The 287,312-nt window shown below is 33.2% G+C and overlaps 19 protein-coding genes, 1 long non-coding RNA gene and 1 other non-coding gene across 37 annotated transcripts; 11 read left to right on the forward strand and 10 right to left on the reverse strand.

Annotated features, from left to right (window-relative positions):
- The first annotated feature begins 2,676 nt into the window (after positions 1–2,676).
- LOC130817695 (sugar transport protein 10-like) lies at positions 2,677–8,057 on the forward strand. Its single transcript, XM_057683548.1, has 5 exons — positions 2,677–2,812; positions 3,754–4,076; positions 4,624–4,864; positions 5,842–6,230; positions 7,434–8,057. The coding sequence occupies exons 1-5, from the start codon at positions 2,677–2,679 to the stop codon at positions 7,908–7,910; spliced, it is 1,566 nt and encodes a 521-aa protein (XP_057539531.1). The 3' UTR covers positions 7,911–8,057.
- An 8,201-nt stretch (positions 8,058–16,258) lies between these two features.
- Positions 16,259–18,956, reverse strand: LOC130817700 (probable pectinesterase/pectinesterase inhibitor 21). The gene is made up of 2 exons (XM_057683553.1): positions 17,871–18,956; positions 16,259–17,065 (listed from the first exon to the last, which is right to left on the reverse strand). The coding sequence occupies exons 1-2, from the start codon at positions 18,937–18,939 to the stop codon at positions 16,359–16,361; spliced, it is 1,776 nt and encodes a 591-aa protein (XP_057539536.1). The 5' UTR covers positions 18,940–18,956; the 3' UTR covers positions 16,259–16,358.
- A 15,897-nt stretch (positions 18,957–34,853) lies between these two features.
- On the forward strand, positions 34,854–49,411 carry LOC130817706 (probable acyl-CoA dehydrogenase IBR3). The gene is made up of 17 exons (XM_057683562.1): positions 34,854–35,234; positions 36,342–36,476; positions 36,925–37,065; positions 37,172–37,303; positions 38,355–38,540; positions 38,736–38,813; positions 38,998–39,117; positions 41,164–41,262; positions 41,372–41,489; positions 42,155–42,420; positions 44,012–44,206; positions 45,967–46,109; positions 47,654–47,738; positions 47,839–48,048; positions 48,159–48,311; positions 48,577–48,681; positions 48,908–49,411. The coding sequence occupies exons 1-17, from the start codon at positions 35,088–35,090 to the stop codon at positions 49,097–49,099; spliced, it is 2,505 nt and encodes an 834-aa protein (XP_057539545.1). The 5' UTR covers positions 34,854–35,087; the 3' UTR covers positions 49,100–49,411.
- Positions 49,412–54,861: 5,450 nt separating this feature from the next.
- On the forward strand, positions 54,862–56,614 carry LOC130817715 (ethylene-responsive transcription factor ERF071-like). Its single transcript, XM_057683572.1, has 2 exons — positions 54,862–55,117; positions 55,792–56,614. Exons 1-2 carry the CDS (start codon positions 54,970–54,972, stop codon positions 56,376–56,378), a joined length of 735 nt encoding a protein of 244 aa, XP_057539555.1. The 5' UTR covers positions 54,862–54,969; the 3' UTR covers positions 56,379–56,614.
- Positions 56,615–58,785: 2,171 nt separating this feature from the next.
- On the forward strand, positions 58,786–59,244 carry LOC130810530 (uncharacterized). Its single transcript, XM_057676633.1, has one exon. The coding sequence runs from the start codon at positions 58,786–58,788 to the stop codon at positions 59,242–59,244; it is 459 nt and encodes a 152-aa protein (XP_057532616.1).
- A 9,393-nt stretch (positions 59,245–68,637) lies between these two features.
- Positions 68,638–68,710, reverse strand: TRNAA-AGC (transfer RNA alanine (anticodon AGC)). Its single transcript has one exon. It is a non-coding gene; the product is annotated as a tRNA-Ala (tRNA).
- Positions 68,711–75,460: 6,750 nt separating this feature from the next.
- On the reverse strand, positions 75,461–76,184 carry LOC130817722 (uncharacterized). Its single transcript, XM_057683580.1, has one exon. It carries the CDS (start codon positions 76,103–76,105, stop codon positions 75,584–75,586), a length of 522 nt encoding a protein of 173 aa, XP_057539563.1. The 5' UTR covers positions 76,106–76,184; the 3' UTR covers positions 75,461–75,583.
- A 9,144-nt stretch (positions 76,185–85,328) lies between these two features.
- LOC130817730 (phospholipase D zeta 1) lies at positions 85,329–108,985 on the forward strand. Of its 2 annotated transcripts, XM_057683596.1 has the most exons (21): positions 85,678–85,818; positions 90,790–90,851; positions 90,999–91,100; positions 91,256–91,371; positions 91,481–91,622; positions 93,364–93,534; positions 94,426–94,599; positions 95,380–95,622; positions 95,700–95,816; positions 97,477–97,616; positions 97,749–97,898; positions 100,871–101,027; positions 101,143–101,628; positions 104,417–104,527; positions 105,226–105,372; positions 105,464–105,661; positions 105,736–105,837; positions 106,076–106,207; positions 107,289–107,354; positions 108,152–108,213; positions 108,301–108,985. In XM_057683596.1, exons 5-21 carry the CDS (start codon positions 91,566–91,568, stop codon positions 108,548–108,550), a joined length of 2,763 nt encoding a protein of 920 aa, XP_057539579.1. In that variant the 5' UTR covers positions 85,678–85,818; positions 90,790–90,851; positions 90,999–91,100; positions 91,256–91,371; positions 91,481–91,565; the 3' UTR covers positions 108,551–108,985. The 2 variants fall into 2 exon arrangements, with proteins under 2 accessions (XP_057539573.1, XP_057539579.1); XM_057683590.1 differs by lacking the exon at positions 90,790–90,851 and having other exon boundaries at positions 85,329–85,818.
- Positions 108,986–118,663: 9,678 nt separating this feature from the next.
- Positions 118,664–130,872, forward strand: LOC130817765 (CST complex subunit TEN1). Of its 6 annotated transcripts, none has more exons than XM_057683676.1 (4): positions 118,664–118,874; positions 120,472–120,622; positions 120,697–120,838; positions 130,524–130,872. In XM_057683676.1, exons 1-3 carry the CDS (start codon positions 118,771–118,773, stop codon positions 120,805–120,807), a joined length of 366 nt encoding a protein of 121 aa, XP_057539659.1. In that variant the 5' UTR covers positions 118,664–118,770; the 3' UTR covers positions 120,808–120,838; positions 130,524–130,872. The 6 variants fall into 6 exon arrangements, with proteins under 6 accessions (XP_057539659.1, XP_057539626.1, XP_057539643.1 ...); XM_057683643.1 differs by lacking the exon at positions 130,524–130,872 and adding an exon at positions 121,337–123,250; XM_057683660.1 differs by lacking the exon at positions 130,524–130,872 and adding an exon at positions 121,479–123,250.
- Positions 123,183–128,512, reverse strand: LOC130817755 (uncharacterized). 3 transcript variants are annotated; one of them, XR_009043852.1, is made up of 6 exons: positions 128,006–128,497; positions 127,472–127,510; positions 127,046–127,274; positions 124,926–125,078; positions 123,454–124,337; positions 123,183–123,321 (listed from the first exon to the last, which is right to left on the reverse strand). XR_009043852.1 is itself a non-coding variant. In XM_057683627.1 (5 exons), exons 1-5 carry the CDS (start codon positions 128,219–128,221, stop codon positions 123,655–123,657), a joined length of 1,320 nt encoding a protein of 439 aa, XP_057539610.1. In that variant the 5' UTR covers positions 128,222–128,497; the 3' UTR covers positions 123,405–123,654. The 3 variants fall into 3 exon arrangements, 1 of the variants encoding a protein (XP_057539610.1); XR_009043853.1 differs by lacking the exon at positions 127,472–127,510 and having other exon boundaries at positions 128,006–128,512; XM_057683627.1 differs by lacking the exon at positions 123,183–123,321 and having other exon boundaries at positions 123,405–124,337.
- Positions 128,785–135,392, reverse strand: LOC130817745 (condensin-2 complex subunit H2). 2 transcript variants are annotated; one of them, XM_057683607.1, is made up of 11 exons: positions 134,854–135,373; positions 134,648–134,747; positions 132,940–133,043; positions 132,679–132,821; positions 132,164–132,587; positions 131,908–132,080; positions 131,660–131,830; positions 131,450–131,548; positions 129,899–130,000; positions 129,631–129,786; positions 128,785–129,533 (listed from the first exon to the last, which is right to left on the reverse strand). In XM_057683607.1, exons 1-11 carry the CDS (start codon positions 135,023–135,025, stop codon positions 129,168–129,170), a joined length of 2,010 nt encoding a protein of 669 aa, XP_057539590.1. In that variant the 5' UTR covers positions 135,026–135,373; the 3' UTR covers positions 128,785–129,167. The 2 variants fall into 2 exon arrangements, with proteins under 2 accessions (XP_057539590.1, XP_057539597.1); XM_057683614.1 differs by having other exon boundaries at positions 128,789–129,533; positions 131,908–132,077; positions 134,854–135,392.
- A 1,680-nt stretch (positions 135,393–137,072) lies between these two features.
- On the reverse strand, positions 137,073–147,570 carry LOC130817795 (lipoamide acyltransferase component of branched-chain alpha-keto acid dehydrogenase complex, mitochondrial). Its single transcript, XM_057683696.1, has 8 exons — positions 147,128–147,570; positions 145,453–145,599; positions 144,545–144,670; positions 142,918–143,270; positions 140,291–140,538; positions 139,714–139,802; positions 138,768–138,995; positions 137,073–137,509 (listed from the first exon to the last, which is right to left on the reverse strand). The coding sequence occupies exons 1-8, from the start codon at positions 147,302–147,304 to the stop codon at positions 137,396–137,398; spliced, it is 1,482 nt and encodes a 493-aa protein (XP_057539679.1). The 5' UTR covers positions 147,305–147,570; the 3' UTR covers positions 137,073–137,395.
- Positions 147,571–150,797: 3,227 nt separating this feature from the next.
- LOC130817801 (uncharacterized) lies at positions 150,798–153,426 on the reverse strand. The gene is made up of 3 exons (XR_009043856.1): positions 153,316–153,426; positions 153,122–153,205; positions 150,798–151,068 (listed from the first exon to the last, which is right to left on the reverse strand). It is a non-coding gene; the product is annotated as an uncharacterized LOC130817801 (long non-coding RNA).
- Positions 153,427–155,035: 1,609 nt separating this feature from the next.
- On the forward strand, positions 155,036–156,908 carry LOC130817805 (protein DETOXIFICATION 55). Its single transcript, XM_057683716.1, has 2 exons — positions 155,036–155,193; positions 155,309–156,908. The coding sequence occupies exons 1-2, from the start codon at positions 155,062–155,064 to the stop codon at positions 156,749–156,751; spliced, it is 1,575 nt and encodes a 524-aa protein (XP_057539699.1). The 5' UTR covers positions 155,036–155,061; the 3' UTR covers positions 156,752–156,908.
- Positions 156,909–166,422: 9,514 nt separating this feature from the next.
- On the forward strand, positions 166,423–186,541 carry LOC130817815 (bidirectional sugar transporter SWEET16-like). Its single transcript, XM_057683724.1, has 6 exons — positions 166,423–166,693; positions 166,802–166,838; positions 167,646–167,853; positions 171,209–171,370; positions 184,007–184,126; positions 186,103–186,541. The coding sequence occupies exons 1-6, from the start codon at positions 166,660–166,662 to the stop codon at positions 186,274–186,276; spliced, it is 735 nt and encodes a 244-aa protein (XP_057539707.1). The 5' UTR covers positions 166,423–166,659; the 3' UTR covers positions 186,277–186,541.
- Positions 186,542–201,095: 14,554 nt separating this feature from the next.
- Positions 201,096–202,744, forward strand: LOC130817818 (uncharacterized). Its single transcript, XM_057683733.1, has one exon. It carries the CDS (start codon positions 201,273–201,275, stop codon positions 202,488–202,490), a length of 1,218 nt encoding a protein of 405 aa, XP_057539716.1. The 5' UTR covers positions 201,096–201,272; the 3' UTR covers positions 202,491–202,744.
- An 8,109-nt stretch (positions 202,745–210,853) lies between these two features.
- On the reverse strand, positions 210,854–214,213 carry LOC130817825 (60S ribosomal protein L22-3-like). The gene is made up of 3 exons (XM_057683744.1): positions 214,079–214,213; positions 213,739–213,987; positions 210,854–211,158 (listed from the first exon to the last, which is right to left on the reverse strand). The coding sequence occupies exons 2-3, from the start codon at positions 213,966–213,968 to the stop codon at positions 211,014–211,016; spliced, it is 375 nt and encodes a 124-aa protein (XP_057539727.1). The 5' UTR covers positions 213,969–213,987; positions 214,079–214,213; the 3' UTR covers positions 210,854–211,013.
- A 3,597-nt stretch (positions 214,214–217,810) lies between these two features.
- On the reverse strand, positions 217,811–222,453 carry LOC130817831 (60S ribosomal protein L22-3-like). Its single transcript, XM_057683757.1, has 3 exons — positions 222,303–222,453; positions 221,962–222,210; positions 217,811–218,381 (listed from the first exon to the last, which is right to left on the reverse strand). The coding sequence occupies exons 2-3, from the start codon at positions 222,189–222,191 to the stop codon at positions 218,237–218,239; spliced, it is 375 nt and encodes a 124-aa protein (XP_057539740.1). The 5' UTR covers positions 222,192–222,210; positions 222,303–222,453; the 3' UTR covers positions 217,811–218,236.
- Positions 222,454–235,216: 12,763 nt separating this feature from the next.
- LOC130817837 (probable polyribonucleotide nucleotidyltransferase 1, chloroplastic) lies at positions 235,217–255,901 on the forward strand. The gene is made up of 24 exons (XM_057683771.1): positions 235,217–235,652; positions 237,909–237,977; positions 238,156–238,262; positions 238,645–238,687; positions 239,359–239,442; positions 239,915–239,979; positions 240,078–240,234; positions 240,316–240,372; positions 241,401–241,514; positions 243,206–243,469; positions 244,172–244,246; positions 245,959–246,072; positions 250,661–250,753; positions 251,762–251,940; positions 252,093–252,276; positions 252,375–252,422; positions 252,516–252,588; positions 252,751–252,824; positions 252,918–253,025; positions 253,121–253,215; positions 254,199–254,262; positions 254,412–254,465; positions 254,539–255,009; positions 255,486–255,901. Exons 1-23 carry the CDS (start codon positions 235,380–235,382, stop codon positions 254,908–254,910), a joined length of 2,766 nt encoding a protein of 921 aa, XP_057539754.1. The 5' UTR covers positions 235,217–235,379; the 3' UTR covers positions 254,911–255,009; positions 255,486–255,901.
- Positions 255,902–257,920: 2,019 nt separating this feature from the next.
- Positions 257,921–266,488, forward strand: LOC130817839 (uncharacterized). Of its 2 annotated transcripts, XM_057683787.1 has the most exons (10): positions 257,921–259,553; positions 259,696–260,436; positions 261,569–262,063; positions 262,649–262,740; positions 262,816–262,903; positions 262,995–263,109; positions 263,835–263,961; positions 264,245–264,419; positions 265,356–265,409; positions 265,548–265,614. In XM_057683787.1, the coding sequence occupies exons 1-9, from the start codon at positions 258,054–258,056 to the stop codon at positions 265,371–265,373; spliced, it is 3,351 nt and encodes a 1,116-aa protein (XP_057539770.1). In that variant the 5' UTR covers positions 257,921–258,053; the 3' UTR covers positions 265,374–265,409; positions 265,548–265,614. The 2 variants fall into 2 exon arrangements, with proteins under 2 accessions (XP_057539770.1, XP_057539764.1); XM_057683781.1 differs by lacking the exon at positions 265,356–265,409 and having other exon boundaries at positions 265,548–266,488.
- A 730-nt stretch (positions 266,489–267,218) lies between these two features.
- Positions 267,219–270,691, reverse strand: LOC130817850 (chaperone protein dnaJ 49-like). Of its 7 annotated transcripts, none has more exons than XR_009043873.1 (4): positions 270,525–270,691; positions 269,158–270,413; positions 267,753–268,769; positions 267,219–267,616 (listed from the first exon to the last, which is right to left on the reverse strand). XR_009043873.1 is itself a non-coding variant. In XM_057683800.1 (3 exons), the coding sequence occupies exon 2, from the start codon at positions 270,221–270,223 to the stop codon at positions 269,159–269,161; it is 1,065 nt and encodes a 354-aa protein (XP_057539783.1). In that variant the 5' UTR covers positions 270,224–270,413; positions 270,525–270,691; the 3' UTR covers positions 267,219–267,616; position 269,158. The 7 variants fall into 7 exon arrangements, 3 of the variants coding, with proteins under 3 accessions (XP_057539783.1, XP_057539789.1, XP_057539809.1); XR_009043878.1 differs by having other exon boundaries at positions 267,753–267,917; positions 270,525–270,669; XR_009043877.1 differs by having other exon boundaries at positions 269,158–270,691.
- Positions 270,692–287,312: the final 16,621 nt, after the last annotated feature.

Below are 287,312 nucleotides of genomic sequence, written 5' to 3' on the forward strand. Positions count from 1 at the left end.
TGGCTTGAACAAGGGAAGAAGCAAGAGGAACGTTGCATCAACATGGCAGCAGGTCACACGAAGTCAATGCGCCCCTGAAGGACTCGCTCGACTAGTCGAGCATGGTTGGCTCGATTGAGCAGCTTTTGAAGAGTAGATCAGAATGTTCTAGAACTTGGCTCGACAGGTTGAGTGGAGGCTACTCGGGTCGAGCGGCTAGTAGTGCCAAGTTTCGTCAGTTTTTGTTTTGTTGCGGGATTTTTGCGGGATTTTAGCCATTTTTCCTAGGGTTCTCTAATATGTTGTATGACTATATAGGGAGTCTTAGAGCATTAATAGGGTTATGTGAGTGAGTCTAATACACTAGAAGTAACTAGGGTTTACAACCAAGAGAGTTCTTCCTTGTATAAGAGAGTTTGTAAGAGACCACCATTAAAGGTGAGGTCTTTGCTTTGTGAGTGTATTCTCAAAGCTTGTGTGTAGCTTATCATTGACGTATGTTGATATATTAATCAAAGGATTGTTTGAGCTTGTGTGTTGGTCCATTGTTTGTTGTGCTCTGTTTTTCTTTACATTTATTTTGTGTTTGTTTCTTCACCATTATCATAACACATTTACAATATTTTTGAAGAACGAGGACGAACATAAGTTTTAGGAACATTTTCTTCGGAGGCAAGGAGTCATTTAACGAGCCCTATTCACCAAATCCGACAAAAAGAATTTTGAATCGACCTTAAAGGCTAATTGTTTTCTACCACCTCACACATATACAAGTTTAATAATGTGACACTAAAATGAGGTCCTAAATTTATTTTTAGTTGTAAAAGTTTTAGAAATTTCGATTATGGAAGGTGAAAACGAGTCTCAACAAATATGTTGTTAATGTTCGCTTCTTTCACTGCCAATCCAAAACTACTATTGTCTCCGGCGACACTCAAGAATGTTATGTAATCTTAAATCAAAGCAATTTTTATAAGAAAAAAGCTAAATAATGTTTTATGGGTGTTTGAATAATAATATAATTCAAAGTTAAATTATGAAATAAAATAAGATATAAAAAAAGTATTATTATATTTTAATACGTTTTTTAATGAAAAATTTAAAATTTAATACTACTTAATTTAACTAAGCCTTAATAAAATTTATCCTTCAAATATGCTGATCAAATCAATAATAATGTCAAGCAAATTAAAACAAAGTAAGAACATGTAAAAGAAAATTCTTATGCTTACCAAAATTACATTAGAAACATAAAATAAATGAAGAATATTATAAATATATACCATTATATCAAAATGGGTGTAATATTGCATTTTATTAATTATTGATTTATATCAAATAGTTTTTAATATATATATATATATATATATATATATATATATATATATATATATATATATATATATATATATATATATAGAGGTTGTTAATTTTTTATTATTTCATCCGATTTTATTTGTTCTTCTGATTTAGAATATAGAAAGAAATTAAAAAGGCAGTAAAGTGTTAAATAGTTTTACAATTGTATAACTATTGATTGTTGAAAGTAAAAAAAATGCATTGAGAATCATAAACTGTAATTATAAGATCGACAGGAATAAAATTAGGAAGACTCTTTCAATATTTATTAAGAAGGATGAGTACACATAAAAAGAAGAGATTAATTATTCATGTTACTCTTTTGGCACGTAAAATTGTAAAAATGTGGTTTGTGTTAAGCAAATCAAGTTTTAAAAATATAATCAAAATTAGGAATATTTACAAAGGAAAAAATTGTGTGATATATTTATTTGAGAAAAATAATTAGAAGAACAAAGACAAACAGAGAATGTATTTGATTTCAACAACCATGATAAACTCCATTGAAATGTATAGAAACATCATCATAACAACATAGAAGTACTATTTTTTTTTGAAGAGAATATAGGAGTACTATCAAATAATGCAATGTTTTTCTATAATTAAGCTAATAAAACTAATTTATTTAAATAAAAAATCAAATTTGTTAGAAAATAAAAAATAAAAAATAGTAGATGGGCTCAGGATTTGTTTGAGCATGTTTAGCTTTATTTTTGTCTTATTTTGAGGTTTCGTTTCCTAACTCTTACACATGAAGAGTGAGCTGACTCAACCCTTTATAGAAGATGGAGATCTTCTTCATACTGATGCAGTTAGGGAGGTTAGGTCTCATTACCTTTATTAGTGTTTATATTGCTTGATTTGGATTAATGAAATTTTTTTGTTTTAAAATAAAAGGAAAAACCTTGAATCAAGATGCTAACATTATATTATGGTATTACTATAAGTAGTAGTATACCCAAATTAGAAAGTAAATTGACTTGTAAATATAGCTATGAATAGATGTGACCCATAAATACTTGATCTCAACAAGTGGTTTTCCTACATGATTCCACTTAATGAGGATTTAATTCACTCTAAACACCACTATAAAAACACTCACTTTATTGCTTATATACATAATAATACATAATAATCACTAATCTTCTAATTTATTCTAGTGATAAACTTTTATAAATATATTCTCTTGCTCATTTTATTTTACTTTATTTTGTATTACAAATATTAATTAATTACATACTACATGCTTTGAAAATCTTGCTTAAAACCATCATTATTACAAGCAAATTCAATTTTTTATTTTTTTTTATCTTTTTCCATTAATTGGTAAAAAATAAAATGGCAGTGGGAGGGTTAGTAGATGGTATTGGAACAGATAGACACTATAATGGGAGTGTCACCTTCTTTGTGATATTCACTTGTATAGTTGGAGCTACTGGTGGTCTCATCTTTGGTTATGATATTGGAATTTCAGGTTTTCTTTCTATTTTTTTAAAATAATAAAATAATTCTTCTACATTAACTTTTTGTTATATAAGGACAATTTTAATGTTATTAAGTGAGTTTCATTTAAAATGGGATTTAAAAGGGTCAAATGGACGCAATATTAACTAATAAAGTGTGTTTTTGCAATTGACGTATTCATGTAGCAGATGTTATGTGCAACTTCATATAAATAATAAAGGCACATGATTTAATTAATGAGCCATTTTGTTTTAGCCCATTAAAATCCAAAATAAAAGAATTTTAAATATTTAATACCATCGAAATAACCATTGAAATAATAGAGCCATTTTTAGTTTATAGAATAAATAAATTATAGGGTCACAAATTTTCATTTAAGCGGTTTTGATCGTGAGACAATTCTAAATTCAATTAAATATCTCAACTAAATAAATTTAAATACTAACTTTCGTACTTAAAAAAAGAAAAATACTAGGAGTATTAAAATACTCTAAGAACTGATTGTAATTAAGATAAATTTGGGAAATAATTATTTAATTTTGTGAATTATTTGATTTTAAAGTTATTTTAAAATGTAATTACTTTAGAAAAAAAATTAAACAATTAATAATAAGTTGCTTGATGAAATTAGTGGCTTGCACGTGCTAATATCAATCTGTACAATCCGTTTAATTATTGTATTTGAGCCTATTTAATATAGTTTCATCACGAAATACGACTTAATTAAATCATGTATCACTAAATTAATTCAATTTAATATTGTCCATAATAAATTTATCTTTTCGAGATATTCTGAATGCGCGCATTTCTCTTCGCCCACTCTTTAGAGGGGGCACGAAGATAATTTGTCCGCTATCTTTCTCCCTCAGAATTCTGAATTGTGCGAGATTTTAGATTGCTAACTCCGACTGACTCTGACTCTGACTCTGACTCTGTACTTGATTAATGTAGGAGGAGTGACATCAATGGATATATTCCTAAAGAGATTCTTTCCATCGGTGTATAAAAAAGAGTCAAGAGCAGGACATGATAGTGCGTATTGCAAGTTTGATAGCCATTTGCTACAACTCTTTACATCATCCCTTTACTTAGCAGCATTAATAGCTTCTTTCTTTGCCTCAGTTATTACTAGGGCTTATGGTAGAAAGATGTCTATGTTTATTGGTGGTTTGACCTTTCTTATTGGAGCTCTTCTTAATGGTTTTGCTCAAAATGTTGCAATGCTCATTATTGGTCGTATGTTTCTTGGTATTGGTGTTGGATTTTGCAATCAGGTATGTATCAACTAGTAACATTGACTTTTTTGTTAGTTATTAAGTTGGTCGTTAGAATATACTATATATTTTTAAATTTCAACCATCTGTTTAAGCATTTGGTTGTGCTGATTTTTCGACAGATGATTTTGGCTGTTTATTAGAGAATAATGGATAAAAAATCATATAACATTTGATTTTGAATTAATAATTAGCTTCTTAGCTGATTTAGAAGTCATAATTATCTAACACTTGTTTTGATTATATGCCCAACTAAATTGTCAAAAAAGCCAAAAGTCAATATATTTTTTGGTTGTTGGATTTTCACTTGTTAATCGTAATGTTGCATTTTTTGTTAGCTATTAAACTAGACGTTAGAGTATATAACATATTTTGGAATGTCTAACTATCAGCTTAAGTTTTTGGTTGAATTGGTTTCTTAACAGCTAGTTTTGACTTTTTGACTATTTATTAGAGAATATCAAAAAGCCAAATAACATTTGATTTTGACTTAAAAGTCAGCTTTTCAACTGACTTAAAAACTAAATATATTTACATGTATATACAGTCTGTGCCAGTGTACCTTTCAGAAATGGCACCAGCAAATCTAAGAGGAGCACTTAATATAGGTTTTCAAATGGCAACTACAATTGGAATTCTTTCAGCAAACCTTATAAATTATGGAACATCTAGTATCAAAGGCCATCTTGGGTGGAGACTTTCACTAGGCCTTGCTGCAGTACCGGCTACAATGGTGACAATAGGAGGCTTACTCCTTCCAGACTCCCCCAATTCTTTGATTGACAGAGGTAAACCTAGCTAATCTCTAATGGTGTATATTTATGTCATCCATCGAATTTTGAATCAAGTGTTTTAGGTCGTTCATCTTTTCACACAATGTGTACGATGAGTTGTGTATGACAAAAAGTGGCCGGCGCAAGATTTTAATTATTGTACTCCTACACCCCTTCATGCATTGCGAAAGAACCAACTTAAACAAAAGTTTAAACTGATAGTTGAAGCCTTAACATATGTTATATACTCTAGCACTCCCCTCACACAAGAGTTCTTTGGACTAGAAGTATGAATGCAATACATACTCTCCTTATACTTGGCGCTAATTATTCCATTTTAAATGAGGGATGATTGAGATTCGAACCTGTGACCTCTTGTCACGCTGGCTCTGATACCATGTCTAAGAACCAACTCTACCTATGCTTAAACTGATTGTTGAGGTCCCAAGATATGTTTTATATATATATATATATATATATATATATATATATATATATATATATATATATATATATATATATATATATATATATATATATATATATATATATATATATATATATATATATATATATATATATATATATATATATATATATATATATATATATATACACTCTAATATATATATATATATATATATATATATATATACACTCTAACACATGAAAGTCCTTTGGGGTAAAAGTATAGATACAACACAGACGCTCCTCATTCCTAATACTAAATATACCACTTTAAATGAGGAAATTGAAATTCGAACCCGTGACCTCTTGTCATGCAGGCTCTGATATCATGTCAAGAAACCTACTCAACCAAAAGCTTATGCTAATGGTTAAGGCCCCAGATATGTTATATACTTTAACATGCATCGGCCACTTTATGTTAATGTTGTTTATTTTTTATGCTTAATTTGTTTTGTTTGATCAAAATTAAGTCGGTTGGGTCGTTTTCAAATCAATTAAATTGTGACCCATATGAACACCTCTAGGTAAAACGCAAGAAGCGAGAAGAATGTTGCAAAAAATTCGAGGCGTAGAAGAAGTGGACGAAGAATTCCAAGACCTAATAGAAGCAAGTGAAGCATCAAAGGCAGTAGATAACCCATGGCGTAATATTTTGCTACCAAAAAACCGTCCTCAGCTAATAATGGCAATACTTATCCCAAGTTTCCAACAACTAACAGGCATAAATGTGATAATGTTTTATGCTCCTGTCTTGTTCAAAACCTTGGGTTTTGGTGATGATGCTGCTCTTATGTCTGCTGTTATCACTGGTGTTGTTAATGTTCTTGCTACCGTTATTTCCATTGTTTCTGTTGATAGAGTTGGAAGAAGAGCTTTGTTTCTTGAAGGTGGCATCCAAATGTTTATTTGTCAGGTAACATTTCTAAGTTCTTCTAAAATATACTTTGATGATTACATGTAAACCGAGGGAAGGGAAGGGTTACGTGAGAATAAAACTCCATATCTTTTCCCAAGGCTGTTCCTAATTAAGGGTGGTTTCGAGATGCAACCGTCTAGGGTCCAATTCATAAAGGGGCCCAAATTGAATTAATCCTTATAATTTAATAATTAGTATATGCATAAGTAGTTTTTAGTATGAATCGAACTTACACCATTAGGTTTCTCATTAAGCGTATGACTATTGAACTACGTAGTTGGAGAAAAAATCACTGAAACTTTACTTATATTAGGGCCTTTTATTTATTTTTCGCCTAAGGCCCTAAAATTGTCAAGAATTGCAGTTTCTTTTCCTCTGAATTCACTTGTTCCTCTCATTCACTTTTTGCGCAGATCCCAATGCAAACATAAAAGTCAAATTATTTTAATTATGAGTTTTAAAAAATTCTAAAAGTTGATATTTAGAAAATATATATTGAGACAAATTTATCAAGATACCACATGAATAGGTTTTTTCATATAAATCGATGAGAAATTATGGTCAAAGTTTAACATTATAATTCGTAAGTTCTATTTGAAAAGAACATATCAAAATCGAGAGAGTAATAATTTTAGCTTTTGTTTTTTAGTTGATCAAATAAGTTAAGAAAATGTTTGATAAATAATTTTTAAGGCAGCTGAAAAATTGATTAAAAACAAAAAAGTGATGAGTAGTTCTATTAGCTTTTGGCTTTTGATCCATTTCTTACCAAACATTTAGTCAAGCTAGTTGTCAATACATTCAGCTAGTCAAATCAGTTAATAATTTCGACGAATACCAAACAAATCCTAAATAAATAAAAAAGCTAGAAAGATTTTGATTTGTCAAGGAATTAACTCAACCAAAAACTTAAACTGATGATTGAGATTCCAGGGTATGTTATATACTCTAACACGCTCCCTCACACGAGATTCCTTTGGGGTAAAAGTGTGGATGCAGCACAGACTCTCCTCATACCTGGTGCAAAATATTCCACTTGAATTTGAGGGGTGCTTGAGTTTTGACCCCGTGACCTCTTGTCACGGTGGCTACTGATGCCATGTCAAAAAACCAACTCAACCAAAAACTTAAGCTAATGATTAAGGTCTCAAAATATATTATATACTCTAAGATGATTTCTTATATAATTTCATATTACAGGTATTGACAGCATTTTTCATTGCAAGTACATATGGAACAACAGGAGAAGGACAATTCACAAGAGGAGGAGCAAACTTTGTAGTATTCCTAATATGCACATATGTAGCAGCATTTGCATGGTCATGGGGCCCACTAGGTTGGTTAATACCAAGTGAAATATTTCCACTTGAAACTCGTTCAGCAGGAACAGCAATTACAGTTATGTTCAACATGATATTTACCTTCATAATTGCACAATGTTTCCTAACCATGTTATGTTATATGAAATTTGGACTCTTCCTTTTCTTTAGTGGATTTGTCCTTATTATGACTACCTTTATTTATTTCTTCTTACCTGAAACCAAAAATGTTCCAATTGAAGAAATGTATGCTGTTTGGAAAGCACATTGGTTTTGGGGTAAATATATTCCTGATGAAGCTTTGGGGAGTTATGCCAAACAAGTCATTCAAATGCCCCAAAAGGGTTCAAATTTGTAGGGTAGATTTTGGGTTTAGGGCACTTTGTGGGTTCATGGTGTTCAATATAGTTGAGTAATATTCGATGAAAAATGAAATTAATAACCCATTTTTGGGCCTTCTTAAAGTATGTAAGGGGTTCATTACTGCTTGTGTGCAGTACATTTGTTGGACAATAAATTTTGTACTTGACTATATATGAATGAAGATCTTTTGCTCGTTTTCTACTCTTAAATTGCCTTATCAACTTGAATTCTTTATTTCTTTTATTTGTTTCTAACAAGTCTTATGTAATGAATCAATTTTTGGGTGTCAAGTGTCTAATGACACCGATCTTCTTGTTTCTCATTATTTGATACATACATCCTTGATGTGTCAATTAGAAGAGCAAATGTTCATGTTTATAACTCTTCAAGAAATCAATATTTTGTAAATCATCATATCTTTAATAATTATATATTAGTCATTATTATGTAAATATTTAGTTTTCTAAACACTCTTGATTAGGATTGTACTTATTCTCTTTTCATGTAATGAAATGGCAAGCAATCAATTCTATTATGGTATCAGTTGCCTAGGTTATTGCTTTATCCATTCTTCCTCCTTCTTTTTCTTGACTGGCAGCCTTTCCCCACCACCTCTTTTTCTTCCTTGTCTTGCTTTTTTCATGGTTTCCTCTACAAATATTCATCTAGCTATCTTGGTTACTAATATTAAAACTTGTGTACCTATTCAACTAGATGAAAAAGACACCAATTTCAATACTTGGGTTACTCTCTTTAAGCTTCATTGTCGGGCTTCTCTTGTCGACGCTCATCTCCTTCCTGATGAATCCTCCCAAGCATCAACTCTTAAAGACAATGAATGGCAACGTCTTGATGACATTGTTTGCACATGGATATATGGTATTATTAGTCCAAGTCTTCTCCCATCTATTGTCCATCCCGATGATAATGCTTTTGATGCATGGACCGAGTTGAGAATGATTTTCAAAACAACAAAACTTCCCGTAATTTTCATCTTGAGTCTCAATTCAATGACCTATCCCTTTCTAATTTTCCGGATGTGAAAAGTTATTGTAATGAGCTAGAGAATATTGCTACTACTCTCACCAATCTTGGTACCACAATTTCCGATAATTGTTTGGCCTTTCAAGTTTTACATGGCCTCACCTCCGAATATCGTACTTTTCGATCCTTGGTGCAACATTTACAACATATCCCCTCTTTTGATTCTCTTCTGTCCATGCTCGAGTTGGAAGAACATACTAATAATAATAAAAAATCTCCTCCTGTATTGATTTTTGTCGGTTTTGTCATTTGCACTTTCATTCATTTCCTACTTAGTTGACCAAATTAATTTAGTTATAAGTATTGTTGTTTTTTGAAGTGTAGTTATAAGTATTTAATTGGTTTTAACTTTTAAGTTATGTATTGAGTTATAAGTTTACCAAATTTTCATTTTCTAAAAAAATCTTCATTTCCAAATACAAGCAATTAATTTTCGTTTCCAAATTTTATCTAATTAATAAATGTAGTTGATAGTTGATTCTAAAAAAATTTTAAAATTAAAAAAATACAAATAATAGACATACTAACACTACACTAATACGACTAATATATACTAATAATGCACCAATACGATACGACTAATAATAATAATAATAATAATAATAATAATAATTATAAAGTAACATGTGTCCTACTGGTTGAAGTGTTACTCCACTAGTACGACTAATAAATGCTAATAATACACCAAAACGATACGACTAATAATATACATACTAATACTACAATAATACGAGTAACTATACTAATATTAAACTAATACAACTAATAATACACTAATACAACTAATAATATGCTAATAGTACACTAATTCGACTAATTATATACTAATGCAACTAATATTATACTAATAGTATACTAATACGACTAATAATGCACCAATACGATGATGATGATGATGATAATAATAATAATAATAATAATAATAATAATAATAGTAATAACAATACACTAAGTGGTAGGAGTGTTATGTTATAAGTTTAATAACATAGCTTAGAATATCACTAATCAACACATGGTCTACTAGTTGGAGTGTGAATGTAATATCCATAAGGTCTTGGGGTTCAAACCTTCCCTAAGACATTTTTTTCCGACCATATCCACGTGGATGAAAGAATGTGCCACGTCATATCCACGTGGCACCCAACACCTCAATAATATATTGGGGTGTTGGGTGCCATGTGGATATGATGTGGCTAGGCATGGCCACGGTCCGGGTTGGGCTGGTTCCGTTTCGGTTCCATCCGGTTTCGATTCATTTGGAACCTGTCGCGAACGGTTCCGATTTCGGTTCCGGGTCGGATTATCGGTTCCATTTTTTTTTTCCTTTAAATATTTATATAATATAAAAATACTATAATATTGCGGTCGTACCTTTGATGATTACTTGATTATTAGCGAAATTCATTGCTTGTCAAGTTGTCATCGTTATTAAAATATTTACTAAAAAGAATGAAAAAAAATAAATTAATAAGAAACGAATCAACGATAATGTCGATAAAGATGATTAATAAAAAAAGAGGGAGAAAATGGACTTGAACCTAGTACCCAAAAGAATACTAAGCTGTCTACATATCCCGAAGGAATCAAAGCCCACGTAGTTCTTTGTCATACCTTTTATTTGTAGTTGTTGAATGTTAATTTATTGTTGTCCGATGGATCCTATTCGTCTTTGTCATCATCATCTGGTTGTTTAGATGCTTCCGCTGACTCTCTTCCTGACGATGATGCAGATGTATCCATCATCATCCATGGATCATCATCATCGTCTTGATCATCATCATTCCTTAGTCCTTGTGTTCGAATCTCCGCTTGATCCCAATCTTTCTTGCAAACACATATTTGAATACTATGTGAAGCAAGACGAGATCTCTTTTCATCTAAAACTCTTCTACCTGCACTAAAAGCAGACTCCGACGCAATTATAGAAGCAGGAATTGCAAGGATATCCTTTGCAATTCTCAATAATATGGGCAATTTTATAGATTTTTCTTTCCACCACTCTAAAATATTATAGCTACCTTGGTCAATTTCAAAGTGATGTTTAAGATAATTATCTAATTCTAAATATGCAGTGGAGGGTGAAGAAGAAGATGATCCTACAAAATTATCATCTTGGCTCCTTATATTAGCTATTACGGAATTATAATAAGAGGGACGTGTCGAGACGCTAGCACGCCTAGACGTATCGCGTTTTGGATTATATACACTACCATAGTAATCATAAAGTTCTGCTAAAAGTTTTTTACAAGTTCCAACATAATTATGTACATCATTAGGCGGGCGATCTAATGATTGGTAGTAAAATCCAATTACTTTAGTAAGGACTTCTGTCTTAAAACATGGGTCTAAAATGCAATTCCATAAATAAAAGGAAAATCGGTAAAATATGTCTTCCACTTATCCATCATATCTGCAAGAATCAGCTTTAAATATGGGTTAGTATCATCATGCGTATGTTTAAGAAGATGATAAAAAATAGTAATACACTCACTTATTACTAAGTGGACGTTTGGTTCGTAAACATATGAAAAAATCTTAGTTGTGTGGTTATACACTTCTAATATTTTATGTACATCTATAGCTAGTTCCCATGTGTCATCAGTTATATAGCTATCTGTACACTTACTATAAAGTTGTGTTATAACTGGACAATAAGCAATCGCTTTTCTTAATAAATCGTTGGTTGAGCCCCAACGTATAGGAATATCTAATGACCAATACACTTTTTTTAGTTGATAATGGTCACATAGTTGCTTATATCGTCTCTTTATCTGTCCAATTCTAAGCCACTTCACTATGTCTCTAATTGGATCTAATAAATCACTTAATTGTTTTATACCTGCTTGGCAAGATAAGTTTACTATATGAGCACAACAACGTATGTGCAATAATCTACCCCCAAGGATAAAACTAAATGCAGGTTCGTTATACAAAAGTTCCATACATTTAATGTTAGCAGTTGCATTATCGGTAGAACAACAAAATATCTTATCTAATAAGTTCCATTCTCTACATATCTCTACTAATCTGTATTTTATGTTTTCACCCGTATGTCTTTCGAGCATTGCCTCAAAAGCAATTATTCTTTTTTGAATAATCCAATTTTGATCTATCCAATGTGCTGTTACACACATATAAGATTCTAAATGTGGGGGAGCAGACCAAATATCAGTTGTTATGCTAACCCTACCATTAAAAGATTTAAACATTTCTACTAATTCATAGCGTATTGTTTCATATAATTTAATTGTGCGTCGTTTAAGAGTGATTCTAGGGATTGCTCTATATTGTGGTTGCAAAGTTTTTCTAGTGTAACGCTCATATGCCCTACTTTCACCATGGTTAAATGGAAATTCATCACATATTACATACTTAGACAATTCATCGATCATATCATTACGAGTATATTTAAAAGGCATACCTGTGCTGGGAATGTCCCACTGTCGGCTTCCACTTGTAGTCCCGCTGCCGCTTGCTGCATGAGTTTCTTTTGTAATTCCATGCTTCTTGGCCAAATGTTTGTTAAAAGATCCCGTACCACCACCTAACACGTATTCACAAAACACAATAAATAAATTTTTATAAAATATGAATATATAATGTATATATAAAAAACTGAAAAAGTATTTATCTCTGGCGAAATTGTATGCAACTAAGGGCTTTACTCCTTGACTTTCACAAATTTGACAAGTGCATAAGAAAACATCTGGATTGTCGGTTGGTTCTTTTGTAAAATACGACCACACATGTGAAACAGCCCTACCACTAGGAGGTGGCATTGCGGAAAAAGGTTGTCTTACTGGTTCATCTTCATCTAAATTTAAATATAAAGATATACTCAAATACCAAAATATATAAATAAATAATAACTTAAAATTTAATCAATTTGAAGAATAAAATTGTAAAACTAACCGATACTTTGGAAATTGACTCGTTTACCACGAGTCCACGAGCTTGTCTTTGTTGTTGTTGTTGTAGTTGTTCTTCATGTGATCTTGTTGATGACTGTCGAGATCTATGTATCCCAGTAGGGGTCGTTGGTTCCTCTTCTTGTTCTTCTTCTTCATCAATTTGTATTTCTCTTTCCACTTCTTCTGCATAATTGTGTAATTCTTGGTCGTATCCTTCTGGATAATTTGGTTCATAATTATAATTACTAATTGAAGGTGTTGTTGATAGACGGAGTTGAAGTGGCCTTTCTTTTGGAGCTAGAACCTCCCAATGATTTTGCCACTTTAGTAACTTTTTTAGAGGCTTTTTTCAAAAAAGAAGACATGATAATATTGAAATAATAATAGAATTAAAAAATAAAAAAATAAAAAATTAATAGACTAATTATGTAATTAACTAAATTACGAAATAATTAAAAGACTAATTATGTAATTAAGTGAATAATTGCGTAATTAAGTAATTAAGTAGAGAGAGTAGGAGAAGAGATGAGTTGTGAATGAAAATGATTGAAAGTGATGGGTATTTATAGGAAAATTTGCAACGGCTAGTTTCACGGTCCGATTCCATGGAACCGCTGGGCCGGTTCACCCGGATCGGTCCCGGTTCCGGTTCCATGGAACCGTTGGGCCGGTTCACCCGAACCGGTTCCGGTTTCGGTTCCATGGAACCGTTGGACCGGTTCACCCGGACCGGTTCCGGTTCCAACCCGCGGTTCTTAGGTCCGGTTCATGCAGTTTTTTTCCGGCGGTTTCACGGTTCCACGGTTCGGAACCTGTCGCGAACGGTTCCGGTTTCGGATCCGGTTCCAAGCGGTTCGGGACCGGTTCGGTTCCGGGTAACCCGCTCCGTGGCCATCCCTAGATGTGGCACATTCTTTCATCCAATTTTTTTTCCAACCAACCTGATGGTTGGAATTTGGTTGGAAATTAAAATAAATCTTTTTCTTGTCATTTTGGGATAAATTCCTGAAATAGTGTTTTTCGACTAATTTCTGACTATTTATTAGTAGGAAAGTAGTCGGAAATTACCTACTTTCTGACTAACTTGTTTGTCGGAATTTTCAACTAATTTTCCAACTGTTTTCCTACTAAAATGAAATTCCGATTATTCTGAACCGACTATCCCAAAATAGTCGAAATCCAGTCAATATAGCTCTATACCGACTGATTTTTGACTATTTTAGGTGGTCGATAAGTTGTGTATTTTTTGTGGTGAAAATATTTTTGAACAATAAGCTAATTTGGCTTGAAGTGCAATTCCAACAAATCTACTTCATTTTCTCCTCATAGAAAATTATTGCAATCTATAAATATAACTTTATTATCATGTTGTATAATGTTGAATAATGTAACGATTAACCAAATATGGCCGCAATTTGTTACTACCTTACGACCAAATAAATTTGGCGACTGCTGATATGCGGACCATCTAAAATAGACACAATGTGATTATTTTGGTGGTCAGACTCGGTGCTAACCAAGTTTTTTGCAGTGCTTTTTTTAATAGCATTTATAAATGTATTTTTATTCTAAATCTCATCCACAGACTCATTATATTTCTTCATTTAAGCTAGTACTTGCATTTATTTGTTTTTTATGTCATATTCTTCCACTAAAAATTTATAAACAACAATACAACACTATAGCATTGTCAAAAGGACATATGAAGTTAAAGAAACTATTATTTTTGTGTCTCTCCTTCTCATTCTCGTTCTTCTTTTCTTGAGATCTTAATTTTATTTTTCATATTTGTTCTTCTTTTCTTGAGATCTTAATTTTATTTTTCATATTTGGGCTACATTAGGGATGACAATGGGTATTCGACCTGACCCGGATCCGTATCCATTTTCACGGATATGGATCCTAAAAATAGACCCGTCGGATCCGGATCTGAGAAAAATACCCAAACCCACGGATCTGAAAGACCCGTTTTATTTTTTTATATATTAAAAAAATATAATCTTGCTAAGTTGCTATTCTCATTTCCCGGCCCTAACACAGTGAGTTACTGACTTACTAACTTACTGTACTACTCCTATTCCCATTTATGTTGAGTTATGTTGAGTTTAGCATTTTGACAAATTGGAAAGATTGGATGACTAAGAACATGAATGATCGACTTTTGTTAATTATATCAAGTTATTTTGAATGAAAGATTATGTATTGGTTATGTTTATTTATGTAACAAACAACTTTAATGTGTTCGTTGGATATTTTCAAGATAATTTTAAGTTGTATAATGTTTTTTGGTTGATCCATTGTGAAATTATATATATTATTATCATTAGTCTATAAATATAACTTTATTGCAATCTCAATACCATTCAAAAAAAAAAAACACCGTTTTGGACCCGGATCTGGTACTGGATTCGCAGTATCCACGGATCCGCATCTGGGTCTTGCAAAAATGGACACGCAGATCCGGGTTCGGATCTAAATCCTGTTCTTGAAAATGGATCTGAATCCGAGTCCACCTGGACCCGATCCAGATCCGACCTGCTACTATCCCTAGCTACCATCAACTTGTTGATTAAAGTTAAGTCCCTTAATATCTTTTTTTTAATTTCATTTATGTTTATAATAATACTCCATTTTTTCTCCGGATTGAAGTTTTACTATACTAATTTAATTTCTTTCTATCTATTTATTGGATTTTTAAGTCTCTCCATGTGATAGTTTAAATTCATGACTTTAATTTTATGGTTAAAGTTAATTTATTGATAGAGATCCTTACAATGTCAAGGAACATATCAATCTTGCATTCACAAAAAGTTATCAAATTCAATAATTGTATATGAAAAATGCATCATATTGAAAATTCTCTCATTAACAATGTGAAAGTGTATAATAAACAAATATATTAGATATGTAAAACGATTGTGGTTTCATTTAGGGAAAAGTGTCTAAAAATACCTAATAAAATTTTTTTTTCCAAAAAGTACTTAATAAAATTTTTTTTGTCAAAAGTACCTAACAAAATTTTATTACCAATTAACGTTTTCCAGTAATTGACCGTCAAATATAACAGTTGACTGGTCAAAATCGAAAATTCTTCTTCCTCATTTTTAATTTCTTTTCCAATTCAATTTCCGCACTATTTTCTTCCTCTACTTTTTACCCAAAATGGAAATTAAATTGAAAGCTTAATATAATAACTTAAATAATAAATTAACTTGTTTGGAAGCTTAATAATGGAAAAAATGTGTATTATTTGTCAAAGTTTGACAATACATATTCTTTTTTATAATTCATCAATTACAACCTTTATAACAAATTAATACTAATTAAACATTACAAAACTCATCATCATAAATTATACATAAAATCATGAAGAAATTAAAATGCACACCAAAGTTCCCTAGGGTTTTGTATATATTTAAATTTCATTTTTTTTTTCACTTTTTCAATTCATTTATTTTATTTTTATTTCAATATATTTGTTCAATAATCTACGCAGTACCAGAAAACATTCCAGGAGCATAAGGAACACCAGATTGAGGGATCCATTTATCAGCAGTAACAAACAACTTCCCAGGAGTAAACTCATCAGCCTGTTGTGGACTCAAAGTCTTAATACCCGCCCACTTAACCCGTTTAGATAGATCCGACCCGGTACCCTTATTTTGATACTCAGCATAAAACAAAGTATCAAGAGCAAAATTACCTCTCCATTCAGTCCACCCAGCAGGAGCAATAGTATCATCAATATTAGAATTCATAAAAATAGTTCTAGAATATTCCTTCCATGGTCTACCCAAGAAAGCCGGGTTTTGGGCCTTAACAGCCATGTAGTTGGGCTCACCAGTAATAGTACAACCTTGGAAAACAAACCCACCGGGCCCTTTCTCTTCAGTTCTACCTTGTGCAGTTACCATACATTGTTGGTTAGGCATTGGTTTTCTTACTAATAATTTACAGTTTTGGAATACTGCTTGTGCATCCCCAAATATGAAATCTATTGTGCCTGAAACGGTACAGTCTCGGTAGAATTGACGCCCTCTGACTGCATATAAGGTGTCTTGGTAACCCGTAAAGGCACATTTGTATAGGATGGCAAAATCACTGACTACTCTTAGGGCTACTGCTTGGTGTCCTTCGGCTCCGGCTGTGTTCTCGAATCCTATGTCTCTTGCCATGAATCCGTCTCCGATTGCCGCTGCAATTAAGAAAAATAGAATCTTTTAGATAGTGGATCGGATATAACTAGATTATTTTTTTTAATAATTGAAACTGATAGAGGAAAAGTGGAGACCATAAATATTAAAAATATTAAAATGAAGTTAGTGGAATTAAACAAACGTAAAATAAAATTAGTGGGAAATATGTGGGTACTATAAGCAACATATAAATATGGTATCATGTGTGTACATTGGTTAACAGGGCCGACCCTATAAGGGTACAAGAGGGGCTTGTGTTCCGAGCCCATTCAAAAATTAGAAAAACGACGCTTCAATGTTTAATCCAAATTTTTAATTAAATGAAACAGTTTCATAGTGAAACTTTCTTTATTGGGCTGACGCATGTACTATTATTCTATTGAAATGATTACTTAAAATTTTGAAGAAATTATATGGTTTTCGTCTGCATGTGAGACAATATCATACAAGACAAGCTGATATTTAATAATTGGAGTCCTGTAATAGTATATTTAATATTTAGTAATTAGGAGTTTCAAGCTAGCTATTAGGTTTTGTTTTGCAAATAACCGTTGGTTGGAGCTAGTTGGAACTGTTGGCTTGTTTAAATGCTAGTTTTAATGCCAATATTTCACGTTAGCTATAATAGAGATGTTTGGTAAACATTAATTGTTGGTTGTTTATGAGAAAAAATTCGGTAAAAATAAAAGTCAATGACTTTTTAATTTTGGTTTAAAATTCATCTATCTAGCCGACCTAAAAATCATTTACCAATTTTTTTTAACGTTTTGAATGCATTTAGTTATTTATCAAAATTGTACTTACCAACAGTAGAGGTCATAAAAGTATTAACACCAGCAGCAAAATTCTTATTCCCAGTAATAATAGTCTTAGTAGCCCCATCCCCAACCAAAATAACATTAGTTTGCTTCTTAACAATAGTAACATACTCCTTATAAGTACCAGCCTTAATATATATTATAAAAGGTGAAGCATTTCCCATTGGCACAGCCTTTACAGCTTCCCCAATTGTCTTATACTGCCCAGACCCATCTTGAGCCACCACAGCATCAGCCTTAAGCTGCCCTACAGGAGTCTCCATCATTTTCCTCTTAGGGTCACTCACCCATGCAGGCATCTCCCCTGCCAACCACATCCCTTTTCCTCCTTCACCCAATAGGCGGCGATGTGCCGCTCCACCACCACCACCACTGCCGCCAGCGGAAAATGAAGATAAATCAAGCCCAGGAATATCAAGATATTGAAGCATAGACTTAGCTTCAGTTATAATATTCAATGCATTACTACTAAGCTCCCTAGACATATTAAAAAAATTTCTCATTTTTGTCCCTACATTACTTGTAGAATTTTCAAATGCTTCAAAACATACTTCTTGATAAGTAATGGCCCCACCAATCCAAACCCTTAAATCTTCTAGAAACTCATCTAAATGATTAGTATTGAAACCAGAAACTGAATCAACTGTTCTTTCAAGATCATTTATAGCATAGCCAATAACTTCTTTACAAATCTCTAATCCTTCAGCTGCTCTTGGATCATCTTTTGCAGCTTTTATTGTATTTGATTTTTCTAATGCTTTTGTTATTTCATCTTTTGCTACTTTAAATGATGCTTTTACTAACTCTTTTGGGTCATTTGTATTTCCTGCTGAACTTTTTAGTGTGCTTTCACATGCTTGTTTGTAACGTGCAGGTTGACAAATGCTTTGGATGGCTTTTGTGCCTGAATTTAGGGACTTTTTGTCTCCGCTATCGCTTTTGTCAGAACTGTCGTTACCGTGGTGGCTGAATTTCGACACGCCCACCGTGACGGCCGCTACACATGCAACCACACATACGGCGGAGATAACAATAACAATAGGGCTCTTGCCCATTTTTTTTTTATTTTTTATTTTAGGGTGTTTTTTTTTTTTTGGTAGATTTTTAGGGGCTTAATTAATTAATTAAGTTTGTTTTATTATGTTATTATACAAGCCCCAAGATTATGATTTGTGTTATTACTAGAAAATAGCTTGGTAAGGGTTATTTATATATTAATGTTATTGTCGAATGGAATGAAGATAGAGGGAGGATAATTTAAGAATGATGTAGCATATTTTTAGTTAGTCTTATTATAATTTGTTGTACATTTTAAAGCCAAGTGTTTAATTATTTTATTTATCTTTTTGTTTATTTTTAGTTTTGTTTATTTGTAGGAGAATAAGAGGAGATCAAAATAATTTAAAGTTTGGAAATTAATATGTGTGGTTGTAATGAGATAAATTAAGAGGGATTTAAAAATAGAGCTTGTATACTATGTTAAGGTAATACTCTATATATATGATCTAGTACAAAAAAGGAAAAAACTATTTTAATTGTGAGAATAACTTAGCAAGGATAGTAAATTGATGAATCTATATGATCTCTTATACGGAAAAGAAAAAACTATGCTATTGTTATTTGTCATAACACTTTTATTATTTTATTTTATTCCTTAACATAATTTTCACTGTTAAATTTACAAAAAAATTTAAATTATGATTCAAGAATTTTCTTTTATCTCTCTTATTGTCGATTATCGCAATGATTCTTAATTGTTAAATTTAATGTTGATTGTTCAAAATACTTAATTTCCCCAAAGAGATAAGATTGCCTTCTTATATTCATGGATACATGTATAAATTCTAAAATCATTTCGTTTTCTCAGAAAATATATCAATTAACACCAACAATAATCAACAAAATTCAAAGGAAGGTGATAGAACACTTTTTCTTAAATTCATAATTTGAAACAATTTACCAATTATTTTTATTGGTTTTTCAATGGCCAATTTAATTTACTAAGCATATTCGAATATTAACATTCAGTGGTATTTTAAAGTATCAAAGTAGGGTACGGTGTTACAGCCATTTAAAATAGGTATTTTTGAGTACCTCAGTAGGTGTTTGGTATGCCTTAAATACCTATTTGACATACCTTAAATCCTATACTTGACACACCCTAAACACCTAGTTGCATTGAAACACCCTAAATTCCTTCTTAACACACGCTAAACTACTTGCCTTGGCTGACAAACTGCTTGCCCTCCTCAGTCTCCATCCACTCTTTGGACATTCATGAATCATACTGCATAGGAATGTTCATCTGCAAAGCATAGTTCGAAATTAGAAAGGAATCGAACATTTATAATTCGATATCGGATATTTGAAATCATACAGAAGACTCGAAGAGTCAATACCTCTGCTTGGAGGGCAAGCAGCTCATTGACCCTAGTTTTGGCGGGAATAGAAGCGAGCTGAGCCAAGTCCTTGTTGCCCACCAGCTGACCCATCGCCCTCCTCCACCTCACCCTCAACTCCTTAGGTGAAAGATGGGAGAATACAGTGTCAGAGCCAAACACCACGCCGGTGTTCCGGCGAGTAATTTCATACTCTGATTCGTCGGGCGAGGGTGCCAATGCCTCCTTCGACCCACCAACGGCCTTTCCTTTGCCTTTGTCTCCCTTTGGCGAGAGTGTCTTCTGTCTCTTTGGTGGCTGGGTCGAAGGAGAGGCGATTTTCTCCTGAGTTACCCCACTTTGACGTGGGTTGAGAAGATTCCCCCGACAGCTTCTTGTTCTTCCCATCCTGACAACAGGAGTATTAACAAAAGTAAAAGGATCGAACAAGTCAAACTCCATGGGCAGCCCCAATTACCTTTGGAGGAGGAAGAAGAGGAGATTTGTCCATTTGTGCCTTTCTCTTGCGAGATTCGACCATCATCTGGGCGAAGTTGAGGGAGTTCATAATTTAAGGATATTTTTTCTGTAGCTCCTCGAATGCTATCACTACAAAAGGAAGAATTCAGATCAGTAGCCGAATATAAAAAGAACAATCAATAGGGGCTCCAACTCACCCTGATGATACTTCGGACTAAGGCCCAAAGCGGATAAAAATAGATCATTCTGAAGGTGGCTTAGGTTCACCACAAAACTCCTTTTAACCAAAACCGGCTTAAAGCCACCTAATTCTACTTTCTTAGTAGCATGCTCTATAATAAAAAATTCCTCTAAGTTACATTGGGGAAAATGTTGATGAATTAGAAGTTAGGTCGTTCATCGTAACTTGTCTTGATGAACCATGGATCGGCTCTATACAAAAAGACGAAGTCATTTCTGAAGCGCTTTATACTATCTCTCAATCCCTCAACGATCAAATATCCCCGCCTATGTTGGAAGGTTACCCAACCTAAGCCTTGAGCCGTTGTACATCTTCTAAGTCTAAATATATACCTAAATGCTGTTAGAGTTGGCTCTATCCCTATAGCTATACAAATCATTATGAAAGCTACAATACAGCCCCAACCATTGGGATATAACTCAGACACTACAATGTTGTAAGAGTTGAGAACCTTTATGGCAAAGGGATGGAAGGGAAACCTCAAACCTGTTTCCATGCATGGCGTCTTTGTAAATGCCGATGCACCCTTCGGGCACATGTTTAATGCTATCTTTCTTTCCCCGCTTCACTAAAGAGTATTCTTCCGGTAACGCCCAGCGCTCCCTGACCAAGGATAAGTCCTTATCCAGGGTCGTACTCCAGGAGGGCCGAATAAAGTAGTTTAAAGGACCGAAGCCGGAACAATACTTTGGCTCATCGTAGTGAGGGTTCTGACCCAAGTCTACTGACTCTCCTATTGAAGTAGGCGCCATTCTGATAGCAGCTCTTGGATACGGCCTGTAGGAGGGGGGAACGACCGTTATACCCTCTAAACTACTAGGATCAATCTCATAACGCCCGGAGGAAAAGCAACAGTAGGTTCCCAAGGAAAAGGGTGTAAAACCTACGGGTAATATACAGGGGAGTCCATATATGACTCATTTATGTCGTTCTCGGTGGCATATTTATATACAGACAAAAAATCGGTGTGTACATCAAAATCGTCAAAGTTATATTGTGTAAAAGAATAATCGGCCATTATTTTTATACAAAGCCTAAGAGCAAGAAACGTACATGAGACTAAAGTCCTGGAACGAAAGAAAGCTTAAAAATTGGGGATTCTTGGAAATGCTTAGAAAATGCTCTGAAAAACAAGATGAAGAAATGAGGAAAATGAGCTCAAGTCCCATATTTATGAGGAAAAGTGGGTAATTAGTAAAATGGACACAGTTTCCCACACGTTGAAGTTGTCAACACCGCATTCGGCACCCCTGCTATATTCGGCAGGTGCCTCACCTTATTCGGCCCCTTCCTTGGATGGACTCCAATGGGGTCCGAACTATGTTTCGAACTTAGGGCTCATTAGCCTAAGTGTTTTCAAACTTGGGGCTCATTAGCCCCTCACCTGAACTGATTCGGACTCCATAAGGGAGGGGGAGTCCTCTCTTATTCGGCACCCCTTCTATATTCGGTAGGTGCCTTACCTTATTCGGCCCCTTCCTTGGATGGACTCAAATGGGATCTGAACTATGTTTCGAACTTGGGACTTATTAGCCCAAGTGTTTTCAAACTTGGTGCTCATCAGCCCTTCACCTGAACTGATTCGGACTCCCTAGGGGAGGGGTAGTCCCCTCTTATTCGGCACCTGGGGGAGTCCCCTCTTCTTCGGCACCATTGCTATATTCGATAGGTGCCTCACCTTATTCGTCCCTTCCTTGGATGGACTCCAATGGGGTCCGAACTATGTTTCGAACTTGGGGCTCATTAGCCCAAGTGTTTCCAAACTTGGGGTTCATCAGCCCCTCACCTGAACTGATTCGGACTCCCCAGGGGAGAGGGAGTCCCCTCTTATTCGGCACCCCTGCTATATTCAGCAGGTGCCTCACCTTATTCGGCCCCTCCTAAACTGATTCGAACTCCTGGTAACACCCCGATATTTTCTTCCCGATATATTTAATAATTCACTAGTAATATTATTTCTATATATATATTTTATTTATTATTGGGCTTGGTCATGAGATTTGCAATCCTTTTTGGCAATTAGAATTATTTGGGCCCAAACTTTTCCTTAACCCATCTTTTCTTTTCAAAAAAAAAAAAAAAGAAAATAGGAGGGACTCTTGGTGGAGCTTGTAACTCCCTTAGGGTAATGAAGGATCAAGGCATTAATCCCATATAATTAACCCTTCTTAATTCCTAAATTATTTTCATATTGACATCCTTTCAAAATTCCTCCTAATTCACATTCCTAACTCCATCACACTTCATCATTTGGTGTTTTCCTTTACAATTGTAAGTGTAATTCTTAATCTATGTTGAATCTTAAGTTTTAATTTAAAATTCTATGATTATTATATGTTTTATCTTATAATTCATGTTTATTTTATGAATTTAAAATTTCATGTATGATTTTGGGATGTATTTTTCTATCTAAATTGATGAAGAATGTTTCTTTTTAGGGTTTTAAATATGTTTATATGTGTGTGAAGGATTTGTTTGATGGATGATTGTAAAGTATATATATATAAAAAAAATGGATGCTAATAGAAAAATGTATGTGGTGTTAGAAATTTATTTTATTGATTAATAGGAGGAATTTATAATGTTGTTAGAGAAATATATATAAATATATATGTGATGTGTGTGTGTGTGTACATTGTGTAAAAAGAATTATTTTTGAGGAATAAAAATTAATTTCATAGATGGTCATGAAAATTATGTAAATAGCCGTTTAGATTTAATAGGAAATAAAGCATTGAAATTTATATTTTTGTGATAAAAAAAATAAAATGACAAAATCCCGTAGGTTTGGAAAATGGTGAAAAAAGGTGTTTTTGGAACATTTTTGGCTTTGAAATTAGGTTAAAAATACTTATACTATGTTATAAATTATGGAAATTGGTACCCGGGGGTTTTGACGCCTTCCGGACGCAACGGTGAAGTCGGATTTTCAGTTTGACAGTTTTAAGTTGTGTTTCTGGACAGATTATGTATGCTGTCCTGTTTTGTGTGTTTACCATGTTATAGTATGTGATGGATGTTCATGATGTGTGTGGTATTCTAGGTGTGGGTGTAATTGTATATGTGTGTTATGGATGATTTGAGGAAAATGTGTATGTGTGCTTATTTCCCGAATACGATTGAACCTTGTAGGAAGTCGATTCGTGACCGGGAATTGATTAAGACGCTTGTGAATTGGTTATCTTGCTTAAGGTATGTACACGCAGCGTGGTTCGCATTAGTCCGATGTATCATATAATAATGGTATACAAAAGTAAGGCATGGATATATAGTACGGATAATGTTATCTTTCGAATAAATAGTTTTTATACATTGTTTTGATAAGCAGAGGTAGTATGACCTCACTAACCTTAAAGTGGACGTAGTATGACGTCAATTGGTGGAAATGAATTACTCGCGGTATATGGGGGCATTATGAGCCACCGCGGGGGTATGCATACTTAACCATAGGCACCGAAGTAAGGCGAGTGTCTATGGTGGAGACTTGCTTAGGGGTTAGCTCCCCATAATGTATTGTCTCACTTATGGAGATTGGAGTGTACCGGCAGTATGGCTGGATAGTACAGCAGTATGGCTGACTAACCTTTATATGAAAATAATTATTCTTTATTAGCATGATCGAAGCGTACTTTTCTGCGAATTGACAGCTATTGAATTAAGTCTTTCTCTTGTTGTAATTAATTATTTGTTATGCGACGTTAGCTGACGTGTACTTTTGGTCTTAACGACCCTGCGATGATGTTGTTTCCTATCTGGGCAATGACTAGCAGTAAGTTAAGTTGCAGGTCTGGGGAGTGAGGATTGTCCCTTGGAGAAATAAACCGTTAGGATACAGAAGTCTTGATAAGAACTTCTAATAAAGTTTAAAGAATATTTGGTTTTATGAGGCGATTTTGTTCTCAAGTTGTAATAAGTTGATTTAATTTTTCGTTCTTATCCGCTGTTAAGAATTTCTTATATCTAGTAGTTCATAATAACACTAATAAAACTCGATCCGCAAGCTTCCCTTAATTTCAAATCCGTTTTTAACTGCCTTCTAACATCCTGGTTTGACTCGGACGATATACACTTGTTTTTAAAAGGTCATCTTCTCTTTTCGTACGATCCGAGTTATTCCGAGATGTTACAATTGGTATCAGAGCGGGAGTTTTATTTAGTGTTATTTATCTAAATTGATAGACTAACGCAAAAAAAAAATGATGACGAGAGTAAAGGGGTAGACATTAAGGGGATATGATGTGTTTTACTTGGTGTCTTTAAGCATGATGTTATGGATAATTTTGTTGTGTGCTTGTTAGATATTTTGTTGATGAATTATGATATTATTTGAGCTTGGAAATTGATTGTTCCTTTGCTCTTTCTTTCATTCGTGAGATCTGTCATGGATAAAGGAAAAAGACCTGCTGAAGGGGAAAGTAGTACCCTAGAAGAACCATGGAGAGCCTTAGTAAATGTACCGGTCTGGGCAGAGATAGAAACATTAAAAATTTGGGACAAGAAAGAAGGAGAGAGTGAGCTAGATTATAAGCGCAGGATGGAGATGATCTATAAAAAGTCTCAACAAGTTTATGAGGGAATAATAGTTGAGGGAATTGCTGAGTTGATTGAGAGAATTGCTCAATTGGAGCGAGAGTTTGATAGATGGGATAGAGGAATGGATGTTGTAGACAATGAGAGATGTAAGAATGCTGAGGCTAGTGGGGCAAGAGCTGAGATTGTTGAGGAGGATGTTCCAATGGTCGACCCTAACTCAGTTCTGCAGATAGATTTTGATAAGGAGGATCCTGAGGAGGATCTAGGAGAAGATCCCGAGGAAGTCCCCGAAAAAGGTCTGGAGGAAAATACTTGGGGAAATTCCGAGGAGGAGGCTGAAGAGTTTTATGAGGATAGTGCGGAAGGGGGATATAATGCTTATATGGAGGTAGAAGCAGCTGATAGGGAAGATAATATGAGCGAGAGTGATAGTGATATTACAATGTGGGAAGAAATATTACCCGAACCAGAAATTGTTGAGCTTTTAGATTCTGAGGAACAACTAGATATGAGTGACTCCCTACCCATAGAGACACCCACTGATTCTGATAGCACATCCAATGACGACTCCGGGGATGCTGATTTTGACCCTGACTTATATGAGGAAGATCGGGACCGTATGGATGCATCGCCTTTTACTATATGATCTTGCTTTTGATTGTAGTATTTATGCTTATGATTTTATATGAGTATTTTCACGCTAATAATGATGTATGGATATTCTGTCGAGAAGTTTCTTCTGTTTTGTTTTGACAATATGGTTACGAAGAACGGTGATTATTTGGGATTTTGTACCCAAGTATTTTGGAATTTAATAATATGTTATGGCAGAGTATGCGGGTTGAATTATAATATCATCTTAATTTTCTGTTTAATTATTTATAAACTCTTCTCATTAGCTAAATTTGTGAAGTTTGATATATTATGATATTGAAATTTTGTGAATATTGAGCATTAGTATAATTAATTAAAATATTTTTTTTATTTGGCGGAAGCTTAGGAGCCGATTAACAGGCTCAACTTTTTAATTCTACCAACTATTAGGATAGACTTCCTTATCTCTAAGAAGTTATATTAGCCTAAGTTTTGTTTAACCTCGATGATGGAAATAGAATATTTATATATATACCTTGTTTATTAAAATGTCGTATACCTTCCATCATGCCTCCATTCTTGAGAAAGAACGGAAATAGAGGTCACTCTGACCGTGTACTTCGGAACCTAGTGAAAGCCCTAGTTGGTACAAGAAACCCCAGACAGAAATCCTTGGAAGAGAGGGCTTCATCGATTAGTAAGAGAATAGCCCAGAGTAAGCCCTTTACTTATGATGGGAAAGGACAACCTTCTGCGCTGGAAAACTGGCTTCGAGAGTTTGACAAACTCTTTAGTGTAGTTCGATGTCCGCGGAATTTATGGTCGACCAGGCTGCATTTTATCTGGTCGAAGATGATGACTACCGGTGGACACATAGTAAGGCGAGGCTGATAAAGGAGAATGATGGTGAATTAAGCTGGGAACGTTTTAAGGGAGCGTTAAGAATCAATTTTACCCCCCTCACGTGAGGACAGATAAGTCAAACGAGTTTTCTAGGTTTGAAATGGGGAATTTAACAGTGCATGCGTATTATCAGAAATTTACGGAATTTCTGAAGTTTTGCCCTGAGGACGTCCCGACTGAAACAAAGAAAATGCAACGCTTCGAATTGGGTTTATCGTACGAGATTCAAAAACACATTGAGATCGATAGGTACGATACTTAAGACCAGTTATATAAGAGGGCAGCCCAGATAGGAAATGTTATTAGGAAGGAGCAGGAGAAGTTGGCCCATAGTGGGGACAAAAGGAGGGAACCTATGTTCTAGAATGCAGAGAGCAGGAGTAATCATGCACAAAACCACTTTAAGAAACACAAAACCTATGGGGTTATCAAGAAAAAGTGTACTAGCCAGGACAGTCAAGTAAAGGTGGGAGAGGTTCGATATCTGCGGCCAGGGTACAGAAACCACTTAATGACCGCAATGGAAAGGAAAGAATTTATAACTGTAAGAGATGCCAGAAAAATCATCCAGGGAGAGTGTCGGGGAGCATTAGTGGACTGTTCATACTGTGGTAAATCGTGTCATAGAATGTATGAGTGTTATGCTCGATTGGGACAACAAGAACCTCAAGGGGGGAATCACAGAGGTATTCCACAACAACGCTTCGGTAATGGCTGGAGTGGCAATGACACGGGAAATGGAAATCAAAACGGTGTTTGCTTTGGTAGAAACCCTGGGGGTGTCTCAAACCTTAGGTTTTAAAGAAATCATTTCGGAATTCAGCAACCTCAAGGGAATGCTAGGAATGAGAACCTTCCTGGACAAGAGGTAGTCAAGAAGGCGCACCCCAGTCTTTCAAAATAATGGCAGACTATCAGCAGTTAACGCTAGGGAAGCAACACAAGTGTCCGATGTGGTCACAGGTACTTTTTGCATCAATTCAAAGTCTGATAAAGTTCTTTTTGATTCTGGTGCATCGTACTCGTTTATTTCTAAGTCTAGAATTAAAGACTTAGGATTGGAAAATCCCGAGAAAACATCTTTCTCAGTCGCTATTCCTTCTGGAGAGACCTTTCATTGTAGTATATTATTTCGTGGGGTGTCGGTCAATATAGGAAAGACAAAATCTCGAGTGATTTGTTTCTTTGGAAATGGAAGGTCTAGATGTAATCCTTGGGATGGATTGGTTGGGTAGATATAAGGCATTAATATATTGTGAGGGGCAATCTGTAACACTAAGCGGACCCCGAGGAGAGAAAGTTAAATATAGAAAGCTTCCCAAGGACCCAAGGTAAAAATCATATCGTCATTGAAGGTCAAGAAGTTAATCAAGCAAGGGCAACCGTGGTTTCTGTGTAGTATAAGTAAGGTGAAGGAACGGGAGGTGCGACTTGAGAACATTCCGGTGGTCTGTGATTTTAAGGATGTTTTTCCAGAAGAACTTCCTGGTATGCCGCCAAGAAGGGACGTGGACTTTTCGATTGACTTAATCCCTGGGACAGGGCCAATTTCAAAAGCTCTTTACCGAATGGCCCAAACGGAGATGGAAGAATTGAAAGTCCAATTGGAGGAGTTGTTGGAGAAGGGTTATATAAGACCCAGTGTGTCGCCCTAAGGAGCCCCGGTGTTGTTTGTAAGGAAAAAGGACGGAACGATGCGTCTCTGCATTGATTACAGAGAACTTAATAAGGTCACTGTTAAGAATAAGTACCCATTACCACGGATTGATGATCTTTTTGATCAGTTACAAGGAGCAGGAGTCTTTTCCAAGATTGATCTGCGGTCAGGGTATCATCAGTTACGTATTAAGGAGGAGGATATTAGTAAATCAGCTTTTAGAACCAGATATGGACACTTCGAATTCACCGTGATGCCTTTTGGGTTGACCAACGCACCGGCGGCGTTTATGGGATTGATGAATCGAGTTTTCAACGCGTATCTCGATAAATGTGTGGTGGTGTTCATTGATGATATCTTGGTGTATTCTAAGAGCCCAGAAGAACATCGAGAACATTTAAGGATAGTCTTGCAGATTCTGCGAAAGAATCAGTTGTATGCTAAGTTTTCGAAGTGTGAATTTTGGTTAGAGCAAGTGGCTTTTCTAGGTCACATTGTTTCTAAGGAAGGAATTTCCGTTGATCCAGCAAAAGTAGCAGCTATTCGGGACTGGTCTACACCCCGAAATGTTACGGATATTCGAAGTTTCTTGGGTTTGACAAGGTACTATCGTCATTTTGTGAAGGATTTTTTTTTTCGTGTCGCTCGTCTGCTAACATCCTTGATGAAGAAGGAGAAGAAGTTTGAATGGACCGAGGAGTGTAAGAAGGCATTTCAGTTGTTGAAGGAGAAATTAACTACAGCTCCAGTGTTGACCTTACCTGATCCATCTTTGGAATATTCCGTTTACAGTGATGTTTCCAAACATGGATTAGGTTGTGTTTTAATGCAAGATAGGAAAGTAGTGGCGTATGCTTCGCATCAGCTGAAGACTCATGAGGTGAATTATCTAACACATGACTTGGAATTAGTGGTTGTGGTTTTTGCATTAAAAATCTGGCGTTATTATCTCTATGGTGTCAAATGCAAGATCTTCACGGACCATAAAAGTTTGCAATTTTTGTTCACTCAATCCGAGTTGAATTTGCGCCAACGACGTTGGTTAGAACTTATCAGTGATTATGACTTGGAGATTGCTTATCATGATGGCCGTGCGAATGTGGTCGCTGATGCTTTGAGCAGAAAATCGAGGCACTCAGTCTCAGCATTAATAACCTCTGAGGAATTGTGTAAGGAGTTTGAGAGAATGAGCTTAGAGATAATCCAAGAAGGGGAGTTGGAAGCCAAGTTGAGTGCATTGTCCATTCAACTTACATTTTTCAAAGAGATTATGTCTAAGCAACTAGAAGACCCCAAGTTCATTAAACTTCGGGAGCAGATGAGTGAAGGGAGAGCTGAAGGTTTTACAATTCATGAGGATGGTAGTCTTCGTTTTAAAGGACGGTGGTGTGTACCGGATGGGTGTGACTCTTTGAAAGAAAAATTATTGAACAAAGCCCATTATTCTAGATACTCGGTTCATCCTGGTGGAGATAAGATGTATCAAGATTTAAAATGCATGTTTTGGTGGTCAGGTATGAAAAAGAATATTGCAGATTTTGTTTCCAAGTGTTTAATGTGTCAAAAGGTTAAGAGTGAACATCGAAGACCAGCTGGGTTACTGCAACCTCTAGAAGTCCCGGTATGGAAGTGGGATGACATATCTATGGATTTCGTGTTAGGTTTGCCACGAAATAAGGCTGGTAATGATACTCTTTGGGTTATTGTGGATAGGCTTACTAAGTCGGCAAGGTTTATTCCAATGAATTGTAAGTGGGATATGGAACAACTTGCTTGTGCTTATATTAAGTACGTGATTCGCTATCATGGAATACCTCGTACTATTGTCTCCGATCGTGATACTCGATACTTGTCACATTTTTGGAAATCATTACAGCAGGCTTTGGGAACCACTCTTCTTCAGAGTACGTCCTTCCACCCAATGACCGATGGTCAGACGGAACGCGTCAATCAAATACTGGAGGACATGTTGAGAGCGATAGCCATGGAATGGCAAGGTTCATGGGATGAACATTTGGATCTGGTAGAGTTCTCTTATAATAACAGTCACCAAGCTACGATTCAAATGGCTCCGTTTGAAGCACTTTATGGTTGTAAGTGTCGTAGTCCTGTATGCTGGGATGATTTTACTGAATCTGTCACCTTAGGACCTGATATGCTTGTTCAAATGACTAAATAAGTAAAGTTAATTCGCGAGAAAATGAAAGCAACCCAAGATAGACAAAGAATCGTACGCCGATCTCCGACGTCGGCCTGGTGAATTTGAAGTGGGTGACAAGGTTCTACTTCGTGTGTCTCCAATGAACGGAGTAGTTTGCTTTGGTGCTCGTGGAAAGTTAAGCCAACGTTTCATAGGTCCTTATGACATTGTGGAGAAAGTAGGGAAGTTAGCCTATCGGTTAACATTGCCTAATGCTCTGGGTAAAGTGCACGACGTTTTTCACATTTCTCAGTAGAAACGTTACGTTGCATCTTCTTCTCATGTATTAGATCCAGAGCCGTTAGAACTTGATGAGAGCCTAACCTATGAGGAACAGCCTGTCCGGATATTGGATAAGAAGGTCCGTAGTACTCGTCGGAGGGATGTCACCATGGTTAAAGTATTACGGTCCAATCACCGCTCACAAGAAGCAACCTGGGAGACGGAAGACTCCATGCGAGAGCAGTATCCTCACCTTTTCTCTCGGGTTAGTAAGTTACGGGGACGTAACTTCGTTAAGGGGGGTAGAAGGCGATAGGATTTTCGCGCGATTTATGTTTTGGGTTGATTTGTGTATGTGTGTATAGTGATTAAGTTCGTTTTACTTGTTTTGTGGTTATGTGTTATGATAAGTGTGGTTTTGGGGTCAAAACCTTTTTAAGGGGGGTGGTCTGTAACACCCCGATATTTTCCCGATATTTTCTTCCCGATATATTTAATAATTCACTAGTAATATTATTTCTATATATATATTTTATTTATTATTGGGCTTGGTCATGAGATTTGCAATCCTTTTTGGCAATTAGAATTATTTGGGCCCAAACTTTTCCTTAACCTATCTTTTCTTTTCAAAAAAAAAAAAAGAAAATAGGAGGGACTCTTGGTGGAGCTTGTAACTCCCTTAGGGTAATGAAGGATCAAGCCATTAATCCCATATAATTAACCCTTCTTAATTCCTAAATTATTTTCATATTGACATCCTTTCAAAATTCCTCCTAATTCACATTCCTAACTCCATCACACTTCATCATTTGGTGTTTTCCTTTACAATTGTAAGTGTAATTCTTAATCTATGTTGAATCTTAAGTTTTAATTTAAAATTCTATGATTATTATATGTTTTATCTTATAATTCATGTTTATTTTATGAATTTAAAATTTCATGTATGATTTTGGGATGTATTTTTCTATCTAAATTGATGAAGAATGTTTCTTTTTAGGGTTTTAAATATGTTTATATGTGTGTGAAGGATTTGTTTGATGGATGATTGTAAAGTATATATATATAAAAAAATGGATGCTAATAGAAAAATGTATGTGGTGTTAGAAATTTATTTTATTGATTAATAGGAGGAATTTATAATGTTGTTAGAGAAATATATATAAATATATATGTGATGTGTGTGTGTGTGTGTACATTGTGTAAAAAGAATTATTTTTGAGGAATAAAAATTAATTTCATAGATGGTCATGAAAATTATGTAAATAGTCGTTTAGATTTAATAGGAAATAAAGTATTGAAATTTATATTTTTGTGATAAAAAAAAATAAAATGACAAAATCCCGTAGGTTTGGAAAATGGTGAAAAAAAGGTGTTTTTGGAACATTTTTGGCTTTGAAATTAGATTAAAAATACTTATACTATGTTATAAATTATGGAAATTGGTACCCGGGGGTTTTGACGCCTTCTGGACGCAACGGTGAAGTCGGATTTTCAGTTTGACAGTTTTAAGTTGTGTTTCTGGACAGATTATGTATGCTGTCCTGTTTTGTGTGTTTACCATGTTATAGTATGTGATGGATGTTCATGATGTGTGTGGTATTCTAGGTGTGGGTGTAATTGTATATGTGTGTTATGGATGATTTGAGGAAAATGTGTATGTGTGCTTATTTCCCGAATACGATTGAACCTTGTAGGAAGTCGATTCGTGACCGGGAATTGATTAAGACGCTTGTGAAGTGGTTATCTTGCTTAAGGTATGTACACGCAGCGTGGTTCGCATTAGTCCGATGTATCATATAATAATGGTATACAAAAGTAAGGCATGGATATATAGTACGGATAATGTTATCTTTCGAATAAATAGTTTTTATACATTGTTTTGATAAGCAGAGGTAGTATGACCTCACTAACCTTAAAGTGGACGTAGTATGACGTCAATTGGTGGAAATGAATTACTCGCGGTATATGGGGGCATTATGAGCTACCGCGGGGGTATGCATACTTAACCATAGGCACCGAAGTAAGGCGAGTGTCTATGGTAGAGACTTGCTTAGGGGTTAGCTCCCCCTAATGTATTGTCTCACTTATGGAGATTGGAGTGTACCGGCAGTATGGCTGGATAGTACAGCAGTATGGCTGACTAACCTTTATATGAAAATAATTATTCTTTATTAGCATGATCGAAGCGTACTTTTCTGCGAATTGACAGCTATTGAATTAAGTCTTTCTCTTGTTGTAATTAATTATTTGTTATGCGACGTTAGCTGACGTGTACTTTTGGTCTTAACGACCCTGCGATGATGTTGTTTCCTATCTGGGCAATGACTAGCAGTAAGTTAAGTTGCAGGTCTGGGGAGTGAGGATTGTCCCTTGGAGAAATAAACCGTTAGGATACAGAAGTCTTGATAAGAACTTCTAATAAAGTTTAAAGAATATTTGGTTTTATGAGGCGATTTTGTTCTCAAGTTGTAATAAGTTGATTTAATTTTTCGTTCTTATCCGCTGCTAAGAATTTCTTATATCTAGTAGTTCATAATAACACTAATAAAACTCGATCCGCAAGCTTCCCTTAATTTCAAATCCGTTTTTAACTGCCTTCTAACATCCTGGTTTGACTCGGACGATATACATTTGTTTTTAAAAGGTCATCTTATCTTTTCGTACGATCCGAGTTATTCCGAGATGTTACACTCCCTAGGAGAGGGGGAGTCCCATATTATTCGACATCCCTGCCATATTCGGCGGGTGCCTCACCTTATTGCCCCTCCTTAACTGCTTTGGACTCCCTAGGAGAGGGGGAGTCCTATCTTATTTGACCCCCCTGCATGGGGAGACCCCCAGTATTCAGCCATCAAGAGCATGGGGAAATCCACAGTATTTCGCCATCAAGTTTTCGGCCACTGGCCTGTCTCTAATCTGGGGATCAATTCGGACCCCTATCAGGAGATCCAGGAGTTCGAGTATTCGGCCTTTTCCCGAATAGGCTTGAATATAAATCGGTCATTAAAGGCTGAGAACCTAATGACCTCCGTTATCCGGCTACGCCACAACCACTCCAAAGGAATACTACCTTCTTTGATTGATGAAGTCCTTCGCTCAAAGCCCACCAACAGTTATGTTAGGCGCCCTTTGTGCGTGGGGCTAATGTTATTGGGTCAACTAACCCCAATCAGATGGGCTAGGCCAATGGGCCCAACAATCCTAAGAGTCGGTCAAACCATCAGAATGCCCACCTTGAAGGGCGAAGTTACCAAAATGCCCCTTGATCAGTCACCTAAGGTCATTTATTACTCTATAAATACCCTCATTTATTACCATTTATGGTATGTCATTTTTCTCTCTCTTAAACTCTCCCGACTACTTACATTCATTTCTTAATTTACATTACCGACTACTGACTTGAGCGTCGGAGGGGCTTTTCGGGAAACCGCTCCCGTACAAATAACTCTGTTCGTTTTGTAGGTCCCCAGTCGAACCCGATTCAGTTTATTTGGATCCTTCCACAGCAGGATCCACCTTCACAAACAAACCCCTTCCTTCGTGAATTAAGTTGACTCGTTTTCGAGCGGAAACAATTGTGATTAAATAGTAATGATTTAATTAGAAATAAATGGTTTGAGAGCAATTTTAAGATATATTTTTGTGCGAGGAAGAAAGTTGTTTTGAAAATCATGAGCATATTAGAAAAGAAAGTTTATTTATAGCAATTTTCCTTATTATTATTTTAAAATAAACTAAGGTGAAAAAGTATTCCAAAAAGATCTTCTCTATTCAATTTTCACCCATCATTTTCTTCCTTTCCTCCTTGTCTCTAATCAAACTCCATCTCTTAAAGATAGATGGTCAACTTAATAATTAGTTAGTCAATTCCATAATCCAATCCTTATAATTTTCGATTATTTAAATTGACAGTGTGCTCGTAGCTATCCATTCCCATTATTAAACAAACATATCACAAGACTTTTGATCTCTCAAAGCAAGCAGCAAGCTCTTCCATGGCGAAGCTTACATCAGAGCTAACAATGGACACTCTACCCTCGTTGGATCCCCAATTCGACGTTTCATCGCTTCTCAATTACTGTCGTTTTCATGTCGACGGCTTCCCTTCTGCTGTTACGCCCTCTCATCTCTCTATTCGTCAGGTTACTGCTTCTTTGCTATGATTTTCATTCCTTTGTAATGATTCTTCCTTTTTCATTCATTTGTTGCATTCTATGCTTCGTTTCGGGTCGTTTCAGATGGAAAATCAAATTTGCTTGTTTGCAGTAGCTAGTCTCAAGGAAGCATTCGAGCAAAAGTTTAAACTTATGATTGAGGTCTTAGAATAGAAATCTAAATCATGTTAATTAGTGGATTAATTATGTAAATTTAGACCTAATTATAGCATTCGTTTTTGTGTAGTATGTAGTTTGAGTTTATACAATTGTACTTTCATGTATATTTCATAAAGAAATGAATGATGTGTGGCAGTGAATCCAGGATTCTAATATAGAGTGGACCGGACACTTCCTTCTTTATGTTTGCTGAATCCACTTGGAAGTTGAATACCATTCTTCTATGTCATATGTTACACAACTCCATAATGTTTGGGATTTTAGTCAAGAATATGGTTTGGCCTGTTGACAAGGGTTCAAGTTGGGGCAGGATGAAGCATTAGAGTAGAATTTTAGAGGCGAGAGGAGAAGAAGAAATCTATGTTTCCTGTGATGCACTTTAAAAGCTATTTTTCCTTCAAATTTTAAGGGTAGCATATGCTACCTTTGGCTCTCAAATAGATCCACCTATGGGTTCAATTCTCACCACGGAAGATTATATTCCACTTCTCTCTTCCGTGTAGGGAAATTTCCAGCCTTACCCAGATAAAAACAATATAGGGATTTTAGTTGAATAAACCGAGCCATGAGGCAAGGTCGAGCCTAAGTGTGGGATATGTGCTGTAATAATATCCATAAATCTTTCCATTGTAATCAAACTACCCTATTTGCTAAGCACACTTGGATAACTAGAATTTTCAGTTGCAACAAAAAATTAATTGCAAAATTAATAGTACATAAGACAAGAAATCAGTACCCCTTGAATGAATTTAGATAATAAGTAGATAATTTTTAGAAAAGCAGAATGGTTCTTAGTTACGCATTTATGCTTATATTGTTTCCGTACTTATGGTACGACATTTATGGTCTACACCATTGTTACATATCAATTACTTGTGTAGTTATGTTTTGTTGATCTCATGTTTGCTTTTGTAGTTTGGTCATGGTCAGTCAAACCCTACATTCTTATTGCAAGTTAATGGGGATGATATCTCGAAGCGGTATGTCCTGAGGAAAAGACCCCCAGGAAAACTGCTCCCTTCTGCACATGCTGTCGAGAGAGAATTTAAGGTAATGTGGGACGCTTACTCTGCTCTATGTGTAATGTATCAGTCTAGATATCAGCTAAACAAGATATGTTTGGAATGTGGTTTAAAAAGGTAAAAAGAGGAAAAGAAAGAAAACTAGCGATTTATGTGTGCCACGAGATGTATTTTTGTATACTGAGAAATTATTTCTGTAGATATACTCATCTATTATAGTAGAGTTCAATAAAATCAACACTAGTATGTATGCAATAATTAATGATCAATATACAACAATGCAATTTGTGAAACAAAACGTGAGATTGAAGATTTAAGGATATGCTAATATACCCTCTGCTAAGCAATATATATTCCGTACAGATCTTAACTTAACAAGATTCCATAACAAATAAACGGTGGTGAGAAGTGCATGTATATTACATTTTTACCAAGCTGATGATAAATTATGTCTTGTTTAAACGTTTTCGTAACAGGTCTTACATGCCTTGGGTACTCATACCAAGGTACCAGTTCCAAAGGTCTTTTGCTTGTGTACTGATACTAGCGTCATTGGAACCTCTTTTTATATTATGGAGTATTTAGATGGTCGCATATTTTTGAATCCAAAACTTCCGGTATGTGGTTTATTCTTCTTTTGTAGGCTGTAAATATTCTATGTTGATGTTCGTGTATATTATCCAAACATTGGGTTCCCATTAATATCAGTGTCACTTTTACTAGGGCATGGAACCACTCAAGAAGAGTAAAATTTATCGAGAGTTCGCTCGCGCGTTAGCTTCTCTACATCAAGTTGATGTTGATGCTATTGGTCTAGGAAAATTTGGACGTCTTGACAACTATTGCAAAAGGCAGGCAAGTGAATTTGCTTATCCAAGTTTAGGCGCACTATTTTTGCTCTCAAATAATGTTACCTAGGGAATTTGACCTTATAAAAACTTTTCAAGTATTGTATCTTAATCTTTCAAATAAATAATTTCTTAGCTTAGCAACTATATCTTTGAGTACATTACTGTTCGGAAGTGATTGATTGTGACTCATTGTCCATTATCTCAGTTTTCTTTACGGAGAGCTGTGCAAATATAATCGATAACGGATGGGCTGTTTATGTTTAATCAATTAACAAGCAAGACTGTTTCTACCAACTGTTTATGAAACTTTTATGAGATACTGTGCATAGTTATAATTTCAACACTTGGAGCTGTGTAGCATCTGTAGTCTTGCATTCTTTACACACTTTTATCGTTACTACTTCCGCTGCCTTTCGATGCTCGCCATTTTTTTCTTTTGGATGTTTTGTATAAACCACGATTTGTCAAAAAACATTGGAAACATCAGAAGGAAAAAAATTCTCTGTTTTATACTTGAGAACAAGGTAGTATAAAATATGCAGATACTACCTAGACCTAACTGTAGTTTGCATTTGCAGCCTGCAGGCACTTAAGGTTGTCAATTTTCAAAGTAGAATTTGGAATTTAGAGGTGCGCCTGAAATGGTGCATTTCCTTTTGTTATGTTAGTTAAATAGCTGATTCTATAAATCAAATCTCATATTCTTATGCTGTTTTATTATTTTAGGCTGTCAGCTTTTGTTGATTATATTTTTTTCTGGGCAAGTAAGTTTGTTTCATCATCAATACACATCAACAACAACAATGTCAAAGCCTTGGGGTCGGATGCCTTCATAAATGGTCGTTCACAAGAATTCTCATCCATTCATTTCAATTTTCTAACATCTCAATAGATATATCTAAATTCTTCATATTATTTTCCACTTCAGCCCTCCAGCCTCTCCTATTTCAAATACTTGCTCATGGTAGATAATGAAAATGGCTATCTTCTCTTAATGTCTTCATAACAGTGTAATGTGTATGGGATTTTTTTCTTATTGAAATGGTATTACCCAGGTTGAAAGGTGGGGAAAGCAATATCTGGCATCAACATCAGAAGGTAAGCCAGAGAGAAACCCAAAAATGCTCAAGTTATTCAGCTGGTTGCAAGACAATATACCTCTGGAAGATTCATCTGGATCTGCTTCTGGTCTAGTTCATGGTGATTTTCGGATTGATAATCTTGTCTTCCATCCAGATGAGGTTCGGTCCTGTAAACTCTTTGATGCTTATCATATATTTTGGTAATAGAAGTATTTATTTGCATAGTTAATATGATGATAGTATCACGTTCTTGTTTAGAACTTGTGGTAATATATTTGAAATCATCCTTTTTTTACCTACCCTTGTAGATTAAAGTCCTTTCCTATGTCGACTAATACTTAATGGTTAATGCAGGATCGAGTTATTGGAATATTGGACTGGGAACTGTCTACTCTTGGAAATCAAATGTGTGATGTTGCTTACAGTTGCTTGGTACCAAAATTCAATTGTTTCTTCTTTTGTTTTGGCTATCACTGTAAAGTCTTTTTCTTTTTCCTGGTTGAGCTAAGTCTGTTATTTTTTAATCAGCTTGCCAGCCATTATTTGATGTTTAGTTTATGGTTTTCTTTGTGATACAGTTTTTGTGTTTTTACTCCATGTATAATATATTTTGCAGCCATATGTTGTAGATGCTTCTATTGATAAGATAGGTCAGGACAAAGGGCTTGAAGAAACCGGAATACCAGAGGGGATTCCATCAATGGCTGAATATGTAGCGGATTACTGTTCTGGAGCGGTAAGCTATGCATTGTGATACTACAATTAGAGTAGCATTTAAAAAACTGTTATTGTTTATATTATCTTCTAGATTGCGTTGTTAGTTGGCTTTACAAATGAATTAGTCCCTGTTCCTCTTTTAAACTTAGGTAAATGCCAATCTCTTGATTTCTGTATGGCCCCAAACATTGTGCTATTACTATAACTTACTGTGTCCTCACATATTTGTCAGGACAAGCATGTTTTGGTTTAATTTGTGAGCATCATCTGTTTGATTCAAAATTTGAACACCTAATGCAAGGAAAAGATGAATAAATTGTTATTTTGACCACGACACAAAATGTCAAAGTGAATACTGTTAAGAATGCCTTATGGATTGTGGTTTTTATATTGACAGTCACACAGATAAAATATTGTCTAAAATATTTGGACACGATGCTTGTCTCTCTTACTTGAAATTTCACTTAATTGTGACGTACCAGAAAACCTTCAAAGATTCTCTCCTTAAACCTTATCTTAACTTAGTTGCCCTTGTTTAAACTTTAAGGTTTGCATTTATCTGAATTTTTTTTACTAATGAAATAATTTGATATTCTTTATCTGAAATCTGAACTTATTACCGAGAATTGCACTAGATTTACTGTGGCTTGTATTTTTAATTAACAATACTTGTATACTTCAGGTTTTCCAACATTTTAGTACTCACATTGAATAGAATTTAAATAGTAACAATACTTCAGGTGGTCCTTGTATATATTTATTGCAGATATTTGTACTTATTATTCCTGTGACATATATTTTATGGTGAAGATTACCAATACTTGAATATTTCAGATTTTCCAATAATTAAAAAAAAAATTGAGTGCACATTTAAATTTTCAATAGGCAAAGCTATCTAAAATGAATATTCCAAGTTTTCAATACTATTTTTCATCAACCCAATGCCATTATTTAGCCCCCATCTAGGTAGGGATTTGATTTTACCTTGAAAATAACAAGGAGGTTGTTTCCGGTTGACCACATACCCTTTACACATTTTGTTCTTTTTTTGAGTTTGATAATCATCTCGCAGAATGATTAGACAAAAAATAGTTGTCTTCTTTGAAAAGAGAGTAAGAAAGGGTAAAAGAATTTTCTCTTGTTTTCGAAGAGAGAAAAAGAGACAATGGCAAAAAAAAAAGGATTTGCTTACAATCTTTCAACTTAGTGGACTAGTGTCTCTACCATTACTAGGTACCTTCGTTATTTTTCTATTTTATCTATCTTCTTTATGGTGGAATCTTCATCGTTTTTCTTTTTTTCATCTTTTTTCTTCTCTTACGCCCTCTTCAATTTTTTGTCGTCTTCTCTCTGATGGTTTATTCTTTTAATTTTCCAGTTTTCATTTCCTCTTCTTTGATTCTTCATTTTTCTTTCTTCTAAATTCTTTACTTTTTATTCTTTGTATGTGTTCTTTTTTGCTCTTCTTTCTTAACAATGTGATAATCATTTGATAAAATGCTTTAAAATGTGGGTTTTGGTACCCTCTTGCCATTTCTGACGCTATATTAGTCGTTTATGCAATCATAATATGAATATCATATTATGCTTTAGAATTGTTTTATAAACTTTTGAGCAAAAAGTGCACCTCACGTAAAAAGGTTTTTGCCTTGTACATGCCTAAGCTCCAAGACCATTTTGGGCCTGACTGTGCCTTGCGCCTTTTTAAATTAATATTTTGGTGAACCATTTTACTATAGTCCATTACAGTACGTTCTGGTTTTTGACATCGTTGTATGTATAGTTTGTAATATATTGGAATTCGAAAATATGCATTATATTATTTGGCTTTGATCTTCATGTTTTGCGTAAATTTTATATATGTTTTAGTTAAATAGGCTAGTGTGCCAATTAAAAATCTCAACACTAACCCGGGTCATTTCCTAAACGGTTAGAACTTAGAACTCATGTTGTGTAAAGCAGCTTGTAGTACGAAGTATAAACAAGGTTTCAGCTACTGCCTTTGTTTTTGTAATGCTGTTATAGATTCTGGTTAATTATTATATATGCAAACTCTTAATTGTAGGGAAAACCATGGCCTGCTGCTCATTGGAAGTTCTACATTGCTTTCTCTCTGTTTCGTGCAGCAGCTATTTATGCAGGCGTCTACAACAGATGGATTATGGTGGGGACTTTGTCAAATTCTCTGATTTGTTCTAAAAATTTGAATTACTTTACAGCAGTGCTGCTGTATCTCTTTATGTTTAATTTAATGTTGCTTTGCCAAACTACAGGGTAATGCTTCAGGAGGAGAGCGAGCCATCCATGCTGGAGAAAAAACTAATGTTCTTGTAGACTATGCATGGTCATTTATTGCTAAAACTACCGTACTTCCGGAGCGACTTCCATCTGGTATTTCTTTTAGTTACAGAGCTGTTGCTATATATTTATATATTTATTTTCAAATATATACTTCAAGGAAAAAAGTATATGCACCCTAAGGGCTGATTGTAAGAGGATAAAAATAGAAATAATAAGCATTAAGCGTGATTCTGTCAGAAGTTCCCAAAAGAATACTATATTACGAATTGTAGTTAATTCTTGTAATTAATTATTAGGGGTGTTTATAGCATTACTGTATGATTGATATTTTCAGTTACAACGTCAGGATACTTGAATGTGTTGACTGATTTTGCTTGCAAAATTGTATTTTAGCCCTTGTATCAATAGCAAAATATCATGGGCGCTTGGTGAAGTGATCTTTTCAATATTGTCCGTAATAATTCGAATTCTAAGAACTATAAATCTTTAGCCCAAAATTAGCGTCAAGAATAAATACCAAATGGAGTTTTATACGTTGAACCTCTGCCTAGGTATTATTTCTCAGTTGTGAACTAAATGCTACCTTTCAAGTGACTAGAATCATCTCCTTTGTGAGGTTTAAAAATGTTTTAGTTGGATTTAGGGATTACAAAAGTTGACACTTTTTTATGTTACGATTTGGCAAAGGCAGAGGGTGTACGTATATAGCAGTTGGCGTGGCATTATTTTTGAATTAACATTTGCTTCCATTTTAGGCACATTGTCTCAAGATCATACCCACAAGAATGATCTTCGACATGGAATTCCAGATTCTGTGAAGGATGGAGGCAAATTTGTTTCTAGTGAAAGGGTAATAGCATTCAGGAACAAATTGATCAAATTCATGGAGAATCATATATACCCCATGGAGAATGAGTTCTATAAACTTGCTCTGAGTCCCTCTCGTTGGACGGTTCACCCTATGGAAGAGAAGTTGAAGCAGCAGGCAAAGGAAGAAGGTTTATGGAATTTATGGATACCTGTATGTATCTTGGTTCTGACTTTTCTGCTATGTCTCCTTTTCTTTCTATGCTAATGATGTCCTTCTATAATAATATTCTTTTGCCACACTTCATTGATATTTTAGAATAAATGTGCCAAGAAAAAATTCATGTTTGTACATTTATTAAAGGGCAATGGAATTTGCATCATTATTCCTAAAATCCCCTTTCTTACAAGGATTTGTTGACGAAACAACATATGCACCTTGGTTCACGCCAGTTAAAAAGCTTGAAAGCTACCACAAATTAAAAAAAAATCTGTTCAGTAGCCTTATGGAATACGCAGAAAGAATATCATTTTCGAATGCTCTGCCCGTACTAGTAATTTAAGCAGTCATTTTCTGACGGTAGAAAAACCAGTCTTTATTTTACCTTGCCATTTCGTATTTCTTTACTTTGATTTCCATTCTTTGATATACAAGATATGTTTTTGCTCCTGCTGCCAACTGATAGTACTAGGTGCAACATCTGGACAGAAGCTAAAGGACTTCATCCCTTGTGCTTTCTGCTCAACCACTCTACTTTAGAAGGCCATTGTCAACAAAACCTCATTTTGACAGTAGTCTTTCCGATTTTTGGGTTACTTCCAGATTTTTAGCGTTTATGTGGTCCAAGATACATTATCTAGTTCTATTGGGATGCAGTAAGAAAAAAGGGTTCAATTGATTTAGTTTGTATGCCATAAAGCCTCATGAAACAAGCAAAATTTCACAATGAATGTCGAAATTTTTTCTGCTTCTCTTAGGTGCATAATGGGCTCCAGAGACTAAATGGAAAGACAAGCTCATCTTTAGTGAAGCAGTCTTGTCACAAACTATTGATTGTTTATTCTGACATTCCTTTCACATGCTTTCAACACGTGTGGAAAATTTACTTGTCTCAATTACTTGATGCACTTGGTGAGAAACCACACATTTCATAGAGCTCAGAGTCTTTCTTAAAATCCTACACTTAATCTACAGGGTAGCTTTTTTGTACACTTGCTTGCTAACGATAATCGTATATCTTTGAAATGCTCTGATCCACATTATTCATAATCATCTATTAATAATCATATATCTTTGATCTATGATCCTGATTTTGTAGTCTTATGAAATGAAAGCCACCTGCTGCTGTTAAGTATTGACAATCCCATGCAATGATGCTAAGCATCCTGACTCTTTCATCAATCACCTCACCACAAGAGAGTTCTATGAAAAGGCTTAGCCTTTTTGTACACTTGCTTGCATTATAATCAATTGGCTCCAAAAATCTTGGATACCTAAATTTGTTTTTATCATTCATTGATAAAAAAAATACTTATCCAGCCTTTGATTTTTGAGGTGATTTTAATGTACCAACATTTTGAGATACGAACATTTTATTTCCTGGATGATATTTTAACCAGAGTTTTTTAAGAGGAGTGGCTCTCCCAAAATTTGTCCATGATTACTTTTAAGTGCTGACTAAGTTGTTGGAAATTTGCGGTCTTAATGCATAGAATAAACTTGTTGCTCTAGTATTTTTTGACCTTTTGCATCTATTGTAACTTGTAAGGCCTGAGAATAGTTTCTATTGATGCTTTGTATGCAGTTAGATAGTGCTAAGCGTGCTAGAGAATTGTTTTCTGATGGAAAAGGCCAGAGCTTCTTGGAAGATGGACGTGGTAATTTACTTGGAGCAGGGCTCTCAAATCTTGAATATGGACATCTGTGTGAGATTATGGGTCGTTCTGTTTGGGCTCCTCAAATTTTCAATTGTGGAGCACCTGATACCGGAAATATGGAGGTAATGTTACTATCAAATGCAGTTAGCTTCATGGTAAATCTGTTAAAGTATTAACATAAATATGCTTGTGGGAGTACACACTTAAAATATGTTCGCATGTGCACACTGCACATGTATATACATCTATATGTGTGCATTAATTATATGAATTCACTTTCTATCTTCAGCCAATTCTTTCTTACCTTCAAAACTTTAATGTTGACGTGATATTTTCTCCTCAAATTATCATTCAGGTTATATTTTGCTTTAATTTACTTCCTCAAAAAAGTAGGACCTTGTAAAGAAAATATACCTTTTTAGTGCCTGATTTTCTCTCCGAGCAGCAATTTCATCAAGGTGGAAAAGAGCTGGGTTTACTTCCTCAAAACTCTTGATAGACAATTGCGGTTGAGTTTCACCCAAGTACAATGGTTTTATTTTATTTAGCTTGTAAGTATTGCTCAAAAGGTGCACCTTGGCACCTGTGTCCCTGCAGGCTGGACACCTCTATATATGCGTGGTAGATGCTCTGTCAGGGGCTGCTGATTATTCCTTCTCTACTTTCATCACTCTTTGAGTTTGACTGAGAATCATAGGAGATGTAAATAACAAACTGGGAGGATAAAAATTTTCATACGTGTTGCCTGTTTCAATATGAAATCAGGATGGCTACATAATTCAATTTTCTGTTTTCATCTTGGCCCCCTGCCCCCCTGAGTTTGCTATATTTTCTATTTTTATCCTGGGTCTGCTACATTTCTTCTGTTTTTTAATGGAAATTTCTCACTACTTTCACTATTTCTCATCCACACATCTCTTCTCTCTTTTAATATCCACAATATAAATATTTTTGTCTTATTCTCCTTACAACTAAACTGTAATACCCCAGATTTAGCTTGAAAAAGGATTGATAGACTACTCATATCAACAAGGTGCATCTTCTTTTCATGGGAGCTCATTTGCTAAAAACTCCACAGTTAAGCGTGCTTAGTGGGGAACAATCTTAGGATGGGTGACCTCCTGAGAAGTTTTCCTAGGTGCGCACGAGTGAGGCCAAAGTGCGTTGTAAAGACTTGTGTTGGTCTGTGGGGCTAGTCTACCGTCTCCATGAGTAGTCACCAGTGGTCCGTTGGGTCGGGGTGTTGTAAATGGTATCAGAGCAACCCTGCGACCGTGGCTGATTGTGTGTTCAGTGCACCAGGGGAAAAGATCCTGAAATTACGGTTCAACGAGGATGTTGTATTCCTAAGTGGGAGTGAGTGTAATTCCCCAGATTTAGCTTGAAAAAGGATTGATAAACTACTCATATCAACAAGGTGCATCTTATTTTCATGGGAGCCCATTTGCTAAGAACTCCATAATTAAGCGTGCTTGGTGGAGAACAATCTTAGGATGGGTAACCTTCTGGGAAGTTTTCCTAGGTGCGCACGAGTGAGGCCAAAGTGCACTGGAAAGACTTGTGTTGGTTTGTGGGGCTAGTCTATAGTCTCCATGAGTAGTCACCATTGGTCCGTTGGGCCGGGGTGTTACATAAACTACTCCTTAATATTGGTGCAAAACCCTTTGTAGAAAACTTGGGGGGACAGAGAAGTATGTGGCAGTCTTCATCATTTTTTAATGCTACAAATCTGCATTTGGTAATTGTTGTTTAACAAGCTTACAAAAGTAAACATTTCTTTTTCATTATCATTTTTTGGCTGCTGCTTTGATTAATTTGCATGAACTAGGAAGATGCCCTGAAATAGCGCAGAAGGCTGATCATAACGCACTTTCTACCGCAGGTTTTACTGCGCTATGGAAATAAAGATCAACTAGAAGAATGGCTTATTCCATTGCTTGATGGAAAAATACGTTCTGGGTTTGCAATGACAGAACCGCAAGTGGCATCTTCTGATGCTACAAATATTGAGTGCTCAATAATAAGGTAGGTACATTGCCCAATATTGTAATTTCCATCCTAGTGATTTTATCAGTGTTTACTTGGTTGTAAAACTCGTATGATGTGGAATAGTCTAATTGTCTTTGTAAGGTTGATGTTGTGTTTCATGCCCATTTTTATTATGTTCCCATGGACCCTAATTTAAAAAAATGACTTGTCTATATCAATGAAACCCTTTGAAAGAAGTTGGTTGGCTAAGAAAACAAAGCAAGTATCAGAGACTAGCTTCTTTGGCTTTGTTGCATCTTCTCTCACACCTTCAAGCTTGCCAAGTTTCCCTTTATTGGGATGTCCTGAATAATTTTCTTTTTGTCTTTTGGAAGCCTCTGTTTCTAGACTTTATGTAGTTAGACCTTGGGAAAAAACTGTGATCGCTGATGCATTTGCGGAAACTATAAAAAATAGGTTCCACCTTTATCTTACATGTTCTGTCTTTTCCTTTCTAAGTAGGCTTTTTCCCCCTGTATTATGTTATGCTCGGACTCAGCATTATCTCCCACCTTAGTGGTGTGTGTATGACACATACCAGATGTCAACACAGAATACAGGTCGCATTCGTCGGGAAGAACATGGACCCTTCAATCTGTCGAATCCCTTATTCCTGAAACCAGCACCAGACTTAGGGCAAGTTTATGAAAATGTTCTTTCTCCCTCTCAATTCTCATCTTCTTTGTATCATCGTGATGCATGAATCACATGAAGAGAGGAGTGAGAGAATGTGGATGTAGAGAAGAGGAGAAAGTGAAAGGAGATGCAGAGAAGAGAGAAAAGGGGGATGCAGAGAGCCAGGGGAAAGAAAGGATGACCGAGAGATAAAAAAAAGCAGAGGGCATCCTCGTTCATTATTCAAGAAAAGTTGAGTTTTCTTTTTTTTTTTTCAAAGCTCCTCTTTTCCCTTCCATATATGTAGTGATTATACTCCTTTTTTTTTATCTATTGTAGTTTTACTAGCCTTTTAATTGATAGTTATTAAAAATATAACTATTTAGAAAACTTTAGTTATGTTCAGTGTCTAAATACTCTAAAAAATACTTCATATAAACTTAAAACGCCAATATATGTGTTATTTATTGTCGGGTCTAAAGGTTTGTGGAGGTTTGAATCTGAGGAATATGATAATTTGGAATCAAGCTGTGTTGAATATGAATTTTGGACCCTTCTGAAACAAGTCTCGGGGCCCCAAACATTGGAACTTGACTAGTTTGACACTCGGATCCCTTACTCATGTCCCACACCCGTACTAGAGTCGAGAGATTCCATCGATGTCATAATGACCACCTTGTAGAGAATCCAACCAAGTATTGGACTCTTGTGAGGGCCTCGTTTCTTCAATTTTGACTCAAAGTCTTCGGTTAACATGCGTCTTTGGTAGTGCTTGCATCTGTTGCATGCATATCCTGAGCATACAATAGTTTGAATTGTGACAGTTTGCCTCATTGCAAAGGTTACTTTTATACATCAGGGTTCAAATCATATGTTGTCTCTACTGGCAGACTTTAATTATGTACTGTATGTTATGAATTGTGTAGAGATGGAGATTCGTACGTCATTAATGGAACCAAGTGGTGGACAAGTGGAGCTATGGATCCTAGGTGCAAACTTCTCATTGTTATGGTTAGTTCCCTTTTCTGAGGTGGATGAACAATAAACTTGAGTCTTAGTTTACACGCAAGTAATGGACTGTCATATAATTCAAAGATGGGATAATGTGCAGGGTAAAACAGATTTTACTGCCCCAAAGCACAAGCAACAGTCTATGATTCTTGTTGATATCAAAACTCCTGGCGTGCATGTCAAACGACCACTTATGGTGTTTGGCTTCGATGATGCCCCACACGGTCATGCTGAAGTTTCCTTTCATAATGTACGTGTGCCAGCGAAGAACATCCTACTGGGAGAAGGACGTGGATTTGAAATTGCTCAGGTACTTGACTGTTTATTTTGTTACAAGTGTTACTCGTCTTTTGTTCGCCAACATACGGTAATGGAAGAACATTCTGTCAAATGAGATTATGACATTCTGTTATTTTACAGGGTAGGTTAGGACCTGGAAGGCTACATCATTGCATGAGACTTGTTGGTGCTGCAGAGCGTGGTATGCGGATGATGGCTGAAAGAGCTCTTCAACGTAGGGTTTTTGGTAAACTGATTGCTCAGCAAGGCTCATTCCTTTCGGATGTTGCCAAGGTAACACCGGCTTTTCTAAATTGTTATCTTTGTACTGTTGTGGCACTTAAACCTTACTCCAGTCAGTGTAAATGGAAGCGCTCACAGTTACAGTTACAGTCCGAAACACTTTTGGCATGGCCTATATTGTGGCTACTGACTTGCAGTAACCTCAAAAACATTGACGCGGCCGATATTTTCACTATGGCTCTAGTTTTCAGCAAGCCTAAGCTGTGTTATGGATTGACATCATGCATCTTTTTGGTAATTTAATGAACTGTTGCAGTGCCGGATAGAGCTAGAAAAAACCAGACTTCTGGTTCTGGAAGCTGCTGACCAACTTGATCGACTTGGTAATAAAAAGGCTCGGGGAACCATTGCAATGGCCAAGGTATCTTTTTTTTTTCAATTTTCTAATCTTTGTTTCCTATTTTATTCTATATCTCAAAATCTCAACCATTTCGGAGCCTTTTAGAACAATAGATGCTTAAGTACTACAAAAAACGACAATTTCTTCTTTCTCAGGCATCGGACTTACATTTTTTGTCCAGATTATACGTATCAAGTTTAGACTATAGTAGTTTTACTGGATTAAAGTATTGTTTGATGCTGCACAGGTGGCTGCTCCAACAATGGCGCTGCAGGTGCTTGACATGGCTATGCAGGTGCATGGCGCCCTGGGCTTGTCATCGGACACTGTGTTATCACATTTATGGGCTACAGCAAGAACCCTAAGAATCGCCGATGGTCCAGATGAGGTTCACTTGGGTACTATTGCCAAATTAGAGCTGCAAAGATCCAGGATTTAAAGGATTCTGTCATGCAGAAACAGAACTACAAGTTCCTAAGCTATCTTTCTATTATTGGGTGACCCAGTAATTTGGAAATGCTGCTGAAGAAATGACAAATAAGCAAAAAAAATCTATAGTAGAGCGGGAGTTTAGGTGGCAGTCACAAATGGCATTTAGATGATAGAATTTTATACTATGGCGGGAAATACAAAATATAAAAATTTGTTGTATACATATGTGCAATGGCAAATATAGAATATTTAAAGTCGGTGTGTGTATATAACCCAAAATAAAAAATAAAAAATAAAGCATGAGACTTATTTTTCCTCGCTCTTTCTTTTGCTGTGAAAAGAGACTAAAACAAAAACTCAGGAACAGTCTGCCATATCTTCTAGCTTAAATATTGATAAGAGCATCAGCCACTTATTTTTTTTCTTACCATAATTGAAAAATAGAAGTACCGAGTATAAAAAATCTGAATTTTCCCAGATACTGTATATAGGAAAAAAAATACACTTTTTATGTGAGAAAATTTATTTTCTTTGGCATTCCACGCTTTACACTAGTACAAACAACAATTTTTTACATGAAAATCAGTAACGGTCCGTTTGATAGGCGATAATAAACAATTTTAATGGTAATGAAAACTAGTGTAATTTTGATTGAAAAATCTTTTGGCTATTTTGATGGTCATGCTTATCCAACTTTAATCATCTCATTTTCTTCATAAAATTCATTCCTATGCATTACCATTGGGAGATGTGGTATGAGGTGATAACGAAAATTTGTTAACAAAAAATTTTTTTTTTAATCAAAGTTTCATTGCCATGGGAATGACATGAAACTTTTGATGAAATTTTACACTATAATTCATTTTCATTACCACCATTTAATAACCACTAATCAAATAAGTCGTATAGAAAATTGTAAAATCCAGTGTATTTATATCATAATGATAATTTTCCTTGATACTGTTTTTAAAAGGTAATATTTATTTTTCAATTGAAATAAAAAAATTTGAAATTATTGTATTTGTATCGAGTTGATAATGATAACAGCGAAGGAACATATAAAATGTACTCCTGTCTCCTTGAAATTGAAATCATAGTTTTTTTGGGCTTAAAGTTGGTGGGGTCATTTAATTGTATAGAATATAGATTAAGTAAAAGAGAAATGATATAGTTTTAAAATACTTGCAATATTTTACTTTATCACGTAGTTTAATATATTAATTTAATTTTTTATATCTTTTAATCACGTATAATAAAAAATTGTAAAAATTTGATATTATTAATCTTTGCAACCAGACGAATTAAATAAGATCTCACTTGACTATATTTTAACTTATATATTAAAAATTAATTACAAATTAAGAGTGGTAAATAAATAATGTTATATATGCTAATGTTGCAACTAATATGAAATAAAGGACATTCTAATTAAAAAAATTATAATAAAGTAAAAATAGATAAACAAAATGAAAAGTGAGTGAAGAGAATATTTGTTTGTTTCTCTTCAAAAAAAATATTTGTTTATTTTTTTTATCAGATTGTGTTAGTCATCTAGACGCAGCCCCCTTACTTTGATATGGATTGGATTTGGATCTCATTTGTTGATAGATTCTTGTGCAGTGAGTGAAGAAATGCTTCTCCCACGTAGAAGTAACTTTTAAGAGTTAAATTATTTACAGAAAGGAAATTAGGTGAGGTGAAGCTAGTCAATACGGAATATTTAAAATAAACAGATTTTTTCTAATAAAAAATGAAAAAAAATAAGTTTTGACTTAGAACTGTAAAATAAGTGTCTTCGTGTTTAAATCTAAAGTCAAGGTTTATTTGTTGTTACTAACAACGTACAAAACAAGAACATGTTAAAAACATTTTTCACGATTTTGTTCATTCCTACTAACAGCAACAAAACAAAAACATGTAAAGAATATTTATCACGATTTTGTTCATTCTTAATAACAGCGAACAAAAGTAAGACAAGGATATGAAGAAACCTTTCCATCGTCACAGCAACTATTGAAGAGGAAAGAGACCTCTTTTCTTGATCTTATAGTTAGAGTATGCTAAGTTGGGATTTAGAGTCTACCAAGTTGGAATTTATGGCATTTAAGTATAGGTTTTGGGTACTTTAAGTAGGAATTTAGAGTAACTCAAGTAGGGGTTTAGGGTAACTTAAATAGAAATTTAGGACAACTCAAGTAGGGATTTAGGATAACTCAAGCAAGAGCTTAGGATACCTCAAGTAGGGGTTTAGCATATGTCTAGTAAGGGTTTAAGGTATCTTAAGTAGAGGTTTATGGTATGTGAAGTAAGGGTTTAGAGTATGTTAAGTAGACATCAAGGTTATATCAAGTAGGGGTTAAGGATTTGTTAAAGTATTTATTGTTTGGTGTATTTGATGTTGTTTGTGTTGTGATTGTGTTTATGTAATTTAAATGTTTTTTTGTTTTTTTTGAGGGTTGACAAGGATTCTTTTAAGTGTCTTAAATGAGGACATAAAAAAAGTTTTTTTAAACAATCAAACGTCTTTGATACACTGAATAGGGGTGTGCAAAATGTGATCGGACCGCGCGGTCCGGACTGGAACCAGTTGAGACCAAAACTAAATCGGACAGGATCGGTTGCCTCTGGTATGGGGTCCGGGTCTTACTTATTCTTCATTCGGGTTACCAATTCGGTTTAGCCAGTCTAAACCCTGAACAGAACGGGAGGAACAATACAAAAAAAAGACACAAATCCGACCACCCAAAACAGTCGGAAATCAGTCAGTATAGAGCTATACCGACTGATTTCCGACTATTTTGGGATAGTCGGTTCAGAATGGTCGGAATTTTATTTTAGTAGGAAAACAGTCAAAATATTAGTCGGAAATTCCGACTACCAAGTTAGTCAGAAAATAGTAGGAAATTTCAATTAATTTCCAACTAATAAATAGTAGAAAATTAGTTGGAAAACACAATTTCCAAATTTATCCCAAAATAACAAGAAAAAAGTTTTTTAAAAATTTCCGACCACTAGGGTGGTTGGAAAAAAAAAATTGGATGAAAGAATATATCATGTCATACCCATGTGGAACCCACATGGCACCCACGTCACACCCAACACCTCAACAATCAGCTTACACACCAAATGACAGACCTCATGGGTATTACATCCACACTCCAACCAATAGGCCATCTGTTGATTAGTGATATTCTAACCTATGTTATTGAACTTATAACATAACTAACACTTCTACCACTTAGTGTTGTATTATTATTATTATTATTATTATTATTATTATTAAATGTAGTATTAGTCGTAACTAGTAGTCTTAGTGTAGTATGAGTATGTAATTAGTCGTATTAGTCTAGTATTGGCTAGTAGTATTAGTGTATTATTAGTAGTATTAATATGTAATTAGTCAAATTAGTTGTATTATTACTATAGTATTAGTTGTATTAGTATATATAATTAGTGTATCATAATATTACTTGTATATCACAGTTTCAAGGAGTTGTGTCATTCATAAAAGAATCAAAATTTGTAAATTGCTCACTGTTATTTTTTATAATTTATTACTCCTATTTTGTCTTAAAGGCAAATTAAGACAAAATTACTGAAGATTTAATTATGAAGAGTATAATATGCACCGCTAAAATTCTCATAACTTTAGTCTTTAGAATTAGAATCCATAATAATAATAATAATAATAATAATAATAATAATAAAACTTTTATACTATCAATTTGATCACCACCCAATATTATCATGCCACTCATTGACCAAAAAAAGTATTTCTTAATTTACTCTTTTAGTTTTTCTTCTTTGTTAGGAGTATTTGACTTTCCTTTTAGACAAAACTTTTACCGACTAAGTTCCGACGAACATACCTAACGGTGAAGACTCTAAGAAGGTGTTCTCTTCAACTTATTTTTTTGACTTATTACTTATTCTTATTGGAATCAGATCAGATCAGATCAGACCAGATCAGATCAGATCAGATCAGATCAAATCAGAACTATTCAGATCAGATCAGAAAGTTTCAGATCAGACCAGACCAGATCAGACCAGACCAGACCAGACCAGATCAGATCAGACCAGACCAGACCAGACCAGATCAGATCAGATCAGACCAGACCAGATCAGACCAGATCAGATCAGATCAGATCAGACCATACCATTATTATTATTATTATTATTATTATTATTATTATTATTATTATTATTATTATTATTATTATTATTATTATTATATTATTATTATTATTATTATTATTATTATTATTATTATTATTATTATTATTATCATTATTATATTATTATTATTATTATTATTATTATTATTATTATTATTATTATTATTATTATTATTATTATAACTATGTAGTATGTAATATTAATAATAAGACATAATAATAATAATAAATAATAATAATTATTATAATAATAATAATAATAATAATAATAATAATAATAATAATAATAATCATTATAACTATTCAGATCAGATCAGAAAGTTCCAGATCAGACCAGACCAGATCAGACCAGACCAGATCAGATCAGATCAGATCAGACCAGATCAGATCAGATCAAAAAGATTCAGATCAGATCAGACTGAATCAGACCAGATCAGACCAGATCAGATCAGATCAGATTAGACCTTAGTAAATTCAGATCAGATCCAATCAGATCAGACGAAGAGAACATGTCCTAAGAATTCCTCTAATTATTGCTACGAGGACTGAAAATGTGATAATACAAAAGAAAAAAACAAAAAAGAAAGCAAGAAAAGTAAACCTAAGAAATACATTTTAAAGAAGTAGTTAAACAAAAACCTGTATATAACGTTTATGAAAGTTGTTTAAAATGACGTAATGTTCAGAAATACAACAAAATTTCAAATCAAACAATTTAAAATACATGATTATTAATATAATATTTAAAAAAGGTGTAATTGGATTCATGGGACGATCTGGGTCTTAAACGTGTATACCTGGATTCGAATCCTAAGGTCATAGACCCAGATCCGACTCGGATCCATAGGGTCAAACAATAGGTGATCTAGACCCTTAAGCTAGGGCTGAGTTAGGTCTAGGTCTAGACCCTTAGGGTCCAAGACCCATGCCCCTTCCCTAATTGTGAACCCTACTTAGTATTTTAAATGTCTACATGAGGTAAACTAAATGACTATTTGTGGTATATTAAACCCCAATTAGAGGTATCCTAAACGTCTTTTTGAAGTATCTTAAATGTCTACTTTAAACACGTGCAGTTAATAAAGCAGTTACATAAATTAAATAGCATTCTTTTAAATCTAATTGTAATAGGTTCGATATTTTAAGGCATTTCTTAAAGAGATGGTCTCTTAGAATACTGAATGACTTTTATTCTTGTTATTTTTTGTGTTATTAATCTATATCACATAAATAAATAGTAGTATTTGTTTTGTCCTTTTCCTCTTGAATTACTTTATTATACTTCCTCCGTTCTGAAATACTTGCTACGTTATGTTTATTATATTTTGTTTAAACTTATTTTATATATTACGATTAATTTATAAGCAAAAACATAGTTAATTCTTTTTAAATCAATTAATTACATATTTTGATAATATTAAATTTTTTTACGTTTTTAAACGTGTATATTTCAATATATAAACAATCAAAATAATACATTAAATTATATAAAAAGTAAAATGTAACATTCAGTAAAACAGACAAAATATCACATATGACATATGATTACATGCAACAATCTTGCACTTCACTTCCTCTATAAAACAACCAACCCTTCTCACCTCATTTTCCCTCTCACACCCCTTCTCTCTAAAAAGAGTAATAAAACCCTCAAGAAAAGGGAAAAGTAGTGAATGTGGCATATTACTAGTAAGTTTAGAAAATGTGCGGAGGTGCAATTATTTCAGACCTCATCCCCGGCAACCATGGCCGCCGCAACCTCACCACCCAAGACCTATGGTCTCAACTCGACGTCGACCTTCTCACCTCTTCCAATTTGTCTCCCAAACCCTACTCTCCTTCACAATTCGGTAAGTCGCCTTTCTTCTTTCCTCTGTATTTACGTACGTCCTCCCTGTTTTCTTCCTAAAAATTTGTTCAAAACATGAATCATATATAGAACCTTGAATAAGAATTTGTTAGAAATCTATGGAGTTATTTGCTCCTTGCTCCGTACGTTACTTTTCTTCTCACCTTTTTCTAAATTTGCTTAGGAAATTGGATCATTGACTAATTTTAATTATATTTTAGGAGACGAATAATTAGTGCAACTGAAAATGATGGTACTAAATACATGAACCTTTTTCCTATTTGTGTACAAATTATTCAACAAACAGTCAAATCTGGAGAAAGTTAAATTTAAATCACATTTTTGATGGTACATGTTACTTGCTTAATATGTCGTCTCTACTTTCATCAACGTCATGTAGAAGATTTATTTACTCCGTTTCCACTTTACCTGTAGAGCACCGAAAATTTAGGGGCTAAATACGAAGAATTAATAACAGATAATAAGATGATTTAACAATAATAATAATTATTAATTCAGCTAAATCAAACTTTATAAAACATTAATTAATATTAAATTTGAGATATCGACAATAATCAAACTATATCAACGGTTGAAATTCATGATGTTAGTTGGTAAAATTACTAGTACTCCTATGATATTAGGTCAATATTGGGATTGTATTGTTTGTGATAGGGCTGCCAATTGATGGGCTGAAAACGAGCAATAACCCAGTGGAGGAAGTACCTAAACCGACTCCGAATCGGAGAACTCGTAAAAACATATACCGAGGTATACGGCGACGCCCATGGGGTAAATGGGCCGCTGAGATCCGTGACCCGCGTAAGGGTATTCGGGTCTGGCTTGGCACCTTTAACACGGCCGAAGAAGCTGCCCGTGCTTACGACGCCGCTGCTAAGAAGATACGCGGCGACAAGGCCAAGCTCAACTTCCCAGAAGAAACTTGTCCTGCTCCTCCTGCATCGAAGCGGCAGTGCACGTCAAATTCATCAGAGTCAACACAGCTGAGTTACGACTCGGTAGAGTCGGCTCAGTTACCAGTAATGAACATGGATAATTGGGAAGATATTGAAAATGTTATTGGGATGCAGAACGAAGTGGAGAGGCAGATGTCAGAACTGGAATCAATACTGGGACTGAACCATGACAGTAATAATAAGCTTGGTGAGTCAGACTCGGTGGATTGTTGTTGGGCAATGGATGAGTTCATTCCAATGGTCAATTATGATGAGCACAATGATAATGATAAATTTGTTTTGTAAAATCAAGATATAATTGTTGATGCTTATGTTTGTTATGTACTTTTTTTTTTTTAAACATTTGGGATGTGTAATAGCTTATGGTTATGGTTATGGTTATGGTTATGGTTATGTTATGTTGTGGTTGTGATTTGTAAGCTTTTTATCTTGGTACTTTGAAGTTTGATGGGTGAGACTTTGAGTTGATTGTACATATTGTATCACCTTATATGATAAAAGTATATATTATGCATTTGCTATTTTTTTATTGTTTCACACCTTAAAACTTAAAAGATGAACAAATATAATTGACAATTAATAATCCAAAGCATATTATATTTATAGGATCACACGATCATATAATCTGATTCTATCGATTTTGACATTACGTTCTCAACGATCCTAGATAGAATCCTGATTCTTACAACCTTGGTTGTATAAAAGTATATAGATTGTCGTTCCGCAATTTTCTATTAGGCATTCCACTAAGTTTCGTGTTAAGTCTCTTTTTTTTGTGACAATCTAAAAGATAAATGTTAAATTAAAATGTTCGAGTCACCAACATTTGACCCATATGATCCAGTTATTACAAAGATGGTCAATGGAGATCTACAAGTGAAATATTAGGTGATTGGTGTGTGTGCCCCTAATGCTAAAGGATATATTTTATCGAACCTTCGTTTCAAAAAGCTACTATGTGAATCAAAATATTAGAATTTTAAGAAAGAACATCGCAATGATAAGGTAACTGTAATGTGAATGTTAGATGGGTGTCATAAATATTGAGAACAAAATACGACATATGCAATGACGAATTATTAGTGAACCTAAAAAATTTATAAAGTTGAAACTATTAGGTTTTTATCTCTAGGGTGAGAAGACTAATAATGATATGAAGGCCAAGAGTAGAAAAAGAAGATAATAATCTAGATTTACATGTTGAGATTGTAGATAATCGATATAAATGAAAAGGAGAACTCAAATAGACGACCACTAGAATTGATTATTCGTTAAGTAGTCAAACCTTATGTTTTAGTAATAAAGCTTGTACACTCTCATTAAATTTGAAAAAAAATGGACCTTATTTGAAAAGAAATATTTAAAGTAAATTTGGCTCAAAACTAATTCTCATCATAAGCGTCTTCAACTCCGAAGCTAAGGTCTAGGTTTGTTCATTGTTTCTAATAGCGAATAAGACTAAAGCTAGACTAAAAAGTCAACAAAGGTCAGTTAAGTCTTGTTCATTGTTAGTAATAGCGAATATGAAAACATTGGTCAAAGCTTAGTTTTTTTAAAAAAAGAGTTATAACTATATGTAATGTGATGTTTGAATCAATCAAAGTAATTTGCGAATGAAACAAGATGATGAGTTGACGTCTCCTTAATCTATAAATATGAGATATGGACATAGAATTCTCTATAATTTTTCTCGGAAATTTTCTTAAATTTCCATAACTTCAAAACTCATAAATTCTTAAAACTTTTCAATTTTATAACCCAAAATACTATGTGAGGAACAACTATGACAGTATAACTTTCTGAAACAACTTTAAGTGATATTTAAAATAACATTTTTTGAAGTGATAATCAAAATAATATTGAATTTATTAGTGTGTTTAATGTCCGGTATATCAAAATTATAGCATTAAGGAATCAATGATCGAAGAACAAATGTTAATTTACTTTTCATCAAATCATATTTTATTATTTGTATGAAACATCTAACAATAAGTTTATTTGAAAATAAAAACTATTATATATTTTTTTATAAAATAATAATAAAATATTATAAACTAAAGATAGTATACATACATTAAATAAAAGTGCAAATCCAAAATTGAATTTTATTTGTTCTTCCAAATCCATATTATTAATATACCAACACGGTTGGTTTAGGGGCAAGGAATGAGAGTGGGGAGAATTTGCTGGATTTTGCGCTAGCAAAAGAATTGGTCATAGAAAACTCGATCTTTAGAAAGAAAGATGAGCATTTGATCACATATAAGAGTGGCGGGCATGCAACCCAAGTTAACTATTTTCTAGCGCGCTAGGGAGATCGGGCATCATGCTTGGACTGTAAGGTAGTGTTGAGTACAGAGATGCCCACCCAACACAGGCTTTTAGCACTGGTGTTCAGGATGAGGAAGAAAATCGTAGAGCAGAAGGTCGAGTACAGGTGACAAATCATGTGGGGGAGACTCAAAGGGGATATGGTCGCAACCCTATCAACTAAGATAAGTTTATTGGGCTTCCCAAAACAGTCAGAAGATGCAAATGAAATGTGGATAAACATGGCAGAAACCATTAGAAAAGTGGCAAAAGAGACCTTGGCGGTGTCGTCGGGTAAACCAAAAGTGTCAAAGAGTCGTGGTGGTGGAATGAGGAGGTGGAAAAGAAGATAAAGGATAAAAACAGGAGATTTAAAGAACTTATGGCATGCACAAAAGAGGAGGATAGGATAGAAAAGAAAATGAGCTATAAAGAAGCAAATTGGGCGGCAAAGAAAGCGGTAACGGAGGCAAAACACCGTACTTATGAGGATTTTTATCGGAAGCTTGATACAAAAGAGGGGGAAAAGCAGATTTTTAAATTGGCAAGGACTAGGTCCAGGCAGCGGCAAGACTTAGAGGCAGTGAAATACATCAAGGATGAGGGAGGTCGAGTCTTCTTGAGACAAAAGGACATCAAAACAAGATGGCTCCATTATTACTCTCAGCTACTCAATGAGTCTAGGGGGACAAAGGAGGAGGATAAGCAATTTTCTGACGCCCAAAGACCACTGGAAGATGGGTCAGCGAGTGCTATTACCACAGAAGAACTAGGAGAAGCTCTCAAAAAGATGGGGAGAACGAAGGCCGTCGAGCCAGATAACATCCTGATTGAGGTGTGACAGGGTTTAGGAGAAGAGGGCATTTGTTGGTTAACGAACCTCTTTAACACGATTTTAAGGACACATAGGATGCCAAAAGAATGGAAGAACAACACATTAATACCTTTGTTTAAAATCAAAGGCGATGCGCAAGTATGTGGGAACTATAGAGGTATCAAACTTTTAAGCCACACAATGAAATTATGGGAAAGAGTGATAGAGAGGAGAATTAGACAGAAAATGGTGATTAGAGAGAACCAATTCGATTTTATGCCAGGAAGGTCAACCATTGAGGCAATTCATGTTTTGAGGAGACTGATGGAGAAATATAGGGAACAAAAGAAGGATTTACATATGGTCTTCATTGACATGGAGAAAGCTGATGATAGCATATCACGAGGCGTCATCTGGGACAGCCTCAAGGCTAGAGGTATTTCTTCAATGTACATTGAGATTATACGAGATATGTACGACAGAGTGTCGACTCACATACAAACACCGGTGGGGATAACAGAGCCTTTCCCGGTTAAAGTTGGGCTACATCATGAATTGACTCTAAGCCCTTTCATTTTTATTATCATTATGAAAGAGATTTCTCAATCTATTTGGGAGATGGTACCGTGGTGCATGCTTTTCGCGGACGACATAGTGCTGATAGCAAAAGCTAGAGAGGAGGTTAGTAATAAATTGGATGAGTGGAGGGAAGCTTTAGAAGGTAAAGAGCTGCGCATTAGTCAGACGAAGATTGAGTATTTGCGATATGACTTTAGTGGGACAACACCGGTAGGTGAACCAGAGGTGTCCATTGGAGAAACATTTGTTAAATGTACAACCAAGTACAAGTATTTGGGATAGATCATTCAAAAAGATGGAGAGATTGACGAAGATGTAAACCATCGCATACAAGCGGGTTAGATCAGGTGGCGTGCAGCCACCGCGGTGCTATGTGATATGAAATTTCCAGGTAGGTTAAAAGAAAAATTCTACCGGACGACAATCATTCCTACTCTGCTATATGGGACCGAATGTTAGCCTGTTAAGAAGATTTTTGAACATAAGATGGAAGTTGTAGAAATGTGTATGCTCAGGTGGATGTGTGGGCACACATTGTTGGATCGAATTAGGAACCAAGAGTTTAGAGACAAACTAGGGGTAGCCCCTAATTATGGAAAAATGCGCAAAAATAGATTGAGATGGTTTGGACATGTGCAGAGAAAGACTCTCGCCGCCTCTGTGAGGAGAGTAGAAAGTGTTATAGTAGAGGGTAAGAGGAGTCAAGAAAGACCTAGGAGAACTTGGGATGAGCAGATAAAAATTGACTTGCGTGAGTTAAACCTCTCTGGGGGCCTGACTAGGAATAGAGGTAGTTGGAGGCGTCATATCCATGATTTAAACTACTGATGTCCTCGTAGAATACCTCTTTATGTTCTTGCCATCCTACTCCTCTCGTTTCTTTTTTAGTTTTTGTGTCCCCTTTTATTTTATTTAGTGGGTGGGTCTACTAATTTTTTATTTATAGGCCTTTTTATATTTCCCGTGTAGCTACGTCTACGTACCTTTCTAGAGCCGCGGGACTCCTTTGACCGTGCTTGTAACAGGAGCGTCAATCTCGATACATAATTAACATTTAATAATAATGTTTAATACAAGAATATTGCGGAAGTCTCAAAATGCCAAACTGTTAAAAACTTTAAATCATAAAAACTGAAACTGTTTAAAACAAAAGTAAATATTACATTTGATAAGAAATATTGTTTGCTAAAAATGGAAAAAATACATCATAGTCAAGTCATCAATAAAGATACAAAAAACAGCTAAGTTCTCAATAAATAATAATTGCTGCGGCCTGGATCAGAACCTGAACTAAATCCTACAAAATGCTTCCATCCATGATACGGATGACAACCGATTGAATCAGTCAGCGCTTAACACCGAGCATAACTTCCTATCCAGCTCAGAATACGAAAATTATACGCTACATTTACAAAATAATAATTTAAGTACGAACTTATAATTAATTGACATCACCGTATACTTTTACCATATTCTTTATCTATTCCATACTTCTAAGTCATTATTAAGATACCATTCTCAATCCTGACAGAAGTACGATACTGCCACTTATACAATGCGGTAATCTTAACACTTAAGTAAGTTCATTTGGTTAATACTCATAACCGTACCATGAATCATAGCATCAACACTAATTAAGTTTATCACTGATCAATAAGCACATCAATATGACACCTGATATATGTAAGGGTCTGGTTATGTGAGGACCGTAGTCCTAAACCCTAACTGTGGTGGGAGTCATCACCCCTCCAATACAATTTATGCTCGAGCTCTACGGGATAGGTAGCTAACCCCTTGTCTTACACCGCATTTTACGTGCCGGCCAACAAGGGCATCGGGATTTTACATGCCGGTCCATGGTTCGACATTACCCTACTATTAGGGTCATTCATTCAATATTCATTCACACAAGTACATCATATTTTTATTACTACAATTTGACATTGACTTTGACTTTAATCAACTTAGGTGATAACCTCTTTTATTTAATAAAATTCTAAATCATAACGTAAAATTAACCTTTATGTCTTTATACATTCATTATTAAATTTTTACACATTAACTTTTATTTATAACTTTATTTTTAATAGCTCGCTAAATTCACACTAATAACTTAATATTCTATCAATAGTCTCCAAATTAATATTTTCCACAAGTAGCTACTAAAATCTATTTCTCTTTAAATAAGTTCCCAAAATCAACATTTTCAACTTTACAATAAATAAAACTTTATTCTCTTCAAAAAAATCAAATATTCTAATTAAAATTCAAGTTAAAATTGCATCATTTGGATAAGTTTTCAAAATTCTACAAGTTCACCAAAAATCAATATTTCAAGTTTAGAAAAATAAGTAAACTTATTAGGTTTGCAAAAATCAACATTCTAGTTGTAAAACAAATAAATCTTATAATTTCACAAAATTCAATATTTCTAATTTAAAAAACAAGTCAAACTTATAATTGTCACAAAAGTCAATATTTCTAATTATAAAACAAGTAAAACTTGTAATTTCACAAAATCAATATATCACACATAGTTTGAGCGGCAAATTTACTTAAAATACTTTTACATCATTTACGTAAATTTTGGTCAAATCGTTAGCAAATAAAATATTTTGTACTAAATAGTGATTAAAAATTATTATTATTATGAAATCTCATGTATTCAAGAAAAACACTTCATATTTAATAACTTATAAAAATTTCTCAAAAATATCTTTTTAAATTGTTATCTTTTTATTATAACAAAAATAGTTGTAATAATTTAAAATAGTAAACCAAACTCTTTTTTTTATTATATGATAGTGGTCGAATAGAATATAAGTGTTTTGGGCCCTTTTCACATAAAAAGAACAACTTAATTTAATTTATCATACTAAATCCTAGATTTAAATAATTAACATAATCACTTACAAAAATAAAAACTTTACGCAATAACATAGAAATTTACTATAACTTTAAGGATAAACTTAAATCTCAAAATAAAGTATGATAACAATATTCTTAATATAATCATACTTAGTAAAATACGTTCATAAAATAACTTACTACCTTATACACTAGTTTGAAGGCTAACATAAACATATTAATAAAAATTCTAACATAGAAAAAATAATAACATTACTAATGTAACACTTAACTCATAAACATATTAGCACTAGTTTATAACATAAATCATACTTAATATCAGTAGAATATAAATTTTGCACCCAACTTTCTAAACTTGTTCAAAGATTATTAAATTAACATACTAAAAATACTTTTAGCATACACATACTGAATATAATCTTGATCATAATTTCATTAAACGAACTTCCTACTAAAACATATCAACATATTTCATACTTTGCATATTATAAAGTAAATATAATATAAAATTCCACAAAAAGAGTAGGGTAAGAAGTTATACCATACTAACACCAAGGAATAGTACTAAGCACTAATTTGGAAAATAATAAGAAATAAGACCCTCCAAGATAGATAATAATGCTTCAAAGATAATTAATCCAATCTCCCAAAATAATGATGATCTTCTAAACTCCCAAAAAAATTAAAACCAAACTCCAAAAATAATAATACATTAAGTATCCAAAGTAATAACCCAATAATGCTCCATAATGATGATGATTTAGCTGAATAAAGAGTGTTCTAAGCTCTATCTTCTTGAATTTCTTCAACTAATAATAAATGTATTAAGGTAGTAAGATTTAAATGAAGTGAAAATATAAGAAAAAATGTTAGAAAGATTTGATAATGGTGGTGTAAGTGATCTTATGGCTAAAGAGGTATTTATAATGGGTTTGGACAACTTTGTAGTTTATTAGATTGTATGAAAAGGTATTTTAGGAATGTAAAAGAAGGTTAACTTGTGTAAGTGATTTAGAGTGTGTAAGTGAATGTGTAAGAGTTGTGTAAGTGAATGTGTAAGAGTTTGGAGTGTAGAAGAAGGTTAGCTTGTGTAAGGAAATGGTGATAACTTGTGTAAGTGATGAACATCATAGGTTACTATAGAAAGGATTTTGGTCTATCAAATTTTTGTTCTAGTATGTACAAATAAATATACTTTAAAATAATGGGTAAATTTGATAATGAAAATATGTAGTTTACTTAGATTAAAATAATAAGTAGTAATGTTAGTTTAAGGAAGAAAGTTAAAACGTAACATTGTACAAAACCGTGAATATAATAATAAAATTTTACTTTTCGTGCTATAAAATAATAAAATAATATTTTAGTGCTTATAAAAAGATTTTAAACAAAATAATATTTTTTAAGTTTAATATTAGAAAGAAATTACAAAATCGGAAAAGGTTTAGGAATTAAAGATAGTTTGAAATGGATAACCAAAGGATAAGAGATTTGAATTGAATATTCGGAATAATTAATCGGGAGACTATGATTAAGAATTTTGAGTCTTTTACAATACTCTTCTTTATGGGTATGAGTTACCGCCATGCTTCTCTCCCCAGATCCTATCTATAGTTTTTTTCTATAAGCGGAATATACTGAGTTGGATGATGATGATGAACTCTAAGTTTGTTTTGGACATCCAAAATACCAGTTCTATCATATCTTGAAATGGCATTATTCAAAATAATCATATAGTTTAATAAAAATATGATATGGTTAAGATGTGAGCTATGTACAACAAAAAATGACGTAATTCACATAATGGGTTGCTCAATTTGATATTAGTAGTACCATTAATAATAAGGTTGGCGGGAAGAACGGATCATAAAATATAAATTATAAACCAATCTATTATACGGATTTCTCAAAGAAAATTATAAAATTTTTAAGGAAAATTCTATGTGATAATTTTAAGTTAGTTTTTGAATTTTTCATTGTGGTTTTTTAATCCATATGATAATTCAGAACTTTCAACTTTTTTATGTGGTAGAGAAAATATTAAGTTTTTTTTTGTTAATGTAAGTATTTATTTCGATCAAATTTTCGAAAAACATGCCCTATAAAAATGATTGTGGAATTTGATTTATAAAAAAAATTATTATGATGAATATCAAGTAAATTTAATAAAAACTTTAACTTTTTGCATAACAAGGGGAAAAATCAAAAGTTTAAGATTACCACGTAAATTTAAAATACGTTTGTTATAAGTATGTTTTAAGTATAGCGCTTTTAATTTATTTTGTTTAACAATTTTAATTAATTTCAAAGATCTTTCATGATTAAAAAATTAAGTCCGTCAATCATATTTTGTGATTTTTAGAGTATATGACTTATTATTATACTTCAACAATCAGTTTAAATTTTTAATTAAATGATTCTTTAAAATATAGTATCAGAAACCAGACAAAAACGGTGATGGTGACCCAAAGATGCAAACAAAAAAAGGAAATGGAAGATGCATGAATGGAATGATTGGAAAACCAAGTTGATTAGTGTGGATTGAGGAAGAGTCGGCAATCAGGAAGAGCAAGTGGTTTTCTTAAATAATAATAAAACCTCGTCATTCATCGTACTACTTACTACTCAATCATTCACAATTTTTTTAATTTTCATTTATATTTTAGTTTTTATAATCATTGATTTTTTTCAACGTCTCTTAAAATTAGCCTTTTTAATCTATAAATACTCTTACAAATTGAGGCAAACTCTGGATTTTAAATTGAGAGGGCTAATTATGGATATATTTATAAATTATTTATTATATAAATACTCGTAGTTAAAACTATGAAAAATTTAAACAGCATGTACACTGAAATAAACTTAAATCGTAGCTAAAATTATATTTAACAAATAGAGTTGAAGCTTACATTACTATAATTACCTATTTTGAAAAACAGAAGTATTTTTGACTCTATATATATGTTTAGTAAGTCTCCAAAAAACTACTATTAAAATTAAAATAGCAAAATGATAAACACATACATTAAAAAAGATGAATGTGAAATTATGAAAGATAAAGAATAATAACATAATAATACTACTATTAATTTATTTTTCGTGAAAAAATAATAGTTCAAATTAGGATTTAATCCCTTAACCTTATATTACAAATGTGTTACTCCAACTATTGAACTGTAGTAATTTTTGTTAGTTTTACAACTCTTAAAATTATATTTCATATTAGTAAGAGAGGTGCAAAGCCAACAATACAAAGAATCGTTTTTTTGGTAAAGGAAATAAGGCCTCTCCCGACCCCCAATATAGCTTTCATTGGTGCACACGAGATATGATTAAAGGAAGCAAATTCAAAGGAACAAAAATAATATAATATGAAATTGTTGAACTAGTGCGAATAGTTGTCGATTGTTAGATTCATATTACGTATCCATTTTACTTGTATCATACTCCAAAATTGTCGCTTCTATATTTTTTTTGAAAATTAAAAATAATCCACTACGTTGTTGGGTTTTATATAATAATAATAATAATAATAATAATAATAATAATAATAATAATAAAATGGTTTAAATAATATAATAACCCATTTAATTAAAAGGTTTAAATAATAATACTAGTGGAAGAGTATTAGCTCTCCAGGCAAGGTCCGAATAGGCGCGAATCCAGGATTTTTAATTAGGGGGCGCCAAATTATCAATATATTTGTAAATTATTTACTATGTAAAAAGTAGTTAAACTACAAAAATTTTTAAATCATATACACTGAAATGAATTTGAATCATAATAAAAATTATATTTAACAAATAGGATTGATGCTTCCCTACATAGTTACATGAAATGTATAACATAGCCACATTTTGCGATTCAAGAACGTCCGTCCCCAATCACCATGAAATGTGACCCAAATCGCTCAAGGTGACGTTCCAATATAGAAGACTTTTTCTAAAAGGTATTTTAACCTTTATTTACAAATTAAAGAATAAAGAAGGGAGGAAAAACGAGATGAAACCTAGAAAACCAAAATTTCATATTAGTAGGGGGGCAAAGCAAAAAATACAATGGATCTCATTGAAGTGTTGCCTCGTTTTGGCTTTCACTAATTCTTAAATGAGACCATCTCTATTAGGCTAACCAATATATATTTTTTGTCTTATAGTGATGACTTATAACATTAAAGTGATTACTTATAATTTTAATATAATTACTTTTTATAGTCTTAAAGTAATTACTTATAACATTAAAACGATCACTTACGATCTTAAAGTAATTAATTAAAGTAATGGATTAATTATATGGGCCTGTCTCATGGTGAAACAGTCTCACACAGGATTGGCTGTTTTTGGCCAGAGCCTTCTAGCCTTTAGACTTTTTTGCACATTAAATTTTTTTTTTAGTCAATTAGAAAACTAAATAATCATCTATATTTATTTTACAATAAAAAGGTGTTATGTAGTTATAAAAGTATAATTTTCTAACGAAAGAATAGGAGTTTAAACTTTGGCCCTTCTAGTTTTTTTTTAATAATAATTTTAGTTTTTTTAAAGAACTACATAATTCATTGATAAAAATACCATACAACATCTACAACAGAATAATTTTAGCTTTCTCTAATTTATAATCCAAACTTCGCCATTAATATATGGTAACTATCTTCATAATTATGATTTTTTTTTTTAACTCATAATTATGATGTTTTATTGTGTATTTATCTCTATTGCTTCTACCCTTTTAAGTGAGCTTAAGGTTGGGGGTTTATATAAGGTTAGTTTTCCTTAATAGTGAGTCAATTCTATGTTTGAATGGGTATTTAATAAGTGATTTTCTTATTTATTTACTTTATTTGGACTATACGGTATTCTGAGAAAAGGGTATGAGCTATATGAGAATTAAACTCGAAATTTTACATGAAAAAACGATATTTACTCTAATTGAGACAAAACTCGATTGTTAGAGTATTTATGAGATACTTGAATAAAGATTTTCGATTCTACCTCAGAAAATCCCACATATTTTACACAAGAAATACACCTAAAAACCATGAGTATAAAACCTTTTTTAATTTCAAATCCAAGTTTATAGTGGTGATCTATTCACACTCTTAATTGTGAGAACACACTACCTATAAGGGTGAGTGAATTAAGTTGATAATGAATTATAGAAAAATATGATAAATTTATAATATAGTTTCGGGTCCGGGTCTGGATCTATGGGGCGAGTTTAGGGTTTGGGTCTGGATCCGAGTTTAGGTCTAAAGGTCTGGATCCGAGTTTAGGTCGGTCTGGGTCCAGATCTAGATTCGTTATTTATTTTTGAGATTCAGATCCGACACGGATCCAATGGATCTCAATAAATAAGACTCAAACCCTTAAAAAAAAAGACGGGTTCGAAGGGGATCCAATAGAATCCGAGATCCATGATCATCCCTACTATCAACCTTAGAGAAGTTTTTTTGAAATATATGGTACCACTGTTATTCTAAAAATCACTTTCTCTATGCAAATTACTTACTTCATGACATATACTAAATTATATACCAATATTTTTCCTTCACAAAATGCAAAGGAGTTTTCCAAATAAAACATAAACTATTTCCAAAAATATAGGAAAACGACTTTTTATATGTTATAATTTTTACAATTTTCAAAACCTTGCTCAATCTCTTCAAATTTGAATATCTATGCAGTTCTAACTTTAAAAATAGTCCGAAATCACATTTTCAATGTCACAAATTCCACCATGGCACAAATCTAAGTTCAAAACTACAAATATTTCTCTTAATAAATTTCCTTAAAAATTTTCATAGAAACTTTTACATATTTCCGAAAAAACAAAAAATTCATCTCAAAATAAGTTTTTACATATTTCAGGAAAAAAATATATCATATGTCCTTGTCTCCTCCACTTCTAGCTTGTTATCAACAGACCAAGATTCCTCATTATGGAACTCATTTTATTAAGAAAAATAAAAATTTTTGGAGATGCGGGGTATCGATCCCCGTACCTCTCGCATGCTAAGCGAGCGCTCTACCATCTGAGCTACATCCCCATGTACGTTAGTATACTTTTACCTTATATAATTAACTTTAGTAAATGTATATGACTGCCCTGTTTGCCATTTGGAATTTCAACTACACATAAGCCAATGTTATTATGATTTGTATTTCACTATTTAATTTATGTATGAGACGCATTTCATAATGAAATCCAATTGTTTATGACTATTAATTTGTTTTAGTAGTAAATTTTATCAAGTATGCAAATTATGTAAGATCTTAAATATCTAACAATGACTTTTAGGTTGAAACTCAAAAAAATAATAAACTTAAATAAAACATAAAGTTATTATGATAATCAATTTAATCTAGAGCCTTTTTATATTAATGACTAAAATAAAAAATTAATAATAGACGTACAGCAACAAAAGGGTCGATAATCCATTAACATGGGATTTAGTATATTGTTCGAAAGCTTTTAAAGTCTTGTTTCCAACTCAATTGGATTTACATTAATACGATCTCTGTAGTCATAGTTAAAAGACTGAACATGAGTGTGTCAAAATTGCATAAAGACTTTGCATTATGTACTAAACTTCTTCAAACCAATCAAAATGTTAAACTTTACGACCTCAGCAATTTTCTTCAAAGAAAAACTTTATATAGGTGCAAGTCATTTAACAGCATTGGGATAATAAAATGTTTTGTTGCCTATGAACGTATCAATTAATCAAACCGGAGTAGCGCCTTTGTTGCAAGCCTACAACAGATGATCATTTAATTTTATTTTTTTTAAATAATGTTAAATGCTAACACCCTAGTTGCTCAAATTAACAATCTTAATGCACAACCAATTTGATCCTTCTAAAATTCAGTTCCGGATTAGCAATAATCAGCAGTTTAGCACCCTAATCCATAGAGAACCACGAATCATATTTAAACAAACGAATTATTCACTTTGTAATGCTCTATCTTCATCATCAAAAATAGCTCCATAATGAAGGATTCCTCTTGTATTGAATACATTTGTAATGTAACGATATGCGAATTTCATTCCATTACCCTAATGTCATTAACTGGCTCCCATCTAGAGTGGGATTTGAGAGATCAGATGTATGCAATCTTACCCTTATTTGTTTAAAAATAATTCATGACACTCACAAAAATCACCTCAAAATCAATCGTAAGAAACACACATATGAGCAGCATCGCTACTAGTCACCAGACACATAACCTTGCTATGAAAGAACTACCAACTACCAAATACATCATCTAAACAATACTTGAGCATAGAATAAACCATGACCATGAACATGTCAAGAATGAAGGCATCCTCCCACAAGGCACAAAGTAACAAAAGAAAAGCATTATATACCCACAACATACAATCGATTGCAAATTCAAATTATCAAAGTCGCTAACAGTCATTGTCATATTGGATGCAGTCAGACCATCAATGATTGCAAATTCAAATTATCTAACTAAACTCTAGGTGCAATTACTTAATGACATTGAATAATGTAATTCAGTGTATCAATTCAAATGAATATATCCAAAATACAAAGTTTTACAATCAGTGATTTCTTTTGATTTGAGCCTTTTCCCAATCTTCCCAAAACATACAAAATTTAAAATTCTGATGAATTCTATCATCTTTCTGCTGAAACCTGGTACAATGGAAACACAAAATTCCCTTCAAGTTCAATGATGCTTGTTTATTCATCATCATTATTCTACCCAGTGTATTCCACTCATAGAAAAATTATAGACAGGGTCTGGGGAGGGAAGGACAACGACAACTCATACCCATAAAGGAAAGCGCGACCAAAGGAGTCCCCCGGCTCGAGAAAGATAATAAGACGTAGCTACACGGAAAAGATAAATTAAATGCATATAAATAAAATAAATAAGTAGAACCAACTACAATAAGAACACAAAAAAGAATACAAAACTAATAGTAAAGGAAACGAGAGAAGCAAGATGGCAAGAACACCCAAAGTAACCTAAGAGGACATCAGTAGTCTAAAACATGGACATGGCGCCTTCAACTACCCTTATCCCTAGTCAGGCCCTCAGAGAGGTTTAACTCATGTAAGTCAACTTTTATTTATTCATCCCAAGTTATCCTGGGTCTTCCTCAACTCTTCTCAATGCTTTCTACCCTCCTCACTGGGGCAGCGAAAGTCTTTCTCTGCACATGTCCAAACCACCTCAATTTATTTTCGCGCACTTTTTCCAGAAATAAGGACTACCCCTAGTTCGATCCATCAATGTGTGCCCAGACATTCACCTCAGCATATGCATTTCTGTAACTTCCATCTTATATTCAAAAATCTTCTTTACAGGCCAACATTAGGTCTCATATAGCAGAGCAGGTCTGATTGTCGCCCGGTAGAATTTTCCTTTTAACTTGCTTGGAAATTTCTTATCACATAGCAACGCGGTGGCTGCTCACCACTTGAGCCAACTCGCTTGTATACGGTGATTTACATCTCCGTCAATCTCCCCATCCCTTTGAATGATCGATCCTAAATACTTGTATTTGGTCACTTTTAACAACTGCTTCATCAATGGACACCTCTGGTTCACCTACCGGTGTTGTCCCACTAAAGTCACAGCGCAAATACTCGGTCTTCGTACGACTAATGTGCAACCCTTTACCTTCTAAAGCTTCCCTCCACTCATCCAATTTGTTACTAACCTCCTCTCTCGTTTCCGCTACCAGCAGTATGTCATCAGCGAATAGCATACACCACGGTACCGTCTACCAAATAGATTTAGAAATCTCTTCCATAATGACAGTAAAAATAAAAGGGCTTAGAGCCGATCCCTGATATAGTCCAACTTTAACCGGAAAAGACTCTGTAATCCCCACCAGTGTTTAAATGTTAGTCGAAACTCTGTCATACATATTTCGTTTATTCAATGGTTTTAAATCACAGGTTATGTAGCGAGGTTTTGCTAATTGGTAAGCTACCGTTATGTAATGTAATTGCGTCATTTTTATTCTATGGATAATTTTTAATTCGGGCGTTTTTCAATTCTACCACTACATACAAAACTTTAAATTCTGATAGATCCTACCATTTTTCTGCTGGTAAAATTTTTCGAGCCAATGAAATATTGACAATTTTCCAGCAGCTCTTCAGGGGGGCAATTTACAAGGAGAGGAGTTTGAAAAGTTTCAAGATCAGAAGATTCTTTGCGGTGCAAATCTGATAAAGATACGAAAACAAGAACCATCTCCGCTGTTTGCCTCTAATTGCAATATTGTATGCACAATTCATACAACACAAGATTTGTGATTTCGATGAAATACAGAACGAGTTGGAAAACAAGCAAACTCAAGATACTTTTGCTACATAAAAATGGCAGAAATCATTTCCAGAAGCGAAGGCGAGGTAAATGCATCATGTGTTGGGATGGGTTTGGTTGGAGCAGCCAATGCGATCAAACTGCAGCAGAAGAGAAGACGATGCATAAAACAAACATAAAGACGATGCTGACTGCTGAAGGAAACAGTGTAGATGGTGGGGTTCCCCCCCCCCCCCCCCCCCCCCCCCCCCCACGTGATTTTGGCTAGATTGATAATTTGCTCAAGGTAAATGCTTCAAGCTTGGACAATATGCGGAAGGAAGTGGAGAATGCTCAAAACTTAGCTTTTATACTGAGTTAACAGGTAGCTCATAAACTTACATCCCATCACAATAAGGCAAGACTCTTCCTGTCACAAAAAAACATCTTCCCCTTTAAAGTTCTTGTCCCAAATGGTCAATTACATCATTCAAAAACCTGATAAGAGTCCAAATGAACTCAGCAATATGCAATTGGCATCTTGGACTACCAAAAACAAGTAACTTTACCCATTAGACATGGATCAATTTTAAAAATGCCAAAGAAATGAAAATCGTCATAAAAAGCGAAATATTCCAACCAATGCATCATCAAGAACAAAAATTTCTCAAAGCAAAACACACTTTGCCTTATTTTGTTCAAAACTTTACACAGTAACACAACCAATTCTAGTTTTCTATTTAGTTTACCTTGTACCTTGACCTGTCCTAAAAAAATTCAACTTTGAACTTCTCAGACTATTGAGTAGTAGATTAGTAAGGATAGGGACAAATGAGGATTAAGACTTTAGTGTTGTGTTCTAACTTCTCAAACTAATCTTAAATTCTTGACAGATCTTCCAATTCCATCTTGTTCCCTTCATGGCTTCATCATGTCAATGGTTCATATTCAAGAGTAACAAAGTTTATAACTTAAGTCTGAGAGGTACGTCAATCACAGAGAAGTTAAGTTTCCCATCAATTTCTCCTATTGTAACTTGTATACTAACCTCAAAAATAACAGGGAACAAAAAAATTCTTCAAATTTCTTGAATGCAACTATATTCCTCAAAAAAATAACATTAACTCAAAATATACATCACGTGCTACCAAGACAAGTTTCTACCTCCCACGGGACACCAGACACTGTTACTCCTAGACAAGGTTCAATATTGAAAAACAACTCTTGTGAAATTAGACCACCAAAGCTAGAGATAGAGATGAAAGTGCATTTACAAGCAATCACTATGATGTCTAGAACAAATAAAAACAGAAAAGGATGATTAAAAAACAAATTTACTGATGGTATTTTATGATAATACTACTTCCATCATCAAATTTATTATTTTCATATGTAATTACACTCGGCTAAAACTAGATACAAGCTAAACAACACATACAAATACTCACTAACTGTTTGCCTTTTATTCAAACGCATTCAATGTTGTTGCTCACCAATGGATACAAATTACTATATTGAGCTCTTCGCGTCCGCACTCCCTTACATTTGTTTGAGTTTTGACACTCAATCTTAGTTTCAACAAATTCTCAGCTTGGGCTACCCACACTTGCACCTGCACCTGCTGTATATAATCTTCCTTTGAATGGTAGGAGATCAATATTGCAGGTTAAGAGTTAAAATCATCAACTAATAAAAGGGTAAATGCAGGTATGGAATAAGTAATAAGCATATTACTTATGGCATAAAATAATCTAGCTAGTGAGTATTATTCATGTGTCTCTCTCAACCAAACCATTTAAACGTGCATGTGCTAGTGCTGATGTTCCTAGGAATAGCTAAAAGTATAGGTTGCATTTTAGTTAAGCACTTGCGTTCCTGCGAATCAGAAGGTGGAACTGGATACAAGGGAATACAAGTATTATTTATTCATGTAGCACTAACTGAGCCTGCAACACAAATACGATTGTAACTTATGTATTCATCTCTGTAATACCGAGTTACTTCTACTCAAGGATAACATCATCTATAACAACACAACATTTCATTACTCTAATGTCATTAATTAGCTTCCAGCTAGTGTTGGATTTGAGAGTCTGATGTACGCAACCTTACTTACCCTTGTTAGTAAAACAAAGAGGTTGTATGACTTGGTGATAAGAACTAAACAAATCATGTCACGGGTAAACAATTTACAAAAGCTTTAAGTATTACAACTCATAAACAAATCTTGTATTTGTTAACATAGAAAAGTAACTAAGCATATTTTTGTTTTTCATAAATTGTAAAATAAGAACAAAATCCCTCAACAACGCCTAGTTTCCACTTTGATTGAAGGTAGAGAACAATGAAAATAAGTTCCTCAAACCCAATTGCAATTGCAGAGGGGAGCCCCTATTTTCATGACTCAATTCCCAAAGTTTTTCAGATTACTAAATGTTTCATCATTGGGATTTTTGAAGTTTATAAATCCTATTCAAGAAAAAAACTGACAGAGGATAAAAATAGGAAGACAATGAGTTACGATGAAATTGGATGAGCAATGAGCAGATATTATTTACAGCATCTAACCTCTTATTGTGTTTAGATTTAGATTTTTTATTTTAGAATCAAACCCAAGAGGACCAAGACTTATCCGATTCTCTATTGTGTTTACGGTATACTTAGTGCTACAAAAACAAAAATTGAAATTTAGTCCCACAACTAGAATTGATATTTTAAAGCGAATAAATGCTTATATGAAGTACTTTATATGATAAGCAAAAAGTAGAGATGCTAACACCAAAAGTACCTGTAACGCTGTAACGACCTTGAAAACAGCACTGTCATTGGAGCAGCCTCAGATTCGCCAAATCACTTCATTGGAATGGCCAAGGAACAGAATGAGCAGATCAAGAAAAATAAAATCCTTCGCGTGACTCTCTCTTCTCACTCTACTCTTCGAGCTTCTTTTGGAGATCATAAACATCAAGTGCTCCCACTTTACCTCACATTGATTTTGATCTTCAAGACCCCTTCTTAAAAACCATCAAAGTGATCATTCCTCGAGTTCTTCAGATTGAGAATTCATGCAAGGTTGAAAACCCAAAGTTCTGATCGAGTGCTCATTCAAGCACATATGGTGCTCGTTCAAGCACCCCCTTCTCAAGTAGGAGCAAGATCAAGCACACATACCAAGCTCAACGGCACATGCTCAATTCACCCATGATGCCGCCCTCTTGTTTCTCATTCGAGCGAGTTGCTTGCTCATTTGAACAACTCTTCCAGCATTCTTTGCAAATCTACTTCAGATAGCTGTGCTCTTGTTATCTTATGATAACAACACCCGTCAATCCGTCATCTCGAATAGAATTCTAAGCTCAAATGGCTCCCCAGCCCCCACCAAAAACAAAAATAGCTTAAACTATCACTAGACAGAAATCGGTAAGTATCAAAAGCATAACCTTAAAAAGCAAATAGCTTAAGAATAGCACCATTAAATAAGTATATTCAAAGTAATAAATTACAGCCAATGACCAATCAATTCACAACAGTAATATTTACAAGAATGCAACAATATGTTTAACAGATGAAATACAATATGTACATTGTTATATACATCTAGATTCTGAACACATGAAATTACCAGTAATATTTCAACAAACAGCGGCGATTCTTAAAGGAACCTTTTCTCGCTCCTCAGTAATCAACCGAACGACCTTTTTGAATGCGAAATGCAAACAGTTAGAGAAAACAATCCAACAAATAACATCATAGACAAAATCAAAAGCCGGATCTTCAGGATACGAAGATGACCAATCGTTCCAATTAAAACCTCCACCACCACCAGAACCATCGAAATTCCAACCTCTACCACCGCCAAACCCGCCGTAAAATCCTCCGTCATCACCGCCAAAAAATCCGGAGTCATCTTCTCCATCAGACGAAGATCGGCGGCGAGTACGACGTCGTCTTTTAAGGAGAGTACGACGAGCAGAAGTTCGATGAGAGCAAGATCTGACAGGAGGAGGAGCAACGGCGTCAATGGAGAAGATAACGGAATTTGAAACTTGAAGGGAGTCAACAACGGAGAGGTGGAGAGTCTGTGAGAGTGCGTCCGCCATTGATGAGAGAGCAACGACGTCCGCCATTGATGAGAGAGCAACGACGTCCGCCATTGATTCTTCGGCGGGAGGAGAATTGAGAAGTAGGGTTATGATTCGGTGGGGGAAAGGAAGGAGATTTTATTTGGGCAAAGAGCAGGGATTTATAGAAGGAACGACGGCGTGTCCAAGTGGCGTGTAAGTATTGCCACACAAAGTTTGACACGTTTCCCTTACTTATGGGGAAAATCCGGTTGGTATTTTGTAAAAGAAAAGAAAAATCAGAATTAGTAAACCAAAAAACGAAGAAATTCCTGCAAAATAAAAAAATAATTCCCACTTTCCTTAAAATGGGAAAGTAATTCCCACTTTTCCGTCCACGTAGGATTATTTTGAAAAAAAATTTTTTTTTTTATTTTTAATATAACCGCTACTTGAGGTAGCGGTTTTGTTTAGGGAATTGAAGAAAATCGCCAGATGAAATGGCGGTTTGGTAATTTTTTTTTTTAAAAAAAAAAAAAAAAAAATCGGGTAAACCGCCACTTGAAGTGGCGGTTTTGTAGCAGTACAAAACATCAGCTTCGAGTTGTTCACTGCATTTCTTATTCCTCTTTGCATCTTCGTGGCTGCTGCTCTTGTTTTTGCTTAAAAAAAAAATTTATTCACTCTCATTTACTTCAAATATACAATTCCTCTCATTCAACTAAACTAATCAACTACATTCCCATCCTTTCCTTGTGTAGTAGATCATTTTTAACCTCATTTAAGGTATGTATAACAACTCTGATTTTTTTTCAATATGCAAATTGTTTTTTTGTTCATTATTGTTGTCAATTGAAGTTATAAATACGTTGTTGGTAATTTATATTCTCTTGTTTACATGATATAAGCTTACATTTTACACATTTGTAGTTGAATTTTAGGATTTGGTTTGTATGCATATAAAGTGTTTGATGATATGCTTCAATGAAAGTTTATTACTTTGTATTTGCAGAATATGGATCATTATCCCGTTATAGTGTATTGGGGTGGGGAAGTAAGTTATACTGGATCCGATGTTGGGTATGATGGAGGATTAAATACAGTGATGTTTATCCATCGTCAAAATACGACTTTTGAGGTGTTTGTTAGCAAAGTCTATGATGTAATTGGTTGTGATCGCAACTCTTTTATGTTAAAATTGGAGATGAAATATCCGGTGACTGGGAAAAATGTGTTAGTCCCGATTAAGAATGATGAAAGCATAAGTGCTCTTGCTTATGCGGCATCACAAGCCCCTGGAACGGCAATGGAGGTTTATGTTGAATTGGTTGCAAATTTGGATAATGCGAGGGAAGTCATGACTAGCATGGAACTTCCAGAATCAGGTCCTAGTGTACGCCATGATACATTCACAGAAATGTTAAGTAACCCAAATTACGTTAATGAGCACTTAGATGAGATTACCTCTCCAACTCATTCACGTGGCATTGGTGGTGGTGTAATGAACACCTTTTCCACGAGCCACTTGGGTAGCCTTAATGCGAACGAGGTTGACTCTTTAGATCAGGAGGATGAGCATATTGATTCTGATTCAGTAGAGGACGATGAAAGAAGAGAAGCTCTAGATGCAGCGATTAGAGATGGTGCTCCATCTCAAGATTGGCTTAGAATTGATGAGGTTGATCAAAGATTGATTGATGCATGGATGACCTGGAACGATGACAACTCCATGAATGAAAATGGAGACTTTAGGATAGGGCAAGAGTTTAGCTCCTTAGACCACCTTAAGAAGAATGTTAAAGTATGGGCGATTTCTAATAATAGAAACTTCCGTGTAATTGAGTCGGAGCCTTCAAAGTACGTTATCCAATGCACTAATGCGGAGGATATAGGTTGTGAATGGAGGATGCGAGCTGTTATGACCGCAACGGGATCATTTAAGATTGTGCGATATAAGGGTCATAATCAAGATTGCTCAGTACATTACAGTGACGACCATCCCCTCCTTACTTCTGAATTTGTTGTTGATCTTATCGTGGATATGATTAGAGTTGATCCAGCGTTTAAGGTGAAGTCAATCGTTAATTTTGTAAAAAATAAATACGGATTTGTTATAACATATAAGAGAGCTTGGTTGGCCAAAAATAAGGCTATAACAAAAGTGTTTGGGGATTGGGATAAGTCCTTTGAGGAGCTTCCAAGGTACCTGCAGGCATTAATGCAATCTAATCCAGGAACAGTGGTGCAATGGGAAGTCCAACCGACAATGGATCCTACCAAAGTGATGTTTCAGCGAATTTTCTGGGCTTTCGGACCATCCATTAAGGGGTTGTAGTTTAACAAGCTTTGTATATTCTTATACGACTTGAACTTCTTGTATAAGTTTCCATAATTGTAATATATCTTTGCATTAGTTTCATAATTATTTTTTTCAAAACAAGCCGGTTCGTAATTGATTATTATGGAATAGATGGTATTGAACTATTTTAATGCATGTTGCGTTCACTATTTTAAAATGAAAGAAAAAAAAAATTAAGGCAAAGAAAAAAAAAATCAAGTCACAAGCAAACCGCCACATGATGTGGCGGTTTGCCTGGACCAAACCGCCACTTCAGATGGCGTTTTTGTGGTTAAGGCAAACCGCCACTTCAGATGGCGGTTTTATCTGAAAAAAAAAATTAAATTTTCCACGTGGACGGTATTGTGGGAAATACTTTCCCAAATAATGCAAAGTGGGAATTATTTTTTTTTAAGCCATATTTTGGGAATAGACTCCCAAAAAACCAATCCTAAATTTTTCTAATAAAATTAAATTATAATCCTTTTATCTATTTAATATAATAATGAGGAATAGGATAGTAATTAAATTCCTTTTTTTATTACATTAATTATTAATTATTACTTCTAAAATATTTAAGAACTTATTGTATACTCTGTGGCGAATCTAGATTTAAAAGTCAAAGTTAATGTCAATAACAAAGTCAATGTTATATAATCGAATTTGCAATTATATCATTTAATAAGTCAATTTATATTTAACTGCTATAAATAAATTGTGTAAATATATAAAACAGAAAAATGTCTAATATTTCTTGTTTGACAGAAGAAATTTAAATTATTCCAAAAAATTATAAGAAAAATGTTTCTCTCTTCCCCTTTTCTCAACAAAAAAAAAAAGAAGCTCTATTGTTTTTTGGCTACTATCAATTTTATAGTTGATAGTAAATCCTTAACCTCTTTGTTTTTATTTAACATATATTACTTTTAAAAAACTCAGTCTTATACAATTTAATTCTAAAAATTTCAACTTTAAATTATTATTTTAAAATTTCAACATTAAAGGTAATTTAATTTTAAAGCGTTTAATGACCAACAAATTAAAAAAAGTAAATTTTAAAGCGTTTAATGACCAACTCAGTATGGGTCGTGGTTGAAATAGAGATGAACAGTGGTAGTTCTGTTGTGGCTGATTGAGGTTTGAAGGGAGGGGTGTGGTTCAAAGGTAACAAATTAAAAAAAAATGATTCTTTTTGTTTTTTCCATTTACTTTTTGCACAGTTTTCAATGTAAATTTTAAACCTCAAAATCTCTAAATATATATAATAAAAAATACATAATAAAAAATATACATTAAGACGAATCTAACAAGATCTCAGATAGATATATTTCATTTTTATTGTTTGTTTATGTATTCTATTTTGAGAACCCTTTTATTTTGTATTTTCTTTAGGGTTAGCTTAAAGAAGTGCGAGTTTGCATTTAAAAAATTTGTTGATTTGAACTATCAATCAGATGGTTTTTGCTTTGTCACTATACATCAAAGCTCTGTCATGATAGAAGCAATGACATCAAATGTTTTAGAGTAGCAGGCCAAAAGCGATTCTATTAGTTAAGGTTGTTTGTTATTTGTGTTGATAATTTAGATCTTATTAGGAATAATTAAGTATAATATTTATGTTATTTCAATGAAAATCAACCATTTCATGACCTACTAAAAAATTGTAAATGTTAAGTGGGTTCAATTCAACAGTTTAATTTTTTTTCTACATTATACATAACAAATATACTTGAATTTTCAAGAGTCAGAACAATCAAGTGATACCAAATGACACGTATTTTCCTTTGTCCAACTCAAATATATCTCACCACTTTTACTCACTATATTTCTTATTTCTAAATACATCTCTACTCTAACCCACTATACTCAATTTCTTGAGAAAGTGAAAAAAATAAGATTATTTAACAACTTAATTCAAAAATAAGCTCCGTGAAAACTTATTTCCCAAAATAAGCGCCCTTACATCCAAGCCTAGCCTCGGGATGAGTCGCTGTTAGTAACAGCGAAAGTGAAAAAAAAAAAATTAAAAGCCCAAAGTCGCTGTTAGTAACAGCGACTTAAAAAAAATTTAAAAGCCCAAAGTCGCTGTTACTAACAGCGACTTTAAAATTTTTTTTTTTTTAAGTCGCTGTTAGTAACAGCGACTTAATGCGTTTTATATTTTTTTGTACAATTGATTTGATCTTACTAAACAGTATTTGTGAATCGAAATCCCAAGATCATGATCGGTACAAATGCAATCTATTGCCATAATTGTCATCCTTTTTGCACATATGGCTACCAAATTAAAGATCAAGCTTTCCTCTTAATTCGTTTATTAAGGAAATCTCCTACCTAGAACACAACCATAACCCACACCAAGAATACCATCCAACATTGCTTCCCTAATAAACACGAACTTATACGTACCTAATGCCCCATACTGGTTTGGCATATATATTAAGAAAGAGTAGGGACCACTCTAAATAAGTAGGTGACATGTGATTTTAAGGGTAAATATATTGGTAAAAAAAATGAATACTATAAATAGAAATTAGACATTTAAGGTGTACTTACCCAAAAAATAAAAACATTTCTCTGAATCGGAGGGAGTACTACTCTTGTAACATTACTAGTAGTATACAATTAAAATAATTGTAGGAGCCAAAAACTAAAAATTAAGCCAAAATAGTGAACCATGAGAGTGGGCAACAAGGGTGGGCCGCATTGTAACTTCGCCATTAAATCAATTGTGCAAAAAAATATAAAACGCATTAAGTCGCTGTTACTAACAGCGACTTAAAAAAATAAAAATAAAATAAATAAATAAATAAATTTTAAGTCGCTGTTACTAACAGCGACTTTGGGCTTTTAATTTTTTTTTTTTCACTTTCGCTGTTACTAACAGCGACTCTTCCCGAGGCTAGACTTGGATGTACGGACGCTTATTTTGGGAAATAAGTTTTCACGGAGCTTTTTTTTGGAATTAAGTTGTTAAATAATCTTATTTTTTCAAATTTTTCAATTTCTTAGTCTCTATTTCAAAATCAAATCGAGCAAAATTGGAAACGGAGGCCCAAGGCCCACTAGTAAAAAAACTCTCATTAGTAACCCTCTATTTGTATCTTTTATTGAAATAAAAGATATAAATAATGTTATTTCTTTCTTTTGTTCAAACAAAGAATATAAATAAACCTTATTTGTATCCTATAATTAAACAAAGGATATAAATAATACTTATTTGTATCGTTTATTTAGACAAATGATATCGTTTGTATTAACAAACAAATAAGAGGTATTTGTATTGTTTGTTTAACACACGATACAAATAAGATAAAACCACCCAAATTTAGAGAGGTCTAATGTCCGTATTCTTTTTCAAAAAATTAAAATAAAAATTTTTTAAAAATGAAAATCACCCGAACAGCCCACCCACATACCCCATCTCCCATTCCATTAGTGGACCACCAAACCTCCCACCCCGATAATGGCTCCCACCACTCCAAGTACTCCCTTACCCTAAAGGTCACGCGATTCCAATTCCTCACCACTCACACCTAAGGATCCCCTCATAACCACCACACCTGCTGATCTCACTCTCACCCACAACCTGTAACAACTCGACTTACCGTTGACAGAGTAAACAGGGTTATCACAGGGATTACTTTCCAAGAAAACTCAAATCTCAATTCCAAAACTTGTGCAAATGAGTCTTTAGTTCTAAAGCATAGCTAAATTAGCTAATTTTCAATCAAAGCATCTATCTAAGTCATAAGGAAATCATACAATTCATTTTAAGTCCAATATAAAACACAACCTAGCCTAATATACACTTATCATAATCCTAATACAAAGCCACAAATTCCTATGTGCTCAGCTCAATATGACATCCTTGGAACTCTAATCAACTCTGCTAACCCATCGTTTCCGACCGGATTCGATCTATACACAAACTAAAAGATGGAAGCAACAGGGGATCAGATTAAACTGTATGAGAAGTAACAATCCAAAACAACAAAACACAATAATTTAAAACAGAAGTTTATAAGCAACATAAGTTTCCTAGATCTATGTGCACACAGGGAGTCTAGTTTGAGAGGTGCCCCGTAGCTCTAAGGCTATGTCGCTCTCAAGTGAAGCTAGTCAATATCTGAATGACAACTCTCCTCAACAACAGGGAGTAGGAGACGATGTCTCACCACTCCTTCAATGACCAGCTCGTAACCCCGAACCATTCACCCATATAACAATACCATCATAAGCCGTCACAATATTTGTCTCAACAATTTTTAATTTCAAAAGAGCTTTAATAAAATTATTTTCAAGAGAAGTAGTCTGGCCAGACCTCTTTAAGGGACTGTTACTGCTCACCAAAAGGCGCTTCAAGGAGCTAAGTCTAGTTTCCCGAGCTCACTATAAAGGTTCCTCAATGATGTCGCTTCCTGAGCAAACAAAATCATAACATCACCAAAGATCGTTCGATAACTTTACTAACATATAACTTGCTACATCTCCTCCTAAAAATTAAACTTAACCAAGCTTCTATGATAGCAACGCAACATCCCTTAACTAATAATTACCTATGACTTAAAACAAAACTAAAATCCACATAATACTCCATCATCTTATGTTTTTATCAATCAAGCTCTCTAAACTCTTACTCTTTTAACATTTCACGTCATCATGGTGTGCATACTCTACCTTAATCCAATCACATAAAATCAAGGGTTATATGCAACACTTACAATTACCCAACTATTCGATTAATAACAACAACAAAACTTTATCCACCATTAGTAATCCTAATATTCAAGAACATCAAGTTTCCATAATCTTTCTACATGTAACATCCTATCAATATTCTAATCTTCACAAATTTCATACTAGTTAATAATTCCCACAAATTATTTCAACATTCAACAATTTATCATTTATACATCATAAAACCCAAATTACAATTAATTTTAGAATTCTTCCCCAAAACTCCTCAATCACAATCTCCTATAATCACATATCAACCATCACTAGATTCATTCAATTGAAAGTAAACACACACATATAATTATTCTCGAGGTTTTCCATTACTTTCATGGTGAAAAGATTCTTGAATGTATTAAGACAATAATAAGGTTCAAAGAAAGAACAATAGCAAATCGATTCAATAGAGTATCATAAAATGGCAAGGGAAAGATTATATAAGCAAGGACTTACTTTCCCCCCCTTTTTTTATATATGTATTTTTCAGTCCTAATTAACTTAAACAAATGCATAAATTCAAGAGAAAAAGAGGTGTTATACCCGAACTGATTTTGTGAAGGAGATATGGGTTGCTTGCAGAATTTTAGCAAAAATTTACCATTTTCAGAGGGAAATGGCAAGAGAAGGAGGAAGGTGTTCTTGGAGTTCTGATTTGTTCAATTGTGAAGCATGATTTTGCTGGTTTATTGGGTTCATTCAAAATGAGAGAAAGAACAAGTATTTTGGGTATTTTAATCAAATTAAAAGAAAAAGAAGAAAAGAAAGAAATTAAATTTAAACTATATATTTATTTTATGTATATTTAAGGTCATATACGTACTAATAATTCTCTTAAATTCATTCGTCTTAAATTATTAATTTATCAAATATTGCACAACCATCCATATTTATGACTTGCCTTCTCATCCACAAACACCCACAAGGCCACAACCCAAACCTTATAGTGAGAAAATATAGTAGGCCAACCAACAAAAACTTTTAAAAACCTCTTATTACAATCAACCAAATTTTGAATCATTAAGAACCCATTTTTCCTCAACAACTCTCCTCCAATTGGAATCTTTCAAACCCTAAAACTCCACAATAATTATTAAACAAGACCTTATAAATAATAAAGCTCGGGAACTAGTTGAAGAATCATCTGTTTTTGTAACCTTGTTATACTTTTTCTTGCTCTTTGTTTTTCCCTCTTTTATTAAGTATGAGGTGATAAAATTGATTAATCAAACCCCGTGAGAAATGGATTGTTACATATTCTTTAAATTAGAGTAAAACTTTAGCTAGTCATATTCTTCAAAGGGGAAGGATCCATTATGAGCAAGCTTATAATTAGGGGGAAATTATGGGTGTTTAAGAAGGTTTTGAACGTGATGAATTTATGGTAGATTCATGTGGGTGAATTTGTTTGACCGGACAAGTGTGGGGTCTACACAACTAGAGTGCCTTTTTTTATTCTGGTGGTTGAGTGAAAGAAAATTTGAACTAAAGTTAGTCAGAGGTGAAAATAGGAGAAGGTTGTGGTAGGAAGGGTGGAGGGAGGTGATGGGTGAGAGAGGTGATTTTTTTTTTCAAAAAAAAAAATAAAGAAAAATACTATCCACTTCTTTTCTCAGCCTCCCTACCCTTTTTTCGTTAATGACCCTTTCCCTTCCCCTCGTGTTTGAGCACCATGTCTAAGCAATGTACCTTTTTTCGTTAAAGACAAAGAAAACCATTTTGATTTTTTTTGAAGGAAAGCCATTTTGATTTTAGAACAATATAAGTTATAATAAACTGAAAATAACTACATACACCGCTAAACATACTTTACCAAACAATTATTTTAGCTTTCATTAGACCGTTAAAAACTACTTAAACTATTACACCAAACAGATTCATAGTCTATGGAGTAAACAACATATACTCCTTAATTATTTTTTTTAAACTTTTTAAATTTCATAATTAGGTTTAGTAACTATAAACATTTTTCCATTAAAAAACTTTCATTCCATCTTGTATGAAATCGTCTCACGGTGAGACAACCTCAAAACAAGAAGACCATAAGTTAAAAATTTTTATAATTCAACTACTTAACCCAAATAACCCAATTTTTATGAGACATGTTTTAGATGAGATTGTGTTGTGAAAAACTTTTTAAACTTTTTCCAAAGTAAAAGGAAAAAAAAAAAAAAAAAAACGAAATCGAGAAGCGGAATATATATATGAAGAAATGAAATTAAAACTGGTAAAAAACCTTCCATATTTGACTTAGTTCTCTCCTTTTCTCCTGTCTATTAGTCTATACCTTCCTGCTAGTTAGTTGTTACACGCAATTTCATCAATTTCCTCTCATCGGATCTCTTAAACTCCTACAAACGATTTTCTAACATTATTTTCGGATCATTTCAACTAATTAAATATCCAATTCAAATTCATTCATTCAAATTCTTCATGATTTTCCAGCTTTTTCAGTTTTGATCTAACATAATTTATACCAAAAATGGCATCTGAACGGTTAATCGGGCGAGAGGCTTCCACATACATGCAAATGGAGTCAGAAGAGCCAGCATCGCCACCATTTCTAGCCAGAACGACGTCATCTTTCTTCGCGTTTAATCAGAGCGACTCGGTTGAGTCGACTCGGATTTTTGAGGAGTTACCTAGAGCGAGTATAGTTCAAGTTTCTAGACCTGATGCTGGTGATATTAGTCCCATGTTATTGTCTTACACTATTGAATTGCAATATAAACAGGTAATATTGCTACTTTTTTTTCCTGCAATTCATTTTTTTTTTAACAATTACTTCATTTATATTTTTATTTATGTGATATACTCGTCTTCATGCTAAATTTGCTTTTTGTGTTGGGTTTTGTTTTTGTTTGAATTTTCAATCTGATTTAAGAGTTTTGATACTACACTAGTTTGTTGCACTTAATTGTGACGAAATTTGAGCCATGGATTGTAATCAAGTTTTGGTAATTTAATGGAAATGCCCATCAGATGGATTAGGTTTATCCTTGTCTTTGATCATAATTTAGGATTTATAGTTTTATACTGACTATGTGGGTTTTAGCCATTTCTCCATCCGAAATGGAAAAAGAAGAAAGGATTTGGGAAGGAGGATCTTTTTTCTATTTTTTAATGGGAAATTATACCAAATGTCAATGGGAAACAACCTATTTGATATCACAAACAAGGGTAAGATTGTGTACATAGACCCCAAACTTCATCTAGGTAGGAGCACTTTATATGGGATTGGAGTAATGGAATGTTGTAGTGAACTTGTTGAAAATTCTCCTTTAGATTTGAACAGCATTGTAGGATTGTAAATACAACATATGTTTTGCATTGAACTCATTTTGTTAGGTTTGAACTTGTGGCCACTTATTCTTTTTTTTTGGGCATGTTCCTCTCGTGCCTTTCCGTGTCTACAATATTCTTGATCCGCGTTGAGTGTATTGGTGATGGAACTGATGGCTGATGCACTGCATTGCAACTAATAAAACAGAACGGTGGAATAACTTATTTCCAGGCTTATAATCTTATTAAACAATTTCTGGCTGTGTGTAGTCTCTGGCAATAAAGTTGCTGGTTAGCTTGATCCCACATATAATGTGAGATGCTAATAAAGGATGATTTTGGGTTTTGTTCGTGGTGAGCAAGCTTTAGATAAAATATTAAAGTCTCTGGTGCATCTACAATAGTGCTTATTTTTTCCTTTATAAAAACGAGAATAGGAAAATTGAAATGTAGCATTTGTTTGTTCCACTTATAACAACTATAAAAACTAGAATGTGGGTTTAGCTCCAATCTTAGGTGACCCAAATCGCTCACGGCGTCCATTTCGGCTTAGTTAGAGGGGAGCACAACGTAGAGCTAAACCTAGAATGTTGAAAAATTCTGCTTAAAAACAAGGTTTTTGTAGCACAAAAATCAAATTCATTTTCTATACATAAATGTATTCCACACATAATCGTTTTTAAGTTACTATAGGTTGCATTTCACTTTCACTTAACAATGCTAACACCAATAATGCCTAAGCCTTAATCCTAAGACATAGGATCGCCTATTAGATTTCCATTATAACAACCTCTCTTTTCCATTCATTTCTAGCTTACGCTACTATTGTCCTTTAAATCAATTCCACTATTTCCTTACCTTTACCATCCAAGTTATTTTTGGTCTCTATTAACCTCTTTTGTTGAAGTGTTCCAATAATCAAATGTATGTTATAAGGAGGGAAAAATGTATATAAGATACTTGAGCTACATCCCTAATACTTGAGTTTCATCACAAGATATGGTATCACCTACAAGAAATTGATTATAGCAATTTATCTTTTCCATTTGTTCCTATCATACGCTACTATGGTTCTTCATACTCAATTCCACCATATCCTTACCTATAGCATCCAAATCATTTTTTGTTTATGTCAATCTCTTTTGTGTAGATGTTAAATTATTAAGTTTATGTTATAAGAAGTATAAAATGCATATAAGATACTTGTGCTTCATTCTTGATTCATATCCCTGTGAGGTGTAAAGAAGACCCATCAATGCAAAAGAGTTGAGGGAAACCAAGATAACACAAACACTACATGTTATACATTTTGTGCTGTGCGGGGATATGAAGAAGCAATGCACGTATTTGTCCAACCCTAAATTCAAGTAAGAAAATCGAAGAGTCATAGAGAGCTTAATATAAAATAATAAAATAACTAGAGAGCTTTTGAAGGTAGCAATTAATATCATGTGTAATGATTGCACTTGGTAATCAAGCAATAAAACCGAAGTTGCAGCAAAGCAAAGAAAGGAGTTTAGAACTTTTGCAAGCAAAAAGAGAAAGAAGATGTAAGAAAAAAGAAGACATTAGGGTGGAATGCTTGTATATTATGATAGTAGCAGAGTGCAACCTCAACTCTTCGAGTGGTTGAGTAACTCACAAATGTGTAAATACACAAGATAGTGAATACAAGCATAAAATTTTATGATTACATGACGTAATATCAGAAAATCTAAAAATATTGTTCTTTAACGAACAATATTTCCCCTCAAGAACTGAATTTTTAAAAGCTTCCTTTTATTACGTTGGACCATAGTGTTAAAATAAGGCCGCATCGCATTGCATCAACTGCGATGTGAAGGTTTTCAAAACAAGCGAACCAATATTCTCGCGTTGTAAAAGTGTAAAAAACCGCATTTTGGGCCGTATCTAGGAATATCTTATGATTTGACCAATATTAAGGAGTTATGATAACCACATTACTCCTGTTACCGCATCATCGTTCCATTACCGTGATCATGACTATTACCGCATTTCCACACTATGCATGGACTTGCCTTCTTAGTTAGGCCTGACTGTGTATCATTCATCACATCATCACTAGCGAATCCGTTTTTAAAAAGTTTGTATCAAGGTAGAACATGTTTGAAGAGTTTTTTTCATCAAAAAGTAGAAGTGAGTTTGAACAAAGAAATTTTATGGAGGAAATGGTGGAATTTTTCATAATGAAGATGTTTGTCGTGATGGTAAATGATTAGTGATTATAGTTAGAGTCGCTTAGGATGGATGGTTCTAACATTACAATTGTCAAAGGTGAATCGTAGTAGATCTAGCTCTAAGTATGTTGTTTAGAGCTTAGTTTTCTTATTGATTGATATGGCGATTCCCTTACTAGAAAAAGTAATGGTGTACAATACAATTTCACTCATCACTGTAATTTTGGATTATTCAAGATGGATCTCAAAGAGTTGGCTTATTTTTCATACCATTAACCCTTATTCGCATAGTGAAAAATATGATTTCGGGTTGCGGTGTCTTGAAAAGGTATGGATGCGGTTGTAGCGGACCGGGTCGCGGATGAAGCGACACGTTTTTATTTTGATTTACTTTTATGATAGGTTTTCTTTAAAATTTTGACCTTTGTAATAATTAATTATAATAAATGGCTTATAATTGTATGATAAAAGAGTAATTGTGAACAATTTCATACATATTGTCAATAATTTTATTATTATATCAATTAATTATCAAAATAAAAATATTGCTTTTTTCACCTCTAGTCTTGACATTTTCATTACTTAGAAATATTCACAAATTATCCCATGATATGTTGGAAATATAAAGGACACTCCTAATATCATGCACAAGGCACGGTTCAGGTGGAGTTTCTTTTTTCCTGAAAGATGCGGACAAACCATACCTATTCCCCTCAAGGAGGGAGTAAAGAGGGTGCGCGCAGTCAAGAAACTCCCCAGCTGATACCTGCGCCTAGTAGGGGTCGAACTCCAAACCTTCTGTTCAACATGCAGATGCTCTATCCATTGAGCCACAAGCACTTTTGGTAAATATATGTTGGAAATATATTTCAATTAATACCAAAAAGAATAACGAGGAGGATCTTAGAAAATATTCACAAATTACACCATGATATGTTGGAAATATATATCAACTAATACCAAAAAGAATAATGAGCATGATCGCGTTTGACATTATCACTAGGTCTTTAGGGGGGAACACCGAATAAGAATAAACTTGTAGAATTCATCCATGACAATCATCTTGACTTGTGCTATCTCCGTGATATGTTGGCTAATGGCAATGTACACCACTATGATTGATTGTACTAGGATTGTATATACGCACATTGTCAATTAGTTTTGCAAATCAATTCCCCCTCTCCAACCCCTAAAAAGAAAAGGGAAGAATATATCACACAATAACCTAGCAAAACTTTTTTTTTTAATCCTATAATTATATTTAGTCGTAACTACAAAGAGGAGGATGTGAAGTCTACCTTATAGTGCAAAAATATACGATTTTGGTCATACTCGCGGTTAAGTTCATAGTGCAAAAATGCGTCGCGATTGCTGTAGTGGAACGCCAATGCGGTAAGGGGTTTGATGCGGTTATCGTCAAAAGTATGAGATATCCCTTGATACGACCAAAGATGTATTTTCTACACCTTTACGACGTGGTAAATATCAGTTCGTTTTTTTGAAAACTTTTACAACACGACTGATGCGACGCAATGCAACCTTGTTTTTGCACTATTGTTACAGTCACAAAACAGGTTTCACGATTAATGCGCATAATTTTGCGTTTAGTGCCGCCTATATTTTGGTCGCGATAAACTCAAAAAACTGTACAATACGGTCGCGGTATACTGATGCGACATTTTTTTGCACTTTGGTCTACCAACTACTTGCTCTTGAATGTTTGGAATTGGGAACATTAATATCTAATCTCTAAGGATTTGAGAGGCATTTATTTAAGTGGACTTGTATTATTAGTGATTCACTTTTTTATGGCAAGGACTGGTCTTCAAATTGTAAGTTTTATTTCTACAATAAGATATAAAGAATCCATAACTATGACTGGTAAACAAGATAGAGTAGAAAAGGCGTAAGTATCTTAGCATTTAAAATATATGTAGTTGTAAGATTCGTATGTGTGCGATTTTTAATAGCTTCTTCACTTCAAAGGATTGGAAAGGGCTAGAATTGAGAACAGCTAGAGCTTTTTGCTGCCCTTCTTTTATCATTCCCTACAGAATTACCTTAAGAAACTTTTGCTAAACTACTGAAGACTAATTTATCCAACATCACTAGCATTTGATAATTCTTTTGTGATGCTATTGTGATATTATTCATGGGGCATCAAGTGAAGCTTATCTATTTCTACCCTATTTTTCTTTTTAATGGGCTGGTTTTGTGGTCTGTAGTTGATGCTGACTCTTGAATATTATGTGATCGTATTATTGATTCAACACAATTATCTTATAAGGTAATCATATTGAAGAAACTTTATGGCGTACCTTTTTAAAGTGGTGCATAGAAGAGAATTTCTTATATTTGGTATTAGCTGTTATTAAGTTATTTGTTTATTTCCGAAATCAATCTGATATTTATATATGACGATTCACTTTGCAAGTTCAAATGGAAATTGCACAAGAAGGCTGCACAAGTGTTTTATTTGCACTTTACATTGAAGAAGCGTGCGATAATTGAGGAAATCCATGAGAAACAGGAACAGGTGCGTCTGAATAGTTGGATCTATATTTAAGAAACCTTGAATGTTGTGCATAGAGCATTTGGTTTCTTTAGAGTTTAGATATCATCCCCTTCTTAACATCCTTTTCATTTCATACATAAGGAGTTGGTTTTGATTTCATTTGGTGTATTTTAAAGGTTAAAGAATGGCTTCAAAACCTTGGCATAGGAGATCATGCACCAGTTTTGCAAGAGGATGATGATGCTTTAGATGAAACTGTTCCATTGCATCTTGATGAAAGTGCTAAGAACAGGTATACTTGTTCCTTGTTATTTTCTTTTTATCTTAGTGAGCCTTTTAAGTACTCTGCTTCTCTCTCGTTGTTTCTGGGGAGACTTCTAACCTTGTGTAATATTGTTCAGAGATGTTCCATCGAGTGCTGCACTTCCAGTTATTAGGCCAGCACTGGGTCGTCAGCATTCTATTTCAGATAGAGCAAAGGTGGCCATGCAAGGGTATCTAAATCATTTCTTAGGGAACCTGGATATTGTCAATTCCCGAGAGGTGTAGTTTCTTCTGTCTTCTTAAACTGCTCACACTGTTTTTATCCTCCCTTGTAGTGGTTGATGTGCAAAAGTCTGGATTTTTATGGTCTGTGTGTCAGTGACTCAGCATCCTTCAGTTGCCAACTAAGCATGTTTTCTTTGCTTGCTAATGTCTCTACAGTTCATTAAATGTTTTCCTAAAACCTGAAGATTGATTATACTCGTACCATAACTTGCGATCATGTTGACTTTAAGGCACTAATTGAAGTTAAAGTGCCATTGCTTTGCGAAATTCATTAGGATTTGGCAGTTTCAAAGTTAATTGTAGGAATGAATATTAATTTGGCAACTTCAAAGTTTAATTTATTTTCCACTGAAATGAAAAGGGTCTTCAATGAATCAAGATTATACACAGTATTTTTAAAGTAATTAGTAAGAATATGTATTTAATAATTGCAATGTATATTACCATTTTGGGAAGTTCCAAAACTGAGCATTGGTGTAGAAGCAGCTGAAAGCCATTGAGAATGCTCAGATCAATTACCCCAACAGATACTTATGTCTCTTACAAGACCTCTTTTCTCTCTTATGCCTAATATGTTTTCCTTTGCTCTTGTCTGGCTGGCACACAGTGATGATGCCAAAGTGATCTTATTATCTTCTTATCTTTCCTTTATTATGTCCTTCTCATGCTATGTGTCTTTTCTTCTACATCTATGTTTCTCTAGGCAAGATTTGGCCGCATCCTTTTCATTGGTAGATTTGTGGCTGTCCTTAACAGCCTTAAGAGTTATTGTGGAGGTTTTTTTGATGGATATAGCATGAGATTTGTAAACCTTGGTGTAGAGCCTGGTTGTTCTGCAGAAAGGATTTCCTTGGCTATCGTTTTTGTTAAACACTTTCCTCCTCCTCTCATGGAGATATGAAGAGGGAGGAAACAGAGGAAACAGCGGTCAAAAACTTTGTTGAGAGAGCATCACTAGATCTGTGTTTTTGAAATGAAAGGGTTTTTTGGGAGAAAACTGCTGATACCAGTGGTCACCCATATTATTGTGGGAATTTCGCTCGTGTGCTTTTTGCAGTAGTATCATTTAGGGTTATATGGGAGTGACTGTGTATGCAATAGATGAATGTAAAAACAGAGTTGAGAGGTAAACTACTCAAAAAAAGAACTTAAACATCCTCACATAAAAATAGAAGATTTGCTACAAATATTTATTATTCTGAAGTTGTACAATTTCAAAATAGTTTGGAACTAGATATTCCTCAAAAACTCTTTTTCTTGTGTCTCCTTTTCAATTTCATAAACTTTGTTACGTGAGCACACCATTTGCGCTAGTGTACCGGTGTCCATTCGGTACATTAGGGATATTTTTGTGGGATACATGTCTGGTACAACGAGTTGCACTTGGATATGACGACTTATGGGAGTGGAGAAGCCAAAGAACCCCTGGATATACTAATTAGAGGTGAATGTGTTCAGATTTTGTGTGTTATGTATGTTTTTCTATAATTGGAGTATGATGTGAATGTGACAGAGGTTGACACCTTAGCCACACCTAAGCACTAGTCACTTAGAAGGGCACAAAGATACACCCCCATATCTTAAAATTTCTAAATTCCCCTCGTACCCAATTTTAAATAATTGTTGGTTTTTAGAGTTGATATTGGTTATACTTTTACCTTCCTTGTTCCTTGGTTTTGATTTATTTTTGAGTTGACGTGTCTTATTTTATAGCATGCGGGTGAATGTTTTATAGGTTTGTAGGTTTTTGGAGGTCTCCAGATTATCATTTTCGCCTGAGTATGGTCCCAAGCTTAAAGAAGATTATGTCATGGTTAAACATCTTGCACAGATTTCGAAAGATGATGATCATAGGAGATGTTGTACTTGCAATTTATTGAGTTGGTGCAATGACAATTGGCAAAAGGTGAGATAACCTCATGTGATGAAGTGTTTTCCGGCTCAATTGTTTTTAGTTTTGAACTTCTGCTGAAAACTTCACACTTTATTCTAAAATACATGCTAGACCCCAATCTTTTGGGATTAAGGCTCTGACGTTGTTGTTATTGTTGTTGTTGTTGTACGATACATGCTAGCTTTATGTTTCAACTTTTCTAGGGCATCATATACCCATGTTTTGCTGATCTTATACACTTTTATATTAATCTGTCCGTCTCCGTGAATTTGTTACATTTGCATTTTCTCTATATGAAGTTTTTGGTTTAGTTTTGTTGAGAGTAAGGAAAATTTTGAAATGTCTGGATGATATAAAGAGAGAGATTTAATGTATAGATGAGATTTGATGAGAGAGTGGGGTTATTTACAAAAATGAAAATGTGCAAATTGATGGTGGGAGTATTATTTAATTTTACAAGTTGAGGATTCATTGCTTGATTGTGCACACTAATAGCAGAAGTTATTTTTGTGAATTCTTACGGATGACTTTTAGGTGTTGAGTTTGGGGTATTTTGTCCTTGAGTCGATATACATTATGTTGTCATATTTTAAACTTATAATTGGCACCCTGCTATCATTATGTATGTCATTAAATAGTCATCTTGAGGCATTCAGTTGTTGCTATAGCTATTATTTTCAATATATTGATCTTTTTAGTTTCACTAGCACATTTTGAAGATTAATTAGTTTGTAAGGTTTTTCCTGGGTTGGTCCGTGTTTGGTGAAAATTGTATCAAATTGAATATTGGTGTATTTGCACAAATTTGAATTTCTTTGAAAAAATAGGAACCGCTTATCATCGTAACTTGTTCACAATCAGTCAAGTTGCTTATGCTGTTCTAAAAAGTCGAATTGTGTGTAGGTCTGGGCTGTACTTAAACCTGGATTCTTGGCCTTTCTTGGAGACCCTTTTGATACGAACCTTTTGGATATTATCGTGTTCGATATGCTACCAGCTTCTGATGGTAATGGAGGAGGCAGAGTTCTTTTAGCAGAAGAAATAAAAGATCATAATCCTCTGCGCCATGCGTTTAAGGTAGAAAGGAAATAGATATGTTAATGACACTGGTTCTTTCATTTAATTTCTGTTTATAATGTCGTGTTGGCAGACTTTTATTGTATTTCTTGTTTCATTGTACTTTGCTAATCCTCTGCTTGCCTTTCAATATTGATCTTTACCCCTTTGAAAATTATGGTCTTTGATATTTATATGATGCTGAGAAAGTTCACATAATGCTTTTCTCCGAGTAGGATTCTAGGCTTTCATCGTGTTCGCATTTATGTTCTATGCATAGGGTAAAAACAAGGCCACATTGCATCTCGTCAGCCACTTTTTAAAGGTTTTAAAAACAATGAACCAATATTTCCTGTGTTTAAAGGTATAAAAAAACCGCGTTTTGGGCCATATCAAGGGATATCTTATGCTTTATAACGATATTTAGGCATTATGATAACCGCATCACTCCCGTTACCGCATCACTGTTTTGCTACCGCAATCACTACAATAACCACATTTTTACTCTATGGTTCTATGCAAGTGATATTCCCCAACTGATGCTTTGAGTGGGCTGGATTGATGATATGCTGTTAAAAGAAATGTTTTTGTGAAGTTTTATCTTGAGGCTTATATTTTTAAGTGATGCTGCAAGTATATACTTGCATCCTGAGAATTTGTTGGTACAACCTCTTATCTTTATAAATTGATGATTTCTTGATTTCACTTGAAAATGTTATTTTGTGATTGGGTCCCATTTAGTATGCTTGTAATTTGCAACATAAGTAGCTTATGCGTGCATGATTTATTTATAACTTGAAGGTCACTTGTGGAAACCGTTGCATAAGTTTGCGTACTAAGAATAGTTCCAAGGCCAAGGACTGGGTTGCTGCCATAAATGATGCTGGGTTAAGACCTCCAGAGGGATGGTGTCATCCCCATCGCTTTGAATCTTTTGCTCCTCTGAGAGGATTAACTGATGATGGTAGCATGGCCCAATGGTTTGTTGATGGTCAAGCTGCTTTTGAAGCAATTTCCTTAGCAATTGAAAATGCAAAATCAGAGGTATGCTCAATCACACATTTATTTTACACATTGCTTGTACTTTTAATATCATATTTAATCATTGATTTTCTTTGCAGATTTTTATTTGTGGCTGGTGGGTTTGCCCAGAGTTATATCTCCGACGCCCTTTTAAGGATTATGCTTCATCAAGGCTTGATGCTTTACTTGAAGCAAAAGCCAAGGAAGGAGTGCAGGTACCCACTTTTAAGGCGTAATTATTGCTTTCTAATGGCATGCTTAGATAAGAAGATTATGTAGTAATTTTTACCCCCTACCCCAGGGTGATTTACCCTGCAAACGAGAGGAAAAACCGTTATCCTTCATGTTCACGTGTACTTCTTTTCAGCTTTTTAGTTTGTCTTTGTTTCTCCTATTAGGCTATTACATTGCTCCAATTCAAGCATGCCCTATGATTACAATGTTTCTTGAAGTAGGTTTTGCTTTTTCCTTGGAACTATGGTCTTGTCAATTTTTTTAACTTGCAATCATATTTGGTACTTTTTGGGAACTTTGGCTCAACTTTTTCTTCTTCTGTAAAGAAATTAAAGCTATTGATGTGTGTCAGCAAGAGGCCTTTCAATACTTGTTTGTTGCTTCTAGCATCTCTTTTTTACTGATTGAGTTACTGGTAAATTTAGGAAAGCGAAACTAACAAACAGCAAAATCTCTCCATTGAAAGCAATACAAGGGCTCCAAAACTGTCTTTTATTTGTTAGGATTCAGTTTCTCACTTTTTTAGTTTTAAATAGCACGATGTCAAGGTAAACTCAAGATAATAACTTCTCTAGTGTGGGCGAAGCGAGATACGGAAGGGCGCACTCTTTTGTGCGCTTTTTGCGCTCTTTTGCACATTGTGACTTTTGCACTTTGTACGCCTTTGGTTTTATTTATTAGGAAAAAAATATTTTTTTAATATCGAACATTGAATAACTAGGCAAAATAAAAGTTCTCTTCTTCAAAGAGAGAGAAAGAAAAGGAAAGTGGATTTGCTCTTAGTTTCGAAGAGATAAAAGAACTGTTTAGCTTTTAAACCAAAAAGTGCACTTTGCATTGGTAAATCTCGTGCTTTTGCTTTGCACTTTATCATTATGCCTCGATACGCCTTGCGCCGTAGCAGAGATTTCTGGTTGAAAAGGGATTTCAGTTATGCTTTGCATCTAAAGTGGGGCATATGCAGCGAAAGTTGCATTATTTGGGAAGGGAAACTGCAGAAGGTTCTTTTCAAGTGAGCATAATGACCGTTTTAAGTAATCAGGTCATGAAGTTGAGGTGTTGAAATTGAGTGATTATTTTGTCTTCTCTGTGGTCTGTAGTTTCTGGTGCTTCTTGACATATTGTTTCGAAAGATTCTGTTTGAAGGACATGGTTTCTAGTATTTGATTATACCCATTCTTCCTGCTTTACATTTTATTTCACATTTCCTTCAAATAATATTTTAATATTTTCTAAAACAAAAAGTAGAAGGATCTTATCCTTGGATCTGTTGCTGGCTAGTTGAGTCAATAGGCTTGGGATTTTGTTTTCTCCTTTGTAGTTTGAGGAGCTGAGAACAAAGGAAGTGCAGTGATGCAGTTGATGTTGGTGCATAGCACTGATGTACATGGGATGGACAACAGGTTTTAACAGGATGCAGGACACTAATCTTTCTGAACTGAGTGGACCTTGGATTAATGTGCTAGTGTAATCTTGTATGGGAACTGGGTATACGTAAAATATTGTTTAATGGCTTAATCTTGATAAATAGCCATGCTGTTATGCCTGTTAGAATTGTGACATTTTTCTCAAAAATAGATGATTCTCTGTACTGAATCTGACTTTAAAACTGCTAAACTTTGTTGTTTGCGATTTTGGCAGATCTATATATTGTTATATAAGGAGGTTGCTTTAGCATTGAAAATCAATAGTGTCTACAGCAAACGAAAGCTTCTGAACATTCATGAAAATGTTAAAGTATTAAGATTTCCAGATCACTTTTCAACTGGTGTTTACCTGTGGTATGCATTTTTATTGAAAGTAACTTGTAGAATTAAATTGTGCTGATGCAACTAGAGTTTTATTTCCGTTTTGCTTAATATGGTTTATGCTTACACATGATATGAATTACCTGAGTTTGTATATGCATGTAGGTCCCATCATGAAAAGATTGTGATTGTTGACAATCAAATATGTTTTATTGGTGGATTGGATTTGTGTTTTGGTCGATATGACACATTTGAGCACAAAGTGAATGACTATCCTCCAGTTATATGGCCTGGAAAGGACTACTACAACCCAAGGTGAGTTTCCTTTATATCTGCTATTATAGCTTGCTTTAGTTGGGTTTAGGGCCGTCTTGGACATTTTTTAGGGTCCTAAGCGAAAGCTAAATAATGAGTTTTTAAAATACGAACGTTATGCCTTTTTTAATTGACAAATGATAAATTACTAATTTTATCAACTAGACAAAACACTAACATGCTCAATTAACCTATTAACCTAGAAAATACAATAAATCAAAAATACCAATACTTAGTTACTTAAATAAAATGATTATCGATGAAAAAAATACCAAACTATTTTCACCAGCCAGTAACCCAAAATCAAACAACTGGCCATTAACAAGGTCACGAATGACCATCAATTATGAAATTCATTGCCATTGATTATATGATCACTTTTTTCGTCTATGTAAACAAATTGAGCTCTTTTTTAATATATAAATAAATAAAAATTAGATTTATAAAAAATTTTAGGCCCCTTCAAATAATGGGGCTGAGTCGTCGCTTATGGTGCTCTTGTAAAGAGCCCCCTTGGTTGGGTTACAAGTTTTCAGCAGTCTATAACATTCAATTTCTTTAATTGTTTTGGAACTTCATTACATAGAGTATTTTCATTTGTTGCGAAAGGATATGTTATTGCATTTAATTATGTAAGCTTAAGCTTACCGCATTTGGAAAGTGAAAGTGGTACTGGTACTTGTAATCATAGTGTAAAAACAAGGCCGCATCGCATCGCATCGGCCGCATTGTAAAGGTTTTCAACATGAACGAACCAATACTCCCCGCGTTGTAAAGGTGTATTAAAACAGAGTTATTAGTCGTATTAAGGGATATCTTATGGTTTTGACCGATATTTAGGTGTTACGATAACCGCATCACCGTTCTGTTACCGCGATCGTGACTGTTACCACATTTTTACACTATGCTTGTGCTATGCCCTTTACCAAGGAGAGGTAATAGATCACCTATCAAAGGAAGAAATCGCAAGCAGCAACAAAAATCGGTTAGGAAGGGATGAGGTGGCAGCATATTTCAGAGATGTCAGTAACTAATTAGGGGAATATTTCATGGGGGATGAATTTGTTAGATTTGTTATGAGCTGGCATATCTAACTAACTAATAGCATAAATAACTACTCTTATCATTAGTAGGGATGGAAAATATTTTGCAAGGCTTACCAGTTGGTAAAGGAGTCCTCTGTTGCTCTAAAAACAGCTCTCTGTATTTCGTTTATCCTTTTTCCTTTAATACATTCTTTCCTTCTTCTTCTACTTTCTGTTTTCTGTTTTGCAATCTTGCTTAGACCAGATCATAGCAGCTTGTAATAGTAACATGGCTCTTAGTAAGTGCAGAAAGGACTAATGAATATATCCAGTGTGCTTGGAAACCATTTTAATGTGGAAATGCAAGGAAATGTAGAACTATCGAAGTCTAAAGAAAAATAAAACTGTAGAAATCTGAGAATAGCTTCATATTTAACTTGTTTGGTATTTTATTATGGAAATCATCATCATCATCAACCCAATATTCCCCTCGAAATTATTATGGAAATATATAGAGAATAAAGAATTACTATGCAAATTTTATGATTTTTACACTTTTCCATGGATTTTCCATTCTTTTTGAAGGAAAACACATCAACTCTATTATAACTAAGTGATCTCCTAATATTTGCAAATACATTTTCTTCCACATTTTTCCATTTTAATACAAAAAAATTAAATATAAGGATTTCTCGCATTTCTATCATTTTGTTCATAGTATTTTATTTACTGAAAACCACTCCTCTTCTAAACTAGAAAGGTTTTTCAATCTTAGAGACGGGTTTCTAAAATCCAAATTCAGATACTTTGGTAGAAACTTGGATCTCCAATTCAACATTTTTGTATTGTAGCTCAACTTATATTTAATTAGCATCAAATTTGACAATCAAAAACACAACATTGAATTGTCTGATTAGTACTAATCTACAACTAAGGCATAATCAACTCATTACAATAAGCTGTTATCATGCAGAATGAGAAAAGAAAAAAAGGGCAGAGCGTTGCGCAAAGCGTCCCCGCACATTGAGGGTATGGGGAAAGTCTCTCTCACCATTGAGGTGTAACATGGGCAAAATGAGAGAAAGACAAAGAGAAAAAAGTGAGGCATATTATAGGTCTCCTTGAATCAATGTAACTTAAAACTTGTAGGCATGCAAACGTAATTGCACAGATCTCGTCACATGGATAGCTTCTCGAGTTGAGATCATAAAGAAAAGATCTTAAAATGGATTTAATACTACTACCCATATAAACAAGTTACATTTTTTTTTCGAGGAAGCACACTTGCTAAGAACTCCATAGTTAAGCGTGCTTGATATGTAGTTTTAAGATCAATGACCTCTTACAAAGTTATCCAGGGTGCACATGAGTGAGGACAAAGTGCACCGATGTCCTTCCTCCTAAAATTAAGAATCATGCACAATAGTCATTAATGTGTTGACACAATTCAAATTTTAACAATCTTATTACTTCTGCTATTCTGATTTTTTAGTGATAAAAATATCCTACTTGTGCATTTTATTTGGGTTTAATCACAGTGATGAAAACTGGTACGCTTTTCTTAATTTTGTGCAATTTCTAAACAATATACAAGAAATTTATAAAAGAGAAAAGATGAAGTTTTTATAAATGATGTCACCAAATAATTCTTGCATACAAATACTGTAATTCGAAGGCAAAGAAAGATAGGGAAGGAGAAGTGAATGATGAATGCGGTAGTTCATCTTCAATAGAGAAGGGAAGACATATATATATTGAAACTTCGATTTCATCTGTTCAACTTCAATGGCAGACAATTATACATTCAAAAGCATTCCCTTGTTTTCAATAAATTTTGGGGAAATTTGAAAATCAAATAAATAAGTATTCTGAGAATTATAGTTAGACAATTATATATAATTATAGTTGCAGTAAACTTACAAATCCTCTCTTGTTCTGCTAAATCAGGGAATCTGAACCAAACTCTTGGGAGGATACCTTAAAAGATCAGTTAGATCGCATGAAATATCCACGTATGCCATGGCATGATGTTCATTGTGCTCTTTTGGGGCCTCCTTGTCGGGATGTGGCAAGACATTTCGTTCAACGTTGGAATCATGCAAAGGTTAATATTATGTTTACAATTTTCCAGTTCCAGAAAAGGTTTTTTGAGTACCTTCACCCAGTCGCTGGCCATATATGGACCATAATGTGGTGAGTGATGTCATTTTTTTTTTCAGAGGAATAAAGCTCCAAATGAGCAAGCGATTCCACTTCTTATGCCTCAACACCACATGGTTATCCCACATTATATGGGGAGTGATGGGGAAGAAGTTGAAGATGTGAATGGGGTTGAGGATCAGTCTTTAAAAAGGCAAGATTCCTTTTCTTCCCGAGCATCGTCTCAAGATATACCATTGCTTTTGCCTCAAGAGGAGGGACAAGAAGAAGTTTCAAAGCTGAATGAAGTTGATGAGAGCCATGACCATCAAATGAAGCTTATTAGAAATGTTCCGTTTTCTTTCCGGAAGGCCAAAATTAAACCTTTAGTTTCAGATATGCCAATGAAGGCATTTGTTGATGACTTTGACGTAGTGGACGGTGCAACACATGTTGGCATGAAATCATTAGATAAAGAGTGGTGGGAGACCCAAGAGCGTAGCAGTTTGGTGGTTCCTTCCATTGAATCTGGACAAGTTGGACCTTGTGTCTCCTGTCGCTGCCAGGTCAGCTTATTATTCCCTTTAAAGTGGAAAATTGGATGATTTGATGTGCTGATTCTCTTTTAGTTGTACTATACAAAAAATTTTGTAGACCCGAAATGATTATTATAAATATGATAAACTTTTAGTTTTCTATTTGCCACTTGTATAAAAGAAATTATGCCAATGGAGAAAATCTAGCGTTCTTTAAAACCTATTGAAATTTTTGTGATCTTTTATGTTTAGTTGGAGATGTGGATTGACTTGAATCACATTGCCTACAAGTCTTAGCTCTGACTAACTAGCTTTAAGAAATTTGTTGGGAGGAAGGAAAGCTAGAGTTGTGTCCTATACTTCTATTTAAAGCTTTAACTGCTCGTTTGGTTTAGTAATGGGAATAATTTATTGTGTAAAATTTTATCAAAAGTTCCATGTCATTTCCATAGTGATGAAACTTTGATCACAAAAGAGTTTTTTTTTTTTTTTTTTTACAAATTTCGATTACCACCTAATACCACCTTTCCCAAATTCCAATAGTAATGCATTGAAATGAATTTTATGAACAAAATGAGATGATTGAAGTTGGACAAGCACGGCCAACAAGGTAGCCAAGAGATTTTTTAACCAAGATTACACTAATTTTCATTCTCATTACCACTGTTTATTACCACCTACCAAAAGGGCCGTAAAGTGTTTGAAGTTACGTTTCTTAGAATATGTGCTTTCAAAATTTATTGGAGTTTCCTTCCCTTAGCCCAAAGTAGGGGAAATAACATTCCTCCTTTGTATTAGTTCTCCCTTGGGAATTCACTTCTGCTTGAACATCCTTTCTTTCTTTTATTGGTTATGAACATTGCTTCAAGTCATAATTTCTTCTACTTTTATGGGTTTTATTTTTATTTTTTATTTATTTTATTTATTTTTTTGTCCTTCTTTTGGTGTCTTCTGGGAATGTCGAATTCTGTAGCATAATTTACTTTTGTCAAAAACTAGAATTTGTCTGAGTCACTAAATTGGAGGAAGGCCATCTTGTCTGGATAGTTCTTGGAATCTGGCGTATTTTTTTGAGACATACTTATTTTATTCATGATATTTCTTTCCATTGGAGACGTCAAAGATTTATTTGTCTTTTCCTTTTAGATTACTGTTAACTAAATGTAAACATCTACTATTTACTTGTTTTCCTTAATTGTTGTGAAGTAGTAGGCGATTGTTGGATTTTATACCAAGGTTCAGATAGCCTCTCTGATATCACATGGAGACAGCTATGTACATGAAGTCATGAACTCCCTTTACCCTACCTTCGGTGGCAGTTTCTTTAGACTTTAGAGGGAATAGGGTAATGTTGATTTATAATTTGATTTCATATTCGTAGTGTTTCTAATCTTGTTTTTCAAGACTTTGAGAACTTAAATTTTTGTACAATGATCAATAAGAAAATTTTCTATTATTTTGAACTTATATCTACTATCAACTCCCTCTATTCCATAATGTTTTTTTCCACTCACTGCAGCAATAAGTAAGTGGGGACTTTCTATGCATTTTACAAACACGTAGTGAACTAATCACTTTCATTTTCTTTACCTCAAGATCAATAGTCAGGATGTTGTGCTAAAACTGACTTCAAACCTATTATTTTAAGCAGCCTTTTGGTTTTTTGATGTTATTGTTTGTGTGAAGAGCCCTTTATTTGAACGTTGTGCTGAAATCCAACTTTTTGAGGCATCCTGATGGTTAAATGTGTCTCTATCAATGACTATAAGTTATCCCATGCATTGGTCTGAAGAAGCTTCCTCATTAAGCCTCTGTTGAGTTGCTTCCCCTTGATTTGCATACTTTTCAAAGTTGGAACTTAAATTTGGTTAAGGTTTCAAGACTTTTACTGGCAGATCCCAAACTCTCAATCAACGTCAAGAGTAATTGAATGTTCCCTGTGCTGCTCTTTCCTTAAGAAGAGTAGCACATGTAAACTTAGGATTGAGAAATTACTTTCCATAATACTTCTTTAAACCGTTCGGAATCTGGAGAATGGAGATGCATCGCTAAACAACCTTTAAAGTGTGTGTGTGTTAGTTTGCTTGAGGGAAAATGTAGGATATTTCCTTAAAATATAAAAAATTGAGGACCAGCATTTAGGTTTTTTAAATATATTTTCTGTGCTGGAAATAGATTGGAGAGGGATAACGATGAGCTTATTTCTACTACTTTCCCTCAGTTAATTTTTTTATGTATAAAGTGGTGACATAGAATAATCAACTTATTCTTTTCTTACTTGGTATATTTGCAACAACAGAATGCTAGGCTGGAACTTTCAAAATCTTCAATTTAATATTCTTTGGCTTTTCAATCTTCATATATGCTTATTACTTAAGTCTTTATGGTTCATTTTCGGTGAAGCCAAATTTGGAGTTGTTTGGTTTCAGATTATAATGGGTCATCAAATCCAAGGTGCTGATGTCATTTATAAATAGATTAGAGAGATATTACCACATAAAGAAAGTTCATTGTGCTCTTTTGTCATCCTTGAAGAATCATAAGAAAGTGGTGCTTTCATAAGTTTAACTCTATCAATAGTTTTATAAGTTTCAATTTTTGGTATAAATTACGATTGGTACCACCTTCTTTTCCTTGTTTCTGTGGTATAATAGTCTAACAGAAGGTTTCAGAGTTGGTGTTTGTCTTTTCAAATATACATATGAATGGAAGTTCAATCAAATTTAATATGGCTGATCGGCAGATTTCTTCCAATCCCTTGTGGTTTTATTTTGGAATTTTATAGACCTTATAGCAATCTGTAAATTCTCTTTTTCAGGTTATTAGAAGTGTCAGTCAATGGTCTGCTGGAACAAGCCAAACAGAACAAAGTATCCATAAGGCGTATTGCGCACTAATTGAAAAGGCAGAGCATTTTATTTACATCGAGGTAATCTTATGTAAACGATCACGCTTATATCAAACATATAACTTAAATTGTACCTTCTCGTGCACTAATTATTCTATCCATATGAAAGTGATAAGCCGAAGGTTGCTTTTGGTATTTTGTGAAGGCTCTTCAAAAAATTATTAAAGAACTTTGAATAAGGTGGCTTTTAGCATTTTGTGAAGGTTCTTCAAAAAAATCATTAAAGAACTTGAATCATTAATATGCACTTAATGATGCTTCGATGTCATTTGTTGGAAGAGTATTAAACCACTGAAATAGGTTATCACAAATTGTCATAAAATGCAGGTTGTAAAATGTTAATTGTGTTTTGTTTAGTTCTCTTTGGCAATGCATATATATATATATATATATATATATATATATATATATATATATATATATATATATATATATATATATATATATATATATATATATATATATATATATATATATACATATATTCTAACTGGCTGGTCAGTCACATTGAATCTCTTACATAGTGCTTTCGTGGAGGTAGTAACTCAATTTTGTTACTTCTACATGTGGCAGTAGCTGCTAAAACCTTTTTCCCGTTTTCTATAGGATATTTTGTCGTTTTTTTGTTCTCTATTATCATTTATGCTTCTCTTTGCAGATAATATTAGTTAATGGCTTTCTGCTCTAACATACTTGTATTTCATGTGTGATGCTTCCAGAATCAATTCTTCATATCTGGTCTTTCAGGAGATGAGATAATACATAATAGAGTATTGCAAGCCATGTACCGGCGCATCATGAGGGCATTTAACGACAATAAATGTTTCCGGACTATTGTTGTCTTACCTCTCTTACCAGGATTTCAGGTACTAAATGGTGGCCTATAATACGTCTATACCGTCTGACTAAATTAAATCAGTTCCTGCTCAATTATGAAGTTGTTTGCTGGTTTGACAGGGGGGTGTAGATGATGCTGGAGCTGCATCTGTGCGTGCAATAATGCACTGGCAGTATAGAACAATATCAAGAGGACTGAATTCATTATTACAAAATCTTTATAATGTTATGGGCCCAAAAGCACATGACTACATCTCTTTCTATGGTCTTAGGGCTCACGGTAAACTGTGTGATGGTGGTCCAGTTGTTACCAGCCAGGTATCATCTGCATCAGTCTATATGCTTCCCATATAAAAATCAATAAATAATGCAATTCTGACATTTTCATGCAGATATACGTGCATAGTAAAATCATGATAATTGATGACTGCATGGCCCTGATTGGATCAGCGAATATCAACGATAGGAGCTTGTTAGGTTCCAGAGACTCTGAGGTATTTATCTTTCTAGGAATGCTGCTAAATCTTGTGTCTTATGTCGAGCCAAGTAGTAACCATCAATTTAATAAAGACATATCTGTCTTAAGGGAGCTTACGGTGAAACTATAGGCACATGGTCACTTTATCGGTTTATCCTACTATGCCGTTAAGCTTGGCATTGTGCGGCATTGGTATTGAAAATTTGTTAATTCTGGTAAACATTTACATATTTCACTTTGTTTTTTAATGTCAGATTGGAGTTATCATTGAGGACAAGGAAGTAATAAATTCACGTATGGGAGGAAAACTGTGGAAGGCTGGAAAATTCACTTTAAGTCTTCGCCTTTCATTATGGGCTGAACACCTTGGTCTTCGTCCTGGAGATGTGAGTAAAGAAATATTGTAAAATCATAAGATTGACACGGATTTTCTGACAGTACATCTGCATTTGACTTATATGTCTGTTGGCATGATTGTTTTGTAATTTCAAAATTAAGTAAAGGTCATAAATGACGCAAAAGCTATAAAATTGAAAATCATTGTGCAAAACGCTGCCCACATGGTTCTATATTTTCACTCCTTCCGTCTCAAATTATTTGAAACATACAGGTTTTGCCACATATTTTATTGTTTGTGTATTGATCAGAGTAAATGACGCAAAAGCTATCAAATTGAAAATCATTGTGCAAAAAGCTGCCCACATGGGTCTATATTTTTACTGCCTTCATCTCAAATTAGTTGATACAGAAGGGTTTTTACTTTTGACGCATATTATTTTAGTTTTGGGGGTTGAGATTAGGTTGGAATGGTGTGAAAGCTTTAATTTGTTGGTTATTGAATTAAATGGATCATGTGAATATTTTCCAAGTCAGGTTGCATGGAGTAAGTTAGTTTACATTTCTAGGGTTTACTAGAAAAGTAACATTGAAAGAAAGTGTTGCTATTTAATTGGGACGACCCATAAAGGAATATTGAGCAACTAAATTGGGATGGAAGGAGTAGTTTTAAAATCTTTTGCAAATAAAAATTTAACAACAGCACGTGAATGCCGATTAGAGCCATAGATCTTTGTATGTTGCATTCTGGTAACTTAGCTGTTCCTCCTGCATTGGGAAACTCATGAGTTATTGACCCATTCATACCTTGTAGTATTGACTTTCGAACATCTCGGTTCTTAAAATGTTAACACGTGCTACAAGGTACATTTTCGGTATAACCTAGAAATTTATTCACAAGCTCTTGAACGTAGGCAGCTGCAAAGTTTATCTTCGTTTATTTTTTCAATTTTAAGTCATGATGGTGTTGCTAGAGACTTGATTATCATGAGATGCTTCCATAATCTGCGTTGTAACTGAATAGGATATGATTTGTTTCCTTTGATATTCCAAGAACTATTAGCAATAAGCTACTAATTGTTTTAGTATACCTTTTTTTTAGTAATATTGGTGTATATGTATTTGCAACAGATCCCTCAAATCCAGGACCCTGTGATTGATTCAACCTACAAAGACATATGGATGGCAACAGCAAAGGTAAAAACATATTTTGTTATAAAGGCCATAGGTAACCTTGATTCAGGTTAGTTATAATATGTTTAAGATAATATCTAAACGATCACACTATAACAGTATGTTTGCCTCTTAATCACGCTTTCGGTTTCCATGAGTTTGTTCAAATGATCTTGGAAAGTTCTTGCAAAATTCTGGTCAATGTGGCTATCTTATGAGGCTGGAGGGAGTTTCTTGTTTATGTTATAGAAGTTACGAACATTTGGATGCATATCGGATTTCCTCTTCAAATGAATCCATTGAGCATTTGAACTTGTCTTTTAGCATGCAAGGACTCCCAAGATAATGAATCAACATTCGCAAATTTGTTCTCTTGTTCAACATTGTTACCAGTGAAGGACTGAGATCCCTGACCTTAGGGGCAATGCCAACTCTGTAATACCACAGCCTGAATTTTGTCTTTGTCCAACAATTTTGGGGAGGATATCCTCCCTTGTGTCACCAAAGAGAAAAGGGACTAAAGCTCTGTTCTCTTCAACTGAATTTTGCTACGGTGGTCATATTTTGCAAGTAGCCGAGAACTGAAAATGAGTGAGATACATTCCTTAAGTTCTAACTGAAACTGTATTTATTAGCAACGAAAACAAGTAGTTCAAGTTGAAGATAACAGATGCTAAAAGACTTTTAGACCAAATGTTTGCTGCATTTGTCAAGCTTTTTGAGGAGTGAAATGTATTGTTCTATACTTCTGTGACATCTGAAGTACTCTATTTTTATTTCGATCCTTGTAATATTATTTACGTAAGTGATTTATGTGACAGACGAATACAATGATCTACCAAGATGTCTTTGCCTGTATCCCTAATGATCTCATACATTCCAGGTATTGTAGGTTTCTTTCTGCCTCATTTTAACTTTGCCTGTTTCAAGTCTGCTTTTCTTACTAATCATTGGTTCTTATATCATGCAGAGCTTCACTTAGACAGAATGTGGCTTACTGGAAAGACAGACTTGGACACACTACCATCGATCTCGGGGTAGCGCCTAAAAAGTTAGAATGCTATCAAAATGGAACCCTCAAAGATTCCGATCCTCTAGAGAGGCTCGAATCTGTTAAAGGGCATCTTGTGTCCTTTCCAGTTGAATTTATGTCACAAGAAGATTTGAGACCAGTGTTTAATGAAAGCGAGTATTACGCATCACCGCAAGTCTTCCATTGACATAATTTATCGCCAATAGTTGCAAATTAGACGAGCATATGTACAGCACAGGCATCATTGTATAGCACATGAACAAAAAGTCGAAAACCAGAGCAACTTGTCTTGGCATATAATAAGAAAGTTGATCTCAGAGAAGGGTTTTGCCTTTTTGATAGTATCCTTCTCTTGCAAAGGAAGTGGAGTTACAATGACCCATTAAATTTGCTATAGATCTGTAACAGCGTTGAGGTCTCACGCTTAAAGAGAGGAGTTTTTAACGGCGTCTTGCTATTGATGTATAGTAAATTATTGTTGTAAAATTCAATTCATTACAAGGATATGATTTCAAATTTTTTCCACCCAATTCTGTACATGAATCCTACGCCTCCTTGTTTGCATTTAACACTTTGTAAACAATAAGGTCCAATCTAATAGAGAATATTGCCTTTTTCTGAATTTTGGGCTCCAGCCTCTTAGAGAAGTTGAGATTGTCACCTCTTGATCTTCTGGATTGAGTCGGTCAATTGTCAGCTAAAATAACCGTTCTTAATTTTGTATCTGTATATGCAAATCCGTGATTGCTATCTTACTTCTCGCCTCATCGATTTGATGCATGCATAATTCTGTTCAATCGATTTCTTATTGATTATTGATTTCTGTCTGGAAATTTGAAATCTCATTGCTATCTTTCTTGATTTCTTGATTACTACTTTTTCTTGCCTCTTCTTTTCTACCTTATCTTGCACAATGTCGAACAATCAAAACAATAGCACTTTAGATCCTACTGTCAATCCAGCTAGTGTATATTTTTTGCATCCTTCTAATTGTGGTCAGAAGCTAGTCACTGATGTTTTTAATGGAAGTAGTTATAGTGATTGGAAGCGTGCTATGATGATAGCATTATCTAGAAAGAACAAGCTATGTTTTGTTGATGGCAGTTTGAATAGGCCTGGACCTAATTCCCCTAACATTAAGGCTTGGGATAGGGTGAACAACATTGTTATATGCTAGTTATTGTCGACCTTGGAGTCCTCCATTGCTAAAAGTGTCTTGTGGTTTAAAACAGCTAGGGAGATTTGGTTTGAGTTAGAGGAAAGGTATGGCCAATCCTTTTCGGCTCAATTATTTGCATTACAGGAAGAAATTAATAGTATCGTTCAAACACATGATACTAGTGTTGCAAAATTCTTTACTAAGATGAAATCTCTTTGGGATGAGTTGGATAACCTTGATCCCTTACCTACCTACTCATGTACGGGTTATTCTTGTAACCTCACACAAAAGTTCTATAAGATGCATCAGAGTCACAGATTAATCCATTTCTTGATGAAGCTTGACAATAAGTATAGTCATGTGCGGAGCAATTTGTTGATGATGAGTGAATTACCTACCTTAGCACAAGCATATCGGATCTTGATGCAAGAACAAAAGCACCAAGAATTGAACAAGTTGACCAATGACACTAACGAGTCTCGAGCATTTAGAGTGGACAAGAGAAGCTTCAATGAGAATAATTTTCAGAAGGCTCATACTCCCTTCACCAAGAATCAACAACCTGTTTCAGTGAATCACTTCAAGCCTCATATAGGGCATTTTGAACCAGTAACTATGACTGCGCAAAAACGGCCTAATTCCTACTTTTGTGAGCATCGTAAGATGCAAGGACACACCATAGATCAGTGCTACAAAATCCATGGGTATCCAAGCACTTCAAGAATGTATGGAGAAGGAATCCTAAAAGCCACAACAGCACTGCTCATGTTGCTAATGCCTCTGATCTCAATGGGACTGCTACTGATATGGTTACCACCACTCTTACAAGTGACCAATACAGACAGCTGTTGCACCTTCTAAAAACACAACCATCTGGCACTAATGAATCTCTTGATGCTCCTACTGAAAATGGTGCTACTGCTCTTTTGGCAGGTACAGTTTGTTTATTAGCCAATAATACTCATAACTAGATAATTGATAGTGGAGCCTCAGATCAAATGACTTTTTGATTTGAACCTTTTTGAGAGTTATCATCCTTTAAAACACAATGAACATACCATTACCATTCTAGATGGTAGGCAAATTGAAGTAAAATGCATTGGCACAGTCTTTCTTCCCAGTGGTATTAAATTGAAAAACATTCTTTTTGTACCTCAGATTCGTTTCAATTTAATATCCACACATAAGCCCTGCAAGGATTTAAACTACAATGTGATTTTTAACTCCAATGGATGTATTGTTCAGGACCTTTCGATGAGAGAGCCTTGGCTTCTTGGTAAAATCAAACAAGGACTCTACTATGCTGATAATCTGATTGATGCTTTTTCTGGTTCAGCAACTAATAAGACTCACAAAATGACATGCTATATTACTACTTATGAGACATGTTCTAGTTCACATGTATCTAGTACTGATATGCATCATAAGGCCAAATTATGGCACCTTCGTTTAGGTCATATACCTTTTCACAAACTTAAGTTGCTTTTTCCTGTTGAGTCACTGCCCTCACATTACTTTTGTACTCTTTGCCTAATGGCTAAGCAAACTAGATTGTCTTTTACCCATAGTGTAATAAAGACATGTTATCCTATAGAATATATGTGGATGTGTGAGGTCCTTACAGGCACAAAATAAGGAACTGTTGTAATATGTTTCTTACCATGGTGGATGACTTTACACGTACAACTTTTTATATCTTTTAAAATGCAAAAGTGACACAAAATTTTGTTGCATATGTTGAAAAGAAATTCAATGTCATAGTTGAAGGCATTAGATCAGATAATGCTAAGGAACTTTGTCGCGATGCTCTCAAATTTTATCTTCAAAAGGGTATTGAGCATCAAACAAGTTGTACTGACACACCTCAGCAAAATGGTGTTGTGAAAAGGAAACATCGTCATTTGCTTGATATAGCTAAAGCTCTTTCTTTTCAGTTTAAAGCCCCTATGAGTTTTTGGGGTGAGTGTGTTCAATGTGCCACCTACTTGATTAACAGGACACCACTTTCTTCCTTGAATTACATTACACCATATGAAAAGTTGTTTCATCACAAGCCACAATATGATCATTTGAGATCCTTTGGATGTCTATGCTTTGCCTCTACATTAAAACAAGGGAGGAACAAGTTTAATCCAAGAACAGACCCTTGCGTTTTTATGGGATATCCTCATGGTACTAAGGGATATAAGCTTTATAATCTTAAAACAAACACTATGTTTGTTTTTAGAGATGTAATTTTTTATGAACAACTTTTTTCCCTTTCACTTTCTCAATAATACACTTACTAAACCTCTTCCACAATTTTTTCTACCTACGAATCCTCTCACAAATTCCACTCTCCTTACTGATTTCCCTTCACCTACTCCACCAATATCTCTTCCAGACCTTAACCTTCCCTCCCCTAATACTGCCTCTTCCCCTCCTCCTCCACCCCCTCCTCCTGTCCCTATTTCATGACATTCTACTTGTGTTTCTAGACCCCATAGTCACCTCAAAGACTATGTGTGTGCTCATACTAGCTCTCATTGATGTGGTGTTGTTCAATATAGTGCTCTACTTGCTCATCATCATCATATTGCTGCTTTCCATGCTACTTATGTTGAGCCTACTATTTATAAGGAGGCTTCTACTAATCCTATGTGGGTTGAGGCCATCGCTAAAGAACACACTGCTTTGTCTCTCAATAACACCTGGGATATTGATTCTCTTCCCAAGGGTAAGAAAGGTATCGGGCAAATGGGTTTTCAAGGTTAAACTAAACTCCGATGGGAGTCTTGAGAGGTATAAGGCGCGTTTATTTGCCAAGGGTTTCACTCAGCAATATGGCATTGATTTTGAGGAGACTTTCTCTCCTGTAGTTAAAATAACAACAATTCGGTGCATTTTAGCCGTTGCATTAAGTCATAAATGGCCAGTCTTCCAGCTTGATGTCAACAATGCCTTCCTTCATGGTGATTTGGTTGAAGAGGTCTATATGAGAATGCCTGAAGGCATTTCCAATCTTAATAACAAAGTTTGTCGGCTAAAGAAATCTTTATATGGGCTTAAACAGGCTTCGAGACAATGGCTTGCTAAATTGGTTCAAGAACTTCATTTCCAAGGTTTCACACAATCAAAGAACAACTATTCTTTATTCACCAAACATAATGATACTAATTTTACTGTGGTGGCTGTCTAAGTCGATGATAAACTTGTTACAGGCAATGACTCTACTGAGATCACTAGTCTTAGAGCTCACTTGCATAAGGTCTTTAGCATTAAAGACCTAAGCGCTTTACACTACTTTCTTGGGATCGAAGTTAGCTACTTTTCCAATGGCATCATCCTTACACAAGAAAAGTTCACTCGTGAACTTTTAGCTGACAGTGGTTTCACTTTATTTTCCAAAGTTGCTACACCTTTGCCCCTACACCTCAAGCTCTCGACTCACGAAGGCACTCTTATACCAGATCCCACTATCTACCGAAGTTTGGTTGGGAAACTCAACTTCCTTACCAGCACTCGCCCTGATCCTTCTTTTATGGTTTAAGCGTTGAGTCAACATATGCAAAATCCTCGTGACTCTCATTTATCTGCTCTACATCATGCTCTGTCCTATGTCTACCATACTTCCGGTCAGGGTATCATTCTTCAAGGTACTGACAAGTTGACACTTCAAGCTTTTTTTTTATTTGAATTGGGGATCATGTGTGGATTCTCGAAGATCCATAACCGGTTATATTCTACTTCTTGGTTCTTCCTCCATCAGTTGGAAGTCCAAAAAACAAAGCACTGTGTCACAGTCTAGCTCAGAAGCTGAGTACCGTGCTATGGCAGCAGCTGCATCTGAGTTGACCTGGGTTGTTCTTTTATTACAAGATTTGGGTGTTCAAACCATTCAGCTCGTCACTTTACATTGTGATAACCAGTCTGCAATTTACATTGGCAAAAATCATGGCTTCTATGATAGGACCAAGCACATCGAGATCGACTGTCACTTCACCCTTGATAAAGTCCTCGAGGGTCTTTTGCAACTTTCGTACCTTCCCACGCAACTACAGCTTGCCGACCTCCTAACCAAGATCTTGCCTTCCACTCGCTTCAAGGAGCTTCTATTCAAATTAGGAGTGTCCTCTACACCTCCTAGTTTGAGGGGGCAATTGAGAATACCACCTTGAATATTCCTTCAATACAATGTAATAATACAAAGTAGAGAGTATATTGTATACATTAGCTTAGTTTGTTACACATAAAAAACTCTGAAAGGTGTATCATACCTATATATACTTGTAAAGGGTATCGTGAGCCATTTGTACAAACACTATACAAAATAATGAAAACTCTCTACTGCTTTCTTCTTCATGAGATCAGATTCAAACAAATATTAATTATGGTATTTACATTAGTTTTAATATAATGGTTAATCTATCTTAAAGTCTGATCAAAATCAAATAAATGTTGTGTTGAACATTTAGAGTATATAGACCTAAATTTGTATATACTACATACTTAATATAGTAGTAGGACTAAATAAATATATTATAAGTCCAAATTAAATGCCTCAAAGAATTTGATGAATCATTACTTTGATTCATAAGTTTTGTTTGATGAATCATTACTTTGATTCATAAGTTTTGTTTGATGAATCATTACTTTGATTCATAAGTTTTGTTTGATGAATCATTACTTTGATTCATAAGTTTTGCTTGGTGAAACATTACTTTGATTCATAAACTTTGCTTGGTGAAACACTTTTGTTTCAAAAGGAGGTATTGTTTGATGCATAGCTCTATAAATAGAGGTTGCATGCCAAGGGACATTCCATCCCAATTTCATATAATTTATGATTTCTCTCTTAAGAATACTCTTATTCATGTTCTTCCTTTCATGAGATAATATTGAGAAAGTAATTAACTCTTAATATCATCAAAGTTCATAATTCACTACAACACTTGTATTTACTATTGCAATTTCCTTGTGTTAGAATTTTGTTGTGAAAATTGTATCTCATTGTGAATTTCATTTATCATCCCAAGCACCTTTGTGGGAGAAATATCACAATAGGAAAGTGCATGAACGCCTTCTATTCATATTAAGTTTCCGAGCGACTTCTCTGATTGTCGCAATCTTATCTTCATGGTGTCCATTTGGTGAATTACAAAGCAAGTAGTTCCATTGCCATCCACACAAGGGAAATACAAATCGGTTTGTTTATTTGTATCTGCATTATATTTCCAATAATCTATTGTGATAATTTTTCAAAGATGGCAAGCGTTAAAGATCTCATTAAAATTTTTCATCAAGTTGGACAATTATTTCATGGCATGAAGTTCTGACGATGGCAAATGAAATATTTATTTCATGGGTATCTTTAGTAAGAAGAAGTATCATGGAAAATAAGTAAGTTTTTCTTGAGATTTAATAATCATAAATTATATTTGATATTTTGTGTTTAAATTTGTGAAAAAGTTTTTACATACATTTAAATCTTCTTTTGGATGATCATATACATGTGTTCTAATTTTAATTTGAAGTAAAGCATGTGGGTAATAGTATTTTACAAAGATATGATCTAGAGAAGTGGGTATGTGTTTTTTTATGATAAAAATTTATGATGGAAATCATAAAGTGTTATTTTTCTTAATAATTAATTAAGAAAAGAGAATAGAAATCTATTCATGTGATCATCATGGTTAATAGGGCAATGAAATTTTATAGTATGGAATAAAAGTACTACAATGTCAGGATTTATATATATATAAATTAAAATTTCCAAGTATACATTAAGTATGTGTTTTATCGGATATTGATTGATTAAAGTATGATTATGTTCTATACTTGATGGAATTAATTCTTCATGAGACATGTTTAAAGAAAGTGATTAATTTTGTTTTATCATGTTGATAATTGATGTATGTCGTGTAGCATCAAAACCAAAGGTATGATAATTTTATTTCGCATACTTTCGATTAATCTCAGTTTGTTGATTTGTAATTGTTTTATTTTATTGTTAATTATGAAATAAAGTATCAATTTTATTGATGTAACCATTTTTGTGGTTAGTTATGGTAGTTATTTGTAAATAATTACTTATAAGTAAATGATTAATTTATTGTCTTTTGTCAAGTCATGATGAGACAAAATTAAAGTGACATATTTTTTTATTACCCAATTTCTTTATAGAAAATAAAAGGGGTAATGATTCACATTGAAATACTCAAATGAGTTATGTAATTACCCAAGTCAATCTAGTTATATTATAACTAAGATTAAGGGGTAGAATTTATATGTCATGTAGATATACATGTTTATGTATATGGAGCATTTTAAATTTAAATTTAATATGGTCGGACCATTATTTATAATAATTAAGATTAAATTATTATGTATAATTCAACAATGTTGAAATTATAAGTAAGTGGTTAATTTTATCATTACTTATGAAAATAGTTATGAAATAAATATTATTTTATATAAGAGAATAAATTAATTTGCATAGATTTTGCAAATTATGTTTTATGGTAATTAAAATTCCATAATGTTTATAAATCAAATTATTATTATTAGTTTGTAATAATAATTTTGGTATGTTTATTTGATCCATATAAGTAAATAGATGGTGTATAATATGTGACAAGTTGATTTATTATAAAAACTATAAAGTGATTACTATCTATAAGTATTTATTTATAAAATTGTGTCCTTTAAGACATGTGAATTATCAAGTGGTATGATAATGTATTTTATGCCTTAAGCATAAAATGTATATTATGGTAAATAAATTCCATAATGTTTAATAATTTATTTATTATTACTAGTTTGTAATAATGTAAGAAATTTTCTCAAATTATACATAATTATATGTATGAAATTCAATTTTGAATTGGATCACAAAGAATTGTCATTTCTATTTGTGATTGAATGTTTACAAATAGGGGAGGTAATTTTAAACTTCCAAGTGTAAACTAATAAAGATAATATTTTATCCACAAATATTTGTCTTAGTTTTAGACAAAAAGATTAAATTATCTCTTGTTTGAGATGTTTAATAAAAAGTCATTTTCAAGAAAAAATGCACACTAAGAAATTTGATGATTCGTCAAAGGTACTAGAATAATGTTACTTCTAATGTTCCATATTTATTTAATGTGAAAGGAGACCCATTGACTTTTAGTGATGCTATGGCATCACAAGATAGTGCCTTTTGGAAAGAGGCAATAGATGACGAGATGCAATCCATCATGGGGAATAATACTTGGGTATTAGTAGATCTCCCACCGACTTGTAAACCAATTGGTTGCAAGTGGATCTTCCGCAAGAAGATGAAAATTGATGGAACTATTGATAAGTTCAAGGCCCGTTTAGTGGCACAGGGCTTTAGACAAAAGCTTGGTATTGATCATTTTGATACATATGCACCAGTTGCAAGAATAACCACAATTAGGTTGTTGGTAGCGTTGGCTATAATTTATCATCTAGAGGTTTATCAAATGGATGTGAAAACCGCATTCTTATACGGTGAGCTAGATGAGGAAGTTTACATGAAACAACCCGAAAGGTTTGTTTTGAACGGACAAGAAAATAAGGTGTGTAAACTTGTTAAGTCACTATATGAACTTAAACAAGCACCAAAACAATGGCATCAAAAGTTCGATGAAACTATATTGTCCTTTGGATTCAAGTTGAATCAAGCGGATAAATGCGTTTATAGTAAATATGATAACCAAGGCAATGGAGTTATCATTTTCTTATACGTGGATAACATGCTCATCTTTGGTACTAGTATAGTACATATCCAAGAGAAGGATTTTTTGTCTAAATCCTTCCAAATGAAGGATTTGGGGGAGGCCGATGTAATCTCAGGCATAAAGATCAAAAGAGATGGTGATTGTATTTAGCTTAGTCAATCTCATAACATTGATAAAGTGCTTAATAGGTTTAAATTGCAAGATTCGACACCATTCTCAAGCCCATGGAGCAAGGTATGAAATTTACCAAGCATACTGGAAAACCAACTTCTCAATTAGAGTATGCAAAGATTATTGGATCTTTGATGTATGTTATGACATGTACAAGGTCGGACATAGCATTTGCGGTTGGTAAATTGAGTAGATTTACTAGTAACCCAGGTCCCCAACATTGGTTGGCGATAAGGAGAGTATTACGATATTTGAAAGGAACCATAAATTATGGTATAACTTATAGTGGTGAACCTCCTATATTGGAAGGTTATTCCGATGCTAGTTGGATCACTAATGAAGAGGATAATTCTTCAACTAGTGGTTCGGTGTTTGTTTATGGGAGAGGTGCCATTTCATAGGCTTCGAAGAAATAAATAGTAATAGCAAATTCCAATATGTCTGCAATTCATTGCACTCGCCTCGGTGGCAAATGAAGCGGTGTTTGGTTAAGGAATTATATACTTAATGTGTAAAGGAAGAAGGAGGTTTGTTATACTCTAAATGGGGGAGGATTGTTGAACATTTAGAGTATATAGACCTAGATTTGTATATATTACATACTTAGTATAGTAGTAGGACTAAATAAATATATTATAAGTTCAAATTAAATGCCTCAAAGAATTTGATGAACATTACTTTAATTCATAAGTTTTGTTTGATGAATCATTACTTTGATTCATAAGTTTTGTTTGATGTATCATTACTTTGATTCATAAGCTTTGCTTGGTGAAACATTACTTTGATTCATAAACTTTGCTTGGTGAAATACTTTTGTTTCAAAAGGAGATATTGTTTGATGCATAGCTCTATAAATAAAGGTTGCATGCCAAGGAACATTCCATCCCAATTTCATATAATTTATGATTTCTTAAGAATACTCTTATTCTTGTTCTTCCTTTCATGAGATAATATTGAGAGAATAATTAACTCTTAATATCATCAAAGTTCATAATTCACTACAACACTTGTATTTACTATTGCAATTTCCTTGTGCTAGGATTTTGTTGTGTAGATTGTATCTCATTGTGAATTTCATTTATCATCCCAAGCACCTTTGTGGGAGAAATATTACAATAGGAAAGTGCATGAACGACAAACAAGGTGTTCCATTGCCATCCATACAAGGAAAATACAAATCGATTTGTTTATTAGTATTTGCATTATATTTCAGTATGTTGAGTCATCGGGTTATTTTTATAATCTAAATTTGGATGATTCATTCAACAAATCAATTTGTGGAGTTTTCATTGTGCTCAAAGATTCAGTATACACAAGAATCAGACTCACTGACTGCAAATATTTCTATCAATGGCGTCCTCTGTGGTGACGTCAGGTTCTTTGGTAATTCTCGAAGAACTCATACCATCTTCTCCTCTTTTTCACCATGGGGCTTCTCTTCGCGTTACTGGAAGGTCTTTCTTTTACTTTGTAAAATTCCTTCATTTTCGTTTTTTTCTCAATTTCTGCAATCTATTTTATTAGGGATTTTGTTTCTCACATTGCTCAATTATATAATGACTGACTATAATTTGACTATGATATTGTTTTATTCAATCCTTTAGAAATTGCAGACTGATGCTATTTGAATTTTATGGCATTAGCTTTTTTCTGATGGTTATCTCCACTTCTGCTGCTGTTTTTACTCCTCTATTAACAGATCAAAGTAATGCACAAATAAATTTAAAAAAAATAATAATGCACAAATAAACAAAATTATTAATTTTAGGTCACTGAAATCATAACTTCCACTCTACGGTCCGATCAGCATGCAGTATTAGCGTCTTTATTTTTATCTATTTTGTATAGAATAGGTAAGGGCCGACATTATTGGCGGAAAATTGTTAATAATAAATCGAACTTTGCTTGATCCACCAAATATAAATCCTAATTTCTTACTTACTTTGAGATGGTTATAAAGAATTGGTGGTTTATTTTTAGCAAATATACTTTATAGGTTGGTTTTTTAAAATTAAATAATAGTATAGTTTATTTTCAGCGAATTGAGGAAATGTTGCTTTATTTTTGACAATTTTTCCTGCTGTCGGCACTTCCATTTGCTTTTGATGGATAAAAACAAAGTTTCTCTATAGTGGTTAGAATTGCTGACCACTGAGTGTCATTGGTTTTAGGCTCGAATGAAATAAAAAAGACCCACTATTTTAACCTATGTGGACCTTTTAGTGGGTGAAAGAGAATAGCTTGGATCCAACAATGATAACGTGTGGAAGATGAGTGAAAAACAGAGAATGAACAAAAGAACAACAAACAATCAACGCGACATGTTTATGAGGTAACTTTGGATACCTCCCTCAAAAGATGATTACTTTCATTAATATATTCAACAATAGGCTAATGACTAACCACACACACTTAAGAACAAACTCTAAAGACAATGATTCCATTCAACAATACGCTCTTGGTTTACAAGCCCTAGCTTTCTCTAGTGTATTATCCTCTCTCTCTTCTAATGATGTTCTAAGACCCCTTTATAGAGTCCCTCAACATATTAGAAGCCCTAGGACAAAATCCTTGATGTTCAAGTAAAACAGCCCATGAAACAGAAAGTCGACAAAATTGGGGCTGCACTCCGCTCAACCGAGTGCCCATCCGCTCGATCAGGTCGAGCGAGCCCTTCAGATGCTCCTTGAACTCGAGTGACCTGCTTCCTTGTTCGTGTAACGTACTCTTTGAGCCTTGCCATGTTCAAGGCACATGCTAGCCTTCATGTTCATGATCTTTAATGCTTCAATATCATGACACATTGAAGTTTCTCCTTCAATCCTCACATCCTCCCATGCATTCCCCACACATCCTTCATCAAGGCATGTTAGTAAATTGCCCAATGTGTGATTGAAGTCTTCTCCAAACATGGGTAGTTTGGCTCTTGCTCTAATAGTGAGTAATAAATTTTAATTGCCTTTCGAGTGGACATTTGGGTCTATTTGAGCATTACTTCGAGGAAAAAATCACTTTTAGGCTTATATTATGATTTGTATGTCGTTTTGGTAGGTTATTGGAATATTCTGTGGAGAGCGCTATGGCTGTTATTGCTGATGGAAATGCGACGCTTAAGATTGACACACAGCACTTGAAACTAAGCTATCGAGTGGACTCCATCTATCAGTTTATAGGAGAGCTCTACTTTGAAGTTGAAAATCAGGTGAGATTAATGTTGCCAACACTCTTGGAATAAACTAAAGCACTATTAATGATTTGTTCTTTGTTTTATTATAGCCAATACTAAAGGCACGGGTTGGTAGGAATGTCGATGGCTTGGACCTTAATCTATACCGTCAATCCTTGCGCCTCTTGAAAGAGTTTCAGGCTGAGCAAGCTTGTAGCTGAAGAAGCTTGTGATAGAAATTTCAACTTAAAGGTAGTTCTTTATTCGCGTATGCAGTGATGACTGAGCCGTGAGCACTCACATTTGACACCTGCAAATATGCAAGTGCAACTGAGCTATATCTTATTCCTTCTGTCCCATTGAAATAGCCCCTGATAGTGACATATTGTAAAGGAAAATGTCACTATCGGGGGCAAATTCAATGGGACAGAGGGGGTAGTTAGTACCTTTTATCACCATATAGTTTTATCTTTCTTATTAGGTTTCTTTAAAATGTAGTATGCACTCAAACCAAAAGTGTTAGAAGTATATTGCTAGTCAAATTTCCTAATGAATGTTGGATGAGGTTTTCATGTGGTCTTGTTTTGTCAATTGAACTGTATTGATTTATCTGTATTGGGCATACTTGAGCGCTGCTTCGTCGATGAAAGTTATTTGAAGTGTGGTTAAGTTTGTTCTTCGCTATTCTATTCTTTGATTATGTGAAACAAGCTTCCCGATTGGATGTTCAATTAAGTCGGGTCATATCAGGTTTAGGTCGTGCTGGCAAGTGTGTCCATGCTGAAGAAAACACTTTTGGTTTAGTTCAGGCTTCGGCTAGTTCTTTTTCCAGTCAGTCATTTCGGATAGCTATAGTTCTGTTTATCTTCATACTGTATTTGTACCTCTTAAGCCAGGATTCTCTGTTGCTTTGAGCTCGAGCTTGTGGAAGAAAGATACGCGAGTATTGGTCAAAAAAATGTATAATGTATGTTTCATAAGTAAATGTTATGTTCTATGAGCTGGAGCTTTGTGGAAGAGAGATACGCGAGTATTGGTCAAAAACCTATAATGTCTGTTTCATCAGTTATTATGTGCTAGAAATGCATTGCAAATGAATGTCTGTGTATATTGTATAATGTTAAGTATGCAACTAAAGTCTATGAACACATAAACAGCACATATTCTCTTGAACTTACTTTCAACTTTCAAGTATATAAACAAGTCCAGGAGAACAACTTAATCTGAAACTGTGCTGGTCTTCTGCTATCCAATGTCATTAAAAAATAGGTTTGGACTTTTAGAATTCAAAAATTTTCAAATGAAACGGTCTCATTGTGAGACCATAGTAATGTTCAATTACCTTCTTAAATTGATTAGTTTTAATTAGTCTTAAAGTGATTATTTCTAATAGTCTTAAAGTAATCACTTAAGATCATTTACAATCTTAAAGTAATCAATTAGAGAAATAAACTTGGTTCCATCTCATGGTGAGATGGTCTCATACAAGACTTGTAGAGATTACTTTTGGATAGGCTAGGAAATTATGGGTTAATTCAGCGGTTGATGGTATTTCCTTTCACCTTTTTAAGTGGTTACATGGGTTTAGTTTCCACAACTTAGTAAAAATTTATCATTTCTCCCCTTATATGTAGAGTCTCCCCTTATTTGTAGGAATTCTCTAGCTCATATTTGAATTTAAAAAAAAAAAAAAAACTTTGTTTTTGTGTGAATAGGCCAGTATATAATTACTAATGTTAAATTGATTTGAATAGCATAAAAATATTATATTCATTTTCAGTTGGCTTTTAACAAATTAAATTTACTTAGAAAAATATCAATATTTAATTATCAAACTAAATATAGCTTTGAATAACAATACTAACCCTTAACTGTTATTTATGAAAATTTACAAAATACTAAAATTCTTTCAAGTTTTGAATCACAGTCACAACACAAAATCTTATGAAAAACTCAATATTTCACAAAGAATATCACACAGATCAAATAGTATAAACATAAAATTTAAATTAACTATCAAACTAAAAACTCAATATTTCACAAAGAATATCACAAAGAATATCAGTTGGGTTGTCAATGCGAGCATTCGATCAATGGAGCATCCTCGCAACACTTTTGCAGAAATTTAGAAGCTCTAACGATAAAAGTCTCTTTGAAATGGGATGCTCAGTTTGCAACAAACGAGAGTTCACCATTCTTGACTTGTTGGTCGGAGCTCTTATGGCCGGAATATCTGATTCAAATGTGCCATTATTTCAGGTCGTTAATTGTGTAAAGAGAAGACCCATCAAGATTCATCTTCATACATTCATACAGCTTTGTTTGCTTTGTCTGACAATGATTCCACTGTAAAGAAGGCCTTGGAAGTAGACTGTTAGAGAAACAAGTTCGAGTTTCTATCGATATTGTTGAAAGCTTGTTTATCACTTGGTCATGGATGGAAATTTCAGAAGCAGGAATTCAATCTGATTTGTATAACTAAAATTACAAAAATGATGGATCATACAATGCGCCAGGGGGTGTTAGTTTCAGTTTTCTATAACTACATTTTTAAATAATAAGCAGAGACGTAAACGGATTTTATGCCAGTAGGCAGTAACGCACCAGAAAAACAGCGGACTTTTAACATCAAATATGCTCAAGGCCATAAGCTCGTGGAAAAACTAAGTAGATTGAGCGGACTTTTAACTTCAATGTCGAACGCTGCTGTTTCTCTTGTGCAAGCTACTTACCATCTAGAGAATCACACAAAATAGAAGAAACAGCAATTAGTTATTGGAAGCTAGTGGTGCTAATGATCTATGAGCACCTCTACAAAATTAAATAGAAATTAAAATGTAAATGCCTCTAGTTCTAATTACGAATACCTGAGAAAAACAAATAATGCACGTTCAGTTCAATAAGACGAACTTCAAATCTTCCCTGGGGCCAAGCAAGTGTGCGCTAGCTTTTATGAAGGTGCGCCAAGGGCGATTTATAATATTTGTAATAGTCCAGGCAAGAATACAAGCTTCTTGCGATCTCCTAAAAAGGCCCACAGCTTGCGGAACAGGACATACGTCTGAATGTCACCCAAGAATGAAACCTCTCTTTAGATACTGTAAACACGAGAAAGGCATATTTAAATCCCTGTTGATATCAAGAGCCTTTGAATAAAGGACATTCAAAACCGAATCTTGGTCCAAACTTCCTACAGCAGCACTTAAACCTCTAGACACAACAAGGGTTGTATTGCACAACCAAGGCACTGAAACAACAAAGCCCACTCCGGGAAGTTTTTGTCTACCCGAGGATTTTTTATCACCCAGTAACATATCTTTGTATGCTTGGAGAACTCGAGATACATATTTTCCTATAGGCATAATTGATGCGTCTTCACAGAGTACGTCATCATCAGAATGAAGATTTACTACAACAGTCCCGTGATAAGGATGAAGTCTGCTACCAAGGGCTATAAGGAAGGGAGATTCTGGATCCCGTAATTTGTGAGGGAAAATATCATCACCATCATATGCGTCAATGAAGATAATGTCATACTTATTCTCCGTGTTGAGGATGAACTTCTCAGCGTCTGATTCATAGAGGAAAAGTCTCTCATGGATGCCTTTCCATAGAACTTCATCCATAGTATTGGGTTTTGGGACAACATGATGACCTGGAGGAACTGCAACTGAGAATGAAGGAAAGCCCATTGCTTTTATAGACGTGGTAATAACAAGAGGATCAATTTCAACAATGTCAACAAGAGCACCTAAACATACCATCAAAAAGAAATGATTAGGGTCTTCTGTATGAGTCGTGATCCTCAAACCACCAAAAAAAATAAAGGAAAACGTTTAAAGAACAAAAAAGAAAAAAGATTCAAAAAAAAAGCGCATTAAGAGGTGAGAAGACTGAAGACACAAGAGTCAAACCCGAGCCAGCTGGGACTCATTTAGCCCAGAGGATTATATGATTCTATGTGTTACAACTTGAACCTTTTTTTGCTTCATATGGAGATCTAAGCCAAGGAGAGATCCTCAACAATATTACATCAGCTTCCTTAGTTTCATAACCTCGGATAAAGGAATTTGCACAAAAAAAATGTGTAGTGTACTGAATCATACTCATATAGTACGACCATTTAAAGACCTCTTCATAAGTACCAAAGATTCACAAGTTGCAACTATTGAGTATACGTATAGTACAGCTGTGTAAGTCGGGAAAGTTGGACATCGATATAGTTGTGACTTGTGAGCGTTGGTATAACAGCGTTGGTGCCAAAAATACTAATTCCTAAACATCTTAACATTTGAAGGATTTCCAAGAACAAGAATAGAAGGGGGGAAAGCAACTCTACCTTGAATTTTAGAAGCTAGAAATAATGGTAAGCTTCCTCCACCGTGTCCTATACATAAGACACGCATTGTTTGCTTTCCAGTAATTGCAGTCCTCAGATCATAATCGGTAGATGATAGAGCTGTCAATCCAGCAACTACCATGCTTTTAGTATCTGCAAGGATGTTGGATATCAAAACAGAGTCATCTAAAGCAAAACTGCCAAGACTATGAAACATTAAATTCTCAATAACACATGTTATAAATTAAGATTACATGTATGCAAAATGCATAGTTATAATTGATAATAACAATTAATAAAGTGTCATCAATCGGATTCGGAACATTAAACTTATCAGCTGCCAATTACTAAAGCGATAAAGTTTTAATTACACATGAATAAAAGGTTGGTGTCAAATTGAGGAAGTTTCACCAATCATTTAGTTTTTGAGACCCTTTGTTGTCTCTTCAAGAGAAACTTTGACAATACCCTTGAGTATTAAAGACAAGCAAAAAAATCAGAGAAACCATCATAATTAAGCTTTGGGATAAAAAATTAAATTAGTTACTAAGTGATAAAGTTTCTTTTCCGAATATTCCACATGGTAGCATCCAACTATGGTAAAATGCGAGCAGTAGGAATCTTTTTTTTTCTTGTCCATAACATAATCATTGAAGTTGTATTAAAAGAATTTCAATCTTTTTTGTTAAATATTAACTTTTTAATTATCAAAATAAAGAAAAAAGAAAACTCAAAACTCCATTTTATCTTCATATCCAACTTTATCTTCAACATTCATCTTCAACTCCATCTTCATTATCCATCTTATTTTTCATCTTCCTCATTCACTTCAACCTCACACATATTCTCCTTCCGCCATAAAGAACATTTTGATTTCTCTTTCCTATCACCATGACCACCACCTTTATTTTACAGTCTCTCCAACCACAATAGCCACTTTCATTACTTGACCACCATCACCACCTTCAATCCCTGACCACCATGACCACCACTACCGTACATTGACTAGTCCGTGACCACCACCCTTTGACCACTGTCATAAGTATTCTCCCACCTTGATCACCGTCATCTCTCTCATCACCACGTTTCTCCACCTAAAAATTTGATCCATTAATCCATGATTGAAGATTGAGCTCCATTGAATCTTCTCCTGATCCTAGACCACCATGACAACCACTACCATACTTTGACTAGTTTGTGACCACCACCCCTTGACCACTCGTATGTATTCTCCCACCTTGATCACTGTCATCTCTCTCCTTACCACGTTTTTCCAACTAAAAATTCGATCCATTAACTCAAGTTCTCTCCATGATTGAAGATTCAAGCTCCACCGAGTCTTCTCTTGATCTAAGACCACCATGAGGTCCATGACTACCGCTATGACTAGTCCGTGACCAGAACCCCTTGACCATTCTCATATGTATTCTCCCACCTTGATCATTGCCATCTCCCTTTTATCATGTTTCACCACCTAAAAATCCGATCCATTAACCCAAGTTTTCTCCATAGATGAAGATTCAAGCTCCATTGAACCTTCTCTTGATCCAATTTCCCAAATCATCAATCCTCACATTGTGTCTTCAACATTCTGTAACCTTGTCTATTGTTTCAACAACAAAAATTAGCTTCCAAAAATGTAAGTAACAAACAACTAACACTAAGTCAAACCTGAACATCCTAATGTTGAATGCTACCGACAGAAATTACCTTCCAAAGTCACGAAAATATTATGATGAAGAAATTAGCCTTTGTCATGTTCCTAATGTTGGTATATCACATTGATACGGTTCTAGCAAACCCAGGTAACAAACTACCAACAAAGTCAAACCTGAGCCTACCAAACTAGCACCACAATATTGAGTCTTGATTCCTGCAATTTGGGATCGGCTCCTATCTGAACTAGATTCCTCAAATTTATTAGCATTACTCCTCCACATACATTAATGAACCGAAAGAACCTAATGCACTTATTAAAGAAGGTTATGGGTTTCTTGAAATAACCACCTTTAAGATCTAGGGTTTACCAATTACAAAATTTAAAATCGAGTTTAAAGCTACAAGAAAATGAGTTGTACACAATGAGCTAACATCAAAAGTTTACAGCTCAACACACTTACAGGGAACAGCCAAAACGTGTGGTTGCTGCATGTAGCATACTGAGCTAGGATCCGAGACTTTTGAAGCTAACATAACTTTCACAGCACTCTGGCGTGTTGCATCATTAAAACGAAGAACACGCCATTGGTAACCAAGTACTTTGAAATCTTCATCATGCTTACTATCAGAACATACTTCAGCATATCTTTTTCTAAGCCAGTCTTCAGTTCTCCACCAAGTATTTTCATTCTGACATTTATCAAAAAAAAAATAACTTAAGCTAACTTCTTCAAACATCATCTTTACAATACCAAATCCCCATTTTATAGATATTGATTGCAGAAAGTTTAACTAGTTTACAATTATAACCAGATTTATAGCAAACCTTTACAGGCTTTTCAAAAGGAAATTGATATAATTGACATAAACGTCAAAATCCAAGTTACCAGAAATTGAAATCTTCCCACCGAATCCTGTCTTGGAAACTGCAAACCCGAAACTCTAAATTAACGTTTCAAAAACTCCATTCCCCTAAGTCCAAATTAATATCCTAATGGAAAATGTTTAAATGTACAACTGATTCAAATATTATAGGAGAATAAAAAACCATAAAACCTTCCTTTCCAGAAACTCTAAATTAACTTTTCAGATTTCCTTTTTTGCTTCTGTTCCCGTGCTAGGTACCATATTTCATATCTGGTAGCATTGGTCAAAATACATTCATAAATCATAACTACTAATCCAACTACTTAGACATCCTTTAATCATTTGGGGAAATTTTCTATCAAAATTTTGTAAACGAGCGTAGTTTTACATTGCTTACACTAATTCAACAATAATATAAACAGAATAGAAAAAAATAACGTATATAAACATAACCCTTGAAAATTAGCTGTATTACTCCGAATGCAAATCCTGAAATTAATCTGATAATAAGCAAAAACAAAAAAAGTAAAGGAAAGTAAAAGGGGAAAACTAACGGGAATAGAAGAACGATAAGCAAGGACGGAAACGACGCCGTTGCCATGAAGAGAGTTAGCTTGGAAGACAGAGCGAGAATGGTGATCGGAATCGGAGCCCCACCACTCAGGAGAATAAGACCATGAACCTTCATCTTCAAATTTCGCTCTAAATGATGTGGATAATGCCCGTAATGTTCTTTTGGAAGTTAATATAGGTATCCGCCATGGACGCATCGTCAAGAACCTCTACAAAAGCTTGCTAATTACTAGTTGCTACGGCCACTTCTTCCAAAAACCCAACTGAAACCTTAAACGCTAATTTCTTTGTTAAGACGTCTTACGGTTAGACGTGACCCCAAACTATGAAATAAGTGAGTTCAACTAAGTATTTTTGAGCAACTAAAAAAAATAAGCCATTTATAATCAGCTCAAAAATCACTTCAACGCAGGCCATGTAAAATATGGTAATAAAAAGAAATCGCTTGTTTTTCGATCCCTTACCATAGCTTTAGACGAGGAGAACTTATTTCTAGAATCTAAGTTTAAAGCTTGATTATTTAAAACAGCTAGTTTTTTAAGAAATCGTCTCTTTGAGAAATATATTTCAAGTCCAGCACATTAAATATTAATATTTACTTATCGTATTTTTAATGTCTAGTTACATTATCCTTAATATTTACTTGTCGTATCCTTAGTGCTACTTTCAATATCTTAAATGTCTGCTTACATCATTCTTAACGCCTACTTACAATATTTTAAAAAATATATAATGGGTTGGTCCACTTAAAGATAATCTCTTAAAGAAACCGTCTCTCACAAGAATTTGTGTTTTTAAAAATTATTATTTATAATTGGATTCAGCTATATTTTTATTACGGATAAAAAATTAACAAGTTTACAATCTAGCCTCTGAGTTGGAATTTGGAAACAATCAATAAAAGCTAAAAGATGTGGCAACTAAAGAATGTATGATACATTTATAATACAAAAATGCAGGTACAAGTACATTTGCCAATAAAAGATGTTACATGGGCTCTAATGACCTTTAATTACACATATTACTAGTTAGTTATTACTATAACTGAAATAACATTAAGGAAACAATGGGGCATTGTTATCTAATCTAAAGCTAAAAGTCGTTTTACTCGGAGGGTACCTAGCTAATCTAGATAAAACATTACTATCGAGCTGAATCCAAGTCAACTGAATCAACTAATCGCGATCTACGCCTGCGCTTCCCATCAGGAGTGCACCTCAGTCCATTCTTCTCCAGCTTCGTAGAGAATTTACAATTTGGTTGCAATAATGTAGCTCTTGATTTAGATCCAGACGATGATGGTGAGCCAACTGACGGAGCTTTTTTCAAATGACCTTTGTCGCTTTTCTTAATGGGAGATTTTCTCCTCTTTTTGGATAGCTGAAATTGCATTTTCTTTGGCCCCTTGGCATTGGTCAGAAGCCAGACATGAAATGGATTTGTAGCTGTGTAGCAGAAAGAATCGCTGGTCGAACCACTTCTATCTAAATCAACTTTTCTGTCGTTAACCTACAAGCTCAAGAAGCCGTTTCACATTCGATCAAAATGACACTAAAAACAGTATACAGTATAAACCAAGAAAATCTGCAAATGCCCGAAATCTTACCAGCTGCAGAAGTGCAGAAAAAGTCCGAGCAACATCATGTTTCTCTTGTCCTTTTACGACATCTCCAAAGGACAAAACATTTTCATCATCAGCTAGTGATAATTTATCCAAAACACAATCACCATAAGCATGTATGTCAAATGGAGGACGTGAATCCTGAAGTCAAAATGGATGAACGTTAGAGCAGTTGAAAAACAGCAAACGATTGATTGAAATTAAAGACAAAATCTGACTTAAATTTGTTGTGTAAATAGGGTTAAGGGCATACTTCCTCCTCCAAGTCATCTTCAATTCTCTGTTTCCACGATGAAACACGAGCAGCCAACTCGGTCTGTTTCTCATTTTCAGCAATGCTAGCAAGAAGGGAATCCTGTGACAATATTCATGACCCAAATTGGCATTAGGGTTAGATAAAGGAAAAAAGGACTACGAGAAACTTATTATTAACAAAAACAAACTTGTCCATAATCGCGCCCAATAAAAAACTTTTCTACGCGATGACTTCATGTTGCCTTTTTGATAATTACTAACTAAATCCCTTTGATTTTGCGAAACTTTCTATTTTGGGTTGTCACTTTGATTTTGCTACACTTCTATTTTTGGCTTTAATTTCATAACTTGTGTCTTAATTCATCAGCAAACTCATTTACTTTCTTCATTTTTATCCACATTACCATGCCTAGAAAGCCCAAAATAAAAAAACGAAAACAATCGCTAAAGCATTACAGCCAGAAATATCCTCGGATCTTTATATACGTGCTTGATTATTGAAAATATTCTAAATTTTTCAGTAGAAGATCTTTTGGTTAGCTTGATTAGTGACATTTGTTATTTTCTACTAAATGCACTTAATTAAAAAAACTAATTGAATCAATTTGATCTCTTCTTTACAGCGGAAAAATGAGGAAAGAAGTATTTCTATCACTCATGTCCTCCAACACTGATTGGAGCTACTGAAGAAAATTTGACAGACTGAAAGGTTAATGCAAATGTGAATGAAAGTGATGTGCTGAATGGAACAGAAAACAAAATCAATAGATCAGGCCCTAAAATTATCTAACTGTATAGCTGCTTATCCTTCCTGTTGGTGGTTCCGGTGTATAGTGTGATTTGGTCTAGTGGCCAGTCCGTCGAGTTTTGGTTGGGTACGTTGTTTAGCCTCTTTTGGGTTTTTGTTGCTTTTATTTCTTTTGTTTTTAAGGGTTTTAGTAGCTTTTGTTTCTCCCAAGAGTTCCCCTTGTACTTTCACTGTTTTTTGTTATTATATAACTCATTTGCAAAAAAAAACTCATTTGCAAAAAAAAAACTATCAAACACAAGTGCCACCCCCCTCATCCAGCACAAATCTCATTCCATACGCCAGTGCATACCGAATTCCCTCCAAGATATACATGTATTATCATTTATCACCATAAACGTCTAAAAGTATACCATGTAAATAAATACTGAACAGATGAGGCGACACACAATTGCACTAAGTATATACTCATCTAAACCAAATGTTTGTTTTAGCATGCCTAATCTTTTGTCCTCGATTCACCAACAATTGTCACCAACTTTTCTCCGTCAAAAGCTTGGTTCTTTAAAAAATTCATTTTATGGAATTGGCAATGCAATTACTAATCTCATATTAACAAGGTATAGAGAATCTAAAGATGGCTACTGTACACACCTTATCCTAAACAAGACAAGGGACCAAGACTAGTCAAGCAATAATGTCGAAAAGACCCAGAAAAGTTCAACAGAGTGAATGATATCCAAAAACATAAGAGTATTGACCCTTTAAATAATAGGGCAAGATGAAAAAGTGCAACTGTACCAGGTGAGCACGACAGAGATCCTCCAAGCTAAGTTGAGAACTTGGATCCTCTTTTAAATCAGCATTGTCAGCACCATAGTGGTCAGCAAAAGCATCATGCTGGAACCAAAGACAAGTAAATAAGCTCAAGCATTCTTCCATAGTTTGATGTACTGGACTTTCTATATTACCAAAAAAGATAAGATACTACAGGAAAATGGCTTCACTAACCAAGTTTGGCTCAACATTTTCTTGTTCATCCATATAATTGACATCTGGCATGTCAAAACCAGTTTTTTCAAAATCATTGATCTCGTCATCAGATACATCTTCTGCATCACCATTCACGGGAGGGCAAAAGCCATCTTGTTTAGCATCTCCGCCAGCAAGTGTTTGGCGCAACTGCAATTAGATAGTCACACATCACATAAGCACAAATGTGCAAAGAATGAATTCTAACCATTGACATAAAAACAGACCTTTTCATACAACGGAACTGGTTTGGATTCTTCTTTCCCTTCACGGGCACCAAAGTGCATCTCCCATATACCAGTGAGCTCAGGACTAATTGTTCCATGAAGCTTTGCTAGAGGAAATTGAGAAGCTACACTAATTCTGCTCGTCAACCCAATCTTTCTGTGAACTTTAACTACTTGAACATGAGGAAAATAAAATTGAAAATCAGGAACAAGAATATCACAACGAGACCTTGAAAATAACAAATAAATTTAGAACCTTTCTTGAATGGCTTCACTTTTAAATTTCCAGGTTCATGGGGATTCAAAGGTTTCCAAGGATCATCACCATCAGAATCATCAAAATCCTCATGCTGATTTTCATCATCTGATCCATATCCATAGTTTCCATTATCAGGAATATCATTATGAAAAGGACCAGCCTCGTCATCATTTTGAGTTTTATTGGCACCACCACCAGGTGAAGCATCCAACCCTTTCTTCATAGATGACTTGCGTGCTGTCCCTCCATTGCTTCTGGGAGGAGATAGGAAGCTCTTGTGAGCTTTTGAAATCAATGAAGTCCCTCTACAGCCACCATGATGTCTGTCACCCGCTTTCTCATCCTTCAGGAACAGATCAACTGATACTGCATCACACGGGTCTAAGAGGATAAAATCACGATAGAGATTGTTTGTGGCCAACTGCAACAATTGATACAAGAAAAGCTTCGATCAATAGCAAGACAGTGACTATTATCTCATCAATTAGAAAAATCATAAAATATAGAGCTACCAGGTACGATTCCAGTTCTCCGCCACCATCGGTGGAGTCTAAGCAATCGCCTTCAATTACAACTAGGTTAGCAGGTGCCTTTACAACGTGATCAAAAGAAGTGTCTTTGCTTGCTGCATTATCCAGACAATTTTTCCCGTCCACTGCCATAGAATAAAGGATAAGCCAAAGAAAAGAACAAGCAATATAGCTCCATTCCTCTCCCCAATCACATTTTAATTGTTAAGATAGCTAACAAGTTATCAGAATGTAACAGAATACCAGGAACATCATCTGAGACCCAAAACTGATCATCCTCATCATGAACTGCATGAGATGAGCTCGCTTCGGGCTGAGCTGAGGTACTTTCCACATGATCTTGCGATCTATTCACAAACATAAAAATTAATGGCACCGTTAAAAAGTGTTTACTCACCCTAGGCGCCTTAGAAACTCAAAGTCAGAATCCAACTACAAATCATGTCAGTACTAATTAAAAGAATGTGATACAAAAAATGTGCTAAATCAATAAGGCCGTCTGAAGGTCAGAGATACTTGTAACTGGTTTCTCTTCGTAAATTTAAATTATATTAGTATCATCCAATCAATTGTAATCAAACTGGGGATCAGCATTGAAGTGCTAAGGAAAAAATTTCATTGGTGTAGATTTTTAGAAATATTAAATACCTTAATGAAGTGCCAAATTAGAAAAAGACAAAAGAAATCATATATGAGATGTGCTAACAAATCATCAAAACTTCTAGGACAATGAAAAGGTTTGTGTTATTATGTACATGATCAACCATTGGAAAAGACAAAACCAGATTTGGTAACAAACTATATACCTAGGCTATCACAAGACAAAATCATAAAAGGAAATGCATGGCATACAACTTTTTAATTAATGAAGATGCCAAAAAGACATACAAGAATATCAAATCTTATAGCAGAAATTGTTTGTTACCATATTGCCAGAGTTCCAAAAGCTATTGCAATTACAACATATTTTGAGGCTGTAGCGAGATACCTCCTATGTTTTGTTTATCCACATTTGAACCAAAATGCTGCGAACGTTTTACACAAATAAAAAATGCAGGTAGCAATTTGATTTGACTAAATAAGGTATATTACTATTGTCCGCCAAAACTAGCAACAATTGAGATCCCACAAACAAACGCTTGATGCCTATCAGCCATCACTAACTTTCAGATGATACTTCTCTTATCCATCCTAATGTTTTTTCAATTTTAGGAAACATGATTTTAAGTTTTTAACTATGTGAGGGCAAGCTTTACTTACGGCTCAAGAAGTTTTTTATTTTTTGTAAGCTGTGAGGGTAATCCACAAAAGATCTCAAACAGTCTAAGAGGATTCAACAATATCAATCAATGTAGGCATAAAAAAGATATAACGGAAAACACTTCATGTTGCCGTGTTATGTTTAGAGAAATTGTAAATAATGAATGGATTTGTAGGAAATCCTAATGTGCTTAACATTTTCCTTGCCATAAAAAATGAGTCTTATTATTGAAGGAGTTAGGCTGCCAATTTCCATCAAACACCTGCAAGATCCCACCTAGATATGTATTCTGTTCATGTAAGCTATGTTCTTCAAACTAGCAATATTAGTATAGGATATCACTGAAACAAAAGATTGGACCCTGAAGCAGCAATTTTGAGAAATCACTAATTTTAAGATTTATCTTTATTTTCTCTCACTCCACACGGTAGAGTTAAATCTAACTAATGCAAAGCAGTAATCTTGGATGAGGAATGCAAAGTTTTGCAACCAAAATGAAGACTGAACAAATATACTATCTATCATCATATCATAAATAATACCAAACCCAATTCAAAAAAACTGCAATTCTATTAACATCATATATCCACTAAAAGAGAAATTTTTCAAGAAGTCTAAAAAGAACATCTTTTTTCCTCAACCCCTTCGCTACAACATCATACTATGTAACAAAAAGGAAGGCGAACGAACCTTGATTCAGAAATAAACTCCAAAGCATGCAACACTAAATTGTACAGGTACTCAACCTTACGACTATAAACTTGTACCGAACCTTGAAGCAATAAAGCAGCTGCAATTTCCCCAGAAAAAAATAGTCGATACTTCAAATAACCCAAAACAAAAGGGAGACGAATGTTGAAACTTGAAACAAAAAAAAAAAAAAAAAAAAAAATTACCTTCAGCGAAATTTACAGAGAAATGAGAATCATCTCCAGAAGAAATTTCACCAGAACAAATCTTCAAAAGATAATCTTCGAGGCTTTTGACAAGATCGACACCCCAATTAGACTCAAGGTCTCTCAGCGGTTGAACAGTGTGAATTTTGCTGCTGCTATTCTCGTTATCCATCTTTTTCCTAAAAGAATGACATTGCTATCAAAAAATTACTCCCATTGCTATCAAAACTATAGAAAAAAGTGGTGGGATTTGGGTAAAATGTAGAAGTAAGAAGTTAGAACCCTAAAAAATTGAATTAGGGTTTAAGGGTTTGGAGATTCGAATAGAATTTCGTGATAAATTGTTGTTGTTCCGTCTAATTGAATGAAATTTGTGGAAAAAAATGGCAAAATCCTGGCAGTGAGAAGGGATTTGGGAATAGAATTGAAATTTGGAGCTGTAGCAAAGATGGAGTTGAAAGATGGATACGGGAGGACGTTCAAAATTTTTAATGACCGTTTTCCCGCCTGCTCTTCCAATTACGAAATATACTCCTAAAATACGAAATTAGGAATGTAGGATAAATAAATGGATAATGAGCAATTTTATTTGTTTTTATTTTTTATGAATTGAAATTATCATCATCGTATCTAATACATTGTCTTCATAGCATATATAATTAAAGTCTCGGAAGAGATAGATAATGATAAACATTACACTGAATAAAGGAGGTTGTAACCAGTGAAACCCTTAACATGATGAAAACTTCAATTAGGCAAGACAAGACAAATATAAATATACAACAAATATATAGGTACGAACAACAATAAACATGAGTACAAGACAAAGAAACCATACATAGTCAAGAACATAGATACAATGTTTCCAACTAGTTTTGTCCCCAAACGAGTCATCAAATAAGTGCAACTTACTCATGTCAATCCTATTTTTCTTTCCATGTTTTTTTATGTTTATTACAATTTCTCTTTCCATCAATTGTAATGTTTTCTACCCTTCTCACTAGTGCATTTAAAGTCTTCATTTGCACATGTCTAAACTAACTGTCTTATTCTACTTTAATGCTTATTTGCATAAATGGACGCAACCGATAGAATTCCTCTTAAACATTATTTGCTAATCTTGTTGATTTTGGTGTGTCCACACATCCATCTTAGCATCATCATATTTGATAGATACTTTCATCTTATACTCGTATATCTTCTTAATTAGCCATTACTCCATGCCAAACAATAAGGCGAGTCGGACAGCAAATCGATAGAATTAACTTTTTAATCTACTTAGCTATCTCTTAACACACAAATAAGTGATCAACCAACTTGAATTTGGTGCATCACATCTTAATTAAATCTTAAGTGATGCCAATATAACTGATTTCCTTAAAAGGGAATATGGTCATGATATCAACGTAAAGGTAATTATAAAGAAACTAAAAAGTTTTCGACATTGACAAACAACAAGAATGTTTGGCTACTTCAAGGAAAGATGTCCTTTTTTTATTTGAAAAAAAAAAATTATAATTTGAGACTTAGAAAGTCCAGAAGTTGTGAGCATCATAAAATCTTGATTCATAATAATTCTTTTGATTTAATAGTTTCAAAAGTTATTAATATAATAATTTGGACTACATACCTCACCATTGATTTATACTACTTTGACCACTAAATTCAACTTATTTTGTGATATTTATTTAGATATTTATTTAGCCTCGTTATATTATATATTTTCAAGAGGAAATAGTCAATAATAAATCAAACTTTGCTTGATTAGCTAAAAATAAACCCACTTATTGTTAATTTTTTAATAAACCCACATATTAGATTTATTTGCTAAAAATAAACCCATCTATTGTTTATAAGCATCTTCAAAGCTTCTCTGTCATCAAGCAATTAGAAATAAACATTAGTTGAATTTATTTTTCAACAATTGTATCAAATAAGTGGATTTATTTAAAAATAATTAATAGTTGGATTTATTTTTAACAGATCGAGCAAACAATAGTTTATTTTTGACAGTTTTCCCTATTTTCAATTAGCAAGAAGGCTGGACTGAATATACAGAAGGTTGTGTGTTTGGAGTGGGCAGGAACGCGTTGTAATAACATGATATATTTCATGAAACTTTATATTACAAGTCATTTTCATTACCATCTTTTAATAGGCCGTAAATACACCAAGCTTTTCGGTGATTCTATTATAAGAACAATTGAGAACCTCAATAGTTTTATGCCCGAATAATAACTGCTGATATCATGGCAAACCATAGATAGCTAATTTGATAATCAATCTTCGGTCGATCGAGAATCCTGGACTAACAATGCAAGATCCACACATGCAACAAATGTTATACAAATACATCAATGCTGTAATATACAAGGTTTATATATTTATTTGGATACAAGGGAACAGTCACAGATACATGCTTCCTATCTCCCTCATTTTGGAGACTTGAATGCGCTAGCGGAGGACTAGATCACATACTGCATTCTGCAGCATCAAAGCAGAGATAACCTACCTAAACTTACAAATGCATACACAGATATGATCATCTTGTATGCAACAGGAGTAGCTCCGGGTTTTCGACAAATGATTTCCACTCGTTGCAAAAGTTTGCGACTGTTGCCCCATCTAATACCCTATGATCTGCACCGATATTTACCTGAGAAATGATCAAGAATATCAGAAATCCCAGAAGAATCGCAAGCTGTTATGATTATTATTTACGATCATTGAACCTTTCATAGTTCCATTTAACATAAATTGTTGAATGCGCCTAGTTGGACATTCATTCCAGTTAATCCTTCCTCTACAGTACAATCTAAGAGTAGATGGAAGATTGCTTGCAATTCCAAAAGGGCATAAAACATGTGAGGATCGAACACAGGTCAATTTCTAAAGTTCAAAATCTCAATTACACGATACCCTTTGCCATCGAACCTCTACCTTGGTTCTTTGGTTTTTATGGTTTTTTTATCTTAATCCCTTTCTAGACATTGAAAGAAAATTCTTTGCAACAGCATATCATAGCAAGTATCATGATTTCCCCAAACTGGGAAAAAAAATTTTCAGAAATGAGGCAGCAGTTTCACCCCCTAATATGATGAAGAATTATGACTTCAAAGAATTAGAGATCAGTAATAAGTTACAAGAGCCATATCGGAATTCAGATTAATAAACCTGCTGTTTATATTAGTGAGACATTCACATGGGTAAGACTTATGAGTGCCAGATGTGGGGTACATAACCCAAACCCAAGTATTGAGATAATCAAACATGTCAAAGCTAAAAACATAGGACATGGAGATATTGTCCTAAAATTGGACACAGTTGCGGTGACACGGCATTCACAACATGGCGTTTGGAAATTAGTTTTTTCTAGGCTTTTTGTTTCAATTTTGGTTTTTGGCTTTTTTCTTGGTCAAATAGCAAAAAAAGTGTTTGGTAAATAACTTTAAATTAGCTAAAAAGCTAGCTATTAAGCCAAAACCATAAGACTACTCATAGTAGCTTTTTTGTTGGCTTTTGGCTTTTGGCTTTTAGCCTCCTTTTTCACTAATAAACAGCCAACGGCTCACCAAATAATTTTTATCAAACACCTCCCTAACAACCGGATTAAACAACTAACTTAAATAATTGGTTTATCAGCCAATACTTTCAGCTAGCCAAAATTTTCAGGCTTTCAGCTAAAAACCATTTGCCAAACATGCCCATAATCTTGATATTGTTGACTGTTTTTATGAATTGTTCACATATAAAGAATTGTTTTTCAGCATAACTTATTTGCTAGTTTAGTCAATGTCACCGCATGTCCATTTGTGAGCAGTGAGCATAAACCAGTTATCACATGTTTTCTTTTGGTATTTGTACTTTTTGTCGATCTTAGAATAAGTTTACATTAATTTGTAGAATCTACTTACATTCATAACTGGCATGGGATACAAAGTCCCATCATCTGCAATATGTGGAACTTTCTGAATTCTACCAATTGCAATTATTGCAACTTCAGGCAAATTGATTAGTGGAGAACCAAACTTTCCACCAATCGTACCAATGTTACTGAGAGTTATTGTTCCACCAGAGATATCGTCTTGACTAAGCTTGTTCTCAATCGCCAATTGTTGTAGCCTTGATATTTCCTTGGTTATCTACAGAAGACAAAGGCAACACCTTAAAATTTAATACAAAAATAATGTACAACTGTTTTGTTAGTTGAAATTCTTGAAAGACTTTCCTTTTTGTGTCATTTTGAATCAGTTGAAACAAACCTTTGATGGCAAGTGATTTTTCTCTATGTCTTTCTCCTCAACACACTGGCCCATTTTCCTCTACTCTATCCCTCCCTGGTTCTCCCCCCCACTATTTATCTCTCTTATCACATGAATTTTCTTAAACGCTCTGCAATACCCTTCTGTTTAAACATTCAACTAGAAATCAGCGAGTACATAAAAATCACACAATTGACACCCTAAAAATTAGTTTCCACAATAACAAGAAAGAATTCAGGATTTATGCATCTAAATCATAATAAAACAATGCCAAATCCTTAATTCCGACATTATGAGGTTGGCTACATCGAGCCATAATAGCACTTCATATATCAAGTTTAATGCCTTGTTATGAATGACAGCAGAAAAAATGTGCTACTCATGATGAAGCTTCAAAGGTGAGTGGGACAAAGGAGTACATACTAACAAAATAATTCCTTGTCAAAATCTTTTTTCATTTCCATTGGCGAGGATCACCTATTTCCACTTCACCTAGTTTTCTCTTAACGGGAAATGGGGTTCAAGATTGAAGCAGCAAGTAAAAATCGAAGTATTGAGTGATGGGCTGGACAAAGGGGCAGAAAAAGAAGACACATACCTCCAATATAGAAAGAGATTGGGTCTTCTTGATATTTGGTACAACTAAACCAGAGGGAGTGGCCATGGCAATTCCAATATTATGGGAGCCTGTACAACAAAGTTAATAATAATAATTGATCAATATGAAAGTCTATATATAACTTCGCAATCACAAAATACATGTAATTGATGTAAGATATAATGGAAAATTTTATCATAAAAAAGCATAGGCATGTATCTATTCCACCCTTTACTAAGGCTACATCACTCTATTGCGCTTATTTTTCTGTACTGAACTAATTGTTAGTGAATTATTTTAACTAAACTGAGCTTATTTTAACTAAATTGAAATTATTTTATTGGATAGATTGTTTCTAGGTGAAGAGAACAGGGGCCATTGTTTGTTACGCTTATCATTTCCACTTTCAGGCATGTGAGGGCCATCTCCACACATGATTATATACTTAGATACTTTCTATAAACCAATCACTGTTTCCTACAATGAATTTTTATCCCAAACAAGTTGAGCTAGTGTCATAATTGAAAAACAATGATGAAAGCTGCTTAAAGGAAAAATTTGGGGTTTTTGTACAAACCTTTAAGAATGATCTCATTCCTATCCTCATTGAAACAACTATTTAGAAGGGAGTATTTGCTCAATGCCTTCGATAGTGATTTAACCAAAAATGGAAGAAAAGTGTGCCTTATACTTGGATCGAGGTTTTCTTTCTGAAAAGCTGCTTTGAGTTTTACAAGTGCCTCACATTGAATCTCTTCAACATAATGGAAATGTGGAACTCTCGCTGCCATTGTCATGGACTTGATCATTGCACGCTGGTAACCCCTAAAGCAACAAACAGTTCGATTCATCAAATACAAGAGCAAAGACTTCAGAAATGACATATACTAAGCAAGCAAATACTCCTTATAAAAAGAGATTTCTTGATTTAGCCGTCAATAAAAAAAATGCAAGATAGAATTTACAAGAAGTAGAAAAGGCAAGCAATATTACATAAGCTTTGCTCAGGAAAACAGAAAGAACATCTCAAACATTATAGAGCAGCTAGAAAAATAACAGATTATTGAGTCATTTGCTGTCATACAGTATGGAGTACCACAAAATCCAAAATCCAAAATTCATTCAACAAATGTGCAATAATCGGAAAATTTGCATAATTAACTCATAATTCATACAAGCTATTGCAAAATCTCTCTTCACAAAGGAATAGCAAACTAGCAGAGAGCATAGATATAGGTTATCAAGTCTTTTGTTCCCATATAATATAGAGTACTACAAAGCACTAATATAAATCCCATTTACATTGAACAAATGGGCAGGAATTGGAAAATTTACATAAATATAAGAGTTTATGCATGCTTTCATAAAATCCTCTCTTCACAGAGGAAAAGCAAAGCGGTAGTGGAAATAGATATCACGGGAGTTGGAAGGATTACGATTTTGAAGTAGAGGAACGAAACAAAAACTGTTTTCACTTTCAGAATCACACTTCACATAATCATAAGTAGAATTCAGACTGTACAGCGGTTACATAAATCTTAGAAGGATATAAAATAACATTTTTACTAGACAGAGTAACTCCACTGCATGATGAGCAGACTGACAAGACACGTATCAGAAAAGGAACACCATTTATTGTGTAGCAAAAGAATACAATTGAATCTGAATAAGAAAAGAGAGTATACTACAAGACCGACAAATTTCCATGAAGTGTTTACGTGGGAGGGGTACTTTGAGTAGAGCATATACATATATATATATATATATATATATATATATATATATACATATATATATATATATACATATATATATATATACATATATATATATATATATATATATATATATATATATATATATATATATATATATATATATATTTTAAATCTACTGTAGGTGAAGCATTTGTCAGTTGTGAACTCAATTAGAGGGCAATATTGGAAAGAAAACCAGAAAACTTAATAACAAAGAAGGAAAAGTAGAGATAGGTTTATGAAAAAATTTGAGAAGTATGTTGGTTTGGTTTGTAACTTTAAAGTCACAGATATTACAAAGAGGATGAAAGAGAATCGTTTAAGATGGTTTGAGCTGGTGAACCAGTAACAAAAATAGAAAGTTGGAAGCTTGGGTTATTTAAAAAGAGGGCGAGGAAGACCAAAGATGACCTGAAAGGCGGGATTGATAAAGGATTTGAAAGATTCATATTTACAGTTTGAGATGGTAGAAAATCAAAATGAACGGAGGAGAACTCATCTGGACGACCACTGGATAAGATGTATTGGTTCATAGAGCCAACCCCAACCTTTTGGGATTAAGACTTTGGCATTCTTGTTGTATATTTGTTACTTCTGAGGCAAGCTTGGTTATTACCAACGAGGCAATAGATGTCTATCTCTGTCAAGTAGTCTCCTTATAACTATGTATGTTAATATGATAAAGATCCCACAGTACTCACCTGAAAAAGAATAGCCATTCACACCATGCAAAAATCATAAGAAACCCTAGCATGAACCAAAAACATTTATAATTTTGTTACTGAAATGTAGTTGAAAGCTTACACATGAAATCAATGAGGATATATAGCATATGGAATTCAAATAAGAAATACAATTGACAACTTCACTAAATTGTTATTTTTTTTACATACTGATTATAACACTGGACCCTGGCCATATAAAGAAGTTGAGAGCATTAGCCATCACTCTAAATCCTAAGCCAGTATTGAGTTGGGCCTCGGGGCGCTTTGGGCAATCAAGAGACAATATTTGCTTTTAGAAATCAACTAATATTTACTTAAAAGTATAACTCACAGCTACACAAATATAATTGTTTAATGCAAACCTAAAGATGAATGTTCAGAAAAGAAAGGTATTGAACATCATTGCATTATCTTGCATAGAAACAGTAACAACAACATTGTAGTAGCCCAATCACATTAGGTGGGTCCCACGTCACCAAGGTAGGAGGAATGGGGGATTTGTTGGATGTGTGAACCTTACCTTTGTACAAGTAATGGCAAAGAGGCTATTTCTAATTGACAAAAAGAGGGATTGCACAATGTAGAAAATTCATAAGAGATATACTATCCAGCAGAGACAAAAACCAGTATGCATATGGGAGGATAAAGATACTACACAACTTCTAAAAGGCATACGACATACGAGTGTCCAGGTATTTCAAATATAGCATATTATTTATTACCTAATCTGTAAAGTTGTATCTCCGTAAAGTGAATTTTCAGACACTGATATATCTGAGCAATCAGGCAAAGAAGATGGTTCAGTACTCCTGACATAACTAAGAATGTCTTCTTTCAAAATCCTTCCATCAATACCACTTCCTTTGATATCATTGACGTTGATTCCATGCTGCTTGGCAAGGTTACGAACAGCGGGTGTACACAATATGCCACTTGATTTATTTTCATTGGCAACTGAAGCTTGAATACATGAATTAACTTCTTCGATGGAACCAACTGACTTGGGTTCAGAGAAACCATCATTTACAGGAGGAGTGAATTCTTCAACAGCCATTTTTAGAAGTGTTTCTCCAACCTGCTTATCAAAACCAACAGTCAAGATGGGGGCTAATTGGAAGCATTAAAAATTGGAGAAGAAAAAAGAAAAATAAAATCTACAGCATTGTCTTATTATCTAAAAGTGCATTTATTCTGGAATCTTTTAGCCAAGACTAATGCTCAGCATTTTCTAGATACTGATCCAGGTACTCAAGAAACGCAAAACCAGACAGGATGGACTAAATCAATTTCATGCAACAAGAAAATTTCTCTATGCTATTTATACTCCCTTCATTTTATATTAAAATTTTTAATTGATTTGCACATGGTTATTAACAAGAGAGGTACCAAATACCAAGAAAATGAAAATTCTCATTTTACATGAGGTGAAAGATATAGTAAAGCATATGGACCCATGTGCCAAAGCAGTACATAACATAATTGACACAACCAAAACTGCAAGTGTAAGATATTAGAAGTATATGAAATGAAGTGAACAGAAATGTAAATACTGAATACTCCACGAATGCTTTCTAAACATTTATTTATACAGCATATTCTTATTCAGTTAAGCATCCAAATGCGACTCTTGTGAGAAGCCTAAATTAGAGTATTGTCTAGAATTGAAAATTTAAGTCAACGACATCAGTAATATCTAATAAAAATTGAATTTATTTGGCAATCTAGAAAACCAAACTCTTGGATAACAAAAAAGGAATAGTAAGGCCTAAACCACCCAACTGAATGTGCAAGCATGAAGGGACAGAGTAAAGATCCGCAAGCACGAAGGGACAGAGTAAAGATCCGCAAGCACGAAGGGACAGAGTAAAGATTCTTAAGAGATGAAGTAAAGAGTTTAGAGTACCATAATATAGTTCATGATAGTCCAACATTTGTATATGAGCTGAACTGGACCTTCTCTAAGAATAAGTAATCCACAACTATGTCACTTCAGAACTAGTATAGGACTCTGATATGTGCCCAAAACCAAGTTTCAGAGTGCTAGAACTTTGGCCTAGAAAGAAGCATCGAGTATCATATACAGATATGGCAGCATTGACGATCAAATACGGGTACTTGAGGTGAAACAAAGGATATGACAAAATGGATTCTCAATATTCAAATGAATGAACTCTGAGATCTGCTCACTACATGATCTATTCTTTGTTGTCTTTCAGAAGTTATTCTTCTTAGTTTCAAAAGTGTGGTAAACTATAAAAAGCTACAGGCTGCCTGTTAAAAATGCAGTCTTAACATCCATTTTACTGTCGTTTTGCTCGCATAGGCATATTATACATGAAAAACACATACCTTCACTATGTCTCCTGGAGTATGAAGAATATGTGAAATTTTTCCTCTATATCGGCTTGTGATTTCTATGGTAGCTTTGTCACTCTGGACCTCACAAAGTGGTTGAAATTCTTCAACTTGGTCACCCTGCATAAATACTTGTTCAGCAGTGAATTGACGTCTAAAAAAAAACACTACATCTCAATTTGTGGGAGGGTTGGGGAAGTCGGACGTAACCAAGTGATAACAAAGTTGTTTGCGATTGACCCCTCGTAGTTCGTAGCAAAAATCATCTACAACTTCACATATCAATATAATCCGTTATAATCAAAAACTAAAGACATTTAGGTGGGAGAACTAATGCAGCATTGTAGAGTAAAACGGCTAAGGCCCACTCAATTATTTCCAAGATTGGCAAGTGTAGACCAAGACACCTATTTAAATGCATAAAAACAAACTTGCACGACCATACATGTTATGTTGGAAGGTATTTGGCTGGAGTTAATTACAGAAAAAAAAAAGTCTAAACAAGACAATTATACTAAATCTAGAAGCAAAAAACTCTGCAAAGTGAAAAAATCATACTAAACAAGACAAGGAACAATGATTTTGGTTTGATAAAATAGAAAAACTAAATCTAGAAGCAAAAAACTCTGCAAAAGGATTATAATAACAACATATTCAAAGATTACTCAAGCATACTGTTAAAGTACTTTGAACCTAGTCCAGAGGCTTTCAATGAACCCCCAGTTTCATTTTTCTTCCAAGAATATCATTATACTTAAAAGGCATTTCACCTTTCTCATTATATTTGTAGTCTATATATTTTCATTTCTCAATTACAAAGTGAATTTCCCCATTTACGCTCTTAATCATTTGTTTATTGAATTTTTTCCTGCTAACGTGTAAAACTAATTGAGTTTACTCACCTCCTGGACAAACCATTTTAAAAGCTCACATTCAGCAATACCTTCACCTGTTTGTGCCAGTGGTACATCAACCATCCCACCCAACATCGGGTCAACCGCAGCATGAGTTGTGAAGTAAGAAGCATTGATAAAATAGCGGAGACTCAACTACAATTCACAAGTAAAAAAGAAAATATCATAAGGAGGTACATTCCTAGAGAAAAAACAGAGAAACATACAAAGATCTAGATCAACTTATAGCATAACTAGTCTTATAATATGAAAAACTGAGCATGTTACTGTAAGATGATTGGTCCAGACTCCAGGCATTGACTCCAGCAAATGAGTACCTATGCACTGTATTTCTACCCTCCTCTCAATTCACACCACCGTCCCCCTCTCTAATACTGAAAAGACGAAGGAAGAAGCTGGAAAGTCAATACCTGGTTTAATAGAACAAAAAACCGGTTTCTAATTTCCTCAACTATCAGATTGCTACAATCTTTTACTTGTAAATTGTAATATATCTATTTGGCTCTATAAATTATATTTCATGATTTATTCTGAGCATCTTAATTTTCTCAGCATCTAGGTATGTAAAGTACTCCATACAGTTGTTTGGGTTCTCCCTCACCCCCAAAAATATTCTAATAACTCTAGAGCTGCTGGAGATAGCACCTCAAAGCACTTCGCCTTATATGCACCCATACACAGAATCATGTCAATTTTACAGAGGGCATCTTGTGTGGTACTAGCACACTATGTAGACCAGTTTAACAGTATAACAATCCAGCAGCTTCACATTAAGAAATTGAGATACAATATTAGTATATTACAAATTACTATTTGCATGTGAAATTAACTGCTGGAGAATTTTCATATAAAATCAATCAAGAAAAGTATCACCTGATCCTAAGTGTATGCCTCAACGTTCCATCAAATCAATCACAACAAAGAACAGCTTAAAAGTGGGTAAACCAGAAAATCAGCATGAACAACACTGAATTAACTTGAGAACATGTTGATTCATCACAAAAAACTACAGTAGAGTTCACTTATCTAAATGGTTTTTCAATTTCTTTCGAGGCACAACAGTTCCATGCTAATAAGACTTAGAATAGGCTGCCGATTACCCTTGTATCCGCAAGCTGAGAGGGTTACTGGTCATGCAAAACCATAAAGGTTGAAAAAATGCAGCAACACTAAGCTTTTGCAAACTACTTCAATTACTATTAATCACGCTTCTAAGAAGACAATGATTAAAAAAAAAAAAAGCCAAAAACTCAAAATCATTCATATTCTTTGGCTGCCGTTGGAATTAAATTCATGTGGAAATTAACAATTTATTGAAAGTTACCTCCCTTGTTAATCTACTTTATTGTTTTGTTAACTATTGAAATCATAATTGACACATAAACTTATAATTACCAAGGGGAGAAGGTTATTAAATTCTAATTTTCATAATATTTACCATTTTCTGCGAAATTCTAATTCTCTTGTTCTTTCAACATTTTGTCAACTAACGGAATCTCATTCCAACCAAACAATTTGCACTTAATTAATCATGATACATTAAAAAACTGTAAGCAACCATAACTCCATAAGAATGTAAGATTAACAATTATACATAAAAAAAAATAAATAAATAAATAATCAATCTAAAAAAAACAAATTAATCAAAGAGGTCGAAACTAACATGATTATTTGAATTGAATACTTGAGACAATGCAGAACGAGAAGGAAACCCTAAAACCCAACGACGATTCTCAGAAACAACCGGAGAAGACGTCGGAAGTCGAGAAGAGTAGGAACAAATCCATCGAAGACTAGAATTGAGAGGAAACTTCCGCCATAGTTGTCGAACTAAGGTCATTGTCTCAAATTAGGGAAATCGTAGAAAAGCTTCCAACTAAAAAATGGTGTAAAAATGTAGTTGGCATCAATCAATGATACGTAATTAAATTATATAGTCGTCTAAATTGAAGTTTGAACAGGATTAGATCGATGATTCAGTAAAGCAATAATTAAATTGAGCATGATTTTGATGAAGATCGTTTTTATTTTTTAATCTTAGTCCCCCCCGTAACTACGTCATTACGTCATTGTCGACTTGATTCCTGTGTTTCGTTTCGTGTATATGTTTGTTAAATCATACTCTCTCGGTTCGTCCGCCTCATTGAGATTGAATTTGTTAAAATAATAATTTTTAAGAATGTACGTGAAATCGTTTAAAGTTATATTAAGCGATAAATTGGGGGAAAAACTATTTTAAAATTTTGACATTTTATTGAAATATCTATTATAATATAAATTTTTTATTAACTGTAAATAATATTAACTTTAGAGTATTTTTTCACAGTATTTTATTAATATCACGCGTTACTTGGGAAATAAATGATTTCTACCTAAAAATATAAATAAATCTATATTAAGAAAAGATATAACGTGTGGAGTATAGATGGTGTTGGTTCAAATTTGAAACGGATGTGGCGGTGATTCGAATTTGGGATGGGGCAGTTTGAGGGCAGTTACAGTGATTGTTTGTTGGAGTTGCGCAAGAGGTGAGGAGATGCCACGTAGGGCGCCGTTCAAGGGAGGGTTGGTGGTGGTGGGATGGAGGGAAGGGTTTGCTGGTGGAGGAGAGTCGAGGGGGTAAGGAGTGAATTCGATGGTGGCTGTTGTTGAAGGTGGCGGTGGTCAGAATTGGGTGGGGAATGGTGGCAGTGTCAATGGGAGTGGGTGGTTTTTTTCCTTTGAATTGTTTTTTTTTTTTTTTTTGTAGTTGACCTATGATAGTAGGTTTCCAACAGGTTAAGGATGCTAGAGGGAAATGCACATAAAAGTTGGTATTATTTTAGATTAAATGAATATTCGTATTATTGTAGGATAATCAGTGAAATGTCGTATTATTCATGGTAATCGTGGATAAATTGTATGAATGGTACTAAAAGAAGTTTATATGTGTTGATGAGATTATTATTTTTAAATAAAAAAATAATGGAAAATAAGTGAGATAACTCTAAATGAAAATTGATGTATCACCCACACATTGGCACAAATATAGAGAAATTGGTAAGGATTACTAAATTGTATGGATATGAATAAAAGTGAAAGAAGATATGTGAATAAGAATTAAAAAAAGTGGTGAAACATTACGTAAAATAGAAATATTACAAAGTTAAAAGGGATGAACTAAAAATGGAAAGTGTAGCAATAACTTAAGGACAGAGAAAGTATTTGTAAATGTGTTTTGTTGACCTAAACTTTAGTAAAATAAAGCTCTTTAACTTCTAACATAAATTATTTGTATGTTGTGGTTTCACTATAAGACGTGTTTTGTATATGAGTTGAATAGTTCAAATACTATAAATAATTATAAAATTTTGTTTTGAGGTCATCTCATTGAGACATTCTTACTAGAGTTCATGAACTTTTAATCAATGAAAATTATATCCATTAAAAGATATTTTTTATTTACTATATGTTATTGTTGAACTATGCAAAATCTTTCTATAAAAAATATTTTTTGAAACTATCTAATGATAAGGAAAAAATTTTAAAACTCTACGACCCGCTGGGTTGATCTAGACCCAACTTGACCCATCCTTTAATTGCTTGATAAAAAAAAAACACAAAATAAATGAAAACAACCTAAAATAAAAGTTAAATACAAGTTAAGTGAGTAACTTTAACACACAAATTGTAACATAAGAGGTTCATTATGACATCATGCTTTCAACTTATACAAATTGTTAAAAGAGACGGTCTCTTTGAAAGACGTGTTCATTAGGGCCGACCCAATATATTAATAGAAAAAAGTTTTAATTTAAAAACAAGCACGCGCTTCTTAACCTATTTGAAGTTGATGTTTTAACCTATTTGAGTTGGTATTTTAATGTATTAAAGTTGATATTTTAACCTTTTTGAAATTAGTATTTTAACTTGTTAAGTTGTTAATCTATTGAAGTTGATATATTAACATATTAAAGTTGGTATTTTAACCCGTTGAAGAGGTTAAAATACTAACTTCAATAGGTATAAAATACAAACTTCAATAAGTTAACTTAAGAGGTTAAAACAACTTAATATGTTAAAACACCAACTTCAAATACCAACTTCATTCATGACCAATTTTACAATGTCTAATATATTTATAGTTTATATATGGTATGATATGGTACGTTTTGGTTCAAGATCATTTTCAAGTTTATTACGTCATTAGTTTGAGATTATTTTTTAGTTTTTTCTTTGACACTTTTTAATTGGAAGTTAATATATTTTAATAATACCAGCAATCTAAAAGCCATATTGTTTTTTATAACCAGAGATTTTATAATAACACAAAAATTTGGGAGAAAAGGTCTCATATTTAGACCATCCATATGGGTCAATCCAAAAATCAAAAATTGAAAAATTAGATCGAGTCAAGACAAGTTGGATATAAAAAGCGATGTGCCAATATATGTGCAATAAGTTAAAAGAAAAGGATATGGAGTTGCACATGGGCAAGCATTAATCTTACAAGGTCGAGCAACTAGGCTTCACAATCAAAATGTTTTGAGTTTTGTTCGCTCCAAACAACCCATTTCTCAAACAAGCAAACTAAGTTCAATTTTAATTCAATTTGATCTTTTAAAATTTCTTTCATACATCGAGTTTATCTTGTTAAGGTTGACTAGTATAAAAAGAATCCATTAGTCTTCAAATTAGGTACAGCTGCACAAGAAACCACAAAAATAAACCCTAACCTAAACACAATAATCTTAGTATTTTCCCATTTATGTTGTAATTCTTTTTATGAGGGTATATCATTGATCTTGAACTTGCATATCAAACCACAAAATTAAACCCTAGCCTAAACACATTAATCTTAGTATTTTATCCTTTATATTGTAATTCTTTTTATAAGGGTATATCACCGATCTTGAACTTGCATATCAAACTACAAAATTAAACCCTAGCATACACACATTAATCTTAGTATATTCTTTTTTAAGTTGTAATTCTTTTAATGAGGGTCTATCATCGATCTTGAACTTGCATATCGACTTGGGCAACATTGTTTTTCATAGAGCAATTAACTTTGTTCCGTCAATATCATACACCAAATTGACCTAAAGCCATATATGGTGGTTTCAACAATCCGACTCCTCCTATGCACATTTGGATACTAGAAATGACACTCCAATACCTATTTTCTATCCAATTTGCATGTCATATCATGTCATAGATGCCTATTGTCTAATGACAACCACCGTAAATAATGATAAAAAGTCATGATAATAATTAAATTACATAAATAGCATCATTTGCTTTTAGTACATAAATTAAAAAATTGAGTATAATAATTTAAAGAAGTAGCGTATTTAGAAATAAGAGATACTAGTATATTATGAGTAATAATGATGGACTCATATGAGAAAAATTAATTAAAACCGACTAAAATAAAAAGAGAAAATTAAGTGGGACAGAAAAATACAATAAAAGTAGTGAACTTTTCCATTGCCATAGTAAGCTAAGCATGAAAAAGAAGCTCTAGAAATGTGTTGAAAATTCGATCTCTTAGTAAAGCATGTGATCAGGCAACCAACCTAAGTTTGAAAACTCCTTTTATAGGTTTATTGATGCCATTGAAAGCTGCAAAATTCGATCGCCATTTGGGCGTGAACAGGATTGAAGTCAGAAATTTTGGGTTAAAAAGACAATATAATAGCAAAAGTAATTTTAGTCAAATAGTCGATACTTCAATTTATTCAATAGCAAGTTAACGTTCTAACATTTTTAATTGGAAAAATTATTTAATTTAAAATGAAAATCATTTAAATCATATAACAAAATATCTAACTTATAGTTTGATTAGAGATGAACCACAAACCTAAAATATCATTTCTACAACGTTGACTACTAAACTTTATTTAATTTTGTAATATTTAATCAACCTTTATTTATATATTACTATCATGTTTTCTTTAGTTTTTCATATTTACTTTTTTCGTAGATTTAATTGCAAATTTAAAAGCCTAAATAACTATAATATAAGTTTCTAAAAATTTTTAAAAGTTGACATTTAGAAAATACTATGTTCTAAGACGATTCTATTAAGATCCATATAAATATGTTTTTCCATTAAGATTGATGGTAATCTATAGTCAAAATTTAACACTAAAATTCATATATTTTTTTTGAAAACGAAGTATAAATTAGTAAGAGGAGTCGGGAAGAAAATACAACAGGTGTATTCGTGTGTTTAGGCCGGGCTAAGCCTCACCGCCTCAATGTGGCTTTGCTATTGGGCGTGAGTGTGAGTGTGACTGTGTGACAGGTGATAGAATCAGCAACAGCAAATGCCGCACATCATTCACGGGGATGTCGAGCTGCAAACACATATGTGGTATGCAGACTTACACCATAGTACTAGTTGCATGTGTTAGTTCCAAACTTTCTTATTCTAGAACATACAAGTAGAAGTATCTTAGATTATGGATGTTTACTTTGGTTAAAATCAAGTTGCACCTGTCAAATGAAATGTGCTACTCATTTCGTGGTGATTTACAAATCACGGTGATTGATTAGGAATTTTTGTACTCATAGTAATAGTAAGTGTGACGGCTGATGTGATGATCATAGGGTAAGGGCATGACTACCCATTTTTCATATAGGGAACACAAGCATCTTAAATTGTAACTCTTTTTCTCTTGTTAGTTTTAGATGGGAGGAAAGGAAGTAAAAGAAGGAAAGAAAAATAGAGGGATGGAATTTACTTTGATTGAACAAAAAGTAGGAGTGTCTGGCAAATCGTTTGGTTGTTGGTTTTTTTGACTGACTAAAGATGTTGGTTGTATACTTGTATTAGAGAAGAAATTGGCCAACAAGTCAAAAATCGCCAATCATAACAACTATTATTTCCGCTTATAAAGACTTGCTTTTCAGCTTTCTGAAAAACTAGTTAGAAAACTTTTTTTTTAATTTTTTACCAATTAAAAAGCTAAAAACCAAAAGTAGATCAAACCAACTAGCTAACGGCTAACACTCTCAAAAAGAGAAAGGGGAAGAACTGAAGAGAATTTTATCAAAAGGAACCTTTTTACATTTTTTATAAAATACATCTTTTAACAAAGTTAAAATTTGAATAAAAAACTCATCATTCTTCTCTTTTCTTCCTCTCCCTTTCTCTTCTCATCTCTCCCCTTGTTTTCCTTCTAAAGAGAACGAACACGAGCATAAAATTGCACTCCATTTTCTCTTCTAAGTTGAGCGCACAAATTCTACATAAACTAATGGAGCGAAAATAAAACCATCCTATTGCTCTCTCCGTCTTTGTTTATTTTTCCATATTTTTGCTTATCCAAAGAGTTCTTATAAACTTTTGAAATGATATACTCTATTCTATTATACCTTCACCAATCACCATTACACACTTCATAGGTAGAATAGCTTAAATAATACTTTCTCTATCCCTTTGAGTTTGCACCTTAAAACTCAAATATATGAGTGCTTTTTGAGTCCTAAGGTAAAAGCAAGGTGACCATCTACATCTTAAAAGAGTTGTCCTTAGTCAAGTTTACAAAGAATTTGATGGATGATCTAGCCATTAAGCAAAGATATCACAAAATGCACATGCATTGTTTTAGGCAGATCAGTCATCAGATGTGATGTAAAGAATATCTAAAAACTGTAGCAAACAACATACCTATTATAGCATGTACTTGTTTCAAATCAGCTTCAAAAACTGAACTGTGTATATGGATATCCAAGAATACTGCTGACGGAGCGCCTTTCGTTAAACAAACAAACAATAAAGAAAATGAGGACAAAATGATAAAAAAGGAAAGCCTGTTGATCCATCTTAATGCAGTAAAGGGAAAAAGCAAAAGCATAATAAACCTTAAAAGACTTGCAATGGCAAAGCTGGTGCAAAAAACACTTTTAAGTGTATGAAGAGGCCCTTATTCAATCTGAAAGAGCTGGAAAACAGTAGATATTAGCTTTGCTTGCTTGAATTTAGCAGACATATCAGCAAAAAGCGACATACAATACTACTCTGCCCCTTTCAGATTACTACTGAAAGCGACATTTTCCCTCATAGCATGTCACTATCAGTAGCAATCTCAAACAAACGAATAGAGAAATCCACCAGATAAGATCACAATTTCATTATTCCTTTCTGATATTTCACAGACTTTTGTCAGAGTCTAGGTTCCTGTAAAAATAGATGGGTAAAATTACAATCCCAACAATGGCAGTAATTACTTAGTGGGTTCGATTTTAATTTGCATTAGCTTAAGAACCCATCAAATTTCACAAAAATTGTTGAAGATTCTGTATCACAGTCATTGAAGCATGTGATACAGACAAGGAAAATCATGTTTCGGCAAGTGTTCTTTTGTAGTCCTTGGGTGTACCAAGCAAAGTTTGCATTACTCCTTCTGTCATCGTCACACTTTCTATTTTAGTCCGTGCCTTTAACTTAGGGTCATTTCTATTTTACGTAGCGTCCCTGTCATTTTCTTTAATTCTTATCCACATATCTTCTCTTATTTTCTCGCCGTTTTATTCATATCCATACAATTTATTGGCCCCTATCAATTTCTAGCTACCTAGAGATGTTCAAAACAGACCCAACGACTCGATATTCACCCGACCTTATAACCAAACCCGACTTGACCCGACTTTAAAATGAATTTAAAATTATATAAAAATCAAGAGGACACAAGACCAGAACTTGAATCGACTCGAAACACTTAACTCGAAATCAACCTAAAAACCCGAAATGAACACCTCCGCGGGCTGTGTCAGTTGTTGGTGTTGCAATCTCTTAGGGACGAAACAAGTACCATTTAGGGAGTGAAGTTCTTATCAGCAAGATGTGATCCTTTCCGAACTGATATCAAATATCGCACATGGTAAATTGACTGCACATGGCATATTAACCTCCTAGAAAACATGAAAAGCTTAGTCAATACTTCTATGATGTAACTCTTAGAGGTGATAATTCAAAGTGACAACATACACTTAACTATCCCTCAACAACAACAATGTCAGAACTTTAATCCCAAAAGTTTGGGATCAACTTACACTTAATTATCCCTGATGTAAAAATTATAATAATAATTAATAATATATGCTGTAAGTTAAAATCAGACAGAAGATACAAAAATCATAGGCATTTAGGCACATTGTTATTACTAGGTGTTTTGTAGAACAAAGTTTAGGAATGTAGTAAAACATTAAATTCACAAATATTACTAAACAAGATCTTAATAATTGGTTCACAGTACTAAGCCAGATTAGGCAATAAAATGACCTTAAAGACATCCATTAATTAAGACTTAGATGAGCATTCCAAAATCTAACATTCTTTAGCAGTCGTTTTAGAAAGTATGAGAGTTTGATCTGCCTAACATTATAGCTGAATCTGAACACATAGGACCACTTATGCAATATTGCTTCTAAATGCTATAGAAATGAGTTATATGCATATCTTGTCGAAATACTATTAGCCAGAAATACTATTAGCCAAGTAAGAAAAAAGAAAAGCTTTTTATTGGAAAAAAAGGAGAAAAGGGCATCCAACTGACAGTGTCTTCAAAGCCTTATAAAATGTCATCAATGTCCTGAAATCCAACACACATGCTCCTCCCACTCCAGCCCACACGAAAACATCTCGGTCTCACTGACTTGCTACTTCATTCACCAAACACAAAAGATAAGAATATGGTTGATTCTTGCAATACTACAACACGCTCAGCAGGAACTGTAGAGGTATGGATTTTAGAGACTTTGTTTGCTAATACTGTGGTACGATTCCCTTCTTTATCTGACTAGTTACACTTCTACTACTCTTTTTGATCGTTTATGGTCTATATTGTTTGTCCAGGTGGTAGAAGAGTTAAAGAAACTGTCAGATATAGGATTCCCAATAATGGCCATGAGTTTGGTGGGCTACCTCAGAAATATGATTTTGGTTGTATGTATGGGGAAGCTTGGAAGTCTGGAGCTTGCAGGCGGTGCACTAGCCATTGGCTTCACCAACATCAGTGGTTACTCAGTTCTGTCGGGTCTAGCCATGGGAATGGAACCACTATGCAGCCAGGCTTTTGGTTCTCATAATATATCAGTTTTAAACATTACTCTAAGGAGAACAATAATAATGCTATTAACAGCTTCACTACCAATTGGGTTTTTATGGTTTAACCTTGAGCCTCTCATGATTATGCTTCATCAAGACATAGACATAACTCGTGTTGCGAGCCTCTATTGCCGGTTTGCAATCCCAGATCTGATTGCCAACAGTTTCCTTCATCCGCTTCGTATTTATCTACGTAGTAAAGGGACAAGCTGGCCACTGATGTGGTGCACTCTGCTTGCTGTTCTGCTGAATGTCCCCATAGCCATCCTTCTATCTTTTAAACTTCATCTAGGTGTTCCGGGGTTAGCTGTTGCCACCTTCATCACTGACTTTAATGCTGTTTTCTTCCTTCTCGTTTACATTTTCTACAAAAATTACAACAAAGAGCCAAGATGTGAACCTTTACTTTCACCAAGTTCTCCAGATTCAAAAATTTCATTAGGAGAGGAATGGGGAACTCTACTTAGAATTTCTTTGCCAAGTTGTCTAGGTGTCTGCCTCGAATGGTGGTGGTATGAGCTCATGACCCTTCTTGCGGGTTACCTTGAAAGACCACAAGTTACACTAGCAACCTCAGCTGTAGTGATACAAACAACTTCCCTCATGTACACCTTACCTACTGCTCTCAGTGCATCGGTGTCAACACGAGTAGGCCATGAGCTTGGAGCAGGTCTTCCTAAAAAGGCGTGTTTGACATCTAAGTTAGCGATAGCTTTAGCTCTATCAAGCTCAATTTTTGGTCTTCTATGGACTATACTTGGCAGGAAAATATGGGCAAGTCTATTCACAGATGATGATAAGGTCTTAGAACTTACAACAGCAGTACTCCCCATTATAGGACTCTGTGAACTCGCTAATTGCCCACAAACTACAGCTTGTGGAATTCTACGTGGAAGTGCAAGACCTAGTATTGGTGCATTAATCAATTTCTACTCATTTTACATAGTCGGCACACCAATCGCCATAGTTTTAGGCTTCGTTCTAAAACTAGGATATTCGGGCCTTTGCTATGGTCTTCTAGCAGCTCAAGTGGTTTGTGCTGTCTCAATTCTAACAGCAATATACAAGACAAATTGGGAAAAAGAGTCCTTCAAGGCTATGGACCTAATGGGATGTGCACCAGCAGGAAAAAACCGAGCATGTTATGATGATGAACCTGGATATCTAGCAGTTGTAGCTTGTCTCAAGTGAAAAACTCGAGGGTCTGACAATCATTATAGTTTAAATATTTTGGAGTTTATTTATCCCAATATAATCTATTGCAAGTAATTCATTAATGTAGCATGAACAAATGAGATGAAAATGGTAAAAGAAAAAAGAAAAACGATCCTTCCATTTTAGTGTACGAATTCCATTTGACATTTAAACCGATGTCGTATAACAATATCACCTCAAAATCAAATAAGAAATATGATGCCTAGTATAGAATACAAGGGCATTACAGAAAATGGCATCATGAAAAAGGAAAATAGATATCACCTAATATGCGAAGCTCTCGGATCCTCTTACAATCAGCAGAAGTACACTCTCTGCAGTCTGCACATTAGTCCAAGACATAAAATAACCTCTATGAACATAAGTTGTCAAGTTTAATCACAATTTACAACACACATCCAAAACTTACTCAGATGTGTATTTTTGATCAATCCTTTCAAACCAGTCTCGTGCTTATAATTAATCCCCAACCAGCCTTTTTGATGATCAACGCAGTAAGCAATGGCCTGTGATCGTTCCTCGATCATAACCTAAATTATTTAGGGTATACGAGGCCCAACTAAAAATAAATTATGTTGGTGACGACTTCATACGTCAATCAGCAAAAAGAACGTCAAGACAAATCCAATAGTTTGTTCCCGGCATTGAAAGAACTCAACAAATATTGAAAACAGAAATTGCAAAACAAAGAAAAAATGCACAATTTTGGTAGATGGGGAAAATCCTAATATCAATTTGATATTAGACTACAAAAGCCCGCCTTTGAACAATTGAATGAATATTATTTCTTTAGAGTTTAATGATTACAAAGCATAATCCAAACTCTACAAGAAGAATCCCCTTAGAAACGGTGATGATTGAAAAAATCCCCAAAAAACTCTCACTAAAACCCTAAGTTTAGAATGTGGCACTCAATCTCTAATTCCCAAATGCTAGATCAACGTGATCTTACACGATGTGTACAAGAGATATACAGAGCTTTACATAAGCTTTGGAACCAGAAGGAATACATTTGAATGATATAACAACCCGCGTTTAGAACTGAAATACTCAACGGGTTCACTCAACCAGGTCAAGCGACTTAAGTGAGGTCGAGTGTTGGTCGAGCAAGAGATCAGAATGAGATTAGTGGCTTCTGATCTCTTGCTTGACCAAGTCGACCAGCTGGGAAAGGTCGAGCCAAAGGTCGAGCAAGCAGCAGGACTCAACAAATCACTACACTGTTTTCACTAATCTTCAAAAAACATCCATTCACCATGTCAAACCTCCAAGCCTCATACATCATCTTCATACTCACTTTGGGATTATTGAGTCACCATAACATACAGAAGACATAAAACTCAGCATCACATGAAACAAATTGACTGTAATCGAACCATGAAGGCAGAAGAAAATAATTTTTCCTTTCCACTTAAATCGACGAAGAATGAATCTGTTGTTATGTTTAAACAAAAATTAGCATACAATTTCAGAAGCATGCATTTGTAAAAACAATAAACAGTTCTGATCAAGGTCATGGACAGATTATATACCCAAGTAATTCCATACCATTCACCCAAGCATAAACAAGCAACATGTAGTTGCTTTTGCAAAGAGAAATTCAGGTATGTCTTGTATTGTTCAAATCATAGCTGCACATTAAGCAAAACGCATATATATTGAGCAAGAAATATGGAATTGAGTCTAAGCACCATCTTGCTCACCCTAAAAGCCTCGATACAGACTTCAAAAAAAAAAAAACCCGATACATATCAAAACTTTATTACACAATTACCTTCATCGGTCAGAAATGCCTAACACACCATATACAGTGATGTGTTAATAGCCCGCCTTCATGTCAGACAGCTGATAAGAGCATATAACATTTGATATATTCATTGACAGGATAATAATGTTATCAAAAGTAAACTCAAAACTCAAAAGAAATAGGATTAATACTCTAGAAAGCAAAGCATCATTAATAATGCAGCAAACAGTTGATAAGCTAGCAATTAGCAGTTGCAGACACCAATGAAAAGTTAGAGAATCATTTCATTTGCATTGATGAACTAGACATATATATAGTAAATAGTAAAAGTTAGATACAGAGTAGTATACCACTATCAGTTTGATTTCCATAATTACATCGATCAATCAATAGGCTGATAAAATTCCAGTCAGACTTGCATTGGATTAATACTTGTGGTTCACAACAGTCAACATACAGTAGCTGTGTTCGTTGGTGTTGCTCTCCATCTCTCAGACTCTCAGTCATCGATCATCTTCATTATCTTCATATCATTATCTTCATAATGAAAAAGTGACAGAAGTCCATTACTATTACTATTACTAGCAATGCTATTTTTTCATGTTTGTTGAAATCTTGGTTCTTCACATAATGATTAGGCTCTCTGTCATCTGGTCTTATCCTGGTCCGTGCAGGTGCGACGTGCGACACTGCGAGTGTGAGTGCGCTGCGAGGCCTTTACGATATCTTCCGTAGTGACTGAAGGTTGCCTTGACTTGACTTCATGGATTTCAGTTCATCAATGGCTGCCACTATATCAATTCTTTCTTCGAGTCTCATTTTCAGTTCTCCAATAATTTAATAGCATCTCCAATCTCTTCAACATCTCGTTTGCTTTTCTCCTTATCAGCATTCTCAGGGTCTGTTTTGATTGTAACTGAGCAGAACATTTGGTGCATTTGAAGTAAAATCTGAAATTTCGAATTCACATCCTCCTTTCGTGAATTAAACTTGGTTCCTTTCTAGATGTAATTGGTGCACCTGATGCTCATCGGCAACATCATATGACTATCATTTGATGATTTTGTTTGATTTTGAACTTTTTACTGCCATCGTCTAGGGATTTTCGCTGGATCAAAATCAGGAGCGTAGCTTTGTTCAGCACCTTCCTTCTCCCATTTTTTTCCTTCGATCTTTTTCCCAAATGAGGGCTTGGAAAATCAAAAACTTCAAAAATTGTTTCAAATAATTTCACCTATTCGTTGTTCTTTGAATAATTTTAACTATTAATTATTTTTAAATAATTATATTTTTTCACCGACAACACCATTTTACATTTTTATCGTCTATCGCAAATACCTACAACAAAAAGGTACACAAATTTTTACTTGAGACCGTCTTTATAAAAGACACGTCTCAAATGGACCGGCCTATTATTACTAAAAAAAACAACTACCAAAAAAACACGTGTTGTGTAACTCTATTTAGAGTTGGTATTATAACCTATTGAAGTTGGTAATAACCTATTAGAGTTAGTATTATAACTCATTAAAGTTGGTATTTGGAGTTAGTGTTATAAGGTATTAAAGTTGGTAGTTGGAATTGGTGTTATAACCTATTAAAGTTGGTATTTAAAGTTGGTATTATAACTTATTTGGAGTTTGTATTATAGCCTATTTGGAATTGGTGTTATAACTTATTGAAGTTGGTATTATAACATATTAGAATTGGTATTATAACTTATTAAAGTAGGTATAAACAACAATTTAATAGGTAAAATGTCAAATCCAAATATCAGCTTTAATAAGTTATAATACCAACTCTAATAGGTTATAGTACCAACTTCAATCGGTTACAACACCAACTTCAAATAGGTTATAACACCAACTCCAATTATTAACTTTAATAGGTTATAATACCAACTTTAATACGTTATAACATCAACTTCAATAGTTATAACACCAACTTTAAATATGATCAAACGCGTGAGTCAATTGGGTTGGGTCTGAGAGAATCGTCTTTTATAAAGATGGTATCTCGGGAGAGTTGCTGAAAAGGTAGAGTTAGAACATCGAAGAAGCATAAGGAAAAACAAGAAATGAATGTAACCGCAGTAGAGAGATGTTATGTCATTTATACTCAACCAGACAATATAAATTAGGAAAACTTGCTCAAAATAATCTCAACTATCACTCATTGTCCATAAATAATCTCAACTATCACTTACTTTTTTAATAATCTCAATTACTACTACAGTTTGTTCATAGCATACCCCTTCCTCTTATTACCGACTACAGCCGGTTAAAATTATACTGTTGGAATCTTCTTGCCCTTTCCTTCTATTTAAATGCTTTTTCTTCTTTCCCATTACTTCTCCCTCCATTGATGAATTTTAAAACCCCAAAAAATAAAATTGAAAGTTCAAAATTTTGCTTTCTCTTCCAAATTCAAACATCATTGTTTTTCTAAGTTTTCTCCCATCCTTGTCATTTTCATTACACTCTCATCACTGTTTACCCTTTTCAACCCAACCTCAAATTGCATGCAAGCCGAATTCTTAAAAAATAAGAGTGTTCATATTTAACTTCATGTCTGGGTCAATTTATATGGAACAATATTGACACCAATAATCTAAGCCATTATTTGTCCATTTGAATTTACCCCCAAACCATAACTTAGCAGTGAACTTATCAAGTGCACAATCCTAAACCAAAAAAAAAGGAAAAAAACAACATATAATAAAAAATAACAGATTTAACAAAATATTAACCTAATTGCAAACAAATTAAGAAAGAAAAAACGAACATACCATTGAAGGACCTCAATCCAACAGCTTCGATTGATCTTCTGTGCTTTGATTGATCTTTTGTGCTTCGAAAGATTGGATTTTTAGGGTTAGAAATTTGATTTTGGGGATCAGATTTGGGACTATAGAGGGAAGTAGGTGTGGAATTATGAAGGGAATTAATGGGGAATGTTTCCGAGTATATGAATTAAAGACTATAACAGAACAAAAAAAGGAAAAAGAAATTAAAAATATTTTTACCTGTTGTTACCGGTAATAAAAGGAAGGGGTATGCTATGAACAAACTATGGTGATAGTTAGGATTATTTAAAAATAAGTGATAGTTGAGATTATTTCTGGCCAATGAGTAATAGTTGGAATTATTGGACAATTTTTCCAAAACTTTAAATAAATACTTTGTCATTTATACTCAAATAAGCTTCCTACTTCTATTACAATTAGGATTAGATTTTTTTTTTCAAAGGAACCTAATAATTTATTGATAAAAATATCATATGACATTTACAAAAGAATAATAATCGATTAAATACGTAAAAATTTTAATCAAACAAAACTATATATAGAAAAAGTCACAATTCTTGTAAATGAGATCTAACATTGAAGTCTTCCCTATATCACATCGTTATTTGATGACACACCCTCCTTCCAGGGGTCTTTAAATCTAGTGTGACTTTGAAATAGGAATAAATTTTATACAATTAATGGTATTAGTAGAATTGACACTCGTGTATACCTTTTTACCGTCGAATTGATAACAAGACTACAAACTATTACAATGAGAGACTGTAAAACCTAAGATATAGATAGAACAATTCTACAATATAGAGAGAATATAAAATATTTGTAGCTAAAAAGGAAAAAAGTAAAAATAAAGAGATTAGGGCAACTATAAAGTTAAGAGTAGCCCAAAATTAATAATGAAGGTTAGAATTGTTTTTGGAGAGAAAAAAGAAGGTGACAGAAGAGGGAGAAAGAAGGGAATTTCTTTAACAAAAAGGTTACATTACACAATTAGGATTAGATTAGAGTACTATATTACTTCATCCGTGATTTAAATCTTGCACAATTTGACTATTCACATTTTCTGATACACAATTTTAATCGTTTTCAATTGTTAATATCTCTATTTATATTTATTAAAAAATTATGGAAACTACAAATTAATATATTTTAGATCAGGACAATTCAAATAAGATTTCATATCATTATATTTTAACTTATAAATTAACAAAATTATAAAAATCAAATTTTGCTAATGAGTGCACAATAATCAAATAGAGCAAGATTTAAAGAAAAAACTATTATTTTACCATCACCACTAGGATTACTATTAATCTAAAAAGAAAATTGGTGAACTACTTAGTTCTTAATATACATAGGGATAATTGGTTGATAATTTTACCAAATACCAACATAGCCACCTCACTCTCTTGACAAGTTTAGATTTATAAAAGCCATTTGAATGGCATTTTAGTTGAACCTTCTCACTACAAAACCTTGTTATATCTGCTCAATGTTGACATTCTCGTGTAGATCAGTCCAGTGTCCCATTTAAGGTTAGGGTTCGAGTGAAGAGATATTATATAAATCATACCCACTTTTCTTTAAAGGAGAGCAAAAGAAATATGCGCAATCAAATTAAACCCCCAAGTAATGAGAGTTCATCTCTTGCGAAACCCATTTCTATATATAATCCTTCTTTGATTCTCATTACACATTTAAATTAATTTTTATCTCATATGAACATTTCTCTCACTTTCTTATAAATCACACTTTTTTATCCACTTGTGGCATATACCATGAGACAAAAAAGTATAATTTGACAAAGTAATTTATTGCCATGTTTATTGGGCTTTTTTTTAGTTTTTGTGATACATAAATTTTCAAATGAGACAATTTCAGAGTGAGATAATCTCTATTAAGTTGACTAAATGTTAATTTACTAACTCACTTATAACCTTAAACTAATTAATTTGATAATATACTAATTATATGAGTTATCTCATCCGGTAATTTATATCAATGAAGTAGCCAATATTTCACTCTCTCCATATCAAGACATTGACATGATTGTATATTATACAACTATAAAAAAGTCTGAAATCATTTAAATTGTATGAATGATAGTACAAAACAATTAAAAGAGGTGAATGAAAATAAAAGAATATGAAAAGGATATTATCATAAAAAAACTATACGAAATAAAAAAGAGTAGACTAAAAAAAATGTGACAATCTCTTAGATACATAGGCAATGTGTTCTTGGCAAATAACTAATAGCTGATAGCTAGTATCTAATTAGAGTAACTGATTTGACCAGCGGATTTATGAGATGATTTGACTAACTAATATTCATAACAATAAATTATTTCAACCAGCTAATTTATCAAACACTAAAATTAAATGGTTTTACTATCTAACCATTTATTTATGTAAAAAAAAACTAAAAATTTTCGTAAGCTCTTATTTTCAAACACCCCATATAAATTTAGGAAAAATTAATTTTAAAAATCTCTTCCAAAAATTTCAACTTTAAATTAATATTTAAAATTTCATGTTGGTCACCCGCATAGGGAGTTAAACATCTTAGGTGACATTTTCATGTTGGTTCATGCGTCTATCCATAATACATCAATTTAAAAAAAATAAAAAAACAAAAAGGGAGAAGAGCACTCAGCCACTAAGCGTCTAAGCCACCCTTCCTTCCCGGCAATCGACACCATCAACCTTCCACTCTAGCAGCCAAGCAACCATTGACAACCGTCCATCCCACCCACAACCACTTGTAATGAGTAATGACAACGTAAATCATTTAAGATTAGATTTTTAAAAATAAAGTTATTATTGTGAAAGACCGTCTCTCAAATAAACAACCGTAAAACAAAATGTCATATTCTTATTTTCTCATGAATAAGATGTTTTTGACTGGAATACACGGACACTTCCCTGAACTGGCGTGTCCCGTGTCGGACACGGACACGCGAAAATCCGTGTCCGACACGCCAAATGAAGTGTCCAATATTTTAATATTTTTTCGAACACGCGGACACGGCAAGGACACGGCAGGGACACGGCAAGCAGTCAAAGACACGTTTTTTTAAAAAAACTATTTTCCTTTCTTTTCTTCTCCGTTACTTCCCATGCTTCTGATAGATATGGTCTAGATATTGATGAATTATTACCACATTTATTATCATTATTTTCAATTTTATCATCATTTTTTCCTAATTTTTGCAACCCATGAATGATTGAAACCAACCTTGAATCTCTATCTTCTTCAGAAAAAACAAAACCCAAATTCATAAACCCTTTAAGTTCTTCAAATTCAAGGTCAGATAAACTCTTACTTAATCCCTTCTTTTTCTTCTTATTGGTAATTTCTGGGTTTATTTCCTTTAATGGAGAAGAAATCAATTTTAATTTTATTTTTTCTGGGTTTTTTTCCTTTACTGATTTTGAATAATCTTCAAAATCTTCTGATATTTTCACTGAAAAAAATGATTTGCAGTTTTGATGTTAGAAGAACATAATTTAGAGAAGAATAAGAATCACTTAATTTTGTAGGGAATTTGAGGTAATTTTTTCTAGAAAGGGAATTTTAGTATGAATTGTTGGCAAAGCTGGGATTTCTAAATTTGATGTGGGTATTTCTGGGAATTTTTTGGATTTGAATGGTTTTGTCTGGAATAAATTAATAAAGATTGTAAAATTATCTTTAATTTGATATATTTATTATATTACCATTTTCGTGTCCCCGTGTCCGCCATTTTTAAGTTGGCGTTTTCCCGTACCCGTGTCGTGTCCGTGTCCGTGTTCGTGTCTGTTTTAGTGCAACCTAGGTTTTTGAACAAGCTGCTGTAATCAGCTATCAGTTGGTCAAACCATTTAATAAAATCAGTTGGTCTGCCACTGTAATTAGCTATCAGTCATTTGCCAAACACCTACAATTTTCTATTTTATTTATTTTGCATCATTTACGAGTAAAATTTCTCACATTATAATTTGAAATGATTTACAATGAGGAAGATATAAGAGTATAGTTTATATTGAAATTTTTATTGCAACAAAGATTTATGGCTTTTTGATTTTAAATTATAATGAATAACATTAAAATATCTTATTAAGTTATTTGTGATATTGTTGATGATGTTGGCTATAAAAAGTCAATTTTAAATAATTTCTTTATTATTACCAACAAACTAAGAATGAAATTGCGTATATTTAATTTCACACTCGATCTAAACAAAATTCATTTTATAGCATCAGGGAAAAAAAATATTATATTATTTTTTTAAAGTTCACATAATATTCAAAAAATTAATAAACTCAAATTAAAATAATGATATTTTTTTCAGTATGTTATCTTTAAGATAATTGGGGAAAACAATTCTTGGACAAAATATTGTATTAATTATAAATTAGAAATTAAGAAGATTTGATTAATTTTCATCAACAATGAAGTATAAACAGCAATTTTTAATAATTGGTTAGCAAGGACAAATATATGAATGCCATGAAGCACGATTTCTTATTTTATACAATGATGATGTTTAAAAAAAAAAAAAAAAAAAAAAAAAAAAGTAGCGGACTAGCGGTTGATATTTATTTATTAATTTGTAAAGAGTAAATATCCATCACTAATTAAAGCCAAGAAAACGACAAACTTACTCTTGCTTTCATCCCCATTCATTTTCACACATCAAAGCTGTCATCAAATTCCCACATGTTAAAAAGAATAGAAAATCATAATTTACAAATTATTGTAAAAGATAAAAATATACTAATAAAATAAGCAAAATATAAAAAGATAAATTACAATTTTAAAAATATCACCTTATCAAATCTCTCCAGATGAGTGTGATTTGTCAAGTTGGTAAATAACAGTTATTAACTTAGAGTTTGCTCCATATTAAATTACAGAGAGATTACTTTTAACACATAAATCGTTGTGAGAAACGGTCACTTCGAGAGACGCATAAGATAGATGAGCTAAATAATCTAATTGATACAAATTTTCAATTAGTTAATTTACCAAATATTAACATTAATTAATTTGACCACACAACCCTCTATTTATATCAAAATAAGCTAAAATCTTCCAATAAGCTATTTTACCAAATATCACTATATTTTTGTTAAAGCAAATCAAGTAGCCAGGTTCCCTTAAAATACCAAGAACTTGTCTACAATCTACATATACTTCATATCTTTCTCTCTCTTATTTCTCTAATCATCCTTTCCATTCCAACTTCTCACAAAATTTCTCGTTCCCCTCTCAAATATATCCCAGCAAAAGCAATTTCAGCTACCAAATTTTTTATTTCACTCATTTAATTAAAAAAAAAAGCTTAAAATGGTTGATTTAAGCTTCTTTGTTGGAGTCATAGGTACCAAAATATTAGCCAACATATACTTATTTCAATGCTTTATCTTATTTATTTTCTCTTATTGTATACCATTAGTCCATTAATTTCCTATTTGTTCTTGTTCTACAGGCAACATAATTTCATTGCTCATGTTTCTTTCTCCAACGTAAGTTTTCCTTAACTTTTAAACAATTAAATCGAAAGCTTAAACTGATTGTTAAGACTCGCTCATAATATGATATTTTCCTCCTTGTATATACCATCTGAAATAAGGGTGGATGAGATTCGTCCATGTCACCTTTTTGTTATTTGGAATGGTTAAATTGATGGTTGAATCTCATAATATACTACTACCTGATGTTAAATATTTTATTTAAAATGAAAGGCGAATAAATTATACTCACTCCTATTCACCTAATGTGTCTTATTTGATTTTTTTCCTTTTTAGGAGGACAAATAAGATTATATGTGAAAAAAAAAATAGTGTTTTTAAATTTTAATTGGGGTAAAGTATTTTAATTGGGATAAAATGAGGTTAGTAGGTGTAAGAATGTGAAAAAGTTAAGTTTAATAAGAATAAATTGATAAAGTTAATATATCCAAAATGAAATAAAAATTTAAGATGACTTAACTAAATAAGAAAATGGAACACCTAAGATGAATAGGATGGAATATTAAGTAGCTAGTTTTTGAGCAAAATATTTCTTAATCGACTATCGGACTAAAGTTTGCATAAAATATTATAAAAGTACTTTTAATAAACTTGTCCTCGTAATTTTGTGATAAATATTAATTTTTATGAAAATATTTAAAGAATAAAGTTTTACTTTTTGATAAACTTATTAAAAAAATAAAATTTTATTAAACTAGAATTATTGACTTTGATACTCAAATAAAATTTCAAATAATCAATTCAATCAAAAGCTTAAATTGTTGGAATTTTATATTTATATATAAATATAAAAAAATGCAGGTCAACGTTTAAGAGGATAATAGAGCACAAATCTACAGAAGGATTTGAGAGTGTACCATACATCTGCACGTTGTTAAGCTCATCTTTATGGACTTATTATGGTTTTATTAAGCCTGAATATCTTGTTTCTACCATCAATGGATTTGGGGTCTTTGTCCAAATGATTTTCGTCATTTTGTTCCTTATTTATGCGCCACGCCCTATGAAGGTAATTCTACTTATTATAATGTGCTTAATTATTTGCTTTTTTAATTAATAGGTTAGTTTGAGAGAAGAAAAGGAAAATCCGATGAGATTTAATCTCAAAATCTTATTTGAAAATAATAATATTTACTTAAACTGAGATTACATGCTTAGTGGTTGATCATGATTATATTTATTACTCCCTTGTATTCAATTTATGTGTCCCATTTTCTTTTATGGTCAAGTCACCTTAATTGTCCTATTTCTATTTTTGGTATGAGTTTTTGACTTTTATGCCCTTAGTAGCTTTATCTTATTTTCAATTATATCCTTCATTACCTATACTAATTTTCCTCCCTTATATTAAAATAACCCATAATACCACTCTCTTTCCTATCCTTAGGGACACTTTTAATTCTCCTTAAAATCCGTGAAAAGTCAAATAAGACTCCTAAGGTGAATAGAAGGGAGTAGTAATTATTAATGTATTTTTATGTCGTGGATATTTGACCCTAAGTTAAAATGGTAAAGATTAACATTTTTTAATAAAAAACTATGAGGGAGGGCCCATGGTCGTCGCTATTTTATCTTTATTTTCTTTCCTATTCTATTGACCTCTATGGCTCTATGCATATTAAAAACTTCTATCTATTTTATACTCACTTTAAGTTGGAGAATTTAGACTTAAACAGATATGAATCACTAATACACCCTCTAATTCATAGAAAAGTTTATATTTACTTTTTCATACTATCCAATATACTTATTTAATGCTTAATATCTTTTATTATACATAATGAAATATTATAAAAAAGTGAATATTAATAATCTTTGCATTGAGACGAATCAAACAAGATCTCACTTGATTATATTTTGATTTATAGATCAAAAATATAATGCAAATTAAGAGCAGTAAGTGAATAGTGTCAAAAAATAAATGTCCCTTTTTTATGAATTGGAGAGAGTAGAATTTAAGTGGGTTGGCGATAGGTTGGCGACGGGCCATGGTTGTCGCTATATGACGTATTGTTGTCAATGTCGTAACCCAATTTTTGTGTTTTTAACGACATTTTAACATTTAATTTTCATCTAGCATTCATATTTTTGGCGTTGGTCCAGTGAGTCGTCGTCCAGCCCACGTTTTCCATTTTAGTGATTAAAAGGCAAGGATAAATATTGTCGCTCTTTTTCCATTTATTTATAGTTTAGTGAAATAACTAAAATAAAAATAAGAGTGTTAAATTTCATCATGTACATCATTGTTATGATTTTATTAGGATGATGAAATTGATGTGAAGGATGGTTTTGTGTTCAATATTGTACTATATAATATTCTTAAATTAAAGCAAAGTTAAGTAAGTTTGAAATTGAAGTAATTAAAAATTGGGTTATTTTAATTTAATTTAATTTTTATTTTTGGGGGACTAGGTTAGAGATGCTGACATCCCTTCATTCTTGGCTCTTGAGTGATAGGGTAGTAAGACCCAATAAGAAATTATAATAGGTGAAAGTATACGTAATAAAATTTTAGTTTATGAAAAATTAACATTGATAATCCAATGTTTCATTATTCATTGTGAATAATTTTAATATTGAATTTTTTTAATAAATTAATATTTTCCCTTCATTTGCTGTCAGCATACTAATAAGGTATGCAAATAGTAAACTAAGGTAAAAGGTTATACTGATAGCAAATTAAAAATAAAAATTAAATTATTAAAAAATAATTTAAAATTTAAATTATTCACAGATACATAAAATTTATTTAATTTTTAAGTCATAACAAGTTTGATAATACATTCATGATATGTTGTACGAATATCTTTATTGTTTAGATGTATGTATAGATAGCTTATTAAATTTAGAACACCAAAAATTATTATTGTATGAAAAGACAAGATTGTACTTACGGCACAAATATGTGTTAAAAACTCAACCACACATAATAAATCATTATTTATGAGAACGTATGAAATATGATTGGAAATTCGTGGTTTGTTCAACTTACACTTGACAAAAGGGAAGATATTGATGAGAAAACTAGATATTTTTGGGGCAAATGTATGGTTAAAATTTTAGGTTAAGCCTATCTATATTTTTGTGGATTTTTATTAAATTTGGATTTTTAGGGTCTGAAATTTTTAATTCGGAATTAATTTTGTTGGGTTTGATGAGTTTAGGGGTTTTAAATAGGTCTTAACCTGATTGTTCATATTTTATTAGTTTTTCATTTTTAAGGTTTATTTAAGTCGAAATTAAATTTATAGGTCTTATGTATGTAAGTGCAGTCAAATGAGATGGTATCATGGTGAAGACATTTTTATTGGGTTGATTCAATGTACACTTATCATCTTAATTAAAGTGATTATTTATACACTTAAAGTGATTTATTGCTTACAGTTTTAAAATGATTACTTTTTATAGGATTAGAGTAATCACTCATAATTTTAAAATGATCATTTATAATTTTAAAGTGATCCATGAATTTAGATTAGTGAGGCAAATTGTATGACTCAGATGATATAAGACTTGTTACTAAGTTATGATTTTCTTTTGGTGGTTGTGACTGCTGAAATTGCTCATTATCTTACTAATTAATCATCGACTAGTTTTAGTGATAAGGTTTGTATTGATGATGGTCCATCTTAAATCACCAATATTGTTTTAACTGATCTTAATCAATAATTAATCATTAAACCCATTTTTCATATAAAAAAGAACTAGCGTAGGTGCCTAGGTGGCATAATATATTGCATAATAAATTAATTAGCTCCCTACATAACGTGATATATAGTGTTTTATTTGGACTTTGCTTATAATTACAAGATAATCATATTAATTAATAATAATAAGACTAATTTAGTATAGTGGTAGAGAGTTTTTTTTAATCCTTATAACAATACGAGTTTCATTCTTATCATGTATAAAATAATGGAAAATTTTATATGGTAATATTAAGTTTTTCATTTTTCTATGTTAAGTTCGATTCGATCCTGAGCTTTTAACTATTCCATACAGTAGATAAAATGTTAATTTTTTTATTAAATAAAGTATTAATTTCGAACAAATTTTCAAAAAAGTGCCCCTTAAGAGTGATGTCATGCGTTTGTTTTTATAAAAAAAGTAATTATGATGAACAATAATAACATAAATTTGACAAAAACATTAACCTTTTGTCTTACTAAGTGCAAAGTTAAATGTTTACAGTCACCAAACAGATCAAAAATACGTTTGTCCAACCACCACGTAAAAAAATCAAAACTTATAATCACCACATAAAATTTCTCAAAAATAATTAATTTATCATATATGTTGCTTATATATATATATTCTCTAGACTACCTCAAACTAGTATTAATATTAAAAATAATAATGTATAGGTAAAGACATGGATCTTGGTGGGCATACTAAATGTAGGATTTTTTGGAGCAGCAATAGTAGTACCCGAGCTCACATTGAAGGCTCCTAACCAAGTTGACGCTTTGGGCTTGCTTTGTGCCGGTTTAAACGTCGTTATGTATGGCTCTCCTCTCACTGCCATGGTAATATTTTTAGTTCTGCATAATTACACCGTATTTAGTTGTGTATAATTAAAATTATTAAATTTTGATATACGAATTCTTTTGAGAGCTAGACGGTCTATTTGAGAGATAATTTGTAATTGAACCGGTCATAAAAGAAAATGTAGATTAAGTTATTCAGTGGACATTAAAGATACGATAAATAGGCATCAATAATGATGTATGTAGGCATTAAATATGCATTAAGTGGACATTGAACTTTAATAAGCTAGGCTTGAGAGACGTCTTTTAGAAAGACAATCTCTCAGAAAACCGAATGATTTTAATATTATGAAAATATATATTAATATAAATTGAATAAGATTGACTAGGCTTTTATACATTAAGAATAAGATTTAAGATAATATTGTTTAATGAATAATGGCTATTTTGTAAATGTATTACACAAAAACTTCGGTAAGAGCATCTCACTTGTGAGATGCCGCCCAATTGTATATATTTTTTTACCAATTTTACAAACTTTAATGTTAATTTGAAGAGTTAAAAGAGCAATTTGAAGACTTAAAAGACCAATTTTAAGGATTTGAAATTGACATTTCAAGTCATGAAATTTGACAGTTTTAAGACTTAAAAGATCAATTTCAATGCTTAAAATCAATTTTAAGACTTCAAAGACCAATTACAGGACATTAAATTCTCATTTCAACTTTAAAATATGATGAGTCAAACTTAAAGTAGATATTAAAACTTTAAAAGTGACCTTTTAAGTCTTAAAATTAAATTTTTAAGTCTTAAAATTGTTCTTTTAAGTCTTAAAATTAGTATGTCAGAATATTTTTAAAAAATTATTGAATCTGGACTAAGGCCACGGAAGAGTAACTGTAACTATTAAACGTTGGATGAAGTGCATAATAACTAGAACATACAGCGACTTATTATATGTCGACTTATTAAAAAAATTTTCTCGTCTATTATTACAGGTGATTTCAGAAATTGAGATTTTAAGATATTTAAAATTTAAAGTATATATTGTTGGGTTTGATGGATGCTTAAAGCGGAATTTCAGGAAACACTTCCCTAACATCTATCTCAGAATCATAAACATAATCAAACATATGAATCATATAAAAGGATTAGTCTATATTACCTTGTAGCGTGAAATCCACGAAATTAACGCGATAAGATAATATGGAGAGCCTCAAACGTTGCTCTACCAGAATCAATTGAATACCAATGTTTGCTAGAACGGAAGAGTAATGTTTCTCTTGCTTTTACTGGTTTTTGTTTCTGTGTGTGTGTATGAATAATTGAGAGTGAGAGTTTAAATTAAAAATATCATTAACACTCACACCCCCATTATCCCCACTTCTCCACTACTAGCATTATATCCTCATATAATACTAGTAACCTAGGTCAAAAGAAACCGATTCTTTTGTTAACCTAATTGGATCGCAAGCCCATACTCCTAATGGGCCCGAGTTATTTATCGTTCAATTGATTCTTTTGTAAGACCTTATAGGATTAATTATATTAGTTGTGGTCCAATTATTATTGACCCACCAATTATATTTATTCTCTAGCAAGCAAATATAATTACTAATAATAATTAACTTTATTATCTTCATAAATATCCTATATATTTATATTTAGTAATTGTCGGAAATGTCTACGGACATATTCCTTCAATCTCCCACTTGTCCGAAGACAATTGCACAATTATAAATTCCTTAAGCCACTTAATGTGAAATTTGACAACACAGTATTATTTCTCAAATTATGTTTCTTGATCTCTGAGTTCGAATTGTTCAACTAAGGATTAACCATTTAATCTTATTCCGCATGGCCATGCAATTTTCAATTCTCGCTCATCAAGAGGCCTACACACCAATCCTATCACATAGGAGGACTTATTCATTCTTGTATGACCATAACTCCCACTCAATTCTTAGCCCACCTGATCACTGCCTTTATAGCCTCCTTTTACAGCACGACGTTTAACAGCGTCAAGGTTAAACTAATTATTTCGTAGTGATTAAGACATACTCATGTCTAAGGAATCCACTAAATATAAGGATTCGATTCTGCCCTTTCGAATCAGATTAGGTCAAGTCTCAATGCATCAGGTATGCATCCATGTAATCGATTAAACATCTCTATGTTTCCATAGCCCATGGAACCGAGCTATCAATTAATTACATGCTAATCTTTAATAAACCACTTATGTCCAATTTAGTGATTTAGATTAGGGACATTATATAAATTGTGATTTCAGTTCACTTATAGGGTTCCATTATTGAAACGTTTCCAATAATCCTATTGAAAACACAAATTATATGGACATTTTATTTAATACTAAACCAAGCAATTAAATAAGAAACAAACTATTTATATTATTGATAAACATTCCAAACATATGGTAAACATAATTCTTTATAATTGTAAACATGAAGTAAACAACCTAAAGACATTCTCCTATATGCTTAAGCCCCATGGACCTAGTATGACACTCATGCTTCGGCTGAGGGAGTGGTTTAGTCAACGGATCTGCTATGTTATCCGTGGTATCAACTCTACTTATTATTACATCCTGTCTTCTAACAATTTCTCGAATAAGATGGAATTTTCTTTCAACATGTTTAGATTTTTGGTGAGATCTAGGTTCCTTGGATTGAGCAATAGCATCTTCGTTATCACAATACAACTTGATGCCATTCTCAATGCTAGGAACTACACCACGTTCACTAATGAACTTTTTAATCCAAACAACCTCTTTTGCTGCTTCAGCTGCTGCTATGTACTCAACCTCTGTTGTAGAATTTGCAACTGAACTTTGCTTGGAGCTCTTCCAGCTCACAGCTCCTCCATTCAGACAAAATATGAAACCAGATTGGGATCGGAAGTCATCTTTGTCAGTTTGGAAGCTTGCATCAGTGCATCCAGTGACAAACAACTCATTAGCTCCGCCATATACTAGAAATTTATCCTTCGTCCTTCTTAAGTACTTGAGGATATTTTTCGCTGCTATCCAGTGTGCATCTCCTGGATTGGACTGGTATCTGCTGCACATACTCAAAGCAAATGCAACATCTGGTCGAGTACATATCATAGCGTACATGATTGATCCTATTGCAGAAGCATAAGGAACATTATTCATACGCTTGAACTCTTCTGAACTCGATGGGCACATAGTCTTGCAAAGTTTAATGCCATGTTGCATATGAATAAACCCTCTTTTGGAGCTTTCCATTTTGAACTTTGTGAGAATCTTATCTATGTAAGTCTCTTGATTTAGTCCAATAAGTCTCCTCGATCTATCCCTATAGATCTTTATTCCCAGTATGTACTCAGCCTCTCCCAGGTCTTTCATGGAGAAATGACTTTTAAGCCATTGCTTGACCGACTCAAGTATGTTTTTGTCATTTCCAATGAGGAGTATGTCATCTACATACAGGACCAGAAAAGTGATATTACTCCCACTTAACTTCTTGTATACACAAGATTCCTCTTCATTTCTGAGAAAGCCAAATTCTTTGACTGCCTCATCAAATCTAAGGTTCCAACTCCTTGATGCTTGCTTCAATCCATAAATGGATCTCTTAAGCTTGCATACTTTCCTTGGATTTTTCGGATCTTCAAAACCTTGTGGTTGTGTCAAGTACACATCCTCTTTTAAGAACCCATTCAAAAAGGCAGTTTTGACGTCCATTTGCCATATTTCAAAGTCATGAAAGGCAGCTATCGCAAGGATTATCCTAATGGATTTTAGCATGGCTACTGGAGAAAAAGTTTCATCATAGTCTATACCATGAATTTGTTTGAACCCTTTTGCTACCAACCTTGCTTTGAAAACACTAATGTTTCCATCCTTGTCTGTTTTCAGTTTGAAAATCCATTTGCATCCAATGGGTTTTACCCCATCAGGCAAATCAACCAAGTCCCAAACTTGATTTTCAGACATGGAATCCATTTCAGATTTCATGGCTTCAAGCCATTTTTCGGAGTCAGGACTCTCCAAAGCATCTTTGTGACTAGTAGGCTCTTCTGATTCTAACATGGTTATTTCAGAGTTTTCTGTCAAAAGGAAATCAATATATCTTCTTGACGGAATTATTGTCCTACTAGACTTACGTAGGGGAACAACAAGAAAAGTTTCTGCCTCATTAGGTAGAGTGACTTCGCGTGGATTTTCTCCACTTGGGGCGGTAGGAGGTAAGTGTGTTGAATGCATTTCCTCCTGGGCATTATCATGCTGGGGCGCCTCTGATGAGGTGTTAACCTTATCCATTTGTTGCTCATCTCGAACTTCTTCGAGATATACATTACTCCCACTTGTTTTTCTAGAAATAAATTCCTGTTCTAGAAAAACACCATTGCGAGCAACAAATACTTTGTTTTCGCTTTGGTTGTAGAAGTAGTATCCCTTTGTCTTTTTTGGGTAACCCACAAAAAGACATTTGTCAGATTTAGGTGCTAGTTTATCAGATATTAAACGTTTTACATAAGCTTCGCAACCCCAAATCCTTAGAAAAGACAACTTCGGAACTTTTCCCGTCCACATCTCATATGGTGTCTTTTCCACTGCTTTGGTAGGTGCTCTATTAAGTGTGAATGCAGCTGTATCCAATGCAAATCCCCAAAATGAAATAGGAAGATCAGCAAGACTCATCACTGATCGAACCATATCTAATAGAGTTCGATTCCTCCTCTCAGTGACGCCATTTAATTGTGGTGTTCCTGGTGGAGTCAATTGTGAGAGTATGCCTCGATTTTTCAAATGATCATCAAACTCGTGAGACAAGTATTCACCACCACGATCGGATCGTAATGCTTTTATTTTCTTCCCAAGTTGGTTCTCTACTTCATTTTGAAATTCCTTGAACTTTTCAAAGGACTCCGACTTATTTCTCATGAAGTAAACATATCCATATCTGCTTACATCATCAGTAAAGGTTATAAAGTAGCTGTAACCACCCCGAGCCATGGTGCTCATAGGTCCACATACATCAGTATGTATGAGAGCTAAGAGGTCATTGGCCCTTTCACTTGTACCTGTGAAAGGTGACTTTGTTTTTTCCCATCAAACAAAACTCGCAAACACCAAATGATTCAAAATCAAATGATTTTAGAATTCCATCTTTATGAAGTTTCTCTATGCGTTTTGAACTTATGTGGCCTAATCGACAATGCCATAGGTAAGTGGGGTTTGAATCATTTGTTTTACGTTTCTTGCTGTCTATGTTATAGATGTGAGTTTCTAAGTCTAGCACATACAACCCATTTAATAATTTAGCTGAAACATAGAACATATCATTTAAATATGCAGAACAACAATTATTCTTAATAGTAAATGAAAAACCTTCCGTGTCCAAAACCGGAATTAAAATAATGTTCTTGGTGATGGCAGGAACATAATAACAATTATTTAGTTCTAAAATTAAACCAGAGGGTAATGTTAAAATATAAACTCCAACAGCTAAAGCAGCAACTCTTGCTCCATTTCCGACTCGGAGATCCACCTCACCTTTGCTCAAGCTTCTACTTCTTTTTAGACCCTGCACATTACTAGTAATGTGAGACCCACAAGCAGTATTAAATACCCAAGAAGCCGAAGTCGCTAAATTAATTTCAATAACATATATACCTAAAGATAAAGCACCAGACTTTTTTTCTTCTAGATAGACGGGGCAGTTCCTCTTCCAATGGCCAATCTTGTGGCAGTGGTAGCACTCATGTAGTGCTGCTACTTTAGCCTTTGGAGTAGCCTTTGGTCTGGGAAAGGCATTAGTGGTAACTACCTTACCATTGCCATTCCATTTAGGAACCCCTTTCTTCTTGAACTTTTTATTCTTTCTGACCATGAACACATCTTTCAGTGCGGGTTCAGAAGGTAAGCTCCTTTCAGCCTGAATAAGCATACCATGCAATTCTGGCAAGGTTGCTTCCCCTCCTTGCATGTAAAAATTTAATCTGAAAGCATCAAAAGTTTCTGGCAAGGATCTGATCACAATATCAGTGGCCAGCTCTTTGGGATAAGGAAAACCCAACTTTTCCATGACTTGAAAATGCCCTATTAAGGCGAACACATGGGGTCCGACGGGTTTTCCCTTGCCCAGTTTGCATTCCAAAAGTTTACAATTAGCTTCAAATCTCTCTAATCGAGCATTCTTTTCGAACATTGTTCTAAGTTGCTGGATTATTGTGTAGGCATCAAGATTGTTAAAACGTCTTTGAAATCATGTTCCATGCAAGCAAGCATCAGACATGTTACTTGCACAGAATTGGCCTCGAGATTTTGCCTAGCTCTTTTCTCTGCAACTGTTGCAGTTTCTGGCAGGGGTTCAGGGAGTGGAGTGTCAAGAACACTTTCCCTTCCTTCAGCTCTGAGAACAATTCTCACAGCCATTTCCCATTCAAGGAAGTTGTTCGCATTCAATTTGTCTTTTTCCAAGACACAGCGTAAGTTAAAAGCAGGAGTGTTGTTGTTAGTTGAACCAGACATGATTTCTACAACAATGTAATAAAGTAAAATTAATAGTCTATCAATAAGCAGTAATTAAACAAGTTTAATAATTTATTCAAAATTTTAAAATCCCCTTTTGAATAAATAACAACTAAGATCCTCTCCCACTACAATTAAACGGACTTTGGCCCTGCCTTTAACTATAGTAGTTAAGGTAACTAAACGTTTTACTAATTATAACTAATTATAATTCTTAGTAGATAGATTGATAATACTTGTTCAATCCTATCTCTTAGTTTCAAAATCCAAAACTTTATTTTTGATGATTTTGTTGAGTGAAACCAAACATGAACCTGTAAATTTTCAAAAAAAATTTACCCCATATCCCAAGAATTATGAGCAATACCTCGCTTTGGCAGAATGTATTATTCATTATCAAAGGCTTATAGGTGTTGTTTGGAAAAACAATAAAACTCAATATTATTTATGGGGATTCAAGTTAATTAACATGGTTAATATTAAGTGAACACATAGCATATTTAACCAATACATTAACTTATGCAAGCAAAGACCAAAATAAAATAAACGCTCAAAGCAAATAAAAGCATGAATAAAAGATGATCTAGTATGGCCCCTAAAAAAAAAACTTCATGAAGCTTCCATGAATCTCCATTGATCACCTTCCTTGAAACTCCTTTCATTTGTGATTACATACTTTGAATAATAAAAAAAAATTAACGATGCGCAGATCGTATTTAATTACATTCAAAACAAACGATTCGCAGATCGTATATACTTGCATTCAAAACAAACGATTCGCAGATCGTATATACTTTCCTAATTTTATATATAAATTTTGTTTTGGGCCATACTAGTCATCACATGTCAAAATAATATCAAATATTATAAACAGCTTTAACTATACAATATATCAAACTAAATGGTCATAACAATTAGCATATAAAATATTCTTATGTTGAGTCAAACTTAACTAATTTAAGTAAGAAATTTTTAGGGAAAAAAAAACTGTTTAAAATTCAATTAAAACTCTATAAATAGTTATATGCACATTAAAAAAAAAAAACAAAAAAAAATTCCAAAAAAAAAACGAAGCCGCATACTCTTGAATAAGAGCAAAACCAAAGTCTGGAACCATCTTCATTATTTAAAAAAAAAAACTTCATCCTTCATGTTAATGGAAGAAGGAACACAGAGGCTCAGAACGGAACCCAGCAGCCGCCGGCAGCCGCCAGCAGCCCGCCTCCCTCCGGCCACTAAGCCACCATAGACAGCTCGTGGCCTGCGCATACATCCTGGTTTGTTTTCGGTTTTTCTGTTTTTTTTTTTTTTTTTTTTTTTTGATGAATTCGAACATATTCGAATTGATATACAATCTTTGTATAGAATTGCTACAAATTTTAGCGAAAACAAGTTTTTGCATTTAAATTTCAATTTAATTGAACAAATTTTGTGTTTTAACAATTAAAATTGAATTGGGGAAAAAATTAGGGTATAAGCATTTTCGATCCAAAACACTTGAATACCATTACGAGAAACACAATAACAATGAACAAATTTTGTGTTTCATTTCATTGTTTGGATTTCGTGAATAATCAAAGCCCCAAGACAATTAACACAAATATCGAATCTTCATAAAAAAAACTGAATTTTTTTTTTTTTTTGTTTGATGAATTCGAACAAATTCGAATTGATATACAATATTTGGCATGAATGGCTTCAAATATCAGGAAAAACAAGTTTTTCGCATTTATATTTCAATCCAATTGAAATTCAATATTATGAATAACTTTCAGACAATTAACATAATATATCTTATTTTCATGAAAAAAAAAAAAAAACGGTTGTATTACTTTTCAGAGAAATATAGATCATATGAATATTATGAATTAGGCTTAGCTGATACCACTGTTGGGTTCGATGGATGCTTAAAGCGGAATTTCAGGAAACACTTCCCTAACATCTATCTCAGGATCATAAACATAATCAGACATATGAATCATATAAAAGGATTAGTCTATATTACCTTTGTAGCGTGAAATCCACGAAATTAACGCGATAAGATAATATGGAGAGCCTCAAACGTTGCTCCTCTATTCAGTCTACCAGAATCAATTGAATACCAACGTTTGCTAGAACGGAAGAGTATTGTTTCTCTTGCTTTTACTGGTTTTTGTTTCTGTGTGTGTGTGTATGAATAATTGAGAGTGAGAGTTTAAATTAAAAATATCATTAACACTCACAGCCCCATTATCCCCACTTCTCCACTACTAGCATTATATCCTCATATAATACTAGTAACCTAGGTCAAAAGAAACCGATTCTTTTGTTAACCTAATTGGATCGCAAGCCCATACTCCTAATGGGCCCGAGTCATTTATCGTTCAATTGATTCTTTTGTAAGACCTTATAGGATTAATTATATTAGTTGTGGTCTAATTATTATTGACCCACCAATTATATTTATTCTCTAGCAAGCAAATATAATTACTAATAATAATTAACTTTATTATCTTCATAAATATCCTATATATTTATATTTAGTAATTGTCGGAAATGTCTACGAACATATTCCTTCATATATGTGTGAGATCTTATTTAATTCGTCTCGATGTAAATATAATTTTAACACATTTTATAATTTTTGTAAAATGTAATTAGAGATATTAAAATTTAAATTATACTTGAAAAATATACAAAAACTCAAATAGTATATGAAGCGAAATCAAAATGACAAAGGTAGTTGCACTAATTTTGAAATGAGGGACGAGGATCATAAACTACGTTTGTCCTATAAAATGTCTTATTTTTCATTTTAGTCTGTGACATTTTATTTGCCTCATTTTTATTTTGGCCATAACTTTTACTCTTTTATTAATTCGTATTTATACATTTTATTTACTTTTTTTTATTTCATTCTCATATTTCTCCTATTTTTCACGAAATATAACTTTTTTCACCTATCTTAGTTTGCTCACCAAATATGCTTGGGGTAAATTTGATAAAACCGACTAGTTATGTTTCAAAAATTTTTTGGTGGTACTTTAAATGGATTTAATTTGAAGTATACAAGAATTTAGTACTTGAGTAGTAGGGATGGTTATGAGTCTAGGATCCTGTTGATTCGTGGACTCGCTCCGTTTATAAGGTCTGGGTCTTATTTTTTGAGACCCATCGAATTCGAGTCGAATCTAAATTTAAAAAATATTGGAGGGTTCCGGTCTGGATCTGAGATCCGAACCCTGCACCCGCCCCGCAAACCCGGACTCGAACCCTTGTAAATATTAAATTGTCTTTTTCTATTTGTCTTCTGCATATGACTTCTGCCTCCAACACTTATTTTCTTTTCATATAATCATTATATATATATATATATATATATATATATATATATATATATATATATATATATATATATATATATATATATATATATATATATATATATATATATATATATATATATATATATATACACACACACACACACATATATATATATATATATATATATATATATATATATATATATATATATATATATATATATATATATGCTACTTGCTAAATGCTAACCCAATTACTTTTATATTATGGACTCGAACTAGTAATTGTAATAGAATTTAAGCGTACTAGTTTAGAAACCCGTGCAATGCACAGATTCATAATAATTTACTTATGTAATGTAATACCCCAAATTTAGCTTAAAAAGTGATTAATAGACTACTTATATTAACAAGGTGCATTTTCTTTTCATGGGAGCTCATTTGCTAACAACTCCACAATTAAGCGTGCTTGGTGTGGAGCAATATTAGGATGGGTTCCCTCCTGGGAAGTTTTTCCGGGCGCGCACGACTAAGGTGAAAGTGCGCTGGAAAAAATTGTGTTGGTTTGTGGGGCTAGTCTACAGTCTCCATGAGTAGTCACCAGTGGTCCGAGGGGTCGGGGTGTTACATGTAAATTTTAATTTATAAATAAAGGTTAAATTATATATTCATTATTAGATTTCAAATTTCAGTATTTAACAATTTGATAATAGGCATTTAGATGTATATAATGATGCAACTAAGCATATATATATTAACAAATTTAGATTTATAAATAAATTTTTGTTTGTTAATTTCTCATAACAACTATTTATAAGGTTGCAAGATTCAACATAAAAATAATGCCAAATTTGCACTTGATAATTTCCTTATATATGTGTTCATTATAGATATCAAATATTTTAATGCAATATAATGGAAAAAAATGACAAATTACATTAGAAACAGTTTTAATTCAAAACTCCTTTAGTATGTAATTTTTCTTTTTATAAAAAAATTTCATGATTTTATCCAAGTTTTATTTAGTTTACACCTAAGTAGTTTTTAGCCCACTAAAATCTTGACATTTGTCTGGGTAATTAAAAGAGTACCACGTGAAATTAGGCAACTCTTTCAATTATTTGTATGATGATATGGATGACGCTATGCGGCTTTAGGTGTTAAATTAGTATTAAAATTTTGAAAATACGATAATAACTCTCTTACAAATTTACGAAAAATATAATGACTTACAAAAGGTTTAAATTTGACAAATCAATCAGACTTTTTTAGACCAATTAAGAACCCTACACCCATCAAACCCGGAGGGTCTGGGTCTGAAAAATTTAGACCCTTAGGATCCGAATCCGAGTCTGAATCTCTAAAAATTAAAAGGGTCCAAGTCTAAATCTGATTAGACTCACTCCAGACCCGCCCATGACATTACTAACGAGTAGTTGAGTGTCAATGCTTTAAAGGAGTATATGAGGTACGTATTTTGTACTGTTGAACAAGATTATGATCCAACAGAATAGAAACGTGGATAACCTATCCTCGCCATTAGGATAATAAGCTAATATTAATATACTAGTACTACAAATAATAATATATTAATAAAAATAATAATAATAATTATTATTATTAATATATTGTCAAAAAGTATTCAATTAGTAGTAAGATTAGTGGACCAACAATGCCAATAATTTCAAAGCAATAAAATTTCAATTAATAGATTATAGAATATAAATACTGTACTACTTTCATTCAAATAATAGTGAATATTTATTGACATTGGTTAAAATTTAATTCTTTCAAAATCATAATTATAATTTTTACTTGATCCCGTAAAATTTACCTTAAAAAATGTTCAACATTTTGCTACGATATAATTGTGCTCATACAACAAAAAATTTGATGGATGTACAAACATTCTCCTTTGTTTTCATGAGTTTGCTATTTTTTTATTTTGTCTGATCCCATTTAATTTGCTACTTATTCTTTTATGGAAATAGTTTGACCGAAATCTTTAATTTTCGTCGTTACATTAAATTTTTTTAATATTATCTATGGAAAATTTTGGAACAAACTAGTCTAAACTTAAGGTCCATATTTAGCGATTAATTTAGTCCCCCTATTGAGATGATAATCTTTAAATACTTTTAAGTAGAGTATAAGCTACATCAATTTTTATGGCCCGTGGATATGAAATGACATGTAGGCCTATTTGTTGGATGGGATTATTAAAGTTATAGATGAGGATTGGTCCATTTGGGATTGACTTACTTTTAGACCTATCAAATCAGTTAGTCGGATCAATTTTATATCCATCATACTTGGATCGGAACATGTTAGAGCTCGAATCAACCTAACTTGACATTGAATTATATATATATATATTATTTTGTAACGAGTTTCGACTAAAAATAATGACGTACAATTAAAAATTGTGACATAAAATTAAAAATATTGTAGAATTAAAACGGATCAAAATGGTCGAATTTGGAATTTGGTCGGGTTTGATCCATTATCTTCCATATTTTTCAGGTCGGATTATTTTCGATGCAGATAGGGTCAAAATTTTTGGTTTTTTTTGGTCAAATTAAAACTTAATAGGTCTACTTATTTTTCTTCTTGAAGTGGTTATCTTTGCAACATATTTTATTTTGTGGCCAACAAATATGTGTTATATGGGTCAGGTTAAGATTAAAGATCGAATTAAATTGATCATATATAAAGATTAAATTAAAATCTTAAAAAATACTCCTATACATCGTTATAGTTGTGGTTTTCTCTACCCAATTAACAAAATAAAAAAATAAAGCAATAATGTTAATTATAGTTTGCTTACAAATTATTATATTCAAATATGTACAGAAAACAGTGGTAACAACAAAAAGCGTAGAGTTCATGCCATTTCTGCTATCGTTTTTCATGTTTTTGAATGGAGCAACTTGGACGTTTTATGCAGTGCTTCGTTGGGATATATATCTTATGGTAATATGCTCTTAATAAGCTTCTTCACTATCTTTTGCAGTACTACTATTAATATTGATGGCTTACTATGCTCCATTAATTTTTAAAACAATTTTTGAGTCAATATTTTTAACTTTATCATAAAAAATTATAAATATTATATAATTAAAAATCAGCAAGTTTTGTATGAAATCATCTCACCGTGAGACGGGTCCATTTAAGTAGTCCATTAGTTTAAAAAACACAAATGAAAAACAACTTGTCTTATATGAGATCGTCTCACCATGAGACGGGTCCATATAATAGCCCATTTTTTCAATTGATTACTTATGAGTGATCACTCTAAGACTATAAAAAGTGACTATATTAAAATTATAAGTGATCACTTTAATGTTATAAGTGATCATTTTAAGACCAAAAATATATATTGGGCCATAGAGATGGTCTCACCATGAGATCGTCTCATTTAAGAATTAGTAAATGAAAAACAATAAAAACTGAATTTACATTTGTATAAGAATTGATTATTTTTTAAATAGTTTGGATTGTGTTAAAAAATTTATAGATTAAACCAAATCTAATAAAATTCTCACATTAATATAATTTTTAGTCTATATATCTTTTAAAAAGCTTATTTAAATTTCTCCCCCAACTTAAATGAGATATTTTGAATGAGAAGATATTATATATATAGGAAAATTTACCCAGAATAATCCAATCCATTCACGATTTTCCTACAATAATCCCAACTATCGATTAACCATGAATAATCCCAACTATTGACTCACTTAACCTGTGCTGTTGTTGCTCTTGTTTTTACCGGTGCAACAGGTAATTTTCTGGCATTTAGTCAATAGTTGGGATTATTGTAGGAAAATCGTAAATAGGTTAGATTATTCTGGGTTTATTTTCCATTTTTTAAAATATTTATCTTTTTTTTTATATTCAAAATGACTTGCTACAATAGGTAGCAGGTCACCCGAGTGTACCCAAGGCAAAGACCCTCCTAAGTTCGGATTATTCATGGTTAATCGATAGTTGGGATTATTGTAAGAAAATCGTGAATAGGTTGGATTATTCTGGGTAAATTTTCCATATATATATATATATATATATATATATATATATATATATATATATATATATATATATATATATATATATATATATATATATATATATATTAGCATATTAAGTGTTATAACATAATTTATTTGTGGTTGTAACATAATATATTTGAAGTTATAACCTCCAAATATATGCTGGCATAACATCAAATGTATTATGTTATAACCCCAAATGAATGTTGTTATAACTCCAGATATATTATGTGACTTTTCACATTCCACTTAACAGGTGCGCTTTGATTTCAGCAGCAATTTTTTTTAAATTAACATAAATTAGATTTTAGCTGCGCTTTTGAGAGCCGTCTTTACAAAAAACGATCTTAAGTAAGAATTTGTGTTGTTTAAATAATAAGAATAACGCTATTGAAATATTGTTAAAGACAAATTTTTTATTAAGATCGTTTTATCGTGAGACAGCTTAATATGTGCTAGTCCAATATTAACTTCAAAAAAACTGCACAAAAAAAAGTGTTTTAAACTTACTTAATCAGTTATTTTTTTTAAAAAAAGCCTTAATTGGGCTGCTTCTATGGGTTCGTCTCACGTTGAGACGGTCTCATACAAGACTAGCTGATTTTTAAATTGTAATTTAAAAATCATTAAATTTGGCTAGATATATAAAATATGGAATTATATATTTATATTCTAGTTTATAAAGCACATCTATCTTTATAAATAATATGAAAATTAATGATATTCATACCATTGCATTTTCAAATACTTTTTGACAAATATTCAATTAGTAATGATTTTATATCCTTGAAGGCAAATCATTAGCATTCCTTTTTGTCTATCTTAAAAAAACTAATAAAAAACTCGTTATTAATTTTAAGACTTTGATATTGTTGTTGTATTATCGGAAATGTACAGGTGCCAAATGGGATAGGATGTTTTCTTGGAGCAGTACAATTAGTCCTCTACGCTATTTATAGAAATGCTAAGCCTTCCAAGAGTGATCATCTTTTGTCACAAAGTCTATTAGAAGAAGGTTCACAACAAGCAATTCTCAATTCTTCCTCAAGCCATCCAACCAAACAAAGATAAAAATTGGTGGATTTTTTAAGCAATTTATGGCTTTTTTTTTTTCTTGAAAAATACATGTATTCTTTTATTTCCTCCTCAAATACTTATTTTCTTAGAGATAAAGAAGCATACATTTTATGTGAATATGGAATTTGCACTAAATGTATTATTGTATATGTTTAGGTTTATTGAGACCCGATGTAAGTTATTATTTTATGAATTATCACTATATTAATATACAACTTATGGGGTGAATTACGATGCCATTATACTGCACTTTGTATAGTAATAGGTTGTTTGGAAATATAGTTTTTTTGTTGGCTTTAGACCTTTTATTTTGTCAAAATTTTATAAAATTTCTCGATAAATATCTTTTAAGTTACAAAGAAAAAACAGTCAATATCCAATAACTAAATTTATCACAAAAAATCTCCTTAAATAGTTTGACTCATTGCACACAACCTACACCACTTTGAGTAACTCATTAGATGAGTAAGGCGCACAATTCCAATAACAAACACGATTGTGCTACATATGATGCACAACTATTTGACTTTAATTCATTTTACCCCTTCTCCACCTCAACGGCAACTCTCCTTTTAAGACGATCTAAGCCATCAGTTCTAAGTTTAGTCCTATCAATTTCAAGATCTAAAATACTAATTTTAAAATTTAAAAGGCTAATTTCAAGACTTTACGTATTCAAAGTTTGTAATGTTTTGAGTCATAATACTTTAAAGTTGGAATGAATATTTAAAGTCTTATAGTTGGTCTGTTAAGTCTTAAAATTGATCTTTTAACTCTTGGTATCAACTTAATGTCAAATCCAAAGACTTAGAATTGGTTTTTTAAATCTTAGAATTGATAATCACTACAAAAAAAAAAAAGTGAAATATTAACAAATTTTGTAGTAAAACACCAACAAATTCCCTACAGAATTTTCTCTTGTTGGTATTTATCAACAAGTTCCCTACAGGCGCTAAATATATTGGCATTTACCAATAAGTTTCCTATAAACACTAAGTATATTGACATTTACCTACAAGATACCTACAGAATTAATTTAAGTTTTGAAATTGATTTTTTAAATCTTTAAATTACTTAAAAAAAGTAATTAAGTCAGTCCAATAAGATGCATTTCACAAGAAAAACATATCATCAGATTAAACAGGAAAGATAATTTCTAAGGAATATGTCTTCCTCCCTCTAGTTTTTTGCATTCAATCTCTAAGTCTAAATTCATCAGATTATTTCTAACTTTGACCCTTTAAGTAATCTTTAGTTATTTTTGCTCTCTTTTTATGTTTCTAAAGCTCTAACTTTCAATCTTTTTTATTGGTTGCTATTCGTCTTTTCTTATGGCCAATTAGTATTTGCATCTCCCCAACCATTTCATGTATCTTCATTTCAAACAAAAGTCTAATATTCTGATCCATATAGTAGTGATGGTCTACTGGTCATTTGATAGAACTTTACCTATAATTTTAGGGACACTCCTCGATCACATAATTTTTCTCTGTTGCCGCTTTTTATTTTTGCCACCCACAGTAATTCTATGGGCCATATTTTATTGAATATCCCTATTAAACTGAAATATCAATGTATTTTCTATAAAAATATATTATAGTAGTTTGTATAAAAGAAATACTTAAGAATAATTTATTATTAGGCTCTAAAGGGTCTACCTTACTTTGCTTTGTTTTTTTCTCAAACAAGCACTAACACAACTTTTTATTTTAAGCAAACCTCATTAACTTCGATTCTCCTCGTTTGAGTTATTCCCTTATAATTTATTAATCAAATTATTATTTAATTACATTTTACTCCCTTTCTTCCTTTTATTCTTTTCATTCACTTATTCACATATTCTATTTCAAACTTAAAAATTGAAAGTAACTTTAACTATATTTCTAAAACAATAAAAATTTAATATTTAAAAAACATAAATCAAGTCAAATTTATCAAACTGTACATAAATAATTTTTAAATATAAATTAATATAATATCATACTCAAAATTTAACAATAAAATCCAAAAATTCCATCTACAATCATCCTTCTTTTATTGAATGTAATTCAACTCAAAAATTTCCAATTAGAAAAAAAATGTCACTATTTCAAAACACTATAAAAAGAAATTGGAAGATAGTAATCACAAAAAGAAAGGGGCCCCAAGAACACCCCCCCATGCGTACTTAAAAATTAAAAATAACTTCAATTGAATTTCTAAAATTTATAAAAAAGAATTAATATTTAAAAATATATACCTAACAAATTTATCACAATCCCACATAAAAAAAATTTCAATAAATTTATATAAATTCATGCACAAAATTTAATACTAAAATCCAAAAATTTAATTTACAATCATCTAATAATTTTTTTCACGATCTTTAAATTGTCCCTGGACTTAAAATTTGTTATAAATACTCCAATCTCACTAAATAACACCTTTATCACTCTAAAAACACTGAATTAAAACATAAAATTTGTGGAGCTAAAGCTAAGGAATTCAAAACACACGTAATATTCGAGGTAATTTCTAAACAACTGAGCCGCGGCCGAGTCGCGCGTTTTGCGCGACTCACCTACAAAGGAGTCGCGCGCGACCTCTCCCTTTTTAATTTTCTTTTTAATAATAATAATAATAATAATAATAACAATTATTATTATTATTATTATTATTATTATTATTATTATTTTAGAAAATAAATTATAATAATAATAATATTGATTTAATAATTACTGCTAATTTTTTTAATTTAAAATATTTGCGTTTTATGTTATTAATTAATAATAATTAATATTTATGTTATTAAATTATATTTGTTGATAATGATTAGTTTAATATTGTTGTTCTTAATAATTATTATTGTTTATGTTAACGAATTATGTTTGTTAATAAATAATTATTATTATAATCATTTTTTTTGAAAAAAGTTATAATGATAATAATAAAAAAAATTAAAATAATAATTATTAGGTAATATAATATATTAATTAAATGTTTATTAATTTAATAGTTATTGTTTTTGATAATGAGTATGAAGCCTCTGTTGGTCACCCATTCGATTGGACTGTCGTGCGCGGGTATGCTGGTAAATTTACACTTGCAGGCCCTAGTGCTGTAGGCGCTTCTGATCATGCAGAAGACAACCACGTTGACAATGCGGCTCCACGAGGGAGCAGGCGCCCACAGTCCGTTGGAACGAACTGGTTGATCACATCACCCCAGCCTGAGGGCCCCACTGATACCCACTTGATACCCAGCTATGGGGGACACATAGCTAAAGTAATTTTTGAGGGCTCTGAGTGTACACCTCCGATTTTGGGGTGTTGTAGTAGAAAGAAGCCGCTGGAGGCGATCATCAGACTGCAGCATATGTCTGATGAGCTGTACAAACTTTTACCTGCCACTCCCCTCGGTCAGCTACCATATATTATGCACCAGCACATTGATAGTGCTTTAATATCGGCCTTCGTAGGGAGGTGGCATCCAGATACGAACACCTTCCACATGCCCTGGAGGAGATGACGATTATGTTGGACGACGTGCAACGCATATTAGGCATTGGTATTGAAGGTTCACTCCCGACTGAACCTGCTGACGGTGAGTGGAAGCTCGCGCTGGCTGGTTTGTTTGGGGAGCCTATGTCGGAGCTACGAAGGAAGGGGTACTTCACTAGCGGCAGCATAAACGTTGGTGAAGTTATGAAGGAAGGGTTCCCAAGCTTTGGAGACGCAGTGTACAGCCTATTACATGGCTATTGTCGGCTCAACACTGCTGGTGGATAAGACCAGAATTGGGATGCTACCTTACCCTATACTAAGTGTCAATGTCGATCAGGATGAGATCACTTGGGGTGCAGTGACGCTGGCACACTTGTATCGGCAATTGGGAATGACGTCTAGGGCTGGTTGCAAGACCATTGTTGGTTGTCTGATATTGCTGCAGACATGGATCTATGAGTACTTTCCGGCCTTCCGCCCCCATCCTCATCAAGCTGATGTGCCTAAGAAGACCAGGGCGAAGATGTGGTCCACGCAGAAGCCAGTTCGGGAACTCAGCAAGCTAAGAGACTATAGGAGTATATTGGACTCCATGACAGAAACACAGGTTTTGTACATCACATCACACATTTTACTATAAATTTATTGTATTTTGTTTATGCTAATTTTTCTTGTAATCAGGTGGAATAGAATCCATACATTACTTCTCCTAGGGTATTGTAAAATGAGCACCCACGTACCGCCTTTTTCGGGGGTATCACCTGTTCTGATATCGTCGAGGTGTATTTGCCTGAGAGGACAGTCAGACAGCTGGGGTTTGTACAGGCTATTCCCCCTGCTCCTTTGAGGCCTACCCAGGCTCTACGACCCGCACAGGGTACCTATTCCGTCACCTTTGCTTCTCCGTCGATTTACACAAAGGCGTGGAGTAGGTTCCCTTATTGTGCCCGTGATGGTGATCAGGCACTTTGTCGGGCATCTGTTCCATCAGAGGTTGTTCCTGACTACGTTGACTGGTTCAGAGTGTCCTCCCACCCATTTCTCCTCCCCAGCGAAGGACGTAGTGCTTGTTTTGGTGCAGCTAATAGCAGAGTTCAATATGTTAGTTTTTATATTTATGTGTTTCTTTTTATATATTTTCATTACTTAAATGTTGTATGTTGTTTGGTTAAAACCATTATTTTTTGTGTACTGTTTGCAAATGAATTTTCAAGTCGAATTGTGCCCCTGCTAAGAATGCCTGCCATCGTCGATATGAAACCCCCGGGAAGGACAAACTGCTGATGTTTATGTGGAAGAAGTTCGAGAATTATTTGCCGAATGTCAAGCTTTTAGAGGGCTTGACCCTTTATAGACATTGGATTTTGTAATTATAAACTTTGTTTTTTGTGTTATGTTGTATTTATATAAACTATTGAAATTGTCTCCGTTAATTTACAACAATGCTCGTTATATTTTTCATTACTACATTTATCTATACATGTTGAATGCTATCTAGATATAAGTATTGATTGCATTTTTCATATAGACATTTTTTATGGACATTTTTCATTAATACATTTATTTATAAACAAATACAAATCGTAAATGAATATACAGCATTGTACTATGGACTATCTAAATTGATTGCATCTTTAGCGGAGTTATTACCTTGTGGTGGTTGTATACCGTATAGTCTATTCCAGAGAGAAATTATGGTTCGAAAATGTGAATCTAAATGTCTACTCGAATTGTCAGCTGCTTTTCTCCATGATCGCTTGATTAGGGAAGTGGAGATGAATCATCATTCATTAATAGTTGAACATAATGATTTCTATTCACCCAACAAATTTGTATGACTTTATGTACACTATGCACACCCCCCATTCTCCTCAACGGAAGAACCAACAGTTGTAGTGTGGATTACCGTCAACAGAACCATAATACGCAATGGCAATGTTAAGAAACGTTGCTGCAGAATACAATCCCATCGGTGCCTCCAGCCAGTGAAATACGATGCAGGTCCATTGCTATGTGAACCGATTCTGAATATAGCATTATGTAGCATCTCGGCTGATAGATACACACATAGGTTTTTATCTCTGTTCGTTTGCATTTCCATACACATTGCATGTCGTAGAAGAGGCCATACCTCCTCACCTCCCAACTCTGTGACGGCAATAGCTCTAAAACCACTGTTACCATCACCTATGACATCTATCCAATCAAACAGGTAGGGAGGAAGAATATACGGGATGTGATTGGGCCATGGAAAGAGTGAAAAATCACGACTTGCTGAACCATCTGTAATTAGAAAAAAGGTTAATAACATTCAATTGTAATAAACTAATATGTACAAGAGAAAGGAAAGTCAGCTACAAGATAAGTTGAAACTGAAATTAAGTCCAACTGACTATTGTGTTGATCGACCACTGGATCTACCACTAGATCTCTTGCATGATGTAGATCTCGATCCGCGACCCCTGGAGGACGATCTGCTGTATTCAAAGGCGCTTTTGTTTCGCCTAAGGGTTTTGCTTGTTGTTGGTCTTCCCTTTCTCGATGGACTTGCATGTGGTTCAGGTATATCGGTGCCATCAGGATGTCATTCATCTTCAAGTACCTGAAACATGCGTCGTACAACTGCAGAATTTACTTTTAACACTTCATCAACCAACGATTGAAAGTACTCTTTATCATCGACGTTTGCGTGTTTTACTCCTTCGTTGGTGTCAGCTTCTGCCTCTGTGTAGGTTAACGTTTTCCAGAATGGATGTATGTCATCCAAATACAACGAACCTTGCGACCTGATCGACAAGTAAGAGTAAAAAGCACAAGGCAATCAGCAACTGTTCCAAGGCAAAAATGGATACATAACGATATAACGGTCTCAAGAAATTATATCGCAAAGACCTTGAAATTGAATTCATGGATTCCTGTAGCGCTTGTTGGTTCATCGATTGCTGATTTGTAATTTGTGCGTGTGCCCTTTTGAAAAGGGTATCAAATGATCTATTACCGCTACCAAGATAGTACTTAAAAGACGAGTGTTGGCTTTCAACTCTGCTGGTAGTCTGGTTACCCATGTGTAAACAGTCATTCATCCATGCACGCACAAATTTCTCTTTGTGTGGTATCCACGTTCCAGCCAAATATCGAACGACCCTTGTATTCCTAGTTAACCAAGTAGCCACAATCGATTCCCATATGTTTTCAAATTCGGCGAGCGTAGAACTATTAACCAAGGGTTCCACGTAGTTTGCCTGAATATCTACCCTTGTTGATTTCTTCTCTCGCCACACAATTTGTCCACCATGTTTTCTACGTCGTTGGCAATATGCCATATGCATAATGAATGTCGCACATCTACATTAAATTGAAGATTGAATATAAGTAAAATATATGTAATAAATAAAACGACAACAATTAATCAATATAACCTTTTTACCTGGGAAGACATCACGAATAGCTGCAGATATACCCTCGTCTTGATCGGTCACGATTACGTTGGGAGTCTGAGCTCTGCCAAAAATATCTCTCAGTCTCTCCAACGCCCACGAATATGACATATCTGCCTCATCTCGCATCAAACAAAATGCAACCAAAAAGTTGTAATGGGTTGGCGTCATTCCAATTATTTTACTTAGCGGCCACTTTTGTTTGTTTGTTTTATACGTTGTATCTATCAACACAACATAGGGCCACGTACGTATCATTTAGATAGATGTAGGATTTACAATTGATAATGTAACACCCAGTATTTTATCGGGTTTAAAAATAAATAAAATATAATAAAATAAAGTATAACAAAATAAAATAAATACGTAATATTGAATTATGTTATTTTACATGGTTAATTATAAGAAACGAAGTAAGTTTAAATTTTAACGGTAACGAGTTTTATCGCGTACGATGTTATCGCGTGACGTTTCTATTCTGTTTTAACAATAATATAATAATTACTTAATTAATTAATTAATTAAAAAAAATTTATAAAGCGGAAATTAGAGGGGTGGCCGGTTGTGCATGGGAGGAGTTTTGTAACTCCTCTCATAAGTGTGAATTATAGCACAATTATGGTCTTATTTTTAATTGCCCATTATTAATTCTTAAGCCTCATGGGATTTACATAACCATTCCAAATTGCCTCACAGGCACAAAAAAAATTCTGAAAAAAAATTCTTTCCTTTGTTGCTTGTTTTCGGCATTCAAAAGGAAAAAAAAAAAAATTCTTGTGTTCAATCCAATCTTTTGATTAAAGGGTAAGTTTATATGAATTGTTAATTATAGATTTTATATACAAAGATTTCTAAGATGAATTATATTTTATGTATGATGATATCCTATGACTTATAAGAGGATTGGATATTTTTCTTTTATATATGAAAATTTTCTCTAATAATCCTTTAATAAACTATAATTTGTTAAGAGGATTAAGAAAAGGAATTTCATGATCAATATTCTTTAACAAAATTTATAATTGTTATAAGAATTAAGTATTAAAGTTATATTGATATTTAAATATATTTCTTATGGTCTACTTTTCTCTAACAAAATTTCAATTTATTAGATGAAATTTCAATGGTATGGATTAAGTAATATAGTCATCCAAAAATTTATAAATCCTTTAGCAAAATTTGATTTGTTTGAAGGATTGTGTTTATATATATATATATATATATATATATATATATATATATATATATATATATATATATATATATATATATATATATATATATATATATATATATATATATATATATATATATATATATATATATATATATATATATATATATATATATATATATATATGTCTTGATTTAAAAAGGATGATTTGGTTTATGATTCTCTACAAGAATTTTAATTTGTTAAGAGAATTAAGTATTTAATTTAATTATCATAGTTTGTGAAATTTTAAGGCTCTTGAAGGACCTTGTGGATGGGCATATTTCTTTTATTTGATGACTTTTATGTTTTGTTGAATGGTGTTTTGTGAAATAATATATGTGTGGAATTATCAAGTGGTTGTGTGATAGAAAAAATTGTCTTGTTTGTTTTATTGTAGTCATTGTGATATTGGTCTTGTTAGATTATTTTGGTCGTGAGATTAAAATAGTTAGTAATTTGAATAATGAATATATAATAATAATAATAATAATAATAATAATAATAATAATAATAATAATAACAATATAATGGGAGTGTTGGACAGCAGCTGCTGCCTCGGCATTGGTGTCGATCCGGAAACGTTAGTCATGTTCCGTTGTTGGTTTATGTATCCGATGCGTTAAAAAACTCGTTAAACGCTTGAAATAATTAAAAATAGTAATTGGATGTTAGAAATTATGAAATTTGGTAACCAAGGTAATTGATGCATTCCGGACGCAATGGTGAAGTCGGATTTTTCATTTGAATTTTCTTAACTGTCCGAAATGGCCAATAAAGTTTCTAGTCAGAAATTAAAATTTGAAATCATTGGAAATTGGATGAAAACATTTAAAATTATCAAGTCTTAGTAATATCTTAGTAGTATGGGGTGGATTAAATGTGTAAACACGTTCTAATACGTGATCGTTTTGTGTGTGTGTGTTATTTAGGACCTCGATTCATAAGAGGGCGAAATTCTTATCGTGCTTAAACGTTGTTTGGTTGCAGCGCTTAAAGGTACACGCTTAGACCATACTGTTTATATGGTTGTGCAAGTAGTGTTGTTTCATTTCTAATCGATGCATTGTAAATCACATAAGGATTAGACACCTCAAATAATATGAAATAATTAATTAAAAATTGAGAATTTATGTGTTTGTCACCCAAAGGGGTTGACGTTTGGTTATGTTACCCAAAAGGGTTAACGTATTGGTTTGGATTATTATAATTATTGTTCCCATGGCAGTTTTGGATCATTACGGTCACCATGAGGTATGCATACTTTAGCCTTTGGCGACCCGAACAGGACGGGCAACGTCTTAGGTCGGTGGTTGCCTTGGGATTAGCTCTCCCAAGTGTATTCCACCAAATGGATTGGTTTTATACTTGAACGACCCGAACAGAACGGGCAACGTTACAAATTGGAATTATCGGAATTATGAATGTATTATAGCCTATGCATGCTAGGATGGACACATTGCTTGTTTTTCAACCTGGTTGATATTTGTATGAAGCCTCTGACGTGTATTGAATTGTTTCTTTGAAACCTACTGTTTGTTGTCTTACGACGACTGGTAGGCTGATTGCAGGTGGGGTCTGGAGTGAGGTCTTGACTTAGAACCTGTAATCATCAAGACTATACTATTATCCTTTGTATTAGAATATGAGTAGAAACAGACTCTGTATTTAAGTACCAGGAGATAGATTAGTTTTTCTTTTCGCTTCCGCTATTTCAATTAGTTGGTTTAGAGGCCTTTTAGGCTCTCGAGTTGTACGTTAGAACTTCCGCTGACTTATTATTTTTTGTTTTATCTATATTTCCTTATCGATGGAACGTTGACGGTCCTAGAGAAAAGTCTTCTCTGGAGTCCAAAGAGTGTACCGGAATTTATATTTTCATATGGATTTCCGAGTCACATAAACCAGACCGTTACAGATAATCTACTCAATTCCCCTTCACTATCGAAGTCTGTCTAAACCACGTAGTTATGATCCGTGGCCAAATAAAGACACTGTTGAAGGGGAGTCCTACCCTCCATCTCTTCTCTCCTTATAAATTTTGTCTAACATTATAAATTTGATTCATACTAGCAAAAAACCAAGGAAATTTTGTCTAATTGAGGTCATAATAAACGCAGGTTGCACTAAGCTCTCGTATGTGCTGCCGAATATCTACATTCAACCTATTTGCCCTCACATGGCCATCTCTGTACACTAAGAACGGGTGGTTATGTCTTGCTTTTTCACCAGGACACACCCTCATCGTCCAAGGTTTTTCCCCTAACTTACGACTACTACATACAATCATAAATTTACATCTACATGTTCCACTTTTAGAACCAGATTGGGTAGCATTATCTAAGTTATGCAAATCACCCCTAATATTACCATATCGGTAACATCTTAAATACAAACTAACTCTAGAACGTCCTTTTTTTTGTTTATAAGCATTAGTGGAAAAAACGTTTTTTGCTGCGGTTATTTTGCCATTATTTGCTGCGGTTTTGGCCCCCAGCAATAGTGATAGCAGCAAATGTCCTTTTTTAAATGTTGCGGTTCAAAACCGCAGCAAATAAGGGCATTATTTGCTGCGGTCAGGGGCAAAAACCGCAGCAAATAAGGAGGGTTATTTGCTGCGGTCAGGGGCAAAACCGCAGCAAATAAGTGTGCATTATTTGCTACGGTTTTGCCCCTGACCGCAGCAAATAACTCTATTTTTTTTTTTTTCGTTTCATACTCATAATAATCCAATAATATTGTTATTTTACCATATCAAAAGCAGTAATTACAAACTGTGCTAAAGAAATGCTAAAGAGTGAAAAGGAGATTAGAAGAGTAAAAATGTATTCTCATTTATTGAATCAAGAAAATATAATCTGAAGGTACAAAAGAACCTATGCATATATAGGCATAAGATAACTAACAGCTAAGCATCATAACAAACAAATAACAGAATACAAAGGTTGTTACAACAAACTGACAGCTTGATTGAGGCAGCATATACACCGTTGATAGACATGAAGCACGAATCATGACAAAGTTGCTGTTGTAAAGATAAAACAACCTTTTGGAAGCTGCTGTTGTTGCCCAAATATACTGATCATCACTTGCTTCAGAAGATGCACACAACCAGCTGTTTTGCTGATGAAGAGAAGACTTGCACATGTATTCAGAATGAAGAGCTACCTATCTTAACACTCTGAGTTTTTTGTTGTCAAAATCTTGTAGTTCTTGATATTGATATTTGGTGTCTTAGGTTCCATTCATTTGATATTGTGGACTAAACATACATCATAAAATAGGAGTAGTGGATGTTATTTTACTATGGTAAAAAGCAGTAAAAGCAAACAATATCAGTACTGTTTCACTTGTAATAAGTTATTTTACCATCACATTTTCAACAAAATCCAAGTTGTCAAGCCCAAGATCATACTGAAAGTGTGCTTTGGGGGTAACCTGAAGATATAAACAATTAACACCCAAATTATAAGCAATTAAGAGAAAATCTCACTTCCCAAACCACATTCTATATTGGGAGAGACAAAAGGGAGTATTGAAATCAAATTCAGTGTAATACAAAAAGCAATTATTTAGTTGCAACTTATAAGACACAAGGCAATTACAATTCCAACAAAAATGCCAATTGCATTGATGAATTGAATCATGAAATACAAAAATGTAGAGAAATCAGGTCATTTAGTGAGCATCCACAACAAGAATCATCATACAAATCGATTATGATAATAATTTTATGAATCAATAACAATTAAAGAAACCAAACAACTTTTCACATTTCATTAATCACTACGTACCTAGAAATGTATAGTTAGGGCAAATCCGATACCAAGAGCCTCCACCACAGAGAACGCCTTGGACCCCTGCATAGTTCGCATTGTACCAGCCCATACATAAGAAATGCTCAAACAATTAGGATGATCAATCATTTCTACACCCTTATGAAAATCTACAAGCTATAGAGGATGATCTCAATCTCAAGCATCCAAATTCCTAAGAGATTGTGAAATCCTTCATGAACATCATCACAAGCAATACCAAATACATGTTCATTTTGATTCTATCGAGTGGTTTTAGTAGGCTAAATTAATCGACAAATCATGTACAAAATTACAAAGCATTGAATTGAATAACGGCTAGAACAACCAAGAATGAAACCCATGATTAGTATTAATTGATATCAATCATCAATGAATTTTGGAAGAAAAACCCAATTTCAAAGCAACAAATACAAATGAAATTGCATGATTTAGGGTGTGGAACACCCATAAATGAATTTCTAAAGAAAAAGTCATTTTGGGAACAAAAAATATGAATAAATTGCATGGTCTGTGGATGCAGCAATAGTATACATGGAAAAGCCTGGAGTTCAATTTTATCTCTAGAATTGAAAAATACACTACAAAATTCAACCAAAATACCAAAAACAAATTTCTGAATAACAAGCCCTAAACACGAACTCAAATATCAAACAATGAAATGGAAATAAAGTAAACAATAATTCATCGATAAAACAACAAGCAATCAATTAAACATAAGGAGTTAAATAGGCAAAAATACTTGATTTCTTCAGAGTTAAGTGGATTTCTTCAGCAAATAAAATCACAAACCCTAAATACAAACATTAATCCATCAATAAACAAACAACACACCAAAAAGCCAAATTCAACGACAAAAATATCATCAAAAAGCAAAAGTAAAACAAACCAGAAGAAAAGTCATTCAGAAACCTCCACCAAAATCATTAGATGTGAATGGGAGTAAAAGAAGAAAAAAACAAAGTCGAACTGTCAAGATTTTCAAAGAACACAAAATATCAATTTGTTGATCATCCCAAACTTAAAAATTTCCAAATAGATGTGAATGAACGAAGGACAATGGAACGAAGGGTTTTTGCGTTCGAAATCTGGAATAGAACGAAGGAGAATGAAGGAATTACTGTTGTTCGTTTGGGCGTTTGAAGTTAATGAACGAAGGAGCGAGAATGGAACGAAGGTTTGTGCGTCTGGAATGGAATGAAGGAATGAAGAAGAGAACAGAAGCTTAAGGGAAGGCGAGAGAACAGAAGCTTAAGGGTTTTATATTATGAACCCTATTTGCTGCGGTCAATAGGATAAACCGCAGCAATTAATGCTGCTGAATCAATTAAGGTTAAGGATTATTTGTTATTTGCTGCGGGTGGTGAAGAACCGGAGCAATTGCAAGCTTTATTTGCTGCGGGCATGAAACAAACCGCAGCAATTGAAGGTGCACATGTGTATTTGCTGCGGTCGAGGCACAAAACCGCAGCAATTAAGGGTTCTTTTTTTTTTCTAATTCTTTTTTCTAGTTATTGCTGCGTATATACAAAAACCGCAGCAAATGATAAGCAGCAAATACGTTTTTTTCCACTAGTGAAGAAGCACGTGTAAATTGAAAACCTATTCCTATTGCTATCTCATCGGCCCAAGCATGTAATTCATTCGTAGAATCAAATTCCCTATCCATAACAAATCTATTAGAGTAATCTACATTGTCTCAAAGTCCTACAAATGTAAAATAATTTTTAAATCAGTAATAAATATTATTTAAAACATAAAATAAAACAAAGATTAGGTTAATAAAATATTGTACGAATAAACATTAATAAGAAAAAAATTCAATATTAAATAAACAATAATTCACTTTAGAATTTGAACTAAATTAGAATATACATAAAATAAAATAATTTAATTAATAATAAAATATAAAATAATTTAAATAAATTAGTACAATATACATTATAAATTAAATAAATAACTACAACATACATTATAAGTTACTAAACCTTAAATCATAAATTAAATAAATTAGTACAACATAAATTATATGGTACTACAATAATTTACAATAAAAATTAAAAATAAAAAATAGTTTTAAAAATAATAATATAAATTATAAAATAAAATAATTGACAACAACATATATTAAATAATAATAAAATAAAAAATAATTTAAACAAAAAAACGAAAAAAAAAATTTAACAGTCGCGTGCGACCCAACTACGGCCCAGTCGCACGTGACTGTTGTTCCACAATTTATTTTTATTGAACTACTTACCGAATCGTATTGATGTTCATTATGGTTCGCCATTGTGAATCGATTTCAAGTTTTAGCTTCTATTATTTTAGAAAGTGTTTTTACTGAGTTTTTAGAGAGATGTTGCAGTTTTTTAGCTCGTACATTATGCAGGGGCAACAATGCAAATTCATTATATAAAGGGTGACGATAAAACGAAATTACATCGAATTGTTGTTCAGGATTTCATTTCCTAAGCTTTAAGTACATAATTTTTACGTTTTGATTTAGTGGTTTTAGAGTAATAAAGTGTCGTTGAGTGAAATTGAAGTGTGTTACACAAATTTTAAGTCTAGGAACATTTTTGTCATTTCATTAAAATAGGGATAAGGATAACGATGTTTAATAATATATATATATATATATATATATATATATATATATATATATATATATATATATATATATATATATATATATTTTTAGATAAACAATGATCCAACTCCAAATATTTTGAGTTAGAGAAATAAAAATGTCACTATTCCAAAAAGACAATAAAAAGAAAATGGATGCTAGTAGTCACAAAAAGAAATGGGCCCACAAGAACGCCCCCAGCTCCAGCTAAATATTTCAGAGTACTGAAAAGTAAAAAACTATTTCCACCATTATTATTTCTGGATCAATTTTTTTGTCCTCTTCTTTTTTCAGTTCTCTCTTCACCATTTTTCTACTATTAACATTTCAGTCTTCCACGTGCTCCACTTCTCTCTCCTCCATTCCCCATTCTCCTTTTCTCTCTCTAAGCTTCTCTCCATTCCTTCATCAATGGCGGTCCATCACGACATTGCTTCGGATGCTTTACAATGTACTGATCATCCTTTTCGTACTTCTTCTCCTGCTGGAGGGATCTGTGCTTTCTGCCTTCAAGATAAGCTTGGTAAACTTGTTTCTTCTTCTTCTTCGTCTTTCTTTATTGGTTCTTCTTCTTCGTCTTCTCCTTCTTTCAGATCTGATATTCATTCTTCAAGTACGTCTGTTAATGGTGTTTCGATGTCGCTCTCTTTGTCGAATGCACCTGCTTCTAGTTCTAATGTTGGTGTTAGTAGTGGTAGTAACAATCGCTATCACCATTTTCATAATCATCAAGATTTTGGTGGTGCTGCGGGGTATCAATATCATCATCGAAGGGCCCGCATACCTTTTCTTCTCACTCAAAAAAAGAAGAAAAAATCACCTGTTACTGTTTCTTCATCTTCTAATACAGCTGAAAATCGGTCTACAGTTCTTAAAAGAAGTAAATCTACAGCTACTTCTCGATCTGGTCGCAATTTTGATTCTGATTATTCTCAGGATTTTAGCCCTAGACGAAGAGGGTTTTGGTCTTTTCTTCATCTTTCTAATACTCAGAACAGGAAAACACACAAACCCGACCCAGAACCCGTTACAAACCCTCCCCCTCCCCCTCCACCTCCTCCGCCGCAAGCGGTTGTGGTGGTGGATGAAACAGATGATAGTCCCAACAGTAGTGGAAGCAATGCGACGTCGTTTGGTAGAAAAGTATCCAGATCTAGATCTGTAGGATGTGGTAGTCGAAGCTTTTCCGGTGATTTCTTTGAGAGAATCTCAACTGGATTTGGAGATTGTACTCTTCGGCGCGTGGAATCACAGCGTGAAGGAAGTAAACATCGTCATTCAACTTCACGCGCTTCTGGAGACACCATTAGAGAGAAAGTACGTTGTGGTGGACTTTTTGGTGGGTTTATCATCACATCATCTTCATCTTCAACCTCATCTTCTTCCTCGTATTGGCCAGCAGAAGGAAAACCCAATGGTCCAACCACAACACCAGGTAATGGGCCGCTAATCCATGGAAGAAGTAGGAGTTGGGCTTGGGCTTTTGCTAGCCCAATGAGAGCCATTAAGCCCACGATCATCAAAGATGGTAAAAGGGAATTGGGCGGTGTCAGCACCACCAACAATGGCGGAAATCGGAAGAACCCTAATTTAAGTGATATTCCTTCATTACTATCTGTAAGAAGTTAATTAAAAAATTGAGATGCTTTAAGAGTAAAATCTATTAAATGATTAGTATTGTATTATTGTTAATGGATGGTGATAATATGTTTATTAATGATTTAAGATCTTGTTTGAATTTTGGGTATAATTTGTAAGGTAATTTTGTATGTTAATTTTAGTTTATGAATTATGATTATTTATTTGAGTTTTATTTTAGCTAAAATGTGGAATAGTTTGTAATTTTTGGATCATTTTTACAATGTACATGCTAAATTAATTGTTATACTCCATTAATTAGTGTACTTTATCTAATAATAAGATGGGATGGGAGGAGCTTTATAATATAATTACTCTATCCATATATGGTTAATTTCATGATTAGTGATACAATGTGTAATTGGTTTATTCATAATTGGTTTATTCAGCTAATAAAACTATGATCAGGAGTTCAGGACCTACAAAAAATGAAAGATCACAGACTATATGTCGGCCTTAGCATAGCAAACAAGGATTATCATCAGTGTGACTCTCAATAGATCTACGCTTTGATATTAGGTCAAACTTGACTATATAATTTATTATTCATCCGTAACATTTGTTTTTTCATGCAGTTCAATATACTAATTTAATTCTTAATATCTCTAATTATGTATAATAAAAAATTAAAAAAATTTGATGTCAATAATTTTTGCAATGAGACGAATCAAACAAGATTCCACTTGACTATATTTTAACCTATAGATTAAAAACTAATCACAAATTAAAAGTGGTAAATAAATAGTGTCATTTTTACCAATGTTGCAACTAATATGGAACGAAGAAAGTATTATATTTTATTAAATTTATATATTAAAACAATTTGATTAATGATATTAAAAGTATATCAAATTAGAAATAATAGGTACTTAATTAAAATGGTTTGATTTTACAAAAAAAACGTATTAAATGGACTAAAAAATAACTAAAAATTATTATAAAGGACGAGTTCTTGGAAAGACACATCAAATATTGTTTTGGAAGATGAAGTGAGTGGTCAAACATTTAAGTGAAAGTGATCTAAGGAATGCTAAAGTCACTACTGGCCAAACACACATCACACAAATCCTAAAATAGAGCATACGTTGATATAACACTTTTTATTGTTCCTGTTCCTGTATGAAGAATTCCTCTACACTTTTTAAAAAGTTATTTATTTCATCCTCACCTAATAGCTTCATCCTTTCGCTCTATTTTAAAATTAAAAAATAAAATAATTATATAATTTAATTTTTATTCAACTTTATAATCAATTTTAACTTTGATCTGACTTCAAATTTAAGTTTAAATTATGTAAAAGTTAGTGTAAATTGGTAATAATGAACCAATCATTGATTGATCCGTCGAAGATAAACCCACTTATTATTTAATTTTTTTAAAAAAACTGCATTTTTGATATATTTGCTAAAAATAAACCGACCTAATAATGTTTATAATAATCTATAAAACTTCTTTGTAAGTCAAGAATTAGAAATAAATAATACTTAAGTTTATTTTCAGCAATCATACCGAATAGGTGGGTATATTCAAAAATAAATAATAGTTGGGTTTATTTTCAACAGCTCGAGCAACGGTTAGTTTAATTTTTACAATTTCCCCTAAAAATTAATATGAAAGCAACATACGATTTTAAATCAATTCAAAACATCTAGCTTGAAATCGATCTAATGACCCGAATGAAAACCTCAATAAAGAGGTAAGGGGAAGGGAAATGAAATTGATTTTTCTTCGGTGATGAAAATAGATAATCTGTCATACAATTAAAAAAAAAATTCTTCAACTATTATTTTAAGTTATAATTTTCGAAAGGATAATAATTTTATGTCACTTTAATATTTAATTTACTTTATAATTGGCTACTATTGTTTTATATTAATTTGTACAAGTAGAATAAAACAAAATAATGAATTAATGAGATGAAACTAAAAAGGAATCAATAGGAGAAAATTAGGTGTTCAAGCAATTCTAAAAATTTGACTTGATTGTACGTTAACATTATCACCATTTGAAATCAAATTTTGTTTGTAGTTATCCACTAAGAATATATTGAGTTAGTCTTATAGAAATGGTTAGCATGGCAAGTTAGTTAAAGAAAAAAAGGAAATTAAATGAAAATTAGACGTAAGATCTTACATGAAAAGGTCGTACTTATTTTAACTACAAAAATTTTTAAACACTCATAAAAGTATATTTCAAGTTACCTTATAAAGTAATGGGAAAAATCTTTACATTTGAAATAAAAGAAAGTGGAGGAAAAGGAAGGATATGAAAATAAAAAAAAGGATTGCATTTCCATCATTTAGATACCAATGAGAAAAGGAAGAGAAATGCATGCTCATTCTTAATATGTGAGGGGAGTATTAAAAGTGCTTATTTGTCGGTTATTATTCACATATGAGTTGTCCCACATCGAAAAAAGAAAAAAAAATATAAGTCACTTAATATAATTGAGGAGTAACTTCTACTACCATCAATTGATTTTCGCAATGAACCTCTTTTGGGCTTATAAATAGATTACCTATTCTCCACCTTTTTGGATTGCATAGACTCATTTTCTAAATTCTATTCAAAATTAAACAAAGTTAAATAAACTCCTTCACAATTTAAATAAAACGAATATTTTCACCATTAAAAAGATTTAAAAGAAAATATATTAGTCATGTCTTTGTTTTTAGGGGTGCCTTTTTTTTCTTTTCTTTCTTCAATATGAATATTACTAATATATTTTAAATATCTTTTAGATGTTTAGGCATATGTCATAAGATTTACTTATTGAATTAAGTTTGCTTAAAAGTTTTTTCAAAGTTTGAGTTTATGTTGGAATAGCAAATGAGTAAATTGACCAACAAATATCAAACAAGCCAAACACTTGGTGAGCCAAACTCAAACAAGATATTTACATATTACAATAACATAATAATCCCAAATATTATTGGCTTTACTAAATGAAAGCCAATCAAACTCCAAAGTGAGTAACCTAACTAAAAACAATTTTTGCACTATTCATCATTTCATGGTAATTTACATATTTCGATTATTATACGAGAAAAAAACATAGTCATGTGAGATCTTGTTTTATTCGTCTCATCGCATATTTACATAATATCAAAATTTTATAATTTTTAGTTATGTATAACACTAAAAATAAACAATTCGATAAACCCATAATTCAAAAAAGTAGGGCTTTTAAGGTGTATATCATACTCTATATACTAAAAGTTGATGAATATAAAGTGAAGTATATGAATGGCAATAATTTGAGTAAGTTGTAAATAGAAGTGACTTTGTTTGGTAGTCACTCTATGATGTAATTGCAACATATAAGAATAAGAGTAATAAAGTGAAGTGTTTTAAAATCCATTTGGAGTAGTTGGCTTTTGAGAAAGCATTTAGGGAGTTTGGATTTTGGTTATGATGGTTAACTTTGTGACTTTTAGTGGATTGAAGTTGGGTGCCCCAAAAGATACCCACTTTAGTATCTTGCTGATTTGACTTATATTACTTCCTTTTTAGCTTTTAACCTTTCTTTGCTTCCTAGTAGGTGTCTGCTTCCTTTAGCTACTGCTCTACTCATGCTTCTTATATATACTTTTCCGTTACGTCGTAATTGTTATCTTTCACTTTTTACGCACTCTAATGTGTTATTTTGTTTATTTATATGTTGAATTATATAAATCTAAAAATTATAAAAAGTTAATATTATGAAAATATGCGATTAGAAGATTCAAATAAGATCCCACTTGACTATAATTTACTTACACATTAGTCGTAATATATAAAATAAGCTTGAACGATGAATAGTAAGCATAATCAAAATGTAGCGAGTATTTCAAAACGGAGAAGTATTTAATACTTGTTATATTTTTCTTTTTCTTTAGAAAAATTACCTATAATAATTCAAATATTTTATAAATTTTTCTATAATAATTTTAATTTTTGATTAACCATGAATAATCTCAACTTTAAAGTCATTTATCCAAGAACATGATTGTCCAAATGGTGATCGATTTTACAGGTTAATTACAAAAAAATAAAATCAAAAAGTTTAAAAATTAAAAGTTTATCAAATGGTCCCAACATATCTCCCACTAACTTCATTTTAACATTTTATATTTCTTATGTTCCTCTCATTTATAAAAATATTTTTTCATTAGTTATAGTCCCCATTTATTTTCCACTAATTTTCGTTTAATGTTTTTTATATTGACGATCTAAAATATTCTTTTTTTAATTCTCGTAAACATTCCTTGCGGGAACCTCATTAAGGAACAGAGGAAGTACTACATATACTCTTTACGTTCCTCTCATTTAGCACCACATTTCATTTTAGTTTGCCTTACTCATTTTGCACAATTTTTCTTTTTTATAATGGTCTACTATTTTTCTTTTAATCTTATTCATATATTTCTTCATTCGTTCTAAAATACATGCTACATTAGTCTTTATGTATACTATTAATTTTTCAAGCTTATTTATATGTTACGATTAAAGTTTAAGAAAACATCTAATCATATACTTTCATAATATCAACTTTATATAATTTTGAGCTATGTATAGTTCACGATATAAAAGATCAATATTATGCATTTGATTGAGTGAACAGTAAAATGTAGCAAATGTGATGAAACGAGTAAGTATTTTTATTTGAATGATTTACACTCATCATATGCATCATCATTTGAAAATTTAATTAACTGAATTAAAATTATAATTATTATTTTGAATTTAATTGAAATTAGAATGATTAGGATCCATGGCTTTTTGATAAAATCGAACTAGACCGAAATTCTAAGGGATTGAGTAGGCCCAAGCCCAATAAGAATAAAACCCTAGCAGCAGAATATAAATAAGACTAAAAAATCAAAATTCATTTGAAACCCTAGGAATTCACTGATGGCGCTCCCATTCCCTAACTCCCTCTTCCTTTCACCATTCCTAAATCTGAGTATGAGAGTATCTGACCATTCCTTCTCGTCTCATCTCTTTCATTCGACCATTCGACCATTCTTGATAATTGATAACATTCATCTTCTCAGTTCTCATCTCTTTCATTCGACCATTCTTGATACATTCTCAATTCTCATCTAATCTCTTCTCAGTGGAAGACCAAAGGTAATATCCTTTATTTGCATTCGTTTATTAGTTTTTAGATTTAGATTTATTTTTTATTTTTCGTTTAATTATTTAGATTTATCTCTTATTTTTCGTTTATTTTCCCCTCTTTTATTTAAGATTTAGATTTATTTGTTGTAATTTGTTATTTTAGATGTATTTGTTGTTTTTTTTTTCGTCTTCTGTTCATCGTCTTCTGTTCATCGTCTTCTGTTTAGTGTTTATCGTATTCTGTTATTTTAGAATTATCTCTGTTTTGTTATTTTTTTTTTCGTCTTCTGTTCATCGTCTTTTGTTGTATATTAGATATTAGTTCTAATGCCCAATCTACTGCTTCTTTTAAGAAAGTTGTGAGGAAAAGGATGAAAGATGGATCTCTAGTATGGGATCACTATGACAAAGAAGAAATTAGTGAAGGAGTTCGAGCTTCTTGCAAATATTGTAAGATTAAATACAATTGTGACACAAAAAAGAATGGAACTAGTACTTTGTGGGCTCACATTAACAACTGCCGTAAGTATCCCTACAATACCCCTAAAGATTCAAAGCAAAGTTTACTTTCCTTTCAATATAATGGTAAAGATAAGCGAGCTGGTAATGTTAGTATTACTTATAACAAATGTGATGCAATGAGTTGTAGAAAAGTCTTGTCTTTTATGATAATAGTTGACGAGCTTCCATTTAAGTTTGTTGAGGGTCTAGGTATTTTGCATTATTCAAGTTTTAGAGCCTATAGGTTTCGTGTGCCTTCCAGAGTGACTATTGCTAAAGATTGTTATGAGATTTTTATATTTGAAAAACGAAAGCTTAAGAGTAACTTGAAAAAGATTGATGCTAGAATTTCTTTAACTACTGATACATGGACTTCTATTCAACAAATCAATTACATGTGTTTAACTGCTCATTTTATTGATAATGATTGAAAATTACAAAAGAGAGTTTTAAATTTTCGTCCAATTTCTAGTCACAAGGGTGATGATATTGGTAAAGCTGTAGAAAAATGTTTGCTTGAATGGGGGCTTGATAAAATATTTTGTATCACAGTTGACAATGCTTCCGCTAATGACACTGCTATTGTTTATTTGAAAAAAAAGATAAACGGTTGGAAAACAGGGGTTCTTAAGTGTCAATTCTTACATATGCGTTGTGTAGCTCATATAATTAATTTGGTGAAGGTGATGGAATGAAACTTGTTAGTGATTCAATTCAACGCATAAGGCAAGCTGTTAGATTCAGTAAGCAGTCACCTGCAAGATTACAAAAATTTTTAAAATGTGTTTTAGATGAGAAAATTAGTTCCAAAAAATTGATGTGTCTTGATGTGATTACTAGGTGGAATTCTACCTTTTTGATGTTGAGTACCGCTATTAATCTTGTACTTGCATTTGAGAGGTATGCAGAGGAGGATCCTCATTATGAGGCTGAGTTGAAAGAAAGAGATAAGAAATTAGGCAAGCCTGAACATGATGATTGGGAGAATGTTAAAAGATTTTTTGAATTCTTAGGAAGTTTTTATCAGTTGACTTTGCGTGTTTCTGGATCTAAGTATGTTACCGCTAATTTGTTTTTTCGTGAACTTCTGAATGTTTCTGCACTTTTGAAAGAGTTGAGTGTTGGTGATGACTTGGAAATGTCAATGATGGCTAATAAAATGAAAGAGAAATGTGACAAGTATTGGGGTGATCCTAAAAAATAAACTTGGTCATTTTAATTGCTGTAGTATTTGATCCTCGCTATAAGATTGATTATGTGGAGTGGATGTTGACTGAAATTTATGAAGAAAAGAAAGCAAAGTCATTGCTTTGAAATTAAGGGAGAGTTTGAATGCTTTGTTTGAGAAGTATCAAGGTTCGTCATTAAGTGAATCGAATAAGGAAGAAGTGTCATCTTCTACTAAGGATGAGAATGTTCCGTTTGCACAAAAGAAAATTGAGTATTTTAAGAACAAATATAGGAAACAAAAGTGTGAGAAAGAGGGAGAATTAAAGGCTAAGTTGGATAAGTATTTGGATGAAGATACTGAAGAGGATTTTGAGAATTTTGATATTTTAAGTTGGTGGAAGTTTAATAGTCTTATGTTTCCTACCATGGCAAAAATAGCACGTGATGTGTTGGCCGTCTCGATCTTCACTGTGGCTTCAGAAAGTGTATTTACTACGGGTGGAAGGGTTGTTAATCCTTTTAGGAGTTCTCTTACTCCTAAAGTTGTGGAGAGTTTAATTTGTACTCAAGATTAGCTTCGTTCATCCCCTATTCCTAATGTTGAAGAAGCTTTGGAAGATCTTGAACAACTTGAAGAAGGTAACTTATTTACAAATTACATTATTTTGTAATATACACAAAATTGAGTTTATTAATTCTTTTTTTGTGTTTTTTTTTGCAAGATTTGAGTAAAATGGTGTTGGAAGATCTCGGTGATGATGGCTCAACATATCTCAACACCATTGAAATTGAAGATTGATGAACTTTGTATTTTGTAAATTGTAATATGGAATTTGTATTTTATAATGAACTTTTAAATTTGTTTGAATGTTTGATGAACATTTTAAGTTGTTTTAGCCTATTTTTAATGAACACTTTAAGTTGTAAAGATTAATGAATGGACCGATTGTTGAAAATTTTCTATTGGAATCGATTCAGCCAAACTAGACTAGTTCGATTCTATTCGGTGCGATTTGGACTGAAATTTTCACTTCGGTTTGGTTCAATTTTGATAGTAAAAATTATGATTTGGATTTGAACTAAAAATTTCAACACCGAATTTAATTTGATTTGATTTAGATTTGTGTATAATCCAAACCAAACACCGAACTTTCACCCCTATTTGTGCATAATCAAACCATCTTAAACAATTATCAACAATTATCTTTCATCTTTTCCTCAATAGTTACAACTTTTCTCACAAGAATTTATATTCTTATATCTACATTTTGAATTCTATTCCTCAAGGTATGTCAAATCTTCCATCAAAACAACTAACTTCACAATTTCATGATTCAAATTCATTTAAAAACATAATAAACCCTAAACAAATATAAAAAAAAAAAAAAAAAACCAAAATCAATAAACCCTAATTCACAAGAAGCAACAAATAAAGTACATAAAACAATAAATAGATTCGTTATAGCAAATACCATAAAGTGAAATTATTCGCAAATCAACTGCCATTGATGTGTTCTTGCTTTGTTTAAAATTTAAACTCCATTATTATGCTATGTTTTCCTAAACCTTTTTTCTCACCATTTGAGGATCCAAATCCTTTTATTTCATAAAAATGTTAATAAAATTTCTGAGCAAAAACTTCAAAGATATAATATGTCAAAGACGTAGATTCTAAAATTTAAACACAACGACAAGTTTTTACAAAAAATCCAAAATGGCTCAAAACTTTTCTCTAACAGTCTACTCTTCCTCCTCGGCTTCATTCTCACCAATGTTAAAATACCGCAACTCATATACGTTACGATCCTTGTTAGAAGCGATGACCCGAAGCCAATCTCGTACATTATGCTTCTTCAAGTATTTTTTTGTTAAATACTTCAAGTACCTGAGAATAAATACACACATTGTTCATAAAACTCATTGTGGTTATGGCTATGGCTATGGCTACGGTTATGATGATTTAGCCAACAAATTTTAATCACATCAATTACCAAATAATTATGGTAAATTAATCAGTTGAAATGTTTTTCACAAAACAACACAATGAGAAACAAAGTACACATACTATATGGAGTATACAGCAAAGGGATTCAAAATAATCCCTTGGGTCCTATAATTGCACCAAACCAAGTTCAACAAAAAGATAAGCACCTACAAGCTACAGAAACCTCAAAATGGCAAGGAAAAAACACAATTCAACAGGTTTCAATCATATTATACGAACAAAATTATTCGTTTTATCCCTTTGATTTTGCTATAAAAAGTAACAATTTCACTAGACAACATATCACTAAAGGAAGAGATGAGTTGAAGTTATGAATAACTACGAGTTCAAAAGAATATCATTGTCAAATGAACATTAAGTTCCAAAACTAGATCAATAGAATACTAAAGACACTAAAAGCAACCAAACAATAAATCGCACAATTTAGTACAGTCGTCTTGAAAAGTTCGGGGGCCATATTCAAAACTTTTATTCTGCACCTTATTTATAATAAATAGTTATTTTATTAACAAACTTAACATATTTCTTTTTTTTATCTTTTTCATACATGAGAGAAAGAGGAGGCCCTGTACGATCGATTACCTCGCACTCTCAAAAACCCACTGCAATTTACAACTCAATTAGCAAGCACAAATAACCTATAACTTCCACTAAATTCATAAGACATACGAGACTTTTTCATTTTAATGAAAAGGTTTTATATTAACCAAATTTGTTTCAAAACTTTGCATACCACAAATGATTAACTCACCATCAACAGAACAATTATTTACTACTAATAGCTTATATAAACATAATCATTAAATCATGTGCACTTCTTAGCTCTTAGGTATGTTAAGTTGAGAAACAAGTTTTGGTTAGTCACTATTAGTGGTAAACTAGTAAGGGTAAAATACAATTGATCCACAGCAAAACCCTTGACTAGGTGGAGCCACTTTGGCATTGGGGTTCAGCTGCATACTTGTTTACTCGACAAAGTTCCAATACAATAGTCTGGTATAACAACAATCTCCACAACACTAAAATTCACATAATAATCCACTTAGGGTGTTGTTTGGTATGCATTCTTTTGGATCAAATAAGGGAAACGGATAAGCAAATTCATTACTTTGCGTTTGTTAAGATAATTAGGTAACCATTTCCGTTTTCTTTGGTAATTGATTCCTTCAAATCATTTCCACTCTCAAAGTTGTGGTAATACTTTCTTTACTCTAATTGCCGATATTCTTGTCACTTTAAAAGCAAATAACAAGATCCATTAATCTCACACTTTATTGTCTACAACTAGATGCAAAATTGCCAATATGAAATATGCTTTGATTTATGAAATGGATAGATATGAAACTTCCAATTGAAATTTTAAATATAAAAATATTTCTTATTCAACTATAGAGCTCAATCAAAACATAAATCCAGCCAAATTTGCTTTACACAAATCTCTTTCATTTATTTTTTTGGGGAAAATGTACAAATAAACTAAACTATGTTCGATCCGCTAAAAATAAACTCAACTATTGTTTATTTTTAAATAAATCCATCTATTCGGTATAATTACTGAAAATAAACATAACTATTGTATGTTCCTAATTCTTAATTTACAAAAAATTTTAAAAATTGTTATAAACAATAGATCAGTTTTTTTAGCAAATATACCTAATAGTTAGGTTTATTAAAAAATAAATAATAGGTGGATTTACTTTTAGTGGATCAAGCATAGGTTGGTTTATTATTAACAATTTACCCTATTTATTTTCACGGTAACAATCTCTTGGTTATTTTATATTTTGTTTTTACATTTGATTTTTTGATTTCTAATAACTTGAATTATCTCATTGAAAGTTTTATTATAATACCTCATATTCCTCATCTTTTTTTTAAAAAAAAAATTTACATTTAATTGAGTTGCTATGTGCTTTCGAAGTAATTATTTGTATTTAGTTGTTATAAATTTATAACAATGAAGTATACGGTTTTTGCTATGCTTGTCATAATTTTATTTTTTTTTTGTGTTCATCTGCATTTTATCACTTTGATGATTTTTTTATGAAAAGATTGCGTTGAGCACTTGAAGGCAATGATGGAAATAATGGAGTTATGGAACAATTACCAAACAACTGACAACAATAACCTTTATCATTTCCCTTACCCCTCCTTTAAGAGTTCTCTTTTCGTTCTCCCTTCCACATTTTATACCAAACACCCCATAAAACATAGACATCAATTTCTTAAACAGAAGAAAAAAAATCAAACAATCCATCAGGAGTTTAAGGGCTTAATTCATTTTCAATAATCAACAATTTAAAATCATCAAACCCCCAAAACACCAAAAACCTAAAAACCTGATAATTTTTCAACCCATTCAATAAAATGAAACAAAACCTAATCAATCAATAAAATAGACCAAAACAACAACAAAGAAATGGAACAAGAAGATAAGAATAAACGAAAAAGAAAATATACCTCTTGGAGAAATTACTGCCACATTTAACAGCAATTAAGCTCTTCTCGCGAGTAACTGTAACAGAATCTCCGAGGGCACCCGCCTTACCACCAACCTTGATTCTCTCCTGAAAAAACTTCTCCAGAGAAGCAATGTCCATAATTTTATCTTCTACAGGCTTTGTACAGTCGATTGTGAAGGAAGCTCCCTTCTCCTTGCCCTTGGCACCGGCTACTGCTCCACGACACATCTTCTCTGTCTTCTCTGATCTGCAAACAGAAAAACAGCAAGGAAATTCAGTGATCCGGTGCGAATTGGAGACTCCATTAATCAATGCGAAGGAGATGAAAGAAAAATTACTGGAATAGAGGAATGTGAGGGATTGGAGCCGGCGTGAATCGGAGAAATCGAAAATTAAAGATTAATAGGGTTAACTGTTAACATTATATAGAGAAAGAATGTCCATGGAGGTTGTTTTAAGGGTTTTGTGAAACAGTTACCTCATAATAAAACCATCAATATTTAATTTGCGTGTGTAATAAATTGCACATTTTTTTCATTTTCTTGGCATTTTTCAATTGTAATTCTAAAGGAATCAATGTATTAATTGATATCTTTAAGGTCAAAATTTATAAATGCCCATAAAATTAAAATGTTGTTATACGCGCGAATTGGACTGGCCTAAATTGATAGTCTCATAATGAGACCGTCTCGTTCAAGTTTTTTTGTTTGTGAAATCATGTGGCCATGTGGGTATGGGCCTTTCCAGGTTTATGTTTTTAACAAATTTTTTAGAGACCATTTTTAATTGGACGGCCCAAAAAGAAATATTAAAAATAGGCATTTAGAATATTTAAGTACTTAAAGTACTTACTCGATGGACATTAAAGATATTGTAAGTAGGTATTAAGGATATTGTAAGTAAACATTAAGGACAGAGTAACTAGGCTAATAGTCTAGGTTTCTCGGTAGGCATTAAGAATATTATAAGTAGGCAGTTTAAATACCTTTTCGGTGGCATTAAGTATATTGTATGTAGACATTAAGGATAATGTAAACAGACGTTAAGGATACAGCAGGTAAACATTAAGATTTAATGGGTTGGGTCTAAGAGACGTCTCTCAAAGAGACGGACCGAACGTATGTTTTTTCTTTGAGCCCAAAGTCACTAGCTGCTAAACATTTCATACATGAGCTACTCTTGAGAAAGATCGTCTCTCAGTGAAACGATTTTTAAAAAAAGAGTTCGTATGCTATAATTGTATTAGTTAGGCTAATCAACCAATATATGAAAAATGTCTTATAGTAAGACCGTCTCACAAAAGAATTTGTGTTTGCACATTTCATGGGGTGAGATGTTCGATGTAAAATATCTGTGGAATCAGATGCAGTTGTATAATAATGAGTCTTATATATATGTAGGTCTCTTGAGAGAACTGTTTTTGAGAGACAGCTCCCAAATTCGAGTTTAATTAATTTAAAAAAAAAAGTATACCAAACTTTTTTTAAAATACACGCACGCATTTCACAAAACACCTACTACACAACTTTTAGTAAATATTTTAAAGGAACAAGTGTCAAAAGTACCTAATAAATTTTTTTTCCAAAACATACTTAATAAAAAATTTTAATTTCAAATCCAACTAACAGTGCCCCTGAATCAGCAACTCAAACCACAATCAGAGCCCCCGAATCAGTTCACCCAGCAACTATAATAACCACCACATCCATTCCAACTCCAACTAACAGTGCTGCCACTTCATTCACTGCCAATTGTGGTCAACGAAGGGTTAAACATGTTGCAAGGAGGATGAAGCCGGACAAGTCTACACCAACACAAGGGAGTCAACAACAATCCAGCTATGTTAATGATGTAGTAGACCAAAGTAGTCAAGTTTGAAACATTTGTCATATTTTGTGTTTGTATTGGATAATTATGAAACTTTAGTTGTGTGAACCTCTAGATTTATGTTGGATGATGCTCTTATGTTGTGTTTGTATTGGATGATGTGTGAACTTTTTTATAGATGATATTCTAAGAGTTATATATGATGTTGTGTTTGTATTGGATAATTATGTTGTGTTCTTGAACTCTTTTGAAAAGAAAAATTTTATTAAGTACTCTTTTAAAAAGAAAAAATTTTATTAGGTACTCTTCGGAAAAAAAAATTTTTATTAGGTACTTTTTAAAGATGGGGCAAAAAAGATAACGGAAACCTTAACCCCAGCCGTTACTTGGTACTCTTTTGAAAAGAAAATTTTTTTTAGGTATGTTTTGGAAAAAAAAAATTTATTAGGTACTTTTTTGAAAAAAAAATAATTTTATTAGGTACTTTTTGACACTTTTTCCTATTTTAAACTAGTTTTAAAAGGCATTTAAAAAATTTTAGTAGCTATTTTGCATACTAAAGTAGGCATTTAAACAATTTTTTAATGAAATTTTAAATAATTATAGTAGGTATTTTTGTGGTTTAAAGTATGTGGTGTTTCCTAATTAAGTAGGCATTTTGAAAAATTGATGTAGCCATTTTGATATAGTTATAGTAAGTATTTTTGCATACTGAAATAGACATAGAAACACCTAGAACACACATAGACTCATACACCAAATAACTTAAACACCTATAACACATAACATAAACTCCTACAGCATATAACCTAACTACGTACAACAAATAACTAACACCTATAGCACAGTTAGCACATAACAAAAGTACCTACATCACTTAACAAAAACACTACAGTGAATAACCTAAACACCTACAGTGCATAACCTAAACACGTACAGCGCATAACCTAAACACTTACAACAAATAATTTAAACACCTACAACACCTAACACTTGACAATTTCAACATGTTAAAAACACCTACTTGACATATTATGAACCTTCACTTAACGTATCCTAAATGTCTACTTGAGGTATCTTAAAATCCTACCGAACAAGCATGCACTTACACTACGTTTTCCATTTTTTATTTAAAAAAAAATATAAGGAGTCAGCCCTATAGAGATGGTCTCTTTAACAACAATAATGCTTATATATTTAGTTGAAGTAATATTGACTTGTAAATATAGGAATTTGGTAACTGTTGAAATATTATTTGTTGAGAAATAAGTTGAAGAATATTTTAAATCGGTGCTTTTGATTTTGAAATGTTACAATATTTAACGTTTTGAAGACAACTATTTATACCAAAAGGCTACTTCAAAATTATCACTAAATATTTTAAAGTACTTTATTAAATAATAATATTTTATTATTAAGTAGTCTTTTAACCTCCTTAAATCACACAACTATTTAAACAGTTGTGACTTATATCGAACACGCTCAAAATAAACCAGTGTCCGTTAAAACTCAAAATAAAAATAGTTATTAATGATGGAAATTAATTCAAACTAAATTGGACTCTTGTAAAACATTAAATTTAAAAATAGTAATTACTTTGACCATTAAACTTTAGTTTCAGCTAGTAAAGGTCGGTCAAAATCAAATACAATCAATTTTGATATGTAAAATTTAGTTACAGCTAGAAAAATCAAATTTAATAATATCAGTTTTATTCGATATAAATCAATTAAAAAACCAATTAATATCATTTAAATAGTAGTAGTAAAATTAGCTGAATTACAGGAGCTTTATAGCTAAGTAGTCCAAACTTATATTCCAATAATTTCATATTAGATGAGAATTTAATAATTCTTGCAATTCTCTTAAATTTAACATATCTCAATTTTCAAAAAAAAAAAAAGTATAATTATTAATGAAAAATATAAGTTTTCATGACAAATCTAATATTTTATGTTAAAACATACTTCCTTCGTTTTGAAATGCTTACTATATTATGATTATTATTATTATTAACATTATTCATCGTTTAACCTTATTTTATGGAGTATAATTTTATATATAATAGCTAATGTATAAGAAAAATATAGTCAAATGAAATTTTATTAGAATCATTTAATCGCATACTTTTATAACATTAACTTTTTATAATTTTTAAATGTATATAATTTAATATATAATAATTAAAATAACACATTAAATTGCGTAAAAAATCAAATATATCAAGTAAAGTAGGATGAATAAAATATGCATCTAAGAATTCGAGTTGATATAGTGGTGGACAAAGACCGTTTTATTCATAACTAGTCGTATGGTCCATGAAAATTGTGTGGACCTCTAACGATCATCTCTTTCTCAATATTTTAACACCTAACCCTTCCTGATATTTTCGTGTTGAGTTCAGCCCTTCAAAGTATATTCACTCATCCATCAAACATATTAAAAACATAATAAACCCTAAACCAAAAGAATCTAATTTAAAAAATCCTAAAATCATTAAACCATAACTTCAAAAAAACCAACAAAATCCAACAAATAAAGTACATAAAACAGTAAATAAATTCGTTATAGCAAATAAGATGAACAAGTGAGAATATTCGCAATTCAGCAAGTCTTTTAATTGATGTGTTGCTTTGTTGAAGTTAAATTCTAGGCAAAATCTCCAAAGTCTACTCTTCTTCCTCAGCTTCATTCTCACCAATGTTAAAATACCGCAACTCATATACGTTGCGATCCTTGTTAGACGCAATGACACGAAGCCAATCTCGCACATTATGCTTCTTCAAGTATTTTTTGGTCAAATACTTCAAGTACCTGAGAATAATACACACATAGTTCATAAAACTCATTGCAATTATGGATGATAATGGTGATTTAGCCAACAAATGTCCATCACATCAAAATACCAAATCATCATCATCATCGTACCCAATATATCCCGCTCATAGAAAATCAATAAGCAAGGTCTGAGGAGGAAAAGACGGCGACAACTCATATCCATATAAGACAGCGCGGCCAAAGAGTCACTCAACTCGAAATTGCAAATAACCATGGTAAATTAATCAATTGAGATGTTTTTCACAAAACATCAGAATGAAAAACAAAGTATACGTGTTCTATCCTATATAATTACTTGGTTCCATATTACTTGCTGAATTACAAGATAATGCACTATTCATTCATCATCCTTCAATTGTGATTAATTATAATCTATAAGTTAAAACATAGTAAAGTGGAATCTTGTGTGATTCGTATCAATGCAAAAATTATTAATATCAAATTTTATAAATTTGTATTCTTCATAATTAGAGATATTAAAAATTGTATTGGATGAGCATAGGTCTAATCCGAGACAGGTATAGCAAGATTCAAATCTAGACCCTAATTTTTTATTGGACCCAGGACTCGAATCTGTAGGGTCTGAAAAATTTGGACGCGAAAGAGGGTCTGGCATGTTAAAGGTCTGGATCTGGGTCCAGAGCAATTTTATTTTTTTCCTGAAGATTTTGTAAAAATATATTATGAAGTACAATTTTCGACCGTTCACATAATATTGTTTAAATATTTTCGATTAACTAGGATCTTCTAATATTTTATACTAATTGAGCGAAATAAATGAAGTCTTCCAATGTTCAAGTTGTTATAAAGAAATATTTATCAAGTCTTTAATTTTTAAGGTATAGATATAATGATCACATTTTAAATTACATGAACCGATAAAGTTCAAAATCACGTAATGTTCAAAAACATAAAATTTCAAATCAAACAATTAAATTCACATGATAGCTAATATATAATTTTTTTTATAAAAATGTAAATGGGTCAATGGGTCGGATCTGGGTCTCAAACGTGTAGACCTGGACCCGAACCCTAAGGTCATGGATCCAGATCCGACCTAGATCAATAGGGTCCAAAAATAGATGAATCCAAACCCTTAAAATTAGGGTCGGGTCAGTTCCCTACTTACAAGCTACAAAATCCTTAAAATGGCAAGGAAAAAACACAATTCAAAAGGTTTCGAGTCATATTATACAAGCAAAACTACTTGCTTCATCCCTTTGATTTTACTATTAAACATTATTAAAAAAACATTTTCACTCGCAACATGTCACTACAAATAAATTGAAAAGATCATTAACTGCGAGTACAAAAGAATATCATTGTCAAATGAAGTTTAAGTTCCTCAACCCACATCAATAGAATACTGAAGACAGTCAAAGCAACCAAACCATAAATCGCACAATTTGCAACTCAATAACAAGCACAAACAAGCTATAACTTCCACTAAATTCATAAGACATAGGAGACCTTTCATTTTAACAAAAAGGTTGTCTATAAAACAAATTTGTTTCACAACTTTGCATACCACAGAGGACTAACTCACCATGAACAGAACAATTATTTACAACTAATGGCTTATATAATACTCCAATAATCGCTGAATCGGGTGCACTTCTTAGCTCTTAGGTATGTGAAGATGAGAAGCAAGCTTTTGTTAGTCACTGACAATGGTAAACTAGGTAGAGCCACTAAAGCATTGGGGTTCAGCTGCATACTTGTTCAGTCAACAAAATTGCATTTTAACAGTCTGATATAACAACAATCTCCACAACACTACAATGCAGATAATAATTCACTTAAAATATAGTCATCAACTTCTTAACCAGAAACAAAAATCAAAAATAAAAAATCAAACTATCCATCAGGAGCATTGGATAAAAAATGCCGTACAAGTCGCAATTGCAATAACAAGAGTGATGGGTTTATCATAACACTTGAATATCGGTTGAAATCAAAAGATATCCCTAATGATAGCCCAACATGTGGTATGTTTTACGCCTTTACAAAGTGTGATATATCGGTTCATTATTTTCAAAAACCTTTTCAACGACTGTTTTTACACTACGATCAGGAACTTAAGCGCTTACTTCATTTTCAATAACCCGGAATTAGAGCTGTTCATGGGCGGTGAAAACGATCGCCAAATACTTACGATGTTAAGAACAAACAACAATGAGCAAAATTAAGTTTGACAAAGTAACAAACAAGGACACAAAGATTTAAGGAGGTTCACCCAATGATGGCTACGTCCTCCGTGGTGTGTAGTTTATGTTTATATTATATCAAATGAATACAAACAACACTTCAATATGAAGAATTACAATTGAGATAGAGATAACAACAATAGGCTATGTGTTTGGCTTAAGGGTTGTGTTTGATGTGTTTTGCATACTTGAAGTGTGGGTATGAGAGCCCTATTTATAGTGCTAGGTACTTGAAGATGAATGGCTCACATAAATACATAGTTAATTTAGGGTAATGAATACTATGAAATAACTCTAAGAACTTGAAAAGGCATTATCTCAAGAGTCACACACATGAGACTCTTCACCTTAATCTTCATTAACACCAATAATTCCCATGAATACTCTTCACCTTCTTACACCCTTTTGGATTCCACAACTCAAGAGTTACACACATGAATTCAACCCTTTAATGTGCACTCAAGTCACACATTAGTATACTATCATTTATAATCACATTAGTATACTACCATTCATAACAGGCGGGCTACCCGCCAGGCCCGGTTTGCCCGGCTCGAAAAACGGGCGGGCATGGACAGCTTTTTTTAAAAAAAATTTAAGCCCGCCAAGCTAATTGGGCGGGTAGCGACACGTAAAAAATACCCGCGGGTATACCCGCCCGCCCGCTTACTTTAATATATATTAAATATTTAATAATCAATTTAATTTTTAAATTTTAAGTAACCAAAAAAGAAAAAAAAAGAAAAAAATAAAAAGGAAGTAAGCGGCTAAGCGCCTCTTTTAATGTCACTTCACTTTCACTTTTCCAGTAACCCTAAAATTTCACTTGCCTCTTGCCCTCTTTTCCGGTACGCCGTCTTGCCTCTTGCCCTCTTCATTTCTTCACATTTCCAATTCCATTCTCCATTCTCCAATCTCCAATCTCCAATCTCCATTAAAGCTTCCCGGCGGTACTCCTCCAGATTCCAGTAACCCAACTTTATATTTTCAATTATATTTTTGATATTTATGTAATAAATACCCGCCTACCCGCGGGTACCGCCCGCTTAAAAAATGGGCGGGTAGCGACAAAAAATTATGCCCGCAAATGCGGGCGCGGTTTTGTAAATTTTTGCCCGCGGGTAGATTTTATGGCAAATACCCGCGGGTATACCCGCCCATGAACACCTCTACCCGGAATCTAACATCATCAAATTCCAAAAACACCAAAACCTAAAAACTCTGATAATTTTTCAATCCATTCAATAAAAATTAAACAAAGCCTAATTAATGGCATTAAAAATAGACCACAACAACAACAACAAAGAAATGGAACAACAAGATAAGAATAAACGAAAAAGAAAATATACCTCTTGGAGAAATTACTGTCACATTTAACAGTAATCATGCTCTTCTCACGAGTAACTGTAACCGTATCTCCGAGCGCACCCGCCTTACCACCAACCTTGATTCTCTCCTGAAAAAACTTCTCAAGAGAAGCAATGTCCATAATTTTATCTTCAACAGGCTTTGTACAATCGATTGTGAAGGAAGCACCCTTCTTCTTGCCTTTGGCACCGGCTACTGCTCCTCGACACATCTTCTCAGTCTTCTATGATCTGCAAACAGAAAAACAGCAAAGAAATTCAGTGTCCCAGTGCGAATTGGCGACTCCATTAATGAATTCGAATGAGATGAATGACAGATTTACTGGAATGGAGGAATGTGAGGGAATGGAGCCGGCGTGAATTGGAGAAATCGAAATGAAAAGACTAATAGGGTTAACCGTTAACAATATTATATAGAGAAAATGTCCATGGAAGAGGTTTTTAGGGCTTTGTGAAATCATGTAGGTATGGGCTTTTGAAAATTTGAAAAACTTCGTTTAAATTTTATTTTCAGATGTCTTTGACTTCAAAGCTAGGCTTAGTATATTCTCATTTTTACTAACAACGAATTAAAAAAAGTGGTTAAAATTTTAGTCAAGCCTGAAGTCGCTGTCAGTAACAGCGACTTAAACCTTAATGTCGCTGTCGACTTCAAGCTTGACTAAAATTTTGACTTTTATTGACTTTTTTGTATGATTTAAACTAGCCGTTAAAATTGAAAAATAATGTTATGAAGTTGAAAATAGCCGTTGTTATTATGTTCTATAAATAACTCCATCATTTCCCTACTTCATTATATTCAAACTCCATCATTCTTGTTCTAGTTAATCGATTTTGAAGGTAACATAAAGTATTATGTTAGTATTATTCTCAATTTATAAATGTTAATATTATTTTTGAATGTTTACTTATGTTACTATATCATATGTGTTCCGTAGATATCACAGGAGCATTCTATTGAAGAGCTTTGTGATTGTGGTTATGAAGTTGAGATTAATACAGATTGGAGCGACGTCGATCCTGGCTGTGATTTTGTTGCTTGTCCTTTCTACTTAGATGAAGGATTCGAATGCACGTACTTTAGGTGGGTTGCTCCGAAGGGTACCAAATGGCTTAAAAAAGAAAAATAAGAGCTTAAAGATGAGGTATTTAATCTCAAGAGACAAATAGATGATATGGAACATAGTAAAGAAGAGACTGAAAGGATTATGAGAAAGTTGAAGAAACAATCTTAGTTAGTGGCGTTGGTTTAACTTAACGATGAACTATGTAATTTGATATGTATTCGTTGAACAAGAATGAAATTGTGTTGAATTTTCGAGAGCATTTTCCCTATTTGAATATGATTGTCTGTTTAATTTTGATTAAATTCATACTTAATTCTTGGCGGAATGATTCATCGCCGAAAACTCTGAGTAATTAACATCATTTCATTCATAATAAACATGTGATAATAAGATAAAAATATATACATCTACATATATATTACAAATTATACACAAAAGTCCATATGTTACAAATATTCAATATGTACAAATGTTCAATATATACAATGTTACTAATGTTCAATATATACAAACAGTATACTAATGCTAATCCTCCTCCTGTACCCTGTCTAATTGTGACGGTTTACGACGCCTCCTACGATAGTAAGAGGCAGTCGCATGACGCTTGGGTAGGGGAGGTGATTGATACTGGGATGATCCAGCACCATGTGAGGATCCGGCACCATAGTCAGGGCACGTTAAGTATACCTCCTCAAGATGAACGTCGGCATGATGAGGAGATGACCCCTGCTCGTCCATAGTGGTGTCAGGCACAGCGACTTTCTGGAATGAAGTGTTGAAACTGTGTCCCTAGGAGTATGCCTTGGGCAATCTCCCGTATAGGCTCCTCCTGGGTGGAGCTGATGACAGTTGCAATGCCCTGTGTCTGCATCAAGCTTGAAGTATTAATGAAATGTATAATATGTAAGTTTTATGGATAATAATCAACGTTGAAGAATACTTAAAAACTTTGTCATCGTCGGTGCTACGGGAGCGTACTGGGCGGCCGCGATGATACCTCGTGGTGTCATCCATCGACGAGTGATGGAGAGGAACCACGGCATGTAATCCGCCGAAGTAGGTGCTCCTACAGCCTCGATCGGCGCACCTTTGGCCAGCAGCTCTAGCCTGTGATCCCAACGAGCTATATGGCGCAAGTTGATCTCCAACCAATTCTTGGGCTCTCGACCCTTGCGTGAGCTGTGATGGAGATCCGCCATTGTGTCACAAGGCGGCGAGATGCCCTGTACCATCCTAAATTGGCACAGTACGCGCTCAGGGAGATGCACTTCGACTATGTCGAAGCATATCAAAGGTACAGAGGCTCTCCACGCCCCTGACAATATCCCTGAGTGCTGAGGCAATGTAGCGTATGCCTCAGCGGGGTAAGGGTCCCATCGAAACTACACGTGAAAATGTAATTAATAAATTACGCAATGTGATAGTTACAAGACTAGTAAGTGAAGTCTTTACCTGGTCAGCTTGAAGTAGATCGAATTGATCGCGGTAGAACCCCACGCCAGATCCTGTGTGGGTCCTTGTACGTCTATCAAAGAACCACCGCGATCCATACGACATATGTGGGGGTGGAAGAATTAGGGACTCAAATGCACCACGTTCCACAGTCCTCATCGGTTGCCCAATGAGAATGTGCTCCCACGCCCAAAGCTATGAATTACAGATATAAGTAAGTAAACGAAACATAAGAACAATTTAAGAAATAATGCGTTAACATGTAAAGTTAGTATTACCTGGAGAATAATGAGGGGCCCAGCGATCTACTTCACGTTCCTCCATGGTTGCTAGAATGCCCGTATGTCTGTCAAAAATAACACATAAACCTGGACTATGCATCACATGCTTAGGAACACACGCCATAAACCAAGACCACACAGCTATGCATTCTTTCTCTACGAAAGCAAAGGCAAGCGGGAAGATTCCCTTGTTCCCATCTTGAGCAATCGCAGTTAATAATGTATGGTGATACTTACCATACAAGTGTATTCTGTCAATGGCGATAAAGGGTTTGCAATACTTGAACCTCTCAATACTAGGTTTAAAAGCCCAGAACACACGTCGAAAAGTTCTAATACTAGGACGGACGTACACACCAACATCATTATCTTCCTTAAAGAATCACTCAACTATAGTCTCGCGGTTAGAAACTTGCATTGCTTTCAAGAAGCGTGGAAAGAGAGGATAAGAATCTTCCCATGTCCCATAGATGGAGAGAAGGGCTTGCTGTTTAGCACACTATGCCCGCTTATAGGTCACTTCGACACCAAATTGTTCTTTCACCATTTGTCGCACCACATAGACCTTAATTGATGGGTCTTCAGCAACACAATTTCTAATAACATTGTTAATCACGGAAGATGTCAAATGAATGTCTTCAGCTGACACATTTTTAGTACTTAATACATAACCCCCATGCTTCCCTTTATATGGAACAATCTCCCATAAAGGTGAATAGAAGCTCTTCCTAGCCCTTAGCCTCCAAGCACACCCTCTCTTACACTTCAAGGTGAGCACGGTTTGATTTGAAGTCTCAGTTCGGTACTCAACGTTCTTACGAATATAATACAATCTAATAGCGTCCAACAAGGCATCCTTGTTATCAAACATCATACCCTTTTGAAACTCTCCTTCATCGGTGTAGGTTGTATCACATGCCCAAGACCACCAAGAGTTGTCCTCAACGTGTTCATCTAGAGGGAGAACTAGTGCATAAGGTGTAGGAGCAACGATTGTTGGAATGTTGCCTAAGGTCATGTCATTAGCTAGAGCCTCCTCGTCAACACCCACATCGTCTTCAGAAGGAGCTTCAACGAATTCATTACTCTCACTATTAACATCATCCCAAGGCTCATTTGTATCTTCTAAATTAAAAGTATCATCATTTGAGACTTGAATTTGAAGTTGATTGGGTTCATTAGAAAGAGAAGAGGAAGATGGCATAATGGGATTTTGGGTTTCTTGGATAGGGAAAGGCGTATGAGAAGGAGTAGAAGAAGTTACATTCAGGAATGCATTTGTTTCTACAACATTGACATCTTGATTTCCTAGAGGTACCTCTTTTACATATAAATCTAAAGAAGGAATAAAGGTAGACTTTGAATACTCCCACATTGCATCTATAGCCTCTTCATCCTCAACCGGAAGAGCTAAAAATTCTCCACTCATATTGTATTTAAAACTTACATTAACAGTACTTCTTGTAGTGTCAATGTCAATCTTAGAGCATATAAGATGTTTAAATTCATTCAAGTCCATGTTTGATTTGCATGCAAACAGTTTACGTCTTTCCCCAACATACTTAACATTGCTACTACTTGATCGAATTGAACCATTCCAAAAACATACAACATCACACGAAATGAAGCCATTTCTACAACAATACGTACAAAATCAACATCACCATAAAGTTCATAAATATATACATATATAACAACATTGATTAAATTTAGGGTTTGCATTCAAACATTCTCTACATTAAACTCAAACATTTTCTACATTAAATTCATGAACAAACAACCTTATTATGAAGATCATGGCAAATAACAAGTACATTTGACATATTCATAGAGTTTGATATTATATGACCACTATAAATGATATACATTTTAAAAACAAGAACTAAAAAATTTATAATAAAAAGGTACCTCAATAAGCTGTAGATCAACAAGAAGTAAGTTGCAAGTTTATGAACCTGCATTTATATGAAAGTTGATTAAGAATTTGTGAACCCTAATTTTTCGAAAAAAGAAAAAAAAAACAAAAAACTAGTACCTTAAGTGAACGTAGGAAGATGACAGAACTAATTAGTAGTAGAAACTTGGAATTTGATGAGATTAATTGAAGGATTGAAGTTGATTTTAATGGTGGAAAGAAGAGGGAGATTACGCTGATACAAAGTCGGGTGAAATGAGGAAGGAGGAAGAAACTGTTGTATTTAGGGACGCATTTGATTGCTGTTACCAACAGCAACTTGACCAGTTGACTAGGCAAACATTAAGTCGTTGTTAGTAACAACGACATAAGCCTTGACTAAAATTTTGACCATTTCTTTATACTCGCTGTTAGTAACATCGATTAAATACCAAGCCTAGCTTTGGGACAACAAACGCTTATTTTGGGAATAAAGTTAGGCCAAAGTTTATTTTTTGAACAAAGTTATTAAAAAATCTTTTTTTAAAAAAAATTTCATGGGCTTTTCCAAGTTTATGTTTCTTCTTCGAGCCCAATGTCATAGGTTGCTCAACAATTAGGAAAAAAAGAAATGAATAAGCTAATTTATTAAAAAAAAAAGCACCAAATAATTACAATTCAACTTATTTCCAAAAATAAGCATCTAATTTTCAAATCTGAGGTCTGGTGTTGTTCTCAGTTAATAACTGCAAACAGAAGAACTGGTCAAAAAAGTCAAAGAGCTGGTCAAAAAGATTCAACCCCTGTTCGCAGTTACGAACTGCGAACAGCTCTTTGACTTTTTTGACCAGTTCAAACTAGCTGTTATATAGTCAAACTAGCCGTTAAATCAATCTTCTATAAATACCAAAACCTTATAACTCAATTCATTCATTCATATTCACCAATTTATCTTCCTAAGTTAAGGTAATTTTCTATAATTTAGATTAATTATTTATTGTTATTGTTGAATTGAATTATTGTTGATTTTGTTAATGCTTCTAAATATATACAAGTGTGTGTCGTCAATGGCGATAAGAGGTTTACAATGATTAAAGCCTTCAATGCAAGGTTTAAAGGCCCAAAAGACACGTTGGAAGGTCCTAATATTAGGTCGCACTTATAAACCCGCGTCATTTTCTTCCTTAAAAAACCACTCAACTACTAAGCCTGGGTTGTTGCAAAGCTTTTAAAAAGCGTGGAAGGAGAGAGTAAGAACCTTCCCAAGTTTCATATATGGACAACAAGGCTTGTTGCTTAGCACATCATGCTCGCTTATAATTTACTTCTATACCAAAATGATCTTTAACCATCTGCCTAACGACAGATACCTTAATTGATGGGTCTTTGGCAACACAGAATCTAATCACATTGTTAATAACAGAAGATGTCAAGTGAATGTGTCCAGCAAAGACAGTGTCACTACCTAAAACACAAGACCCATGCTTACCATTGTACGTAACAATACACCATGAAGATGAATATGAATCGAGCGTAGCCCTAAGCCTCCACGAACAGCCCCGCTTACACTTCAAGGCAAGGTTTGGTTTGAAGTCTCTGTTCTATACTCCACATTTCTACAAATATGATACACTCTTATAGCTTCCAACAAAGCTTCCTTACGATCGAATATCATACCCTTCTCCAACTCCCCTTCTTCGGTGTAAGTGGTATCACAAGCCTAAGTCCTCCAGGATTTGTCCTCTTTATACTTGTCTAGGGGTAGACACAGGGCATAGGGTGTAAGAGCAAAAATTGTAGGGATGTTGCCTAAGATCATATCATTTGCTAGGGCATCCTCATCGACATCTACATCATCCTCAGAAGGATCGTCAACGAGCTCATTACTCTCCTTACCATCATCCCAAGGTCGCATCTCATCACTTTCTCTTAAGTTAACCACTGCATCACTTGAAACTTGATTTGAAGGGGATGGGGAAGGAGTACATGATTGGGAAGGAATAAGGGGATTTTAAGTTTCTTGAGTTGATATGGGCAAAGGCGTAGGAGAAGGATTAGAAGCGCCTATATTACCTAAGGGTACTTCTTCTACGTATAACTCCAAAGAGGGTATTTGGGTAGATTTTAAATGCTCCCACGTAGTATCTATAGCCTCATCATCCTCAACCAAAAAGGCTAGCAATTCTCCACTCATGTCATATTTAAAGCTTATATTTACGGTACTTCTAGTGGGGTCCAATCCAATCTTAGAACATATAAAACGTTTAAAGTGATTCAAATCCATGTTCGAGTTGCATGCAAAAAACCTACGTCTACCCCCAACATAATGAACTTTGCCACTACTTTCTCGAATAGAATCATTCCAAAAACATACTATAGTGACACGAAATGATGCCATTTCTACATGAATACAAACAAAATCAACATCATCATCAACTTCATGCCAATACAAGTACATTATATTCATTTGATTATAATCTTTTTGATATGTAAAATAATAAAGTACATAATGTAACTAATTTCATACATATATAATGTACATAAAATTCAACTAACAAATCAATTAACAACAACATCAAAATTTCTAATAGTATATAATGTACATAAAATTCAAATAATAAATCAATTAATAAGTTCATAAGTAATATTTCTAATAACAACATCAAAATTTCTAATAATATACAATGTACATAATATTCAACTAATTCAATATGCTCATCAACAACAATACTTCAAAAAACAACAAAATAAAGCTATCAAAACAATTAAACATTACCTTGATCAGTTGTAGATGAATAAGAAGAGTGTAGATTTTAGGACTAGTGACCTACATTTGAGTAAATAACCCAACTTCATTAAAGCCCTAAAAAATGATATATATAGTCAAAAAAATGCATAAAAGTTTACCTTTGCGCAAGCTAGAGTAGCGCAAACTAAATTTGAAGTGCCAAATTGAAAGAGGAATATAAGAATTAATGGATTGAAGGTAAAGGGGAATCTCGAGTTTTAGTAGGTTAGGGTTTTGAATTTGGGGAAAATGGGGAAGAACGGACCCGCAGCTGTGTTTATGCTCGATGGTGTTCGCAGTTACTAACTGCGAACAGGGTCAAACAAGTCAACTTGCATGTTCGCAGTTATTAAATACGAACAACTTTCAAAATTTAAACACATGTTCGCAGTTAGTAACTGCGAACAGCCCAAACCTCAGGTTTGGAAGTTACACGCTTATTTTTTGAAATAAGTTAGATTTTGACTTATTTCGTGCTTTTTTTTAATATATTAGCTTATCCATTTTATTTTTTCCAACAATAAGTACATTTACACAAATTATTACTTGAGACCGTCTTTATAAAAGACGCGTCTCACATGTGCCGGCCCATTATTACTTAGAAAAACAACTATCAGAAAAACGCGCGTTGTGTAATCCTATGGAGTTGGTGTTATAACTTATTGAAGTTGGTAACCTGTTAGAGTTGGTATTGTAACCTATTAAAGTTGGTATCTCCAAATAGGTTATCATACCAACTTAAATAGGTTATAACACCAATTTCAAATACCAGTTTTAATAGATTATAATACCAACTTTAATAGGTTATAACACCAACTTCAATAGGTTATAACACCAACTCCAAATAGGTTCAACCGCGCGCGTCGATTTTTAGATTTTTTTTTCTTTTTTTAATTATTGGGCCTAGGCCTGAAGAGTCGTCTCTTATAAAGACGGTCTTTCAGGAGAGGCGCTGATCACACCATAAGACAGACCTATATAATTAACATATCATTAGTAAAGAAACTCGCATTATGCGTGAATACTATGTGATCTGATATCTTAATTAGTAATCAGCAAATCTCATGTGAGACGGCTGCATATGTGTGACCACTCACAAGTCTAGTCCATAATTTTGAATTTGCCATTTTAAAGCTTGAATTGGACATTTTGGACCTTAAAATATGCATTTTAAGTCTTGGATTTGACAGACTTTAAACCATCGGAATATACATTCTAAGTCTTGAAATGAATATTTTTAGAGTTGGAGTAGAAGTTTTAAGAGTAACCATTGGCATTTTAAGCGTGGAATGGCTGTTTTAAGGGTTGAAGTCGATAGCTAAAAAATTTAATGAAGCCTCTGGAGAAGGAAGATTGAGGCTTGGAGCAGGGATTTTAAGTATTAGATTTGGTTTTTTAAGTTTTGAATTGGGTGTTTTAAGGCTTGAATTCAGTAAGTATAAGCTTTTTTGGTCGCACGCGTGAGACAACTGCATATAAGTTTTTGTGATTTGTAATAAAGTGATATTCGGATAATATATAAATACATGTGATGATTTATGCATAAAAAATTAGCAAGTTATCAACTTTATACTGCAATTATTTTTTTATTTAACATAATCACCAATTTAATGCAGCTAATTATTGTGTAGAATTTTGATGTAGCATATTAATTCAATTCATAACTTTCAAAGAATTATTTTCCTATTTTATAAGTCAACTCAATCAAAAATTCATATTTCTAATTTCGATTAATTTGATGATTATTTTGCAGAATTTCATTGCAGATGTATGAATTCAATACATTACTTTCAAGGAAATATTGCCTTATATATTTAGGTTTACCAAATTATTCTAATTTAATCAAATCACTATTTGTATGTTTTTTATTTTTCAAGTAATTAATGATTACAGATGCCATGTAGGCAAGCGTTATCGAGTAAAAACTATGCATATTTCAAAGTTTATGTGAGCATGTTATGTGTCAAAATACTTCATCTTTTATTATTTTTGTAATTAATCACTTTTAAGATAATCAAAATTTATTTAAAATTTATAAATGACTACTTTAAAACTATATAAAGTTATCACTTTAATATTATAAGTGAGTATTTTAAAATAGTAAAAATATAATGAATAACCCAATAAAAATAATTTCACTATGAGATTGTCTCATTTGAAAATGTGTGTCGTACATTTCATGGGGTGACCTAATATGTTCCGCGCAAAATCTATGTCTGATTAGGTGTAGTTGTATAACTTGTATAATAATAAGATCTTATATGTTTTTTAGGAAAAATTATTAGTGAATAATTTAACTTATTTTTAATTATCTGTCAATAATTTCACCTTATAAATTTTTTTTAATAATCTATTTTTTGCTTTCAGTTTGTTGTCAATAGACCTTTCAAAGAAATGACCTGCTATATCAGGTTACCTCTCATCTTTTTTCTTCTTTATCAAAATCCAATCTATTATTTATTACCTGTCAATAATCCCACCTTTAAAATTTTGTTCAATAATCCAACCTTTACTTTTTGTTTGTTGTCAATGGATTCTTCAAGAAGTTAAATAAAATTGCTATTATTTCCCAAGCTTATGGAGTTGATCATTGCATAAATAGTAATTGTCTTTACATACATATCCTATCAACTAGGGGTGTTTAAAAATCCGACCCGCTTGACTTGATTCGCTGACCCACTTTCTAAATGGTGAGTCAATTTTTTAAAAACATAATATAAATCGGGTCGAATACTCAACCCGTCTTAACCGGGTTGGGTCATGGGCCACAAAATACATTAAGTCGAGTACCCGCGAACCCATTATATATTATCTTTATCAAGTTGAAATTGAAATTTATACGTTAACATTTTATAATAAATATAATTATAAAAAATTAATAGTGTTCGTAAGTTTTTCAATTCCTTTCAAAGTAAAATACCCTTTTAATCAGTGACAACGAGAAATTGAGTATTGTGATGAACAAATCAAATTTAATGGTAAATTACCTCTGGTGCTTGTGTTTGAATGCTTGTCCATATGATTTATGGTTAAATAGTTAGACCAAGGGGTTGTTTGGTTCATGGCTTTTGGTTTAGTTTTTTGATTGACTTTTCGCTTTTAGATTGTTGGTTGGTCAAACAACTAAAAAGTGTTTGGTAAATGGTTTTTAAAACAGCTGAAAAACTGAGTTTTAAGCGAAAATGAAAAAAATGATCTAGTTAGCTTTTTTGGTTAACTTTTTGCTTGTTGACCCACTTTTTTTTTCTAATAAACAGCCAACAGCCAATACTCAAATTTGCCAAATATCTTCACAGTTAAGTTTTTCAGTTAGCTTAAAAGCCAATAAAAACAACCAATATTTCCAGCCGGTCAAATAAGCCAACTAAAAAACCAACCACCAACAACCAACACCAATTTTCAAACACCCCCAATACCATTAAGCCATCTCAATCACTCCCTAAAATATATATATATAATAGATAATCATTAAAGACAAAAAATCTCCGATTAGGAAAGTGAATAATTCATTCCATTAAAATAAAAGATTTTGAAAGCACATTTTAGGTAATATAAATCATAAAAATTAATTTAATCACATAAGGTGAATTTCAAAATTAACAACAATAATTCTACAGTAATAATTTAATTCATTATAATTAAGACAAGGTAATTAAACACAGTAGACAGTGTAATTACTTTGAGCAAAATTCACATAAAAATATCATTCAACGGTCATAAACAAATGTTTGTCATAAAATTAGATCAATTAATTAATAATTCATAAGTCTATTAAAATCAATTATGCATATATCAATGAATTCTTATAAAAATCCTGAATGGTACAATTATTTGTTCCGTTAGTTTGCAAAATTTGCTATGATATTTTTTAAAAAAATTAAATAATCCAATATTTTCATGATTTTCCTACAATAATCCCAAATATTGATTAACCATGAATAATCCCAACTTTATAGGGTATTTGCCTAGAGTAAACTTAAGTATCCGGATAACCTGCAATAACAGAAAATTTACCAAAAAAGTAAATTGAAAATTAATATAATGTTAGAGAAAAATTTTAGAAGTTTGCATAAGAAATTTTAAAAGAATTTTTAACATTTTTTTAACATTTTTTTTGACATTTATTTTAGCAGGTCATCCGGTTACGCGAGTTTACTCTAGGAAAATACCCCATAAAGTTGAAATTATTCATGGTTAATATAGGTGGGATTATTTTAGAAAAATCATGAAATTATTAGATTACGTTAGGTAATTTTTCCTATTTTTTTATTTTCGTCTTTTTGAGTTAGCAGCTAGTCTCTTGAGAGACCGTCTCTTTGAGAGACGTATCTCAAGCCCAGCCCATTAAAGATTAATGCCTACCTACTATATTTTTAATACCTACTTACATTATCCTTAATGCTTACTCATCGTATCTTTAATATGAACTTTCAATTTAATGCCTACTTATAATATTTTAAAAAATATATAATGGGCCGACCCAATTAGAGATGGTATCTCAAAAAGACCGTCTCTCACAAGAATTTGCGTTGAGTTAGTTACATTTTATTTATGAATTTGGTTTCCACCATTTATAAATATATTTTAATTTTTTATTTAATGTATATATCTCTTTGCACTTTTAATGTTGTACTGTATTACTGAGGAAAAATTATCCTAAATAATTCTACATATTGCCGTCTTCCTTCCTTTCCCATAACCTGCTCATATCCTTATGAGCGGAATACATTGGGTATAATGATGATGACGACGACGACGATGATGAATCCTATATTGTCCATTTACTATGAATAATCCATACTAAGAGCAGTGATTATTTCTAAAAAATTCAACCATTGTATATTTTTTTGCGGACTACATTACTTTTCACATTTTTATCGGCTACTAAAAATATTACTTACTTCTTCTTCCTCTTTATGCTTCTTTGTTGGTCTAACCCTACTCCTTTTTGATTGTAGCTATCTACAATAGCGGGTTAAAATATGTTAAGGGATGCTGTCAGCAAAAAGTATACAAAGGCTGGGTTATTTATAAATAATCACTACTCCCCCTGTTTTTGAATGTTCTTCCTCTTTAGAATACTCTTTTTTGGAGAGAGAAATTTGATTAAGATTTTTAAGACATGTAGATGATAAAATATATTCATGTGAGATTTCATTAGATTCGTCTTAATGTATACTTTTAATATTTTTTTATGATGCGTATCTAGAGATATCGAGACTCAAATTTAACCTTAAAAACTGTGCAAAAAGTAAATGAGAAGAACAAAAAGAAATGGAGGGAGTAACTGGAATTAGTCACAACAAATGGGGAACAAGTGAGATCATTCAGTACAACTTTTTCTATTATTTATACAATCTATTATAATCTTTTTATATTATTCATAGCAACTACACTATTTTTTAATCATCATGTATACCTTATATAGTAAATTTAATAGCATTTTTTTAAAACTAAGAAAGCTAGTTGATTTTTAAAACTCATGTATTTTCTATAGATGAATCATGAATGAAATAATATAAAAAGAATATTGGAAAATAGGATTTGTGTTGGCAAAGAATAAGTAAAACTTTTCGGTTAAAAGTTATAAATTTAATTCTCAATAATCATTTTAATTCATCAATCTACCTATAATAATAATAATAATAATAATAATAATAATAATAATAATAATTTCCAATAATTTTCAATAATAATAATAATAATAATAATAATAATAGTAATAATAAGATTGTGAGTAGAAAATAGAATGAAATTGAAAAACAAAGAGATAAGGCAAATTCGTGTAGTTTCTTCATCTTCTTCTATTTGAACTTCCAACTTCCAAGCCGAGAAGAAGAACAACGCCGGCATAGAGCAGCACTCAACACTCATCACAATCAAATCAAAGACAAAAGAAAGTAGAATTCTAAGAAAAAATGTTAGCAAATTCATTATCATTAACTCATAATTATCCACATTCTTCTACACTTCCTTCTTCACAATCAAAGCATTGTAAGCTTCTTCTATCTGCTTCTACTTTTTCTCGCTTTAAATCTTTCAACACTTTTCCTTCTTTCCATTTGCTTTCTCCAAGAATTTTCCATGGAAGAAGGTTTTGTATTAGAGCTTTGTCTGAAGCTCCAATTTCCGAGTCATCCCCAGATGCCCTTCTGCCTTATTCTGTTAGAATCCCATTTGGAGATAGACATGTAAGTTCTTTAATTCTTTACACCATTTTTTTTTCTGGGATGGATTTTTGGGTTTGATGGGTATTTTGTTTGTTGTTGAATTGGGTTTTTTAGAGTTAGTTTGTTAGAATTGTTTCCAAATTCTATGAATTTTTGCTTTGTTTGTTGTGTTGTTTTAAAGTAAATTTGTTGTTTGGAACAAGTGATTTATTGGAAAACCATTCTAGGTAGTAAATTTTGAGGTGCTTAAACTCTTGTCTAAATGCAACCCAAATGAAGCTATGGTTTCTTGAGTATGTGCCCAAAAAACATTGAAGAAAGCTTGAAAAACATTGCATGTGCTAAATTCGATTTTGAAGGGTGTCATTTGAATTCATGACCTTAAGAAACTAATTCAATACCTTAAGAAACTAATTCAATAGAAAGCTTAAGTTGATGGCTATACTCCTCAGAGTATATTAGCATGGGATGGTAATAGGACGCTTTTCTATGAGAATAAATTATGTTTGCAATACACGGAGAGGTGGCTAATGCCTATAGAACAGATGTAAATTAGTGAAAATTAAGTTTGTTTGTGGAGGCATTGCACTTATACTCTTCTACATTTTCTTCTCCAATGTGAGAGCTTTTAGAAGATAATGCTGGAAAACGAGTGCAATGGAGTAGTACATATTTCGATGGGATGTTGTACTTGTACATTGAAATGACGGGGCACATGAGGAAAGGATGGGAAGAGACACTTTTGAGAAAGTTTAAAATTTGGCTATATTGGAGCAAGCACTGTGTTCTTGATATTAAAATAGTGAGTCTGATTTTGAATGTGCCCATATTTGCTAACAAGCTTGAATACAAAAGTTAGAGGTGAGTAATACTAGAGCAGGGGGAAGTTGGCAATAAAATGAATGTGGTATGCCTATATTTTGAAGGTAAATGTTATTTATATTCACACAAATAGAAAAGAAAAGAAAAAAGGGTGTATAATGTGACATTTTCTATCTTGATTCTTGTGTTATCCAATAAAATGTTACATTCCAAGAAAAAGAAGGTAGTGAAGACCAGTGGAATTTTTTGTAGCATCATGTTCTATTACCATGCCTGGTGATGAATGTTTTAGACTTTTGACATGGAAGTTGGGTTTTGACGTAGTAAGTAGTGTCAATGAATCTACACTTAATATCTTGAGCAATATCTACATTGAGTCGATGTACTTGAAACACTCACTTGGAAGATGCTCTATAATATCTAAGTTCACAACATTACTGCCATGATCCTTATGTCAAAGTGACATTTTCTATACTAAGTTATACACTCATACTTAATTGAAACCTTTTGCCTCGCCTTTAGCGTAGCATTGACCCATCTTTCGTATTTTCCTCTAATATGATGTCATAAGCGTAAAATTTGGTTGGTCTTGTTATCTTATCTAGGATTGTTGCAAATATGAAAGGCCTCAAAGAAGAAACTTGATATAGACCAATAGTTAAATTTAGTACCTTCTCCACATGTCCTAACATTGATTTGTACTTTCTTTCACATGTCTTAGACTATATAGATTTACTTACGTGGCGTACCTTTCTTTGCATAACCCATCACATTACTTCCCTTAGTACTTTGTCATATGCCTTCACCATATCAATCAAAATCATGTGCAAATCATGATGGAAGGGCAAACATGTTTTTTTTAATTCTATAGAAAAGTTTTTGTTTAATTTTAACGTGTACACAATTTTATTGTTATTGAGTTGTTTTTATTTAATATTGTAAAACCAAATGTGTAACCAATGAACAAATTATGAACTGAAAAAAAAGACAAATGAATTGAAAATCTTTCAACTAGAGAATGAGAATCCCAGAGAAAATTCCCTAAAAGGCAACACTGAGTGTACGTAAAGTTATAATAGAATTTTTTTCAAGTAACCGAGAACTGATGTATAGCAACAAAATTATTGAGTTTTGTTATTTGGTGTAGATTAACCACCAGAGAAGAAACGACTTGTTCATTCAGAATCTCTACTTTTTGCTAAAATTGTATTTGATGTCAAGATTGTGTTATCTTATCTCTAACACTGGCTCTAACTTCTACGTATTTGGACTTGGAGCTTTTTGTTAACCAAATGGACAATTAGTGAATAAAGTGTGCTTAAAAATTGAGAAAGAAATTAAAACACCAATGAACTTAGAAGCTCATACAACTACCAGAATTAAAGAAGAAATTCCGCTTAAAATATTGTCCATTCATCAGTCTATCTAAAAGAGTTATTGTTGATTATTGAACAGATCTTGGTCGAGACAGGTCATATTGGTAGACAAGCTAGTAGTGCTGTAACAGTGACAGACGGAGAAACGGTAAGTTCAAACAGTCTACCCCTCTGAATCCTCTAGTTATATTTTTGCTAATGAGTAATGTACATGTTCCTGGTTATTGATGTGTTCATGTGTAGCCTTGGTAGCTCTATCAATTTATTTTAATTTATCCTTTTTATTAATTTGTGTGTACTTTACAAAATTCCATTTCTTCATGCAGATAGTCTATACAACTGTTTGTTTGTCTGATATTCCTAGTGAGCCATCTGATTTCTTCCCTCTTTCTGTAAACTATCAAGAGCGTTTTTCAGCGGCTGGTCGTACAAGGTATCTTTGTATATGTCTTAATATTTTAGTCAAAAATGACATGTCGTGAAGTGCTCGGCCGTTAATGAGGGACCCCCTTTTCTCCAAAGTTGCATCTTGTCTGATTTGTCCTTTGAAAAGTTTCACTGAACTTGCTTTAGTCCCTCCCCCCCGAAAGTAATTAGTCAAGAACTAAGTCCTGTAGCAACCCCTATATATTGACAGTATCTTAAAAGAGTTCTGATAGTTGCCATGTCACATGTGGACTTCATTTATCCAGAAGTGCATTAAACTGGCATCAGCCTTCTTGGAGGACCTTTTTAATTCACTTTCTGGACAAATTTATTTGAAGAATTCAACGTGAATTAACTTTTTCTCCATCTCGTAATTTTTTAACTTGCAGTGGTGGATTTTTTAAACGTGAAGGGAGGCCAAAGGATCATGAGGTATTTGTCTTATAATACTATTAATTGATTATAAACCTGCTGCATCTAGTGAATGATCATCTTTATTTTATCCCACTTTTACAATGATCATTATATAAATATAAATTGGTGTTATTAGTTAGTCACAGTGACACTTGTTTATGTAAATATTTTTCAATCCCGCACATAATTAATTATTCTCTATTCCATGAGAAATTTAGGTCCTATCACCTACCTGAGCTTATTTAAATCTAATTTGTTGGAACATTAGATTGATGAATAAAATTAAGAGGGTTTTTGACAATTTACATGTCAAAAATTTCTAGGGTTTTATCTATCAATACATATTGAACTTCCTTACGTAATTATTGCTGATTCGGCAAATTATTTTGTAAAATATTTTGTACTATGCTTACTCAGTTTTTATATGCACATCATTCTTAAGAAAATGACATGAAATCTTCTAGTTTTGTAATTTGGGCCTCCGTAAATAAATAACCCCAGAATTGCTTCTATTAGTATCGTGATATCTTGTTAAGAAAGGCTGTTTGTTTATCTGGAATTAATAAAAATGAGTTAATCCTGAGCCAACTACGTTTTTTCCCAAAGCTAGTTCACCACCAACTGTAGCGGCACCTGGCTTGCTTTTCCTGCTTTATATATCTCAGTATTGGTTGTGACTCTACACGCAGGTTCTAATTTGTAGGCTGATTGATAGGCCATTGCGTCCTACTATGCTTAAGGGCTTCTACCACGAAACTCAGATTTTATCTTGGGTATGAAATCCTTTAACATATCTGACAACATTTCTTTTGCTTTGGTTCATATCCTAGTAGTATCTCTGGACCCTCTGTTCTCTCTATAAGGGTTTTATCTTTCTGTTGAGGAAAATGTATCTTGATGACTGATGAGTGCTTATGACTTGTATGAAACTCAATTTGTCTGGTTACTAAAATGAGTGTTTGCAGAGAGTGTGTAAAAGATTAAATTCTTGAGCTTGAAATCCCGCAATTGACAACAGAAAATATGTAGTCTTGGAAGAAAGATTGATTGTTCATTAATGACATGAAGTGCAATTTCCTCTTTTGTCTATTGGATTTATATTTCATAGATTTTTTCCAGATATCTTGATTACCTTGAAAGGTTTCTTGTTTCTCTTGTGCTTTATATTCATTTTCTTCTGCTGTCCTTAATTTGGGGATGTCACTTAATGCTTTTTTCATTGACGCTAATGTTTCTGTGTTTAAGGTTTTAAGTTATGATGGAGTGCATCCTCCTGATTCATTGGCAGTCACGGCAGCTGGAATTGCAGTGTATGTTAGATAAGAACTATGACATGATAATTGTTCATAAAATTTTCATATGGGTGTTATTTTAAAATGTGCAACTGTTTCTAATAATTGGATGACAGTGCTCTGTCAGAGTTACCACACACAAAGCCAATTGCCGGAGTCCGCGTAGGTCTTATTGGTGGGAAGTATATTGTAAACCCTACTACTAAGGACATGGAAGAGTCAGAGTTAGATCTGGTACTAGCGGGTACCGATAGTGCTATTCTGATGATCGAGGTTTGTAATGTATTTGTATTGCTTTACTTACGATAAATGCTATCTTAAGATTCTTGGCTTTGAAAATTGAACTTATTGCAGGGTTATTGTAATTTTCTCCCAGAAGAAAAGCTGCTGCAAGCTGTAGAAGTTGGGCAGGTAGTTTACGCTCCTGCTGCCAAATTTATTGCCTGTGAATATTTGGTTTCTTTCTTTGTTACTGAGCATTGTCTTTGCTTTTCTGTGTTTATGATGAAAACGTTTCATGTGGTCTCATTGAAAGAATGGGCCCACATTCTTCTGTCTCTGTTTTCTTCTGCTTGCGTAATTTACCCGGTAGATGATCAAATCATGTTCAGAAACCCAAAAATGCATTTATCCTGAAGCTATGTAATTTTCCTTATCCAGTTGTTGGCATCTTCGTCTTAAAAAGAGAAGATAAAAGTAATCTTTCTATCTTTGGCAGTGCCGCTAATCTGAGAATCTCCTTGGTCTACTGCCAACCTCCTAATTCAACTCTTTTGATTGTGTATATGTTCTACTTTGTTCCTTGGACTTGTTTGGCAGTAATTAAAGAATATGGTTTTGCCTGTTGCAACTCTGAACTGTAATCATTTTGAGAGTTGATCAAGCAACACTGAACTTTGGATATTTTTCTGTGATCCCAAGCCGGGGAGCAATACCATGAGCTTACAATTATTCAGATTACTGGTAGCGTGGATGGCTACAAGTTTGTATGAGACTAGAGCTACATCCTACGTGTATCTACAACAGAATGTATAAACATGACTCAGATTGGCATGTGAGAGAGGCATGTTAGCTTGCGTTTGTTGCTTCAGGGTGTAGCTTTTGTGTTTCTTTACAATAACTGATTTTTAATATTTTTCGCGTTGTTTACTAGAAGGAATTTGCCTCTATGTGGGATGCAGTCACAACTTTTTACTGTAATTTGGTTGTCCATGGCTCCTTGCTGCCAGGCTAAGGTTATGGTCTATATGGTATATAGTTAAGTTGATAAATTTTATGAAGAAATTGACTTCCATGTTCAGCCTTTAGTTTTTCAACTTTTGTGAATGTATGCACGCACACACTCGTGCATTGCGTCATGAATAGTTATGCTTGTTCAAATATGTACTCTATAATAAAATGTTACTAAATCTTTTTCCTGTGTGAAATTGTGTTCTCAGGAAGCGGTACGGGCAATTTGTAAAGAAGTGGAAGTTTTGGCTGAAAAGTGTGGGAAACCTAAAATGGTTGATGCTATAAAATTGCCTCCTCCAGAGCTGTATAGGCATGTCGAGGTATTGGAGTCGAAGCAAGCACATATCTATGATGTTATTTATTTTGAAGTTCTTGGTACTTATTTATTCGTCTTTATGACAGTTTGGCAGATAAAATTCAATAGTCTTTTTTTAATAGATGTGTAAGGTGATGCACCTTATCTGCTTTGTCATTCTTTATGTTATAACTTATAACTTATAATTAAATAACCATTATTTGAAAATTTCTGCATTTACCTACTTATGTTGCTCTACAGTAGTTGTCATTCTAAGGACACAAAGAAAAATAGAGAAACCAGTCCAACCATGTCTTCTATTTTGATCCAAAAAACTTTGGATTTTGACATATCAAATGCTTTAACATATTAGAAACTTCACTAGAATAATAGGATATCCAAATAGGTAGAATTATAATTCATTAAGAATGAGAGACAACCAGATGGAATTTTATAACTTGAGAAACGAGAAGGTAAGATTATGATTGCAAAGTGAGCCAGTGCGTAAAAGTTGTTGATTATAGCTGAAAATCTCCTTGCCTTTTATCCTTGGGTTATTTTTGTCATATATGAGAATCTCTTTGCTTGGTTCATTCTAGATCAGCTAGAAATCTATAGCCAGTGGCTTGGCAAAGAAAGTTGTAAAGACTCTCACTTTCCCTATTTCCCACTATCCAGTCCAGTGTCACATGATTCGCTGGTCGCCTCGCAAATTGCAAATCAAAAAAAGCAAATTGTGGTCGGTTTTAAACTATTTTTGAGTCATTTTGACCGAATTGCGAATTTAAAGGGCGAACTAATAAGTGCATTATGTTTCACTGGTTCAGTCAGATGATGAGATTGAAAGGAAAATTGGTGTCTCTCAAAACTCTAGACTTGATTTTTCTATTAGAGATTACTTAATTTTATTAGAATATGGAAGATCTGTGGCTAAGTGTTAAACTATTAAGTAGTGACCAATCACTTGCTCTTTTCATGATTATTTGTGAAAGATCAATATTCTCTTAGCTAAGCATGGTAGTTGGATTTAGTCCTCTTTTGTGCATGGGTGATGCCTTCTTTAACCGTCTTCCTACTGGTATTATACTTATTGTTTCAGAAAATTATGAGTAAAAATGACCTGCAAATGCAAGAAACAAAAGGATATACAATGAAGATGGCATTCTTGTTTTCTGATTTTTGACAATGGATAAAAGAGAGAGCAGTTTCACTTGGAGCACATTTTCCTCTTATTTCCCCTTAAAATTAAATTTGCTCAAATTTTAATTCCTGCATGGACAAAAACTTGTGCATTTTTTGTAATTCATGGATAATTCATGCTGCATAACAAAGTTAGGCAGAGTAATCTTAGCATCTATCCTCTTCTGATATGTGAGGGCTTCAGTTACTATTTTTATCTTGTTATCATCGAAGGTTTGGTTTTCTTCTTCCTCTAATATATGTATTGGGTGGAAATTTAGCTTAACATGAACATTTTGAATAATTTGTGATCAAACCAAGTGAATAGAGTCATTTTTTTGTTATTTGACTATCGTTCATTGTCTGTATATCTTTTGGCTGTACCCTATTGATGCAACAACTTGTTGCAGATGCTAGAAATGAATGAATTTGCTTGTAATAATGTGTTAGTTTAAATTTTCGCCAAACTTGGTTTATATAACGAATGAATGAGCATAACTAAATATTCCTTTTTTTCCCTTTTTGACCATCCTGAAGGGGATCATTGGAGATGAATTGGTACATGCTTTGCAAATAAAGAAAAAAATACCGAGAAGGAAGGCCCTTGCAGCACTAGAAGAGAAAGTTGTAGATATCCTTACTCAGAGGGGCTATGTTGAAAAGATTGGGGCTACTATGGCTGCTGAAACTGTGCCAGATTTGTATGTGGATGAGGATGAAGACGAGGAAGTGGTTGTTGATGGTGAAGTTGATGAAGGTGATGTTCATATAAAGCCATCTCCAAGAATTTCGATTCCCTTGGTAAAACCTGGACTCTTTTTCATCGTTTGACATACGTTTGATAAATATCTACTTGTCTGCATATTATTTGTCTCCTCATTCCCTCTTACCTTGATGCATCTGTAATATCAGGATTAGAGGCTTTTCTTGTCTATTTAAAGTTTCCAATGATCATTCTCTGTTTTGACCTAGTTTCTAAATGTTAGAAATAGAGATCATCTTGAAGGTAATACTCATTCTTTAATCTGAAAGTTTTCACTGATTTTGTAATGATCATTGAACTGTAAATCTACATATTCTTGGTGTTGTGACTTGTGAGGTTGTGGCTGTCACAAAGTGAGAAATGTCAACTTTATGCTCCACACATTTCACGAATCATCATGAAGTATCTTAGTGCTGTAGTTAATACATGCCAAAATTCTTTATGTTACAAACTGTTCTGAGCTGTGTTATTTGGAATGAAGTACATTAACAGTTACAGGAATGTTAATTTTTTTAAGTTTAGTCAACTACACCAAAAAGGACTAATACCCCTCTTACTGAAATGTAGAACAGTTGCAGGGATGTTAACTTCTGCCTAGCTTTGTCAAATTAGTTCGAAAGGAATATTAATGACACTTACCAATTTTCTTATTGTAGTTTGGTGAGGGAAGGGAGGAGGGTGTGATAAACATTTAGGTAGTATTGCTTTTACTGTAATCGAATTTATTGTTTTATTTGCAGTTGTTCTCCGAGGTAGATGTGAAGCTGGTTTTCAAGGAGACTACATCCAAATACCTGCGGAGACGTATTGTCGAGGTATACCAACAAAGAGGCCTGGTTTAAACTATGTTTTCCATTTTATCACTGTTAGCAATTCAATGTTACTTATTAGTTTTGTTGACTCTGCATGATTTTATGATAACTTTGATGACTGCCAACTTTTCAGCTATCTATCAATTTTTTTTGTTGCCAAACAGGAATAGATGCTTTTAGGGAAGTTTCTGTTCATGTTAAGATTTTGTTTTTACTTGGGCCAAGACATTAAGTTATCACAAAGTAGGAGGGAAATTACAGTGCAATTGTGCAACACTTCTCCAAGTCTCGAGGGGCTACTTAAATGCTCTGACCTTTGATTTGAGTAAAGAATGGTTGCTGCTAGGATACTTTAACCATAACTGATTTATTAGATATACCCATGGCGTATAGTTTAGTTTTTGTTCAAGATCCTATACACTTGTGAATAGTATAATGTATATTAAAGGAAACACTTTCTCTTTAGAGTACTTAGATTAGATATATGGACTTTAGTCTCCAAATACACTTAGTCCTCTAACGGGAAAAGCTTAACCATTAGACTTACAAATTGAGATGTTAGAAAATCGAAATGAATGGAGAAGAATACATGTGGACAACCATTGGAACTGATATAGTGGGTTCATATAGCCAACCCCAATCTTCTAGGATTAAAACTGACATTGTTGTTGATTAGAATAATATTTAACCTTTTTCAAGCAAAATTTTGGAAGAATATTTTGTTAGCTAATTACAATGTAGTAGTTCAAATTTTTTAAAATATAGAGTTGACTTACAGTAATATATGGTGTCTAATGGCTAAATATGTACTTCGACATAGTTAGCATTGATTGTGAAATAAGGAGGCCCTCCTAAATTAAGCTCTGGCTGGGGACAAGAGGTTCATTAAAATGATTTGAAGTAAAGTAATTATGCCTATTTTAAACTTGTTGATTTGCTTGCCTTTTTAAAGCTAATTTCCACTTTGGCTAATTAAAAACAACTTTTTTGAAAGAAGACCATGCGTGTAGCTCCATTATATAAACTAAACAGGGGTGCTATTGAAATATGTGAACATCCTTAATTCACTTAATTGGAAAAGATGGAGCGAAAAGCACTCATGGTCGCAACTATGAGCTATTGTCTAAAAGATAACCACATAACCACGAAAATGATTTGCCAAATATCGAGATAGTGAAATAAGAGAGAGGGGCTGTTGGTAGGCACAGAGGAGGGAACCACTGGCTGAAATCGAGTGAAGAGAAGAGACATACAACTGAATGTCAAGGCTATGGAAGAGAGGAGAAATATTAATGGGATGTTGGGAGATTTCTGATTGGAATGATTGATTAACCAACTTTGGAAAGGCATTTAATCTTCCGCCCTTTCGGCTAATCAAAATGGAGAAGCAGTGGGGTTCAATTTTCTTCCTTATCAATTATTTTGTTCTTTTTCTTTCCCTTCTGACATTGATTTCTTGGTCCTTGTAATCAATCCCATATTTTGGCAAGCTTGGTTGTTTTTTCGCCCTTTTCTTTATCCAAGAAACCTCACATTACATAGATATAGCATCCATAATTTCGCTTGGAAAGCATGTTGATGCACTTATATTGGACTTGGAAATCGGACTGGAATTCTAGCTTATATGGTTCACACCTAGTTTTATTAATTACAAGTAGCAGTTGCTTGTGATCAGTTTTAGCTTTTCTGTTAAAGTTCTATCTTCTTTCTCTCAGGGAGGACGAAGAAGTGATGGGAGAACTCCTGAAGCGATTCGTTCTATCAATTCTAGATGTGGATTGCTTCCTAGAGCCCATGGAAGTGCTCTTTTCACGCGAGGAGAGACGCAGGTTTGATTTATTCTTTTAGCACATCATTTTTTTGTTTTAGGTGTTAGGTACACATGTCTGTCGGCTTTATGTTTCTTGATATGGTGAAAAACTTCATTTAAGTATGTCCCAAAGCTAGTGATGCATAACCTCTTTGTAAGTATTGTTGTTTTTCTTTGTTTTTAATGCGTAGTTAGCCTTTCCTGTATTTTAGCATAAATTTCCAGTTGATACTTCTGCATTGTAGCTGCATCATTCTGCTATTTTGCATACTACAATTATGGGAAATGATCTTTGCATACTACAGAGTGACTCTTCTAGTTCTATTAGTTAGAAGTTGTGTACCTCTTTACCTCGGATTCCCAGATACTACTTGCGAGTTGCAAGTATTACAAATCTGAATGACTTACTAGTATTACAACTTATAAATCAGAATTTTTGATTATCAAACATAATATTCAAGTATAACAAATGAGAATTTTAGATCAGCCAACATAATATTCAAGTATTTTACACATCAGAAACTTAGATTCGCAAACTATATACTAACCAATTTCTGGGACAATTTGACAATCAATTAAAAATATGACTCACAAGAAAAAATCGGAAGAACTGATTTGGAGAAAACAGAAAACATAGAAGACAATCTGAGTACTTTTATCATAAAATGAAAATGTAATACACAATTTTTGGCCGTTCGAAACTGAAATTGAAACTGAAATTTAACCATAAAGCCAAAGAGAAGAGGAAAAATTAGAAATCTTACCGTCACAGCACCAGCTTTAATTAAACCGAACCAGAATTGGAATTAAAGATTTGCTTAAATAGGAGACAAATCTAATCCCGTACCAGTCCGACCTTGTATTTTCCGGGTGCAATTGGGTTTTGGACTGGATTGATTAGGCAGTAAATATATTAATGTTTATATATGTTAAAAAGATTCAGTCCAATTAAAACTCTTATATCAACATACTAGTAATCTAGTAAAGTGATACTATCAAAGTTATTGAATTTGCAAAATATGAGTTACTTACAAGAAACCCACAACTAACATTAGAAGAAGAATTGTCACGCAGTAGAAGAATGGAGCTGACTCTTTACACTTACTGTTTGTTTGAATGCAAAGTGGATGTTTGGTTAAGTAATAATGAAATGGTGGAAAGTGGGTTCAAAATTTTGAAGAGGAGTTCTATAATTTCTACTGTCTAGTTATACTTCTTGTTGACTGTTGCTGCTGCCTGGAACTGACCAGAAGAGTCTTCTGATTTCTGGGTCAGACTTAAAGAAGCATAATAAGTAAGGTTTAAAGTTTAATACTAGTATATATGCTTCTAGGAATCGTGTACAGCAGCAATGTCGTGAGTTTAAGAAAAGAAAATGTAATATTTGTCTCATAGAAGTATATAATAATAGTAATATTTAACAAAAACAACGATCAGTGTAATTCTGATTTTAGGTTTCGGACCGTACCAGATACCGGGTCGGATATATCTGGTCCGGTCTATTAGTGCACACCCCTACTTACGAATCACTTGAGTGAGACGATGCTTTGAGAGGAGAGGTGCCAAGAGAAGATGATCTGAGTTTGGAATATAGGGTTTTGCTGGTAGAGAATTAGAGATCAAGCTTTACTGAGGAAGTGAGAATAGAGGATTGAGTTTAGGGTTTTGGTCTCATTGTACAATCGCTGCCCTGCATTATTACTGTAATGTTCGTGGGCCTACTAAGAAAATGAAAGTGTTCAGCTCATTATTCACCCAAATAATAATAATATGAAAAAATAAAATCGGATACATCCAGTTTTTAAAATCTTATGATCTGTATCCAAAAATTCAAAACCTTATGTTTAAATATCTGCATGTTGAAAACCGAATTGGATATACATATTTCAGATCGGATTATTTTGCACACCCCTATGATTGACATTATGAATATATTGGCAGCCATGGCATGGGATTTATCTTGGTGTGTGAAACAGCCCAAACCAGCTTAAACAGTATGATAATACTGTCTACAAAGCACAGCGGAAGACTCATAGAAGTCTGGGCTGAATCCGACCTGTGGCTCGATAGCCACAGCAAACCAAAATCAGAGTATTTTAAAACTTTTTTACATTATTAAGTGAATACTATTTATAAAACATTACGAAATTACTCCAATTTAATTTACAATATATAATTTACATTATGTATTTCAAAAACAAGTCCTTACCTCGCACATAACACATATTACAAGTAGGCATCGTCTCGACAACAGAGCTAACCTGAAAATGGATCTATCCCCGATAAGGGATAGGCCCCATCAAAGACTGTCAATAATTGAATTGTTGAGTAATCCGACAAACTATTACATTTATATACAAGTCATTAACAAACATCTCCAATTTAATCTTTTCCTCATTTGGTAACTCCTTATAAAACGTTAATTTATCAAAACCCAAACTCTTTTAATAGACCGTTTGATATCGATGTAAATACGACTAAGAACCTTTGGTTCATAGTGAATCAAAACACGGCTATAACTTTACAAGTTAATAGCGAAAATCAAAACGAGGCTATTACTTTACTAGTCAATAGCGAAACAATACGACAAATGAAACATATGATTTCATTTGCGAAACAAACAAAGCTTTATATACCAAACGTATTCATTCAAAACTCATATTAAAAGAATAATATAACAGCACTTTAAAACGTGGGAATATATGGACCGTTAGGAAGTAGGCTTGATCTAAATCCTGAGAACACGGGTGATCGTCATCACCGAAAATACGGTTCTTGCAAGAACGAAACGGGATCGGGGGCTCGAGATCGATCCGAATAACCATTACCTATTATCAAGCTATAGAATTTCACAATAATTCGAATATAAATACCCGTTGCCAATTCCCAAAAATGGACATTTTTCAATGTCAAATATTTCAATATAAAACAAAACAATAATTCAATTGATTTTCTTTGAACTCAACAATCATACTTCATTTTCATAATACGATATTTCAAGAATCATATTTTATAAGTCAATAACATTCAAAACATTAATTTTTATTAAAATCATTTCACAATACTAATAATGTTATTACATAAACAAAGCAATCAAACCAATATTTTTCCCATCATCAATTGAACATAAAAATACTTAAATTAGCTTTAAAAGATATTAGATGTTTGTAGGTTATTTTTAATGAGCAAATTCTTCAACCAAAAATCATATTAGAAAACCAAAGAGCTTCATTGATGAATTTGAACAAACACCTTGTGTGCATCAATTTCTAACTCTAAAAGATAACAATTCAAGCTTCCTTTTTGCATCACCATCTATAATACCCAAAAAATTCATACCATCCATAATTACCGAATAGAGAAACATGAAATAATTGTAAATACTTGATTAAAGGAATACCCAATTGAAATCCCAATTTGAACAATTAACCTCATAATTGACTATTTTAGATTTTCATGACAGTCTGTTAGTATTTTGGGCATAACTTTCTCATACGAACTCATTTTGAGGCTATTCAAGTGCCCACGTGACCGCGTCTCCGAGCTCTACAAATCTTATGAAGAAACCAGAACCTAAAAATGACTGTAACTGTCACACGAAAACAGACAGGAACAAACGGACAGAATCTTGTTCCAATGAAATGAACATTACTCTCAACTTTGAACATAAATCAAAATCCCAAATTGTAACCACTAACCAAATACTACCACATGAATTAGAACTTAAAGAGAACCCAAATGAATCCAATTTCAATACTTGAACTAATTACCCAATTGATAAACAAATACTCTAACTTCAGATTTGAATCAAAGTATATGAAATCTCAAAATAGAGGAAAGTATAAAGTGATTCTAATTTTTGGTCTTTCTTTGAATGAATAAAATGAGGAAGATGATGACTATATTTTTGATAATGGAATGATATGTGACTTTCTTTTTGATAATGGAATGATATGGGACTTCTTTTACTAATATTGGTGAAGAGTGATAAGGATTAGTGTCCTTGAACACCTAACTATGTGACACAATCGTTGCATGTGTGTCATCAAATGATATTACCAAATTTTTATCTGTTTTCGATTATACTCAATCTTCATTGTATAACTTACTTTTTGTCCCAAAATAATTTCGACTAATATCCGATTGTATTAAAATATTTTACTAAGTCCCAATAAAATATCACGCTTAAGAAATACTAATCCCAGATACACTTAATTAATTATAATTAATTAAGCGGCTAATTTTTGGGCTATTTCAGTGTGTTTTTTGAGTGTGATCGTTCTTACTTTTTTGTCTGGTGTTTTATTTCGTCACTGGCAATGCTTTTTGTGTGTTTCCGTACATTTCATCCGATGTCAAAGTCTTCTGTGTCTTTCTTAGCTTCTGAAAGTGTGAAATCTGCAATTTGCATTTTTCAATCATCTCCCTGTCTAAAAATATCAATCTGATTTGAGAGGTTGTGTTCTCTTCTGCTGCACACATGGTTCCACCAACCATTCTATTTGTTCTCCTGATGTTTGACGATTGAAGGTGTACTGTAGTCCTTTTATTTCTCTAATATCAGGAAGTGTTTGCTTGTACTTGAGCAAAAATAATGTATACTGCAGTCGCTGGCAGTTGTGACCCTTGGTGACAAACAAATGGCACAAAGAATAGACAGCCTAGAGGGTGACGATGAGTCAAAGAGATTCTACCTTCAGGTACTTTTACTACTATGTATTGTTTTCTGGTATATAAATGTTTTTTGTGCCTCCTATAAGCAGAAAAGACGAAGCTATTTACAGGGCTTAATCTGTGAATAAAGGAAAAACTCCTTGCTTGGCCAGCTTCCTCTGGCCCAAACAATTGGGAGGTGGATTTTCCTCCCTCCATATGAGCAATTGTAGATTACTACGATACGACCACCATAATGCACGTAGTATTTTATTCATGCCGGGTCTAAAACTCTAGATGAATGGCATTGTACTCCTAACTGAACAAAATACTATGATGAATTCATTGCAATGATTTAGATATAATTTTTTGAACGTGCCAAGTCAATTTTAGTTTTTTATCGGGGGGGGGGGGGGGCGTGGTGGTGCGGACTTGCTTTCTAGACAAATTCTACTCATTGCTTTTGGTTTAGGAGTATTTTTTCTGATAATACTAGCTGCACTAAGCCCAAGCACGTTGCTACTCCCAACATCTCCCATATGCACAGTAGGATCGTTGCCCAGGTGTGATCTATGAGCTGCACTACCATGGAGCCAGGTTGGTTCGATCATACAGTTGTTTGCAGCAAGTACTTATGCAACATTTGGCGCTCTAGAATGTGTAATTATTTAAGCAGGTTCCTTGATGATTTAGCATTTCTTGTTGTTGCCCCATTAGGTTTATGCTGTATATGTATATCTTTTAGGATGTGGGTAGAGTTATCAAGTCACATGAAATATGATTAGATGTTTGTTGCGTCCAATTACTCCAATTATGGTTCTTTATTGTACAAAGAATTTTGTAATTGAATCCTAATATCCACCGTCATAAGCAAAGTTGCTACTATTTTGAGCCATATGAACTGAATTTTCATGAAATTTGATATCAATTTAAATTAGCAAGTAGGGCTAGTAAATCCTTCAACTTTCAATTTGTCTCCAACTGTTGTGGAGTTTTCTGTAGCATGTAATATTGGAAATTATCATTGATCTTACTCTGGATGGTATACACTCCAGTACTCATTTCCGCCATCTTGTGTTGGAGAAGTTGGACGGGTAGGAGCACCAAGTAGAAGAGAAATTGGTCATGGAACACTTGCAGAGAGGGCTCTTGGACCTGTCCTACCCTCAGATGACAAGTTCCCATACACAATACGTGTTGAGAGTAACATAACTGAAAGCAATGGTTCATCAAGGTAAACTCTCTTTTTAGAGTTATTTGGGTGTGCCAAAGTAAAATATTTCACTGTTGAAGCTTGTAGAAAAATATCAGTTCCCATTCTACTCTTCTCCATTTGTTTTCATTGCGAATATATTTGTTTTCCTAAATTTTATGCCACTTTTGAAGCATGGCATCGGTTTGTGGAGGTTCGTTGGCACTGCTAGATGCTGGGGTCCCAGTAAAGTGTCCAATCGCAGGTATTGCGATGGGTATGGTTTTAGATACCAAAGAATTTGGAGGTGACGGAACGCCACTCATTCTCTCAGACATAACAGGATCTGAGGATGCCTCCGGAGATATGGACTTCAAGGTAATTCAGAAAGTAATTTTTATAGTTAAATGTTTTTCGTGCTTTTGTAAAACCAACATATTATTAATGTTATTCTGAAACTAATCTTTTGGCTGCAGGTTGCAGGAAATGATGATTGCATTACAGCATTCCAAATGGACATCAAGGTTAGCTATTTTGATGTCTAATTATGTAGACTTGGAAATATGTCGGAGACTAAAGCCAAGCATTATTATGAATATTTCTTTTTGTAATGATAGGTTGGAGGTATTACTTTGCCCGTTATGAAGCAGGCACTTCTACAGGCAAAGGATGGACGAAAGCGTATTTTAGGTATTTTTTTTGTTTATAAATATGGTGGTTATGGGACCTTTGATATAGTTGCCTTGTTTTCTACTTCATTTTTGGTCGAAATTACTCGAAGTATTTTGTGTTAGCCTTTTTGTTACTTGATGCTTCTTTGCTAAGAATGCGTTTCCCATTTTTCTTCATCAGCTGAGATGTCAAAATGTTCACCACCTCCATCAAAAGAGCTCTCTAAATATGCTCCATTAATTCATGTCATGAAAGTAAGTTTCCCCATTGATTGTACTCAAACCAATTACACTATTTTTCAATTTCATGACAGGAATGCTGAATCTTGTTTTTTGGCTATCATATAGGTCAGGCCAGATAAGATTAATCTTATTATTGGTAGTGGAGGGAAGACGGTAAGAAACATTATCGAAGAATCTGGAGTTGAGGCAATTGACACTCATGATGATGGAACGGTAAGAAAAGTTTTCATTTTCTATTGTGTGTGATGTCCATTCCTAATGATTGTACTCCAACCAATTATACTGAACGGTTTGAATGATGGGTGTAGGTAAAAATTACTGCAAAGGATTTGGAGTGCCTGGAGAAGTCTAAGATTATGATTGGAAACCTAACAATGGTTCCCACGATTGGGGATATCTACAGGTTTGTTTTTGCGAAGAATCTTCTCGACTTTTTGCTGGATCATAATCCGAACCTGAACACTTGGCTTTCATTGAACTATATTTTGATAGATCCACAAGCATATGCCAAGGTTTCTTATTTTACAAAGGGATTCTCAGAAGATAAGGAACTCAGTAATGTCTAGTTTAGAAGATTGCCCTTTTCTATATATAGAAGTGTATAGTTAGATGATGGGCGCCGCGATGTTATGTGTAAATACCCATAGAGGAAAATGGCCAAGCGTTTTTTAATATCCTACACTAGCAACAAACAGTTATTTTAAGATGCAAGGATGACTTGAACACTTTGTTTGGATTGAAGAAATTGTAGGGAAAGGAAGGGGAGAGATTCAGAAGGATATTATTTCCTGTGTTTAGATACCAATTTTGGAGGGGAGGGATTTGAAGAGATTAAGTCTCTTAATTTTGTTATTAAATCAATCTCTCCAAATGTGGAAAGATTTCAAAGGAAAATGCTATTTCACTTCCTCTTCCTTTTTCCCCTCTTAAACAAGCTAGGGAGACTTTTCCTATTATTCCCTGCTCTTCCTTTCCTTTCTCTCATATATTGTTATCCAAACAAAATGGTGGTCTACAAATGGTATGGGAAAGTTATGATTATGTTCTCATCTCAGAAAAAAAAAAAAAAAACAATAAACACAAAAAAAAATGCTTAAGACAATTATGGGTTTTAATTTTGAATTTTGACAAGGTAATCATTCTCATAACATTTTCTCATCTCCAAAGAAAAGTGCTCAAGTAAATCAAAAAGGGTTTAGAGGGTGTATATGTTTTCTTTTCAATCCATTCTACTTGTATTGTTTAATTTGATGTTTGACAAGGTAATCATTCATAGCATATTCTCTTTTTCTATCTCTCATTCTATTGAATATTTGCTTGATAGTTATGGATAGAAAGTAATATAGGATCTGGAAGATAACTACCGAGTGTTTTCTTCCGTGCCAGGAATTGTGAGATTAAATCTATTGCTCCTTACGGTGTTTTTGTTGAGATAGCTCCCGGACGCGAGGTAACTTGTGGTCTATTGTGAAACCTTTTGAGTTTTGTTAGACGTCCATTCCTCTCCTTGTTATATCTAAGTCTAAAGTATGCAAACAGCTGATTATGATGACACTGAGTTGGTTATGTGGAACTGATGAGCTTTTATTGTCCATTCAGGGACTTTGCCATATTAGTGAACTGAGTCCTGGTTATCTCTCCAAAGCTGAAGATGTAAGTGCCAACTAAATTTCACAATCATTCTGTTGTATCCTCAAAGTTCTGAAGGACAGATGATAATATGCAGGTTTTTAAAGTTGGAGACCGGGTGGATGTCAAACTTATTGAGGTGAACGAGAAGGGTCAGCTTCGCCTTAGTCGACGCGCTTTGATTCCTGATGCAGATCCGTTAGTTCCCAGCACAAAGCAACGAGGAACTGCTGTGCCGAAAGAAAGTTCTGTAACTAAGAGTGTTACTAAGAAAGTTATTGGTGCGGCGAAAGACAAACCACTAGAAGAGAATGTTGATCTTATAAAAATCAAATCAACTACTCCAAAACCATCTTCAAAGAGCAACACAGATCCGGAGAAGGTACTTCGAGATAGGCCCAAGAAAGGAAACAAAGCTACAAGTGAAAGCGAAACTAGTTTAGTAAATAAAGAGGCTAAAATTGGATAGTCCGGAGTTTTTTGCACCCGGAATTCATCTTCAAAGAAAGCTGTAGCTATGAACGCTTACAAATCAAAAAATTTCACCTTTGTTCTAACCGAAGCTAAGGTATGTGACTATAGTTGTTTTCCTCCTTGACTATTTACAGTTTGGTTTAAGATTATAATGAATTGTAGTAAAATGACTCACTAAATCATATGCACTTATTTATGTGAAATTATACATGATGTTTGCTATCAAGGTCAATTGGAAACTACCTATTTGTTAGTGTTATTACTAACAAGTGTAAGATTGCGTACATCTGACCTCAAACCCCGCCCTAAGTGCGAGCCACTTAATGGCATTGGGTAATGGAATGTTGTTGTTGTACTACTTCGCTGTTACACACAAATTTGTTGTGATGACGATGATTTTGGAATTCATTGACATCCCATAATCCCAACGACAAAATCCATGACTTAGAAGATCATGAGGTTTATATAAGAGTTGTCTCATTGAGACATTTCCTACTTCCTAGGACATTTTCTTGTCTCAACACTCAATATTGTCATATCAATTTGCTCATTCTACAATGGATTTTGCAGCGTGAAAGGTTGGAGTTCCCTCTCAAAAGTCAAAAGCCATGAGGGGTATAGATGACGCTAGTCATTGGCATAGAAAACAGTGGCAGTTTAATTACAGCATCAGCAAAAGCAAGATCCCAGATTGGACCCAAAATCATGCATGCTCATCCCATCATTAAAGTGGTAATTGACTATTGTTTGTCTATTGATTCTAAAAGTTACTGGAAACTAACAGCAGTTCTTCTTGTTTCATCTGTTCTATTATATTTGTTAAAACATTGGCTTAATTTAGATGTTTTTGTTAAAACATTGTACAAAGATATAGGTTTTCTTTTGTTTGGGTGTGCATGTGTTTTGGGGGCTTTCTTAGCTAAACAAAGGTTCTTGAAGTTTATATCTTCCTGGAAGTGAATATTATGTTTGTTTTCTTTTGTGTTTATATTCATCGAAATTACCCGATCTGAACGTCTGCACGAGCGTTTTTGACAGATTTACTTGTGCCCCGAGTGTTTGGGTTTGTTATTAAGATTAATATTAAGGAAGCTTATGGGTTGTGCGACTAGGGTTAGCAAGTTCCATGAGCACACTCGATAGTTATCGTTCCACCTTGACAATTAACAAAATACGAGAAACGAGAAAGAAGCCCTTAGCCCTCATTAGGTTTATTTGATTTGAACAAGCTATGGTGTTGAGTGTTGCATAGCATGATAGGCAAGGATTGGAAGTCGACTAGTAATGGGACAAGCAATGTAGAAAGACGAGAGTCGAGAGACGTGATCATTTGATCATGTCCCTGCCCCATAGGCCATAACTACATTGGTCATTTTGGAGAAGTACCAAAGAATGGGTGCAACAGAAAGGGTAGTATTCTTGAAGCACTTATTGACTATCGGATATATTGGTTGCTAGTATTTAGTATAGATGTTCGTGCAATGCACAAATGTGTGAAGATACATATAAGTAAAATAGAGATATTCTATATGGTATACATTAACTATTGTAAAAGGCGAGTGGTAGTAATTTTTAAAATTTTTTCCACAAAATAGAACTCAATTCTTGGAAAATTAACCATAGTTGGTTGCTAGTATAGATATTCGTGCAATGCATAAATGTATGTGTGAAGATACATATAAATAAAATATTCAAGTGATGCAAGTATATATTATTGTTATAAAATTAATCTATTTGGATAAAATGTAACAACAGATATAAATCAATGAAAACCTAATGATTGCATGAATGTTTAAATAATTACTAAAAAAATAAATAATCAATTAAGATGTTCACACCAAATATATAATGTGAAATACCATGTTAGAGGTTTGAAAAAAGTGTTTTGTATACAACATTTTAAGTGCATTTGCATATATTACTATCATTATTGCATTCCGAGTATTTTCAGACAATTTTTGTTGCTTTGGAAATTGCAACCCAAAATTGTCCACTAAAAATAGACATAGATTAGGTAGAACAATTCAACATGGGAGAGTAACTATCATTGACTTTAATCAATCATTATCACAAAACATAAAGACATAGAAAATTGTCTTCTTTAAATAGCAATTAGTATTTTAGTGTTATCATCATCATCATTCTACTCAGTGTATCCCACTCATAGAAAAACTATGGACAAGATCTGGGGAGGGAATGACGGCAGCAACTCATACCCATAAAGGAGAGCGCGGCTAAAGAAATCCTCCGGCTTGAGAGAGATAAAAAAACATATCTGCACGGGAAAGATAAACTAAATTGGAACCATACAAAGATATTTTAGTGCCATATGAATATGAATTCAAATATATAGAAATCCACAGAGAAGAGTAACATGGATAAGTCTTGCATTCAATTTGTCTTCTTTAATTTTTACACCTAATGATACTAAATACTTTGATCATGACACCAATATTTTATATTCTTTTATTGATAACTTTCCCTTAAAAATCTTTTTGTTTCTTTTTATTATTTACCCCATTTGATAATTTTTGTACCCACCTGAAATTTTTCATTTATGTTTTAATCTAACAATTGAATATTTGAAAAAAAAAACCTCTATATTTTAGTAGCTTTAATGGTGAAATGTGGGTTAAAAGAGATCTTTTATTCTCAGTACATTTTAATGTTAGATTTTGTATTACTACTACAATGAAAAAACTATTAAAAAAATAAAAATGGAGTACATAAATTTATTATATATCTAGCCTTTAAAGGAAAAAAGTTTTAAATAATGAGAAAAAATATTCAAGAAACACCAGAAAATTTTGTAGAAGTTATTAATTGGATTAACATTTTTTGATAATAGCAATCATAATAATTTTTATATTTAATTATATGTAAATAAGTAGTACTAATATTTTTGAAAATAAAATTTTGCAATATTTCATAATTATAATTTTTTACGTACGAAATGGTCTCAATTATTCATGATTTTTTCATTTTTTTTACATTAATAAGGAAAAAGTATCCATAAGGGACAAAAAAAATGCATAAATTGCCAAAATTCAAAATTTGAATGGCGCCTTTACACAGAAGTGGAAACTAATCCTTCATCAGAAAAGAAAATTTACTCAAAGCTTCAAAGGCAATTCAGCCATGGAAGACGACACCATTTCCAGAATTCTTGCAGACCTCGAAGCTCACCATAATCTCAACCCATCATCACCCCTCTCTCGATCAATCCTCTTAGATCTCCAATCCTTCTTAAACTGTCAAATTCAAGCCCGAAATTCCGGCGACGATGAAGATCCACCTCAAACCAATCTTCTTTGGGACGAATTATCTACTCGAGGGCTTTCTGTTACGTCTCTTATCAACCCAATTTCAGCTGCAATGGATTCTAGTTCTTCTTTGTCCTTGCTCGCTTCTACTGTTTACTTATCCCTTTTTCTATCTCCTAATGCTCCCGTTTTCTCTCTCTTCACTCCTATTTCGTTTCTCTCTGTTCTTCGCTCCATTCGAATTTCTTTGAAGCCGCAGAAAGTGGGTTCTATCCATTCTTCTTCTAATGAACGTTCTAGAAAACGGGGCCGAGGTAAAAGCGCTAGGGTTTCTAATTCAGAGGAAAATGATGATGATAATGAAGGAGAGGGATTGGAGACTGAATTCGACATTAATTTGTTGATGAATGTACTTGATAAATTAGTTGTTGTATTGGGTTTGGTTCATTTAGGAAGGTTTCCTGATAGTTTAAAATCTTTGGTTCAAACAGTGGCTGATATTCCAATATTGGGGATCGATTTGTGTGGTAATAATTCTGGGCATTGCAAGAAGTTGTTTAATTTTTGTTCCAGCATATTGCGCCATGTTTTGAGGCCCGAGCATGGAGAACAATTGATGACAGCTGCTGAGGTATTGAAATCTTTAACATCCTTGATTTTTTCGACGAAATCTCAAGCTAGAAGTTTTGCTCTTTTGTTTGTCAAAAATGAGATGATGGGTATGTCAAAAACTTCCGAATTTTTGAAAAATGCTATAGTGAATTTTCCTAGGTATTTAGCTCAAAAGGCACCTGAAAAATCAGATGCTAGAACCTTAGCTGTGGAATCTGTAATGGATATTATTAAAGCTATGGATTTTGGTGATCAAATTGGGTTTGTCGATTACGTTCTCAAAATGTCTCAAGGGAAATCTCATCTTAGATATATGGCTGTTGATCTCATTCCGAAACTTTTGATGTTGATACAAGTTCCTTCAAGTTCAGAATCAGACTGTGAAGAAGGGGAATCGTGGAAATTGAGGAGCTTGGTGGCGTTGATCCAGCGCTGTTCTGATTCAGTTGCAGGGATAAGGGCGCGAGCTCTATCGAGTTTAGCACAACTTGTAGGTAATCTATCAGATAACCTCAAAGATTGCGCGGTGTTCAGGGACGCATTGGGTATTGAAGGTGGCAAACAGGGCAGAACGAATGACCTCTTGAAGAAGAGGTGTACAGATGAGAAAGCGGTTGTTCGGAGGGCTGCACTTTTGCTTATAACTAAATTGTTGACTCTTTCTGGCGGCTCCTTGGATCCTGGCATTCTTAAGATAATGGGAATGACATGTTCTGATCCACTAATCAGCATAAGGAAAGCTGCAATTTCAGCTCTTTCAGAGGTTAGCTTAGTTTTGTTTGTACAAGGCGTTATAGATCTTATTAGTTTCTCATGTTTAGTTGCATTTTTTTGTATTCTTTGTAGATCAGTTTCTTTGGTGTAATCTGTCGTCATTTCTGACAGAAATCTTACTGGTTTTTTAGGCTTTCAAAATATTTTCAGATGAAAGTGTTATCATTGAGTGGCTTCATTCTGTTCCTCGGTTGATAATTGATAGTGAGACTAGTATTCAAGAGGAATGTGAGAATTTGTTTATGGAGCTCGTCATAGATAAAGTTTCTGTAGCTGGGTCACGAGCATCTATTGATGCTTCTATCGTCCCAAATTCAATAACAAGCACTAGAAATTTTGAGAAATATCTTGAGGAAATGTACCCAGGAGGAGTAATGGTTTTATTAAGGGAGATGTGCGAAGGTGAAATCATACCTTGGGTTAAAAAGATTTGCACTAGCCTTGGTAAGAAGAGAAGATTTAGGCCCAGAATTGCTACCGCTCTTCAGAATATCATCAGAACATCAGAAGCCCTTTGGTTGTCACATTCCTTGCCAATAGAGAACTGGGCAGCCCCTCCTGGTGCTTGGCTTCTTCTGTCAGAGGTCTCGACATTTCTTCCTAAAGCAGTGGAATGGGAATTCCTTTATCATCACTGGAAGCTACTAGACAAAGATGGAAGTACAGATGGATTTAAGTCTCAAAGCGATGACGGCATTATGCATTCACCAGTTGATGGCATGGAATCAAATTCAGTGTACTGGGCTGGTGATCGTGTTTTATTGCTGCAAACAATCTCCAATGTTTCTGTAGAGTTGTCCCCTGAACCTGCTGCACAATTGGCTCATGATCTGTTTAAGCGGATAGAGGGATTCAACATGCATTCTACTGAGGTACATAGCATGTCACATTTTGATTGAGCTTTACGAGGGCATAGTCGCATAGATGTTTTTTTTTCTCTGCTCTCTGATCAAATTAGAAGTTGTCAAAGGTGAAAAAAGATACTACTGCTTGTCCACTCTCAACTGCAATGATTTCTGTATAGTCAGGTCAGATCCTTCAAGGCCTATTTGTTTACTTGTAAAACTTTGTAGTGCAAACTACAAAGCACTGTTTGCTAATTAAGTTCAAAATAAAGAATCCCTGAAGGATCTGTCCTGAAATCTGCAACTCAATCCAATATAGTTTGCGTTGCGCTTGTCCTGAGGGCTGATACTATGTACTTCCTTCGTTTTTCTTTACTTGCACCCAAATGCCTTTTTACGCAGTTCAATGCGTTTGTCGGGTTGCTTATATTTAGAATTATACTCAACTAAAAATTATAAAAATTTGATATTATGAAAATGTCCGATGAGACGAATAAAACAAGATTACATATGACTATGTTTTTTTTCTCGTATAATAGCCGCAATATGTAAAATACTATCGAATGATGAATAGTGTAAAAAATGGTTTGGGTGCACCTAAAAAAACGGAGGAAGTAGATACCAATCTTGGACTTCTTGAAGCTATCTGCTAGGTTTATTGCATTTATTGATAAGAAAATAAGAAGCTAAGAAAGCTAAGAAAATGGTTGCTTAAGATGCTGATTAGGTTTTCTCCATAGAAAACAGCCAAGTTTTATTAGGCATTGTCTCACTTTTTATTGAATGTCATTTGCTCATGGCATTATATCTTACAAGGGACATCTCTCGATATCTGATTGATCCATTGTACTGTATTTCTCACAGTATTGCAAAAAATTATTTACCGGCCTTATATATGTCGACTCTGCTGTTAATTTCTCAATGTGTTGGTGAACTGTTTTCTATTCAGATACCCTATTGTGTTGACCTATAAAACCAGTTCCTGCATTTCACATCTGGTCAACACTTATGATAAAGCATTCAATTTTGTTAAAATCTACGTACCAGCTTTGGATATATGGCTTTGCTTTTAATTTCACAATGTACTGATCCACATTTCTTTATGAATGTAGCTGTTGACATGTATAAGTATACTACTGATTCCTGCATCTCATGACAGGTTAATGCTCATGTTAAAGCACTTAAAACATTGTGTAAACGAAAAACTATGAGTTCTGAGGAGGCGGATGCACTGGTTACAAAATCAGTTGATCAACTCTTTTGTAAAGCTTGTCATGTTATAGATAAGTATCTATCAGAAGAAGAAAAGGCAAGTAAAGAGAATGACCTTTTTACACCACCTAGAAGCAACACTAGAAAGGGTAGAAGGGAGGCTTCTTCATCAAAGTCGTTATTACAAGCTACAACAGCAGTTTACACTATAGGTTCCTTGGTCATTATCTGTCCATCCTTAGATTTGAAATCCATTGTTCCAATTCTGTACAGCATGATTACGTCAGGAACTCCTGATCCTACATCAAATAAGTTACCTGGCTCTACAATTTTAATAAAGGAAAAAGCTCCGTGTTTGTATATTCAGGCATGGCTTACAATGGGGAAAGTTTGCCTTGCTGATGGGAAGCTTGCCAAAAGATTTATTCCCTTGTTCGTACAGGTAAGCTTACCCCACCCCCTTATCTTCCCAAGGATCCTAAGGGAAAAAAGAAAGACTAGCATAACTTGTACCGTATGGTTTCAACTGGTTGACTTGCAGAATCGTACATTTTTTTATATTGAATTTTGTATCTTTTTCTTTAAAGATATTTTGCCAATAGGTAACCTGGAATTAATGTCTGTTTCAGTGTAACATAATTTGCTCGCTAATTTGCTTTTTGAATTTGCATTGTTTCAAATTTGTCCAAGAATAACCCAAAACTGACCATAATTCGCTTTTTTCGATTCGCGATTCGCGAGTAGATTATCAAATCACGTAACACTGGTCTGTTTACTTGTAATGCTGTTTGCACTGTGTTGACCTTCCCTTTAAAGTGAAATTAAACTCAAAGTGAACTCATTATGTATTTAGTCTGAAGCATAAGAGTACGTTTTGTGTAGAATATTGATTGGATGTTTAAAATAAATAAAACGCCTTAGCTAAAGACCGCCCATCCTTGTCGAATACCTTGATGCTTATAAGTTATAAGTGCTTAAGATTTAGAAAAGCTTCTACTTTGTATCTCAGTTTCCTCTGCTGCTGTAGGAGCTTGAGAAGAGTGATTGTGCTGCACTTAGGAACAATATTGTTGTAATCATGGCAGACTTTTGTGTTCGTTACACTGCCTTGGTTGACTGGTAAGACTGAACTGATCTTTTTGCATGAATTTTTATCTCTTCTACATTTCATGTAACCATGTTTTGAATCAACAGCTACATTGGGAAAATTACTAAGTGCCTTCGCGACTCATGTGAACTTGTTAGAAGGCAAACCTTCATACTACTTTCCAGATTATTGCAGGTTGATTTTTGGCCTTGACATATGCGTAAGCTTTGTTCTCTTGATATGCAAATATATTAATATACAAGTTTTTTTATCTAATAATATGCAGACTGATTATGTCAAGTGGAGAGGGGTACTTTTCCTGCGGTTTCTGTTGTCCCTTGTTGATGAATCAGAAAAGATTAGACAGCTTGCTGATTTTCTTTTCGGAAATATATTGAAAGGTCTGTTTTCATTTTTCTTTCAACAAATCTTGTATTAGACTGTTTCATCATGAGACGAGTCCGTATAATTAAACCATTTCTAATTGATTATTATAAGATTGTAAATGATCACTTTAAGGTTATAAGTGATTACTCTAAGACTACAAAAAAGTGATCACTTTAATACAATAAGTGTCCCAATAGAGATGGTTTCATCGTGAGACTGTCTCATTTGAGAATTTGCGCTTTTCTTGATTTACTTAAGTAGGGGTGTTCAATGGGCCGGATAAGGGCCAGGCCGGAATGGATAAGGGCCCTTTAAACTTAATATCAAAGCCCGGCCCAATTCGGTCCATTTTTATTACTAAAAATTATTTTAATCCTCATTTATCAATTTAAACAATTAAATTAAAAAATATTAATGATCCCATTGACATTGTCATTTTAATTTTTAAATTATACATTAATTAAGCTATTTATAAAGGCTCGTTTTTGACCCTTAGTGAGCCATTTTATAGCCCACTTCTTTTTAATTATAATAGAGCCCGTTTTCAGCCCGGCCCTTACAAACTCTTATAAAAATGGGCCGGGTAAGGGCTCAAAATGGGGCTCGGTCCGTTGAACACCCCTAAAGGATCCATACAGGCAGCCAACCCCCATCTGGATGTGAACTTTGGCTCTATTATTGGATTTTCATAGTACTTAACAGTTTAGATACCTGATTCTTGTTCTATATCTTCTTTCAGCTAAGGCTCCTCTTCTAGCTTACAACAGTTTTGTGGAAGCAGTTTTTGTTCTAAATGACTGTGATGCTCATGAGGCAAATAACAAGTCTCATAGCTCAAAAGTTGAAAACAGACTTTTCTCAATCAGGTAATTCTGGTTTGAATGCAACTCTTTGTTCCTTTTGTATTGTGAAATCTACGTTTAGCTTGAAAGATGAAAGTCTTGAACGCGACAAACAGTTTTTCATTTACACTGGCTTTATTTACTAGTTGAAATGTGACAATTATATGAGAAATCAGACAAATAACCAGGATTGTTTTTCATCAATAAAAACATGAGATGGAGCATAACAACTTATTTGCCTATTTAAGACATGATCTCACATCAACCGTATCTCTTTTTAACACGCATTGCCACGTCTTTCCTTCAGAGGTAATGATGAGAAGGCAAGGTCTAGAAGGATGCACATATATGTTTCTTTGTTGAAGCAAATGGCTCCGGAGCACCTATTAGCTACGTTTGCAAAAATATGTGCTGAAATCCTTGCTGCTGCATCTGATGGCATCCTTAGTGTGGATGATGTTAACGGACAGTCTGTATTACAGGTAAAACATGTCTCTCTTTCCCTCTTGCATCTAAATGTTTGCATTGCCAACTGAAAATATATATTATTAGCAAAAATATACTGCAATGGAATGGATTTGAGGCCCAAAGTTATGGGACTTTGTCTCACATTGATTGTATGAGCAATTAATGTGGGGTTTGTAGAGTAAATGGGCTCTCTCACCTATTCTCTCATTTGTTCTATAACAATGGTATTAAAGCCGACTCGAAGTGGTGGTTTAAGTTAAGCCAGTCGTGACCAACGAGGATCCAACTCGGAGTGGTGACCTGTGTTAAGACAGTCGCGCGACCTACGAAGATGTTGGAACTTATGAGGGTTCAAATGTAATGGAATGGATTAGAGGCCATTATAAAGTTATGAGACTTTGTCCCACATTGGTTGTAAGTTGTAAGGACAACTAATATGGGGTTTTTAGAGTAAACGGGCTATCTCACCTACTACGCTAGCCTTTTGGGTGAGCTCTTTCATTTGTTCTATAACATATACATCAAAATTTTCCAAGTTCTTATTGAGCATGAAGATGTGAATATATGGTCATTTTGTATATGAGTGATACCAAGCTTAACAAAATAAATAATTTTGTTACGGTTTATTTGGTTATTGGTATTGAATAGTGTTAATATGAATGATGTTTAGTGCTAATTAGCATGAAATGTCATTAACATGGGAATGAATTTTGTTGAGAAAAAAATGATCAAGGGTAAGGGAAGCATAATCATAAACCTTGTCAAGTAATTTTCTAACCAAATTACTTTACATTTTTATTACCATTCCAACTATTTAATAGGAGTACCAATAACCAAACATATCGTTAGTATCGGAAAAAAGGAGTCAGTTAAATGAATGGAATCAGATAGGACCGTAGGGTCCAAAATTTGAGATTGATACTAATTTTATAACTTCAAAATTGTTGCAGTCATCTGTATGCACTTAACCTTTGCTTAGCAGGATATCAAATTACATCAATCAAGTAATTCTTTGTGTTTTTTTCCACTAAAATTTTTTTTCACCTTTCAATATTTGTTCTTAATTCAATCTGTATGCAATTCAGTTGATGCGATTCACTTTCATGTTATATAAATCACTGGCATTGCTTTTATGAAATCAGGATGCCTTCCGTATCCTCATCTGCAAAGAGATACGACTCCCATCAAACCGTGTATCATCCTCCAATCTCGCTGAAATGGACGAAGAAGGGGGGGACGGCAGTGCAGCATCCGCTGCTGCTTCCAGAGGAAGAGCCATAACGCAAGCAGTGAAGAAGGGTCTCATTCAAAATACCATCCCCATATTTATCGAGTTAAAGCGTTTACTAGAAAACAAGAACAGCCCTCTCATTGGCTCCCTCATGGAATGCCTTCATGTGCTTCTCAAAGACTACAAAAATGAAATCGAGGACATATTGGTTGCAGATAAACAGCTACAAAAAGAGCTTATGTACGATATGCAAAAATACGAAACCACCAAGGCTAAATCGACAGCTGCAGAAGCCTTTGCTACTATGCATAAAAAGAAATCGCAGTCGTATCATACGCCAGGAAAGCCAGACGCCACAAATGAGAAGAGTAAGCTGTCGAAGAAACTGCATAGTGATTCAAAGGTGGCTTCGGCAATGGCAGATGTAGCAGCTGCGAGTGTTGCTAAGTCCGTATTGAAGGAAGTAAACAAAGGAGCTTTATCGCCTCCTTTGAGTATGCTTAGTATCCCTCAGTTAAGAACTTCCGAAAGAACAGGTCATTCTAAGGCACATAAGTCTGCAGATGTTATAGAATCTCTTAGAAGGCGGCAGACGTTTGAGTTTGATGAAGAAAATTAAGGTGTAACAATATTGTATCTTGTATGCACTACTCGTGCTTCAGTCCATCTAGTTCGATATTTAGTCAGCTAGACGAGTGTAAATACGACATCATTCGTGTTTTGCTTACCTTAACTCGGTTATCTGAACTTGAAATAACGCAAAAAAAAAAAAATGAAGTTACAGCGAGGAGAACATACACTTGGTGTTTGGTATGTTATTTAAGTGTTGATGAAAGTTCAACATTATTTAAAGGACTTAAGAAGTGCAAAATACTCTAGGTTTAGTTTTAAATTTGGCATCCTATTTTATTCTATATTTTTGTAAAATTTTCCATACAAATCAAGTAATCAACTATCCCAACAGCAGAATATGTTTAACAAAAATTTAACAAAGGCTTTCCCTCACATAATTCGAAAAAATTTACCTTCTTTCATTCATCTTCACTCACCAAAAAGTATGTTCATTCAGTCTTACTCAAAAAACAACCTCCATGAAAATAAGCGCAGTAAAACATTAGGACTCTTTGACCGCACTCTTCTCTATGGGTATGAACTGTCGTCGTTTTTTCCTCCATAATCCCTGACCATAGTTTTCTATGAGCAGAATACACTGAGTATGATGATGATGATTCATGAAAATAAACGCAACAAAACACAAAAACAAATCAAATAGGATTATGAGGGAAGAAATGATGCTTGAATTTGATAATTTTCCAGTTGATTTAAATGAATCACCATTGAAAACTTGATAATCAAGTTTGATGATGCAAATAAAAATCTTTGTGAAGATGACAATATCATCTGCTTATGGGCTTCAATTAAGTATGTTATTGATATTTTCCTTATGTTGCCACCTCGACAAGAAGTGAAAGTCGAATATACGCAATCTTATCTATAAACAAAATGAGCTTTATAAACAAATATTGCACTTGTTGTAAACAAAATGAGATAAAACTACACATGAAATAGTAATCTTGAGCAGTTAGCACGATGAAAAAAGGTGGTTGTAAATCTCATATTAACACCTTAATATATCATCCAATAATAATATATCAAACTCCCTGATGAAACCTCAAATAACTTCAAATATTGAGGCATTCTGTACCAGCACTGGGTTAAATTTATTTATTGCTACACATGATAATCCTATGTATAGGTCCAGTATTAATTATCAAAGTAAACTCTTAAATTGACGTTGCAAACGCCGATACCAAACAGATTCCTTGCTACCATCACATATGAATGCAGGACGGTAAAAGTGAATCAGCTAAACAGTCACCAGCGCCACTTCTGCGTAGCATACGAGCCAAAACTCTGGTTCCCGTATTCAAACCATGGAATCCTGTCTCTACTATGTTACCATGCTGCTGCACGTTTGGCCTGCACACATACAGGCATGGGATTCAATCAGATTACCAATATACGGGGTGTATTATGCATGTATACTAAATAAAAAGACAAGACCACATGTACGGGAAAACTGCTGAGCAGGCAGAGTTTCTTCACAAATTCTAACCATATTTAGACGTGAAATTCCAGATCCACAGGCCTAGCTCCTCTTGTTTTGCTTGTTTAACTTTCACCATATAAAATAGCCCCATAATAGAGAAATTCTCCAAGCAATTACTATTCAAGCTAAATTGCACATGAAACTACTGATCACATTCCTCAATAGCAGCATCTATTACAAGTTACAAGCGTACACAGCAAAATCAGTCGACGGGAAATGATTAGCATTCTCATCACTCATAGCTCCAATTCATTCATATAGATTGAAAAATTAATCTGGTCTTTGGTTTTTGTGAGAGTAAGGGCATGCATTACAAACATCCACTGCTTTGAAAATATTCTTGCACTTAATAAATGATATAGACGCAATCTCATGGAACAGCTAAATGTAGTTCAACTCATCTTCAAAGATAATAGATATACCCTTCGAAGACGATTTAATAATTTATGGTTATCAACCACCAGTAATCCCTGTTCCGAAATTCTGGTCTCTTGAATAAAAAAACATAAACAAACCATTGGTTTAAGATTTTAGTCGGAAGCAGCAGGGTATCGAGATTTCCAGTAACCTGCAATTCATCAGTAACTGCCTTTTTCATATTTCAGGGGCTTTGAAAAAGTGACCTAATCCAGCAATTTACCATAACCACATCTCATACAGTAGACAGTTCTATGGAAAACCAAATAGTCCATCAAGCTGACAAAAAATTTGCAACGATTTTAAGCTGAATAAAATTTCCGTTCAGAGGTTCACAAATCACAAGACATCAGCTTACCACAGCATAAAGTAACATAACTAGGAAGCACAAATACACCTCAACACACACATCTCTTCAACTTCCACCGTGTTTCTTTTTTCCTAATAATGAAATGGCCTTCTAAGAACTAATCGTATGCTCTGTTGCTATATATGGTGGACCAGTTGAGGGACACAAAGCTTATGGTTACTGATTTTCGCACATATCAAACTTAAGGGTTGCAACTTATACTTTGTAGACCCATGGTTTTCCATTCTCCTAAGACCCTGTAAGGTTAGAAGAATATCTCATCATTTTTTCCTATATTACTGCTGTAGAAGTTTCAAGTTCAGTATTTATAAAGAGCATCCACCAGTTTCACATTACTGAATGCAAGTATACACTTTTTTGTGTCAAAAAACTTAATAGAATCAAAATGATCATAAAACAAGAAGTCATGTCTTGTATACATCATGGATTAATCTGGAGAAATGTGTCCCATAAGTTAATTGATACTTTCAAACAAAAGAACATAGATAAGTTTAAGGACAAAGGTTCACATTTTTCATCATAGCATAGTTATTACATTACTATAAAAAAAAAGACAAATAATTAGTAGTTAATGTTAAACCATTATATACTAGGAACAAAATGGGCATGATAACGTGATCTAACCTTATGCCACCCCAAAACTCTGGAGCTTATCACAATATCGAGTTGGCAAATTACGACTCCATTGACGGCGTTGAAGCTCAATGTGGCAGTAGCGTCCAAGCAAGTTTTTGTAGTCCTGAATAACATTTTCCTCAAGATTTTCTCGAGCAGCACTTCCTATAGGATAGCTGCGATCAAAGCCAGGAGACTTAACAAAGAACTCAACCCCATATTTCTCCGTCACACGAGGAAATTGATAAGAATAGTTTTTTTGCAGAGAGTACTCCGGCTCCGAAAATGGCAAATAAGCAAGCAATAATATCAACAAAAATGGCACCAATTGTAAAAACACCATTAGATTGGGACCTCCACCATTCACATCTGTTCTCGGCTGAGTTCCCATTCCCCTAGTTCTATAAACATAAGATGTTCGAAACATGTCTGATTGACCAAAAAATGATCTAAATATTTCATCAGGGTCAAACTCATCATCAAAAAAGTCATTATTAGTTCTTCGTCTCCGCCTTCGAACATTATGATGTTGATTATACTCAAATTCATCCACAAAACCAGTTTGATCATAATGTCTCCTAGAATCCTCCTCACTCAAACACTTAAAAGCCTTGGAAACCTTCTTGAATGCCTCTTCAGCGCCAGGGGCTTTGTTCTTATCAGGGTGAACCTTCAAAGACAATTTCCTATAAGCTTTTCTAACCTCTTCTACAGAACATGTCTTCTCAACACCAAGTACTGCATAATAATCCTTATGTTTGTTGATCTCTTTGATCAAATTGACATGTTCTTGGGTATAATTTCTCTCCCCATCGGAGGCCTCAGCAGTGGTTTTAGTATTAGCAGGTGACGAACCCTCGCTATCGTTCGTATTTGCATCGGTACCATTATGAGCAGAACCAGATACCGAAGAATCCATCTCTTCACAAGAGGAAATCAAATCGTCGAGAGATAAGGTATGATTAAGACGCTGAGCAATCTTAATGAATTTAAGAGCACGTTGTTTATTACCAGATGCAATCGCTTCTTTAGCAATTCCAATACACTTCAATGCTTCATCCTTGTTACCATCCATGACTAGGTTCCACAACAATTTAACAAAAATACCCAATTCAATCGAAACCTAGAAAAACAAAAATCAAGAACCCCACAAGTTGAACTTTGACAGGGTTCCTCTTTACACAAGAATAAAATTAAGAGAATGAATTGAGAAAAAAAAAAGTAGATCTAAGAAGATGACATGCCGAATTGCCGATCAAGTTGACCTAAAACAGAAAAGAGGTGAAATTAGGGTATTAATTTGGAAATGGAATTGAGATGTAGATGGTAATGAAGGAGAAATTGGATGTGAAATCGACGAATGGAAATAGAATTACCTTACAAGACGATAAACCTCGCCATTGAAATGAAGCGATCAAGAATGGCGTCTGTGTGTGGGTGGGGAAAGAGTCGCGGAGGCCAGAGAGGAAGGAAGCAGGAAAGGTCTTTTATTTACAGCAGCCAAACATTACATCTCCAAAGATAAACAACTATCTTGATAGAGTAGCTCAATTTTAATTTGTATATAAAAATAATTTGCGAATTACAATCTTATAATTTAGTATCTTTGCGAATTATAACTTTTTTGCAAATTTGTAAATTATAGTTTTAATATTTATTTTTTTGCGAATTACAACCATCAAAGTATCAAAATTTACAAGTTTAAGCCAAAAATACAGAACACCGACCACTTAACCCAAACTTTTGACCACCAAAATGATCGGAATTTTGTGTTTTGGCCTGAACCTGCAAACTTTGATGCTTTGATGACTGTAATTCGCAAAAAATAAACATTAAGACTGTAATTCGCAAACGTGCTAAACTTTAAGGCTTTATAAGCAAATTATTCGATTTATAATATATGATTACTAAATTGATCAATTTAAGAATAATTTTTTTAAAATTGATAACTCATAATTTGTAATTTATAACTTGAATTTTAGAATTGATTACTTTGATATTATAGTTGATCCTTTAATGGTTATAATGAACTCATTTAGATTATTATTTATAATTGATCCGGATACATGTGAATGTGATGACCTATAATTTAGCACTATAAGCTTTAAATTTTCACTTTATGATTGTAATAGATCATTTTGAAACTTGTTAGTTATCAAGTCAAAGTTGTCCTCTATAACGTTATAATTGACAACTTTATATATTACTGATTAATTTAGACTTTAAGGTCTAAATCGATCAAGATTAGAATTGATCATTTTTAAGTGTGATAATTGATTTATTTAAGGTTATATACTTAAACTTTAAGTTTAGATTGATCATTTAAGGTCAGGATTGATCACTTTTAAGTCAAATTGAATTTTTTTTATTTTTTTTAGTTTGGGACAACCTATTAGTACTGTTTCATAATGAGGTTGCCGCTTACAAGTTTTGTGAACATAAATGAGCCTAACAACTAGGGATGGTTATGGGTCAAAGACTCTATTCGACCCGCCTTAGATCCGCGCTCATTTTTAGGATGTGGGTCCAACTCATACCCGACCCGAACCTCTCGTTAAACTCATTAATACACATACTTGCTAGACATGTCTCAGACCTATATTATTAAACAATTGAAAATCAACTTTAAGTTCGTTCAAAACCTATTTCTATATTTATTTGGACTCAATTTTGACATATATATACAATGCACTAACTCATTTTAGTGCTAATGAAACATTTAAACTGTTAAAAGTTACAATTTGAAATAATGAAATATTACTCTCTTCGTTCCTTAAAGAAGTTCTCACAAAGAATATTCACGGGAATTAAGAAAATAAAATATTTAAAATGGTGGATATATAATATTATTACATAATAAATTTGATGGATGAAAAGTAGGGACCATAAACATTATAAAATATTAAAAGAAAATTAGTTGAAAAAATATGGGGACCACAACTATTAATAAAAGAAAAATTATCTAGAATAATTCAACTTTTTACGTATTTCCTACAATAATCTCAATTTTAAATTAAACATGAATAATCTCAACTATAAGAGGTGTTTTCTAAGAATGCACCACGGTAACCTCTAACATATATAACAAGTCAATTTATAAAAAAAAAAGTGAATACAAAATTAAATTATAAAAAAATTAAAATAAAAAAATAAAAACGAAGGACAATAGGATTGTGGTCAATTTACCCCCCAAAAGTAAGAGCTCTGTATAAAAAAGAATATGAGTAACATTGTTGCCTCAAGTGTAAAACTATTTGTAGAGAAACAACATTAGCAACCCTAGGTCTGAAACATTGTATTAAATACGATGAGTAAATAAATAGACAAGAAGGAGCGGCTAAGAAGCAACTAGACACTAGGGCAAAAAACAACTAAAGAAACTATAAGTAGTCAGAAACGTGAATATGACGTCTCCAACTATTCCTATCATTAGTCATGTCCTCGAAGAGGTGCAACTCACTCAAGTCGTTCTTAATATGCTCAACCCACGTTTTCTTAGGTTTTCCTCAACTTCTCTTACCCACCACTATGATGCTTTTTATCTTCTGATGGAAGAGTCGAATGTTTTTCTTTGTACATGTCCAAATCATCTTAGCCCATTTTCACTCATCTTAGCTAGATAATGGTGCAATGCCTAACTTCTCTCTAAACTCTTGGTTCTTGATTTTATCCATTATTGTACTACCGTATATGCACCTCAACATTCGTATATTTTTACTTCGATCTTTTGTTCATGAATCTTCTTAATAGGCCAACACTTTATCACATACAACGATGCTGGTCTAATGGCAACCTTGTAAAATTTGCATTATCATACCCAGTGTATCCCGCTCATTGAAAACTATGATCAGTTCTAGGGAGGAAACGTAGGCGGCAACCCATACCCATGAAGGAGGATGTGGGCAAAGAGTCCCTCGGTTCGAGAAAGATCCTTAAGAAATCATGTGTAGAATTTACCTTTTAGTCTAATAAGCAACTTCTTGTCACATAACACTTTGGTAGTCGCTCGCCACATAAGCCAACCTACTTGTATACGATGTATAACATTTCCATCAATCTCCCCATTACTTAGGATAACAGATCCTAAATACTTGAACATGGTCATACCAACAACTACATATTCTCCAATTGTCACATCTGGACCATCATCTTGCTCTTTGCCACTAAAATTGCATCTCAAATAGTATGTTTTTACGACTTATACGTAACTCTTTGCCTTCTAAAATAGCCCTCCATTCTTGTAATTTAGTACTAGCCTCTTCGCTAGTTTCCGAGATTTCGCGACAAACACTATCAAACATGAATAAACACAACTATAAGAGTGTTTGCTAAAAAAATAAGAATGCACCAAGATAACCTTTGACCTACAAAACAAATCATTTTGCATTAAAAAAAGTTAAAATAAAATTAAATTTTAAAAAAATTGAAAAATAATATAATAGAAACTAAAAAAGAATTCAAGTAAGTTTTTTTTTATTTAAACTTTAATTTTTAATATTTGTGATTTTTTATCTTATTTTTTCCTTTTTTAGCAATTAATCTGTAAAAATCAATCACCATTTAAACAACAATGTTCTTTGGTAAACAACCCTAAAATTGAGATTATATATGGTTAATCAAGTATTGAAATTATTGTAAGAAAATCAATAAAAAGATTGAATTATTTAAGATACTTTTTACTAATAATAAAATAACTGATTGATAGAGTATGTTACATACTTTAGGCCTTTAATTAAAGCTTAGACTTTTGATTATATAATTATATTCCTTGGATATGGTATTATAGAAAAGTCAATGTGGCAGTATGTCCCGAGTTGGAATTCCATAAACCCCTCATTTTAAGTGAAATATCTAGCATCATGTACAAGAAGAGTTGTGCAATATCTACTCTTATAGCCCAAATAGTTATCGTGTGGTTGTGTGTGTGGGGGGGGGGGGGGGAGATGATAAAATATTTAACATTTCATGTGGCTTTAATGATCAACTTATATTTTGAATGAGTTAGATGATATTGGAACCTTGACACAAATCAATATAATCTCTCATCTTATGTAATAGAAATACTTTTAAAAAGTCACGGGAGTTCTCCATTTAAATTTACATATACACATTGACATAATAAAAATAAGGGCATGAGATAATACAAATGTAGAACAAATTTAACAAACGAAAAATTACATTTTTGAAGCTTTTTTAATATGCGTGTCATTGTACTTGGGTGCGACTAAAAAAAAAGTATAACACTTATCGACCACCAGTTTTAAAATTATGAACATTGTTAGGTCCAGTGCTATAATCTTGAGTAAACATAGCCATCCTTCTTGGTATACTTCCTTTGGTTTGATATTCCATATCTTCTTCTTCAAACATGTTGATCATGGTGATGCTTAACTCCTACATGATTTTGCCAATGATATGTTTGTTTAGATTTTAAGATTAAAACTCAGAAAAAATACCCAATAAAACAAATGAAACCTAAAGCCTAACTTAAACGAATATTATCACTGAAATTTAGTCTAAAACTGTGAAATTACTGGCTGAAATAATTTTTTCTTTATTTTTCATTTTAATTTTTATAGATAAGTTTTGGTTTTCATATTGTTAATATCTTGCAATGTGTTACATATGGTGTTATAAAAGTTCTATTGCTCATTTTTTTCTAAAAAATATATTTTCATAAAAGTAATCCTATAATACTTGAAATAACATCGTCTAAATAGTTAATGTTAACATTTGACTAAACCTTGGTATACTAGTTGGATCAAGTTCAACATTAAGTTTATGCCACATAGAATAAAGTTTTTAGTGATGAGAATTCTGGTCATCAGATCAAGTTAAGTAATGCATTATTTTCATGGAAAATTTATAGTTAATAATATAAATTTTTTTTTGTTAATTTTCTTATAATTATATCAACTGTTGATTAACTATGACTAATACCAACTTAAGTAGAGTTTGCTTTGAACAATACTAACTTTTGTTTAAAAATATGTTATTTGACAAAAACAATGGTAAATTAATGGTTAAATAAAAATTGGTACTATTATAGGAGAACACCCTTTAAATTGCAACTATTCATTATAAATCATAAATAAATATTATTATAGGAAAATTAATAAAAATTTGTACTATTCTTATTTATCTTCTTGTAGTTAACAAGAATTAAACTCTAAACGAAGGTAAAAGAAAATATAATTCCAACTATTGAACCAAATCAGAATGCAATATTAATAATAATATACTAGTATTATTTATCAACTAGGAGTATTATTATTTTGTACTAACTATAATCGAAATAACATGAAAAATAAGAATGCAATATTAATATTTTCATATTAAAATTTCACCTATTTCCCTAACCCTCTAGCAAATAAATACAAGCATTAAAATTAGATACTCACTTCAATTCAAAACAATTATTTTATTTGTTTTTTTACACTATTAATCAATCATTCTTAATCAGTATTTTATGTTAAATTTATAAGTTGAAACATAGTAAGGTAAAATTTTATTTAATTCGTTTAAATTTAAATTTTATTAATATTAATTTTTAATAATTTTTAAAACATACACAAATAGAAATATTTAAAATTAAAAATTAAATCAGATAAATTGTGAAAAACAAATATGACAATTGCTCTGAATAGGAACGAGATGAAACAAATTTGAGTAGAAAGGAGATCAGAGTAGCAAGCTAACCTTTAAGTAACTTGTGCCTTCTGGTTTAAAAACATGAACAAATTAGTAAAAAATTAGGCATTAAGACATGAATATTATCACTTCTAAAATCATTCAAATCAAAACCACACATCTTAAACTGATTAGAACTTACCAGAAGATTCAGAAACAGCAGCAACTCCATTAAGAACAAAAGCCAAACCAAGCAGTACAAACAATAATTGATAAGCCCTATTCTCCATCTCTCTTTCTTTTGATGTTTTCATAGATTTTAATTTCTCTAACATTAATTAGCTTATATAATAAATGTCATTGAAAAGGATAGTATTAAAATTATAAATACAATTAAGGGCAAATTTCTTTGAGTAAGTTGTATATTTTAACACGCCACTTACACGAAATTCTTTTAATTTAGATTAAAAGTGTGGATGCAGCATGAATCCTTCTTAAGTCTGGTATGGAATATTCCAATTGAATTTGAGGGGTGGTTGAAATTCTAACCCATGACCTTTTGTCACGGTGACTCTGATATCATATCATGAAATCAACTTAACTAAAAGTTTAAATTTATAATTAAAGTTCCAAAATATATTATATTCTCTATAAAATTCAAAATACTAATAGAAAATAAAGTCCATACTAGTCAACTTTAAATTTTGTCTGAACTAACTTGAATATTATGCTTTTAGGGTATATCTTAGACGTAACATAATTTAATATTAGAAGAGTTTTTATTCAAATGACTCATAGTATAGCTAGACAGATCTGTACCTAGATTCGCCTCTAAACAATGTAACTAATTATAAAAGATGCTCCATTGTCTGTATTCTTAATACGAAGTAGAAATATATAATATACTCCATTCTTTCCTTTGAGTTTTCACTATACTACTAAAAAAATTCTCACAAATTTAATTTTATGGTAAAAACTAAAAAAATATATATTATAACCATTTGCAATTATTTTAATGTAATCATAGTTGAAATTCAACGATAACTTTTGGCATTTTACTTGCCCTTTGTGATTATTTTATTATTTAATAGTGTTTATTTAATTAAAACTAATAATTGTTGAAGGTGTTTTTTTTATCATAAACTACTATAGTCAACTTATTTACATAAGCCACTTGCTAATGCTAACTACCGACATCTTCGGTATACTTTGAGTTATTTATAGTTGAATTAATTTAATAATTGGAATTTGGAAATAATGCTGTCATTTTGAAAATAAATATTTTCGAAAAGTATGATAGAGTGATAGATTACCATATGAGAAGACATACAAATTTTAGAAAATTAATAATTTGGTTTTATGGCCAGATGATATATTACAAAAACTATATTTATTTGATGCCCTAAAAAATTAGTAAAAATAATAATTTACACATGGTTTTATTAAAAATAAACTCAGGTTAATTGTTACTCCTACTATTTATTATTTTATTTAAATTTATATATTAAATTTTATATTTAATAATTTATTGAATTTATTTTGATTATGTATGTTACGTCTGTTATATTATTAGAGTAATTATTATGTGTTCCTTAATTGTTTTTTTGAGATTTATTTGTTATTCTTTTTTGTTAAACAGTATATTATGTGATTTTCCATGATTTTGTTTATTTGGTTATTATATAGTAATGTTTTTAAATTGGAAACTAACCAATCAATTGCATTCCTACTGATTACTGACTGTTCATCTATCGTATTTCCTGCTAAAAACTAGTCGATGATTAGTAGGAAATTATATCTCCTGGTGGGTTGTCATCGAATATTAGATCGTACTTCCTCCTATTCACCTTAGGAGTCTCATTTGACTTTTCACGGATTTTAAGAAAAGTCAAAAGTGGGACCCTAAGGGTAGGAAAGAGAGTAGTATTATGGGTTTTTAATATAAGGGAGGAAAATTTATATGGGTAATGGAGGGTATAATTGAAAATAGGATAAAGCTACTAAGGGCATAAAAGAGAAAAAACCATACCAAAAATAGAAATGGGACAATTAAGGTGACTTGACGGTAAAAGGAAATGAGACACATAAGCTGAATAGGAGGGAGTCTAATTTTTTAGTTCGAATTTTGATTGTGGAAAATTAATTTTTAAATTCTAATATGAAGACTAGTTTTTTGAATATTAAATATTTAAGCAAAATGGATTTAGTTAATGATAGAAGTTGGAGCTATAGGTAAAGTTTAAAGGGGTGTATAATGTTAAATATTTGGAAATGTTGAAGAATTTATGCAATTTATGAAGAGAAACAATTCATAATCTAAGATAAGATGTCCGTGTAAACGGTGTGATAAACGTAGAGTGAAGACCCAAAAGGCATTAGAGATCATTAATTTATTGAAAAAGGGGTTCATTGAAAGCTATTACGATACTATTACTTCAAATATGAAGTTGGGACACGTAATGTGTTGGTTCAGGAAGACTTACATCAAAACGCAGTTTAAAATTCATATATGTAAATGGTGTGCGATGAAACTGCGAGTAATTTTCCCAAACAACATCATCATTTTCTTCCACGGTTTGACTATGTTGTTGACGATGTAGAGTCACAAAAGAAGATTTGACCCTCAGTCAAGACAATTCTTCGACATGGTGAGTGTTGTTAATTTACCATTGTACCCTGGTTGTGAATATTATACAAAGATATGGATGATAGGACGAGTGATGAGTCCAAAGACGGACTTTCATATTTCTAGGAGATTGTATGATAATTATGTCAACTGATGAAGGAAGCTTTGCCAAAGGAAAACGGGATGTCAAGTAGTTTTTATGATGCCAAGAAATAGATTACAAGTCTTAGATTACCAGAATAGATTGTTTACAAAATGATTGAAGCTTTGTCAAAGAAATGTGCATTCCAACTTTATGAAAAAAACCAAAATCTGGGGTATAAGAAGATGTTTAACAACTAGTAGATGCATTGCTCCGTGATTCAACTGAAGATTTCTTGGAGTTGAATGAAAGTGATTGTGATGTTGTCAATGGTAATGAAAATATCCACGTTAAACTTGTAATATTTGAAGATGAAGGTGATGATGATGTCAATAATGATATATAGTAATTTAAATAAATCGAAATCAAAAACCGCAAAAGAAATTGGTTGACTTTTTTGGTGAATTACCTATTATAGTAGGCCATCGAGTTACCCAAGTTTACTCTAGGCAAATATCCCCTAAAGTTGGAATTATTCATGGTTAATCAATAAATGAAATTATTGTAGGAAAATCATAAAAATTTTAGATTATTCTAGATAATTTTTCCAAACTAGTTTTGGTAGATATTTTTAATTATAGTAGGAATTTTCAATTAATAAAATAGGCAAATTTAGTTATGGTTGTAGTTATTTTTTCTTAATATAGTAGTAGTTTTTAGACAATGACGTACGTAGTTTTACTTAATAAAGTAAGCATTTGACCTAACTGAAGTAGGTATTAAAAGTTTCCATAGTAGGAAATTAAACTAGTGATAGTAGGTATTTTAAATTTTATAAGTATATATTTTAAGTACTTACAGATGATGTTTGAATTACATTTTTAAGTTGGTATTTTTGCAAAATGAAGTAGACATTTTCACTATATGTAGTGAAAAAGTCAACTTTATAGTAGTGATTTTTGAAGTAGATATTTGAACCTGTTATAGTAGGCATTCAAAATACATTTTTAGGGATATTAAATCATTTCAATAAGTGTTCTTAATTGTTATACTAGTTGTATTAACTGTAATAGTAGGTATTTAATGGTTATGATCTTTCTTATACATTTTTTGAGCCTTGCATCACAAAATGTATACCTCATTTCACACTTATCTATTTTCTGTATGAAATTAATTAAACGTGAGGTCTATGTGAATTGGACTCCGGTAAAGGAATCAAATACAGGTGTGGAACCTAGTGTTCCATACGAAAATTTTAAAATTCTAGGATACACAAATACCGTCCTATTATTGAATACGGGTCATATGGCAAAATAATTTAAAAGGAACGCCAAGCATTTCCAGAATATGGGACATTTGCAGAAAGCTTGGGTAAATTTATTGATTAATTTATTAGAGATGAATTTTTAAGGATAAAGAGAATTCATTAGTGAGCCCCACATTATATTATTTTAGTATTGATTGTTGAAAGTATTATTATTATTATTATTATTATTATTATTATTATTATTATTAGTAGTAGTAGTACTTCCATTATTAAAATAAAATAAAATAAATTTAATAAAGAAGAAGTAAAAAGTAAAGAAAAATTAAAAGTAACGTAAAAAGTAAAAAAAAAAAAAAAAGAAAAGAAGTAAAAATTAGTACCAACTTCATGATACAAATTCCAGACTTGTAGCATGAACAAGCCTTAATACTAATACTTAAAGAGTATTTTAATTATTTATGGGAAACAATCACTAGTACCAACGTTATAATACAAATTCAGATGAATTCCAATAAAAACACACTTATCCCAAAAAGCACTAATCACGTATTATCCTAACTCGTCCATTTTCAGTATTTTTCCCTTCATCTTCTCCTCAACATTTAATGGCAAAAGTAAGAATGACAACTGGGTTTGCGAAACTATGTCGCACCCTTGTGCAATATGGCGTACCGAGCATGTATTCGACATCGTTATACGTGTTGGCCGTATCGAATAATGGTGAGCCCGCGAAAAATAAAGAGTCCAAGTAACATTGCATGAGGTATATCATAATGCATAAAAATCAAAATAAAAATTGTCTATAAACAAGCTCCATGCTAGAAGGGGAGTCATATGAATGTAACATTATCTTTCCTACAATGAGACGCTATGTACAATTCTCCCTAATAATAGTAAAAAAAATAAAAATAAAAATGTAAAAACATCCAGATGTATTTATCTTATTTTGTAACGAGGAAAAACACAACATGTTAACAATAAAATGGAAATTATTTTCCACATAATAATTGAACAATATTTTTAAAATTTATCAATCTTGCAGCATTAGAAATAAATTAGAGATAGGTCTAAGATTTTACATAAATTCATCCATTTTATGTATCAAACTTAAACCCATAATCTATCTTGCATAAATTCATCCATTTTATGTATCAAACTTAAACCCATATTCTAGGATTAAAATTTTAAATCCAAAGTTAATTCGGGGTCAAAATAGGTTTTAGCCTTATTTTTTACTCTACTAATTTTACTCTTTGAGTCTGAAATGAGAGTATGTTTTACCCAAATTTTAAAATTATTTAATAATTTGCGAAAAATAGTATTAAAATTTAGCACTTTTGTAAATTACAGCCAACAAAGTATCGAAGTCTACAACATTCAGACCAAATTACAGAATTTCAACAATGTTGGCGGTCAAAAATTTAAGTTATGTGGTCGGAATTCTATAATATGGCCTGAACGTTGTAGAATTTGATACTTTGGTGGCTGTAATTCGCAAAAAATAAACATTAAGACTATAATTAGAAAAAGTCAAAAATTTTAAGGCTGTAATTCACAAATTATTCTTATTTGTGTTAATTTTTTAATCAAACACCATTGGTATTAAAACATAAGTTAGAAAAAAATTACATAGAAATGGCAATGAATAAATTCCAAATCAATATAATTAGTACATTACACAATGCTGAAGGATCATGCAAAAAATATAACAAGCAGAGATTTATTAACATATCGAGTAAAAGAAATTAAAAAAAGGGCTTTTGAACCAAAAAGCAAAGTAATAAATTACAAGTCAAAATGAAAGATGCCTACAAATGAAGAAGTCTTTGACAAAAAAAAAACATTTTTGTAAGTTGTTGAGAAAATTTATTTTTTATTTTTAATTAAAACTTCAATATTAATTTTCTTAAACGCTACTTAATTTTAAACTGCTACATAAAGGCTATAACTATCAACGGTTTGAAATAGTTGTAAAGGCTATAATTTGAAGGCTACATTGTTATTGTTAACTAATAAGAATTGCAAAGAACTTTTCTTAAACGTGAAGATTAAAGCTATTTGTCACGAGACGCCTTTTTATACCTCGAATCATTGAGCATGATAGTCTAGGGTCATTCTAAAAAGGAATAAAATGCTCTAGATAAATGAAAAATGTTCTAGAAAAGTGTAAAACCTGCTGGAAGCTAATAGTTTTGTCTAGAATATTTTAAAAAGTCTAGAACACTCTAGAAATATCATGAAAAAACTAATAGGGCCTAAAATGTTCTAAGAGAACCTAGATCATTTTAGTGAAGTCTTGTACGAATTGTGTAGAAGTATTTTGAACATTCTAGAATTGAACATGCGATTTATTTAGAACCTTCTAGAGTACTTAAGAGTAGTATAAATACCCTAAGAAGATAGCTCATTTAAAACACAACACAAGAAGCCTTGTAAAACATTCTCATACTTAAAAGTTATATTCGTACATACTTTTCAAGCTCACTTTATTGACCTACTACCTAATTATAAGTTTGGTTCTATTAAGGGTTCGAAAATCTAAAAATTAAGTATGAGATAAGTCTAATTCAATTGAAATTAAAAGTGACCACTCATCGTCTCAAAATAATCACTTACAATCTTAAAGTGACCAATTATAAACATAAAATAATCAGTTATAAGTTTGATGTGAACCGTTGTTTGAAAGTCTTAAATTATCCACTTATAACCTTAAATTAAAGTGACACTTAGAAAAATAAGTTTATTATATAGGCTTACACTTATTGAATATGTTTTGATTAATTTTCTTTTAAAAACTAAAATAATTAAAATAAACTATACGAAACTGTAACATCCGTTATTTTTTAAAAATAATAATAATAATAAATAAATAAATAAATTTTAGAAATTTAAAATATATATATATATATATATATATATATATATATATATATATATATATATATATATATATATATATAACTCCCCATTAACAAATAACTTCTCACTTCTCCCTCTAAATCTTATAGCTAACCTTACTTACAGATTATAAATTAAATCAATTACCCTTAATTTCATTCACATTATTACTCACATTATAATCTCCCATTTGCTTAAAAATTCAAGTCAAGAAAACGCAAGATTTCGATATTAAAGACAGTGAATTCGTAAGCAGAGATTATTAGGAGCGTACGTTGTTTAGGATCGCGTGACAAGGTAATTTTCAATGTCCATCTAATTAGGACTATCCCGTTAATATTATGTGCTAAGTGATAATTAATGTGTTTAAATAGAATGCATGACTTTATATGACATTATTCTGTATGATATTATATTTTATATAATCTCGATTATATTTACTATTATTTTTGTCAAACTTGAATTTATAATTATTGTTTTGATAAAATTTATATTATTATTTTGATATCGAAATTTGATACAATTTATTTGAAAGAGAAATATTTATGATATTAATTCCTATTGCCACCGATTGATGTTAGAATGGTGATTTGAAAATTGAGATTTCAGTTGGATATTCCTGAGATATATATTTATTGGGAAAAATTTATGATCATAAAATAAAATGTATAATGTATGTTTGTGTGCTCGCGAATAATTATTAAAATATATTAAATCACGTAAAGTGTAACATGAGGGAAACGAAGCTCTTATATTTGTTGTGATCCAAGTATAAGGGTGATGAACAAGTTGTCCTGTTTGGTTAGTATAGCTGCCGACAGGTATTATTATTTATGATACTTGATATGATGTTTGGTCTTCCTTCTATTTGTTGTGATCCAAGTAGAAGGGGTGTGCACACTAGGGTTCCCTGAGACTACTCTGCTGGCCTTGAATTATTTGGGGTGACGACCTCTTGATGAAGTAGGTATAGGGCGTTCTCGTTCCCTCAAATTAAAAATTGATTATGTGTTTGTCATTATTAATTATCAATTTAATAAATTGGTTTATGTGATATTATATATATTGTTTTCTATTAAACTCAGCTATATGTTATTTTTCTAAAATTATTTTCAATTTGATTATATTATATTTTTTTAAATCATTTTCAAACTTAATCGTTTTACGGGATGGAGTTGGAATTACTCAATTTTCTGATTTTGGGAGTTTTTCCCTTGTTTTTCTTGCATTCTTATGTTGCAGGTTATTGATGGCATGGGAATCGTGGAGTGGGGATCACTTAGAAATATAGCTTTTATTAAAGTCGTATTTCAGTTTAAATTTTATCTTAGGTTGTTTAAATTTTATATGGACACAAATTACGTTTCAGTCTTTTCCTATGTTGTAAGACCCTTTGTTGGATTTAAAATTATTAAGTTATTTCTTAGTCGTTAAGCCTTACATTTGTTTTATTAGAAATAGATGTGGCGGTAACACTCCCATGAGTAGGTTTTGGCTCATGTTTTTCATTAAAGGTGTTTTCAGAAGTTCAGCCTATTCTGAGGGTGTTACACAAACCATACTCAATTTTTTAATTTATATATAACTCAAGTTAAACATAAGCAGCAATGTAAGAATTATTGAATTAGCATCATAAACACAAACAACAACCATTTCAATAACAAAGAAACAATAATGCAAAATGAAAAGAAATTCAAAAAAAAAACATAAGTATTTAAAAAAAAGGAAGATTACCATTTTAGTGTCCAAAAGACCATTAGCTATAGGTTTCTTTTGAACATCATAATAAACTCCTTTAAATATTTCAACTTCAGAAATTTTATTGATTTTTGATGCCGAAAACATAGAAAAGTTTATGCTTTCACTGCAAAAAATTACACCCAATAACAGCAAAATGTAATAAGCATTAAAATTAACCGAAAGAGTATTAATTAATTATCATCAAATTTGTAAATTAAAACATATACAAAAATTAAAATGAAAAAGGAAAAAATAGATACATTCGACGAGGCTCATTATCCTCGATATACGGCTGCTTGGTGAATTGAATATTGTTGTGCGATTGCAGCGTCATCATAAAAAAAAATTGAAACACAATTGCAGCTATAACAATTATAAAAATAGATAAATGTTATTCAAAGAGAAACAATAACAATTATCAAAATAGATAAAGGTTATTCAAAGAGAAACTTTTAAGTTTTAACTCAACGTTTTCAATTCGATTCAATGATGAGCCCTAACATGTTGTAAACTTAGTTACATTTGAAATAGCAAGAAAAAAAAAAAAAAAACAAAAACTATCGATTTAATTCCTAATGAAATAAAGAAGTGTAAAATTAAATAGGATTGAAAAGATTTGTTAAAAAACCCTAATTAGAATTGTATTGGAAAAAATGGAAGAGAAGAGGGCGAAAACACAATCTTAAATTCTCATATATGTTATGTTATAATTTCAAATATATATTGTTATAACTTCAAATGTATTATGTCATAATCCAAAATAAATTATGTTATAAATTCCAAATATATGCTGGTATATTACTAAATATAAATATATTATGTTATCACCCCAAATAAATATTGTTATAACTCCAAATATATATTACGTGACTTTTCACATTACACTTAGATGCGCGTGTTATTTTTTTTAAATTAATATAAAGACGATCTCAAATAAAAATTGTTAAATAGGAAAAAACATAAAAAAAACACAAAATTTCCGGAAAGATTGAAAAAAATAAGATAAATAAACAATTTAATTCCGAATATAAGATTCGGGAAAACTTATGTCCCAAAATAAGCTTCCGTACATCCAAGCCTAGCCTCGGGTAAGTCGCTGTTAGTAACAGCGACTTATAAAAAAAAAAAAAAATTTTTTTTAAATTTTAATAGTACTGAACTTGAAGTAGCTGTATTTTTTTGTTTTTGGAGCAGCTTGTTTTTTAACCTTCAAACAATTATTTAATAGCAGATGAACTAACTATATAAACTTGTTATTGTTTGATTAATCTTCCGACGTGGGATTGTTTTCTGGAACACATCAAAATAAATGAAACCAAAAATTAGCTCATGAATAGAGCACCGATGTGGGACTAAGTTATTGAAGAGGAAGACATCCACCATTGAAGAAGACCACTATTTGTTCTCCATTGAAGAAGGCAGCCCTAGCGTATCTGTACAGGAGACTTTGTGAAGCTTCACAGAAGAACGTGAAGGAGATCGTTGGTCCCCTGATTATTCTACAGGTAATAATAAGTTATAATGCTTATTCTACAGGTAATAATATTGTTGTACCTCTTTTACTTACTTATAATGGTAATTCTTAGCTTTGGGCATGGGAGCATGTTCTCATTGGTCAACCGATGAGGAGTGTGGGTCGTGGTGCATTTGCGCCACCACTGCTTCCTCCCCCGCATGTGCTATATGGATCGCGGTGGTCCTTTGAAAGACGATCAAGGACCCACACTGGATCGGGCGTGGGGTTCTACCGCGATCAGCTCGATCTATTACGTGTTGACCAGGTAATAACTTCACCACAACTTGTTTTATAAGTATCAAATTGAGTAATTTATTAATCGAATTTTCACGTTTAGTTTCTATGGGACCCTTACCCCGCTGAGGCATACGCTGCATTGCCTCAGCACTCGGGCATATTGTCAGGGGCGTGGAGAGCATCTGTACCTCTGATCTGCTTCGACATGGTCGAAGTGCATCTCCCTGAGCGCGTACTGCGCCAATTTGGGATGGTACAGGGCATCCCGCCTCCATGCGACACAGAAGCGGAGCTCCACCACTCTCGCAAGGGTCGGGATCCCAAGAACTGGCTAGAGGTCAACTGGCGGCATGTCGCTCGTTGGGAGCACAGGCTAGATCTGCTTGCCCAAGGTGCGCCGATCGAGGCTGCAGGCGCACCTACTACGGCGGATTACATGCCGTGGTTCCTCTCCATTACTCGCCGATGGATGACACCACGAGGTATCTTGGCGGCATCCCAGTACAATCCCGCAGCACCGACGATGACACACTTTGTAAGTATTCTTCAACTTTAATTATTATCCTTACAACTTACACTTTAAACATTTCATTAATAATTAAGTCTTACTGCAGGAACAGGGCATTGCATCAGTCTTTTGTGTGTAAATTGTAACATATATGTACATGTATATATTTTTACCGTAGTATCACACGTTTATTATGAGTGAATTGATGTTAACTACTCAAACTTTTGGGCGATGAATCATTCCGCGAACAATGCAGCATAAATTTAATCAAAAACATACAATCATATTCAAATAAGGATGTTGCTATTCAACATTCAACACAATTTCAAGCAAGTTCAACAAATCCAAATCCAATTACATGCTTCATGCATTAAGTTAAACTACCGTCGCTAACTAAGAAGGCTTAGTTAACTTTTTCTTAATTCTTTCAGTCTCTTCTTTCCTATGTGCCATATCATCCATTTGTCTCTTTAGATTAAATACCTCATCTTTAAGCTCTTGTTTTTCCTTCTCAAGCCTTATTATTAAGTCTCTCTGCCATTTTGTACCCTCCGGAGCAATCCAGCGAAAGTATGTGCATCCTAATCCGTCAGCCAAGTAGAAAGGGCAAGCAACAAATTCACGCCCTGGATCGAAGTCGCTCCAATCAGTATTAATCTC

The sequence above is a fragment of the Amaranthus tricolor genome, chromosome 1, assembly GCF_026212465.1.
Source record: "Amaranthus tricolor cultivar Red isolate AtriRed21 chromosome 1, ASM2621246v1, whole genome shotgun sequence".
Taxonomy (NCBI): Eukaryota; Viridiplantae; Streptophyta; class Magnoliopsida; order Caryophyllales; family Amaranthaceae; genus Amaranthus; species Amaranthus tricolor.

Coding starts and splice junctions, on each gene's coding strand:
- LOC130817695 (XM_057683548.1), top strand. CDS start 2,677: ATGGCAGTGGGAGGGTTAGTAGATGGTATTGGAACAGATAGACACTAT. Junction 4,865..5,841: donor CAATTCTTTGATTGACAGAG/GTAAACCTAGCT, acceptor GAACACCTCTAG/GTAAAACGCAAGAAGCGAGA. Junction 6,231..7,433: donor TCCAAATGTTTATTTGTCAG/GTAACATTTCTA, acceptor TTCATATTACAG/GTATTGACAGCATTTTTCAT.
- LOC130817700 (XM_057683553.1), bottom strand. CDS start 18,939: ATGGGCAAGAGCCCTATTGTTATTGTTATCTCCGCCGTATGTGTGGTT. Junction 17,066..17,870: donor TTTTATGACCTCTACTGTTG/GTAAGTACAATT, acceptor TCTTAATTGCAG/CGGCAATCGGAGACGGATTC.
- LOC130817706 (XM_057683562.1), top strand. CDS start 35,088: ATGGCGAAGCTTACATCAGAGCTAACAATGGACACTCTACCCTCGTTG. Junction 47,739..47,838: donor GCAAACTTCTCATTGTTATG/GTTAGTTCCCTT, acceptor GATAATGTGCAG/GGTAAAACAGATTTTACTGC. Junction 48,682..48,907: donor GAACCATTGCAATGGCCAAG/GTATCTTTTTTT, acceptor GATGCTGCACAG/GTGGCTGCTCCAACAATGGC.
- LOC130817715 (XM_057683572.1), top strand. CDS start 54,970: ATGTGCGGAGGTGCAATTATTTCAGACCTCATCCCCGGCAACCATGGC. Junction 55,118..55,791: donor CTACTCTCCTTCACAATTCG/GTAAGTCGCCTT, acceptor TGTTTGTGATAG/GGCTGCCAATTGATGGGCTG.
- LOC130810530 (XM_057676633.1), top strand. CDS start 58,786: ATGGCATGCACAAAAGAGGAGGATAGGATAGAAAAGAAAATGAGCTAT.
- LOC130817722 (XM_057683580.1), bottom strand. CDS start 76,105: ATGGCGGACGTCGTTGCTCTCTCATCAATGGCGGACGTCGTTGCTCTC.
- LOC130817730 (XM_057683590.1), top strand. CDS start 85,567: ATGGCATCTGAACGGTTAATCGGGCGAGAGGCTTCCACATACATGCAA. Junction 106,208..107,288: donor TTGGTCTTCGTCCTGGAGAT/GTGAGTAAAGAA, acceptor TATTTGCAACAG/ATCCCTCAAATCCAGGACCC. Junction 108,214..108,300: donor AATGATCTCATACATTCCAG/GTATTGTAGGTT, acceptor TATATCATGCAG/AGCTTCACTTAGACAGAATG.
- LOC130817765 (XM_057683676.1), top strand. CDS start 118,771: ATGGCGTCCTCTGTGGTGACGTCAGGTTCTTTGGTAATTCTCGAAGAA. Junction 118,875..120,471: donor TCTCTTCGCGTTACTGGAAG/GTCTTTCTTTTA, acceptor TCGTTTTGGTAG/GTTATTGGAATATTCTGTGG. Junction 120,623..120,696: donor ACTTTGAAGTTGAAAATCAG/GTGAGATTAATG, acceptor GTTTTATTATAG/CCAATACTAAAGGCACGGGT.
- LOC130817755 (XM_057683627.1), bottom strand. CDS start 128,221: ATGCGTCCATGGCGGATACCTATATTAACTTCCAAAAGAACATTACGG. Junction 127,511..128,005: donor CTTATCGTTCTTCTATTCCC/GTTAGTTTTCCC, acceptor TCGGGTTTGCAG/TTTCCAAGACAGGATTCGGT. Junction 125,079..127,045: donor ACACGTTTTGGCTGTTCCCT/GTAAGTGTGTTG, acceptor ACATCCTTGCAG/ATACTAAAAGCATGGTAGTT.
- LOC130817745 (XM_057683607.1), bottom strand. CDS start 135,025: ATGGATAACGAGAATAGCAGCAGCAAAATTCACACTGTTCAACCGCTG. Junction 132,822..132,939: donor GGTCTCAGATGATGTTCCTG/GTATTCTGTTAC, acceptor ATTCTATGGCAG/TGGACGGGAAAAATTGTCTG. Junction 130,001..131,449: donor ATCTCTGTCGTGCTCACCTG/GTACAGTTGCAC, acceptor ATATTGTCACAG/GATTCCCTTCTTGCTAGCAT.
- LOC130817795 (XM_057683696.1), bottom strand. CDS start 147,304: ATGACCTTAGTTCGACAACTATGGCGGAAGTTTCCTCTCAATTCTAGT. Junction 144,671..145,452: donor TAAAATGGTTTGTCCAGGAG/GTGAGTAAACTC, acceptor GTATTTATGCAG/GGTGACCAAGTTGAAGAATT. Junction 139,803..140,290: donor GAATGAGATCATTCTTAAAG/GTTTGTACAAAA, acceptor TTTGTTGTACAG/GCTCCCATAATATTGGAATT.
- LOC130817805 (XM_057683716.1), top strand. CDS start 155,062: ATGCTCCTCCCACTCCAGCCCACACGAAAACATCTCGGTCTCACTGAC. Junction 155,194..155,308: donor GCTCAGCAGGAACTGTAGAG/GTATGGATTTTA, acceptor TTGTTTGTCCAG/GTGGTAGAAGAGTTAAAGAA.
- LOC130817815 (XM_057683724.1), top strand. CDS start 166,660: ATGGTTGATTTAAGCTTCTTTGTTGGAGTCATAG. Junction 171,371..184,006: donor GCTCTCCTCTCACTGCCATG/GTAATATTTTTA, acceptor AAATATGTACAG/AAAACAGTGGTAACAACAAA. Junction 184,127..186,102: donor GTTGGGATATATATCTTATG/GTAATATGCTCT, acceptor GGAAATGTACAG/GTGCCAAATGGGATAGGATG.
- LOC130817818 (XM_057683733.1), top strand. CDS start 201,273: ATGGCGGTCCATCACGACATTGCTTCGGATGCTTTACAATGTACTGAT.
- LOC130817825 (XM_057683744.1), bottom strand. CDS start 213,968: ATGTGTCGTGGAGCAGTAGCCGGTGCCAAGGGCAAGGAGAAGGGAGCT. Junction 211,159..213,738: donor GGCAGTAATTTCTCCAAGAG/GTATATTTTCTT, acceptor ATTTATTCTCAG/GTACTTGAAGTATTTAACAA.
- LOC130817831 (XM_057683757.1), bottom strand. CDS start 222,191: ATGTGTCGAGGAGCAGTAGCCGGTGCCAAAGGCAAGAAGAAGGGTGCT. Junction 218,382..221,961: donor GACAGTAATTTCTCCAAGAG/GTATATTTTCTT, acceptor TATTATTCTCAG/GTACTTGAAGTATTTGACCA.
- LOC130817837 (XM_057683771.1), top strand. CDS start 235,380: ATGTTAGCAAATTCATTATCATTAACTCATAATTATCCACATTCTTCT. Junction 235,653..237,908: donor TCCCATTTGGAGATAGACAT/GTAAGTTCTTTA, acceptor ATTATTGAACAG/ATCTTGGTCGAGACAGGTCA. Junction 253,026..253,120: donor ACACTCATGATGATGGAACG/GTAAGAAAAGTT, acceptor TGATGGGTGTAG/GTAAAAATTACTGCAAAGGA.
- LOC130817839 (XM_057683781.1), top strand. CDS start 258,054: ATGGAAGACGACACCATTTCCAGAATTCTTGCAGACCTCGAAGCTCAC. Junction 262,064..262,648: donor TTATTCCCTTGTTCGTACAG/GTAAGCTTACCC, acceptor CTGCTGCTGTAG/GAGCTTGAGAAGAGTGATTG. Junction 262,904..262,994: donor TACTTTCCAGATTATTGCAG/GTTGATTTTTGG, acceptor AATAATATGCAG/ACTGATTATGTCAAGTGGAG.
- LOC130817850 (XM_057683800.1), bottom strand. CDS start 270,223: ATGGATGGTAACAAGGATGAAGCATTGAAGTGTATTGGAATTGCTAAA.